This window comes from Pelodiscus sinensis, chromosome 12, assembly GCF_049634645.1.
Source record: "Pelodiscus sinensis isolate JC-2024 chromosome 12, ASM4963464v1, whole genome shotgun sequence".
Lineage (NCBI taxonomy): Eukaryota > Metazoa > Chordata > Testudines > Trionychidae > Pelodiscus > Pelodiscus sinensis.
This window is the reverse complement of record NC_134722.1, coordinates 3,343,948-3,625,396: the sequence shown is the minus strand read 5'-3', so window position 1 is coordinate 3,625,396 and position 281,449 is coordinate 3,343,948. Positions and strand designations below refer to the sequence as shown.

Below are 281,449 nucleotides of genomic sequence, written 5' to 3'. Positions count from 1 at the left end.
GCAACGTGCGTGGGATCCCTCCCGCGGCCGCGCACACGCTACGACCCCGCGCAGCCTGTCTCAGAGAGGCCCAGCGCACGTGGGGCGGACGCCGGGGGCGGGGGGCTGCGGGCGGGGCCGCCGCAAGAAAACTGGCGCCAATTCTCCGCGCGCTCCCAATTGCGCAGCTGCCCCGGCGAAGGGGCGGGGCTCCCGCGAAAGTTCGCTGCGTCCCGCGCCGGGCCGAACGCGGAGTAGCCAGCTGCTGTGTGAACGTTCTACGAGCCTGGCCGGGTGGAACGCGGAGTAGCCAGCTGCTGTGTGAACGTTCTACGAGCCTGGCCGGGTGGAACGCGGAGTAGCCAGCTGCTGTGTGAACGTTCTACGGGCCGGGCCGGGCCGAACGCGGAGTAGCCAGCTGCTGTGTGAACGTTCTACGGGCCGGGCCGGGCCGGGCCGGGCCGAACGCGGAGTAGCCAGCTGCTGTGTGAACGTTCTACGAGCCGGGCCGCGCTCGGACCGCACGTGTCCCCGGATCGGGCTCGCGTCCCTCTCCGCTCCGCTCCCCCGGCACCCCTGCGATGGCTCAGCTCAGGGTGACCGATTTCTTCTCCCACAGTAAAAACCCCGCCAGGGACGGGCCGCTGGGCGCTAAGCGGAGGAAAACCCAGCCCGCGGCGGGAGCGGTCGGGGAGACGCGCCGCGCCGGCCGCTGCAAAAGCCGGCCTAAGGCGGCCCCGCTCACCCCATCGAGGATCCCTGGAGGAAGCGACTACGAGCCCCGGGTGAGCCTCGCAGGAGCCAGCCCGGGAGCGAAGCTGATCGGATTCGGAGATAAGGCGGTGGGGAGCGCTACAGCCGGGCTGCCTCCCCTGAGCCTCCAACAGCAGCAGCTGCTGGCCTCTCCCCGCACCCCAGTGCGCCCCGATCCCGGCTCCCCACAGCCCCCGGCACGGACACTGACGGGCAGAAAGCGCTGTAGACAGGAACCGGATCCTGACCTGGAAGCGGAGCGAAATCCCGGCCCCTCAGCCACGCTCCGGCCCCAGGAAAACAGCAAGAGAGCGGCCAGGAAGAAGCTGGTACTGCCCTCGGATGGAGAGCCCCAGACTACAGCGCAGGAGGCGCCCGTCACGGTAAGCTCCGCTCTGGGGGCCTTCGGCCAGCGCACCCCAGGTTCGGGCTCCGCAGATCTGGGTTCCCTTTATAACGGGGCTTCAGTGGGTTCTGAGGCTTCTTGGGACCTTGCGTACCGCGTGCTGCGGGCTTGCCCGCGGCCGCTGCAGGGGCCCTAGCGCCTCCCTGTCCTGCCCGGCCGAGCCAGTGACAAAAATAGCTGCGAGATGAATTTGATGAGTTTCCTCTTTACAATCTGGCGCCTGGAATCCCAGCGCCCTGGGCTCTGCAGGGAAACGGTGACCCGCCATTGAGCTCTGCTACTTCACACCCATTGAGGCAAACAGGCACCTCCCCGCCCAGCAATGAGTTTGTAATAAACCCGGATTGCTGGGCTCCTCGGGGTCCTGCTGCCAGAAGGATCCTTCCTCTGCCCTCACGCTGGTGGGAGCGAGTGTAGGCAGGGCTGGTATTCTGTGCGCTGCAGAGGTTAGATCTGCTCTGACCAGGGCAGTGACCCTGCCGGTGGCAGGTGGTGGCCCCTCGATGCTAGGACTTTGGATGCGGCAAAGCCTCGTGGAGCTGAACTAGAGTGTGTTTGGAGGCGGGGGGAGTCAACGAACCCAGGCCGCCTGTTCCCTGGGGTTTTGCGCCTGCACCACACTGCTCAGCCCCCTTGGATTCACCGCCGGGTATTAGAAAATCCGACTTTGACTTGGTGGCTCCTAGCTAGAAGGTTTATCGTCCCCTAAGTCAGGGAGACTCCTTGGTGAGTGCCAGCCAGACAGCGAGGGCAAACCAATCTAATTCCTGTTGCAGGTCTCCAGCCTCTCTTCCCCGGCTGCCCTCCGACCTCCAACCCCATCCTCCCTTGACAAGAAGGTGAAGAACCTGGTGAACGTGACCCTCTCCCCAGGTCCGGCGAGCGGGCTGCCGTCTGGCCTGGCTGCTCTAGAGGGAAACATAAGCTTTAAGCAGGTATGGCAAGAGCAGCTGTTGCCCTGAGACTGGGAAGGGGCTCCACCGCCTTGTGCCCTTCTGCTGACTCGCCGAAGTGGCTTGATGGGTCATAGGAAACCCCCTCCCGCTTGGCTCTTGGAGCTGTGCTAACCTTCCAACCCCCTCCGAGCATCGCTTGTAAACAGTCGTCTCCTCCTGCCCCTGTTACTTCCCCGCTCCCTATCGCAGGTTTCGAGCAAGGAGCTGACACAGCGCCTGCAGAGACTCCATGCCCTGACTCGGAAAGCCAAACTGCCAGCTTGCCCCTCCGAGACCTGCACTGACCTCAAGAGTCGCCTGAAGCAAGTGCAGGAGCTAGGCTCCAAAATCCGCAACAGGAAGGCAGAGGAGGGGAAGGAATCGGGGCTGCAGCCGGCCAAAGAGACCTGTGAGCCAGCCGCGGAACTCAGGTAAGAAGCCACCTTTGAGGATGGCAGGAATAGCAATGTCCCTTTCAGGGTGTGTTTAAGCTGGTGCTGAAAGCAGCTCGGGGACCGTACACCTGGGTTTCCAGTAACTGCCATAGTCGGTGCTGATGGAAGTATTGCTGCTCTGGCTGTCCTGAAGGGCTAATCACCACCTGAAGGGCTAATCACCACCTATCAGGCAGAGGTAGAATGTAGAACAAGACACTTGGGTAGCAAAATGCTGCTGCACTCCAGTGGAGTCTCAAACATCCATGTTTCTGATGTTAATATCCCGTAGCTGGGGTTCAGCATAGGGGATCTTTAGACTCGGAGCCGGGACACGTCTGTGCCAGAAAGAAGCCTGCGCACAGTGCATGTGAGCCAATGCTACCGGGCCGGAAACTAGGCTATTTCTGAGAACGTCCGTTCCCGGGCGCCCTAACCTGGCATGGGAGAAGGCTCCCTGAGAGGTGTGTGGACAGCAAAAGAGGGAGGGCGTCTCTGTTTCCACGGTGTGGGCGGGGCAAGGCAGGGTCACTTGACAAATGCGCTACAGAGGTGCGCTAGTGACCATGGGATGAAACTCGCGTGGATCTTACTGCTACTGCAATGGGTGGGAAAAGATTCTGCCGCTTCAAATTCGAGCTGGACCTTTTCAGCTCATCTAGCCATTCCCCATCCTTGGAGAACGTAGAGGCAAAATATCGCTGGGGATGGGGATTGTACGAACATCCAGTCGTCACATCAGCACTGACTTGGAGATTTCTACCACACTGGCTGCTGCCAGGCTTCGCTACTGCCCTGCTTCCTGAGTAGCAAGCCAAGTGCCAGTCTGTGCACCCGCAAGCTCCCAAACACCTGCTCTTAACCTCATGTTGAAGCTACTTCTTGTGGGTCTAATTCCTGCTTATCCCTGGCAGCGAGAAGGCACCTGCCTATGAGCGATTCCACACCCTTGCTCAGGATGGTCCCCCCGGCCTCACTCTGCCCTATAAGTACAAGGTGCTGGCAGAGATGTTCCGCAGCATGGACACCGTGGTGGGGATGCTCTTCAACCGCTCGGAGACCGTAACCTTTGCCAAGGTCAAACAGGGTGTCCAGGACATTATGCGCAAGTAAGTGCCTCCTCTTAGGTGAGGAATCGCTGTAGCCGAGATCCGCGTTCGCTGTAACTGCACCAGGCGCTGTCGGTGTTTTCGTCCTTGTGCTGCGTACAAAGCAGATGCACACTGAGCAGCACTGAAGGAGGCTGGGGCTTGTGCTTTCTTATGCAAACCTCCCAAGCCCTCGGAGAGGGACCTGCTGAAAAGGGGGAGAGGGTGCCTCTCTTCTGGTTAACTGTGACATTCTGGATGGAATAGAATCGCGGTGCCCCTGTGGTGGGGGAGGCGTCTCGGATGCCAGCACAAGGAAAACTTGGCTGGAGCGTGGGGAGTGACACTCACTCCTTCCTGCATTACCTGTAGCATCTCTTACAAACCTGTTTCCCGTCACAGGAGAAAATCCTGACTCTCCGTGTTAGAGAGAGCAGAATTGAGGCACAGGCACTAAATGACTTGACCAAGGCCATAGAGGAAGCCAGTGTCAAGACTGGGAGTAGCCCTGGAGAGCCCTTGGCTCCCAGACTTGTGCTCAGAGCACCTCCCAGGCCAGGTTCTGCTCTTTAACCAGAAGCTCGTTGTCCCTCGCTGTTGATTCCCATGCGTATTGCAGGCAGGGAGTCTGCCACATGGGAGTCGGATCCCCGGGGGACCCCTGCTGCTCTGGTTTGCACGGGGCCCGAGTTGAAGCGCTTGTTGCCGCTGCACGTGTGTGTCGGCGTGGGTCCTTGTTTTGACTCTTCCTGCAATGCCTCAGGCAGTTTGAGGAGCGGAACGTGGGCCAGATCAAAGCCGTGTACCCCACGTCGTACAAGTTCCGCCAGGAGAAGAACATCCCAACCTTCAGCAGCTTCCTGAAGAAATCCAGCTACCAGCTCACCATAGAGCCAGTGCTGGGGGAAGGTACGTGCAGCAGCTTGCCCTCTGCTCGGAGCCCTTGCCGGCAGGCTGGGGACGGGCTCCCTCCTGGAGCCTGTTGGGAAAGGGTGTCTGAGGCTCTGGAAACCTTCCCCAAACGGGGTTGCGGGTCGGATCCGGCTGAGGCGGTCTGCCTGGCCGGCTCCGAGTGGGATGGCGATGTGGGGAACGGCTGTTCCCTGTTCCCGCAGTGGGTCCGGCGTGTGAAACTGTCAGCCTAGCAGTAGACCTGTGACCCTCTCAGGGGTTCCCCCAAAACTGGGCTTGGGACGCCGCCTGTCCTGGCGCTCCCAGTTCTGGCTCTGCTGTCTAGTTTGCTGGGATGCCGCAGGTGGGGGCAGCCGGCTGGCTCCCACGCAGTGGAGAAGGCGCTCTTATCTCGGAGCAGAATTGCTTCATGCCCCCCTCCGTACAGCTGCGGCCGTGCCGGGGTGTCAGATCTGCGCTAGGGATGTTAAATATCAGTTAATTGAATAGTTGATTAAGCTCACGAATTCCTATCTCGAACACTCAACTATTCTGTAGCCCTCGGGTGGGGCTGGCAGCCAGTGCGATCTAGCCCCACTCCCCACGCTGCTGTATCTGTATCCGAGGCAGCAGTGCAGGCTGCCAGGTGGGAACTGGCCTGTGAGGGAAGCTGGTTTAAAAACCAGCTCCCCTCATGGACTGGCTGCCATGGGGTGGCAGCAGCCCCGTCTAGTGGGGATCTGAGCTCCTGGACCAAGAACTGAGCTGGGCTGCCCGGCTCCTAAAATGCTTTAAATGCAGAGCCACAGCAGGGGTAGGTCCTGGACCCAGCGCGAGCCAGGACTGAGCTGGGCTGCTGGCCAGCCTGCTAAAAACTGTCCTGGCGGGCGGGGTGGGGGGAATGTGTGTGGTCTGTAGTGTGACCTGATAAGCTTTTGCTTATCAGTTAATTGATTAATCGACTACATGATTACATCCCTACACTGGGGTGCCGCGGCCGCTTTCCCTGGCACTGATGATGGCCCCTCTCTTGTCTCTAGAGGAGAAGGTGGACGGCCGCCCGCACTTGTCAGCATCACGCTTGCTGGAGCGCCGCAGGGTGTTCAACAGGAACCTGGTGAACATCGTCAAGCAGCATCACCAGGCGAGTGGCTTGGCTCTTTGGGGAGACTGGGTGCACAGTCGGCTCCTTCCAAACATCTCCAGTTCAGCGCTCCCCGGTGTGCGGTGGTGTGCCCTGCTCCGTCCTAGGGGCCTGGCTGGCTTTCACCCCAAGGGGCCTGGGAATGCCCCAGAGACGGGTGATCGCTAGAGGCAGAGATAAGAGTCCAGTTAACGGAGGAGCCTGGGGTCCCAAATCAAAGTACGTGGTGGGCCCGCCAAAGCGTTGTCTGTGGAGCGAGGCAGGGAGAGCAGAGGGTCTGGAACAATAACACTGAGGATCAAGATTTTCCTAATGGGGGAGACTTGTCCTGGGCTCTCCTGGCGTTGGTTTCTCGTAACCGTGGCGTAGCTCAGTGTCCGGTGAGCACAGCACGGCAGCGGCTCTAGCTCACGCTAACACAGTCCGACTCTGCTGGGTGTATGACTTGCAGCACCTGACTCACAACTCCCCTCGCTCCAGGCGTTCCTGGCATCCCTGCAGCCCCCGCTGGTGGTCCCAGACGGCAAGCTGACCAGGTGGCACCCCCGCTTCCGTGTGGATGAGGTGCCGGACGTCCCGCCGGCGGAGCTGCCCCAGCCCCCGCAGGTGGACAAGCTGACCACAGCCCAGGAGGTGCTGACCAAGGCCCGGAGCATGATGACCCCAAAGGTACGGGCTGGAGATGTCGGCTGGTGAGCTTGTGGTGCTCTCACCTGGTCCTGTGAGCCTGTCGCGGGAACGCTCAAGCACACGCTTCCCGGGCACAACATTCCGCGTGAAACTGCCCTGCTGCGGGTCAAAGGCCCGGAGCTCGAACTGGGTGTTGGGACCCTCCCACACTGCAAGCGTGGGCCCCCTGGGCCTGCCTGGCAGAGCCCCTGTGACCTCTGACTCTCCTCCGCCTGGACAGATGGAAAAGGCTCTTGCCAACCTGGCACTCAGAACAGCTGGAACCAGCCCAGGAGAGCACAAGGCCCCCACAGCCGCACCCACAGCCGATTCCTCCAGTGCCCTGAGAGGGGTGTCCCAGGCCCTGCTGGAGAGGGTGAGTCACTTGTGCCTGGGAAGGGAGTGGCCCTGGCAAGCGGGAGCCTGGCGGGCATCTGACCCCCCCCTCGTTAATTCTTCCCTTAGATCAGAGCAAAGGAGGCTCAGAAGCTGCAGGCGCTGATGACCCGAAACCCGCAGCAGGAGGAGCGGCTCCTCATGATCTCGCGGCTGCCCGAGATGGCCCGCCTCCTACGCAACGTCTTCGTGGCTGAGAAGAAGCAGGCGCTGACGGTGGAGGTGGCGTGTACGCGGATGACGGACAGCTACCGCACCTCCATGACATCTGGTACTGGGGGGACTGGGCGGGGAGGGGTTGCCTCTGGCAGGGGAGGTTCTAAGACAGGCCTGGGGAAAATATGGCCCGTGGGCTGCAGACGCAGTGGGGAGCCCCAGGAAGGCTCCTCTGCTTGTCCGCACACTGCTCTGAAAAGTGGTGGCGGGGCTGTTGATCTTTTAAGACTTGAGCCTGGGGGGAGTGAGGGGGAAGGTTTCAGGCACTGCTCCCGCCCCAGCACAATCCCATTGGCTGGCTTCTGGCCAGAAACTGGCCAATGGGAGCTTTCTGTTTGAATAACAGGCAGCATGGGAAGCACCACGCCCCCCCCTCCCCTCCTGCTTGTGGCTGGGCAGGCAGGCTGGCTGAGAAACTTTAAGCTCTGCAAGCATTTAGCTCTGCAGGTTGGTCAGTTGGGCTGCTGGCTGGTAAGTCTCCTGGCCAGAATCTGCCTCTGACACCCCAGCCCCTCTCTTCTTTAACCCTCTGCCCCCCCCCCCATTCAACCTACCCAAATCCTCTGCCCCCCCTCCTGCACCCATACCCCCTCCCAGATCTGGCACCCCAACTGCCTGCCCCAGATCACAAGCCCCTCCTACCCTAGAGCACAACCCAACCCCCTGCATCCCAGTCCCCTGCCCTAGGTCACAACCGCCGCCTCCACCCAAACTCCCTTCCAGACTCCCCTCTCTCCTTCACCCCAGTCCCTTCTCCCAAGCTCCGTTCAGCATCCAACCTCCATCCCAGACCCCGCACTTCCTCCATTCATATTGTGGAAGTGTGGGGCCCTGGACCACTGTCCACATTCTTGGCGTGGCCCCCGTCAAAAATGATTGCCCTTCCCTGTTCTAAGCCCTCTGAAGAGCCTCCAGTGAGTTTTGAGTCTCGCTACCCAATGTCTCCTGCCACCCACGAGCAAGAGGGTAGCTCAGCGGTTCTCACTTTCCTGCAGCGTCACCCCCTTCTGCCAACAGTTACTACAGACCCTGCGCCGCCAGCCTGGGTGAAGTGGTCAATGCAGAAGCTCAAGGGCTTCTGCCCATGCAGGGGGGTCTGTAACTTGACCCCTACCACCCGTGGTTGAAGCCCTCGGACTTCAGCTTGGGCACGGGGTGGTGCAACTCTGGCTTTGGCCCTGGGCTCCAGCGAGTCTCATGCCAGCCCGGGCGACCCTGTGAATCAGAGCTGTGACTCGCTTTGGAGCCCAACCAATGTTCCCGCTCATCGTTTCTAGCCGTGTGCAGAATGTTATATGCACTGAGGCACGTGCCAATGTGCACCACCAGGAGAGAGACCAAACCGAGCTCTGCGAATCAGCTGGGCGGCATTGGATGAGTGGCCGCCCCCGGGCACAGCTCACGGGGGACACTACTCCCAACCCAGGGTTCAAGGACTGCTGTAATAATGCTAAGCAGCACTGAACGGGCACCGTAATGCTCCCTCACCTTGCTGATGCCAGGGCTACCATGTTAACCACCACAGATTTGGTAGCTAAGCTATGGTGGTGAGGGGGGGGTCCCTATTGACAGAGCCTTTGCCTTCTAGCCTCACTTCTGGCTTGTGCTCAGTGCCAGTCTTGACACCCTGGAAGAGATCTGGTCCTGTCGGTGGAACAAGAGTGAACAACGCTCCTTTTCCCGCAGCCGTCTTCTAAGTTCTCCCTCCACCAAACCGCCAAGCAGTCCTGGGGCCCGCAGACTGATTTGGGAACAAGCTGCCGGGAGTAAAAGCCAGGCGGAAATGGTTTTTACCCACCATAGCTTAGGTCCAAATAAATCAGTTAATCGCTAAGGGTCTATCTACTCAGCAGCGCTATTTCGGGATAACGTGTTATCCCGAAACAGCGTTCTGCGTGCTGTAACAGCACGCGTGTTATTTCGAAGTACATTCCGAGTACTGGGATGCTTATTCCGGCTGCCTGTAAACCAGGGGTGGCCAACCCGCAGTTCATGAGCTGCATGCAGCTCTTCAGCCCAGAAAGTGCGGCTTTCAAAGCCCCCCTGCGGCTCATGAAGCCGCCCCGTGTGCCCCTGTAAACGGCCCCTGGCTCCCTGTGCTCACCAGGTACAGGGGAGCTGTCCAACGTGGTGACCGATGGGAGTCTGATATGGCCAAAAAGCCTAACCTGTAGTTTTTAAAGGGGCAGCGGTGGGGAGCGCGTTTTTTTTTTTTTTTTTTTTTCCCCTCAACAATTCTGGCAGGGCTCGTCGCATTTTTTCCACCGTTTTGGCTCTTTTCGTTTAATGGGTTGGCCACCCCTGCTGTAAACCTCGTTGCATGAGGATGAAGGGAGACGCTGGCATAGCACTTTACTTCAAAATTAGCGCTGTGTAGATGGCAGCAAACTTCAAAATAAGCTACGCAATTTACATAGCTCAAATTGCAGAGCTTATTTTGAGGAATGTACCCTCCACTCCTCGTTTTTGTAGATACAGACTAACAGGGTCACCCCTCGCAGACGTCTCCCTAAGACCTGTCTTGGAAATCCAGGGTCTAGCCTTCGCTAGCCTGCTCCCCTCAAATGCTCCCAGTGTAGGTGCTGACACCCCTACATCTGCTTGGCTGTGTGTTCCGTAGCCCCCAGCATGCAAGAGGAACTCTGGGGTAGCCCAAACTCCCAAAATAACAGCTGTAATCTGATGGAGAGAGGAGTGGGAACACCTCTATAGGGTTTCCCTACCTATATACCAGCAGTGCCAAGCACAGCCATATAAGGGCCGTCTAAGCTCAAAGCCTGGAACCAATTGCTGGGAGGAATTCCAGGACCCTGGTTTTGGGCCTTGGGAAGAAAGCAGAAGCCAGAACAGCTGCCCATGTGCTGACCGCTAGGGGAAGCTGTTTGACACTAACTTGCTGATCGCTTCTGGTTCTGTGCAGGTGAAATGGAGAAACATCTACGGCTCTTCTCGGAGCTGCTGCCTGACTGGGTCAGCATCCATCCGATCCGGAAGGACACCTACATCAAGCTGGACAAAAGCACAGACCTCAATATCATTATGGAGAGGCTGGCCCGGCTGACCAAAGAGGAGGAAAAGCTCTGATCCTGGAGGGGGGAGGGGGGAGGAGGAAGGAGGGATGGACGGGACTGGGTGTGAGATCTTGATTGGAATGTAGCACAGCTGGTGCAGAGAACTCTGCATGGTGCTGCTGGTGACTTCACTGGCTTGTACCTATGCTTGGGAAACCTAGGTAGACGAGCCACTTTGATCTTAAGTTGTCGCTTTGGCACAGACCTGGGCAACTCCCTTTCCTTTCAAACAGGAAGATCAGCGTTATGGTCACTTCTGCATGCCCTCCCCCAGCAGGAGGCTGCGTTTGGCTTTCCTGCCTCAATTGCTCCCCTTTTTTAAAGCTGACTGTTTAGTGACCCTAGTAACTTAGTACAACAAATAAAACTGCCCAGGGCCACAGTGGAAGGAGTGTTTGAGCCTCTCCCGTGGCATGGCTGAAGTTACATAAGCTACACCCCTGTTCCCCCAAATAACTATGTAAAGAGGAACCTTATTCAAGGGAATTAGTGAGACACCTTCCAGTCGCTGAGGGTGCTGTGGGGCCACATAAGCAAGCAGGAATAAGACACATGGGATTTCCTTTGGGGGCTGTTTTTAACGTGTTCTGCTCTGGGGGGGGCAGGGAAGTGCAGCTGGGCCATGTTTGACTCCATGTACATATTGTTGAAATGTGTTTATTAAACTTTTTTAAATTGTTGCCTGCTTGCGAGAGAATGCTTTTGCCTTACACAGTGGCAGCTTCAGGCGTCCTTAACTCCAGGGGTAGGCGCTGAAGCTTCAGCAGGAACGTGGGAATTACGAGGAGGGGGAAGAGCTGGGTCGTCAGCCAATTCGTGCAAATGAGTTCTTGGAAAAAATGAGCAGGGTTTGCAGAGAAATGAATGTAGCTTCTGTCCCGCCAGAGAGCGAGGGGCAGCACCTAACCAGGCCTTCAAGAGAAGGGATTGCTCACAGCTTTTGACAACTGCAGCATGAATGGAGCTGGCACAAGTGAAGCACACCCTAGACCTAGGCTTGCCGACTCGGCTGTCTGATTTCTTTTTCCACCATGAAGTAATCTCACTCCTTAATCTCAGGGCTTGTTTTTGAGATCATGCTGATTCTGGAAGGCTGGCAGCCCTGCCTGTTCCCCCTGTTGGTCCATCAACCACATTCACAATGTCCGGTGACATCAGACCAAGCTCCTGGTGATAGAACCCTCTTCTGGGTGGTCCCTGTTACAAGTCTGAGGGGGCCTTGAGAAGGGCAGATCCTAAACCTACGCACTTGGGGCTGCACTAGCAGGGTCTTTGTTGGCTGGGGGAGTACCTCACCGGTGCCTGGAAGGAATGAGTCTTCCTTGCCTTGGGTACCAGGAGAGGGAGTTACTGCTTGGTTCTAGCTGCAAAGTGGGAGCAGCTCTGTTCTCTCACCTGGAGTGGGTGCAGCTACAGCCTGACTGGCCTCTATACCTTAGTGGCAGCTTCCTGAATCTGATCACTATCACAAGCAGAAGCGAGCACTCGGTGCTGACACACATTGGCTGTGTCTAGACTGGCAAGTTTTTCCCCAAAAGCAGCTGCTTTTGCAGAAAAACTTGCCAGCTGTCTACACTGGCCACTTGAATTTCCGCAAGAACACTGACGATCTCCTGTAAGGAATCGGTGCTTCTTGCAGAAATACTATGCTGCTCCCGTTCAGGCAAAAGGACCAGTGTAGACAGCCCGGATTTGTTTTGTGCAAAAAAGCCCCGATCACAAAAATGGCCATCGGGGCTTTTTTGCGCAAAAGTGCATCTAGATTGGCATGGACACTTTTCTGCAAAAAGTGTTTTTGCGGAAAAGTGTGCCAATCTAGATGCTCTTTTCTGCAAATGCTTTTAACGGAAAACTTTTCCGTTAAAAGCATTTGCAGAAAATCATGCCAGTGTAGACGTAGCCATTGTGTAACCCAGTAGGCACCAAGCAGTAGAGTGGGATCCTCAATAGGGCTTGGGATGGAGGGAGTTTGCTGGCTGCTTTGGAGAGGGGTGCAGGGCCAGGGCAGGGGGGAATCTGCCTTAGCCCCACTGTATCACCTGTGGAAAGCAGTGTCCAGCTGGAGCCTGCATCCTGAACCCCTACCCCAGTCAAACCCCCTCTTGCACCCCAAGTCCCTGCCCTGAGCCCTGCCCCAGACCCAAACTCCCTTACAGCACCTGTACCCAGAACCCTCTGCTGCACCCCAACTCCCTGCCCCAGGCTCAGCAACTCCAAATCCCTTAACCCAAGATGAGAGCCTGCACCCCAACTCTCTACCCCTGCCTGATGAAAGGGAGGGAGGCTGGGAGGGGCAGGGTCTTGGAGAAAGGGCCCAAAGGAGGTGAGGCCAGGGTACTTGGGGTTGAGGTAGATCCTGGGTTGCACTTTAAAAAATGACCTCCTGCTTAAAAGGGCTGAGCCCACTGGTGTAACACCACAAAGCCCATTCTGCTGTGCAAGTAAGAGTAGGAAAGCGTGACGGGCGGTAGATAAGCCTGGCCTGACTTTAGCTCACAATCCTTTGTGGTGTCTGAGCAAGTCCCTTGTCCTGCCACCTGCGAGTTGAAAGGACATCCTGACAAACACAGGATCAACCCACAGTCTCAGGTTTCCAGCTCCCAGATGCAGGAAAAAGCTGGAAACTTGACCCCTAGAGGCTCAAAGGCAAATTAAGACCATCCTTTTTGACCCTTTGGGTAGTAGCAATGCTCCTATCAAGAGACATACTCCAACCTTCCCCTTGGTAAGACTGATGTCTAGTGCTCTCTGCTCAGAGCCCAACAGGAAAAGACACTCTCAGTCTCATTCCAAGGAGAGTTGTCTGCACAGAGGTAGATTCCGAAGGGGCGTTACCAATCACTGTAAAACCCTCCCGGAGAAGGCATTGTAGCTTTTCCTTTGATGTAGATGGCTGAGTTGCTGTATTGTGGCCTCAATTAGCTACAATAAGGCAAACACTCTGGCTGCATCTAGATTGGCATGATTTTCCGGAAATGCTTAACGGAAAAGTTTTCCGTTAAAAGCATTTTCGGAACACAGCGTCTAGATTGGCAGGACGCTTTTCCGCAAAAGCACTTTTTGCGGAAAAGTGTCCGTGGCCAATCTAGATGCGCTTTTCTGCAAAAAAGCCCCGATCGCCATTTTCACGATCAGGGCTTTTTTGAGGAAAACAAAACTGAGCTGTCTACCCTGGCCCTTTTGCACAAAAGCTTTGCGCAAAAGGGACTTTTGCCTGAATGGGAGCAGAATAGTATTTCCGCAAGAAGCACTGGTTTCTTACAGTAGGAAGTCAGTGCTTTTGCGGAAATTCAAGCGGCCAGTGTAGACAGTTGGCAAGTTTTTCCGGAAAAGCGGCTGATTTTCCGGAAAAACTGGCCAGTCTAGACACAGCCTATGGGGCCATCTACCGTTAGGATTTTACAATCAGGTTGGCTCATTCAAATGAGCAATCAGTATAAAAAAAAACGTGCACTGAGGCCAGTGGGAAGGTGCAGCCCACACCTTGCCTCGTGTCATACGTTCTGGCATTGCAAGGGGCCTGCTCTGTGTTTTGGCAGTCAGAGAACTTGGTACAAGTTTGAGTGCACTGCAGCTAAGTTCCAGGGGCCTAGTGAGTAGAACTTACTGCTAGGAGCAAATTAACCCCAGTGCTCCTATAGCCCTAGGGCATTAAACACCTGGGCACTAAAATCAGCCGCTTTTCCAGTAAAACTTGCCAGCTGTCTACACAGGCCACTTGAATTTCCGCAAAAGCACTGACTTCCTACTGTCTGAAATCAGTGCTTCTTGCCGAAATACTATTCTGCCCCCGTTCAGGCAAAAGTCCTTTTGTGCAAAGCTTTTGCTCAAAAGGACCAGTGTAGACAGCTCAGATTTGTTTTCCGCAAAAAAGCCCCAATGGCGATCGGGGCTTTTTTGCAGAAAAAGCGCGTCTAGATTGGCACGGACGCTTTTCTGCAAAAAGTGCTTTTGCGGAAAAGCATCCGTGCCAATCTAGACGCTCTTTTCCGAAAATGCTTTTAACGGAAAACTTTTCCGTTAAAAGCATTTCCGGAAAATCATGCCAGTCTAGACGTAGCCCTGCTGTTTAAGGGTAACTACATAAGAATGGCCGTACTGGGTCAGACCAAAGGTCCATCTAGCCCAGTAGCCTGTCTACTGACAGTGGCCAGCACCAAGTGCCCCAGAGGGGGTGGACCGAAAACAATGATCAAGCAATTTGTCTCATGCCATCCGTCTCCAGCCTCTGACAAACATAGAGGCCAGGGACACCATTTCTATCCACTGGCTAATAGCCTTTTATGGACCTAACCTCCATGAAATTATCTAGTTTCTCTAAACTCTGTTCTAGTTCTAGCCTTCACAGCCTCCTCTGGCAAGGAGTTCCACAGATTGACTATGCGCTGTGTGAAGAACTTTTATTAGTTTTAAACGTGCTACCCATTAATTTCATTTGGTGTCCTCTAGTTCTTCTATTATGGGAACTAATGAATAACTTTTCTTTATTCACCCTCTCCACACCACTGATTTTATAGACCTCTATCATATCCCCCCCTCAGTCTCCTCTTTTCTAAACTGAAAAGTCCCAGTCGCTTTAGCCTCTCTTCATAAGAACTACCTACTGCTTGAAAAATAAGTGATCCCGTGGCAACACATATATAGCATGAGCTTTCGTGGGTAAACCCACTGTGACGTAGTGGGGGTACTTGCTGGGCTGTGGTGACCCCTGCTGTCTGGAGCAAGACCCAGCAGGGAAAATCTCGCTAGGCAGAGATAAGGCCAAACTTGTCGAACCAGTGGCCAGACACCCCCCATGGAGAGGAACAAAGGAAGGTGAATGCTGCCCTGGACTGGGGGGCAGGGCTGCAAGGGAATTTAGTTGTTACTGTGGGAGAGCATGGAGGAGACAGCCTAGGGAGAGGAGCTGGAGTTTAGGGGCCCAGTCTCCCCCCAACTCAAGGGGGCCGGAGGCATCCTAGCCCAGTTCTGTGACCAGACTACATCTGTGCTATGCTGTATCCTGGAGAGGCAATAAACTTCCTCTATTCCACCGGCTGGTGCAGTCTGTTTGTGACATCTCGGGGTGCAGGAGACGGGGAACCCCCAACACGCCGTCACACCCACTTCCTCAGATGAGGCTTGGCTATGCAGCTGGTAAGCAAGCAGACCTGGAGGACTGTAAAAGACACTCGGTGTAATTAAGGGAGACCCACATCACTCACAAATCCAGCCCTACAGAGCTAAATGCTACAGCTCAGGCTGTGCACAAGTTGCCTGGTCACCTCACCAGCAGTTCTGTCCGGTGGAAGGGGAGCACACAGCACTGAACACCCTACAATGAGGGAAGTACCCAGGGCCCCGCTGCACTCTACCGCCTTTTGTGCCTACGTCCATGCACAATGCTCCTAAAAAAGGAACTTGGTCACTAACTGCTTCTCTCTACCTCGCAGGGTTAGCTATTCAGTAGGTCTGGGAACGTGAGATTAGCAAGTGGCAACATTTGAATAGGAAAAGCCGGCTTCTCTAGCTAGCATCTTCCAGCAAGAGCTCCAAGACATGGCTCGGGATGGAATTCAGTGAGGCCCGATCCGAGAAAAATGCCCGACAGCAGGGAGGCACAGTGCCTAGGGTCCACGATACTTTTAGGGGCCCACGGAAATGTTTTAATTTCTTTTAAAATCAGAAGGAAAAAAAAAGAACTTTTAGGGTCAAAGAAAATGTTTTAATTTTTTTCCTCACATCAGAAAAAAATGAAACTTTTAGGGCCCATGAAAATCTATTACATTTTGCCTAAAACAGAAAAAAAAATGTTGAAGTATTTAAAGTTATATCAAAAATAATTTTTAATATATTTTTTTTATGGAGGAAGGGGCCCACGAAAGTCATAATGTGGCCCTGCCCGACAGGCACAGCCCAGCACAGAAAACTGGGCAGGCCCAACTTCCAACCCTCGTGATTTCACTAGTGAAATCACACAGATGGCTGGTTCCGGGGGAACTGGTTTCTTGCAGAGAAATGCTCATCGAAATAAAGGCCAACTTCAGCCTGCCAGCAGAACAGTTTTGAAAATTAAAAGGTGGGTTTTTTTTACTGATCAGCTACAGATCCAATTCCAGGCAGCCATTACCAAGATTAGTTACAATCCAAAGCAACCGCTCTCCTCCATAAGGAAATGTTTGGCACCCGGGCTCAGACTCGTAAGCGTCTGTGACAGTCAGGCATTACAGCTAGATCACACCCTGCAGTTAGGAGACGTTTTGAAAATAATCTAATCAGCCTATCAAACGGCGTCCACCATAGGAGCCAGAATGCTGTTGAGAGACTCATGCACCTAGGGCACCAAGATAAACGGCTGTTGAGGGCTTTGGAAGCAGGGGCGCCGATCGCACGTCGATTGCACGTTTCGCCTAGGGCGCCAGTTGCTGGCAGCTTGCTTAGGGCTGCTCCTATGCGGACGCAGCCACAGTGAGCATGGCTCCACTCTCTCCTCCCTTTTCTGGCCGTCCCAATGCTGGTGAATATTTGGAACAAGGGAATAGATGGGATGGGAGGGGAGACAGCGGTATCAACCAGAGCCTGGAATAATCTTTCAGGATGCTGGAACTCCTTGCCAGAGGATGCTGTGAAGACCAGGACTTGAACAGGGTTCAAAAAAGAGCTACATAGATTCCTGGAGGTTAGATCCATCAATGGCTATTAGCCGGAATTGACAAACCGCGGCGAGATCTACTCGCCAGCCCCGCACCGCGCGTGCGTGCAGCGCCAGTGAACGGGGCGACCGGCTGAAATCTACTCACCATGGGTGAGTAGAAACAGCGATTTGTCGAGCCCTGGCTATTAGCCAGGATGGGCAGGAATGGTGTCCTAGCCTCTGTTACTCTGGAGGTGGGTGACAGGGGAGGGATTACCTGTTCTGTTCACTCCTCTGGGGCATCTGGTATAAGCCATTGTTGTCAGACAGGACACTGGGCCAGATGGACCTTTGGTCTGAGCCAGTCTGGCCGTTCTTATGGGTTACAAAGGCAGAGCTGAAGGAAGTTACTATCTGTAGAAGGGAGCCAGTAAAAAGAAGCATGTTTTGTCTGAAGTATGAGGAGCATGATAACCTGGGGGCTTGCGCCCATTCCTTATGCTGAAATTGCCAGTGCGCTCCGTTCTCAGTGCGCTCCGTTCTCAGTGCGCTCCGTTCTCAGCACTGACAGCCCAGCTGTAACCCGAGCATGTAGCTGCAGTAAAAGGGGGCATCGTACCAAAGTCCAACAGCACATTCGTGTTCACTGACAGAGGAACCGATTCCTCCCTCCCAACCGCAAGGAAATCTCAAACCCTTCCTCGTTTCTCATCAAATCCACCGCTGGAGCCGTCCACAGGAAAAGCTAAACAGGAGACTGGCTCAATGGCAGTTCCCCCTCACTATATCACCTTCAGCTCGGTCAGAGTAAGGCGGCATGGACAGAGGAGTCAGTCTATGAGCTGGAGCATGGGGGGCCTCGCTGCCCTTGCTGGGATGGGGGAACCGTTTCCTCTCCTTTTCAGAAGGCTGGGGAGGGGTGGGTGTAATGACTCATCGGCAGTTCCTGCCTCTCCCACGTGAGCAACCCATTCCACTGCCAGGAAAGGCCACCCACGCATGCAGTGCCCCAAAGAAAAGCCGGGAACGCGACAGCCCGTTTTCGGAAGCCACATACAACGTGTCGTTCTCTACTCGTTCACCACCATCAACGTCTCAGCCCGGCACTGCTGATCCTGGGACGAAGCCAAAAGCGAGCCCCGGTCCCACAAAATGCATCACCTCAGTTCTCCATCCAGATCACCCCGACCCCGAGCAGCACCACTCACACACCGAGCTCTCTAAAAGGCCATTTTAATGGGGGGAAACAACCAGAAGCAGGTCTGCTACCGCACCAGCCCCACATCTACATGGAAATCCAAGCATGTTTTACTCTCTCTCGAGGAAACAGTGGGACACACACACAGGACAGTATTCTCCACAGCTCCCCTTCCTCCCGCCCTGAAAACACACAGTTCTAGCACCTGTTGCCTTCAAGCAATTGTTTGAGGTGAGACACCGTCGCAGCTCTCCAGTGAGAAGGCAGCTGTGATCCGAACACAGCGGCATTCTCCGGTCTGAAGATCGTTAGTTATACTGCAGCAGAGAGTAGACGGGAACGGGCTTCAGTTTTTCTGCCCCTTGCAGAGATTTTAACTCTATGACCACCGAGCACTCTAGGACGTCAGCCTTCAGCTTCTGGATCAGCTCGCAGGCTGCACGCATGGTACCTGCACAACGGGGACACGAAGCAGAGAGATACAGTCACTCCAAGGGTTACAAGCAGTACGGCACACAGGTTCCAACCTGAAACCACCGCTAAGCACAGGGTTACAAGCAGCACAGTGACACGCAAACAGGTCCCTTTCCATTTGCAGAAAGCAAAGAGGCACCGCAGAGAAACGCCAACCAGACAATGGAGTCTGACATGACCGAGCTAGACTCCAGCAGACCTCGGGGCAGTGGTTTTACTGAACTTTCCAAACGGCTGCATCCCTCTCCCCGTAAAGTCCCAAGCCCACTTTGATCAACAGGTTCCATCCTCTTGAAAACAGCTTCAGCAGAAAGCACCCTGCGCGAGGCTAAGCACGGCCAGCTACACATGCAGCAGACGTAACTGCGTGGCTGCCCTTACCTCCGGTTGCAAGCAGGTCATCAACAAGGATCACCTTCTCCCCTGGTTTCAAGGCATCGCTCTGGATCTCAAGTTCAGCCTGCAGGATTGAGAAGGCAGCTTGATTCTAGTCTAGTGTAGAAAAGGGTAGGGTGGTGCCAGATGCAGACATCACATTCATCAAGGAAATCCTGACTTTCAGCACCCACGGGCCTTGAGCTCCAGGAAACCACATTGTATTCTCTCTCCCAGAACAGCCCCTCGGATGGGACTGGAATCCCTGTATGTAATACACTGGCCTAGGATGTATAGACTCATAGAATACTAGGACTGGAAGGGACCTCGAGAGGTCATCGAGTCCAGTCCTCTGCCCTCATGGCAGGACCTAATAATGTCTAGACCATCCCTGATAGACATTTATCTAACCTACTCTGAAATATCTCCAGAGATGGGGATGCCACAATCTCCCTGGGCAATTTATTCCAGTGTTTGACCACCCTGAGAGTTAGGAACTTTTTCCTAATGTCCAACCTAAACCTCCCTTGCTGCAGTTTAAGCCCATTGCTTCTTGTTCTATCCTCAGAGGCCAAGATGAACAAGTTTTCTCCCTCCTCCTTAGGACACCCTTTTAGATACCTGAAAACTGCTATCATGTCCCCTCTCAATCTTCTCTTTTCTAAACTAAACAAACCCAATTCTTTCAGCCTTCCTCCATAGCTCATGTTCTCTAGACCTTTAATCATTCTCGTTGCTCTTCTCTGGACCCTCTCCAATTTCTCCACATCCTTCTTGAAATGCGGTGCCCAGAACTGGACACAATACTCCAACTGAGGCCTAACCAGAGCAGAGTAGAGCGGATGAATGACTTCTCATATCTTGCTCACCACACACCTCTTAATGCATCCCAGAATCATGTTTGCTTTTTTGGCAACGGCATCACATTGCTGACTCATATTCAGCTTGTGGACCACTATGACCCCTAGATCCCTTTCTGCCGTACTCCTTCCTAGACAGTTGCTTCCTATTCTGTATGAGTGAAACTGATTGTTCCTTCCTAAGTGGAGCACTTTGCATTTGTCCTTCTTAAACTTCATCCTGTTTACCTGGCTTGGTTGAAGAAAGTCCTGGGTTTCAGCCCTAGGGCGTCTCTATATATGCAGCAGGCCACGAAAGCACCTTTTCTCTGTCCTCCCAGGGACATGATCCCCTTTCACATACGGATTAACCCATGCAACGTCTGTGACTACGACAGAACTTTTATTGTGCAAGGGAGGGCTTACCTCAATAGTGTTCACCTGCCAGGACTTCAGCAGCATCAGTTAGCTCGCTAACACTGTATTATCAAGCCTATGCTGCCTCTCTCCCAACCAGGCCCAGGCATGAACCAGAGATGTAAAAGATTAACTGGTTACTCGGTAAGCATTAGCCTGGCTGGCATGCTTATCCAGTAACTGGTGGGAGCAGCCGCCAGCTTGCAGTGGGCCCAGCAAGAGCAGTCCACCAGCCACGGTACAGCGGGCCCAGAGCAGCACTCCACAGTTAACCAAAATGATATCGGTTAACGGGTGACCTTTTTTAATGGTTTTCTACATCCCTATAGCATGAACCAGTTGTGCAGTAAGTGTTTCCTGCTTTTAAACGATTAAAAAAAAAAAAAAAGAGCATTTGACTGGAGCATTTACTGAAACAATCCAGAGTGGGAAAAAGTAATGGATTATTTTCATATAATCTCCCTTCTTTCCACTTCCCTGTGCCACTCGCCTTCTTCCAGAAGCACAGGGTTTGCTGTCATTCCTGCGCTCCTGAAAATCAGCAGTTTTTATGACTAATACCTGCACTCAGATTTAAGCCTCGCAGAATAGTTGTCTGGATTAAGTACCTTTTCTCCAAAGATCTCAACACAGTTTGCCAGGGTAACTCTGTTAAGCCTCACACCACCTCTACAATGCAGGGACTAATCTCTGGGCACAACCAGCATGGGATTTAGATCTCCTGACTTCCAATGTTGGGTTCTCATCACGAGCTCCAGACCAATGGTGGGGAAAATCTCTAGCACCAACTGCTAGATGGGCTTCACCTCACTACCATCCCCTGAGCCCCAAAGCAGCTCAGCGAGCTCAGCAAACAAGACCTTCCTTAGTCTCTGTGGCAGAATTCACAGCCACTCGTCACTCAAAAGAGTCCGCGAAACCCACTGCCATGGGGTTACTGTCAAATCACCAGCAATTCTCTTCTGGCTATTACCTGGCCATATTCAAGGTCATATGAGACAGACTTGGTTGGACCCGGCAGCTTCCCCTTTTTTCGTATTAACACAAAGCCAATCCCTAGTCTCTGTGCCAGAACAGGGCCAAAGAGGAAACCACGGGCATCCAGACCTACAGGAAGCAGAGCAACAAAAACACTGTTACCCAAGGGAAACCATTCAGCTTTCACACTCTGCAAATGTTCCACGTTTCAGTTACTTTCCTGTACTCGGGGGTTCTAGCAGCTCTCTGTACTGACTAGCACTCCCACCGTACGGTTGTATTCCTACCGACTGACTATGAAATGCCACCTGACGTTTTGACATATATCACACTGGTATCTATGTTAGCAGCTCCCTCGACTAGTCTGTAAACTGGTTCTTGTCTGTGCTGATAAGAAATTAAGTCTCAATATCAACTCAACTGCAGGACCAGAAACACGGTATCCCATCCTGTAAACCCATCCTGATTACAGCCGCTAAGAACTGAACAGAGTCCACTAAACTCAACAATGCTGGGCTACTGTCAAATCATCCCTCTCCCATTCCGTACTCATGTCCATGTCCTTAAACAATGTGTTAGTAGGAACACAACAGCTGTAGTTGGTCTGTAACCAGGCATCCTGAGACAAGCAGAAAATGGAAACGCGGTTTGTGTCTTTTCTATTAATATAGCCCTAGTCCTGGCTTAATGGCAAGTTACAGACAAGCAAGACAATGCAGTAATTCACTTACATTGGCTATTTCCCTGCTTACTGCTATTAAATCGTTTTAAATAAAGGCAGTTCTTCCCAAATGTTCATGGAGGGGGTGTTTTCAACACTCAAAACAGCATGTCAGAAAACTGCAGCACACAACTAATACAACCTCACTAGCTTCTAGTGTTATGTAGCTTGGTACATTACGATAAACAGTCATAATGCTGCAATCCCATGACGATATACAATCTCTTCTGCCTCATTAAAGGGGTTGTTTCTGATCTTTGCTTACCATGCAATCTCTGTATGGACGGACAATACTGTTCTGGCCTGTATTACATAGATGTTTCACTAAATGTTTATCATGCTACCCACCTGCAATGTAGTCGACCATAGAGTAGCGTGTCTTTAAATGATCTTCCCAAATATCAATCATAGCCCCGAAGGCGATAGGATCCTTTAGCAAAGGGGTGATATCCCTACAAATAAAAGAACAAAATGAGATTTCCCTAGAACCTGAAAGCTACATTACACAGCTCAGAGCCTGCAGCGTACCCTCCCCACGTTTACGAAGCTTGGATTGTACCAGTGGATCAGCAGCGTCAAGGGCCCGTGTATGTTGAACCTCTCTAGCCCAGCGACACCTGTAGTACAGCATGATTTTAGTTAGCTAGATGTCCACTTCACATGGGGGCGGCAAAGTTTCCCGCCATCCGATAAAGTTTGTTTCCAGCCACCAGTCCTAGCGCTCAGTGTTCTGTGCTGTTATTTAGCTCTAATTTACCCCTCAATGTCTCTGAAGAGCCCAGTAAGTGGGGGAAGTGTTGGTCATGCTGCTAGACAATAGTGATCTCCCGTGGTTCAGCAAATCCCCTGGTTCCACACTGGTTAGGTCCCAAGGGTGCCAGATTAGAGCGGTTCAACTTGTAACTGCCAAAGAGCTCTTGAAATGATGGCTGAACTCAATCATGAGTGAAAAAACATGGTCCTGCCCTCTCCTGCTCCCAGCCCCACCTCACGTCCCATCACCCCCCTCCACTCCCAGCCCCGTCCCCTACCCCATCACCACCCCCTGCCCCACTCCCAGCCCCACCCCCTGCCCCATCACCACCCCCCCTCCCAGTCCCACCCCCTACCCCATCACCACCACCCCCACTCCCAGCCCCACCCCCTACCCCATCACCACCCCCCCCGCTCCTGCCCCATCACCAACCCCAGTCCCACCCCCTACCCCATCACCACCCCCCCACTCCCAGCCCCACCCCCTACCCCATCACCACCCCCCCGCTCCTGCCCCATCACCAACCCCAGTCCCACCCCCTACCCCATCACCACCCCCCCACTCCCAGCCCCACCCCCTACCCCATCACCACCCCCCACTCCCAGCCCCACCCCCTACCCCATCACCACCCCCCCGCTCCTGCCCCATCACCAACCCCAGTCCCACCCCCTACCCCATCACCACCCCCCCACTCCCAGTCCCACCCCCTACCCCCCCCCCCCGCTCCCAGCCCCACCCCCTACCCCATCACCCCCCCCCCCCGCTCCCCGCCGCTCCCCGCCCTGCCGCTGACCGGAAGACGACCCCGGGGGACGGGAAGTCCGGGAAGGGGCGGACCAGCCCCGCCAGCAGCCGCTGCGACTCGCTCTCCCGCTCGCTCATCCTACCGACCAGCCGCCTCCGGGCCGGGCGCTCTGCGCATGCGTGCAACCCGCGCGGCTCACGTGCGGCAGGGAGGGGGAGGGAACCATTAGCACTGCAGGCGGGGGAGCGCGGGCTGAACCATTGTCAATGGGGGCGGGGGCGGGCCCCGCTGCCGCCTGCAAGGCAGGCACCGAGCAGCGCGGCGCGTGGGGGCTGCGCGCGCGCCCGGCCCCCTTGAGAGGCGTACGCGCAGCACTCACTGGCCCCGCCCAAAGCCAGCCCCTCCCGCCTCTGGCTCCGCCCACCATCCCCCCTCCCCCGCCCAAAGCCAGCCCTGATTGGTGACAGCCAACCCCTCCCGGCTCCGCCTACCATGCCCCCCCCCCACCCGTGTTCCCTGTAAGCTGAGCACTGGAGCAGCCCCCAGGGGTTCTGCCCCTCCCCCCGGACAGCTGAGCACCATCTCTGGACCAGTGGCCCCTGGCTGGTCCCAGCCCATCTCACCCCCCCCCCCCCCGGGGGAGCCCTGCCCCTGGCCCCAGCCCACCCTATTTCAGAGAATTACAGGAAAGGAAGGTGATAGAAATGTAGCCGTGTTAGTCTGGGGTAGTTGAAGCAAAATGCAGGACAATATAGCACTTTAAAGACTAACAAGATGGTTTATTAGATGATGAGCTTTCGTGGGCCAGACCCACTTCCTCAGATCAAATAGTGGAAGAAAGTAGTCACAACCATATATACCAAAGGATAGAATTTAAAAAAATGAACAAATATGAAAAGGACAAATCACCGCGAGAAATCCAGTCCTGATGCAGCACCATGGAGGTCATCCCTGACCCGTGTCTGTCCAGCCTGCTCTTCCCTCTCTCCACTGAGGGAGATTCCACAACCTCCCTAGAATTTTTTTGTTTACATTTTCAGGAATAAAACTGTGTCTTGTGTGTTCAAACTCATCACTTCTGTGTCGCAGGCTGTTTAACAAAGCGACGAAGACGTAACCCTTTGTAACCACCACCAAGCAGAAACTGGCTTCAACGCAAGTTTCCCTACAATGAGTTCAGCCGCTCATAAGCTGGGGGTAGGAGACAGTGACAGCTTGGGTTTGCATTCCGCACAGGAGACTAATTCTCAAAACAATGTAATGTAAAATCTGGAAAAGAGGAGGCAAACATTCAAAGCACAGTCAAAGAAAACACCATGAAGCAAGTTGTCACAGGAATTGGGTCAGCATCTCACATGATCGTGTCTCTATTTTTAAACAAACAAGTTTTATGCAGAACTGACAAAAAAAATCAGTATGTTGCAAGATCACAGCTGTGTTTGAAATGTCACCATTTGATACATATAAAGTATTCTTTAACATCAAGCTTTTCTTTTTTAGCTTCATAAGTTTTTTATGTCTTCTATACAGTAAATCCCCCTCCCAGATAGAGGCTAAAAGAAAATTCAGAATATCAGGAAATCCACTTGTAAAATATACAGAGAAATGGGGCGTTTCCTTTTCCCTTCCTGCAGCCCAAATTGACTTTTAAGCATAAGCATCTTGCTAAAAGATGTCTTACACTTTCAAGACTCAATGAATCAGATCATATAAAATGTGTTTCCAAAAGATTGGCGAGCACTATGGAATGAATATCAGATTTTCCAATCTCATGCAAACAAACATCTTTCAGGGATTATTTCCAACACTACAATCCAGATCTGCATAAATCAGTTTCTTTTCTGTTTCCATCCTGGGGACTACACCAAGCTTTCAGGCTCAAACAGTGCAGCACAGAGGCGATGGGAAAGCCAGGCCAACCTGCAGGCGATCAAAGTGATAATTGCTGGCCTATGCTGACCCATCCTCTTCCTCATAATTAGCTCTGTCTTTGTGATGGCACCACTGACCCCGAAGGCATTTACTGTTCACATTACCAGCAGAAACAAAGCACTTCTGCAATCTCGGTGTGCACAGGGCCCGACACTTCATGTTTTACTCTAAAAGGGACAGTTTCCTTTCCAGAGAGTTGGCAGTCGCTGTGGCATCTGGCCCCATGAGGATCTGACACACTTTATGTACCCTGGACAATTCTGCTCAAGTTAATCAGGCATCGGACACTGCTGGCCCTGGGTGGCATACAACACATCAGAGGACGTGCAGTTGGTGATCTATGCCACCAATGGTCAGCAATGCCCCTCCGCCAGGTGTGTTGGCCAAACTGGACCGTCTATGCGACAAAGGCTAAATCAGCATTTCTTAAACTGTTCTGTGGCACACTGGTGTGCCACAGAGGCAGTCGGAGGTGTGCTGTGGAGAACAGAGTTCAAAATGGCCACCCATAAAGGGGCAGGCAACTTTTTTTTCCCCCTCGTTAAGTTCCCCCCCCCAACCCTTTTTTTTCTCCCCTCAACAAAAAAATCCTTGGTGTTCCCCATAAAAAAAAAAAAAATTGTTTGGTATTCCTCAGTCTTAAAAAGTTTAAGAAACACTGGGCTAAATGGACCAAGTCAGACACCAGAAATGGTAACCCACAGCAACCTATAAGGGAACATTTTAACCTGTCTAGTGCCCTGGCCCAGCCTGGCTGTTTTGGCCCTAGAAAGGGAAAGCCGGCTGGAGCAGACCTGCTCTAGAAACCTGGCGGGGGGGTCACGCTGACTACAGTCAAGGCTGCAGCAATGCCAGTGGTCGTCAGCTAACTCAGGATCAGTGTTCGCTGTAAGCTGTGTGCTTGGGTGGCCATGCAGGAGAGATTCAAATATCACTCAGGTGATTAGCAGAGTGCACTCAGCCGGCAGCCTGTGTTTGTGTTCACAGTGCACATCTGAACATGCTTTGGTGTAAGCAACAAAATTTACTCTGCACTAGGAGGAAGAGCCGGGTGGGCTCTGCAGTTTCCCCCCATCGACTAATCGATGGAAATTCCATCGACTAACTACTCGATTAGCTGATCAAATGCAATTCAACATCCCTATTTCAAACTAGAGGTCGCAACCCAGTACTAGGTGGTGGAATGTCGGACCCTGGGGCTCGTGGCTGCAGGGGAAGCTGGAGGGGGGATGGGACTAGAGGCAGCTCCCTGCCTGTCCTGTACCGCAAACTGTGCTGTGCCCCAAATGCAGCCAGCAGCAGGCCCAGCTCCTAGGTGGGGTGGGGTGGGGGGAGGGGAGCGCACAGGGCTCCCTGCCCTGCCCCTGAGCACTAGCTCCGCACTCCCATTGGCTGGGAACCGGCTGCCGGCTGCTTCTGGGGCAGCATGGTCTGCGGGGCCAGGAGAGGCAGGAAGCTGCCTTGGTCCCCTTGCTGCACTGCTGACTGGGAGCTGCTCGAAGTCAGCCCCTCCTGCCCCAGCCCTGGCACCTCCAAAGCTGGAGCCTCCTTGTGTCCCCCCAAAGCTCCCCTCCTCAGCCCGACCCCAGAACCCACACTCTAGCCAAATTCCGGGTATGTCTGCACTTGCACCTCTTTCGCGAGAGGGATGCAAATGAAGACCTTCGAAATTGCAAATAATGCCGGGATTTAAATTCCCTGCGCTTCATTTGCATAATCGCGTTATGGCGCTATTTCGAAATAACAGACGCTGTTAAGACGTAGTTATTTCGAGAGAAAGCCCGTCTCTCGAAATAACTGGTAAAAACCTCATCCTATGCAATTCGAATGTCTTCATTTGCATCCCTCTCTCGAAAGAGGGTGCAAGTGTAGACACACCCTATGTTGGGTTGCAGCATCAACACTTTTCTTCAACCGGGTCAGAAGACAAGTTTGAAAGCCACTGCTCTAGGAGATATGCACTACACGCTGCTAGCTCGGCGGCGGTAGGTCCTATGGATGCCAGACGTGGAGAGAGATGGTCCTGCTTTAGCCAAGTGACAGACACACACCTGTTTTAATAACTGCCTGGCACTGAATGTAAGCCTGGGGAAGGCTGAAGGTCAGGAGCAAGACTGTCCTCTCTGAGGGACCTGCGGTTCTTAGAAAGCGCTCTGAGGAGAGAGGCCGGAGCAGCAGGTCAGCGTGGGTTATTGTCAGAGCCGGCCCCCTAGGAATAGGAATTTCCCAAAGTCACTAGCTTATCTGCCACCAGCAAATCCCCTCTACAGCACTGGCCCAAGCCGACCAGCCCTTCAACAGCTGAAGAAACAAACAGACCAAGCCTGTAACTTCCCATTGGGACGGAGCCTTCCAGTGCTCGGTGCGTTCTTCTAGGTGGCTCAGAAGCATTTGCATTGCGGCTTTTCCGACTGAACGACAGGCCAGCCAGCTCTTCCAGCAGCCGGGCTGCTTTCGCCGCAGACGGCCTTTAGTCAGATAATCTGCCTGCCCATCAGGGCTAACATACTGGCTAGGAAGGGGGAGCGTCTCATTGCCAAGGCAACAGCCCCGCAAACGTAGAACATCTCCATGCTCCCCCAATCAACACTGATTGATCTCTGGCCCCAGGCATAACTTTTCACCCTCCTCTCCCAGTTGGACTGCCTCGCCTTCCTTTGAAACCCTCCCCCACTCTCCGCAAAAGTCCTGCTAACGTGAGACAGCATGCCAAGCTGCCCGTGGCACTGTCATTTTCTTCCAGAGAGGGAAACGTCTCACACGCAGGCGCTGCAGGGACCTCCCACAAGCCCGGTGTTACGTCTCCATGCACAACCAGCAGGGAGGGGACTCTTAGGCCTCCGTAGAGGCTCAAATCCAACTCCGGATACTGCTCAGCCCTGCCCAACAGTGGCTAGAGACACTTCTGAAAAGCAATGTCAGAGACCTGAAGAATCCACTCGCCCAACCCTACAAGCTCTTCCCCCTCTGTTCCCCCATTCCAAAGGGGACCAGCGGACCCATGCCCCTGGCCAACGTACCAGCTTTTGGTAGCTAATGCTTCTTCCCCCCTTGCCATCAGCTGCAGGTTGGACCTCCCTGGTCTGGCACCCGTAGGACCTGACTGGTTCTAGAAGAGGGATTTTGCCATGTCAGAGGAGGTAATTTCTGGCTCCTACCCTCCTCTGCCCTTCTGGCTCCCCCATGTAACCCAGCTGGGCCATGCATCAGTTTTCCCATTTCCCCCCGCCCCCAGCCCAGCTGAGCCACGTGCCGGCTCCTGGTCCCCCTGCAGATCGCTTTTTTGATGCGCTTTTGTAGTGTGTACACTTTCTTTTGGAAGATCTTTTCTGAAAAAAGCTTCTTCCCAAAGAAGCCTGTGGTCTAGACGTAGCCATTGAGAGCTATAGCAATCATGGGTGAGTTGCTCATGTCCCAGAAAACAGGCCTCAATGTACCAGTTAATACCACATGACAATGGGTAGTAACTTTTCAAAGAATTCTGTAATAACCTCAAGTTACCACAGTAATTTATGTGCATGGTAATGAGAGTAAGAGAAGTGCGCACTGCTGAGCACAGACCAGGGTGCAGGGCTGAGCACAACTTGGGGTGCGTAAGCCCAGGTGGGTGGAGGGTTTGAACCCATGACTTTGTGCAGCACATTGTCATACCTATTCCAATTGACCACCTTCCCACTTTACAGTCACACCCCTGTGGGGCAGAGCTTGTAACCTCTTCACCTTACAGTCACACCCCTGTGGGGCGGAGCTTGTAACCTCTTCACCTTACAGTCACACCCCTGTGGGGCGGAGCTTGTAACCTCTTCACCTTACAGTCACACCCTTGTGGGGCGGAGCTTGTAACAGAGCAATAGCGACACCCGGTGGGCACTCACCTTCTTCTTCTTGGACTGAGCCGTCGATCGATGGATTTAGTTGCCTTTGATGAGCAATTAAACGAATCCTTGATCAGCAGAGCCGATTGCAGATGTCACAGAAAAAGCCGCCAACTGCAGGCGCTGTATGTTCTTTCTGGATCCTCCCGCTTTTCCTGCAATGCCTGGATACGCTGACTCTCAAAGCAATTAAGAGCCTGTACAATGGTTTTTCGCCAGGACAATCTGTCTTGATCTAGAGTTTCCAGGTCATTGGGAGATATGTCGCATGACTTCATGTTGGCCTTTAAGATGTCTTTATAGTGCTTATATTGACTACCGATAGAGCGTTTTCCACGAGCAAGCTGGCCATAGAAGACCATCTTTGGTATCCGTGTATCATCCATCCTCATAACATGACCAATCCACTGAAACTGTTTGTTCATAAGCATTGCTTCCATGCCCATGACACCACACAGCTTAAGAATCTCTGTATTAGGAATTTTGTCCCACCAGTTCACGTGGGTAATCTTCCTTAGACAACGCATATGAAACTGATCGAGCTTCAAAACATGGTGACGATATATTGTCCATGACTCCGAGCCAAAGAGCAGGACCTTCAGGACAACTGCCTGATAAACCACCATCTTGGCATGGAGTTTAATTCCATGGTCGTTTCATAGGCGTCTGGTCAGTTTTCCAAAGGCAGCGCTGGCTTTGGCTAGTCGAGCAGATACATCACGATCCACATTTATGCTAGAGGACAGTACCTTTCCCAGGCAGCAGAACTTGTCAACAGCCTTAAGGACGATACCAGCAGCTGTAATCACTGGAGTGCTGGGCTCTTTCCAGACAGGCGGAGGCAAAACTTCTGTCTTCTTGAGGCTCATTGAGAGTCCAAAACGGTGAGCAGAAGTAACAAAGCGATCAAAAAGCTCCAGTGCATCTTTCACTGAACGAGCAAGCAATGCACAGTCATCAGCAATCAGAAGGTCATGAATAGTTGTAGTAACCACTTCAGTGCGAGCCTGGAGTCTCCGGAGATTGAAAATACTGCCATCTGTTTGAAACTGAATAGATATGCCCAACGTGAAATCCTTAAAAGCAACTAACAGCATAATAGAAAAATAGAATCATAGTCCTGGAAGAGACCTCAGGAGGTCATCAAGTCCAGCCCCCTGCCCAAGGCAGGACCAATCCCAACTAAATCAACCCAGCCAGGGCTTTGTCAAGTCAAGATTTAAAAATCTCTCAGGATGGAGATTTCACCACCTTCCTAGGGAAAGAGTTTTTCCTAATATCCAACCTAGACCTGCCCCACTGCAACTTGAGCCCATTTCTCTTCATTCTGCCATCTGTCACTACTGAGAACAGCCTCTCTCCAGCCTCTTTGGAACCTCCCTTCAGGAAGTTGAAGGCTGCTATCAAATCCCCCCTCACTCTTCTCTCCTGCAGACTAAACAAACCCAAATCCCTCAGCCTCTCCTCGTAGGTCAAGCACTCCAGCCCCCTAATCATTTTGGTTGCCTTCCACTGGACCCTCTAATGCATCCACAACCTTTCTGTAGTGAAAGGTCCAGAAATGGACACAATATTCTAGATGTAGCCTCAGCAGAGCCAAATAAAGAGGAATAATCACTTCTCTGGATCTGCTGGCAATGCTCCTCCTAATGCACCCTAATATGCCATTAGCCTTCTTGGCTACAATGGCACACTGTTGACTCATCTCCAGCTTCTCATCCACTGTAACCCCAGGTCCTTTTCTGCAGAACTGCTACTTAGCCATTCAGTCCCCAGCCTGTACCAATGCTTGGGATTCTGCTGTCCCAAGTGCAGGACTCTACACTTGTCCTTGTTGAACCTCATCAGATTTCTTGTGGCCCAATCCTCTAATCTGTCCAGGTCACTCTGGACTCTATCTCTGCCCTCCAGCGTATCTACCTCTCCCCCTAGCTTAATGTCATCTGCAAACTTGCTGAGGGTGCAATCCATCCCCTCGTCCAGATCATTAATAAAAATGTTGAACAAAACCGGTCCTAGAACAGATCCTTGGGGCACGCCGCTAGAAACCGACCACCATCCTGACATCGAGCCGTTGATCACTACCCGCTGGGCCCGACAGTCTAACCAGCTTTCTATCCATCTTACAGTCCATTTATCCAATCCGTATTCCCTTAACTTGCTGGCAAGAATATTGTGGGAGACCGTATCAAAAGCTTTGCTAAAGTCAAGGTATATCACATCCACTGACTTTCCCATGTCCACAGAGCCAGTTACCTCATCATAGAAGCTAATCAGATTGGTCAGGCACGACTTGCTCTTCCTAAATCCATGTTGACTATTCCCGATCACTTTCCCCTCTTCCAAATGCTTCCAAATGGATTCCTTGAAGATCCCCTCCATGATTTTTCCCGGGACTGAGGTAAGACTGACAGGTCTGTAGTTCCCCTGGATTTTCCTTCTTCCCTTTTTAAAAGATGGGCACTATATTTGCCTTTTTCCAATCATCTGGGATCTCTCCCGATCTCTACGAGTTTTCAAAGATAATGGCCAAAGGCTCCTCAATGACACTTGCCAACTCCCTCAGTAACCTCGGATGCATTAAATCCGGGCCCATGGATTTGTGTATGTTTAGCTTTTCTAAATAGTTCCTAACCTGTTTTCCCCACCAAGGGCTGTCCACCTCCTTCCCATACTGCGTTGCCTAGTGCATTTGTCTGGGAGCTGACCTTGTCCATGAAGACGGAGGCACAGAAAGCATTGAGTACTTCACCTTTTCCCACATCATCTGTCACTAGGTTACCTCACTCACCCAGTAAGGGCCCCACACCCGCTCTGATCACCCTTTTATTGCTAACATGCCTGTAGAAACCTTTCTTGTTATCCTTCACCTCCCTTGCTAGCTACAATTCCAACTGCACTTTCACCTTCCTGATAACGCCCCTGCATTCTCAAGCAATATATTCATACTCCTCCCTAGTCATCTGTCCAAGTTTCCACTTCTTGTAAGCTTCCTTTTTGTGGTTAAGGTCACCAAGGACATCCCCGGTAAGCCAATCTGGTCACCTACCATATTTGCTTTTTAAAATACTGCCAGCTCTCCGGGACTCCTTTCCCCTTCACGTAAGCATCCCAGGGAATCCTGCCCATCAGTTCTCTGAGGGAGTCAAAGTCTGCTCTTCTGAAGTCCAGGGTGTGTATTTTGCTACTCTCCTTTCTTCCTTTGGTCAGGATCCTGAAATCGACCATCTCATGATCACTGCTGCCCAGTAGATGTTGAACGGGAGAGGATCAAGGACATATCCTTGCTTTGTACGGTTTGATATTTCAAAAGGTGCTGATGTCTCTCCATTGTCAAGGATGCGACCAAGCATGCCATCATGGAGAGACCGAATAATGTTGATACGTTTTTCAGGACAACCAATTCGTCCAAGTATTTTCCAGAGCCCATTTCTGTTGACCGTGTCGAACACCTTGGTCAAATCGATGAAAATCACATAGAGGTCCTGATGTCGCTCTCTACATTTCTCTTGTAGCTGTCTGGCTGTAAATATCATATCGGCAATGCCTCGACCGGCACGAAATCCACACTGGTTTCAGGAATAATGCCATTTTAAAACACATGTAGTGAGAGCCAATTGTAAAGGACGTGGGCAAAGATCTTACCAGCAATAGAGAGCAGAGAGATGCCCCGATGGTCATCACAACACGCACGGTCACCTTTCCTTTTATATATATGTACAATCACGGTATCTTTGAAGTCCTGGGGGACAAGCTCCTTCTCCCAAATGGTGCTAAATAAATGGGTGAGACGGTACATCAGCTGGCCACTAGCAGCTTTATAAATTTCTAATGGACTTGCATCACTGCCAGATGCCTTTCCAGATTTCATCTGTTTAACAGCTTTTTGTACCTCAGCAAGAGTGGGTGGTACGTCCAGCTGTAAATCATTAGCCCACTGAGGAATCTCAAGAACGCTGCTGTTCAAAGTTGAGGTCAGGTTCAATACTTTGCGGAAATGTTCAGCCCAGCGGTCAAGGATTTTAGCACTATCCGTGATCAAAGCGAGGCCATCAGCAGAGCGCACAGAGTGTACAACCAGCAATGTGTGGCCCACAGACTGCCTTCAGCCCATCATAGAATGCTTTAAAGTCATGTCTATCAGCTGCATCTTGGAGTTTAACTGCTTGATGTTTCTACCACTCCTCTTTCATTTGCCGTAATTTGACTTGTGCCTCCTGCTTAGCTTGAATAAATATCAATTTCCTGGAGGCATTCTCTTTATCGTTGATCCAAGCCAGGTGTGTCACATGCATCTTATCAAGAAAAGCTTGGGCATCTCTGTCCTGGTTATCAAACCAGTCCTTGTGCCTGTGTTTTTGGAAACCAAGGATCTCGACAGCAGTTCTGTAGGTTGTTTCTTTGATGTTTCTCCAATCATCCTCAATAGAGGATGACCATTCTAGACCTTATAGACTCATAGACTTTAAGGTCAGAAGGGACCATTATGATCATCTAGTCCGACCCCCTGCACAGTGCAGGCCACAGAATCTCACCCACCCCCTCCTAGAATAATCCTCTCACCTATATTTCAGATATTGAAGCCTTCAAATACTTTGAAGGCCCCAAGATGCAGAGAATCCTGCATCTTGATGCAGAGAATCCTGTGATCTGTACCCCATGCTACAGAGGAAGGCGAAAAACCTCCAGGGCCTCTGCCAATCTACCCTGGAGGAAAATTCCTTCCCGACCCATCTTCATTCCTGGTGACTAAGGAAGCATCAAGACTCCGTTGAAACAGTGCGTCTCTCTCGAATATTTCAAGTTTACCTACATCCAGCTTTTTTTGGCACACAGCAGAATGCTGACGTTTTGATGAACAAAGGTTCAAGGAGACAGCACTATGTACCATGTAGTGGTCAGACCAGGAGCCTGTACCACGCATTGCACGCGACAACTTGATATCAGAAAGCTCTCTTTGTTTGGTGATGAAGTAGTCAATCATATGCCAATGCTTGGACCAAGGGTGAATCCAGGTTGCTTTGTATTTGTTTGCCTGTTGGAAGAATGTGCTTGCAATAGCAAACACACGCTGCGCACAGGTTTGAAGAAGAGTGCCATTTGAGTTCTCACTTCCAATACCATGATGTCCAAGCACCTCTGGCCATGTGATATAGTCCTGACCAACTCTACCATTAAAATCACCGAGTATCTATAGCTTGGATTTAAAAGGCACTGAAGAAATCACTGAATTCAGGCTAGCATAGAAAGCCTCCTTTTCATCATCTCCAGCAGCCAAAGTGGGCTCATATGAACTAACAAGTATGAGGCACTGTCCCTGCCTCAGTCTAAGCTTTGCAGTCATAAGGCGAGGACTGATGTCATGTGGCTTGGAGTCAAGTGGGGGACTAGCGGTGTCCTGATGGCAAAGCCAACTCCTGCATGCCTTGGATGACCCTCAGGGTGGCCCACACAATAATATGAAGAACCTGCTCCAACCTCTGTGAACTGGCTGGTACTGGAAATACATGTTTCGCTTAAAATTGCAACGTCAATTTTATAACGTGCAAGATCTCTACCAATGATTGCTGTCCTGCGTTCCTGGCGATCATCACGATCAAGAATCGTGCGTAAGTTCCAGGATGCAAAGCGTAGTTTCTGTTTAGTCGTTGATTTTCCCTTGTGCCCGCAAAAATTGGATCTTGTCGGTCGTGGTTAGCTGACAGGGTGCAGGTGGAACAAACTGTGTTCAGGGATTATTTTATCTGCCCCTCTTCTTTCGAGGAAAGCAGCGCTGTCCCTAAATAGGGCTGCTTTGATACCTAGGCAGGATACAGGAGCTGCTGGTGTTCCAGTTCAGCAGACAGATGACCATCACACCTGGGTTGCCTATGTGCAGGTTTGTGACTCAATGCTTCCAACGGTATCCTCCACCTGCATCCGACACTTGCCCATCGCCGTAGGACTTTCATCAAGAGGTAAATCCTTGGCATCAAGAGATAAATCCACGCATATGTGAAGGTGTAAGTGAGGCAGGCTTGTGAGCGCCAACCCCACCCTCTCTTCTCACTCCGGCCATCGTGCACAGGCACAGAAACTGCGACATGTACACTGGAGGGAGAGAGCGCAGGTTTGAGATCAGAGTTACCTTCTCCTAGACGGATGCGCCTAAAAAGCCTTAGCGAGCTCAGTCTGCCCCAATTTGGAATCAGAGTTTCCCTTCTCCTAGGTACTGTTGGTCCGTGGCGCCTTATTCGGCGCAACCTCTCAGGATCACTCCATGGAGGGCTTCCTCAATCTGCTACCCTGAAGCGCCTCAACGCTGTAATACCCCAGCACTCACACTAATACACATTGCAATCCTGTACCGGAGCAACAGCGACACCAGGTGGATGCTCCCAGTAATGCACTTATCAATTCTGTAGTAGAGCCACATTGACACCCTGTGGGCACTTGCGGTAATACATGTAGCAATTCTCTTACGGTGCAACAGGGACACTCGGTAGGTACTCGCTGTAACACATGCCTGCTACCCATTAATTTCAGGATGCAGCGCTGGTGTCACATTACTGGATTTTAAGGGGATCAGACAGGTCACTGCTGAACCAAAGGGGAAGAGGGGATGCCCCACAATCTGTACAAAGGAGGCCATGCGAGATGTCAAACGAAAGCTTATGTTCTACTGATCTTAGGTATGTTATCACACAAGTACATGAATGTGGAGTTATGAATATGGACTCTGTGTTGAGGCTGGAAGATTGTCTGTCTGAGACAGAGCGCCAGGCCAGCAATGGTCAGGCAGTGACTATGCTAATTAGCAAGGCTCCAAGGACATGGCTCTCAGAGAGGCCATTACACACCTGAGAAATGTGTCTGGGACCTGCAAACTAGCCAATATCATGACAGCTGACATGGAACACAGGGATAGGTCACTGGGCCATGTGACCTGCTCCAGCTTGGAAGATACCAGGGATGGATATAAAATGCCATGAGGCAGTCTCCATCTTGCCTTCAATTCTGCTAATTGTTCCCACATGCAGCCTTGTGAGGAACAGTGAGCCGGGGGGAGAATCCTTGGCCCATCCGGACATAGGATGTGCACCAGAGACTTTTAAGCTAGCAGTTTGCAACATCTCTGCTGAGAGACTGCATTGAGAACTGGGTTATTCGATGCATGTAATGTATTCTCCTTAACAACCTCACTCTCATGCTTTTCTTTCTTTTATTAATAAACCTTTAGATTTTAGATTCTAAAGGACTGGCCCAGCGTGATCCTGTGGATAAGATCCAAAGTGTAAATTGACCGGGGATTTGTGGCTGGTTTCTTGGGACTGGAAAGACCCGTTCGGGGTAGGTGAGATCAGGTTCTATAACCCCTCATCTGTGTGCAGGCCCAGAACTGATTGGGGCACAGGGAGAGCTGGGGTGTCTGAGGGGTTTTGCTCGTGAGGCTTCGTGCTGGCCGGATTGGCAGTTGAAGTGCTCGGTGCGACTGGTTTGTGGCCTATTTGGGAAGGTCTCCAGTCTGGGGCTGTAAGTAGCCCTGGTTTTGAGCAATTTGCCTTGAGTGGACGCAAATTAACGTCTGAGGTCAAGAAGAAATGGACTTACACTGCAGCAAGGCAGGCTGAGGCTGGACATTAGGAAAAACTTCCTACCTGCCAAGGTGGTTAAACACTGGAATAAATTGCCTCGGGGGGTTGTGGAATCTCCATTGCTGGGGATTTTTAAGAGCAGGTTAGATGATGGCCTACCAAGGATGGTCTAAATAATAGTTACTCTGGGCGGGCCGGGCTGGGGCACTCTGTTTCTCGCCGCCATGGTGAAGCGAAGTCACTGGGCTGGGAGAGGGCACAGGAGCGGCACAAGTTACTGCTTGTTGTGCCATTGTGCTACAAATCGTTGATGCTGGACAGCTCGTCGTTTCCCTCTGTCTCTGTAGGTTTCAGTAGCTATGGCATTGTTCTTTAGCTTCACTCCAGCTGTCAGTGAGAGGATGTTTGATAACCTGGGACCACACAGCCATATACTCACCTTGCCTCACGTGCTCCTACAGCCTCTCGTCTAAACCTAATAGAATTGCTAACGGTGATTCTCACCTTACTGATCCGGATACGAGAGTTAATCAGGCGGCCCAAGCCATAGTACAAGTCACTGTAGTTTAAGATACCCATTAGTAATACCTACCCAAATGCATCAAATTAAACAGGCTGCACATCCCCTACAGGCGCTCTGTGAAGTTAAATTAGTTAATGCATGTAAAACAGTGCTGCTATGGGAGGCACAAACTGTTATTATACAGACCTGTCTGTAAGACATTGACGCCTAACTTCAATCTGATTACTACTTTACTCAGGAGCAGTTAGAGCTGCACAGAAGGCAGAAGTTTCATTTCATTAAAGATTTCAGGATTTGGAAATCTGGCTTCATTCACACCCCTCCTCTCACACAAAACACCCTTCATTATGGGATGATCAAAACATTTAATTTCATTTTTTTCTACATTTAGAATCCTCATGCAAAATACAGTTTTGAAAAAGTCATTTCAGAGCAAAAAACTGAAATGTTTCCTTGCAAATAGGCTGGAAACTGATTCAACATTGTCAGAATTGTTTCCTGTTTTTTTTTTCCTGAAAGGAAATTCCAGTGAAAGTCAGTGGATTGTGCAAAGGGTTTAGATTTTGATGAAACCAAGTATTCTGCTAGACTCTATCAATGTCTCCTTCCTCACCCTCCAACTAGCTATCTGATGCAGCCTTCAGTTTTGGTACTGGACAGTTAGGCAGGTTTCTGCAATAAAGTCAAATGCCCCAGAGTCTCGTGTGGTCATTCTAGCTAGCTCCATCCCTGACTGCTTAGACTCTTCATGATGGGTCTAATCACAGCCTCCCCCTGGCTTCCTTACTCTCCAGAACTGGCCTAGTCTTCCAAGATGGATTTTTGAGCATGATCCAGAATTGGTGGATTTGGCACAAATGCCTCATTGCTGGCAATCAAATCCCACAGCTCTTACAGTCCGTATCCCATTCAATGGAGGAATCTCTTTGCCAACCAACCTAGATATCGCCCAGAAGGGTATTAACTGATTCCAGGAAAATAAAAGGCACTGAAAGCCAACTACTGATCTCAGTGAGTCAGAATGCGACTGATTTCATGTTTCCTCTCTTCTAGAAGCTGACAGATTCCTGCCTGGAAATCTTCCTTTTCATGGAATTATTTTTAAAATTGATTGATAGGAGTTTAACCAGATCTTGAACAAGGAATGAATATAACCCACAGGAGAGAATATGCCATGAATCCAGCAAGCAATGCCCAAGGGGCAAAAATAATCAAGAGAAGAGCAATCAACCCAAATGAGAAGCAAATTTTTTTTGTCATTCTTTACATGCTTTTCAAAAAAGACCCCAGTTTAGTCAAGAGGAAACAAAAAGCATAACATCAGCTTACTCTGTATTACCTCTTCCGATAACGCATAGGAAATTTGTATCAAACATGACACTCCCCAAAACATTCAAGTAAAAGCCTACATTTCCAAATATGTGTCAAGAAAGAGAGATGAAGCTACTCATTCAGACACCATCAAAATCCAATGAAGTTCTTAGGCTGTTGAAGTTCTGAGCGCGATTGCTCTAAAAGCCACTGAAAAAGGAAAATTACTGTGGGTAGTTGTTGTAAAGTTCCCAGCGCACAGCAGTAAAAATCACTGGAGCTGCTGCCGATGCTTCGGAATGTTTTGCTCTACCATACTCCATTTTTTTCTCCCCTTTTTGAATCGGAACATTCATGAAAAAGAGCTGGAAAACAATAGCTGCATGTGTCCTTTCTTCATTAGTGCTTCTTCGTTGAGATTCAGTAGGGCTATGATGGAGATGTTGCTCTCGCTAGAAAAAAAAATGAATCCTTAGCCTTCCAAAAGTTACCCACCTTATCAGATTCACTTCAAAGGCAGGCATGGCTTTAGGAAGTAGTTACTAAAGCTAGCGACCGGGTGGGCATATCCCCTACCTCAGTAAAAGGCTTGCATGTGCAGGCTGATGAGAACTGTGAGCTCCCACTAATGTTCCCAGGAACTGAAAGTGCTCAGAAACGTGCAGGATCAGGTGCTAAAGTACCCCTGAAATCCAGCAGCCTCCTCCTCCTTGTATTAGTTCTGTGTCCTTTAATGAAAACCCGCTGGCCTGTGTCAGTCTCAATAGCCAGCGGAGGATCTGTCTCAAGGCCTGGCTCCACATTTTCATAGCAAATGAACAGCTGTCACTTCCTTCGGTTCTGGCAGATCACTTTGCTTTTTCACTCTGAATCCTGCTTTCCAAGGATTCACATTTGAAATGCAGAAGCTTGTTATCTTCCATCTCCATATGCAACCCAGCTTGCAGGGCATGAACCTTGGATGTGAGTGTTTCGGACTAATCTGCAGCTTTCCAATTCCTGCGTTCAGATCCCCAAATTGTTGGACCTCGGGGACTAATTCGCCACTGAGATAATCCATTTGTCGCTGCTGGTGTTCAAATCAAGCCTCCCATTTGGAGCCGTAGACTGAACGTCATAGGACTTTTACCGTGATTATTAGTTACATCAATTTCAGAAGCTTCTTTGCACTGAGGGGCTGATGATACCGTAGCTGCAGGGCGTGAGGAAGGGGCTGTCTCTGGAGTCTTCTGCATCGGCTAATTGGACATTAAAGTCCAGAAAGGAATCCCCTGGACTCTCAGCTTGGGCAGCTTTGAAGCTTGTGCCATTTAGGAGGCATATTTAAATATAAAAGAGGAGAACATCGCATACCCCTGACCAAGCTCGAGACCCAAGTCCTTTCTCGGTTCATGTTACATGCTGCCCCAAACAATACCTCTTGAAAGAGCAAGACACCCAGAAACCATCACTGCGTAGAAAAGACCAGCCAGTCAGCCAGACCCACCTGCTAGCCCAGCGGTGGGCAATAATTTTTGACAGGGGCCACTCCAAGAATTTTGTAAATGATCAAGAACTGCACTTCTATGATGTTAATGGAAGAGGTGTGGGATTTGGGATAGAGGTTGGGTGCAGAAGAGATGTCAGAGTAGGGGACTGGGATGCAGGAGGGGGTGTCAGGTCTTGGAGGGGGTATGGGTGCAGGAGAGGATTCTGACCTGGAGGAGGACTGTACGAGGCATGCAGGGGTGCAGCAGGCTGGGAGGCTGCCCGAGGATCCTGCTGGGTCGCAGGACAATGGTGGGCCAGATCCAAAGGTTTGGCGGGCCGGATCTGGCCTGCAGGCTGCATTTTACCCACCCCGGTGCTAGCCCGTCTTCTTTGAAAGAAAAAGCAGCAGCCAAAAGCCACAAACAAGAAAAGCATCTCCTGCCTCAGGGTGGGGTGTTCCCAAACCATAGAGGTCACTGAGTGCACTGACTCACTGAGCCTTCTGGGCAGCTGGAGCCTGGATCAAAAATGCATTGAAGGTCCTATATAAATAGTAAGGGCAGGATTTAGCAATAACGTTCTGGTTGCTTTGTGCTGCTACAGCGACATCAGCCAACTAGGAACTCCGCTTACAGCTGCTGTGTAATCCGAGCAGTGCAAAAGAGCAGAGCCCTGCAAACCCATGGATGTCTGCGAGTATCCGCATCTGCGGACGTGAATGCAGCTCTCCGCGGATGTGGGCGTAATGTCTGTATTCATGCAGGGCTCTACAGAAGTGCTCATCCGTGAATTTCTCCCAATGCAAGTTATTTATTTGTATGACAGTGTGGTGTAAAGGGCCCCATTACACTGGAAATCCTCCTCCTCCGCCCCCAACACACACACACACAGTCGGACACAGGCACTGCCCCAGCGAGCCTGTAACTGAAATGGGCAAGAGAAGAGTGGGGAGGAGAACCAAGGCACAGAAAGGGGAAAAGACTCACAGCTGACCACTGGCTGAACTGAGATTAGAACTCTCCCGATTCCCAGCCCTGCCCAAGGCTGTGCCGCAACTCCAAGTGCAGCATCGGCATGTGCTAGAATCCTGCCATTCACTCAAACTTGCCAGAACTGTACTAAGGAGAGGAGAAGAAGGTTTCTAGCTGTTTCTAATCCTATTGCTGGCACCTGGGTTGCTGTGCTCTGTTTGTCAGCTTCAGAAAACACACACCGCACATGCTGATCAAATATCCTTTTATTTTGTTCAATTACTCCATGCCCACAACTTTACAAACTGTACACCTTTGGAAGAGGCATTGCTTCAAATACTTCAGAACAATACAACTATGGAACTAATTCCCATTTGCTACAATTATTTTTGTTGAAAGCAGTAGCTCCTTCATATCAAACGTCTGTCTCATTAAAAAAAAAAACAAGTGCAGAGCAGAAAAAACCAATATTACCGTTGATTCTCTTACAACAGCCAGAATCCTGGAGCTGTGCGTGGAGAAATACGTGTATGTTTTTAGAAAAGGCACTGATTTCAATAAGACTGATGTGTGTATCCCTCCCCCCCCAACTGCACGTGCAACTTATTAATTGGCTCAATTAGGCATCTAAATCACAAATGCACAGCACATGGACATTTTGCACACACACTTTTACAAAACTGGCTCTAAATATTGTTCTTCTCCGCATTTATCACTTCAGTGTGATGGTTTCCAAATCACATCACTGAATCATAGACATGTTGTTATAAAGTCAATGTCTTCACTTAAGGCTGCTTTAAAATCCCTAATCCATTCAGTACTCTTGGTATCCGTGTAATCATGACCAGCTATCATGGGATCTCAAGCTCTTACCTTTCTCTTACTGTGCCCCCATGAAGGGGCCCTCACTGCCATCTTGCTTCACAATCTTGTGCATCAGTTTAATTTATTTTTGCACGTTCTCTAAACTGGTTTTTCTCCTGTCCTCCACCCCCTTTTTTGCAGGCAATACTACTACCAAAGTAACACTAGGAGGATTGGAGAACCAGAAAGGCGGGAGTAGAAATGTCTTTATTATACACTCCTCTGGAACGTTTCAGTAGGGGCAACCTGCCTGGAGTTGGCAATGTTAGTAAAGGAACAGTCCGACGTACAGAGGATACTGCTTATGGTGACTGACCACTCCACCTTTGCTTTGGATCCCAGAGATCAGGAGCGTGGTGCAGTGGAGTTGTTACAGAGCGATGAGAATCAGGGTTCCATGCAAGTGATCCAAGACGGAGGGCATCAAGAAGTTGATGGGTCTGTAGCAGCAGGACAGAGAGGGAAAAAGCAGCATCTCTGAGACACTAAGCTGGGAGAGAAAAAACGTGAGGAGGGCATATGGGTGGCAGGTAATGGAGGCAAGGGAATCCCAAAACTGCCTATGCTTCCCGGCTGCCCGGGAGGGCTGAGCCCATGGCACAGCAGCCTGGCTCCCTGGCCACCCAGGCAGGCGAGGACCACACCACAACAGCCCCGGTCCTCCAGGTGGCCAGGAAGGATCCAGCTTGTGGGCTGGGGTTGAGCAGGACTTGGCTGGGAGGAAGTTGTTGAAGGGGCAAGGTAGTCTCAGGAAAGGGGTGTGGCTCTGTGTAGAAGGGGCGGGGCTTGGGTTTGCCTTCTCCAGCTGGGCCTCCTCCTGCTGCCCATGGGAGGGCAAGGAACACATGGGATAAGATGCTCCCAGCCCTTTCGGGGATGAACATGGAATAAATGCTCAGAATGAGAGGGGACTTGGTGTGGTTGAGCTGGAGCTCAAAGGACAAGACCTGGCCTCTGTTCAGATGGCGCCTTTCATCCAAGGGTCTCAACATCTGCTGCTGTCCAGGCCTGTTGAGATCAGTGCAAGTACGGACCGCAGAGCTCTGAGCACTTCTGGGCGACAGACTCCAGCAGCAGCCCAGCTTAAGAAGGGAGAGAGCTCTGAAGGGGAGAGGGGGTTTGTGTTATAAAGATCCCTTGGGCTCAGACACTCACCGCAATCCGGGCCAATCCAGGGTCGCGTTCCAAATGGGCCACTGGGAAGCCATGAATAGAGGAGGGTAGGGTTCAGCGAGAGGTGCCCAGAGATACCTGATGGATACCAAGGAGCACTCTGACCCGCAAGGCAAAGGCAATGCAGAATAGCAGGAAAATCAACAGATGAGCAGATCTGAGAGACACCGAGAGACTCTGCTGCAGGGTGAGGCTCTGGGGTTGGTTATGGGGGCTCTGGGTTGTGGTGAGGCTCTGGGATTGGGCAACTTCCGTGCCACTTCCTGTCAACCCTTTATCCGCGGGGCTGTCCAGCCTCTGTGAGAGGGTTAGAGGAGGCGAATACAGAAGGGTTGAGTCATCGAGGCCTGGAGGCAGGGGAGGAGCTTGTGTGGGCAAAAGGTGGAGAGTCAGGGTCGCAAAGGTTGGGTAACGGGTAGCACAGGAGCTGTAGGCTCTGGCTGGGAGAGTTGTGCAGTCACGCTGAGTATCTTGATTTTCCTTCCTGAAGCAACTCATGTCTGTATCAAGACAAACGGGAACAGCACCGGATGCTCTGGAGTATCAGAGGAGGAGCCGTCAGCGGCCCAGACAGGCTGCACAGGACTACTGCTCGCGCATCCTCAGCAGCCCCCGAATGGCCGGTGAGCCACGTGGGCATGAACAAGAGAGAGCAGGGGGAAGAGCTGGCCACGTGCAGTTCTGCTGGGGCGCCACATTGCCCGAGAGCTGCACTTACAGGAACGCTGGCCCCAGGACGCTGAGTGCAGCACTTGGAAAGTTTGCACAGGGAGAAGAATCCCCCACAGAGCATAAACCGGGAACGGTGCCGAGGCTAACGATCCAGATGCAAATGGGCCTCTCTGAGCCTCCAGCTGGCTGTGCCCATGTGACTGAGAAGCGACTTCCTCTGGCAGGCTGGAAGTGCGGCCCAATCCTCAGCCAAAGCCAGATTTTCTGAAGTGACTAGATCCTGATTTAAGGCACTAAGGGCCGTCCCAGAGGAACTCCCTGGAACACTGGAGGGAAATTTAGCACTTACATGCCACTCTTCATCTTCAAACATTGCTAGCTAATGCTCCTAACAGCTCTGCCTGCATGAGAGCTCCAGCCCATCTCCCGCTTGGAACCTGCTCGTTAATGTTAGACCATGGACGGGAAACACGGAGCCCACTGGTATGTGTCAAGTGGTAGCACCGAAGTAATCCAAGCAAGGGTCAGGGAGCATTGTGCTTGGTTCAGTATGTACGTGTGTACACACACACACACACACACACACACACACACACACACACACACACACACACACACACACACACACACACACACACACACACACAAAGCCATGCCTTACAGAGCTTAACACAACACACACACGGAAAAAAGACCATGCCTTACATAGCTTAACACAACAAACAAGTTACTGAAAATCACTGCAGTGAGCCACGAACTTATTCCTGTGACTAGAAAGCAACACAAAGCACATCTGGCATATTCTATCTGCAGGGCATGACACTTCTGTGCAACCTTCTTCTTGAACCTGCCCCTTGAGGCCACTTTTGGCACTTAAATGGACAATGATCCAAGAGAAGAGCCTGCATGGGAAAGGAGCAAGATGACCGCACAGCCATGTTATTCCTGAAGGAATGTGAGTTGTGATTGGCTGAAGATCTTCTCCAGTCAAACCGTTTAAAAACGACATTCATTCCTGACAGTTTACCACTACAGCAAACATCTCTTTGACCTCTGAAGAGAGGCACCGAATTAAACAAAAGCTAATTGCTAGAGCCCTGAGAAGTAATGCGGTAACCACTGGTCCTTTCTGGAGAAAATGGGATGATCTCCCTTCCATGACGTGAACACAAGTGTCAATCTGCATGTGAACCAGAACCTCAGCTGCTTACGGCTTTCCAGCTGGCCCCGGGGGCTGGAATATTAGTGCGGCCAAAAGCACTTCTCTGGATCCGACTTGGGAGGTTCCAAACACTTTCCTAGCTTCTCACAGCCCGGAGGAGCCCAATTCTGTTAAAAAGGAAGAGAAACGGATATAAAAATAAACCTTGTGCAATTACACTGTCACAGTCCAGACAAGGAACCCAACCAGGAGCCCTGAGCCACAACAGATCCATTTCTTAGTCTTGTTGAAAAAGGAACCTTCACTCAGGTGGCCAGGCATCTGGATTTCGACTGGACCGCCCCATCCAAAAGGGGTCCTGGCAGCTCCGTCAGCACCGTTGGCTGGGCTGATAAAAGCACGGGTGGCCATGCAGTGGGGCTAAGGCTCCCCACCTGCCCTGAGTCCACATGACTCCCAGGAAGTGTCCAGTGGGTCCCTGCATCTCCCAGGCAAATAGGGGGCCAGGGAGACTCTGTGCAGCCTTTGCCTCAAGCAATGGGTCTAATGGGAATTGCAGGGGCGGTGCCTGGGGGGGGGGGGTGCACAGAGCCTCCTTGGCCCCTGCCTTGGAGCCGCAGAGCCCTGCTGTCTGTTTCCCAGGAGCTGCCTTAGGGAAGTGCTGCCCGGACCCTGCCCCCTCTCCCATGCTCCGACCCTGAGCTCCTTCCTGCAACCCAAACTCTGCTCCTACCCTAGAGCCCGCACATCAACCCTCCGCCCCAGCTCTGAGCCTCCTCCTGCATACAAATTCCCTCCTAGAGCACACACTCCTCCCGCACGCCAACCCCCCTGTCCCTCTGAGCCTCCTCCTGCACCCCCATCTTCTCATCCCTGGCCACACCCCCGAGCCCACACCCCCATCCAGTGCCCTCATGCCCACCACACCTCAGCCTCCTCAAATTCCTAATCCCTTCCCCCCACAGACCCCACCTCCAGCTGGAGCCTTCATCCCTGATGCACCCCAACCTCCTACCCCAGCCCAGTGAAAGTGAGGGAGAGGGGATGAGTGAGGGAGAGGGCCTCAGGGAAGGGGTGGGGGAGGTGGACAACAAAGGTGGTAAGTTTTGTGTCATTAAAAAGCTGGCAAACCTAACCTTCACAAGTGGCTACAGCTAGCATGGTCTGTCTACCTACATCCCTCCAGTAAGCCCTCAAATCCTTGCCAGCAGATGGTATGAACCTGCCTTCCCCATTAGCAACAGACATATGCACTAGCCTCTCCTACGAGATCTGCAGTCTGCTGGGGCTGTGAGGACCTCTCTTTCCAATAATGCAATGAGAAAGCAAATCTACATGTTTGGTGAAACCCGTCAAACTGCGCCCGAGCCGGGAAAAGGCTGTAATTATTAGTAGGGATGTAACATTTCGATTATTTGGGTAATCAAATAGTCGATGCAATTTGAATCGACTATTTGATTAGTCGATAAGGGCTGTTGCTACACTTCAAAGGCAAAAATGCCGCGGAGAGCACAGAGCCAGTGGGGACTGGGCTGCACCTGGCATTTCAACGTGGCACTGCCGCTTCGAAGCACCCCCTCCTTGCTGCGTCTTTCTGATAGAGGCAGCAAGTGGGGGGGGGAAGTGACTAGTTGACAAGCATGTCGACTATCCGATCAGCATTTGCTTATGACTAGTGGTTCGCGTCCCTAATTAGGAGCGTAAGGTATGTTGTGACGGTTCTTAAGGAACCGAGCAGAAGGCAGCTTCTGAAGACCGAGGGCGGGCGTGATACCCATATTTATGGTTTAATGAGTGTTTTGGTGGCCTGCCCCATGAACTGATGGATAAAGTGGCGTTTTGATGACAGCCACACCAAAGCAGGTGGGCCAAGGCTGTTCGCCTCCCTTGTTTTCTTGCTTCTGTCCTAGTGTGCAGGCGGCGGAGGACAAACGCGCTCAGGGAGGGAACCCAGCTTCCAAAGGGCTATTAGGGAATGGGGGGAGGGGAGTATTTAAATGATGAAAAACCAAATGAAATGGGGGATTGGTGTAAAATGAATGGCAAGGTTACAATTCCTGCTCTGTCACCCGAAATCTGCTCACAGTAGCTGTGTAAATGCAGATCTTTCCTTCCTGTCTCTCAGTGCCCAGACATTCATGAGAGATTCTTCCTGTCAGTTATTAAAGGTCACGTCTGCCCTGGCCTATTGTCTTTTGTATTTTTTAATCTTGTTTGGTATCCAAGTCCTTCAGGGGAAAGACTGACACTGGAGAAAAAACGGGAGCGGGTTCACATTCCGTGGAACTAACGACAGATGGCAGTGACGCACCAGCAATCTCTGTGGGCCGGGGAAGGCAGAGGAATTTCATAGGAACAGGACTCCTGAAATGAACGGCTCCAGACAATTTAGGACCAATTAATTGAGCTTTCTAAGTAAGTTGCTCCCTTTCAAAATACATAAGAACAAAGGAAACACACTGGAAATTTCACAGGCTAACCGCAGAGCCAACCAACCAAAGGGAACTTTCAGCCTTTTGAAAAACTGGGTTATATCTGCATTAGACTGAAGGTCTAAGTCCATTCAGCTCTGACAGACCCACTCTGCAAACACCACGCCCCGAGCCCCCTCCTTGGGCTGAGTCCCACAGCCTGCGTGCATAGGGGCCGTTTCTCCAAGCTGGCCCAGGGTGAGCTCAGCTCTGCAGGATCCCTGCACACTGAGAGCAGGGGTACTCAGGCCCAAGAGAGTGCGGCCAGAGGAGCTGCCACAGGAATGGCGCAGAGATGCTAAAGTCTCAGCACCGATTCCAGCCCTGAGATGGGGTGGTCTGCTTCACACCCTGGCAAAACAGGAAAGATTCCTCTGCCCAGTCCTGGAGGGGAGCTTCACCGCACAACCCAAGTAAATGCGCCCGGCACCAAAAACAGTGCCTGGGACCCACTATTAGGTACGTGCAGAAATCAGAGACCCTTTCAAGCCATTTATCAAAGCCAGCAATGTAATCTCGTTGCTGAGGGAGGCAGCCCAGCAGCACTGATTTTTCAACTGCTTCCCTTGCACAACAGCCAAGCAATGAAACCCCCAGAAATAGGAGATGGTAAAAACGTATTAAGCGACTCTACCCATCTTCCTCCTAATGAAGGTTTGTTCCCTTTGGTGTATTCTGGAGCCACTAGAATTTGCCCTGGGAAATTATTTCATGGTCAGGAAGATCTTTCCTGTTATTCAAACTACAACATTTTTCTTTTCCAGTTTCACCCCAGAATCCTACAAATATCTGGGATTTATGCAAAATAATTCTCCCTCTTCAGGTTTTACATGCTTCAAATATTGCCTTTGCCTTTTTCAGTGTCCCAAACCATCCAGATCAGAAGGAGCTCAGTGGAAATTGGGAATGTTTTAACTGAAATGCCAAAGCACAACTATCAACCATCCCTTTGCTGTGCTGAAGATCATGAAGACTTTGGCAAAGACAGTTGTGTGGATGGAGACCAAAGATACCCAATCCCATTCAGAACGAGAGCCCTGGTGCCAGTCCCACTGTGCACAATGCAGCCAGATTGCTGTAGGCAGGATTAGGGAAGAGGAGAAGGAACCGGAGGGGTGGATACTGTGCTATCTATAAGGAAGGAAGGCACCGAGTTTATCACAGTGTGCTGGCAGACTTTCCAGGCCTAATGCCACTGACTTTGTACTAACGCATTCCACAGATAACCAGCGGCCGTATCTTCAATGCAGTAGCCAGAGAGCCCTTCAAAAGGAGGGAATGACAGTCCTCCTCTAGCCCTCCTCCGCGCAAGGTGAGACTTTTAAGCTTTACGAAATACATTATAAGTCAAGAGTGCTTCAATTGATTTATGCTTTAATCCCTCACCATGACGGCCTTGTCACACACGTTTAGCTGCGGCTCCCCTGGTACCATCTTCTCCTTGTGCTGCTGGACCACGGGGACTATTTGCTCCATGACGTCCTGGTACTCAGAGCTGGAAAAGCTAGAGCCACGTGAAAAGCAAGAGGAGTTATTAGTTAGGCACTGCTGGCCGGGGGGTCTGGTCTGCTGCATTGAGGGGACCTGAGTGTGTACAGCGCATGCTACGTAGGCCACAGGCTCAACGCCACTGGGAAACTGATGTCTGGTGCGAATGTTCAGGGATGGGGCCTTGCGCACCACACAGGCAAGCACCTGGTAACACAGCTAAGTGGATCAGTAAGCTGGGTAGGGTTTCCAAAAGCACCAGAGGACTCTGGAGGTCAACTTCCATTGACTTTCCACTGCAGTTGAGGGCCTCGGTCAGGGGAGGTGAAAGCCACGCCAGACCCTGGGCAAGTAGGGGGGCAGTTCTGCGCTCCCAAAAGGGGCGGGGCCGAGGGCAGCGGAGCGCACCATGTGGCATCCCACTTCCCGAGCCAGCCCTAAGAGCCGCCCAGAGTGGGCCATGCCATGGCAGCTATTTAAAGGTCTCAGGACTCCTGACATGGCTGCTCCCACGGGCCCCTTTGAATCACTGGGCTCCTGGGCAGCCATCCCCTTTGCTCCCCTCCCCGTTGGCAGGCCTGGCCTTGGTGCTTTGGAACACCTCACCCCTCGCCCTAGAACACAGGGAATAACAGTTCTTTGCATCTTTGTTGTACCCCGGACTCAAGGATTTTTAGGCGTTTTGTTTATCAACACCAACTAACACAATCCCCCAGCGAGGCGGGCTAACACCGTTACCCCCACTCCGCAAACGGGGAACCCGAGAAAGAGAGAACTCCCGGGACAGAACCTCAAGTTCCCAACTCCCCAGCCCACATTTTAACCACAAGAGTGTTCAGCTGGCACCAACCTATCACAGTCATATACAGGGTACTAACCAAGCCAACCCCCCCCGCCCGCAAAGAACTGTGAACCCACCCTCCTTTCATCAGAATTATTACTTCAGTAGGCATTGTTTAAGTGGCTGACACTCTATTTCACTGTGGTAATACTTCAAGTACCTCTAAAATGGAGGATTAATACCCAATGATCTCATTTTGCCCATCATATTAAGAGTCACTTAGGAAAGAGAGAATGGCAAATTGCTTCTCGAGATAAAAGGGAAACAATGCAACGTGGTCCTGACCCCCAGGCTCTCTCTGCTAATAGCCTAGGCTGGCCACCGGCCCCACACTCCTGCTAATTTCCTTTTCTGAAAAACGTGCCAACCGTTTCCAGTAAACCCTATAAATATCACATCACCCGGCAGCCTTCCAGAGACAAGCCGATTGTGGGGATGGGTCTGAGCCATGCTGATAGAGAACAAAAGGGAATTGGGAATGACAAGCTAATCTGTCTCTCTCACACCCGGCGAGCAATATCCTGGATCAGAGAGCAAATTTAGAGACTGTCACCAGGTCTGGCTGCATGATCTTGTTGGACCACCAGGAAAGATTATTCTTGTGAAGTTCCTATTTCTCCCCCCCCTACTCTTTCCTCTCATACAAGCTCCTTTTCTCTCCAACTGCCACAGGTTCTACAGTTCTGTTATATCTGAGGTTATTCTGAAAACTGGGAGGTCAACCAAAAGTTTTGGCGGTCCCAAAGACCATTGCCGACCACCACTCTTGATAGGAGCACTCAAGGCAGTAGCCACATGGGTCAGGAAGTTGCGACAACATTGCGCCCGAATGGCACAATGGCCACATTGTATCTGGGGATTCTTTGGTCATGTCCAACGCACAAGGACTCCCAGAAAGACCTTTTGTTACACGTTACTCAGCTGAGGCTGTTAGGTCTTCCAAGCTAATCTATGTTGCCATGCAGAGAAGAGATCACAAAGAAACACCCATGCACTGGCAGGTGACATCACAAAGCATATGGATGTCGTAAGAGACGTACAACACCTTACACAATCCATTGGACCTCTCAGCCCATTAAAATTGGATCGTTCCTTAAAGGGGGAATGTCACTATGCTGCAAAGCTGAAAGGAGAGAAAGTTTAAATGCCACCGTGTTTGGCAAATCGGACCCCAAGACAGCTTGTATGCCACATGAAAATACATGATAATAGCAACAGTGCTTTGTCCTTCGATGGGCCCTTTCCTCCAAGGATCTCAAAGTGCTTTGAAAATCTTATTTAATTACACTTCACATTACGGTGCCGTTTATAAAAAGGTTAATAAATGATTCAAGAGGTTTTAATAAATGGCTAATTAATTGTTAGAGGATCCAACAACATATTGCTCCAGACCACCGCACCTTTTACTGACGCGGCTATAATGACCTAATACACCTATTACAGATGTCGGTAACCCACTTAACACCCATGCAGCATTTATTAGCCTTTCATAACAATTTATAAATGGAACTTACGAGCTTAAATCTTAAACTTTACATCTTCTTTTTGACCGAAGGGCTGAAGGCGTCACCCCCCAGAAGTGCTTTTGGTGCACAGGATTCAAAACGAGTTAGCCAGGCCACAGAGCTGTTTTCCGACAGGTAAGAAGGGGTTGCTGTGATTTTGCTCTGTGCGTGTCAATGCTGTGTCCGGCAAAACCCTCCTTTCTGTCACACTCACAGCCACTGGCTTTGCCCGCAGCTCCACTTCCCACCAGCCATCTGTTACACACGTGTGCATGGTGCAGAACCAACTGGGGAAGGCTAGTGGCATTTCTAGCACTGCCTTACTCCGAGTGGCACCGTTAGGCCATTGTTTTTGGGGTCCTCACTAGTTCAGTAACACAGGAAATCTTGGCCCAACGTCCGCTCCTCTTCCCCTGACTAGCAACTCCCCTTTCGCTTTATCTACGTAGCCTGGAGTATTCTAATCAGCCCTCACAATCAAACGTACAGATTCAGATCCTTTCCGTATTTTTCACAGTTTCTAGAAGCACGGCCTGTTTGAAGCAGCCTGGCTCAGACACGAGTACAGTCTACTTAAGGCCATGCCTAGGCTGTTTGAGAACATCTTCCCTAACCAACATTAGTGAAAACAAGTGAAATACTGCATAGACATGAGCTTAGTGCTCACCCTGAGCCTCCACTGGTGTTTTCAAACATGCTGATGGGGCGGTATTGAAAAACTCTAGCCCACAAGTCTGACTTTGGGAAGGGGAGATGGAGGGGCCTCTTGGTGCAGGCCAGGCTACTAGCCAATGTAAGGTGTTCTTAATCAGACCCTAAGCTGTGTTTGCTATGTTTTTAAAATGCACCCGAGGTTTCTCATCTAGTCATGTGCTAAGTGTTTGGGTGTTCGGGGGGAGTCCCCTGGCCAGGAAGCTGCCTTTGACTTTAAACTGCAGTCATGCCAAGAAATCACAATTCACGCCTTTGGGGCTCTTATGCGAGTGCCAGCCCGGCTGGCCTGTCCTTTGCCCAGGGAACTCACAACTCAATTCAGGCCCCTTGTTCGTATCTACACCATATGACTTCAGAGGATCCCACGTTCATGTGCAGTGCTTTTACAGAGCTGTACTTCGAGACGGTATGTGGTGGGTAGCCACTGCCCAGAGCCTCGTGGCAGAAGCATGTTTGAAGAAGGAGTTTGTAATAGGATTAGCACCAAAGTCGAGGGGGTAACTACTTCCTGGTAACCAAGCTGAAATTTAACTGTGAGCTGTTAACGTTGCTGGGAACCTCTCTTACTCCTACGAGCCGCCCCGTTGTCGGCAGCGGAAATGCAGGATCAGGCCCCAGCTGCAGAGTCTGCCATATATTCCATAAAAATTGTATTATCTATCCAGGTGTTTGAACGTTGCCGTCAGACCTCTCTGCCTCCAGGGCATGCTGCATTTGTATTCTAGCTCAACAATGCGGCTGAAGGGAAGAGCTGGGAATAGCAGGGAAAGAAGGAGAGAACGTGAGCCAGGGCTGAGCAGGTGTTGGTTAGAGGAGTGTGCTAAGAGATCCCCCTGTGTACATGAAATTATTCCATGTCCAGAATGAAAGAACAGAGTGGACCGAGTGCAGGGTCATTACACTAATTGACACTTTACCTCCAGGAAGTCTCTGGAGAGCCAATCAGGGCTGGATGCAAGCACTAGGTCTCAGACACAGGTGTGGCCTGTGCTTAGTTCATTTAGAGTAATTGTGCTTTGGCAATCTGTTCTCATCTGCTCCCTCTCCAAACAAATCCACCGGTAAACCCCTCTGCTGTCAGCACCCCTCCCCCACACCCTGCAATGAAATTACAACTTGGGGGAGGGGATGGAGAGGTCTTTCATGTACTACTTTGATTAACAGTATCATTTGAAGCTGAGACTCCTCACAGTCCTTCACCTTCAGGCTTGCTACTAATTTTACATTATATGAGAAACGAAGAGACAACTTCTGTGTTTTACTCACATAAACCCATAATACAAAATAAACCAGGTAAAACATTTCTAGCTAGTTTTGTTTTTCGGCTAGATCTTGGTTTTTAGATTATACCATTTCCAGGTGATTAATATATAAGCAGCCTCCAATACCTCTATGCTGGGAACCATGCGGTTACCTTGTTATTGAAAGAATATAACAAGCTTAATAGCAATCTGACACCAAGCTACTTAATACCAGAGCTCAGATTTACAGTATATTTTACCGGATATAGGTGAAGTTAGTGGAACAGCATAAAATCTGGTTAATAAAATGGCTTCTGTATTTTAGTCCTCTCCCTATTGCAGCGGTTCCCAACTTTTTCCAGATGGGACCCATTTTGACAATTCAGGAAGACTTGGTGACCCAAGGCAATTCAAGAATGGCGGGAGGAGGGGGGCAGAGCCAGCTGGGGAAACACTTGGCGACCCTTTTGAAATGTAATGGCCAGGGCTCGACAAACAGTGGCGAAATCCACTCGCCAGCCCTGCATTGTGCATGCGCCAGACCCGCACTGCACGTGTGCACCGCCGGTGAACGGGGCGACCAGCTGAAATCTACTCGCCATGGGTGAGTAGATAAACGGATTTGTCGAGCCCTGGTAATAGCGACCCATGTTTGGGTCCCAACCCATAGGTTGGGAAACCAGGCCCTATTGGAACTGGTTTAACAAAAATCCCGTTTTGTTTCTATTCCCACACCCAGGCCCTGATGCGCTAACCCTACCTCGGGTTTCCTAGAGCATCCACCACTGGCGTACCTAAGACTTAAGCTTCTCCTATTTCTCAGTCTTCCTTTTGTTACTGTTTTCCATTCTCAAGTTTATTTTCCATTTAAAATCTGCATTACAAGAGATGGTGACAACTGGTCTGGGCTCTGCTTTTCAGATGCGGCTTGCTGCACTGACTAGAAGCAGGCATGAGGCAAAGGGAAATGGACTAGAAAAAAAGCCAACAACACTGAGCCCAACATTTTCATGGTTTTTTTTCCTGGTTGTTTCGGGGGACATTTTAACACAATTGCTCTTAAATCCTTTTGGCTCTTGCTGTGCAAAATTATCACAGTTCTCTTGCTGACAACACAGAGAGCTAGGTGTGTGTGGCTGCCTCCTGCTTTTCTTTCCAAGGCACTTACAATCAACCACATTGTCCTTGATTTCTGTCTGAGGTTCTAGCAGGCGCTGTCTGGGAGCAAGGCCTTCTGTGTGCTGAGGTCCCTAGGGAGCTGCCTTCCCAAGTATGTCATTCAGGCTGTTCCTCTTGGTGGCTGGCTGTTCTCAGCAATCAGCAAAAGGATTCTTCATCTGGCCTGTTTAATCTCAGTCTATTTTAACCGCCCTTCTTTTTCTGGTGTTGGGCTTGCTCGGTTTGTTTACCACTGTTGTGGAGTAAATACAAAATGAGGGAATTGGAGTTGGCTTAAGTTTGGTTAAGGGAATGCGTGTGTTGCAAAGAAAGGCTCTGGTTAGCAAGGAAAAGGAAGGTCCTGAAAGAAAGAAGTTATAAAGCAAAATGAAATGAAGCAGGGAGGAGGTCTGGTTCAATAGGATAGCTAACAAGATAAGGGGAACTTTCGAAAAAGAGGGCCTCTGACCAATGGAGCAGACTTCTGACATCTTAAATAAGGCAAACCAAACATCTCTCTTAGAAGGAGCCCACACGGATATCGGTGTAGTCTTCAAAGGAAGACTGCGGAAATGCAGGTACAACAAAAAAACTACTGGTCAACAGGAAGGGTGGGAAGAGAGAAGGAGACCTTTGGGAGAAAGCAGGTTGTAAATCTTACCTGGATTAAGACTGGAGATAAGGGCAAAGTGTCTCAAACTGGTTGTTAGTAAAAGTATTAACTACACTGACTGTTGAAGGGGGTACGAAAGTTAAGAATGTGAAGGTTCTTTGTCAGACCCTACATGATCATGCAGGAGCTTAGCAGACAGCGCTCCCTAGGTCGGGACTGTTTTTAAGCATATAGATCACATGCTTATGAAATGCTTTGTTACTGTACTGGGTGGTGTAATGGATTATTCTTTAGGCTGCTGGACTTGTTTTTATAAACTACCATTTGGCCTCTGGATTGAAAAGCACAATTGCTGTTCAAATCTTTGTGATGGCGGTGGGAGGGCGTGGAGGGAAAAGCCACTGTATAAAGTGTCAGTAGTAGCTCCAGAGATGGACATCTCACCTACCCACAGCGTGGGTGACAGCAGACTGTATCCATTTAGACACGGCTACTATCCTTAAATCAGTGGCGTGCAGTAAGAAATGCTGTTGCAATTCCATCAGCTAAGAGGAAACCATAGGGAGGGCTGGGCAGTAGCAAATGTATGCATGTGTATCTGCGCCAGCTGATTCAGGGCGTGAGCCTAGAGTTAGTCCTTCCTTCCTCCTCATGGAAAATGCATGTTAAACAGGGCGCCCTGCAATCCTAGATAGAATGGGGGGGAGGAGCAAAGGGGCGGGGGAGAAATTGGTTTAGCCGTTTTATCCAAGGCCTGGAAAACAAGAGCTTACTAGGTTGCACAGTCCCAGGCTCACTGTATGACCGTAGGCAAGTCACAGCCTCAGGCAAAACAGCTGTGAAACTGGGCAGAGCTAGACCGGTGCTGAAAACCAGATGTTGCTTAGGAGCGGACATCCTAGCATGCCACACCGTATTGTCTAGCCCTTGCTGCTGCTCTTAGCTAAGTGCGCTGTTTCACGGAGAAGACAGGTGGTGCTGCTGCTTTTACAGTTGTACTGTGTCTTCTTATCCATTACTTGGTGGTGCTACGGTTTGGTTTTGCTCCCAGGACCTATCAGTGTGGGTGGCAGGTCACTACTGGGGGGGGGGTCTCCTGTGTCATCTGTCAGTGGGGTATTTCTTCCTCTGTCCTGTTTGGCTAATTTCACCTCCTGTTGACCGTATTCCCTTTCCTCAGACAGCTGTGCTCTGATGGTTTTACTTCAGAAGGTGCAGCCTGGGGTTAAACTGGATTTGGTCCCTCCTCAGGAATACTAATCTCCTGGCAGTGACCAAGACTTACCTGTCTCTGAGAACCCCATCCTGCCTGTAGTGTTACAGTCAGGGGGGCACTATTCTCCACGCTCTTCTACAAGGCTAGTTGGCTGGAGGTGTTGCACTTTCTAGCTGCAGAGCCTTATCATAAGTTACTTGTAACCTCAGTTATGTACCACATGGCAGAGCTTGTTTTAAAAAGGCAGAAGTAGTTTATTTCCTACCTATGATTAGTAGAAGTAGCAATATCAACATACCACTTAGAACAGGGATGGGCAGAATCAGGCCCCGGGGCCGGCTCCAGCCTGCCAAGCATTTGTCTCTGGCCCGCCCAGCTGATTAGCAGAGCGGAGTGTGTGCTTACAGCTGGCAGCCTGTGGTCAGCTGCCCCTCCCCACACCTTGCTCTATTCTGCAGCTGAGCTGCTCCCAGGATTCTCCTGCTAGCCATGCGGGAGGAGGGGGCAGTGGAAGGGATAGGGGAGGGCTGAAGTCAGGGTGGCCCCTACCCCTTACCCATCTCTGTAGAGCGGGGGTCGGGGAGGGAGCTGCTCCACTCTGAAGCATGGATGGTAAGTGACTGAGAGGAATGCCTGTCTTAAGAGGCAGTGCCCAGTTTCTAAGATTTCAGTGCTCCTGCTCGCACTCTCTGTTCTCTACCCAGCAGCAGCCAGCTCCACTTTCTGAGCCACACAAAGTCAGTTACACACACTCAACCTGTATCACAAAGTCTGTCTCACACACACAGCGTCGCTGTTTCACACTTACATTCCCTCCCTTTCTCTCTCTGTAGCCCGCCCAAGGCCTCCGTCCCTTCTGGAGGGCCCCGAGCTGGCTCATGACCATGTAACAAAATTCATTAAGTGACTCCCCTGCGAAAATTATTGCCCACCCCGACTTAGGAGGTGCACCGGGTCGAGGATCAGGACCTGCCCCCTGGTGTGCACAGCCAAGGTCAGCAATATAATTTGGGACTGGTTTGCTGACTCTTCAGCCTTTCACTGTCCACTGCTTAATAATGGGCCATTCAAACAGAAACGAGGGTGATTATGCACCTGTTTTTTCTGTATTTGTTTCAATGCTGATTTGAGAGTCTTGACTGGAGGCGGCTGTTTCTCATAGCCACTTATTTGTCTAGACATTATTTGGATTTTATTAGCTGACTTTGTCCTTTTCAGATAATTTTTACTACTTGAGCTTCCATTCCTGAGTTTGTTTCCTTGAATATTCCTTTTTGTGAAGCATCATTCGCCTCAAAACACGTGCAGGTGTTTTTATAAAGCCTTACTGGACCAGAAGTTGATTTAAGGGCTCACTGTGACACAGAAGTACCAATTTCTGGATTACAGTGGGCAACAGCCCACAGATATACTCAGACAAGCTGTCCTCCACTGTCATATTTCTCTTCAGACCCTCCACTGCAGGCAGCGGGATGACTTGTTTGTTGCTAGCAGTGTTGCTGGAGGAACTCCAGGCATGTGCCTGATTTGAGTGCTTCCTAGCAGTCTTTCACTGTCTAACTCTGCTTGGTTGACACCAGGCAGCAGGTTTCTGTTGTCTTGATTGAGGCTTCTATCCACGCTTCTCAGCGACCTTTTCACAGTTTTAATGTTTTCCTCAGTGCTCCTTCTCCTTGGGCTGCAGATAATTTGCTAGTGCTCTACCTCAGAGCAGCTGCCACTATTTTCCTCAGCTTAGAAGATGGGAATCCAGCATAGCTCTTCCGCCAATTATCCCCTGGGTGAAATTACACACCGCTTTTGCTGTTTTGCTCATTCTGATGTTTCTGCCCCTGACCTGTGAGGTCAGACTGGCTGCTCCTCTGTCAGATCCATTCTCCTATCAATTCTGCCAAGAGCTTCCCCCTCTCCTTTCTGGCTCTATAACTAGCATAGTTAATTCTCTGATGGCTTCTAGGATTTTTCATCAGTTTTAAATATTCTCTTGCAATCCCTGTTTTAAACACATTCCTGTTGGAGTCTGAAATCATTAGTAAATATCAACTAATCTAATGGATTCCAATTGTTTCCTTCATTCTAGTCAACTACATTGTTTTATACTCCTCCGGGCCCAGTTTTAGTGGGTTGCTACTTTGGATGAGCATCAATCACTCAAATCAGAGGGCAGTACTTAGTGTCACTAATGATAAGCAATGGCGTTAGTTTTCTGAGCTTGCTTGTTACAATATTACACCCCCAGAGAATTTTATACGGCTAATGTTTTCTGCACCTTCAGTGTCCGACTCAAAATACCTTCTTTATTGTCATTTGTACCAGGTTTATGGTATTGTAAGCTGTGCTAAGTTTAGTTTTCTCTGCTGTTTGTTTGTGTTCTTACTGAGTATTGTAAAGCACCTTACTAGAGGCATGTGTGAATAAAGCCAAAGTATTTTTTTCACCAACCCTAGTTCTGAAGGTGCTGGCAACAGATTATTTTAATCTCTCTGAAATGTTACTTGAATGCAGCCTATTCTTGGAAAGAACAGTTCCCTGCACGGTACTTGTGATATGTGCAATACTTGGAGAACAAAGAATTCCACAAAGGAAAAGATTTATTCAATCATGGAGTCCAGTCTGTGATATATTCTGTAACAGAGACCTTCTACCATCCCAGTTGCTTTAAATTCAACAGAAGGAGTAGTAATTGTGTTCGCATAAGAGAATTAATATTGCTTGGACTCAGAAATGCTTCTGTCCCACACTGTCGGGGCTAATGTATGACCTTATGTTTTAAAAAATACAACCGCCTCCAGAGCTCCAAAAAACGTAAGACATGAGCTAGCGTCTGTGTCTCAGTCATCTTAGACATGATCTTTAACGTCACAGAGGGCAATGACACAAAACTGGTTCAGTTCTTGCCACATAAGAGCTACGGAAACGCAGATCATCAAAGTTTTTAATGGTACCAGTGCAGAGTTAAATGACCCTTCTGGCAGCAGAACGCTGGGTTTCCCTCTGAGCAGCATTAATGTAGGAAATCCAAACAGGCGAGCCGCCAACGGGGTCATTAAACTAAATAAAAAACACATCACCAGCATCCCCACAAATGAAGATAATTTAAGTACCACTTAGGATAGGAGACCTGCTCTCCATGATGTTTCCAATGTGACCAGAGATGAGAGAAGAGTAACGTGATATGCTGCAGAAAGGAATGTTCATTTACTAAAAAGAGCCTTTCCATTATGGCCCACATATCAAAAACATCCCTGCATTCCACAATCATGTCATAATCTTGCCACATAACATTCAATCAAGGCAACAGCTTGCCTGTGCCCAGAAAGCAATGGAACCATATGAGAAATGACTGCAAAGGTATCACTGGAATTTAGTTCAATCCTCAAAACACGGATGTTGAAAGGAATGCTTCAACTCTCAGGCAGCAGGTGCCCTGCAGACAGGGACCGCATGGATAAGGCACTCCAAAACACAGACCAACATCGCCAAGATAAGATTTCGGATGATCTGATTTTTCGAATGGGGTGATTTCCACCTCCCACAAAAACGTAGCCATTAAACCAAAATGGATATCATCGCACCTGGAATCCCAATTCAGTAACCTAGTTTGACTGAGTTGAATTTAAAGTGCAGCAGCAACTGCAAAGTTGAGATGTCAATGTGTACTCGTCTACACGGTTCACTGATAAGCCTGGGCTCATCGGTTAACCCACACGGCTACAACCTCCCCACCACCCCCGCTACTGCCTCCGTATCAGAGGGTGGAGGGAGGTGGAAGCCAGGGTGCATAGGAAGCCAGCTCCCACGAAGCTGCCTCACCCCCCGCTGCCTCTCACAGAGGCAGCAGCACAGGGGAGGGTGGGCAGGAGCTGATGCTTGGGGGGGAACTGGCTTAAAAGCCAACTTCCTGCAAACAATGGCTCCTGCGGAGCTGCCTGCCCCCCACGCTGCCCCCCAGTCTGATAAAGAGGTAGCAGCGTGGCAGGGGAGGGGGAAACCAGTACACAAGGGAAGCCGCTTTCAAGCCATCTCCCCATTCCTGTATCAGAGGCAGCAGTGTCGGGGGGGAGCTGGGGCTCGTGGGAAGCTGGCTTAAAAGCCAGCTCCCTACTGCCCCCCTGCATGTAAATACATAATCACTGAAAATGTCAGTGGTTATACATTTACAAATATGAATATAGTTTAACATCCCTCTTGCACAGAAGATATGATATGATCTGGTTAGCTCATTAGCGCTGAAATGCAATAGAAAGAGACAGCCAGTGCAGTGGGATTCTGAAGAGTTTTATACTCTGTGTACTGTCCCTCTAGCGTGCGCATCTCTTATGTAGGAGAGAAGTGAAATATTTTTTCTCCCCTTCTCTCTCTAGTGAGAACACTTAGTGGACAATACAGGCCTGGTGCTGTGGAAAATAACGGAGTGAGTGCATCCACTCAATTATTTAACACGGCTGAGTAACTTCAGTCCTGTCAGTTCAGAAAACCTCTCTCAGTCGCAGTCACTACACAGAACTATTTCTGCACAGGTGGTTGTGGTGGTCCGTTTCCTCCTTATTTCATCAGCTAGCACAGCCCAGTCTGCCACCTGGTGGGGCTAAAAACCCCACACCCTTCATCCCACTCCATGGAGGAGAGTGGAACCCTGTCAGACTTTTCATAGGGCGAGTGTAATTCAACGTATGGGGCCAGATTCACTCTCAGGGTGGCTGGGTTGCTGGTGCCCGTTCACACCGTGGTGGAAATCTTTTGGGGCAGGAACTCTGCTGGAGGTACAGGGACAGTTGTGGGAGACGAGGCATCAGAGGCCAGAGGGGACAGCAAGTCCACCAACTCAATTACTCTCTGTGACGAAGCTCCCAGTGGGGGAAGCTGCAGCAGCTTGGAAGCTTCCCATTCACCACAGACAAATGTGGGGGGAAGGCCCTGGGGGCGAAACACTGCCGAAGGGGCTGAGATGGGAGGGGGCAGGCTCGGCCCTGGAGAACAAACGCAGCGAGCAGACTGGCGTGGGTGCGTATGCCCTCCCTAGCTCTTCTGCAGCCAGCCTAGAGTCAGTCCTGTCCGTGGGACAGACAAGTGACAGCTGTGCCACCCTTAAGTAAGGGGCACTGGATGTGGGGCAAGAGTCCCAAGTCAAGCAGGGACAGGCGCCAATCCAATGACTGGCCAAAACATTTGAAAACTGTATTTTATTCTAGCCTCTATTTGTTAGCTTAGCACTGTGGTCACCCCTCATGTTCTGTGGCATAACCCCCGATTTCCATACAGCTTTCAAGAAACAGCTAGCTAGTCTATTCATAAATGTATCAGACAGACACCTCTTAGGTATGGTCACATACCCAAGGGGATACCCATACGGGTGTAATCTTTGTACCATGTCTGTCTCCTCTCTCCACAGAGCTATATGACCTTTGTGGATTCTGCTTTACCAGCTAGCTTGGCTCAATCACCAGATCAGTTTTGTTCGGTGCATTTGCCTGTTCACATTCCCCTTAAGGTAAAACAATCATGAATTAACACAATACACCCTATTAATAATGAATTAGTAAGATGGACAGCAAGACATGAAAACAATGCAATGCCCACAATATGGCCATTTCATACAGCTTATTTGACTCTTATAGAACAGCCTGATAGTCAGCAGAGGATCCCTGTCTAAGTTTGAAAGCTTACCAACAAGAAGTTGATACAATAAAAAATATTCCTCTGCCCACCTTGTCCAGCAATCAAGAGTCAGGTCAGTGAAATAATGGGACCAACTGCCTCTATAACAGGAGACGAACCACACCTTGTGTTACAGTCACACCATGCTCTCTGAAGATCTCCCTGCCACCTCCCTTCCCAGCTGCTTCTGTACCAGAACATGCGTAACAATGAACATTTCCACACGTGTCTTTCTTTCTCACCTGATTGGATACTTCTCCCCAGGGTCCCTTCCCAAGTGGAAGAGCAGAGGCAATTTGGTGTGCTCCTCCAGAGTATGGGTTGTTACTCCAGAAATGTTCTGCCCAGGACAGAAATCAACACCCTGCATCAGAGAGAGAGAGAGAGAGAGAGAGAGAGAGGTGGGTCATTGGGAATGTGAGATGAGAGAATGGGTTTGAGCAGAACAACATATGAAAACATGAATTCCTCAGCTATCGAGACTTTTATGGAGACTGCTTTCCCCACTCTCCCGTTACTAACTGGAACAGTTGTTTGGTTTTGGTTTTGTTTAAAGTTCTAAACCAGAGTTGATTATGCAGCCTGGATTCTGTTCTTATTTATGCTGGTGTGAAGAAGGTAACTCTACAGGAGCTGATATTGTGTAAAACTGGAGTGAGAACTGAAGCAGGAGTCGCATTTCTGTGCTATTTAAAAGCAGAAACCATCTCTATAAAATATTCATTAAAATGAAATGGCAAATGAAAGACAAAGGGGAGGTCATTTAATCAGAACAACTTTGCACACGGAAAGCGCCTCCTCTCTTCCATTACTGCAGCACAGAGACGAGTAGATGAGTTCCCATTGGCTGGTGACAATGATAGAAAGGGGGGAAAAGCCCAATAAGATTAAAGGGCATAATCCCAAGAGACAACATGCTACTACAACTGCTGCTGGTTTCTATGGGAGATGCAAGAGCTCAGCATCTCTCTGAATCAGGCCAGAAGGCACTGAAGGAAGCTATACATTTTAATTAAAAAAAAAAAAAAAAGATGTTTGTCCTTCTGATGTCCAGCTTCTGGAAGCACTGGTGTTAGGGTTATTAGTGGCAGGTAGGCTGGAAGATCTGCATTAGGTCTGGAAAGAGGCCAATGGATGCAAAACGTGGGATTTCCCCAGTGGTAGCAGTCTGTATGATGGCTACAAGTATCTGAACATTCCAGTTGCTAACATCAATGGGTTAAATCCTCACTAGCCAACCTAGCGACATCCAGAGCTGTCTGTTTGGAAATCCAGAGCAGTTAGCTCTCTGCATCTGTGCATTTGTATGCTTTGCCAGGCTGTGTCTCCTCTCGACTCCAGCCAATTATTAGCCCGATGTCAACTCCCTAATAACCTAGAGCTTGGCCTACTGTCCTACTGGCTAACTGAACACTTTTAGCTCTGGGAATAGCAAAAAAATTTAAGTGCCAATTTCACTGAAGAGAAAATAAAGCAGGGGGCCCCACAGACTAGCAAGAGCTAGCACCTAATGGACTTGTTAAACCTCACAGGTTTGCAATTCCAGCTAACATGCTGTGCTATTAACAGTACTTCATAATGCCGAGACATGGACAGAGACCCAGAGAGAAGGTAAATGGTGATATTTAAATGGAGGGGGGGAGGGGGGGAGACCAGCTGTACCATTTGCTTATAAAACAAAAACTGAAAGGCTCTCCACAGATGTTAGGATTTGATTGGCAAACAATTTTCTAAAAATATCCTGTATGTTTTTAATGGACAGCTGGTCAGTGGAGCAGTTAATATTCTGCTTTTCAATAAAGCAAGAAGGTTAGAAGCCCATGAAATCCCATTTATCTGCACAGAGCTATAGATTCCTGAGTCAGTGGCTGGAAAAATAAGAGTTGCTTGATAGGTTGTAGCGGGCAACTAATAATGGACTTTAAATGGATACAAAAATGATTGACCTTTTAACCTTCTCATACCATAGAACACGGAGATAGAATGTGGTTTTAATAGTGGAAAATAGAATTTAACTAAAAAAAAAAATACTTGGAACACTTAATGGAAAGGTATCAAAGCCCAGATATAACATACAAATTATAATTTGGATGCAAATCAAACAAGCTATTTAATTAAGAGCCTGCTAATTGGTGCTCTGGTCCTCGATTGCAAATGTTTTAGTGTGAGGGAAGAATTTATTCTCTTGGGCATTTGCGTCTATGTTTCTCTTCCTATAAGAGAAGCAAATGGTGAAATGTAATTCTCATAACAGGGGCTCCAGAACCAGATTATATCCCCCAGATTCCTGAGAAATAAGAGGCTTCAACGAAGGGGTCTCAGAACCCAAAAAGAGCGCGGCCTGTCCCCTAGCTTCAAAAGCCAATTCCCTCTTCAAATCTCATTTACTAGAGGGAAAAAGAAAATCCCTCAAACATAACATTCGGTGACATTGATAAATAATACCCAGAAAATGTGGCTGAAACTACCATTTACACTCAAAGGCCTTTCAATTTTATCTCCACATGTAAAAAGTAAAATACAAATCATTCTCATGAGGTACTGAGTGACATCAAAATCCAGTTGTAGCCCAGAGAGGGACTCAAAACTTTCCGACATGAATATCTGCTACCCTGCTACTAAGTAAAATAATATTCCTGCGCCACCTCCGCTAAAGGCACCGCCCAGCGTAACAACCGCAAAACCAAAATGCAACATCAACAGCTAAACACGACCCTCCTCGAAGGCCTCAGAGCCAAGGGAAATGAGCCTGGAGTAACAAACACCCAGGGTCATCTGAAGAAGTGGGCCGTGCCCACGAAAGCTCATGATCCCGTCTACATGTTTTGTTAGTCTGTAAAGTGCTACCAGACCATTTGTTGTTTTTTTAAATTTATCCTGTACAGACTATCCAGCAAGACAAGGTTCCTGCGCTTGGTCCCATGCCATGACGAGCTTTCAAAACCAAAGATTGGCAATTTAAACCTTCAAGCCTCTACCTTCAAGCCTCAAGCCAATATGAAGAAAGCAGGCACATGCAGCACACACACTTCCACTTGATTCACGAGTCAAGCAAACCAGAGCCCTGTCTGCAACTGAAAGACCCAGATCCTGAATGCTAGCGTGGCCCATCATCCTCAAGAGTTTATGCACATCGATCTGACTGCAGGACTGAGGCTAGAAAACTACTCTAAAGAACTGGCTGAATCCGAATCTGCTTTATACCATGTATCAGTACAATACAGAGCCAGATGACTGAGGACACATCCCCGGCCATTGGACAGGTGAGGAGGTCTGATGGCATCAAAGATTTTGTCAGAACAATTAATTCATGCTGATGGGGAAAAGTGTTGGTTACAGACAATGCCTTAAACTCAATTTTCGGATTAAAATGGACTTTTTTGAGCCTCCTCTTGATGGAAGTCATAGTACCGAAAACTGACATTATCTGAGACACCAGCAGTGTCAACGCCCAGTTTCGGAGGCAGTAAACCAGCTTATATTCTGCAGGAAAATCACTTTATTATTGAAATATCATAACGGTAATTCTGCCGCCTCTTGCATTTTGTAAATTCAATGCTGTGTGCAGCTCCTGAGAAGGAAACTGCACAATATCCTAGCTGAATAAACAAAGTCAAGGACCCGCTGTCTGTGTTGCTTTCCTTTGCCAGAGCAAAGAATCTTTCATCAATGCTGCTTGAGATTTGGGAAGAACCTGCAGGAACAGACAATCCACACATTTGCACATCCAGAAGGTGCCCTTGGTGCTTTGGGAAAGATGCAGATTAGATTGTGTATGCTGTTGCGGTGGAGTGAGGAGAGGAGAGGCAGGAACAAAGTACAGACTATCCCTAGACCTTCCTTTATCAGGAGGCAAGGAATTGCTACTTGGCATTCCTAATGCACAGAAGATTCTTCTGCCGTCACTGTCCAAGCTGGAGTGAATGCTGACGGAAACAGACATGACTGTGAAGACGACGACGATTCCTTCTTTTTTTGTCTTACTGGTGAAGATATTTTAGGGAATGGGAAATCATGTCCCTCTTTCAGGATGATTTCCCAGCCTTCAGGAAATAAGATTATTTTCTACAAGGACAAGGCCTTAGAAGCTAAGAGTTTTGCAGATACAGTGGGCCCAATCCTCAGCTGGTGTAAATCAACAGAGCTTTGAGTTACCCCAGGTGAGTATCTGGCCAAGATACTCTGATAGTCTACAAGAAGTCCTGTGGTACTTTATAGACTGACGAAGTGGGTCTTTGCCCACAAAAGCTTATTCTCCAATAAATCTGTTAGTCTATCTGATATTCTAGATGGCCTTGTAAGCAGCATCTCTTAAACATGAACGTCACACAGGAGAAGACTGAAGAATCCCTTTTAGGGAGTGGGTTGATCCAATTCCTTCCCTCCCCACAACCAACAAAAACCATCATTGGATTTACTATATTGTTTCCTGAAACATGAGAGCCTTTTTCTAACAATGTGCTATTAACCGGTTATTGATTCCATGAACAATAGTTTACTCCGGACATTATGTGAGGTGAGATACAGGCAGTCCCCGGGTTACGTACAAGATAGGGACTGTAGGTTTGTTCTTAAGTTGAATCTGTATGTAAGTCGGAACTGGCGTCCAGATTCAGCCGCTGCTGAAACTGACCGCCAGTTCTGACTTACATACAGAATCAACTTAAGAACTCCAAGCGTCCCCAAGTCAGCTGCTGCTGAAACTGATCAGCAGCTGATTCCAGGAAGCCCGGGGCAGAGCAACTCTGCCTCGGGCTTCCTGTAGTCAGCGCTGGTCAGTTTCAGCAGCGGCTAAATCAGGAAGCCTGGGGCAGAGCAGCTGGAGTGTTGCTGGGTTGGTCCAGTAGCGCCCAGAGCGGCACTACTGGACCAACCCAGCAGCACCCCATCTGCTCTGCCCCAGGCGTCCTGATTCAGCTGCTGCTGAAACTGACCAGCAGCGGCTGAATCAGGACCAGAGCAGCTGGGGTGCTGCTGGGTTGGTCCAGTAGCGCCCAGAGCGGCGCTGCAGGACCAACCGGCAGCACCCCAGCTGCTCTGCCACAGGCGTCTGGAGAAAAGCCTAGTCTGCTGGGGAGGGGCGGGGGGGGGGCGTACTAGCTGCGCCCCCCCCACCCCAGCAGACTAGGAAGACGTGGGCGGCGGACCGAGACGCACCGCGGTCCCGCCGCCTGGGTCCTCCGCGGCTTTGTTCCCAGTCTCCCTGGTCCCACCGCCCGTGTACTCCGGGGCAGCCCCGTTCGTAACTGCAGATCCGACATAAGTTGGATCCGCGTAAGTCGGGGACTGCCTGTATACATTTACAATAACTGGGAGCTCACAAAGGAGAAAGGTAATTGCTTGCATTTAGACAAATTCTCCGATCTTTGCACACTTGTAAGAACACAAGGGATGTGTCTACAGCTAGTCACAGTTCTGAGCCTTGTTAGAAAGGACCAAGTAAAGGAGCAAAGAGCATCAGATTACTTGCAAAGAGCAACCAGAAACATCTCTGCCAAGGCACCAGATCTCCTCTTGTGCCACTGCACAGCCCTGTATGTTGTAAAAGAAGCTTTGCTGAATGACTTGGATTTCCTCTTATAACAAATAAAAATAACCCTTTCCCCCAGACAGGAAAAGTGGACTTTTAAGGGGGCAAGAGTGCCTGCCCCTCCCATCCGCCTGCTGTAACCTGATTTTTTCCCCCCTCAGCGAGAGCTACCTCCCGTTGATTATACCGCTTGTGACTCGATTTTCAGAGCAAATGGCCCACAGATGTTATGTCAATAAAGACATGAGACAAATACAACAGTTCGCCATTGTGGGCTCCTAGCCAAGTGATGGAATCAGCACTGTGTTAATGTAAGCCCTCTGGCGATTCATCTCCCTGGCACGATCCCAGATCCTTCTGAATTCACAAGCGACTGTGGATTACGATAGTGGCACAGCAAACACCGGACTGTGTCTCCTTATCATGGGTCCCTCATTCCAATGCTCAACACACACAACAACCAAGCAAATATTCGTATTAGGGAAAACCCAGCTTGTCTGAGGCCGGCATTCCCAGCATGGCAGCAGTTTGCTGTTCCTCCTCGTCCTTGCCACAGCCCTGGACAGCAGCAATTCTCCCTCATGGCATTTCTGAGCAAAAGCCTCCAGCACTGGAGCTCGGAGTGACCGAACACCTGAAAATGCTGGTGTTAGTTTCTCTTGGCAGCCGTTTCAGCCCTGTTGAACAAAAAATCGCTTCTAATGTGTTAACTGTCTGGAAGGGACCAGAGAAAAGGGGCAAATCGAAAAGCCTCCATCGGCTCTCAAGCAGAAGCGATCGATAGCTTGCTCATATGCTCAGAGGACCACAATCAAATGTCATTATTTGTGAGGTTCTACTTGACTTCACATCCCCCCTCACAGAAAAGGGTTTATCGATTCCTTCATGTTGATGAGAAGGGCAATCAGAACAGACCGCAGCACAAATAACCCCTTTGGCATTTTACAGTGAAACAATAGGGTGTGTTTGTGTACGTACACACACACACAAACACACACACACTCACTCCCTTTATGAAAAACCACTGACAACCACTAACAAGTTTCTAAGCTGACAGCAGAGAGGCTGAAGTTTATCAGTCACAATGCACTAAACCAAAGGGCTTTTAAAAAATATTTTTGCACAGATCCAGCCAAGGTCATGTCCCTGGTGCTACCAAACAGCTACGCTCTACTGGACAGACCCACTTCCTCAGATCAAATAGTGGAAGAAAATAGTCACAACCATATATACCAAAGGATACAATTTAAAAAAATGAACACACATGAAAAGGACAAATCACATTACCATCTTGTTAGTCTTTAAAGTGCTACATAGTCCTGTATTTTGTTTCAGCTACACTAGACTAACACGGCTACATCTCTATCACTGCTCTGCTGGAGTGAGCTGAGGACTAGGCAGAAGGAAGGAGCTTTAACCTCTTGGATGCTTAAGTTCTTGCTACCTCTAATGAAGCACAAAAATTGAGATTTTTGGAAGGAACCTAACTCTCAAAAAAAGGAGGGGCAAGCAGATTCCTTCAGAAATCCCCCAATTTTCCCCTTGGTTTCCCTCCCCCAGGCCCTGCATAAAGCTGATCTGCCCTCCCTGTAAGAGAGGGATAAGTATAGCTCCCAACTTGAAAGGCCTTCAGTGCTGCTCTTGATCAACTGGCCAGGGCACCATGGGGGCAATGCAGAGCACAGGGGCTTGTGTATGGCAGAGAGGGTCGAGTAAACTTGCCTGTCCTGGAGCTGCCTCTTTTCACGGACACCTTCTGGGCTAAATTCAGTGTGACAAGCGGTATGTGATAGACACACAAGTGATAGACATTCCGTGGTTGTGCAGAACACATACAATTTAAATGTCATAGGGATGCAGCAGGAAAAGCAACTGTAAGGTAAAGTGGTGGAGTGGAGTGGGAGAGGGGCATGCTCTGGATTACACTTAAATTGGTTTTCCTGGCTACATCTCCCTTTCTGCCCCCTTACCCTGTAAATTACAATTCTTCCGTACAAGCACACAATGCCAACTGGGTGCAACTCCTTTATTACAAAGCAAGGAGGGACTACTGGGATCATCTACTCTGACCCACTGCAGATCACAGGCCTTCCCTGAATTTGTTCTTGTTTGAACGACTGTGCATATTTTAGAAAAACATCCAAATCTTGATGATGGAAAGCCCACCACATCCTTTAGTAAATTATTCCAGTGATTAATTAAGCTCCCTGTTAATAACTTCTAGTCTAAATTGGTCTAGTTTCAATTTCCAGCCAAACTACATGACCGAGCGTCATAGAAGCCTCTGACCAATTTGCCCCTGATGTGTAGTGTACACACGGTGCTGTTCACCTGGCAAGACCAGGTTACAGTCTATGGAACAGCCTATGTTCTGACAGCCATAAGCACCAAAGCAAAGGATTCTCAGCAGGTCGAAAGCAGCATAGTTCACTGATTTCAATGGAGCCATTCCACTTACCAGAGCAGAAAATCTGGCCTGTGCCTTCCAAGTGAATCTGGTTACAGGTTTCTGCCGCACCACTGCAGCAAAGCAATGCATGCAGACCCTGCTTCCTCTGCTCCCAAAGCTTCTTTTTAAACTCCAGGGTGTGACGACGTGTTGGGGTTCCCCCGCCTCCTGCACCCCCGTAATGGCACGAACAGACTCCACCAGCCGGTAGAACAGAGGGAGTTTATTGCTTCTCCAGGATACAGCACAGATGTCATCTGGTTGCAGGGCAGGCCTAGGATGCCTCAGCCCCCCTTGAGATTGGGGGGGGGGGGTCTCGGCTCCTAAACCCCCAGCCTGTTGCCTAGGCTGCTTCCTCCATGATGCCAGACAGAGACTAACCTCTCTTCCAGCCCTGCCCCCCCAGCCAGGGCAGCATTCCCCCTTCCTTTGTTTCTCTCCCTGGGGGGTAGCCGGTCGGACAGGTTGAGAGACCCTCTTTGCATAATGACTCATCCCCTGTCCTGCTGGGCCATGGTACCGACAGCAGCCAGTGGGGGGTCACCCACAGCCCCAGCATAGCAACCAGCCAGGTACCCCCACTACGTCACACAGGGGTAAATAAAGTGCTTTTCCTGCACAATCATGCCTTTACTGACTCACCAATGAAGTCTGAGACTACAGAATTCTTAAACGTCTCCATGTCTCCTTTTCCCCCTCCCCCCCAGTCCAAAACCAAATCTAACTCTGGAATACAATCCATATTAAATCTCAAGTTATTTACAGATATAAATATATTCCCTCGGTAAATTCACTTATCTCTATCCTAGTCATCAGCTCCTGGATGTCAGACAACTCAGACTGCATAAATACAAACCATTTGTAAATCACAAAGGCTTTTTTACTGTGCAGCGATGGCAGCTAGGTAAATGTTCCTAATGTGAGCGACCCATGTAATTTACAAGCAAGAGTGGTGTGTGCCATCAAGTCCTTAGCCTCACTTACTTCTGCTGAGTGGGTTCATATTTCTTTCCCGTATGCTATTCAAGGGAGTAGCTGTTCATGAATACAAGTTATCTAAATAATCAAGTAGAAATAACAGGGAAGATAACACCAAATAGTTACGCAATGATTTATGGGAGGAAGCAGATTAGAAAATACTAGGTTTGGATGATAAAAACAAAACATAAAACAAACCATTTCTGCTTTGTGACTGATGACATGAATTTTAATCCCAAACTAGAATGCAGGTGATGGAACCAGTTACAGTGCATTAATGTCATAAGACTTTAATAAAGCACAGAGACTATAAACTGGTGGACTGCTGGCCTTGGATCTTTGCTGTGTAAATATCCCAAGTGCCATATGGGGAGCAGCATGCACAACCAAGTTATCTCCTGGGGTTAGCCTTCTGTAAGCTTCTCCTCTGTGCTACATTATACACCTACTTTATTACTTCGCTCCCTAACGCTGCAATCAAGCAAGCAGCTTTCCAGGTTAGAGGCTAAAATTCCTTAACTTGCACAAATTCTTCTTAACCTAGCCTGACTGTGAAAAGTATGGAGGTGCTCAGAAGAATCACATGGGACCAGAAAGATAACAATGTGATATTTTCCAGCCCTACATCAACTGGAATCTGGTTTGTTCAGTGGCATTTACAGGTATAAACATCTTAAAAAGCACACACACTATGCATTACAACTGGTGTAAGTTGTCTATATTTTGATCTGGTGGGATTCATTTTAAATGTGTAGACGTTGGTAATTTTGACACAAAAAAATTGGTCAGTAATGGCATGAATGCAGCCTCATAAATGCAGTTCCCCTGCCCCTGCAGCGATCCAACGTCACTGCCCTTTTGGCAGTGCAACGAGCCCTTTGCAGCCCTGCTACCAAGGGAATGAGTGGGGGGGACATGACTAATGTTCCCTTTAATTTTTCCCATCCATGTGCAGAATAAATTTTGTTATGTGCACCAAGGCATGTGTGGCGGTGCACCATCAGTAGAAACACAGGCTGCCGACCGTGGGCGCCCTGCTAATCATATGGGCAGCATTTGGATCTCTCCTGGGCAGCAGCCCAAGCACTCAGCTTAGAAGGAACACTGGTCACAACAGCTCAGCTGCACAGAGCTTCCTGCCTGGGGACACTGGATCCCTGCAGGAGCAAAGTGTGGGGGAGGCTGGCAGGGCAGCATCGGGGCTGGAAGTAGAGGGCTGCTGCACTGCCTGGCTTGAGGTAGATTCTATTATGCAGTGTGTTTACAGTTCAGTGCCATGGCTCTCAGCACCCCCACTGTACAGTTTGTTCCAACCCTCCTGCAGGGCAGGGCAGAGACTCTCGGCCAGGCCTGTGAGGGATGAACCCCCAGCTGTGGAAGAGGTCACCATACTGCTGAATGACTGCTCAGGGTCAAAGCCCTTCACAGAAGGGTGGCCTCCCTGCTGTCCTGCCCTCCCAAGATCGCAGCCTTCCCCACACCAGGCACATGAAGGGAGAGGGCATCACCCAGCCTGAGAGAAGCCGGAGAGTCCTCTGCAGCTCTGCTGTCATGGCCCCACTCGCTCACCAGCCAGGAGTGCGGGAGCTGTCCCTAGGCCTCCCATGCAGCCAGGAGGGATGTTAAAATAGTTCGTTGGTTCAGCACTAGTGTTTAACCTGTTAACTTAGGGCCTAACATGTGGTCCCGCCACAGCTGTGAGGTCCAGCGCTGCAGCTAGGGCTGCTTCAACACAGCATGGCCTGCCAGAGTTCACTGGCAAGACACAATTAACCAGTCAACCGGTAAGCCTCATGCTTACTAGTATCCTTACCAGCTAACTGGTTAACATCCATAACAGACATGGGCTCCTCCTCCTGTATAGAGAGTCCTGGCCAGATGGTCTCTGCTCCAAGCCAAGACCTCAGCCTCCCGCGAACCTTGCACCCATGTTCTGGGCCTCTCAGTGGCACACGGAGCCCTCTTTGGCTGCACCCCAATCCTAACCCGACCCTGCCCACCATTTAATATCCTGAAAGAGTAAAAACAGAAAGAAAAGAATTGAATTCGGACAAGACTATTCATATTTAGTAATTTTCCATTCTGCCAATTAAGAAGAGTCTTTCAAGAGCGAATGGAGGTTTGGCTGAAGCATAAAACAATGAAACAACTCTACCAAAATTACAAGATACTAAATTATCCATTAAATAAACCTCTTGAAAACAAACAGAGCTGTTTTGGCATATCTGGCCAACCACAGGTCTGTTTTAAATGGTTGCAATTCCAATAAAAATGATGGAACTATATCAGCTTTCACCAGATCTGACTTTGGCCCCATCATCCTTATGCATGAAAGGCTTCCAAGTTCAAAGGGGGTTGACTACGTCTCCACATTTGACTCAGATAATCACATAATGAGCCAGTCAGGAGACCCCACCATTAGAAAGGGTAAAAATGCACCTTTAGCCAAAAGCCCTACTGGCTTGGCAAGGCAAACTCGTGTGTTCTGTCAACAATCAGGATTTCTAATGTCACTCTAGAGCCGTGGTCCCCGCTATGGCGCCCGCTGGGCCATTTATGTGCGCCCGCAGAGCAATCTGGGCTGGCCCCGCCCCCGGGTGTGCAGCAGGTGCCAGCCCCGGGCACATGGGCGGCCCCTACCCCGGGGTCGCGGTGCGTGCCGGTGCCGGCCCTGGCCCCGGGCGCGCCGCACATGCCGGTGCCGGCCCTGGGCGCGCGACACCTGGGCGGCTCCTGGCCCCGGATGCACAGCGCATGCCGGTGCCACCCCCGGGTGCGCGGCGTCTGGGCAGCTCCTGCCCGGGGTCGCAGCACATGCCAGCGCTGGCCCCGGGTGTGCGGCGCATGCTTGGCCCCAGCCCCAGTCACGTGGCCTGTGAGCGGCCCCGCCCCCGTACGCCCAGCGCGTGAATGGCCCCGCCCTCAGGCAACCGGCAGCCACAAAACGTTGGGGACCACTGCTCTAGAGTGTATTAAAGTCCACTTGCAATAAAGCCAGCAAGCAAAACTGGCCCCTCCTACTCTACCAAGAGTATTGCAACCATAATGCCAATATTACTGATAACAAATATCAATGTTACTGATCACAAAGAAGTAACAGCAAGCAGGAACTGTGTAGCGGTCATGTCTGACTAGCTTGCAAATAAGAAAACAAACACCAGAACTGTAAAAATATTCTGTATTCTGGCTGATTTTAAACTCGTGAGGGTTATAATTAACGTCTAGAGGACATGAGAGGAACAGGAGCAAACTTCTGACCCAGCTTCCTCTGCATGTTGTTAATGGCTGGTCTGTCCACTAATGTGCTCCAATTTTACCCACATCAACCACATGTGATACAAGCTGCAGGAAAGCAAGTGAATTTTTAATCATGTCTCTGATGTACAGCATAATTACGGACTTTAATCAGCCAGCAGTTAAAGACTTCGAAAGAAGAAATATTCCTTAATTACACTACTGCCACTGCTCACAGTGGGAGAGTCTTTGAAATGAGTAACAGGTCTCCATTACCACAGCTACATACATAGGCAGACATGGGGAAACAGGGCTAGATCAGTGCTTTTTTTTCCTCTGAACAAGGTACGCAAGAGCGTGTGTGTGCTCATCTCGCAATGGAGAGCCGTTACTCAGATCTGACATTATCTTCTGTACACGTGGGAAGTGTACAGCTGTGCATATGCGCACCCTTTCCCAGTGTTCCCCCTCATAGAGCGAGAATCTTCCACACACTGACTCTCCTGAGACATAGCAGCTTTATTCACATACACTTGTATGCAACTATGTTGCGTCATCCCCTTCACCAAGGGTTAATGATATCAAGTGTGCGGTGCATTTTTGGGGCCCAGTTTTCCTTCCAGTCAATAAGTCTCTCTGGTGCCATATCAAACTGCAACTTGGACTCTTTGAGCCTTACAGTCTATGTACAACATTTACATTCATGGCTGTAAACGACTCCCTTGATGCTGCCCCCTCCCCTCGCCTTAAGTATACAAACTACATGCTTGTTTTCACATCCGCAAATGCCAGCAGCACTTAGTTCTGCACCTGTGAAGCCCTGAGGACCTACCACACATAACAAATAGTAATAATCTTACAAACAGTCCCCCGTACCACCAGCCTGCTGTTGAAATTGCCGAGAGCTGTGCCACAGCACGTTTACTTCACTTTTAAGGGCAGAATCAGCATGGCACAATTGTAATGCTGCCATTTGTGAAATGCCCCAGAGTTTAGTACCTAAGTTTGGAACAAGAAAAACACAAGATGAGAAAACCAGCAACAGCGTATAACTTATAACAAAGGGGTGATCAACCAGGAGAGGTCAAAAATGTGTTAAGTCTTAGAACGATTTAGGCTTGTGCACGCTTTTGTAAGAGATTAAACATGTGTGCTCTGTTTTCAGCGACTCTTTACCCAGTCAGCTGCTGACAGCTGTGCTTCCTTCCCTCTGCCTGCATTGTTTAGCAAAGCAGCCTTATATTCATTTATATCGGGGGCATTCAATTCAGACGCAGGATCCGCACCAACCACTTAATGTCACACTCCAAATGGAGTGACAGATAGGCTTGCTAAGAATTCAATCAAGAAAAGATGCTTAACATTGGAGTCTAGTAAGTGCTAAAAAACCCTCCAACAGCCCCAAACAACCCAAGCGGAGAAAGTTTTCTGTGATTGCCCTGGAACAACACTGCCATATCTATGGAGGCTTCCTTCCTCCATTCACTTTATTCTACACATCCAGCTGTAACTACACATCAACGTCTCCAGGAAAAGGCTGGTTTAAAATGGAGCGCAGTGACATGCCGGTGATTTCAAATGCCCCTTTAATGGGGTCCCCCCCGCCACCATGAGGAGAATGTCACTGGATGCCCCTGGGAGTGGGGAAAACAAGCGGAAGGGTTTAGTTTATTTTCGGTTACCTGGCTGAACTGCTCCCAGGAGTTGCTCCAGGTCCAATAGTGAGCCTTGTAAAGCCCCCGTCTCACGGCCATCATCTCGTTGCCACGGTAATAGAATATTGGCCTGCCGGGGAAGCAGAAGGGGGAGGGGAAGTGCAGCTGCATGAGCAATGCAATGTGCCCGCACTAGCGCTTCAGCAGGCACCCTGATAAGGGAGACAAACACTTTAATGGAGTCTGACTTCCGATTCAGCTATCAGTCAGGCACAGGCTGCCTGCTAATCGTCTCCGCTGCAAGGTTTTCAATTAACATTTTTTAAAGTGTTCATCAAGTTGAGAGCTCACATTGCGCAAGAATGAAACATTATACAACTGGGCTGCCAGGGATTGTTAATCCTTGAACTATCAGACCCTGTAATTTTCCATAGAGCGTGACGATTTAAACACCAAATGTCTCAGAAGAGTGGGGTGTGTGATGGGGATTCACAGAACATCTGATGCTTGGTCTCCTGTTTATGGCTGGGGACAGCTAGAGAGCACCAGACGACCAGCTGTTTCTGTCACACCGGCTGATTAGCCAGAGAAGAGGGAAATGGCATTGAAGATGCATTCTGCTTTCCAGTGTCCTTTCAGAATGCACCCAAATCACAGCCGCGAGCACTCCAATGTGCTTTATTTTCCATCCCCATCAACGGCTCAAAAAGCCTTCCCTTTAACCTGGCCTAACGTAATTCTGGAGGATACCTTTGTCAAATGACCGTGGTGCTCTTAATTTAGGGAGCACGCTGGGGATATATTTGGAAAATATATTCCATTCAGACCAGTTAATGGTCTGTGCCACACTTTCAAAAAAATCCTATGGGAAGCTCAGTACTGGTCCCCTTTTCCTTTTGGGTTCACTGGCAAAATGCTCCATTGCTCTTGGAATGGAAGATAAAACAAAACCACCCAATTGCTATAGAACTGAAGCATCTACAGAGGGCAGGCTGAGTTGGCAGCATTCCTCATGCAAGGACTTCCAACCTGGTCAGCTTTTTCCAATAGTTAAAGGTGGATGACACGATATCAAAAAGTTGGTCATCATCAGTTCTGAGTCTAGAGCTTTGGTTTGGACTCAGAATTCCTATTTCGGAAGAATTATCCAATCTTCCGGTTCCACCGCAAAAACCATAACTGTATGGTAGGAGAAGATGAAAAATCTCCCTGACTGAGGCATAGGAGTGATCTTAGATTCCTTATGTTTTGAGTATGAACTATAGTTTTTATCATGCACAAACAATCATAGAATACTAGGATACTAGGACTGGAAGGGACCTTGAGAGGTCATCTACTCCTTGTATTTATGAGGAGCTTGCGAACAAAGGGAAAAACACAGTCAGCACACAGGGCTCATTCCCTTTGGTCCATTTTGTACACACCAAGAACTCCTAAGGGATAATGGGACGGAGGTGAGAGGGATTGCAAGGACGCAAAACTAGGCCCTCTTCTTTCACACCAGTAAAAAGAAGAGGACTCATCCTGTTCTTCCCCACCCTTATTATTTGTTCCTCAAGGAACTTTCTCTAGTTGGGGTGTCTTTGTGTTAAGTTTTCTGGGTTTTTTTTAAACAATCTTTTCCATCCCCAAACATCTCTATTGTTCCTGCTTTCTTATCCAAAAAGAATGTTAAATCCTAGCCCACTGGAAAATATATTAATGGAGCTTTTGGCTTTGGAAGAGCTGGCCTGGTTCATCTTGTGCATTCAAGTGACAATTATTGTAGAGCAAGTGGCAGAATAATAAAATATTAGCGTCTGCGGTGAAAAAAACCACCTTTGGGTCAATAAAGAACCTCTTCAACCTTAAAGAAATGAAATTATACTAGTTGCAGACTGTGGTGGGTCAGACCCGCCCCCTCCGGAAGCCCCGGGGTCCCCGTTGTGTCCGGAGGACAGGGGCTGGGCGGCACAGGACGCCGCGGAAAGTCTCAGGTGGGGAGCGCCAGGGCCGGCAACAGGCGGCAGGACGGAGAGACAACACCGGTGCGGTCAGGGGCCGGCCATAGTGACGTCACCCGGGATGTCACCCTCATGCGACCCGGAAGTGGCGCGGGGGGATGACGTCAGAGGGGACGTCATCCGGGCGGGGGATTTAAATGGAGGAGCCGGGCCAGCGAAAGGGGGGATCTCCCTGGCAAACAGAGAAGGGGGTGAGCGGCAAGCCGGTCCGAGACTTTGGAGGCCTTGGGGTGAGGCATAACCCCGGGGTCCTCTGACTACCCAGTAGGAAGCACGGGGGAAGAAGCGGCCCAGGGCGGGGGAGTGGACCCGGAGAGCGGGGGAGTTTAGGGGTTTTTCGACCCCCTTCGCTAGGTCGGACCTAGGTCGAACCTTTGGGCCCTGGGTCGGGGTTCGGAGTGAGGTGGGCCCGAACCCCCTTTCCCCCCCCCAGTGGGCCGTCATACCAGTCGGCGTTCAGTCGGGTGGGGATAGTTCGCCCCGGCGCATCTATAGCGCAACCTAAATGTAATAAACTTATAGACACTAACCAGACTAAGTGGGTTTGTTGCAGGGAAACCGGGAGTGGGGTACTCGGGGACAAGGAGAACCCCGTACACAGACATTTCCCAGATCCCATAACACCCTCAATCCGACCCCAGGTGAAACACCTACATTGCTATGCAGGTGCTTTCTGCCCTAATGGGTCCAAACACAGCGTTACTGAATTAAGGTTCAAGGTCAGTACTGAAGAGAACACAGAAGACTCCTGCAAGTGTCCCTGGGCCTTCTTCCATGCTCTCCCCTATTTATGGGACACCCTCTCTGCTGTGTCAGGCTGCTTCCTTCTCCTCCTGGAAACACTCACCTGCCCTACATGGCCCCGGAAAGGAAGTCAAGGATGTCTATTGTCTAATCTTGCCTTGTTTTAACACAGCCCACTCCCTGCTGTCCATTAGCCCAGCTCTTCAAATCAAGCTCAGCCCTGACAAAGGAGCCATACAAGCAGACCCAGAGGAGCAAGAGGGCTTTCAGCAAAGTCCCTTTCCAGGGTCAAGGCCTGTATGCTTTTGTAGGCAGCGGCAGTGTTCTCTGAAGGATCCAAATAGTCTTGCTGCCACACAGCTCTAAATAATTAAACCTCCTCTCCCTAGCCAGGTTAGAGTTCCCAGGATTTATCCCCAACATGACCGCAGGCTGTTCCAGGATCTGTGCTAACCCTTTGACACTTGAACATGCCCATGGAATCCATTTCATGGCAATTTGCTGAGTTTCAAGTAGTCCCACCTGGCTAGCTCCAGCAGGTAATTAGCACAGAAAGTCAATCTCTACTGCTCACCCCGATTCAGCTATTCGGAACACAAAGGGCACCGGGCCAGTTGCAAAAGTAACCATAATTTAAAAAAAGGGATTTTTAAAATAAACAAATGAGTTCTACGCCCGTCCAAGAAGCATGAGGGAGGAGCTGTGAGCTCTGCACTCATAACTAACCTGTCAATTACCCTGCCCTGCCGGATGGCAGGTAAAAGGTCAATACCGTCAACCTGTCTGTCTGTGGGATGCTGCAGTCCCGCCAGGGAAAGGCTGGTGGTGAAGAGATCCATCACATTACCCAGCTGATGACTCACCTGAAATCGACAAGACAACAAAGAGCATTTGCACAGACTTCCCATACAAACTCAAGCAGACGAGGCTGCCTGCTTCCCAGCCGCAAAAGGGCTGCTTTCTCGGCCCCATTCCTTTTTTGCATCTCTTAACATTTCTCACTTGGAGCTTGATCCTTCTCCCATCAGAGTCACATGCAAAGTCCCTATTCGCATCTAGAGGGCTGAACCAGACCCTTCTTCCTTTCATGTTGTTTTTCCAAGGAGTTTTTTTAATCTTCCCCTTTATTTCACTCATTCATTCATAGTCAGGAGTGTCACTTTGGGATGCTTAGCCTCCCCTCCCCCTGGTTTGCACAGGCACAATAGTATTCATGTTGAGATTGAAAAAAGTAAGTATACAAAATTCCTTTGATTTATTCCACTCATTGGCCCCTTCCAGAGCCCTGCAGGCCAGGGGTGAGCTCCCAGGAAGTACAGAGCTGGGCGGATGAGGAGTGACCTTCAGGGACCAATAACATAATTTACAAACAGTTTTCAGCAATTCCTGAATAGAGAAACTGCACTATTTTAGAGTATTTTTATCAAGGAGGAAAACCTACCATTTTTTACTCTAGTGGAGTTTTTAGAGGTTTTTATTTTAACTGATAGCAATTTATAAGGTATTTATAATTCCTTCTGTCTTAATAATTATTCTAAAAACAAGCATCCCACACGATCTTTGTTTTTGCCTATTACCTTCTGACTGATTCGCGCTCTCTCTCTCGCACACACTCACTCTTTCTGTGCTATGCTCCTACATTAGGATACTACCATCTGCCTTGGGAAATTAACCACCGTGGCACAGAGTTGAGGCAGATATTTTAAGTCGAGTGAGAAAGCGTGAGCCCGCCGTGCTAAGATGAATCAGTACCAGATGTAATACAACAGATCCTTCCCAGGCATACTGCGAATTCTGAAATGAGGAGCCAGGAGACGCAATGCAATATGCGTATAGTGGAGAAAAGAACATTTTCTTTCTTCTCCATCCAGGGCAGATCCACATATTCTTCTAAATACCCAGGACACCAATATATCTGTCAAAACATTGACCATCAAAGCCTGACTTATCCACAAATCTTCCTGCTAATAAGTAATGGATCTCCATTTACCAAGCTGACATTAAGACATTTAAATACTAGAGCAAATTCTGATAAGAGGAACAGTACAACACATCAGCACAGTTGTTTTAGAGTCTTCAGCCCTATTAAGGGGAACACACCTTTCTCGGATTTTCTAAACCTCTTGTTCTAAGTGGCTAGGATGGCCAATAGGTTGAAAAAGAGAACATCTAAGAACTTAAGTGGGGAATTAAAAGATATTTCTGAAAATTACAGTATTTTTCTCTTTCCAGAAGCAACAGGCTACAGGCCGTGCTTGCACTAGTAGGGTGGATTAAGCATTTAACATTGCAATGTCACTCTGCTGGATTACAGTTACTTCCTCATTTCTTAACTACTCGAATTCATCACAAAGCACTTAACACTGCGGTAGGATACAGGGATGTAAAAAAGTAGTAAAATAGTCGACTACCCTCATTTCCCTCCCCCCTTTCTGCCTCTATATCAGAGGCAGCAAGGGGGAAAGCGGGGAGCAGGAGCCGGTACTCTCGCTAAATTTAAAAGGGAGAGGTACAGCATAGGACCTGGCGCAGGCTGGAACTGAAGCAGTCCCGGGTCGTGCCGGGTCCCAGACCTACTCTCACTGCGGCTCTGCAGTTTAAATGTAGCAGAAGCCAGGTTGCCAGCTCACCCAGCTCCTACTACATTTAAACCGCCGAGAAGCAGCAGCCCCTTATCGACTAATCGTGGACTTGATACACATTGCATCGATACTTAATTAGTAGGATACGGGAAATGCTTCCCCTGTCCCTACAGAGGAGAAATTGAATGAAAAGCACCAATCATAGGAAGGGATGGGAACGGATACCAGAAGAGCCACACAAATCCAAACCCAAACAAACCCACATACACCATACCAAATCCTACAAACCTCCCACTGCCTTCCACCCCAACTAGTAAATCAGACACCAACTGGACAGTAACTTGCTGCGCATACACAACGGTTGCACACACGCTCCCTGTTCCTTGAATGACGGATGTGCCTTTGTATTGCTGATTCAAACAGGAACACAAATTCTCTAGGGTGGCATCACATACTGAGGTGGGGTGGGGAAGGGTAAGGCCCCATGGGCTCCGTTCTGATGGGTGCTAGTATGTTGCTCCTTACACTCTGCTGTCTGCATGCTACTCCCTTGGGATACACCTACACTGAAAAAAAAATTCACAGCAGCAAGTCTCAGAGCCCAGAGCATTTGACCTAGGCTCTCATGCTATGGGGGCTGAAAACAGCAGTGCAGTCACTTCTGCTTTGGTTGGAACCCAACTCTAAGACCCATGCCCTTCAGTGGGCTAGCATGAGTCTGTTCACTAGGGCTGGGAGGCTAACCCCCTGCTGCAGGGTAGGATACCCGTTGGCTCCTGCCTTGCATGTGTTTTGCAAAAGGCTGTGCACACGGGAAGAGTGCACAGACGTTAAATAATAACAATGTTATCCTCCTTCAAAGAAGCTATCACCTCCATTCCTGACAAAGGTGGACAACTTCACACAAGAGCGTCTCGGATTCTCGCTCCGTTATTTACCTTTTGCACATCACATGCATTGTGAGGCTGGAGAAATGCCATGCAAAGGATTTGAGAGACTAATAAAGGGGCTATTTGGCCCATGATCTAGTTATTAACGTGCCTGCAGCAGGCATGAATGGGACAGCTAGCGTGTAAGACTTTTTGCAATTAGGCCTTTCACGGTTTATAAGGCAAATCCAAAAAAATAAAATCACTTTCCATGTCGCCACTCAATCCAGTCACCTGCATCTTTTGGCTAACAGACAGCAAGAGCCAACAGCCAAGCAGAGACATGTGCCTCTCATACGCTGCATTGTGACAATCCTACGGAGCTACCACTGACTTCTTGTACCGGCCTTTATTAAACATAACCAGATGTAGATGGCTCCCTTTAATCATCCAATTATATGTCTGGTCTCAGACAACATTCTTCCGTGAAGCAGAGAAAACTTCTTAAGGAAATTAAACGCCAGTGCCATAACCACTTGGATTTATCTGTGCTCTGCAGCACCGCAAAGAGGGAGAAAAAAAATAAAAAAGGTTAATATTTATCCCAACTTTGAAGTATTTTCAGAGATTTTTTTTAAATTACCATTTTCTCCTGTCAACAGCACTCTCATTCTAGTTGCCTCTTCCATTTTTTTCCTTAAGAAAAGAAAAATAAAAATCCAGAGAGAGTAACAGCCCAGAGAAAATAAATAATATATAAAAGGAGTGCGAGATCAGATATTCCTCGTATCAGTGAGGAGCAGCTGGCATTAGGGACGTAAGAAGGGCTTCCCCCCCCCCCCCCGCTTTTTTTTAAATCTCAGTGAACACATAACGTCTTTAAGAAAATGAAATCCTTTTGCTGTGGGCCACGTTGCAGGAAGAAATCGTCACCACTGCCGTTATCAGTGCTTTCAAGCTTTAACTCTGAATCAAAGGCGACAATTAATAAAGTCGCCCCCGCTAGGAAAGGAAAGGAGGGAAGCTAAATATTTGAAACTGGGTGAACAAATGTCAGGGTGTTTTTAAATAAAATCCTTTTACAGTTATCACAGCGAGCAGACCTGATATCCCTGTCTAATTCAATTTCAATTTGCGCCCCATGGGAGATAGTGAAGAAAAGGTTGCAGTGCTGTCTTTGGGTTGATATGTTCTTTTCTCCTTCAGGGAGCAGGAACTGGGGAGGGCCGGGGAGGGGGCACGCAGAAAGAGAGAAGGATTCAAATACCAGCAGAATATGAATTTCTTTCAGCTGGATCCTTCCAGAAGGCAAGCGTGATGCTGGGAATGTTTAAATGATGACTTGTTCTGAACTCACCTGGAAAATGGAGCAGGGGAGGAAGCTACGGAAAAGGGTGCTTGTGAGGGAATAAACATACCCACACACGGGGCCAAAGGGAACTGAATTTTCATGCCAACACCAGAAGCAGCCTCCTGTGTCATAGCACCCCATTTCCACCAGCCCTTGCCTATTACTCTACTCATATGCCACTGGAATTGTCCACTTGATTTCCTTTATAAATTCTACTCAACATTCCTTTTTATCTACTATATATTTGAGAGTTGATGTGTCTGTCTGTCCGTGAGTCTGTGTGTTCAAGAACTCCTCCTACACGGTGAGAGCTAGGACCACCAAATTTCCTCTTCTCCTAACTTGAAACAAGCTACGGGTTTGGTTGTGCTAAAGCAATGGGATGTACCTGGAATCCGACTGTTTCTCATCAAACAGAAAGGGAGGGCAGTGGAAGCAAGGAAAGTTATACTCCAGAATGACCATGGGGGGACACAAGCGCGCCAGCCCCAGGTAGCAGCTGCCAGCCGGGCACCGCAGCCCCCACCATCCTGGGGGAGCAATGCTGCCAGCCAGGCAACATGGCCCCCACGCTCCCCAGGAGCATCCCCACACACCATCCAACCCCCTGCCCTGACTCCTGCACCCCTCCCCTCCCGCCCTGACTCCTGCAACACCCCAACTCCCGCCCAGAGCCTCCCCACACCTTCCAACCCCCTGTCCTGACTCCTGCAAACCCATATCCACAGCCCCCCACAGCCCTCTGAAGAACCAAAGCAATGCTAGATAAATCTTCTAGCATGAAATAAAGAAATACGCCCACTGAAATAAAAAAAGCTACAAGTCAGTAAGACCATCAGCATAAGAACATAAAGACCATACTGGGTCAGTGCCCTGTCTTCCAATGTGGCCAATGCCAGGTGCTTCAGTGGGAAAGAAAAGAACAGGCAACCACTGCTCTTGCCCACTCCCGGCTTCTGGCAATCAGAGGGCAGGAACACTCAGAACATGCGGCTGCATTCCTGACCATATTGGCTAATGGTGGATCTATCCTCCATGACCTTACCTAATTCTTTCTTGAACTCTGATAGAGCTCTGGTCTTCACAACATCCCTGGCAAAGAGTTCCACAAGCCAAGTGTGCACTGTGTGAAGAAGCACTTCCTTTTGTTTGTTTTAAACACGCTGCCTATTAATTTCATTGAGTGATACCTCTTACGTTTATACAAAAAAGTAAATAGTATTTCTCTACTGACTTTCTCCACACCCCTCATGATTTTAGAGACCTCTATCATATCCCTCACAGTCATCTCTCTTCCAAGCTGAACAAATCTTTTTCTTTCCTCATACAAAAGCTGTTCTATACTCTTCATCACTTTTGTTGCCCTTCTCTGTCCCTTTTCCAATGCTAACATATTGTTTTTGAGATGGGGTATTACGCACAGTATTGAAGGTGTGGGCCTAACATGGATTTACACAGTGCCACTTTGATGTTTTCTGTTTTATTCTCTATCCCTTTCTTAATGGTTCCTATTGTTTGCTTTTTTGACTGATGCTGCACCCTGAGGGAACTATTCACAATGTCTCCAAGATCTTTTCTTAAGAACATAACAATGGCCATACCGGGTCAGACCAAAGGTCCATCTAGCTCAGGAGCCTGTCTTCCAACAGGGGCCAATGCCAGATCCCCAAAGGGAGTGAACAGAACAGGAAATCATCAAGTGACCCCTCTCCTTGTAATCCAGTTCCAGTCTCTGACAAACAGAGGCTAGGGACACCATTCCTGCCCATACTGGCTAATAAGTATTGATGGACCCATCCCTCCATGAATTTATTTAGTTCTTTTTTTGAACCCTGTTAGAGTCGTGGTCTTCACAACCTCCTCTGGCAAGGAGTTCTGCAGGTTGACTATGCACTGCGCAAAGAAAACCTTCCTTTTGCTTGTTCCAAACCCGCTACCTATTAATTTTATTTGGCAGCCCCTAGTTATTCTGTTATGGGAACAAGTGAATAACTTTTCCTTATTCACTTTCTCCATATTTGTCATGATTTTATAGACCTCTGTCCTATCCCCCCTTAGTCTCCTCTTTTCTAAACTGAAAAGTCCCAGGTTTTTTAATCTCCCTCCATCTGGCACCCTTCCAAATCCCTAATAATTTTTGTTGTCCTTTTTCTGAACTTTTTCCAATGCCAAGATCTCTTTTTTGAGATGAGGTGACCACATTTGTATGCAGTATTCAAGATATGGGCGTATCATGGATTTATATAGTGGCAATAAGATATTCTCTGTCTTATTCTCTATCCCTTTTTTAATGATTCCTAACATTGTGTTTGCTTTTTTGACTGCTGCTGCACATTGAGTGGATGTTTTCAGAGAACTCTCCACAATGACTCCAAGATCTCTCGAGTGGTTAGTCCCCATCATTTTGTATACAGGCAGTCCCCGACTTACGCGGATCCGACTTATGTCGGATCCACACTTACGAACGGGGCTTTTCTTGCCCCAGAGCTCACAGGCGGCAGGTCGCCACCCGTGTCCTCCGGGGCGAGAAAAGCTTCTCCCGGTCTCCCTGGTCTGCTGGGGGGGGTCCAGCAAAGCCGCTGGACCCCCCCAGCAGACCAGGGACACCCGAGCAAAGCCGCCGCCTGGGCGGCTTTGCTCGTTTGCCCGGGAGCAAAGCCGCCCAGGCAGCGGGACTCCCGCCGCCTGAGCGGCTTTGCTCCTGTCCCCCTGGTCTGCTGGGGAGGGTCCAGTGGCTTTGCTGGACGCCCCCAGCAGACCAGGGGGACAGGAGCAAAGCCGCCCAGGCGGCGGGGGTCCCGCTGCCTGGGCGGCTTTGCTCCCGGGCAAACGAGCAAAGCCTCCCAGGCGGCGGCTTTGCTCGGGTGTCCCTGGTCTTCTGGGGGGGTCCAGCGGCTTTGCTGGACCCCCCCCCCAGCAGACCAGGGAGACAGGAGCAAAGCCGCACAGGCGGCATCCCGGCGCCTGTGCAGCTTTGCTCGGGGGCAAAGGAGCAAAGCCACACGGGCGGCGGGGTCCCTCCGCCTGTGCGGCTTTGCTCGGGTCTCCCTGGTCTGCTGGCGGGGGGGGGGGGGGGAGGGAACGCAGCTAGTGCGCCCCCCCTCTCTCCAGCAGACCAGGCTTTTGTTGCGGGACGCCTCGGGTAGAGCAGCTGGGGTGCTGCCGGGTTGGTCCTGTGGGAACCTACCGGGTAGCGCCCCAGTTGTTCTGTCCCAGGCTCCAGATTCAGCAGCTGTTGAAACTGATCAGGCTGATTCCAGGAAGCTGGGGGCAGAGCAACTCTGCCTCTGGCTTCCTGTAGTCAGCCCCTGGTCAGTTTCAGTGGCAGCAGCTGAATCTGGAGCCAGTTCCGACTTGCATACAAATTCAACTTAAGAACAAACTTATAGTCCCTATCTTGTACGTAACCCGGGGACTGCCTGTATATAGTTGGGATGATTTTTTCCAAGGTGCATTACTCTGCATTTATCAACTTTAAAATTCATTTGTCTTTTTGTTGCCCAGTCACCTAGTTTTGTGAGATTGCTCTAAAGATCTTCACAGTCTGCTTTGGTCTTAACTACCTTGAGCAGTTTGGTATCACCCGCAAATTTTGCTACCTTCTTGAATGGTAACAGCTAATTTAGATCTCACCATTTTGTATATATAGTTGGGATTATATGTTCCAATGTGCATCACTCTGCATTTATCAAATTGCTGACCATCAGCAAAGAGACACGGTCATTCTTTGGCAGGGTCAACTCCAGTAGTTTGGCAGGGCTGAGCAGCTGACCGGCTCAGGCCACTGGTAACAAGACAAGGAAACTTTCAACAGCAGGCTACTGCTTTGAACATTGCCTTGGTCAACAGTAATCAAAAGTTGTCACCATCTGATAGCTACTTGGTCACATCTGTATGGGCACTAACACTGAACTAACCTCTCATTCTTCCTTCCAGGTCGGGCTGGGAAGGTAACAGCTTGCACCGCCACTGCCTAGCAGTCGTTCTGCTGGTGCAGAGAAGACCTCAGCTTCTTTCTTTATCGCTTTTGAGGATTAAGAGTAAAGAGACATTTCTTGCAGCCACTCAGACTAAGTGGAACGTGGGCTATTTTGTAGCTTCAACATACGAGATGCAAAAGAGTTAACCCCTCCCCCCCTAAAAAACCAGTCAGAGAAGCTCTCCACCCACTTGTCTAGAGTAGGCAATTGTTGCGAAATAACTATGCATTATAAAAACTATACAGGCTGCTCTAATACCAGAGGGCAAATGCCTAAAAACCTTAAGCAATGCTGTACCTCTCACCTGTGGACAGTGCTGCTGTGGGCATCACACTGCAGGTGCCTTGACTTCAAGAATCCTAGCACAGAAGACCTATTAACATCTGTGTTTATGTATTTATTTATAGATATCACTCAGGCTAATGTCACACCCACAGACCCTGGTTGGAGGCGAGTGAGCTTCTGGAGCTAAATGTATGAGCTACCAGCCAGTTGTAGAGAAGATTCATTTCTCTCTCTCTCTGAGTGGTCTCAGTGACACTAGACGGGACAGAACACCACACACACAACAGATGTGTGGGTTACACTAGCACATCCACAACACAGAAAAAAGCAGCACAGTACGGGCCATAGGTTTGAAAAGCAATCTGAGCCCAACGGGATTTGCAGGAACACGTCTCTCAGGATGAGATGTCTATATGCATAACCATTTGGTGACCAGTTTCCTGAAATGTGGCCAAATGTAGCAAGGAATGAATCATATGCCTACAGTCAAGTGCATATTTAAATGTTATTGAAGTCAATGGGGCAGAGCTGTCAATGGAGCCAGGACAATTTGCACCAGCTGAGGATTTACCTAATCAGAAGACTTAAGTATGTGCTTCAAGTTAATCTTATCCTTAAGAGCTTTTCTACACAGGGGTAGCTTGCCAAACCGGGGCCTGTATGTGTATACTCACGGCAATGTGGTCCCACATTTGTGTGAGCCAATGTGTTAACCATTCATAAATGGTTGATCATACAAATTTAGGTTAAACTTTCAGCCAGTTTCTAAAACAGGAAGCAACTCACCATAAAATACCACACAGACTCCGATCGGTGGCAAAGATTTCTCACTATTGCATGAAACATCTAGCTATTCTGCAGGTACAAGATTACTGTTATTATTGCTAAAACATTTCTTTGCACTTGCTCCTAATTATACCTTAGAGTTACTTTTTCAGACTAATATACCTGTTCCCATTTATGATGGTTATTTACTTTTGGCACTTGACTCAATCTGTACACAGAAAACAAAATAGTTTCAATTTCGTGTTCTCATGCACTGGTCCAAAGTTACTAATGCTTGACTTGCAGGGACTTCATGGGAACATTGAAATTCAAACAATAAACTGTTTTCATTTCAAACTTTAAAGAATCATAAAAACATTCCTGTTAGCTTTTGTAATGCTTTTAAAAATGACAAGCTCTAACGACCCTCATGCTCCAAATTTTAGCCCAAACCTGAAAGTGGCCCTCTAAATATGCTCTATAAATTATCCGATTTACTTACAACATTGAGAAGGAATGTAAATTAGAAAAATGTTTTATAAATATTTTGTGATCTTGGGCACAGTGTCAAGATGATGAATATCGCTTCTTTCTGAATAAAAGCTATCTACAAAGGAGTAGGGAATGCACATTATTTAACAGGAATCCTACCTCCTGAAGAGTTGTTTAGATCTTTCTTTAATGAGTACTGGGACAATCTCCTGCACATGTTGGTATTGCCACCTGAGGATTATTCTAGAATGAGCAACATTTTAATCTCTGCGCAGGCAGGAAACAGCAACATTCTGGTACACAGACCTCCCTGAGCGAAACAGCTATCAACTCACAAAACCCAGGAGCGTGGGGTTTAAATCACTCCATGCTACAGGACATGCAGAATGTGTTCAGGAACCACGTTCTGTAGCGGGACACAGAGGGACAGGAATGTCCCTGCATTCCATTTGATCACAATGACAGTCCAGTAAAAACGTTGGGGAGACAGAAGTATGACCCAGCAGAGGTGAAGGGGTTAGGCAGACCAGGAAAACAAAAAGTTATCTGCTGGCTGAAGTCAAACCCCTTAGTGCTTATAAAAATGTGACCATGCATATTCACAGTATAATGTTGCAATAACATAATTAACTGATCTTGTTGTATACACATCAATCAATTCTTTACTTAATCGGAGCCCAGGTTTGGACCTAGTGATTCCATTGAGAATGTGCTAAAAGCCCTGAACCAAAGACTGCTGAAGCCAATGGGACTCCTTCTATTGACTTCAAATGGCATTGGATTAAGCCTAAAATTAAGGCCAGATACTTACGTGTCCTGCAGGGATCTGTCCTGGCCACCAGGCAATAGCTGGCTCCCTCATCCCACCTTCAAAAGTGGTTTGTTTACCACACAGAAAAGGCCCATTGCTACCTCCTAGAGGAAAGAAAATTGATAAACACTAAGGTGTTTTTCCAAGAGATGCTTGTGAAGGTCTTTTCAGCAGGGGAGAAACTGACTGCTTAGTAGACTAAACAGAGTGTGCTATCAAATGAAAAAAAAGAGTTCTTTCTTTTTGGCTAGCTTCTTTCATTTATAGGACTCTTAAATGTTGCATGTTAGTGAAGCAGCTAAAAATGGATCACAACTTGAATGAGTCAACTACATGATAGAAGTGAAAAAAGCCAATATCATTCTGGCATAGAATCACAGAATTATAGAATATTAGAATGGGAAGGGGCCTTGAGAGATCATCAAGTCCAGCCCCCTGCGCTCACGGCAGGACCAAGCCCTGTCTATATCATCCCTAACTGGTGTCTGCCTAACGGGCTCTTAAATATCTCCAGGGATGGAGATTCTCCAACCTCCCCAGGTAATTTATTCCAGTGTTTAACCACTCATGTATTAAGAGTAGTGTCTAAGATATAGGCACTGTCTTGCTTTACTTGGCACTGGTGTTGCCTTAGTGGAGTACTGTGTCCAGTGCGGGGTGCCACATTTTTAGAAAGACCTGAACAAACGGGAGAGAGTCCAGAGGAGAGCAACAAAAATGATAAAAGGTTTAGAAAACCTGACCTAGGAGGAGAGGTTAAAAACCCCTGTGTATGTTTAACTTGGGAAAAGACAAAGGGGAGCCCTTGCTGGCTATTACAAAGAGGAGAAAGATCATCTGTTCTCAATGTCCACTGAAGGCATGACAAGAAATAACGAGCTTCACCTGCAGCAGGTTAGGTTAGATATTAGGAAAAACTGTCCATCTGTAAGAATAGTTACACACTGCAACAGGTTACCAAGGGAGGCTGTAGAAATCGCATCACTGGAGTTTTTTAAGAATAGGTTAGAAAAACACCTGACAGGGATGGTCTAGGCCAGGGGTTCCCAACCTGGGGTATGAGAAGCTTGTCTAGGGGGCACGGGGAATATTTGGGAAATAACTAGATTATCCTAATTGAAATATTCCAAAAGTAGTAGTGTTAGTGAAAAAAGTTGTGGATTCTAGAGTCTAGAATTTATTTCCTTTCATATTGAATAGGGAGTATGGGGAAGGTTTACTAAAAGCCAAGAGGCTACGGGGACCAAAAAAAGTTGGGAACCCCTGGTCTAGGCAAACTTGGTCCTGCCTCTGCCCAGGTGGGTGTGCTAGACAACCTCTTGAAGTTCCTTCCAGCCCTACATTTCTAGGATTCTATGGAACACAGCAGCCTGAAATGTGACTCTCTCATGTGCCTTTAAGATATGAGTTTCATTGGCTATAGACATGACGATGACAAAAGTGAAGGTACATTTTATTTCCCTGGAAAAACTCTGCTCAGAGACAGCAGCTGGTTTGCATGGCAGGCCCCCACTTTTTATGCAGCCTTACAGCTGAAGAAACTGAGGAGTCTGCCCACCCCACGCAGATTCAGGTGCTGCTGCTGAAACTGACCAGGGGCTGACTACAGGAAGCCTGAGGCAGAGTTGCTCTGCCCCCAGCTTCCTGGAATCAGCCACTGATCAGTTTCAACAGTGGCTGAATCTGGAGCCTGGGACAGAACAGCTGGGGCGCTGCCGGGTAGGTCCCCCCAGGGCCAACCCGGCAGCACCCCAGCTGCTCTACCCCAGGCGTCCACAACAAAAGCCTGGTCTGCCTGGGGGGCGGGGGGCGCAACTAGTGCACCCCCCCCCCCCCAGCAGACCAGGGAGACCTGGAGCAAAGCCGCATAGGCGGCGGGACCCCGCTGCCCGTGCGGCTTTGCTCCTTTGCTCAGCAGGGAGACAGGAGCAAAGCCGCAGAGGCGGGGGACCCCGCCGCCTGTGCGGCTTTGCTCGGGTCTCCCTACTGTGCTGGGGAGTCCCCCCCAGCACACCAGGGAGACCTGGAGCAGCTTTTCTCGCCCCGGAGGACGCGGTGGCGGGACCGCTGCGCTCTGGGCGGTCCCGCTGCCCACGAGCTCCGGGGCGAGAAAAGCCCCGTTCGTAAGTGCGGATCCAACATAAGTCGGATCCGCGTAAGTTGGGGACTCCCTGTATACCTATTAACACAGGGCACAGTATAGAATGCATAGGTGGCTTGTCCAAATAGGAGTGTGCCTGGTGAGCAACTAACACAAGCATGGACTGGGGGCAGAACGCTAGTTCTGAACACTCCTGAACTTTGAGGCTTCTCTTAGCTTATAAGGGATGAAACCAAACACTCAGATATCTTTATCTTCAAACTGTGAGATTGTTTGGATCTGGACCCAACCCAACACTTCACAGCTCAGGCCCAGCTCTGTTCATTAAAAACCTCTTACCTTGTTTAGGTGCTGAAATAAGAGCAGCCCCATTATCAGATGTGAAAAACACAAACGTGTTCTCACTGATGCCCAGGTTCTGAAGGGACTTCAGGATTTTCCCAATGCTGTCATCAATTTCTCGCACTGCATCCCCATACCTGAGACGGCAGAGATTCCAAAGACGCAAGACAGCAAAGGAGAAATGGTTTAAACAAGGCAGCATTACAGAATAGAAAGCACTCCACTAAAGCACACTAGAATATTGAATAAATATTTGTGCTCGAGAGGGAGATAATTCACCTACATGTCAGGCACCATACTAAAAGTTTGCCGGTGTAATTTTGTCACTTCTCTCTCTTATCTGCAGAAAGCAGCTTCTCCTGGATACTCTGACTCTCCAATTTGCTCAGATCCGAGCCACTTTTGGACAGAGACCAGAAATTAAGATAAATGAAGCCATGTGGCTTTCAGGTGTAAGCAGAGGCCACTTTTGCCATGAGCTGAGGCCAATAAAGTATTTTGTTTATAGATGCTACTTTATAGCTGTGATATAAAAAGCTAGGTCCATTACATCTCTACAGCTACCCTTCCCCCATGGTAAATTGCATTTTCCATGATGTGGAGACTGCTTGGTGTTCTGATTTACAGGCTTTTAAAACAGGCTCTAATCAAACTATATCAACAGACTAGCCAAAGCACCCATTCCACAGAACAGTGTTTCATTACTCACACAGGCGGCCAGGGAGGTTAGATTGCACCCACATTTGTGTGGCATAATCTTTACTTTGGCTTACAACAAATATATTAAAAGCTCAAACTAGACGGAGTCTTTTTTGGGAAAAAAAACTAAAGGAAATTCCATGCGAGTTAGCGTGTGTATTAGCATACACACACATTTAACAAATGATCTATGTTCTTTCACGCCAATAAATATCGCTATGGCTTTCTATCATCACAGTAGGCAGCATAAATCAAATAAAAGGTGACTTACAACCCTCTCTGGCTAGTGCCCAAGAAATGTTTGGAGGCATAAACAGGAGCATGAGTGGCATCAATAGCCCAGTAGAGAAAGAATGGCTGTTGGCGGGCTTGCTGCCTGCTAATAAAGTCGAGAGCTTCCTGTAAATGACAACAGAAATGAATGTAACAGACTCATCCACTGCCACCTAAAACTCTCAACCACAAGTAACAACAAAGGATGGGGGGTTATAAAGTTGTATCAAAATGCAGAATACCTGTAAGTAGATCTGAGTTAAGTTTGCTTCCCCTGTCTTCCGATCAATCTTGAAATCTTCATAATATCTTAAAATGAAGTAGAACCCAGGGGGGGCAAATAATCAATATTGGTGGAACACACAACAAAAGGCCTGTTCTTCCCCATTACTTATAGAGGCAGGTCATTTTTACTCCACAAAAGGGCAGACTTGCAACTGATGGAAGCAGCCATTTCTCTTCAGAAACTGAAAAGGGAGCTCAGGATGGTTTGTAAAACAGTGAAATTGTACTGTAAGGAGATCAAAGCTAGGGAAGATATGCCAGATTTGCGTGTCCATGAAATCCCATGATTGGTTTCGGATGGAAACAGACCTGGGCACAATAGCTGATTAAATAATTAAGGACAAATATTTGATACAATGTTGCAGTTTCAAAATCAGAATCAATCTTAAGATGTTTAAATAGAAACAGCCCCTTTAAAACATGAACACGACTGCTCCCCTTTATGCAGGACCATTCAGATGGCAGGTAAACATTTCTCAGTGAGACTCAACCCCCTAAATCAGGGGAGGGGAACCTTTTTTGGGTTGGAGGCAACTGACCCACAGAAAAATCAGTCAGGGGCTGCACACAACTGAGAAGCAAAAAACCAAAACAAACCCTCAAGCCCCTCAGTGACGTGGACACCTGACTGAGAAAGACTCTCCCCAAATTTCCCTCGCATACCAGAGCCTAGGGGGGCCCAGACTGGTAGATTGTGTGTGCTCCGGCCCCACAGTGGGGCAGCGGGGGGACTGGAGCACCATAGAATCATAGAATACTAGGACTGGAAGGGACCTCGAGAGGTCATCGAGTCCAGTCCCCAGCCTTCATGGCAGGACCCAGTACGGTCTAGACCATCCCTGATAAACTATTTTAGGGAATTTAGTGTTTGTGAAAGGTCACATATTTGCAGTTCTGGAGCCTGAAGTCCTTTAACCAGCGCTGGTTCCCCAATGCTGGGGAGGCCCCGAGCCTCGGGGGCTGGATCCAGTCAAACCGGGAGCCGCATCTGTCCCCCTGGGGCTGAGGTTCCCCACCCCTGCCCTAAGTGATCCTGACATGGGAAGTTTGGCGCTTTGAGTGTTAATTATACCACTGCAGGTTTTGGGACACTGTATAGAACGTTTTGAGGGCACTGTATTCCACAATGGACGAGGAAGATGAGGACTGCAAGGTCAGAGGGATGGCATGATGAAAACAGAGAAAAAGCGTTAGCACAAACAGGAAGGAGAAAGAAAAATGTCTTCAGTAAGGGAATGGAATCACCTTCCAAAAGAAGGACACAGCTGGATAAGCATCTCTGGGAGACAGTTTAGAGCAGCAATGGCCTATTTGTGGTCCAGGTGCACAATTTGGCAACCTGCAGTTTGTTCTTGGCTCTCTAGTCTGCCATAACCCCTGGCAGCCAACATTTGCCCCGGAAGCTAGCTGTAGTGCCTGTGAGAAATGCTGGGTGCAATACCCTCTGTTTGAATAGGTGAACATTCTCGCATGCACAGGAATTTTGGGCACTGCGGGGTTCCTTCCTTAAGTGCGCTGGCCTTCGAAGCCTTTCAGGCTGCATGGAACACCAGACTGGTCGATCATTAGAAAGCAAGATGGCAGATAAAAGCCCAGCACTGACGCAGCGAGGCTGTAAGTTCATCTTTTGAGGTTGCGATGAGGGTGCCAGGATCCCAGCAGGGAACAGTTTAGGACTTCAGACTAAAACTTAGGACAGATACAGTGCTTGTAATCTTCATTTAAAAACATTAACAACTGCATGAAAGTAGGGCAGTGTTAATGTTCCCACTTTACAGGTGGGAAAACTGAGACACAATATGAGAGGCAGGCTTTAGAACTCAGGCATTTCTTTCTTAGTCCTGTGCTTTAACCACAGGACTGGGCATCTCTCTCACTAAGCAGGTAAATCTGGGAAAGGATGCTGGAAGATGGAGGAGGCATTGCTCAGATACAAATGCTCTTGAATCCCTGTAGCTGTCAAGAACCCGCTTTCAAAAACCTCCCCCTCCAATGATAAGTGCCCCATCTTGACTTCCTCTCTCAGCAGAAAAAAATCCTCCTATTTCAAGTGACAAATGCTCTAAGCCTAACACCCACCTCCCGCAGATGCCAAAACCCTCTTGCACTCTCTCATATGAGAAATCCCCCTGCGTTGGGCTTAGCATCCTTGTAAACAGTCACTTGGGCTTTACACCGATCAGTGTCAGCCATCTCGGCCTAGAGACAGAAGTCCTGAGCAAACAGAATGGGGGTAGGGAGGCAGAGGAAACACATCCCCTTAAGTGGGTCCCTCCTCCACTTTCGCCACGCTAGGATTGCCAAGTCACTGCATTTGGCAGCTCTGTAGCATGTGCTGAAGACTGTGTTGTGCATTTCAGATGCTATCTGAGCCATTTCCTTCACTTATTTCCAATCATTCTTGGCATGGCGTAAGGTGTCTGGAGAGAGCTGCCCATCCAAGCAAGCCGTGGCAATACTGCTGTGTCTGATCCAGGAGTATTTGCCTGCCTTTCCTAACTGAAAACAGCTTGCTGATTGAACAACTGTCTTTCAGTTGACCACAGGACAGCTGAGTAAGACCGCAGGGAAAGCAAAGAAAACAAGCTGCTGATAACTTCTAAAGTATTTTTTTAAATGAGCCGTGGAGCAAACAACTGAATTACCTGCCAATCATTTCCCGGTCCCTATACACAGGGATGTTTGGGGTGGCTTTGTTATCATAAGGTCCAAAATGGCAGTTAGGGGATCCAAACCATTCATCAAATCCATGTTTCAAGGGGTGGAATTGGGGTCTGTGACCCAGATGCCTAGGAACAAAAGCCACAAACAGTTCAGGAGTTCACTGCAGACCAAAACTGTGTAGAAAGAAACATCTTTCAATGAGGCTGAAGGAAAACTTCCGCAATTAGTGGTAGTGCTCTAGAGAGCCAAATAAGTCACAGACGTAGTCATAGCATGCATTCAGAACACCGTACTGAAACCCTTGCCACTGTTCTAATAGCTCCATGAAGTTAACATTCAAATTCTCTTTTCTCTAAACATGTTGATCATCTGTGATACTGTTGCCTTGGGTAGAGCTGCCCAGAACACATAGTAAAAATGCAGAATAATTAATTTAGAGGTTGAGTTTCATCTATACCATGGTTCTTTTACACTAGTAAATAGTGCAAAGGGGCCACAAGGAGCATGTAATTTACAATTACATTTACATTCACTTTAAAGATCTTTATGTGGCCAGAGAGGTGCAAAGGGGCTTTGTTGTTTACTCGAACAAGGCCTTTAGAATCTACTATATATTTGAGACAGCCTGTCTGTCTGTTCAAGATCTCCTCCTAAAGGGTAAGAGCTGGGACTACCAAATTCAGTATGCAGCTTCCGCAAATGAAATGTTACTGGTCCACCAAAAGCCCCGGCCCCCAGAGCCGCCCAGTACCAGCCCTAATTCCTAGAACCCCCACCCCTCTTCTACCTCCCCAGCATCAGCCACTGACTCCAGAGTTCCCTGCACCCAACCCCTCCAGTGCCAGGCTCCTACCCTCAGAGCCCTCCAGTGCCAACCCCCCCATCCCAAATTCCTCAAGGCCAGCCCCACACTTAAAACCTACCACCACCAGACCCCCAGTGCCAGCCTCCTGTTTCCAGAGCCCCACTGCACCCGACCGCCCCAGAGCCAGCCCTGCCCTCATAGCCCCTCCACTACTAGCCCCGCCTCCAGAGTCCCCCAGTGCCAGCTCTCCACCCTAGATGCCTCAGTGCCAAACCCCCCACCTCTTAGAGCCCTCCACCCCTCAGAGCTCCCCAGTACAAGCCCCGCCCCCAGAGCCTGCCCCACCCTCCTAACCTAGCCCTGTGCTGACTCCCAGCTACCAGCTCAGTGCTGTTGCCTGGGTCGCTGCTCTAAGGCTGCAGTGCTAGGCTCTAGTGACGTGCTCTTCTGCGGCGGGGAAGAGAACCCAGCCCTGCTCAGTGCTAGTTGGCTGAGAGGAGGGCAGGACACGCCTCTCCCAACAGCCGAGCCAGGAGCGGTGCACCCCAGCCGCGGTCCCCAGAGCCACGGCGGCCCGGCAGCAAGTGGCCCACAGCCCGCTTGGACTGGCGGTTGGGAATTGCTGTGCTAGTGTACATCTATAAGCAAAACACACACATAGCAGCTTCTGTGAACAGCGCTGTCCTGGAGATGTAATTTAAACTTTCCTTCCTTAGTGTCTGGCTACTGCTCTTTTCCTTCCGAGACCGTGAATAACTCACTTCCTCCACCTGTGGAAGTATTTATCTAATGGCCATTCTCGCTGTCTCAACTGGCGACTTTTCTGAGTATGCATTGGTCACTTCAGTCTTTCCTTGCAAGTCTTTGTCTTTTAGCTCTGTTGTTCTCTTTGGCACTGCCTCTGAAATCTGGGGACAATGCGGGTACACAGTGGACTAAATGGGCTCCTTGTATAAACCTGATGAGGTCAACAGAATCACACCGGGTGTGTCTAGACTACAGGGTTTTGTCGACAAAAGTGGACTTTTGTCAACAAAACTATACCTGCGTCCACACTACCACTGAGTTCTGTCGACATAACGTCGACAGAACTCAGCAGTTTTGTCAACGCTGGTAAACCTCATTTTACGAGGCATAACGCCTTCTGTCGACAGAGTTTCTGTCGACAGAAGGTGTTATTGCATGTAAACTGTCCTTTGCGTCTACACTACCATGTCGACAAAGCAGCTTACTTTGTCAACAGAACTCAATGTAGTCTAGACGTTCTTTGTCGACAGAAGTTTTGTCAACAGTATCTGTCGACAGAAGCCTGTAGTCTAGACGTACCCACAGAGACTAATTTAGGCTCATGATTCCTGATCCGGTCACACTGGCTGTATAAATGAGAACTACAAGCTTCCTAGTTTCACATCTATGCGTGCATGCGCATTTCCCCGCCCCGGCCCCAACAAAAATACCAATGGCTGTCTTCACATGGAAAATCTGGTATGCAGAGAGATTAGAAGTGGAATCGCTTAAGAAAGCCAATGAATAAGGATACGAGAAAAATACTCTAACTAACTAATGGGATAGAGAAGATAGATTAGAAGCTCCTGTTCTCCCTCTCCCAATACACAAGACTGAGGGAAGTCAGTGAAACTCAAAGTCAGCAAATTGAAAACTGAGCAAGGGAAATACTTTTATCGCACAACACATAATAAGTTCATAAGAACGGCCAGACTGGGTCAGACCAAAGTTCCATCTGGCCCAGTGTCCTGTCTGCCGACAGTGGCCAATGCCAGGTGCCCCAGAGGGAGGGAACACAACAGGTAATCTTCACATGATCTCTCCCCTGTTGCTCATTCCCAGCCTCCAACAAACAGAGGCTGGGAACACCATCCCTACCCATCCTGCCTAACAGCTGTAGATGAACCTAACTTCAGTTAATTTATCTAATTCTTTTTTTAATCTTGTTATAGTCTTGGCCTTCACAACATCCTCTGGCAAAGAGTTCTACAGGCTGACTGTGCGGTGGGTGAAGGAAGATTTCCTTTGGTTTGTTTTAAAGTTGTTGCCTATTAATTTCATTTGGTGACCCCTCGTGCTTGTGTTAGGAGGAGTAAATAGCACGTCCTGATTTACTTTCTCCACACTAGGCATGATTTAATAAACTCCCATCATGTCTCCTCTTAGTCTTTTTTCCAAGCTGAAAAGTTCCAGTCTTATGAATCTCTCCTTAGACAGAAGCTGTTCCATATCCTTAATATTTTTTGTTGCACTTTGGTGTATTTTTTCCAATTCCAAGCTATCTTTTTTGAGATGGGGCAACCAGATCTGCACGCAGTACTCAAGACGTGGGAGTACCATAGATTTATATAGAGGCAATACGATATTTTGTCTTAGTCTCTACCCTTTCTTAACAATTCCAACATTCTGTTCACTTTTTTGATGGCTGTTGCACAGCGAGTGGATGCTTTCAGAGAACTATTCACAACAGGTATCACCAACCTTACGGAAGTGGCGTGCCAATATTTAACCCTCCTCTCCTGGGCCATGCTGCTCGCTGGAGGTGAGGGTCTCTCCGCTGCACGCCCCGGAGAGCACCTGGGTCAGTCAATGCAAACCTTTCTGTAGACCACCAGTTGCTAATGGAAAATCACTGAATTACATAATTACGCCCGAGCCATTTTGCTAGTGCTGCAGCTGGGGAAAACGGTTTACTTTAAATTATTGAACAGATTGAGTGTTTTAACTTTCTCATGTTTATTTAAAATGAAGTTTGATAAATTAAGTAAAATATTATGTCCAACACAAAAGGTTTCAACGTTTTCTTTATTTATGGCAGGTGTGGGGAAATTTTGGGTTGGGAGTCACTGACCCACAAAAAAAATCACTTGGGGACCACACAAATGAGAAGCAAAAGAACTCCTACAAAAAACCCCCAACTCTCACTGATGTGGCCCTCAACTGAGACACCTCACTCTTCTGGCGCTCCAGCCCCACGGGGTGAGGGGAAGGAACAGGGGGGACTGAAGATCAAGCCTTCTTTTTGGCCAGATTTACTTTTCTGGGGTTCCAGAGTTAGTGGATTTTGTGGACCCCCTTAGGCTCTAGGGTGGGAACAAAAATGAGGGGTTCGGCGTGTGGGACAGGGCGGCCAGCAAGCGGGATAGGGATGCAGGATGGTGCGAGGAGGGCAGGGCCTGGAAGGGAGTTTGGTGGCAGGAGAGGGTGGGAGTGGGGGTACGAGAGGGAAGTTGGGAGCAGGAGGAGGTTTGGGGAGTAATGCAGAAAAGGTGAGAGAGTGAGAATGCAGCCAAATAGCTAGTTAGGGAGGGAGGCAGGCAAAGAAGGTGGGGGGGAGGGAGTAGAGGAAAGTGCAGCTTCTGCAAAGTTAAATTGAATCCTCCCCCCAACGCATCTTCCCTCTGCTCCAGCCTCACTCCCCTCCGCCCCATGATCTCCCCCAGCCTGATCCCCTGCATTGCCCCATCCCCCTCAGTGCGACCCCCCGCCCCGTCCCTTCCTGCCCCGCAGCCTGATCCCCTGCATCGCCCTATGCCCTCTCCCATCCTGCCCCCACATCCTCCTTCACCCCCCCTTCTGCCCCCACATCCCTGTGTCCCCAAGTGCACTCACCGGCACTGCAGCAGTGCTGGGGCAAGGAAAGGCAGAGGGAGAGCAGTCTCTTCCCTGCCCGGACCAGCCCTTTGCCTACAGGCTGCGGCTCCAGGGCTGGGGCAGGGAGAACCTAGGGCTGCCCAGGGCTGGCTCCAGCCTGGCTTGGTGCAGAGGCTCGCTAGGGAAGGGCTCCCCAACCCTGCACAGTTCACAGGGTGCAGCCTGGCCCACGGTGTGCCACATGTGCTGGGTGACCAGTCCCAGCTCTGCAGAGAAGGCCCAGCCCTGCCCCCTCCCAAAGCAAGAAGCTTATAGCCAGGAAAGGGGGAGTTAATCCCTTAGCTCCTGGAAGCTGCATGCCCAGGCTGGGCAGGGGCAGCCCCAGGAGTGCGTGCGTGCCACTCCCGCCCCCAGCAGAAAGTCAGAGGTAGTGCTCCAGCCTGCAGCTCTGTGGCTGAGGCTGGAGCTGCAGCACAACCTCCCGGGTCTGCGAGGGGAAAGGAGCGGGACTAACCGTGGGAAATCGGCTTGTGTGCTGCTTGTGGCGTGCATGCCGGGGGTTGCCAACCCCTGATTCACAGTAATTTTGAGTGGCAAAAGCTAATTCAGACACCATCATTTTACATGAAAAGTTGGGATGATGTTTGCCAGTGTGCATTACTTTGCATTTATCAACACTGACCATGCTATGACTGTGGAACTCACTGCTGAAGGATGTCACTGAGGCCAAGAACTTGGCAAGAGTCAAAGAGGGACTGAAGACTGATAATAATATTCAGTGACAAGATGGGGAGAAAGTATCTTTCATTGGCTCAAACCCATACAGGGTATCAAACAACTATTACCCATTCTCAAAGGGGACCACACCCTGAAAGAAATCTTCCCTGAACTCTCAGTTCTGGTCTTCAAAACAAATCCATCCTTGCCAAGCTCAACGTGCCTTCCCACAGAACAGGGCACACCACCTCAAAGCACCACCAGACTCTTCCAGAACAACAGATGCAAAATCTACAGCTAGATCCTCCCCCCTGCTCCAAGGATCAACACAGACCACAGCACACCTTTCAAGAGCGGTGGTTCTGACATATGCCTATCCCAGTATGCGTTTTACCTCATCCTGAGCACTACATGTCCATACAGCAACTATGCAGGTGAAACCAGACACTTACTATGTTGCTGAATGAAAAATGATTCACACAGAAAAATGATAGAAGACAAAAACATTGTCTCACCTGCGGCGAACACTTTTTACAGAATGATCACTCCTTAGTTGACCTCTCAGTCCTCATCCTCAAACGAAACCTGCTTAGAACACCTTCAAAAGGTGAGCCTAGGAGTCTCTAAATTCATAACTTGGCTACATTGCAGAAATCATGGGCTTAATGAATTCACTGGATGTATGTCTCATTTACAACAATCTATAACCCACAACCCCTCTTCTCCTTCTGTTGTTCATTTCCTACTTCACCCTGAACAGCCTCTTGCAACATGTGTTAATGCCTTATCTACTCCACCTTGCATTTAACTCAGAGCATCTCTCCCAGAGTTGAAGGGTTCTGCATAAGCTCAAAAACTTGTCTCTCTCACCAACAGAAGTTGGTCCAACAAAAGACATTACCCATACCCACCTGTCTCTCTAATATCCTGACACCAGCATGGCTATAAACACTGCAAATAATATTCAGAATTGTAACAGCAAATAGGGTTACAGGAGATGTACAACTTCATGTTTAAAACGTAAAACAATCACTAACGAATAGGGGTTATGATGAGACTTTAACAGGGTCAGATTATCCCCCATCTGTCAGATGCACTTTACAGTACTTGTCTCTTAAGCAGCTGATTATGGCAGTTGACGGAACCTGATACTGCAATAGATGGATCGTGGGTCCTATTCAGCACAGCAATTCTTAGCTTCACAGTGAGACTGCATTGTGAGTTCATATTTACTTTGCTTTTTATTGTCACCAGAAGGGTTTCCAGGCTTGCTGCTTTCCAGATAACTGTCTGGAACCAAAATGTATTCGCGCTGCTTATTTCTTTTCCCTAGCTGTATGAATTTACATTTATTAGCACTGAATGCATCTCATTGCATTCAGCCCACTGATCCAATATTTCCTGGCCACTTTGTTGTTTGGATTTGGGCTAATAAATAATTCACTGGCTTAGGTTAGTTTACTTTCCTTCCAATTTCTGCGCTGCTGGAAAATTTAATCACAGTTGAATCTATCGCTTTTCAGATTGTTAATACTGTTAAATAATATGGATTCCATAAGTGACTGACTTAATGCTGGTCCCCACTTGAAGGTGGCATTATTAACAATTACTGTTTGTTAAACATGCTGTATCAAGTTACTACTGTATCTATGCAATTTTGAAGTTTATTATTTTGTGCATTTATTTATTACATAGTACTATTGTGAATTACCATCATGGAGACCTAGAAACCCAGTGGGACTCAATCATACAAGTTCTTCACTGAAATTAAAATGTTCTGTGCCCACTGGCTTCTCTTTAACTACTACAATAGAAATCCAGTCAAAGAAGCCTGTTGTATTTGTTTGGCAGCTCTCCAAATTTTCCTTCCTACCCTGCCCAGGAAACACAGTTGTACTTAGTGGCCAGGTGCCTCTCCTTACTGCCACGATTTACTAAAGATTAGGTTCACAAGGTCAAATGTTTCCTTTGAGAAGATCTGATCCTGCACCCATAAAAGTCAAGGGAGCTTTGTCAGTAACTTCAGTGAGAACAGGATCAAGCCCTTAGTCCTTTTAAAATTCTTAGGATTTTCACTCAGATTGTTGGTCAATATCTTTCACTGTCTGTTTATTTACCATTTGCTCTGCTAGATTAGGCTCTCTCTCTTCTCTGTAGCTCTAACACCAGCATGTTTGCCTTTAGGTACCTGGATCTTCATTTCTAGCTTGACATTCAGCTACTCAAAAAAAAAAAAGCGCACAGCCTCCAGAGTTTAGGAGTCAGGCTTATCTGTAGAAGATCAATGGTATATTAGGGATGTTACATTTAAATTAATTAACTAATTGAATAGTTGACAAGATTTCCATCAACTATTTGATTAGCCCCGCACTCCCTGTGGCGCCTGAGACTTTGAAATGTACAAGAGCCCCAGTGGGGGCTCTTGTACATTTCAAAAGCAGAATCTCAGCAGAACCGGTGTGAGTAGAGACTGTTTCAGTCCCCACTCGTGCCATTTTCCCACTGTGCCTCTATCTCCTCTGCCCCCCATAGAGACAGTGCTGGGGGAAATCGGCTTTTAAGTGGCTCCCCTCAGCACCGGCTCCTGTTCCCACTCCTTGCTACCTCTCTCTGATAGAGGCAGCAAGGGGGAGAGAGCAACTAGTGGCATCACTAGTTGACTATCCAATAAGCTTATGCTTCTCAGATAGTCAACTAGTTGCTTACATCCCTATGGTATACAGAAGGGGCCCAAGACAAAAAATTGTAGAGGGCCATGCACATGCTCCGACAGAACATCTCTGCACTTATTTTCAGTCAAAAATCACAATGTGGTACTGGATGAAAGCACAAAGGGTTGTGTTCATACACAATGATAGCACAGTCTACTGAAATTAATCACTGCAGGTGGGAAGATCCTGCCCAGAATTGAGAAGACAAGACATTTGAGCTCAAAAGAGTTTGTCCAGACTCTGGTTCTCTCAGCTTCTCCCCACAATTAAAACAGACACACACACAAAGAAAGAAATCCCAAGACATACTTACCATTTGCCAACGATCTTACTGACATATCCCGCCTTCTTTAGCAATTCCGGAAGCAGCAGCTCAGAATCTGGGATTCCCCCTACTATGTCCTGTGGCGTGTAGGCTGTGCAAAACAAGAACACAGGTTTTAACTCATCACTAAGGTTAGCAAGCAGATCATGAAAGCTTATGGACACTCACCTAGAAGCGTATTTGGCCAGACCATAAATTAAGCTAGCTCAAGGGCCCAACAACACTATAAATTAGGAGTCAAATTCTCCATCCCACCAGATGCTGGGAACAAGCTAACTCAGCAAACTCAGTCCCCAGGGAAGGAAACCCTTTCAGGGGGATAGCTCAGTGTTTTGAGCATTGGCCTTCTAAACGCAGGGTTGTGAGCTCAATCCTTGAGGGGGTCATTGAGGGATCTGGGGAAAATTTGTCAGGGATGGTACTTGGTCTGGGTAGGGGACTGGACTCAATGACCTCTCAACGTCCCTTTCAGCTCAATGAGATAGGTAAAGCTCCATATTAATTAATTAATCACACAGTTCCATCTCCTATGCAGCCTTTGCTGGCTGGAGGAGAGTCAAATGGCTTGAAGTTATTTACATTTAGTGCATTTTGATAAGTCAAAGGATTTATTAAAGGGAAAAATGGACTTGCTCAAAGTGCACTGGCTGATCCAAAATACACAAATACTTTGTAGTTCTCTCACACCTGACACCACAGAGACACACAAGTTCTCCCACAGATGGACAGTGTGAAGCAACAGGTGTGTGCGGAGACTGTGCGGTGTCATAAAAACATAGATCAACCCCAAGGCATTTGGAGCAGGTACATGGCTACTGAGAGGAGAGCTCAATGTTATGTAACTGTCCTGACTCATGCCAAGGCCTCACCGAACCTTTACAAATGCGCAGGTGGAAAGCAGGCTAACCCTGCTTAGCATTAGGGATGTTAAAATGTGTGTGTGTGGGGGGGGGGGGGGAAGGAGGCGGAGGGGGTTGTAAACATGTTACCACTGAAATTTTCAACAGTTACATGTTTACATGCGAGGGGAGAGGGGCAACTCCACGGGAGCCAGTATGGGCGCGGAGCCAACTTTTAAATCTGCTCCCTGTGCGTACCTGGCAGAGCCACCTGCCCCCTGCCACGTTGCTGCCTCTGTATCAGGCATGGGGGGGGGGGGGGGGGCGGAAGGGAGCATGTGGGAGCCAGTGCTTTCAGGGAGCCAGCTTTTTAGAATTGGGGTGTGAGCCAGAACTTTCTAAAGCCTAAGGGCCGATGAAGCCCTGCTAGGGGCCTTGCATGTAACCATCTCATCGCGTACACTAGCACATCCCTAGTTAGCATTACCAAAATTAAAATTAGATGGCAAGTTGTGTTTTATAAAATGCTTGTAGGATGCTGCGTGTGTTGCTCTCGCTCTACTATCCCCCATGTTATAATGTAACAGTACACCCCTACAAGGAAATAACCCATCAAACGAGAAGGAGGACAAATGAATAATTTTAACAAGAAAACAATAATGCTTGAGCATTTGAAGGCAAGCAGTCATCGTGTGTGATGATCAAAGTCTCTACACACATTCCTCTCTCTCTCTGCTCCAAAAAAAAAAAAAAAGAGAGCATGCTTGGATAGTCATCCTGGCAACTTGGCTTTCTGTAAGAACCACCTATAAATATGGACACAGAATTCTTCATCTTTGGACTGTTCGATTCTAACAGGGCAGAATAATCACATGATAAGACACATACCCCCAGAGTTACACTGGGTAGCCCTAAACAAGTTTGGGGAAACTTGCAGATCATAGACTCATGGAATAATAGGACTGGAAGGGACCTCGAGAGGTCATCGAGTCCAGCCCCCCGCCCTCAAGGCAGGACCAAGCTCCATCTACACCATCCCTGACAGATGGCTATCTAACCTGTTCTTAAATATCTCCAGAGAGGGAGATTCCACCACCTCCCTCGGCAATTTATTCCAATATTTGACCACCCTGACAGTTAGGAATTTTTTCCTAATGTCCAATCTAAACCTCCCTTGCTGCACTTTAAGCCCATTACTCCTTGTCCTGTCCTCAGAAACCAAGAGGAACAAATTTTCTCCTTCCTCCTTGTGACACCCTTTTAGATATTTGAAAACTGCTATCATGTCCCCCCTTACTCTTCTTTTTTCCAAACTAAACAAGCCCAGTTCATGAAGCCTGGCTTCATAGGTCATGTTCTCTAGACCTTTAATCATTCTTGTCGCTCTTCTCTGTACCCTTTCCAATTTCTCCACATCTTTCTTGAAATGTGGCGCCCAGAACTGGACACAGTACTCCAGCTGAGGCCTAACTAGTGCAGAGTAGAGCGGCAGAATGACTTCTACATGATTACTACATCTTCTCCACTTTTTACCCATTTTAATTTCTCAATAACTCTCATTCCTTTTTCCTAGCTATAAAACCTACTATAGAATTGGCTACCAGGTCTATCTTTGGTGTAAGATCTGGGATACAAATCAATCTGGGTGAATGCCAGATCTCTTGGGATTGGCTAGAACCTGCTTAGAAGCCTTGCTAGGGGAGGAGTTGGGATAGGCTTATAGAGGGAGGCGAAAGGTTGCAGGGAGCAGCTCGGCAGTCACTCCCTAGAGAAGAAGGCAGATGGTGAGAAACAAGCAGGGAGACTGGCTTAGGGTACAGACACTGGCAAGAAAGAACCCAAGGGGCGGGGGCAGGGGAGATGATAGGAAAGAAAGGCTGGAAAGAGCCAAGGAATTGTCAACCACGTCGGCGCTTGAGCTGATTGTGGTTGCTGGGCATGGGGTCTCTGGGCTGGAACCTGGAGTAGTGGGAAGGCCTGGACTCCCCTATTGGCCACTGGAAAAAAAGGCACTGAGTGGCCAGTGGATCAGAAGAGTGCCTAAGTCACGGAGAGAGACCAGCCCATGTCCAGAGAGACGGCAGACCACTGAAGGAGGGGATGCTAGACCAGTCAAGAACTAATCCCAGATGAGCTACAAGGAGGCACCCCAGCAGGGAGCAGTGAACCCCGTGACAGACTGGATTTTAATCTAGGACTTGAACTTGTTCTTAACCTAGGATGTTAATGCCACGTCCCATGTTACTTTTCTTCTTTCGCTGAAGGTTAATTAGCCCACTGATTGAAACAACAGCTGAGCCAGCAGAAGCAAACTGATTAATATCTTAACTTAGATCAGGAGTAGCTAACCCAAGGCTCGCAAGCACACGTGGCTCCCCCACCCCGGGTGTGGCTTGCGAGGGCCCCCTCGTGGCTCAAAACCCATCCCGCACCCCCAAAAACGGCCCTCACCTCCCAGCTCCCTGTGCTGACCTGGGCAGGGGAACCGTCCAGCGCAGCCATGAAAGCAGCAGAAATAAAGATGGCGGCAGGAGCCTCCTGTGGCCAAAAAGCCTCAAAACGTGTTTAAGGCAGTTTCTTAAAAGGGCAAAAAGGTCAGGAGCTCCCCCCCAACATTTTTGCCCTGACTCTTCGCACTGGATCCACTGCTATCTTGGCTCATTGCCCAGAATGGGTTGGCCACCCCGACTTAGATGTTTTTACTTAATGTGGATATTTAGCAATCTTCCATTTTTAGCATCATACATAGGGAGCAATAGGCCTCTAAACCTGGTCTTATTATCTGGAGTGGAGCTACATGCCAATCCCTTGGTATCCCTCTGGAAATGTACCTCCTGGACAACCCACGAAGGGACAGCAGAGAGCCAAATGCCAATATTCAGCCAATGCAAAGCCAAAGAAGAAAGGCAGAAAGGGCATTTCTAGGAAAAGCAGCGCTGATGTTCGCACCATTTCTGGCATGTGCATTGGTGGTGTAGAACCCATTCCGGATGGGGAGACGTCCCGTCAACAGTGCTGCCCGGGCTGCAGATAAAACAAGCAAAACAAAGAAAGCATGAGTAGGGTGTCTGGTTCTCTTTACATCATTCTCTGCTTTACATGGTCATGTTTTGGCTGCATGATGACTAGAGCTCAGTGGAATTTCTGCCAGAGATTACTGCTCAGCTGATAATACACCAGAACCTCCCTAACCCAGGTCGGGGACACCACGATTGGGACCCTGGCAGTGGGAGGAGGAAATGGCTCTGCGTGCTGGCTCCCTCCCCCTAGCTGAGGGAACGGCAATGCAGTGAAGCACTGGTCGGATCGCACAGAGCCACATGTACCCCCGGGAACAGGGCGCCAGGTAAACACTCATGACCGACCCCACAGCACCCTCCATAGGCTGAGAAATTTCATAATCCAGCAGACCCTGTTTCCCAGGGTTGCCACATTAAAGAGGTTCAAGTGTAGTAAATAAAGTGATGTACTCGTTTGGCCAGATTCTGAGGTCAGCCACACTAGTGTAAATCCAAAGCGATACCACTGATGTGAATGGAGTTTTCCAGTTCCACTGAGATTGGAATGTGGCCCGTGTGTACTGTAAACTGTATTTCTGGGGTGAGTATAGGGGAGGAGAAACCTCAATCTAGCTCACAAATAAATTCACCAAACTTATTGACTCCTACAATGAACAAAAGCAAAGTGTCCAGCTCTAACATGAGAGAGATCAAGGCTCTTATTCAGGTAAGTACTGAGCCAGATTTTTAACTTTAAGCATTCACTTAAGACCCACTGAAGTCAATGAATGGGGATGGACTTAAACATAAGGTTACATGCTTTCGTGAGTGAAGGCCCCCGAAAGTCCTCTGTTCACCTTTATATTTTAGCTGTCAGCTGGCAATCAGACTTCAAGAACCAGGGACAAAAATGTAAAATCGACATGAGACTCAAATGGCTTTGTCCCTTTCCCCCTCTCTAGAGCCTGGTCTACGCTAGAGGTGTGTCTAGACTACAGGCTTTTGTCGACAGAAGTTTTGTCGACAGATACTGTCGACAAAACTTCTGTCGACAAAGAGCGTCTAGACTACATCCAGTTCTGTCAACAAAGCAAGCCGCTTTGTCGACATGACAGCATAGACACAAAGGACAGCGTAGATGCAATAACACCTTCTGTCGACAGAACTCTGTTGACAAAAGGCATTATTCCTCATAGAATGAGGTTTACAGCCGTCGACAAAACTGCTGAGTTCTGTCGATGTTATGTCGACAGAACTCAGCAGCAGTGTAGACGCAGGTATAGTTTTGTCGACAAAAGTCCACTTTTGTCGACAAAACCCTGTAGTCTAGACACACCTTAGGAGTTAGGCACTTAAGATCCATTTTCTAAACAGAGTCCACACTTCAAGACCATTCCATTGATATTAAGGGCTGTTGAAGTCCATTTCGGTGCTCCTGCTTTTCAAAAAGAGTAATGCAATTTTCGACCAGGCATGGTCAAATTCACGGTAGTGTAGACCCAGCGTAGAGAAAGTTGAGGTTCTTGGCCTCCGGAAGGCATCCCACAGTACCCCACTCGGACCAATCTGGCCAGAACTTGCATCTCTACTGCTCTCCAGGTGAGCAGGAAAAGCCCTGAGAAAGTTTGAATTGCATTTCCCGTGTGGCCAGCGTTGTGAACGCACTTAGGAGCAGGCAGCACACCTGAGCAGAACACATGGCCATGACTCCCATTTCAAGTTCCATGACTTCCAGCTCCCAGGGGCACAAAAAAGCCTTAACCCAGTAGGAGTATTCGGGAGATCTTGGACCTCACTGAGGCGTGGGGAGAGGAATTCATTCTCTCAGATCTCCCAACAGCAAAAGAAATGTTGATATTTACGTGAAGATAGCAAAGTGCATGGTAGCCAAAGGATACTCCAGGAACACCCAGCAGTTCAGAGTCAAAATAAAGGCACGGAGGCAGTCCTAGCACAAAACAAATGAGGCAAACAGGTGGTCTGGTGCATCACCGCAAACATGCCACTTCTACAGCCATCTGCATGCGATTTTAGGTGGGAGAACCTGACCAGCTTCCTAAGCTAGACCATGGAGTCCGCCCAAAGACATTCTGGGCAGCAGTGTGCGATGACAGTGTGGGGGGGGGAGGGAGAGGAGGACGGTGAGGAAAATGGCCAGCCAGCAATCACTGAGAGCCAAGCACTGTTTACCACTTTGGAGCCAATCCCCTCCTCCCAGGACATCTCACAGTCAGCATCAGCTCCCTATCACTCTGCGTGATTTGGAGAAGACTGATAGCTTCCCTTCCTCCTTCATCTAGGTTGCCCTGTGAGATATTAGCTGATGCCTCTGCTGCTAGCATGGCTTCAGACTCTGGCATGCCCTCCCTCCCTCACGCCTGCAGGCTCCTGTGAGATGGGAAAGTAGCACTCTTCCAGGAAGCCACATGTGGCAGACAAAGAGGAGGGAAGCAATGTAAGCTGCTGCTCTGCCCCACTGGCATACCAGATCCTGTTCCCCTCCACCATCCTGCCCACAGGCTCCTGTGGGATAGGAAAGTAGCACTCTTCCATGTAGTGCAGACAGGAGGAGAAAAGCCATGTGAGCCACTGCCCTGCCCCACTGGCATGACTGCACCCCATGCCCTCCCCTCGCAGGCCCCTTATCATCCCTGCCTCCGAACTGCATGAGTTCAGATGTTCCCCTGAGAACTCTGTGTACCTTCTGTACAGTGGCTGCTTTAAAGCAAAACTTTGGCCTTGCACAGAACACATCTCCCTGGTCTTTACAGAGACCTTCGCTATATGTTAACGCAGTGTTTCCCAAATGGTGTTCCGTGGAACCCCGGGATTCTGCAAAGTGAAAATAAGGATTCCGCAAGAAAATTCCATTACAACAACATTTTATGGATTTAAAAAATTGTTTGTACACATGAAATGTGATTTTTGTTTTTAAATATGTGCAATTAAACTAAATGTTGATCTCATGACCTTTTTAGCATTTGTTATTATTCTATCCTTACTTATTTATGGTCTACTTTTCAAGCTCCATATATAAGACTGTTATTAGGGGCTCCGCAAAATTCTTTTGAGTTTAAAAGGGTTCCATGGCCAAATAAAATTGGGAAACACTGTGTTAACAGATAAGGGTTAGGTTTAACAAAATGCATCTACTATAATATGTGCCCTTGTAACTTTTTATTACATCAGGAGCAGCAGGCAGCTTGCGGCATATTCCCCTGGCTCCAGCAGCTCTCCGGCTGGCACAAATCCGCAGGTGAAAACAGACAAGAGAAGATATGTTTAAGGAGCAAATGGAGTGGAGGAATATGTTCCTGGAGGAGATGTGGATGGAGAGGCAGGAGAGGAAAGAGTGATGAGAACTGTAAACGAAGCAACCTGAGAATATCTTTTTGTCCTTGATGGTTGTGATGGAGCACCTGGAAGAGAGCCTTCCTCCCTGCCCCACACAACAACTTTCCCTCCTCACTCAGTTCTATAGCCTCCAACCCCAGGATATGAGGGGAGGCAGGAGGAGATCAAGATCATACTCAACCTCTAGGGCCTCGGGAAGCAAAAAGCTGTCCTTTTCACAGTTCTGAGCTCCCCTCCCCTTTCGGGTCCCACCATAGACTTCTTTTCTGTCCTTGCTGTCTTCCCTGAATAAAAACACAGGATCTCTGAACAACAGTTGATAGCTTGTATTGAAGGAGTGGGTTGGGAGATTGTAGGTAAACACATCAAATGCAGGGGCATCTCATTGAGAGCAACGTGCATGACTCTCAAAACTGGCCACTCAGAAAGCTTTCTTTCAAAGCCCCTCTGATTGGTGCTGCCCCACGCTGTGCTCTCCTTATCACCCTGCTGTCTGGCTGCTCAAAATCTCTCGTGCCCTGCCTCTGCCCCCACCCTGCCAGATAACTTTCCTCCTCGCTCTCACAAAGATTATGGAGCACAATAGAGGCTGTCACCACAAAGGGAATGTTGGGCTTGCTGTAGGGATGTAAGTGACTAGTCGAGTCACTACTCAACTAGTCACTACTCCCCCCCCTCCCACCGAGGCAGCAGGAGCCAGTACTGGGGGGAGCCAGCTTAAAAGGCAGTTCCCCCCAAGCACCATCTCGGGGGGGGGGGGGGGACGACAGAGGCACAGCGGGGAACCAGGCACAAACCAGGACTCAACTTATGCCCCGTCCCAGACGCTGTGCCTCTGCCTCAAATGCAGTAAGAGCCGGGCAGCTCTTACTACATTTAAAAGGCAGAGCCGCAGAAAGGTTAACTCCCAGCCCTGGAGTTAACCCCACTGCAGCTCTGCAGTTTCCTCTCTTAGCAATTAATCGAGTAGTCAACGGAAATCCCATTGACTACTCGATTAGCTGATTAAACGCAATTTAACATCCTTAGTTTGCACAGGTCCAACCTAGTCAGTAGACTCCTAAACCTTTCCTTTAACCACCCAAAAGCACGTTCAACCACCATTCTGCATTTGCTCAGCCTGCAGTTGAACTGCTCCTTACTGTGGTCCAGGCTGCCCACGTATGGTTTCCTGTTCCTTGCTCCCATGGCTCAGGCTGGGTCACCAAAGATCACTATTGGCATTTTCACCTCTGATTTTGATTTTCCAGTCCTGGAAAAAAATTATACCATGCATCTTTCTGAAGAGGCAGGAGTTCCTAAAGATGCACCTTTCCCGACCATCCCATGTCGATGTCGGTGAAACAGCCCTTGTGATCCCCAGCACCATCGAGAAGTATCCCTTGTGGATTAAGTACTCCTTGACACAGTGGTCGAGAGCCAAGATGGGGATGTGTGTTCTGTCTATCGCCCCACTGCAGTTAGGGAAACCCACTGCAGCCAAGCACTCCACTACGGTTATCCCCGTTTCCCAGTCACTACCCTCCGTAGCAGAATGGTACTGAACGCCTTGGTTATAACAATAGCCTCCACTATAGACTTCCCCACACCAAACGGATTCCCAACTGCCTGATAGCTGCCTGGCATTACAAGCTTCCACGCGGCAATTGCCACGAGTTTCTCCACTGTCAAAGCGGGTCTTATTCAAGTGTTCTTGCTCTTCAGGGTGGAGAAAAGCCATTTGCAAAGTTCCAGGAAAGTGGCCTTGTGCATCTGGAAGTTCTGCAGCCACTGCTGATCGTCCCATAAATGCAGCACTATGCGGTCCCACCAGTCTGCGATTGTCTCACGGCACCAGAACTGACGTTCTATAGCGCCCAGAGGATTACTTGCTGGCTGCATTTCCTCTTCGCTGAATGCAAGGGCTTGCCTGTACAGTGTGCCTGTGGGACCCCGAGACGGAGGAGATTCCTCCTCCTCATCTTCTTCCTGGAGTGCCATGCTTGCGGGCTCAAAATACAGCGCTATTAGGCGCACCAAGGTAAACATCAGCATCACTGTGGTTTGATGCACAATGGGATCCATGAAGGGGGTCCTGTTTGCGCTGCTTTGGAATCTGCGTGGGCAAACAGGGCCAAAAAGGGCACGAAAAAACTGTTTCCCGTTGATCTCACGCAAGGGGGAAGGAAGCAGATGAGTGCATTATGGGACACTGACAACATGAACCCATAATCACCCGCTGCACAGTTTTGGTCCCAGAGTGCACTGGGAGCATAATCCAGAATGTGAAGCAGTGCAGCACCTAGAGGATAGCTACCCACAGTGCATCACTCTCAAAATCAATGGCAGTCTCTCTAGCAGGGAGGTGCTATTTCAAACTAAGCTGAATGCTTGTACAAAGAGAGGACATAGACCTTTGTACAAAATCGGGTGACCAGGCATGGGCCTTAATAGATTTGACTTCATCTTGTAGTGTAGACGGGGCTGCAGTTGCTCAGTCCAAAGGCAATGGAAGTTCTGCCATCAGAGCAAAATCAAGCCCATTGTGTGCTTCCTTCCTGTTGGATTTGTCCAACAAAGAGTTAGGTATCTTTTTGTCTGCCTGCCCCAAAGAGGGAAGAGATGAAAAACTCAGCTGCTGATGCCTGAAGGCTAAAAGGCTAAAACAGAATAAAAAATCCTTTACATGGAATGTTTTGATAACTAAAATGCTCTTTGGTAAGAACAGAAGACTAGTTTTTTCTCAAGAAATAAACAACAAGGAAGCAAAGTGCAAGATCAAAGCTACAAATCCCAACACTGCCTTAAGGGTAATCACTAGTTTGGTTGCTGGTTTAGATAAGATGCTGGCACACATCCTGATCTTCTCAGAAGGTGGCAATTTGACATGGTAATTTCAAGCTGAAGTTTACTTACATGGAGAGCACAGAGGGTTAGCAGTGTAGAAATCTGGGAAAAGCATCCCTTCTGAAGCCATCTGGTCTAAGTTAGGGGTTTCCTTAGAGGGTGCTCCAAACACTCCCAAATCACCCCAGCCCATCTGCAGAAAGTAGATATAAAAAAAGACATAAAAGTAGTTTTAGCTTTCTTTAAACTACTGTATTACCTTTTGCATCACTGTAGCATTTTTATTTTAATAAGCTCTTCTATAGTGCCCATCACCGTAATATCAGAGCACTTCCCATACAAGGTATGAATTTATCCTGACAACCCTGCTATGGAGGTTGGACATTAGGAAAAACTTCCTGCCTGTCAGGGTGGTTAAGCACGGGGATAAATTGCCTAGAGAGGATGTAGACTCTCCATCATTGGAGATATTTAAGAGCAGGTTAGACACCTGTCAGGGATGACCTAGATCAGGCGGTGGGGAACCTACAGCATGGGGGTCGAATCCGGTTCCTGACATGCTTGGTTCCAGCCCCCACGGTTTGGGGTTCCCCCCCACCCAGCACTGGACAACCAGCACTGGGGCGCCAGCCCTGCGGCCCTGTCATGCTCCCCATGGGGTGGGAGGGCCAGCGTCAGCTCCTGCTGCAAGGAGTGGGAGCCCCAAGCTTTGCAGGCCAGAGTCAGGGAAGCCAGGGCCGTACTGGACCTATGGGCTCTGCCTGGCGGGGAGAGAAAGTGGATCCACATGTTGCCACTTCCCTTCCACGTCTCCACGGCGGAGGAAATGGTCGTGCAGCAAAGCGCTGACTGGAGGCTTTCCCCCCACCACTCTGATTAGCTGTAATTGCAGCCAATAGGAGCAGCAGGAGGCAGAGCCTGGGAGCAGTGTGGGACACGGAGCCACGTGCATCCCTGGGGAGCTGAGACTTGTAATCGCTCTTCCCATCACCCAGATCCCATGCACCCAGTCTGCTCTTGCATCCTCTTTCCTCCCAGACCCCGCACCCCTCTTCTATTCCTGCAACCCCCCTCCGACCCTGAGCCCACTCCTACACTCACTCCTGTACAGACCGTGCACCTTACCTCTCACCCGGTCCTCCTACCCCCAGCCTGCTCCTGCACCCTACCACCTTCCCAGATCTATCAACCCCCAATCCACTCTTGCACCCTCCCACCTACCCAGACCCCACACCCCAAGTCTGCTTCCCAGCAGTCCCTTCCCTGTGACACTAGCCTGGGTCCTCATAGGCGGTGGTGTGTGAGGAGAATGTGGGGAGTGTCTTTCTGCTTCTCAGTCAAGAGTATGTCACTGTGGTTTGTTTGCTTTTTTGCTTCTCACTTTTGTGTGGCCCCTGATTGAAAAGGTTCCCCACACCTGGCCAGATAATGCTTGGTCTTGCCATGAAGGCAGGGGACTGGATTTGATGACTTCTCGAGGTTCCTTCCAGTTCTGGAATTTTATGATTAAAAGATATGCCCAAGATCAGAAAGAAAAAACAGAAAAAACCTCAGATCTCTTCATTTCCAGCACGGTGTCTTGATTATACAACCATCCATTGCAGGTCTGCACTTCCACATACTGGATATATGGCATATGAAATGCAAGCTGATGGTCTAAGTCAAAAAGCATGGTTGCCTAATACCTGAAGACACTGAGGAGTGTATTTTAAAAGTGACTCAGACAAGAAGTGCGTCACTGTCACACCATCTGTTTTGGTCAGTTTGTAGGATGATGGCCTTTACCACAGGGTAGCCACACATTTTTGTCTCAAGCTCCTGTTCAGGGGCCTATTTTGTTCAAAAAAGGAGCACTAGAAAACAACTCATTTGGCTAATTTCAGTACTAAAAAATAAGTCACTCAACCTATAAACTCCTACAAGAGACCCATTTCAGGAGCAATTAGCCACTATGGCTGCCTACAGATTACACTCTGCCTTTAAGTTGCCAGAGTTTTCTTTACTCCAGTCAGATGCCAGGTGGGCAAAGGAAATGCAGAAGACATCATACAGCTAGATCTTGAAAAAGCTTTCAGTGCAGTCCCATCTTAAAGTCTAACACAGACAGAAGGATAGAAAAGAATACTGCAGAATAAATACAAAACTGGCTGATAGGTCACAAGCAGAGAGCAATTAAATGGTAAAACATGAAACTAAGAAGAAGAATTAGAAGGCGTTAGTGTTAAGTTCTGTATTGTTCAATATCTTTACAAGTGATAAGGAAGGAGAAAAGAACAACACATTGATCAAATTCACTGACACAACGGAGGAGGCATAGATACTACAGAAAGATCAGAGAAACAAGCAAAAGTCCAAGAGAAGGGATTATTTTTATTACCACAGCACCCAGAAATTCCAACCAGGGCCTGTGCCCCATTATGCTTGGTGCTGTTCAAAGATACATGGACAGATTATTCCTGTTCCAAAGGGCATTAAATATAGGGAAAAGTCAAATTCACTCAGTAGAAAATAATACTGAAAACAAAATGGGAAACTTATGCGGGCAACAGTAACTGTAAGCTGTACCGTTAGGTGGCCACTCAGAAGAGTTTCAAATGCCAGGCAGCTGATCAACAACTAGTTTTTTTGTTTCTACTAGTGTACACATTTGCTCAGGCCTTGCTGCACATACAAATTATTCCCCACATGGATGGAAAAGATTAGTGGGAACACTGGCGCACAGCTACATCAAGTCATCACAAGGTGGCCAGGTAAGTGATAGGTGGTGTGCCAACTCCCAGCTAGGTTCTATTCACACCCTCAATTCACTTTCTGGGACGCTGAACACTACATGCAACACATTCCTGCCAATAATGCATCCAAAGAAATAAATGCAGATCTGTGAAGAGAAGCAAACTTGAGGGGACACTGCCAACATAGAAATCCCATGGAGTAAACATATACATTGATTTAACTATGCTACTGACCCCACCAGATTAGGGATGTAAGCGAACAGTTGACTACCTGATAAGCAAGTGCTTATTGGGTAGTTGACTAGTGACTCAACTAGTCGCTTCCTCCCTGGTCCTTGCTGCCTCTATCAGAGAGAGGCAGCAAGGGGGAGAACATGAGCCGGTGCTGGGGGAAGCTGGCTTAAAAGCTGGTCCTCTCCCCCGCCCCCAGCACTGACTCCATAGGGGGCAGCAGGGAAACAGTGCAAACGGGGACTGAAAGAGTCCTGCTTGTGCCAGTCCTACTGCTGCTCCTCTCCCTTTGGAATGTAGAAGAGCTGCCTGATAGCAGGGACTGCTTAGCTCCTGCTGGCGCAGTTCCCGCTGCCTCTCTCCTTTTGAAATGTACAGTAGCCACCCACGGCTCTTGTATATTTCAGAGAGAGAGAGGAAACCAGGTAGCTCTTGTACATTTCAAAGGGAGAGGTGCAGTGGGATAGCAAGTGCCCCCCTTATCAAAATTCCATCCATTACTCGATTAGCTGATTAATTGAAATTTAACATCCCTACACCAGATGGCTAAAGGTAAAGAATTTTAAAACTTTATCTGTGATTGTTTTTCTTTGCATTTTTCTCAGTATGGGAACTGAAAATTAATGAAGTCAGCTTCCTTCTTAGGCTGTGTCTACAATGGCGCAATCTTGTGCAAAAGCGGCCGCTCTTATACAAGAACTTGCTGCCTGTCTACACTGGCCGCGTGTTCTTGCGCAAGTAAACTGACGTTCTAATGTATGAAATCAGGGCTTCTTGCGCCAGAACTCTGACGCTCCCGCTCAGGAATAAGCCCTTTTGCGCAACTGTTCTTGCGCAAGAGGCCAGTGTAGACAGGAAACATGAAGTTCTTGCACAAGAAAGCCCTATGGTTAAAATGGCCATCAAAGCTTTCTTGTGCAAGAGAGCATCTCCACTGCCATGGATGCTCTTGCGCAAAAGCACATACCAGTGTAGACGCTCTCTTCTGGAAGAGCTTTTGCAGAAGAACTCTTCCACAAAAGAGTCTTTGCGTGAGAACGCGCCAGTGTAGACGTAGCCTCTGTGTTTGTTTCATTCTGAAGTTCTCACTTGGGGGAATGTTTAAGTTTTAACCAGTTTCTGAAAGTGTGTTGAACCTGGTTTGTCCTTGTCAACACTTGCAATTGGACTCTGTCCCTGCACTGATTCAACCACACTTATTTTAACACCAATGGATCTTTTTGTAGCCTAGACAGGGCTTTGGGGACAACTCTTTCTAAGCGGAAGCCATTTATTTCAGGAGGGAAAGGGTGGAGTAAGTAGTAATACCCTACAAAATTCAAGGTAGAGATTTGGAACATTTTCCAACAGTGTGATCAGTTACTCAGCGGAATAATTTGCTACAGGCAGTTGCCGAATCACAATCACTAGGGATGTCTATGACTAGAACACTAGAAAAAAAATACGCAAGTGCTTAGCTCTTGACTCCACAAAGACTTACACACATACTTAACTTGATGCATCTGAGTAATCCCATTTGTCTTCAATAAGACTATTCTGGTGTAAATTGGTTTTGTTTTTGTTTGCAAGACATACACTTAGTGGGTGTGTTTGCAGGGCAATAGAAACCCATGGCTGGCCCATACCAGCTGACTCAGACTCACAGGATTACAGAGCTTATTAAAGTATGTTTAACTGTCATGTAGATGTCTGGGCTCAGACTGAAACTGGGGATCTAGGACCATGAGAGATGGGAAGGTCCCACATCGCTGGAGTCTGAATCTCTACATCACAATTAAACAGCCCTGTAACCCAAATCCCACAAGCCCAAGACAGCTGGCATGGACCAGCCATGGGTATTTAATTGCAGTGTAGACGACGGTTCCCTGTAAGGTGCGCACCAAGAATTTCATTCCTGCCCACCCCCTCAGCAGAGCCATGCAGCGGCAGCCCCAGCTGCTCCCGGGGGCGAGGCTGCATGGCAGGTGACTGCTCACCCCAGGAGCAGTTGAGCAGCCACCATGCAGCCTGAATGGCGGCTGCCAGAGCTGGAGCCTGGGCTGCGTTACTAAAAATAGCACTGTGGCCTGGCTCCAGGCCTGGCACACGGGGCTGCCTCCCGCTGTGTGGCTCAGCCCCAGGAGCAGCGACTCTGTGGCGGCTGCAGGGGCCAGGACCATGGTACTAAAAATAGCACTGCGGCCCTGGCTCCAGTCCCAGCACACTGGACAGCCACCCGCCATGTTTCCAGACCCAGCAGATGCAGGTGTCAGGATGGCAGAAAGGGTAGGGGGATAACTAAAAGTAAGGTGGGGTTGAGGAGAGGAAGGGGCTTCTGCTCTGGCCCCCTCCTCTCCCCTCAGCCCGAGAAGAAAGGGGAAGGCACCAAGGGGCAGGATGGAGGAGAGACAAATGCCAGGGGGCCAAGAGGGGACAATGAGGGGAAAGAGTAGGAGGAGCAGGAGTAGGGGGAATAGAAAGGTGTCAGTGGAGGTGGAAAAGGGGAGGGGACAGGGTGATGCTAGGAGAGGAGAGGGCAAGGGGGCAAGAGGAAGGAAGAGGAGAGGGGTTGAAAGGAGGAAAGCACGGGTTAGAGCAAGTCATGTGTGAGGGCGCAGAGGGGCGTGAGGAGAATTGGGGAAGAGGGTGGTGAGGGGGTGGGCACCAGGGAGGAAGAGGGAAAGGAGGATGGGTGTTGGGAGGGCAGGGGCAGTGAGGGAAGGAGGAGGCACCAGGAGGTCACAGGAGGTAAAGGGACAGTGCAAGTGCCAGGGGGATTGTGAGGGTGAAACAGAAGGGCAGACATGAGGAGTGGAGTGGAAAGGAGGAAAGGGCACCAGAGGGCAGAGGAGAGAGGCAGGGCAGGTGGGTAGAGGGAAGTGTTAGGGGAGGGGATGGGGAGGGAGGTTGGGGAGGGGGGGTGGGCACAGTGGGGAGGGGAAGGGCAGGTGCAGGGGTCAGAGAGGATAAGGAGGTGGGGCAAGTCCCAGGAGAGCTATGGGGAGTGAGACAGGCAGGAGTCAGGACTGCAGAGAAGGATGAGGGTTGGAGAGAGCAGCAAGCACCAGGGGAGCAGGTGAGGCGAGGGGAGGATGGGAGACATAGCAGCAGTGGGAAAAAGGGAGAGGTGTATAACTTGGGTGCCACATTGGCACACATCCGAAGAAGCGCACATGACCTCAATATTGGCATACAAGACAAAACTCACTCCACTCATGGATGGAAAATCTTAGAGGGAACACTGGTGTAGAGCAGGGATGTTTATTTGTGTAAACATGTAAATACAGAATTTTTCAGCATTTACATGTGGGCGGAGGTGGGAGCTGGTGCTCTTGGAGATCTAGCTTTCAAGCCCTCTTCCTGCCAGCGCTAGCTCCTGTTTCCCCCCATGCTGCTACCTCTGTAACAGAAGCAGCAGTGTGGGGTGCAGGCTTTTAACTCCCCCAGGCATCCCACTACCCCCAGTGAAACCCCCCAGCCTCCACCACCCCCGGTGCCTGCTCCACAGAGAGGTCCCCCAGCTCTACCACAGCAGATGCCAGCCCCCCAAGGTCACTCACGTCGTCCAAGAGGTCCCCACAAGCACTGGCTCCTGCTTGTCTCCCCCTTTCTCCGCATTGCTGCCTCTGTGGTAGGCAGAAGCAGGCTGTGGAGGGAGGAGGGCGGCTCTGTGTTTACCAGCTCTTGCCGGCACCCCCTCTCCAGGACTGCTGCCTCTGATACAGAGGCAGCAGCGTGGGGAGCGGTTGTATGTAACGATGAAGGTTAACCGTGTCATCGGATACATGTTCACATCCCTAGTTAGACATACCCAGAGTAGACTGATGCAGCAACACTCTAATGCAAACACAGATGTTACAGTTTCACTCACAGCCCAGGTACTCCTTTGCACCTTTTCACAGATCTGGAAAGGGCTTGAAAGAGTATCAGAGCATTCAAAATTTCAGAGTACCAGTGAAGATTTTTAATCTGAGAAAGAAACAAATAGTATTGAGCAATTTCATTCGAATAGTTAACCCAAATTCCAAGAACATTCTCAAAACACTGCTACTAAACAAATACCATTGTACACAATGTTTAATATTTATCACCCTGACACTGTTCTAAGGGTGAATAATGATCTGATTATGCATGCTTCAGGGGGTAGCCAAGTTAGTCTGTACATGTTATTCCATGTGAATGGAACCCTGTGCTTACGTGAAGACCTGTTGACTTCAGTGATGTTGGTTCAATGATGTAGCCACAGGGAGTAGCTTACAAGCTTGGAAAACCAATCTTTAAACACCACCAAATCTTGGCCTTTGCACATAGGGAGGCTCAAGTCCAGACACAAGCTAGAACTCCTAATGTTTTACATCTTTAAAGTTCTTGTTTATTTGCAAAGCAGCGATGGAATATCTGGAGTGAAGGTAGTCCCTGCCCTGAGGTGCTTACAGTCTGAATGCAACCAGGGAAAGCGATGAAGTCTGAACACAGGAGCACTGCCCTTGCAAAACTTCATCCCATTACTCTACCAAGACTCTACAAGCAGCCAGGTGATGGGCCCCCGGCCTCCACCAGCCCCAGTGACCCCCCCACCTGCCTCCACCAATCCCAGTGACACCCCCCCGCCTGCCTCCACCAGCTCCGGTGACCCCCCCGCCTGCCTCCACCAATCCCAGTGACACCCCCCCGCCTGCCTCCACCAGCCCCGGTGACCCCCCCGCCTGCCTCCACCAATCCCAGTGACACCCCCCCGCCTGCCTCCACCAGCCCCAGTGACACCCCCCCCACCGGCCTCCACCAGCCCCGGTGACCCCCCCGCCTGCCTCCACCAATCCCAGTGACACCCCCCCCCCGGCCTCCACCAGCCCCGGTGACCCCCCCGCCTGCCTCCACCAATCCCAGTGACACCCCCCCACCGGCCTCCACCAGCCCCAGTGACACCCCCCCCACCGGCCTCCACCAGCCCTGGTGACCCCCCCGCCTGCCTCCACCAATCCCAGTGACACCCCGCCCCCGGCCTCCACCAGCCCCAGTGACCCCCCCGCCTGCCTCCACCAATCCCAGTGACACCCCCCCACCGGCCTCCACCAGCTCCGGTGACCCCCCCCCCGCCTGCCCCCACCAGCCCCGGTGACCCCCCCGCCTGCCCCCACCAGCCCCGGTGACCCCCCCGCCTGCCCCCACCGGCCCCGGTGACCCCCCCCGCCTGCCTCCACCGGCCCCAGTGACACCCCCCCCCGCCTGCCTCCACCGGCCCCAGTGACACCCCCCCCCGCCTGCCTCCACCGGCCCCAGTGACCCCCCCCGCCTGCCCCCACCGGCCCCAGTGACCCCCCCCGCCTGCCCCCACCGGCCCCAGTGACCCCCCCCGCCTGCCCCCACCGGCCCCAGTGACCCCCCCCCGCCTGCCTCCACCGGCCCCAGTGACCCCCCCCCCGCCTGCCTCCACCGGCCCCAGTGACACCCCCCCCCGCCTGCCTCCACCGGCCCCAGTGACCCCCCCCGCCTGCCCCCACCGGCCCCAGTGACCCCCCCCCGCCTGCCCCCACCGGCCCCAGTGACCCCCCCCGCCTGCCCCCACCGGCCCCAGTGACCCCCCCCGCCTGCCCCCACCGGCCCCAGTGACCCCCCCCGCCACTCACGTCGTCCATGAGCAGCAGCAGGATGTTGGGGGCCCCGCTGCGCTCGGCGCCGCGCGCGCTCAGGGCCCAGCACAGGCAGAGGGGCAGCAGCAGGCGTCTCTCCATGGCAACCAGCGCCCCCGCCCCTCCGCCTCCTGCTCGCGCGCGGAGCGGGACCGGGTCACGTGAGCCCCGCGCACCGGAGAGTCACATGACCCGAGTCCCGCGTGGCGGGGCAGATCACGTGATAGGGGAGGGTGCCGGTGTCCAAGATGGCGGTGTGCATCGCCGTGATCGCCAAGGAGGTGGGGGCGGGGCGCGCTGCGGGGGAGGGAGCAGTAAGAAAGGGGGTCCTTGGGGCTGGTCGTGGGGGTTGGGCTGGGGGAGGGGGCAGGAGCGGTGGGGGTGGGGGTTGGGCTGGGGTGGGATGGGGGAGGGGGCAGGAGCGGTAGGGGTGGGGGCTGGGCTGGGGGCAGGAGCGGTGGGGGTTGGGGGAGGGGGCAGGAGCGGTGGGGGTGGGGGCTGGGCTGGGGGAGGGGGCAGGAGCGGTAGGGGTGGGGGCTGGGCTGGGGGAGGGGGCAGGAGCGGTGGGGGTGGGGGGGGGCTGGGTGAAGGGAGCTGAGGGGCTTGTTTTGCAAACAGCATAAGGGGTTGGTAGAACAGGGGTTGGGAAGCCCCAGGTTTTGATTGCTCTGGGAGAGCCCTTTAGGGACTTTCTTCCAGAAGGACAAATGCTGATGATCAAATGAGCTGTGGACAATCTCGGGGGGGGGGGGGGGGGGGACACTCATTACCTTTGTGTTAAGAGGAAATGTAAACCTAGCTATAGTCCTTCTCTGCAGACTGTGTTAAGATCTGCTGTTTAAATACAAGTTGTGATGTACAAGTGTAGTCCAGTGGATTTCTACAATACCTTTAAATAGAATTTGTGGGTTTAAAATAGCTAGTTTTTAAATAACAATAGTGGCTTACATACTCAGAGCACTACAGGTACATTCCAGTATCTATTAGGGCACAGAATAGAGAGCCTGAGTTAACACAATTTGTCGTCATCCTTTCTAGAACTATCCTCTGTACATCCGAAGCATCCCAACAGAAAATGAACTGAAGTTCCATTACACAGTGCACACATCACTTGATGTTGTGGATGAAAAGATCTCTGCCATGGGGAAGGCTCTTGTGGATCAGAGAGAGCTCTACCTCGGTCTTCTGTACCCAACTGAAGACTACAAAGTGTATCTTTAATGTCTGCCAGGTGTGCACAAAAGGACATTTTTCCTACAATCTGTCTTTCAGGCAAAACTCCCAGTTATTTCAGTAAGCAATGAATGTAGGATTAGGTTTTAAATGGATCTCTCTTCCCAGTTCTAAAATTTACTCGTGTTCTCATTTCATACTGCAGCTCCAAATTCTATGTTGTGAGAGAACCACCAAGTGCAGCTTGATTTTTAATAGTCAGGGGTGCTGTGGATTTGCATACATACATCTCAGAGATTTTGGTACTTTCATTTGACCAAAACAACCTGAGAATGTGTGTACTTAAGGGTTGTTGTCAATTTAAGTTTTGTGAAAAACAGTATTTTGGAAACTTAAGACTAACTAGTAGAAATGTTTCCTCCATTAGGGGAAAAGCCCAATGAAAAACATTGCTTTTTAAACTGTTTGAAACACAAGCAGAACCTCAAAGTGGAACATATACATGGAAAAGTCATCCCTTTTGCTGGCAGTTATACAAGGAATGTATAGTGGACCCTCAGAGTTGTGAGCACCTTGGGAGGTAACAGTTGTTCTCTCTGAAGTTTACAATCCTCACTTTGTCAAATCTTTTTTAACTTTAGATTTTATTAGTAGTTTACACTTAACACAGTATGGTAGTGCATTTGCTTTTTTTCCTCTCCAGTCTCTGCTGCTCGTGATTGCATACTTCTGGTTCCAAATGAGGTGTTTTGTTGACTGATCAGTTTATAACCCTGGTGTTGGTAATTCTGAGGATCTACTGTAATTAGCCAATGGCTGTTGCAAAAGGTGAAAATCATACAGGTTAGAACCTTGGCTGGCTGGTGTGAATCAGTAAGTTCCAATGACTTCAGTGGAATATGCTGATACACAGCAGCTGAGCATCAATCTAGTCTCGCATTTTAATTTTTTAAAGAAATCTTAAATATTGAGTTTATACCAATAGTGATCATTAAGCGGGGATTGGCATTGAATAGTCAGCATCCATACAGGTGAGCAATGTACATATGAGTTTATATATTCTTAGCTTGGCCCTAGTCCTGCAAGCTGCACTGCACAGGTCACCACTACTTTTTTGAAGATACATTGAAGTCAGTGTGGCAACATGCATTAGTCTGTTCACACAGAGCAATTAGTTCGGGGTGGGCAATAATTTTTGCAGGGAGGCTACTTAATGAATTTTGATACATGGTCATGGCCCAGCTCCATTCACTCCTTCTCCCCCCCCCCCCCCAAAGGGGCAGGGCCTAGGCAGAAGTGGGAGGACTGGGGACTAACTTTCCCCCAGAGTTGCTTAAAAGAAGCACCCGGGATCTTTTTCAGGGGCATAAGGCAGCATGCCACATGTACTGAACATACATAGATCAATCAATATTTATCATATGCATATGATACATTACACTCATGCATACACACACACACCCGACCGTCTTGTTGTTACCAAAAGTTGCTCCCCCTAACTGCACTGACCAGGTGAGTTAGATGGGGGAGGGGTGGAGCTGGGCTTCTGCAGATCCGGATCGATGCTCCCATGTTGACAAGAGGAAAACCCGGGGTCCCTCTGCAAGATGCCTCCTATTTATCCCTCTCATGCAGCCAATTAGTCATCACCTTGCCTTTCTTAATGCTGCTTCAAAGAGTTCTTCCAAGGGCAGGCACTTGCTGCTTGACTCCCAAGGCATCTGTATGTCCAATTGTCTTAAAGAGCTCACTTAACAGGTATTGTCTTGGATCTGGCTCCCAGACCTTCTCCACCCTTTTAACTGTTGCTGGAGGTGCTCACCTTTCATTCTCCATTCACACCTCATTCATTTCAACAGGACAATCAAGGAAAGGGGAGAGCTCAAAAGACATTTTTTTTTCTTACAAGGAAAGTTTCTCAATGCAAAGTTATAGGAGAAATGTTAGAGATTCTATAAGAACACTTAAAGATATATCTAAAAGGACAAGATCTTAATACAAAGTTATATGAGTGATAATATTACAGGGATTTCTCCACAGTTGTCAGGCTGGAGGCTTTTGACAGTACTTAAGCTTATTTGAGTTGTTTTTCCAGGCACTTGGTGTCAAAAACCTCACGTTCCTTAACCAGCTGCCCAGATATGGCTATGTGACAAACTCCAAGGTGAAGTTTGTTATGGTGGTAGATTCTTCAAACACAGCACTACGAGACAACGAGATCCGCAGCGTAAGTTCAGGAAATCAGACTGCAACTTCCCAGATCAGTATTTTTTTGCTCCTACTTATTCATAAAATGCTGAGACATGCCCTCCCTCCAAAAAAAAACCCTCACCCCCAACAGTAATTTTCTAGGTCTTAATTAAAAGCAAGCCGTGATCCTTTTTCAGATGTTCCGCAAGCTGCATAATTCATACACAGATGTAATGTGCAACCCCTTTTATAACCCTGGGGACTGCATTAATTCCAGGTGAGTGAGTTGCTTCCACTAATCCTTTTGATTTTGTTGCCTTTTCAGGACATGCAGAGTTCTTAGGATTTAGCTCTTAAGAAAGTAACTTCTGTGGGGATCAGTTTAAAGCTGGGAGCTGTAAACTCCTCTCTAAAAACACACAGCTGTATTCTCTCTGGACTATGGCCAAACAACGGAAAATGTAACAACTGCACTGTTCGCATTAGAGGATACATTTAACTGTCTCCCACAGACCTCACACTTACTGCCAGTGCCATGAACTGATACAGCGACGAGGAGTCCTGTGGCACCTTATAGACTAACTGAAGATTCAGTTAGTCTATAAGGTGCCACAAGACTCCTCGTCGCTCTTGCAGATTCAGACTAACACGGCTACCCCTCTGGAACTGATACAGAAACCTGAGATTACTTTAAAAAAATGTTACCTATAGAGCTCACTTACATTTTTCTTTTTGAGTACTTCATCAACAGCCTTGTCCACTGGACCCCTCTACATAGGCTGTAGCTTTCCAAAATTCAGCCTCTGGAGAGAAGTAAGGATTAGGAAACTGTTTCTAAATGCATAGTTCTCAAAATAGTTGACAGTGTAGGACCTATCACTTCATATTCAGTATCTTTTTGTGGAACCTATGAGTGTGCCCCCACTCCATGAGAAAAAAGAGTCTATATTTCTGCCACTGAAATGGCTGATCTTCAGACAGGCTGCGTCTAGACTGGCATGATTTTCCGCAAATGCTTTTAATGGAAAAGTTTTCCGTTAAAAGCATTTGCAGAAAAGAGCGTCTAGATTGGCATGGACGCTTTTCCGCAAAAGCACTTTTTGCGGAAAAGCGTCCGTGCCAGTCTACACACGGTTTTGTGCAAGAAAGCTCCAATTGCCATTTTCGCCATCGGGGCTTTTTTGCGCAAAACAATGCCGCGTTGTCTACACTGGCCCTCTTGCGCAAAAGCATTTGCGCAAGAGGGCTTTTGCCTGAACGGGAGCAGCATAGCATTTCCGCAAGAAGCACTGATTTCAGACCGTAGGAAGTCAGTGTTCTTGTGGAAATTCAAGCGGCCAGTGTAGACAGCTGGCAAGTTTTTCCGCAAAAGGAAAAACTTGCCAGTCTAGACGCAGCCACAGAGAAAAAGAACCAGGACTACTTTAGCTTTATTAGAAGGAAAGTAATTGTGAAATTCAGCACCTCAGTGGAAAGGAATGAACTATTTATATTCAAGCCTGTGGGAAGTTAACTTCTATTTAAGTGTTTTTTGATGGACTGTCTTGCCTACTAACTGAAGAGCTTCTTTGTACAAGGATCCCATTGGGTGGACTGTCTGTCTTTAATATTTTGTGCTCTATCTTCTGTAGGGCCTTCGACAGTATGGTGACTTCCATGATGATGCAGGTGTGCTGAAGCTCCAGTCATTTGCGTATTCTCTAGTGTACAGAAGTGTGTGTATATGAAGCTGTGTGTATATACTGTCTTGGAACTCGGTCGGTGTAAAATAAACCTATTGCTGTGGGATCTACAGTGACTTGTAGTCTTGGGGCAAGCTACACCTGGGACAGTGGTAAGACTTGCCCAGCAGAATATAGGCTGTGCCATTAGCAAGTAGTCAAAAGCAGAGAAGGGTGTCTGCCCGCTAAATAAAGACAACAGTAGGGAGCTATTGATCGCTGTCTGATCTTAGCAAGCAGCTCTGAGCCTTACTAACTTGCCCAAAATGCACACTGAGTTGAGCAGATGCCATTGTGTGTTTGGCCTGCAAATTTGAGTCTCTTCTGCCAAAATCTGTCCCTAACTTATGCTTGAAATAGCAGCGCTGGCTATGGTTATGATCAGAGAACAGCAGCCAGCTCGACTTTTAAGCAAAGTTGACATCTTGTGCAGGCGGCAAACAGCAACCGTAGGTTGACCCCGCTCTGGTGAGAGCTGAAATGAACCTGTTTACTGTGCTGAGCGGGCAGGGACTACCCCTTCTTCCTGTAGCATTGGGCAGAAGTGGTGCTGTGTAAGGTTATTAACTCTAGGCTTAAGCGATGCTATTCAGGCAGAACCTGGACTAGGCTTTTCTGCTCAGTACTGCTCCCTGTACTACAGCCAGAACATGCTGTTCTTTCCTGATCGTGTTTTACAGTAAGTGAAGGCTGGCTCCCTAGCTATGTTTCCTCACTGTGATAGCTTGCAGAGCAGTTGAAAAGAGGTACATACTGAAGCCCATAATTATCCACACAAAAGAACTGTAGCACTTGGAAAGAGGCAACAACAGCTCCAGGGCTATGTCTACACTCTCAGCTTCTTGCACGAGTAATATGCAAATGAGGCTAAGCATGGAATATTGCCTTATTTGCATACCTAATGAGCCACCATTTTTGCAGAAGAGGCTCTTGCGCAAGAAGGAGCATCTACACGGCCCCTTCTTGCTCAAGAAAACCCCTCTAGTGCAATGCCGTTCTTCCTGAAAAGTAATAGGTGTAACGGCATTGCGCAAGAGGGGTTTTCTTGCGTAAGAAGGGGCAGTGTAGATGCGCCTTCTTGCGCAAGAGCCTCCTCTGAAAAAAATGGTGGCTCATTAGGTATGCAAATGAGGCTGGGCGATATTCCACACTTAGCCTCATTTGCTTATTACTCGTGCAAGAAGCCGCGAGTGTAGACATAGCCCAGGTGTGCAATGCCTAGCACCACCCAGCCCACTGCTGGCTACTCCCACCTCAAACATCATAGTACCTGCACCCTTCATAAGAATGGCTGGACTGGATCAGACCAAAGGTCCATCTGGCCCTGTGACCTGTCTCCCAATGCCAGGTGCCCCAGAGGGAGTAAACAGAACAGGAAATCAAGTAATCCCCCCCATCACCCATTCCCAGCCTCTGACAAAACCGAGGCTAGCGACACCGTGGCTATGTCTACACTCACAGGTTCTTGTGTGAGTAATATGCAAATGAGGCTAAGCATGGAATATTGTGGTGCCTCATTTGCATAGCTAATGAGCCACCATTTTTGCAGAAGAGGCTCTTGCACCAGAAGGAGCTGTCTACACTGTCCCTTCTTGCGCAAGAAAACCTGTCTTGCGCAATGCCATTATTTCTGAAAATAGCGTAATGGCATTGCACAAGAGGGTTTTTGTTGCGCAAGAAGGGGCAGTGTAGATAGTTCCTTCTGGCGCAAGAGCTTCTTCTGCAAAAATGGTGGCTCATTAGCTATGCAAATGAGGCTCTGTGATATTCCACACTTAGCCTCATTTACATATTACTTGCACAAGAAGCTGTGAGTGTAGACATAGCCTATGCCTGTCCATCCTGGCGAGTCACCATTGATGGGCCTATCCTCCATGAATGTATCTAGTTCTTTTTTGAACCCTGTTAAAATCCTGGCCTTTACAACATCCTCTAGCAAGGAGTTCCACAGGTTGACTATTTGCAGCATGAGGAAATACTTCCTTTAGTCTGTTTTAAACCTGCTACCTATTCATTTCATTTGGTGCCTTCTAGTTCTTACATTATGGGAATAAGTAAATAATGTTTCCTTATTCACTTTCTCCATATCTGTCATGATTTTATAGACCTCTATCATATGCCCCCCTTAGTGTCCTCTTTTCTAGGCTGAAAAAGCCCAGTCTTTTTCATCTCTCTGTGTATGACACCCATTCCAACCCCCTCATTTTTGTTGCCCTTTTCCAAACCTTTTCCAACACCACGATAATGCACCTGGTGTCATTTTACACAAGGAAGGGTGCCAAGGTCCAACAACATGGCTGGAGCAGAGCCAGTAACTGGAACCCACTCATTCATGGAGGAGGGCTGTAGGCCAATCACACAGCATTAAGTAGTGGTAGCATGCAGGCGTCTATTCAGGTGTTTGCAAACACATCTGAACCTTGACCAGTGCTTGTGAACACTCCACCTGTGGTTCTGCAGCAGCACTGGAGGAGGAGTTTTTCCAGGCACATTAAACTGACGTGATTAGTGTTCCAAAGGGGGGTAATAACATTCCACTACTTTTTCCTGGTTCATCTTTTCACTGCCATCTCCAGCATCCCTTCCTACTATCCTGGGGTATTAGCAATAGCCTAGTCAGGTACAGTACCTGGGGTTCTTCGCTCACCCATGTACATTTCAACAGCCTCAAAAACATGCAGGCTGCTTTTGTCAATCTAGACACAACTAATTCCACTTTATATTAAAGCCCAAGGTGGCGCGGTTGCAGTCATGTGGTAGCAGAAAAATAGCCACGTTGAAGGCTGAGACAATAGGTTGCATTGTACTTCCAGTTCCAGCTTGTCCTGGTGTCAGGCTAAACCCATTGTATTGATCACACATGTGTACGTATGCACCGTACAATAAGATCATGTGAGTGTCTGGCAGGAGGGAGCCTGGCAGGACAATCCTGGTTTGGCCAAAAGCAAAACAGGATGTAGTGAGTTCTCTGAGCATCCACATCTGCTCTCCATTAGTCTCCTGTGTTGTTCCCTCAGACTAGGGGAAGGTTGAGTAGAACTGAGAGCTGCCAATGGCAATAGGCATTTGAACAAATTGAGTTAATTTTTAAATGGAAATCCAATTAGTAGCAGATTATGCACCAAAACAGAGAGGCCCGTACCAGCCTCAATTAAGTGTATCAACCACAGGATGCATTATTTTGCAAGCTGTTAAGACATAGAAGAGGCTTAGCAGTACTAAGGATGTTAAAGGTAGAGGAATCAACTAATGGAATAGTTGATGTAATTTGCATTGAATGTTCGATTAGTCGATAAGGGTGTCTCCTCCAGCAGGGCTCTTGCTACATTTCAAAGGCGGGAGCATCCAGCGGGGTCTCAAGCAGTCCCCTGCTGGCCCCGTGCTCCCTGCTTCTGAAATGTGCAAGACGCCCTGTGAGGGCTCTTGTCCATTTCAAAAGCAAAGCACCAGGAGCATGGGGTCAGTGGGGGACTGCTAGAGTCCCCAGCTCACCCCAACCTCCCTGTAGCGCTTCTGCTTTTGAAATGTAGCAAGTCCCACTCTTGCTACATTTCAAAGGTGCCACCACTGGCTTTTAAGCTGGCTCCAGGCAGCAAGGTGGGGGCGGGGGAAGTGACTAGTCCAGGCACTAGTCGACTATCCGATAAGCATTTGCTTATTGGACAGTTGACTAGTCGCTTACAGGCACACTAGATGAGAAACCAATCCTGAGGCTGCATGAGTATCGTGATTTCAGGAGATCTAGTACAAGTGCCCATCTTGCACTGGTGTAAAAACTACTAGAATACAACATAAATAGGCTGCCATTGTTGTAAAGCAGTGGTGCCCGTGGGTACCATGGCACCCGCCAGGGCATTTATGTGCGCCCGCCGAGTGACCAGGGCCGGCCCAAGCTATTCTTGCACCCCGGCTCGTGCGTGGGCCCCCCCCAGACGCCCAGCAGCCCCAAAAGGTTGGGGAACGCTGTTGTACAGACTCTTCTAAAGGCATCTAGCTCAGTGTAAAAGACAGGTCTGCTGCTTTTTCTGCACTTTCACAGTGGAAGAAACTTTCTTTTTCAGCAGGATCATTTATTTTTTAAAAAAAGAATATGACAATCAAGAGAACCTTCTCCCAAACAGAACTTGATCAGAGCAATCTGTTCAGCTCAATCATTACATGTCATCTAATAACTTGCGTCCAGCACTTCACTCTCCCAGCCTCCAGCCCACCTCCCACTCAAACAAGTCACACCTGTACTTGACTATTTTCATAAACTTTTACACATAAAAAGGTGAGTTAAATATTCCCACTTGCAAAGCCCAGCCTTCAGGCTTTCCTTTTCAACAACGGTCTTTAAAAGGTCACGGCCAGGTATGTTCGAGCCCAATGTTAGGTTTTGCAAGACGTTCTAGGACTTGCAAGATCTACCAACAGAAATGACTTTAAAAAAAAAAAATGCGAAAAGTTTGGATTTCCCCTTTCCAATTGGCAACCCAAAGTTTGGGCTAGTTCAGGGGAACCAAAAAATGAAGCAACAGCCTCTCGATGTTCATGCTAGAAAAAGTGCAAAGAGTAAATGTGTGAAGAGTTCGATTTTTGAAATTCAATGAGCCAATGTGTTACCAGGGAGGGAAATCAGTTTTGAAAATAGGCTTAGCCTGACTGTGCCTTCGTCTATCCAAAAACCATCGCTGGGGAAAAGGGAATCCTGACTAAAGGTCCCAAAAGTTCGTGCTGGAATTCTACTAAAATGTATAACTTTATGCAGTAACATTGTTCATTGGGTTTTTTAAACCATTTTTTTTTTAAACCAGAAACATCTTCCTTTAAAAGCACAAGCAAGTTTAGCGCTCCTGAAAGTCAGGAGGCAAACCACAGCAGCCTAGGCTGCACAACACAAGGTGCCGTGCAAGAATCCGAACACAAAACCTCCTCCCCGCACCTCCACCCTGCCTGACAGCAGTCCCTGCTAGTTCAGCCCCAGACTTCAAGCACAGACCTCCAAACTGTGCTCACTGGGAGAGGGATAAAGAGAACCTAAGCTTAGACCTGCAAAACCCACACTTGTCTCTAGAGACGAGATTCGCACGCTGCCCATCAGGAGTGAAGCCGAGAGCCCCTGGACTAGAATTGCAGCTACAGAACAAGATCGTGGGGGGCGGGGGGAAGGTTTGCCAGTAGAGAGGCCTTCTATAAGCCAGACTGAAAGAAAATAGAGTCGTGTTTAAAGAGAAACCCGGCAAAGGCGGCTTTTGCTTCCACGGGACTGCAGGGCTGAATCCTGCTCTTACCACGCAGAAGAGGAGCACATTGAGAAAGCCAGCGCATGTTGTTATGCTCACGCCTTTCCCCTGGAGCAGGGCCACACTGAGGGGGACAGAATCCTAATGGGATCTTTTCCTTCGACAGATTTCCCTGGAGACATCGCTATCAGACCCGCAGGAGGCTACTTAGAGCTAGGGTACAAAAACAAAGGCCTGATCTAAATCTAAGTTGTGCCCCAGAATCTTACCCCGCCCTTCCAAAAGGTGGAAGGGATCCTACTTTCCTTGGAAGGTCTCGAGAGCCTACCTGTGCTAAAGAGCTGTTGGCATCTGTGCGCCACGGGTGAGGTGAGTCCCAGAGAGCCGAGCGGAGGCACCGGTAGGTTGGTGGCAGGAGGGATGGCCTGGCTGAAGTATAGAGGACTCCTTTGGAAGCCACTTCTGCGGCTCACTTCTAACAGGGATCGTTTTCCTGTGCTCCCTCTATCTGCCTCGCCCCAACAGAGCCGATCTAAATACTCCAGAAGCACCCACCCACCCACATCCCTGCTAGATGGGTGTCTACTGCCAGGGGCCCAAAGGCCAAACCTGACCTATGGAGTCCTAAAATGCAGCCTCCCCCCTCCCCCGGTTCTATAGGATGAGGACAATGTTGAACCTCTGGTGAACTCTGTTCCTATTGCTGCCAAGAGCGCGCCGTGTATGCTGGGCGATCAGCGGTTGCTTCTACCTGGGAGGACACTGGGTTCAGCAAGAAGGGTTTGACATTGTCACCGCACTCAGGCCATGGCTCTGGCATGGAGTCCTGTGGGCACCTGCTGTGAGGAACAGCCTGGATCCGTTCTCCCTCAGATTAAATCACCCCCTTCATTGTTCCCCATCCCACCACACCGCTACAAAACGATAAAAGCGTCCACACCTCTCACAGCTGGGGGAGGTTCTCTTTCCACCCCTCGCCCATCCCCCCCCCATTTTTAAATCCAGTCCTGTTGGGAGTCTCCAGCGTAATCCCGTCCTTCGGCCTAGTAGGGCGAGAACCATGGCAACAGCCTGCCCCGACCCCTAGACGAGAACAAAAGCCGTGTCAGGAAGCGCAGGCCGGCTCAGGCCACGGCCTTAGGTCAGCGCTTCGGCATCAAAACTTGGCTTGCTCTTCAGTGTGGGGCAGACCTGCCACTCGAGCGCGCCCGAGGCCTCAGACGAGCAAGCACAGGTCCTCAGGATGGCCCCCAGCGCGCACGGCCGCCTTGCTCCCCAGCGGCTCCCACTCGCAGCGGAAGAGCCTAGGAGCCTGGCTTGTTCGATGGCTGGTGTCTCCTCAGCGGGGGACAGGTTGTAGCTCAGCATCCATTTGCCAAGCAGGGCAAAGAGGCTCCGAACGGAGCCCCCGTCCACTCCTTGGCTGGGCTGGCAGGATGCCGGAGGGAGGGCAAGGTACTGATAAACTTCAAACCCTCGGGCGCAGGCCTGCCTGCAGATGCAAGCGCCTTATCGAGCACGCTGGGGCTTCCAAGCGCTGGGGAAGCATTTCATCAGTGCTGCTCTGCCAGTAGATGGGAAACTGAGGCACAGAAGGGGAGCTGACCTGCCAGGCTAGTGGCAGGGCTGGGAGCGGCCAGTTCCTAGGGCTGTACTCTACCAGACTTTGCTTCCCCTGGGCACGGCCATTCCCTCTACGCTCAGGGAACGAATCCCCCTCGCCACAGGGAGCCGATAAAGACATGCAGCAGTATCTAGCACGGCAGCACTTCAATGCTGAGGCAGGAAGCCTGTGCCCGGGCTGGAGACGGTCTCAGAGCTCATCTCTGAGCGCCCTGGAGCCAGGCATGCGTGGGCCGTCGAGGTGGACGGACCTTCGCAGGTACCGCGTGCCCTGGGCCGCCGTCTGCCACCAGCGTCAGTGCTCATTTCTGGGCCTTTCAATTACAGGAGAGCTGCTGCCCGCAGGCCCCGCTGGGGTGCCGACGTTGGCCTCGGCATGCGGCTCCCTGTCTCCCGCTTGCCATGCGGGCACAGGGGTGACGTTAATGGCATGGGACAGCCCGTGTGACCAGCACAGGAATATGCTTCTAGAGCAGGCGTCTCGGAGAAGCATCCTCCGCAAGCCCTTTGCAGAGGATCCTGCCAGGTCCTCTCCCTCATGCCAGTCTCTGACCCCACACTGCTCTGGATTTCCTGCAGAGGGGGGAGGAAAAAGTATCCAGGCTCATGCTGGTTCGCCCCCTCGCCTCTAGCGAGTCCTGCCTGTGTTCTTGCACTCTGGCCCTCGCACACCCCTAAGTGTGGCTGTGTACCCGGGCTGATCACTGCAGCCATGTCCGAGAGGAACCACTCCCCCACGAACCAAGGAAAAGGATTGCCACAGAACTCACCCAGGCCGGAGCCAAATGCATGGCGCTGGGGGCGGATTCAATGGCTTTGGCTCTGCTATACTCTGCCCCCCGCCCCAAGGTTTCCTACCAAGGGGAGCTCTTGCCAGCTGGGCCTCATTTTCATTCCTCTGTCACCTTGATCTGAGCAGAGCAGGACCAGGTGTGGATCCCGGAGATGGATGCACAGAGGTGGAAGGAAGCGGGTACACATACGTGCGCAGCTCTGGCAAGAGCCGGCTGAGCTGCGGCAAAAGCCAGCAGGGAGCTATTGAAAGAGCTGGCAGGGACCCGGGTTACAATAGGGACAGTACCTGTAAGAAATTTAAGTTCCTTTCACCCCTGGAAGCACTGCAGCAAAATATGCTGCATCTCCACCCCTGGCCTTGCTCCGCCTCTACCTTGCCAGGTCACCGCCCCTCCTGTGCCTCAGTTTCCCATCTCCTGGCAGAGCGGCACTGATGAAAGGCTTGCCCAGTGCTCTGAAGTCACAACATGCTCGATAATGGTTTGTGCATCTGCCCACAGGCCTGCGCCCTAGGTCTATTGAAAGCGCTGGCAGGGATCCAGGTTGCACTGGGATGTCACCACTGCTGGTGCGCCAGTAATGTGCGCGCTGTCTGTAACGCGGCAGGACACCACGTGGAGAGCTCGCAGGAGCGTCTGGTGCAGAGAGGGCGTGTGCCGCTCTGGGGAAGGTGGCTACCCCTCCGCTTTCTCCCTCGGAAAACGGGGATCACGACGCCCCCGCCCCTGCCCCCTGGCAGACGGAGGGGATGGACAGGGCTGGCCGAGCGCTTGAGGATACTCCCAGCCTTGTCAGAACTCCTGGAGCGCTGAGCACCCAGCCACTGGTCTGACAGGGCTAGCCTAGCGACCGGGGAAAATGCCCCACTGCAAAGCTAGCGCAGCGCCGGGGCTGGGGACATCCCGCACCAAACCCCTGCCAGGCTCCTCCATCCCCCAGTCCCGCTCCCATCCGCAGGGAGCGCCCCGGCTCACCGGTACACTCTCCCTCTGGGCCTGGCTCGCAGTGTGCTGTAGACGTTTGCCCTTTGAGACAGGCCCCCCCGGCCTTGGAAACGGCCCCTGGAGCCCCCGCGGTCGGTCGTGCTGATCCCTGGCATGTTGGTCCTCTTGGGCAGCACCTGAGACACGTCAAAGATCAAGGCGGGGCTAGGACGGCCGCCCCGACGCTTCCCTCGGGCAGCGTGCGCGCGGGGGAGGGGCTCCTCTAGTCAGACGGGCAGCGTATCCCGGGGGCTCGGAGCCACCAGCAGCAGCTTCTCTGCCCGGGGAGGCAGGGAGCAGGCCTTGAAGGCGAGCACGAGGTCTGCGTTCCCCTATCGATTCTGGCACCCAACGGCCCGCCCTGAGGGGAGCCGGCCAACCTCCTGCCCAGGAGCCTCCCGCCAGCGCCTGAGCAAGGCATTTCGCCAGGCAGGGGCAGCGTCTCCATGGAGGGAGGCAAGCGGGCAAACCAATGAACCCCTCGACGACGGAGCCAGGCTGGACGCCCCGAATCAGGCCTGCGCCATGGAAGACTCAGGACCGAGAGGCCTCTCCTTCAGCACCAGCCACCCGCCCCGAGTGTCCACGGCTTGGCGGGAAGGCGAATCCCTCCCTTGGCGTAGGGCACCCGGCTCTCCTCCCCTGCCTCCTCGGGCCCGCCGCCCTCACCTTGATGACGCGGCCTCTGAACATGCTCTCGTCCAGCTCCACCGCAGCCTTCACGGAGCTCCTGGCTTCAAACTCGATGTACGCGTACCTGGCGAGGGGGAGAAGAGCGTTCCCTTTGCACCGCTGCCTGGGGAGGACGCACCGTGGCGGCCCCCTTAGGTGGCCAGGGAACATCCCAGTCTGCTGCTCAACCTGGGGAGTCCATCCTGACAGGCTCCCCTCCAGGCTCTCTGACCAGGCACCTCTCGAGCCTGCGCTGGGAGAGGGGAGGGGAGCAGACCACATGAGCCCCGGCTGCATTATGGCTGGAGTTATTCAGGGCTGGAACCAACGGCTGGGATGTCTTCCAACCGGATAAGCCACGCTCCAGACCACTGCTTCGGTGGCACGTAGCCGCGTGCGCCCCCCGGAAACGGAGCTTAGCGCCGCTCTCGCCGGACGGGCTGCGGGCAGAGTCCAGCATTTCGAGCCAGGAGTCCCGCTCTCGAGGAGGACTGGGCCCTGTTGCAGGGTTTTAGCGCACGCTTAGAGCGAGGAAGAGCCCCTGGAGCTGGAGCGGAGCTTCCCGGCCGTTCTGGGGACTTTGAATCAAGGAAAATTCTCCTGCTTCAGGGACTGGGGAAAAGACACCACAGCTCGGAGCCCCTTGATGGCAGGAGATCGGACTGCCAGGCCTGCACGGAGCCCCACTGATGTCAAAATGCAGGCAGTGAATTCCCCCCACAGCAGCAGGACTAGTGCCTCCTCTTGCAAACCACCCAGGGCAGACTCCAGCTCTCTCAGTGCCTCCCAGCCTCCCACGCAGGGTCTGCCTGTTCAGAACAAACTTGCCTGCTCTCTAGAGCAGGGAGACAGCCAGCCCAGTGGCTCAGTGCAAGGCGAAAAGCAGCAGCCAAGTTTGTTAACAGAAATAAAACTCTAGACCTGGGTTATTGCTCACATGGAGGCGGCCAACCTTTATTCTGCAGACCAGGGCAGTGCTGGCGTACGGATGAAAAACCAGCTGGAGAAGTGGTCAGAAGAGCTCATCTCTCCTGGGATATGGACTGAGACAATACTGAGCACATTAAGCCATTACCTGGCCAGGAAGATGATGGATCTTATGCAATATCACATTAAGGACTTTCTTCCTTATTGGAGCCACCTGGTGGAAACACACATGGAGCCCAGCACTCTTGTACAGAATACACACACACACACACACACACACACACACACACACAGTGGCCGTGCTTACACTAAATCCCAACAGACGCGCGCACACACACACACACACACACACACAGTGGCCGTGCTTACACTAAATCCCAACAGACGCGCGCACACACACACACACACACACACACAGTGGCCGTGCTTACACTAAATCCCAACAGACGCGCGCGCACACACACACACACACACACACACACACACAGTGGCCGTGCTTACACTAAATCCCAACAGACGCACACACACACACACACACACACACACACACACAGTGGCCGTGCTTACACTAAATCCCAACAGACGCACGCACACACACACACACACACACACACACACACACACACACACACTGGCCGTGCTTACACTAAATCCCAACAGACGCGCGCGCACACACACACACACACACACACACACACACACACACACACAGTGGCCGTGCTTACGCTAAATCCGAACAGACGTACGTGACAGAACGGACACGGGCCGCGTTTACCGCAAGGTAGGTATTTGTTCCAACAGTCACTTAAAAACCCCCAGCAGCCCCGGGTGAGCCGGAGTGGGGGGGACAGGACACGGTATTTCGTGCAGCGCTGCTGCCAAGACAACCAAGGAAGCCCAGTGAAAAGCCCTATTCCAAGAGCCGGACTGACACCATTCATGAAATCAGCGAAGCATCCGAAAGTCCAGACACGTTCTCCGCAGCGCCTTTCCTCCCGGCTTGTGCCAGATGGAACGGGCACGCCGGCGGAGGCAGACATGAGATGGACGCATTTCCAGACAGGCTTTCAGACGTCAGCAAGAGGACAGAGCTAAACCTCCTTCGAGTGAGCCTCCAAAGACCTGCCAGGTCTGCAGAAGAACTCTCTGCACCCAGGGGGGAAGGAAGGGGAGGGGCAGTGGTGGAGGAAGAGGACGATGAAACAAGCCTTAAAACCCACGGATTCCACAGCTGTTTGCCCTGCAGATGCTGGAAGTCAGAGAGGTTTCTGCAGAGCTGATGAACCCAGCGAACGCCAGGAGAAGGAACAGGAACGGCAGCTCCCTTAGTTAATGGGGCTCAGGGAAGGGAATTTCTCGAGCAAGCACATTTCTCAGAACACATTCCCCATCCCACCCAAGCACCCAAGGGTCCCTAGAGTGCAGCACTGACCCTTTTGGATGTCCGGAGAATTTATCACAGAGGATGGTCACTCGGTTGATCTGCCCACAGCTATTGAAATGAGACTCCAGCTCTTCTGCTGTTCCACCGTAGTCCACCTGCAAAGACACCCCCCAGCCCATTCAGATGCCACCAAGGGCTCGTGTCCCCGTTTCCTAGCAGCCAGTCCCAGAATGGCATGGATTTTTAATTATTCAGGGCTGCCACCAGCTACGAAAGAGAATCACAGATCACTAGAACTGGAAGGGACCACGAGACACATCAGGGCCAGTCCCCTGCCCTCCTGGCAGGACCAAGCACCATCTAGACCATCCCTGACAGGCATCTGTCCAACCTGCTCTTAAATCTCTCCAGTGATGGAGATTCCACAACCTCCCTGGGCAATTTATTCCAGTGTTGAACCACCTGACAGGCAGGAAGTTTTTCCTAATGTCCAACCTAAACCTCCCTTGCTGCAGTTTAAGCCCATTGCTTCTTGTGCTGTCCTTTTAGGTACTTGAAAACTGCTCTCATGTCCCTCCTCAGCCTCGCACGGACCCCTCTGTCAGACAGAGGGATGGGTCTATATAGTGTAGAAATGTGTGTCTGTGCACCCATCCATCTGAGTCTGTCTGTTCAACAACTCCTACACAGTAAGAGTTAGAACCACCACATGGTAGCCAGACGCCTCTTATCCTAATTTCAAAGCAAGGGCAGAGTTTGGTTGTGCCAGGACACTAGGATGTGCCTGAAATTGGATCATTTCCCATAAAATGGAAAGGGAGGGGTCTGGTAGGAGGAGGGTTATACTGTGGAATGACCACAGGGGGGCAGTAGGTGCCCCAGTGGGAAGTCACTGGCCAGCAGCCAACACCCCGGCCTGCCGCTTCTGGACACTGCCTCCAGCCCAGCCCCCTCCAGCCCAGCCCAGCCTCAGACAGTGCCCATGCGAGGCATCCATGCCCCTCCCCCATCCAGGAAGCGTCCCCCATCCCCGGGCTGGCCTCAAGGCAATGCTAGCAGCTGGGATGTACACCCCAACTCTTCATGCTGGAAACCTGAGTCTAAGCCATGACCATCCAGCCAGGGAACAGACAAAATCAAATGGGGCCTAGCTAGTTTTGTGAGTAACCAGTTCTTGCCACAAACTGCTCTTAAGTGAACCCTCAGACCCACGGGTTAAGGGGGTGCTAAGCGCAACCAATAACATGCCGTGCCTTGCTCCTAGGGGGAGGGCTGGGACAGACGTATCTTGGGACACCCCCCCCTTAGGAGCAGCATCTCTGCTGAGCTTTCTGCCTGGGGCACATGGCCAAAGAGGGGGTCTCGTTTCCAACCTCTCCCACGTACATTGCCCACGTAGATGGATCTCTGATCAGCCTCGATTTTCTCCTCCGCCGTCCTAGGAAAGGGAACACCTGCAGAGAAGAGGATATTGTGAAGGTGCAGAAAGGAGGAACCGGGGAGCACGGGGTGTCTGACCAACTGAGGTTGGTGCACGTGGGAGGGCTACCCTGGCAACCCTAGGGACTGAATTACTGACACCTCAGCTCTCACTGGGCTTGCGGAGCCAGACTGGGAAGGGGGAAGAGACAAAGGCGTCTCTACCTGCAGGATGTGCATCACCCCCTGCCGCTTCCGCCCCAAACCTGCCAACGCGCCTCAGGCCCAACCCCAGCTCTGCTCCAGGGCTGCTCCTGCCACGCAAAGGGCATTCCGGCCAAACGAGGCTGAGGCCGCCAAACTCATTTCACTTGTGACGTCTGTATCGGAGCCAGTCTCCAGAGGAGAGAGGGAGGCCCACGCCCATGAGGGAACCAGACTCGCAGACCTCCGTGTTTGTTCTCATCCTCGTCTGGGGTCTGGCTCCTTTTGGCAAGGGGGGGGGTTGCCCCAACACCCCAAGCTGGCTCCTTGCAGCATGTTGTCCTCAAGAGGCACTCAGGTCCCCCGCAGAGGGTAGAAAGGGGGAGGGGGGTTGATAAGGACCTGCCACACAGGCTCAGGCCTGTAACCCATATAGCTTGCCTCTTGCAGTGCTGGAGCTATGGAGAACAGGGTTAGAGACACCACAATGAAACACCCACCCTGGGGGGAAGTTCCACCCCAGCAAAGCTGGTTCATGGCCCTAGAGCTGATGGGGTGTAGCAGAATGGCCAGACGATGGCCAAGACATCAGCTCCAGCACCCAGCCTTCCTGTACAAAGAGCTCTGCACTCACCTCCTAACCCTCAACCCCTAGGGTATCCATCCAGCAGCTCCATGGCTGGCTAAGGTTAAGTGACTTGACCAAGGGTAGAATCAGTAGCACAAGTGGGGGCAGAACCCATAGACCTGACTCTGGAGCCCATGCTCAGTGTCCTCAGCCACATGTAGGGGTCTCCATCCATTCTCCCGCAGCAGAGATGCCCCTCATTTTCCCATTGCTACCTGCCGATTGCATGTTCGGAGGCAGACGAGGCTGGGAGCCTTGGACGTGGTCGCTGGCCACACCTCTGGCTAAGGGGAGGTAGCATCGGCTGTATCCTTGAGGCCTCAAACACGGCAGCATGTGGCCTGGCGGCAAGAAATCCTTCTGGGGGCAGTTCATCCCAGTGCTTAGCCTCGCCTCTCAGGAGCCAGAGGGGCCCCGGGGAGCTGCAGCACCCTACCTGCCTGCGACCTCAGCATGAGGTTCTTGGCCTCGTCCTGCAGCTCCTTTAGCCGCTCGTCCTCCTCCTCCATCTCCCGGACCTTGGCCTTGATGGCTTCCAGCTCCTGCGCAGCAAAGCCAGGAAGCGGAGCGCATGAGAATCCAGTGCAGAGAGGGGCAGGGCTGCAAGAGGAGAGCTGGGGGCAAGTCCCTTTTCCTCCCCCCCAGGGTCTGTCTGGCCAGCTCTTCAGAGCCGGGCCTGTCCTGTCCCAGCGTTCCCTGGAAATGGAGCGCCTGGGCGGCCGCCCAGTCCTTTAACAGCTGGCAGCAAGTGTTTCTATGGGTGGTGCACATCTGCACCTGGCTCGGTGCACAGAACAAAATGTATCCCGCACACGGATGGCAAAAATGAGAGGGAAGGTGGTTTACGTCCCCGCCCCTTCCCCCCATAACTGGCTCACAGCCCTCCAGGAGGCGTGCGGCGTGACTGGGCATGGAGCCGGGAGGTCTCTACCCAGTCTCCCATTTGTTGCCTGCAAGAGAGCGCTGTGGCTGGGGGTTTGATAACAAACCTGGTGCGTGGCTGGCCTGACATGGCACCCAGAGGCAGGAGATGCTGGGCGGCCGCCCGTTAGCCCGGATCTAAAGAGTTTGGGTCTGTCTTCACTGGAGCGATAGCCTGGGCTCTCAGCCAGGTGCTGCCCCCCTCCCCTCCACGCACCACTCTCAGCTGAGCGGGGTGGCACGTTCCTCGCTGGCCGGGCTGGGCCATAGGCCAGGTTTCCGCTAGATCCGGTAGGTTGCTTCCTTAGCGGTGAGGCTACAGGCAGGTGCCCCCCCCCATGCCTTCCCGCCATGCTCCCCCTTGCGCCCAGAAAACGACACGGTCTCCCAGGTCACGGGGAGCAACGCAGCCCCAAGCACAGGGGATGTGCCCCCCAGATGTCACCGCGCCCCCCCTAGAAGAGCCCAGCCTCAGCAAGGCCACAGTCTTAGGGCAGAGGGCTGTTCATGCCCGGCTGGGCTAAGCCAAGCGCCGATCACCCCAGCAGCTCGCGGCGAGGCCAGACAGGCCCCAAACAGGTGAGGGCGTAACTCGGGTTAAAACGGCAGCTCCGAGTCCAGCCTGGCTGAGTGGCACGCGTTCGGCCCCCAGCTGCCCCCCAGACTCCTGCTGCAGCGGCTCAGCCATCTGGCCAGCCGCGTCGTTCTCTCCCCTGCCGTTGGCGCGCCCGCGTTCAACATTCTGTTTTGCAGCAGCTGCCGGGCCGGACGTCCCCAGATGGGGCGTATCCAGGTCACAAGGCAGGCCTGCCACAGAGCCAGGCCAGAACCTCCCTTGCCCAGTGTCCAGCCACCAGCCCATGCGACTCGCACGGCTCCCAGATACCCCCCCGCTGCAATACGGGCAGGGGTCTCCATCGGCCTCGTAGCAAGTCCCCAGACAGGCTCCGTGCTCTAGACACGCACCCGGACTCACCGGGTCTAGCTCGCCCAGCTCCTCCGCACTGTCACCCTCCAGCGGACTCAGGTCGGAGTCTTCATCCATCGCCTTCTGCCGCGCCACCGTCTCTGCTGGGTCCCAGGAGGCGTCCACCCTCACCAGGGACGGTGGTGGGCCCTGCCACCAGGCCTCAGAGGGGTCCAGAAAGAGGGGGCTTGAAGGGAGCAGCGACAGACACAAAGTGGCTCCAGGCGCCATTCGAACAGCTAAGGACGCTGGATTCTGCTGAGAGGCTAAAGCCACTTTCTATGTTTTCTCCCATGCGCCCCCCCCCCCCCCCCCGATATTCACAAAGCCACCTCACGAGCCTCCTTTGAGCCCTTCCTTTGCCCAAATAACGGCCCACACTTGGCCTGGCAGGCTGCTGGCATGGGGGGGACCAGCGCTGGCTCTTTGCGCACCCCCATCTGCCTGCCTGGCTCCAGCTAGGTCTCTGCTAGTGAGGTTGCCAGCGCTTTCTGTCCCACGTTCGTACAGCCCCGGGCGCGCTGGGCTCTGACGGGGGGTGGGGAATACAGCGCGTGCCTCCCACCACTGGCCTTGTCACTCCCAGGGGCCTTTTGCCCCGGCGGGGTTTTGCCTAACGCCTCAGTTCCCGGAGTCATGAGGATCGCAGGCAACTTTTTTTTTAAGTCTCCAGCCCCCGGCTGCTGAGAAAAGCAGGACAGTGGAGTCAGAAGGCCAATAAAGAGAACCCAACTTTGGCTGGATTTTCACGTCTCACGAGGGCCTGAGAAGCCCAGGTCCTGAGCCAGGGGCACTTGGAACTAGTGATGCTGCAGCAACCCGCCTGCACTACAGCTTGGGATGGGCCAGGAGCCAGCAGAAACTATCCCAGTACCCCAAAGAAAGGCAGGGCAGGCCTGGCTTTTGGGGAGGCTTTAGACTCACCACTTGGGGCAAACTGTCCCCACCCCTCCGTGCCAGGGCCCCGGGAAGTCACACGTCTGGCTCCAGCATGGCCAGCAGCAGCCTCGTGTTAGGAGCAGGCACGCGAGTGACCACACAAATGCCCAATTGACCTCATCAATGCCCAGCCCTGGAGAGGGGGGTTGGAAAGCAGCCAGCAGATGGGGGGGGAGACCCCCACTCCGCCCATTACCTTGCTCGGAAGCCGAACATTTCAGAGCCTCTCCTCACTAACGCACCAGGAGGGAGCTGCACCTGGGGCAGCCCCCACCAGCTCTCCATTTGATACATCAGCAGCCAATCACAGGCCGGGCTGACCCACCCGGGGGTGGGAGTCACAGCCCAGCTGGTGCGGGCACCACAGCTCCTTGAGGGGGGATGCCTGGGTAGCTCATGGCTTCCTGGGCTGGGGAGATGGCTGGGTAGGCCGGCTCCTGGTGTTAGAAAGCAGGGGGTTGGCGGTTCTAGGCCCCCTGGTGACTGGCTGGCTGATTGCTATGGTGGCCTTGTTAGTGGAGACCCTCTAGGTGGCTTGCAGGTTTTGCACCTGGCCAGGAGTTTATAGAAAGGGAGGCTCAGGGGAAGAGGCAGCTGAATACAATTCTCTCTCCCCTGTGACTCCAGGCCTGCTCCTGCCATGCGGTGCCTCGCCCCCTCTGCTGCAAGGGGCCCTGCCAGTGGAAGTTGCAGAGCTCTGTGGATGTCTGGGCCCCCAGGGGCTGCTGGGCTCCCCGGGTCACGGCGGCGGGAGTAAGGAACCTCGCGGCGCCTGTGCCTGAACACGGGGCTGGCAAGGCTGCTGGCCCCCCGCCGCTTCCATGCCTGGCTTGTGCCTTTAGCAGCTCCCCTCTCTGGCTGGGGATGCAGAGTGCGGCTAAACGGCGGCTGCACCACCCCACGGGGCTAGAGCCACCTGCAGCCAAAGGAGTTGGGACTCTGGGCCCAGCAGAGGCCGGCCCCCCTGGTGCCAGGTCTCCCTCTGCCCCACTCCAGCCAGTCAGCCCAGCTCCCTGGTTGGGGAGGGGATTGGCCAGACAGCTGAGGGGGAGGGTGAACTGGTTCACTGCATGCCTAAGAACGCTAACACCCCCCCCCCCCAGGGACCGGCCCATCCTGGGGTGAATCCCTCTCCCCAACATGGGCCCACCCCCTGCCCCCACCTGTGCTCCTGCTCCCATTGGCTGTTGCCCAGCCCCAGCTGGGAACGCCTGTTCTCTTTCCTCCCCCTCCCGGAGCAGCCGTCCCAGGTGGCCTCCTGCGCCTGGGTTCCAGATGTGTTTGGCTGCAGAAGCTGCCGGCAGCCGGCAGCACTGGACTGTCCGGCTCTCTGGGACCCTCCCTCCCGCAGTGTGAAAACGGGGCTCTCACGGCAGACAGTCCCGCACATGCACAGCCGGCGCCTGCACGCGTGGCAGTGAGAGGGGCCACATTGAAACGGGGCTGTTGTTCACTCGGGATGGCGCAAATCCAGACCCCTTGGGATGCTGAGGGGGGTGCACACGTCCCGGCCGGGCCCAGCAGGGGCCCCTTCCCTAGCCCTGGTTTGGGCTCCGCCAAAGTCTTGCCAGACGGCCGCTGTTGGAACCACTGGGAAACTCCGGCGAGGTCAGAGCTGGTGCCAAACTCCAACGCCCAGCCCTGTAGCCGGAGCAGTATTTCCAGATGAGCCCCCCAGCCCATCAGCCCCTCCCTAGCTCATGCCCCACCCAGGTGCAGCGCGTGGGGCTTTGCACCACTCTGGTTCCGTCTGCACAGAGCAGAGCTGAACGGGGGGGGGGGGGGGGGATGCACAGAGTGAGACTTTGACACCCTGCTCTGCCCGTGCGGCTGGATTGTTTCCCCGTCCCCTGGGCTGTGGGAGCCACAACCCTCCCTGCTGAGAGCGGTAGAAGTGGCCTCGCCGCTGGGAATCCCGCTTTGCTACAGCAACGGGCGATTTTGGGAACCCATCTCGAAACACGTTAAGGGGGCTCGGAAACCAGGCCTCTTACAAAGGCCCCCCACGTTGGGCACCAGAATCACCGGTTACTTGCAACGTGTGTCTCATTCCCCAAATCCCACCTGCTCCCTTGGCCCCCCGGGGATTGTAACGCCGCCAGGTGGAACGCAACCTGGTTCTTCAGGAGCCTAGTGCTGAGTCTCTCCCACTTGAGCTCACATAAGAAAGGCCAGACTGGGTCAGACCGATGGTTCATCTGGTCCAGTGTCCTGATGCCCACAGTGGCCAATGCCAGGTGCCCCAGAGGGAGAGAACGGAACAGGGACTCACCAAGTGATCCCTCCCGTTGCCCAGCCTCTGGCAAAAAACCCAGGAGGTGTGTGGGTTACAGAACACAAGCCCCGACGGCGGCTCCCTCTGGGTGATATTAAATTGCCTTTATTACACGGATACAGAGTTCAGAACAGACATAACCTGAATCATAATGTTTACATCTTTCACAGGTCGAACATACAGTACATTTAGAGAAAGCAGGGAACCGCGAGGGGAGGGGCAGCATGCCAAAAAAAACTCCAAAAAACCCTCCTAGCACATCGTCACGTCTCTGGGACGGCCCCGAAAGCCCCACGCAGCAGGGAACAGGTCGGGAAGGGGAGCTGACGTGATTTTGGTTTCCTGTCCCTGCCGCAAGCTCTTTTCCCCAGCACGCCCCCCAGTCTGTACAAGCAAGGCCCTTCCCCGCCCCCCTTTCATTCAAGTATTGCACAATTTTGCCTCCCAGCCCCCGGACACTGGGGCTCGGCTGGGTCTGGCGGAGCAGGTGGGTGGGTTCTGACTTGGCCTGTCAGCGGCTTTTGAGACTTTCCACAGAGTCGCGTCAGAGATGGGGGGGTCTCATCCATCCGTCCTGGGGCTTAGCAAAGTTACACTCAGCCCAGGCAAAGACCTGCAGGTGGTTGGCTGGCTGGGTCACTTCCCTGGACTAGGTACAAGGAAATGTGCGGGGGGGGGGGGGGGGCAGAGTGATTCTGGGAGCACCTGGGGCGCTTTTTTTTTTTTTTTGGTAAGGAATCAGAGCAGCCTCCTGGATTGCTGCTGCAGAGCCACCGTTCGGAGTCGCAGCCGCCAGAGCTGGCCGGGATCCCAGAATCTGCCGCTCTGAAGAGGCTTAGCAGAAAGCCGGAGGACCTGGGTTTACTCTGTATTTGTTTTCCCTGGGCTGTGTTTACGTCTGTTATTTTGACACCCCAGCCGGGGGGGTGGGGTGGGGGGGTGTCTGCTGCTGCTGTGTTCTCCAAGCGAGTGACAAGCCAAGAGGCGGGCTCGTTACAAGAAACCAAAACACCCCTCTGCCTCCCTCTTGGTCTGCTTCCCAGAGTAAAACCACTGGGCAGACGGGAAGAAGGGTCCCTCCTACTGCCCAAGGGAGGGATCGTGGACCAAACACCTCCCCCCCACATTCATTTCTGTAAATGAATTAAACTGAGCCCAGCCACAGTCCTCCCCCCCCCCAGCACAAAGGCCACAAAACTGGGTAGGTCAATGAAGACAAAAGACACTAGTAAGAAAGAGGGAGAGAAGACTGGCGCACATCGGGTGCGTGCGTGCGCACACACACGTGCAAAGGGCGTCTGGTGAGTTCACACGGCTGGCAGCCGGGACGTGCTGTTTTGCGTGCACCCATGTCACTTCCACCTGTGTTTCCGGCAGTCGCCGACCGACGCCCCTGTGCTAGAGCTGCCGCGGAGGCGGAGCGGGCTGGGGTGCAGTGAGCCATTGGACCTGGCCAATTGGCATTCCACAACCCCTGGTGCCCATCGCAGGCGCACCCCGAGAAGCCATCCTGCACCCCCAGGAGAGGCACACTGGGCTCTGTTCACCCAGCCATGCCAGTCACCTTGTGCGCCCCATGCGCCCTGGCCTGCAGAGACGGGTGATCACACAGCCTGACTTCCTCTAGGAAAACGGAGCGTGGGCAGGCCCTTGCTGCCGGGACTTCAGCCAGAGTGGAAGAGCTGAGCCATGGAAAGGATGGAGGGGCCCAGCCTGCGTCCCGCTACGTATACTGGCTGGCGGGGGGGAGCCCCAAGAGAGAGAGGAGTCGCGGAGGCTGGACCAGCGAGCGTAACTGGCAGCAGAGCCACGCTATCCAGGAAGGGAGACCCTGGACGAGGAGGGAGACCCGGCAGCGAGACGTGGCAGCCGTGGAACAAACCCCACCGCTTGGTTTATTCAAGCCAGGGCTACACACCGCCCCGGTAAACACACCGGGCGGACCAGTCTCGCCCAGACCCCGGTAGGATCTTAACAGGTCCTAAGGGAGTCCTTCCACGTCTAGCATCTAGGGTCACCCACAAACCGTGGCCAGCGTGCGGCCCAGGGGAGGAGGTCCCTGGGTTGCGGGTCTCTCCAGCGAGAGCAGGGCAGGCAGGGCTGGCTTTGGTTCCACGGTGAGCCATGCTTACGGCCAAACAGGATTCCCACTCTCCCAGCACCCGCCTGGCCATCCCGTGGCCAGTTATCGCCCCTTGGGCGCAGGCCCTGAATGCTCTCATCCCACGCGCCGCACGGGGTGGGGGCTGCAGCCCCCACGCCCCCCACGGCTGGGGAGGAGCCCGGCGGTCTCAGGCGCGAGCTGCTAAGAGGAGGACGCGGGGCCGGACACACGCTGCTTGCCAACGACAGGGCCACACGCCCAGGGACGTCAATGGGACGGGAGGACACAAGATGGCCGCCCTGTGGGCTGTCCTGCACCCAGAGGCCTTTGTGCTGAGCTGCCGGCTCTGACCCAACCCCACTTTAGCCACAATCCCCCCTGGGCTTGGCTCCTCCTGTGTTTCTCCTCTCAGCTCTATGGCTGCTGGAAGGAAAGCAGCAGGCAGCCTCCCACCCTCCCTCCCGCTTGCCTGCCTGCCTGCTGCTGCCCAGGCATGGCTGCCACATGGGGAGGGTCCCCCAGGTTAATATCCCTGGCACAGGCTGCAGGGAGGGAGTGGGGGGAGGGGGGACGACATTGGCCCTTCCTTTCCTGGTTGTCTTCACAAAAAGATGCCCAAAGAGCCACTGTGCCGGGAAGAGAAATGTCCCAGTTGCCCCTACTCTTGTCCCCTTAGCAATGTGCACAGGGGAGTCGGCTTTCCCTGTACTTTTGGCCTCGGTTAAGCCCCTTTTCATCCACAAGCCGGGCCCAGCCCAGGGCTAGCCCTGCTTTCATGAGGCAGGTGGATCTGCCATGGAGAGGGCCAAATTTAGCTCTTAGCGACACCCCTGCACACCCTGGGGAGACCACAGGCTTGCACCGACCGCAGACTGTGGCCCACTGCGCTGTGTGTACACACATTCCCTCCCCCTGCTTCTCCAGTCTAGCCATATTGCTTTGCACCAGTGATTTAAAACCTGCTGACATGGCCAGGGCTGAGGTTGCTGTTAACTCTCTCAGCTGCCCTATGGTCCGTTGGGAATAACATTCCCAGGCAGGGGAGAGAGACAGGGAGTAGCAGGACACAGGGGGCTGCAAAACCCACACATCAGAAAACGCTGAGGAGACTTAGCAAGACTGTCTCACACCAAAAGTGTCTGGAACCGCATGCATCCCCTAGCCCTTCCCCGCAAGAGCCAGCGAATGGTTTTCTCTGTTGCTGCTGCCTCATTTTCTTTGTCGCACACTCTTGCCCACATAAGAGCTACCCTCGGGGAAGCTGTCCTGCTCCTGTTGTATTTTTGGCCACTGAAATACTAGATTGTAAAGTTTTTGGGGGAGGGCTTCCCCCAGAGGGTATGTCTACACTCGCACCCTCTTCCGAGAGAGGGATGCAAATGAAGACATTCGAAATTGCAAATGAAGCGGGGATTTAAATATCCCGTGCTTCATTTGCATATTCGCATTATGGCGCTATTTCGAAATAGCAGATGTTGTTAAGACGCGGTAATTTCAAGAGAATACCCTTCTCTGGAAAAAACTGATAAACCTCGTTGTATGAGGAATAAGGGTTATTTCGAGAGAAGGGTTTTCTCGCGAAATAACCACGTCTTACAAAAGCGGCGAGGAGTCCTGTGGCACCTTATAGACTAGTTAGGTGCCTAGTCTCTAAGGTGCCACAGGACTCCTCACCGCTTTTGCAGATTCAGACTAACACACCTACCCCTCTGATACTTGACACCATGTCTTACAGCGGCTGTTATTTCGAAATAGCGCCATAACGTGAATATGCAAATGAAGCGCGGGATATTTAAATCCCGGCTTCATTTGCAATTCCGAATGTCTTCATTTGCATCCCTCTCTCGAAAGAGGGTGCAAGTGTAGACATAGTCAGAGGCTCCATTCCCGGCTGCCTCTCCCCTCAGAGCTTTTGGTTCGAATGCAAGCGTAGTTAGCTCCTTTCAAACGGGGCTCTCTTCTGTCTATGCGCTGTTTGTCTAGGGGCTGTAAGCAATCGGAGGTAGAGTGACAGAGCCCAGACGCGGAGCAGCTGTGAGACAGAGAGGCGGCCAAAATTCAAGCACAAGAGGAAGTTTAGAAAAATAACAACCACTAAGGATGGCAGGGCGGCCCCTGCGGTTCATTACCTCTGAAAACTCTTATATATTACCTCTTCTCGTGGAATATAAGAAAAATAGACAATATACATCAATCGCTTGATAAATAAATGCCACAACCGGCCTTGGGGCGAAGGAGGCATGTCAGAAAAACAGGGTCAGAACCGAGAAAGGAGGCTGCGGAAGGAAACGGACGGAAGCTGTGAACACTCGGGTTTGGTCCCATTAAAAGGTCTCTGACTGGCTTCACTGCGAGCCACCATCAAACGGTTGGTAAACCACCCCTTGGCCGGCTCCAGCCCAGCTAGTTTGGGGAGCACAAAGCTCCGGCAGAGGCCCCAGGCTCAGTGTTTCTTAAACTTTTTAAGACCGAGGAATACCAAACATTATTTTTTTTTTATGAGGAACACTAATGATTTTTTGTTGTTGTTGAGCAAAAAAAAGGTTAAGAAAAAGGGTCGGGGGGGGGGGGGGAAGTAACAGAAAAAAAGGGTCGGGGGACAGTAATTGAGCAAAAAAAAAAAAGTCACCTGCCTCTTTAAGGGCGGCCATTTTTAATTCTGTTGTTCTCCTCGGCACACCTCCGACTGCCTCGCAGCACACCAGTGTGCTACGGAACACAGTTTAAGAAACACTGGTGTAGCTTCACCTTGGGCTTCCAGACTCGGGACAGGTCTTTCCTAGGGGAACCCTCCACAATGCCTTGCTGCTGGGACCGGCCTGCGTCACACGGCAAATCAGTTCTAGGAAAGGAAGTTCTATGCTCAGTGATATTTACCGACCGCTTTGCCTCTTCCTGTGTCTCTGCTCCCATCCCTCACCGCGGATGTGACTTTCTCCGCTGAGCAGCCGTTAGGACTTCGGAGGAATTGTCACTCGGGGGTGGGAGGAAGGGGGGTAGAGGAAGGGGCTCATGTGGGGTGGAATTTTCCAGGCGAAAGCTCTTCCCAGCCAGGAATCCAGACCTGCTTTAGAAAGACCCGCCTGCCATGGCTGCCTGGGGTCGGGGAAGGTTGGGAAGTCTCCCACTGTTCCCCAGGGAAGGAAAAGCTGCGTGGCTGGCCCAGCAGAGAGTTAAAGCAAAAAGGCTGAACTGCCCTTCCAGCCTGGTCACGGCAGGGCGTGTCCATATTGTCACAGAAGGGCAGGTTGCCCGGTAAGCCCAGTGCGGGAGAGGAGGGCTACTGAACGAGACTGCGCCTGACTCCTGCAGGTTGAATGCTGCCGGGTTTGCTGAGCTCCGACCGGGCAGGTGTTCCAAGCCTGCCCTGGATGGAAGAACTGTGACTTCACCCAGAAGCCAGCAGCACCACTCCAGCTGGCTTCAATAGGATGGTGTCCACCCCGGTTCTTAAGATCAGATACCCCCGCTGCAGCAGAGAGCTGAGACGGGAAGGGGACAGCCAGGCACAAAGACTCCAGCCGCATGCTGACAAGTTCAACTTCCCTCCACCCCCACTTCCTGCCTGCATCCGTCTGGCTTCGAAATGCACAAGCCAGGCCGGTACTCGGAGGACCACGCGGCACCTTCAACTGCCGTCCCGCAGAGGCCGGGAAAGTCCACCTGAGATTTTCCCAGACAACCCCTCACGGAGCCAAGACGACACAACCAAACGGCATCATTGCCATATCAGCTGAGGAGATCACACACCACCCCCGGCTTGCTGCATGGGAACACGCCGCACATGGGAGGAGACACACAACCTGGTCTTTGCGACGTCAGAACAGCTAGGAGAGAGGGATGCTAAAGGAAGCGGGAAGAGTCACATTGGAAGCGGTGCAGCTAAGAGATCCACAGCTCACAACTAGCAAAAAAAACCAGGCAGGACGCAACAATGACGCCTAGCCCTGCCTTTATCCATTGTACCGAACAAACGACTCCTTGTTGTTCCACAACCGGACTCGATGGTCAATCTAAACAATCACACAGCGCTTCTGAAAGTGGGGGGCACCAGGGAGAAGTTCGGAAATGGATCGGGAGGGGGCAGAGCGAACAAGCCTCACGCAGCCACCTTTGAGTTCTGAGTCCGTCGCCCTCAGCCAAGCCCCCCCCCCCCCTTGTAGTGACTGGGAACGTTTTATTTGAAATCCCTACTTTTTTCAAAACACACATGATGGACTTTGCAACTCTGGGAAACTAATGCTCCTAGTAAGCATGTGGATTTTGCTTTTTTTTTTAAACCTATTTCCTAAACTTTACATACTTCGGTGGTTTATCTTAATTTTTTTTTATTTGGCAAACATCTCTTCTTTTATTATTATCATTATTATTATTATTTTTGGACCTCTTCAAATACTATATACATTCACATTAACATACAATACCTGCCCTGACCAAGGCTGGGCAGTGTCTAGCCTTCTCGCGTTCTGCAGCCGTGTCACTTGCTATATTGCACTCCCGTCCTCTGTGCTGCAAGAAATGCACAATAATCTACATTGTCTTTTATTTCTTCTCTAAGAACCAGTGTTGGTTTGTTTCCTTTCTTTCCTCCTAGAAACGGTTGCAAAACCATACGAGGGGGTGCAGGGTGGGACAAGGAAAACAAAAACGAAATAAAATAACCCAATGGCAATTCATCACAGGACTGGAGAAAACATCTGGAGAGCAAGTAGACGCAAACGCAAGGGGAATCTATCTACAGGCCATCGGAAGAGTCTTCAGAAGGGAAAAAAACAAAAGGTGTCTTTTTTTTTTTCCTGTGAAAGGTTGAAGTGGTGAGGACGGCAGTCACAAGATACTGGAGCTGGAGCGGTGGGGTTCTGGAGAGCAGAGAGAGGTAGTGGAGGAGTACAAAAAGCAGAAGGTCCTGGTGCAATTGCTTTCTGCTCGCGGGGAGAATCCACAACAGATTGTCACGGTTCTGTTTGAAATGATGCTCTCTCTGGAACAGGACTGGGATCTGACGGTCGTTGTTCATGAGCACGCTTTCCCAAGCAAATGAAACATGTTTATAATCCACAGAGGGAGGGAGCACAGAATGTCGGCTCCCCGTCACACACTCACACACACGCACCCACGCACGCACAAAAGTTGTGTATCTTTTTTTTTTCGTTTTGTTTTCTCTTTATTTTAATAAAATTCTTTAACTCCACAGATGCGCGTCCTTCCTCCTTCCAGGTACGTGTCGCTGCTGAGAGGCCAGCGCAAGACCCCACCCTACCCCACCCCACCAAAGAATGCAAGGAGTCCAAGCGCGCCGGCTCGCCTTTGGCCAGTCGTTGTGGTTTGGTTGAAAGGGATAAGTGCTGCTCCTTGCGTCATGAAAAACAAACCAAAACCATCAACTGAAAAAGTAAAACAAAAAACAAAAAAAACCTCCCAACAACAGAAACCAAAACAACTTTGGCAGTGGAAAAAAGGTTTGGATATTTCTGTTTGTTTGTTTTTGGATTTCCTTTGGAGCAGAGGTGAGTCTGGTATGTTCTTGGCTAGCTAGCAAGGTAGTTTACAGGTAAGCTTCCTTTACTTGGTTTTGTTTGTTTTTTGGATTTTTTTTTTACTTAAAGCCAAAGAGTTTGATGTTTTTAGTTTTTATTTTTTTTTTTTACAAAAAAAAAAAAAAAAAGAAGAGAAGTTTCTTGCCTTGTAAAATCAAAATCCTTCATCGTGCCTTCCCCCAGCTGCACCGAGAGGGATATTTCACGCACACACGCGTATCTTCGGCGGGAGAGAGACGGGTGGGTTTTCCTTTCCCCGAGTGAAGATGCGTAGAGTTTGCGGACAAATTCCTTGTCCGAAAAGAAGAAAACAAACAAACCAACAGCAACGATAACTCCCCAAATCATAAAGAAAGGAAGAGAGAACAGAGAAGATTGGTATTTGCCTTAACTCCACTTAAAGCCCGGTTTGAGGAGCCGTGAGGATTACATGTGAGAGATCGAGAGGTCATTTGGAGGTCACAGAAGTCAGGTAGCTGAGGAAGTTGCATTGAATGCAGTTAGTTTTTCTTTTGGAGAGAAGCGGTAGCAGCAGCAACGGTCTGTAGGTTTCTCGGATTCGTTCCCCTCTGTTGGCCGGCCGGTTAGCGGGACGCCGTTTCCAGAGGAGCGGGGGTGGCCGGCGTGCCGGAGCGCGACGCAGCCGTCGAGCCGGTTTCGCTGGGGCTGGCCGCCATGGCCACGCTGCTGAGGGAGGTGCTGGCGGCCACGTCCGGCTGAGCCGAGCCCACCCCTAAGCCCACCCCGGAGGAAGGGGCCGCGCCGGCAGAGGCCTGGAGGCCCTGCAGAGGTTGCCCGCAGACGTGGTGGTGCTTCTCCCAATCCTTGTGCTGGCAGAAGGAGCCGCAGTAGCGGGCCGTGTTGCACCCGCTGCAGGTCTCGCTGGCCTTGCGCCCGCAGTTCCAGCAGCTCTGTACGAGAGGGCGAGAGCAGAGACATCAGCGCCGGTGCCGTGAAGCCTGGAAGAGAGACCCAGCCCTGCTAGACACCCCCTGGGGCATGGAACCGCCCAACGGATCCTGAGCACCGCGGAACACGCCAGCCTTCGGGGTTAGGTCCCCTGCTGGACCTTTCTTAGACGCCTGGCCACTCTCGGGCAGTCCCTGGTCTGGTCGCATGGGCGGCCGGTGTGCAAGGTAGGGGAAGGCATTGACTTCCCAAACGGCCAGCCTGGCCCCGCCCGGAGTCCACCCCCAGAACACCTGCCCCATGCTCTGGGGCCAGGGAGGGCGGGCTGCTCGCGACCTGCAGGCCCCGTGATGGGGGCGTGGCCTGGACAGAAGGGGCGGGGTTGGGGGCAGGGTTGGGGGCTTGCCTCTCCCCGCCCTATCTTTACCAGCCGCTCATGTCTGGTGATGCTAGTCTGATTTCACTCCACTGGGTCCTTCTAAACCCTCAGCGTGGGAGCCGGGGCGAATCGCAAGCCGACCTGGCTTACAAATCAGAATCCTGCACTCTATCTGTGTCAGCTCAGTTGCTAGAAGGGGGCCGCCCCCACACAGCGAGCTTCTGGCCCCGGCCCGCCCGTGGTGTCAGCACGCCAGGGGTTACACGCTCCCGCCCTCGCGAGCACAGCGCAGGGGCGGGTGAGCTCGCCTCTACCTCACTCGAGTCCTCCTGCTGATTGATCACCGTCAGCGCGTCCTCGGACGCCTGGCGCTTGGCCTCCGCCAGGGCCCTCTCCATCTTGGCCCGCTCGGTCGTGATCAGCTCGTGGGCTTTGCGCTCCGCGTCCGACACGGCTTTCTGGAGCTCAGACATGGCCTGGCGCTTCACCTCGTTCACAGCTTCTTCTGAACGGAAGAAGGAGCATGTAGTGCCACTGCCCGCGTCCGCCGGGGCCAGCCAGCCAGCAGGAGACCAGTGGGCACGGGGGTAGGGGGGGCGAGCTGCTAGCGAGTGTTTGGCTATGAAGGGCGGGAGGCCTGATTTCCCATAGCACGCCTGTGCGCCCGTGCACACGCTGCCACAGCTGGCCGTACAGACCCGCCCTCGTGGGTGCGGGTTACTGCCTCACATAGGGACACTTACGCCACATACAGCGAGAGAGAAGGACCAGGGAGCTCTGCAGCCTAAGCTGAGCACCAGCTGGTTTTACAGCCCAAGCGGTAGCGGCGCCTACACTAAGCTCCAGAGGTCCCAGGTTCTAATCTGCCCCGTGGTGGTTACACACACGTGCACGAAGCTGTGCACCCGCACACGCTCCGATTACATGCATCACCGCTTGTGCGGCGACGTGCCTAGCTTTGCGGCTGAAGAACTGGGGGTCTCGCCAGACTAGCTCAGCTCAGTCTCCAGTGGTGGAAAGCTGGATGGTACAAGAGTCTGCCTGCCCCCCAAAGTGCACAGCTGTGGCAGAGGCAGCCCAGAGGGGGCCATTTCTTTCTGATCCCTGGCAGGGCGGGGTTGGGTCCTGCCCCTTGGAGCCACGGAGGGTCTTGTTACCCACGGTACCATAGGTCAGCCACAGCGGGAGGGGGGCTGGGATGTCTGAGAGGACACGGGGAGCGTGCCACGCTCGCATTCTCTGCCTCCCTGGCTCCTGCCGGCCAGCCCCACGCAGCGCTCTACGTAGCGGTGCCCCAGAGAGAGGGGGCTAGGAGCTGACCTCCCGCTGGCGCCGGAGGGGTTGGGCCTGGCTGGGAACAGCTCACCCCACGGGACACACCCACAGCCTGCTGGAGCCGGTGGAAAGTCTCCCATCCCCTTCCATGGGCGTTGGCTCAGGCCCAGTGTCACGCTGCCCCCTGGCCACAAGGAAGGGGGTGGGGGGGTGTTGTTTCCATGCAACCCTTGCCAGTCCCCAGGAGTCCTAATGAGCAAGGCCCCCGACACGCAGCCTGCCAGATTCAGCGCTGGGGAGCTCCACCGAGGTCCAGGCCAGGAACGCAGGGCTGTGCTTGGCCCAGCGACCGCAGAGGAGGACACACAGGACAGCTCAGGTGCGGCCAGGCGCCGTTTGGGCCCCGGGACTCATTCAGACCTCCAGCCAGGCAGTGCCACATCAGAACGGCCAGCCTGGGTCAGACCAAAGGTCCATCCAGCCCAGCGTCCTGTCTGCCCACAGTGGCCAATGCCCGGTGCCCCCGAGGGAGTGAACAGAACAGGGAACCATCCCTGCCGATCTGGCTAGGAGTCATTGATGGGCCTACCCTCCAGGAATCTATCTAGCTCTTTTTTTGAACACTGTTAAAGTCCTGGCTTTCACAACATCCTCTGGCAAGGAGTTCCACAGGTTAACTGTGCACTGTGTGAAGAAAAACTTCCTTTTGTTTGTTTTAAACCTGCTGCCTATTCATTTCATGTGGTGACCCCTAGTTCGTATGTGACGGGAACAAGTAAATAACTTGTCTTATTTGCTTTCTCCAGACCTGCCATGATTTTATAGACCTCTGACACATCCCCCCTTCGTCTCCTCTTTTCTAATCTGAAAAGTCCCTGTCTTTCTCATCCCCCTTCCTATGGCCGCTGCTCCAAAGCCCTCACAGGCGGTAGGATCCCACAGGGGCGCACTCACCGGCTTTTCTCCAGATTTCCTCGGGCATGTAGCCAGAGAGGGGCCGGGGCACAAACTCCCGGTGCGTGTCTGAAAACAAGAGAGGGAGAAGTGACGCGCCACCAACCTCAGCAAAGCCACACCAAGGCGCCTTCAGAGCCCAGACGGACAGCGGCAGACAGCCCCACAGGGGAAACCAGCCTTGGAGAGACGCCCCGAGTTGCCGGAGCCGCGCCCTGGGCCGGTTCTCCTCTGCCTTGCGCTGGCGCCGGCATTCCTGGCAAAGGGCGCGTGCAGGGCAGCTCATTCAACGTGGCAGTGGTGACCATGACAACACAAGCGCGGAGGGCTGGGGGGCAGGATCAGGCCCAGGGTGCCGTTAGCTCTGCACTTGGGTTTGCTGGGAGGGTTTTAGCGGGCAGAGCAGAGGTTAACGGCAGAGCCTAGAGCAGGGGTGGGCAATTATTGTTGATGGGGGAGTTGGTACGTGGTCGGGGGCCACACTCTTCCATGATGTTAACGGAGGGGGTGGGAGGTTGGGGGCAGGGGTGCCTGGGGTGCAGGAGGGGGGGTGAGATCCAGGAGGGGGACTGGGTGCGGGGGGGATTCTGACCTGGAGGAGGGGTGCAAAGGAAGGAATGCAGGGCCTGGGGGGGCGGGGTGAGCTGGGGCAGGCATGCAGGAAACGGGCCAATGGGAGCTGAGAGATTGTGCTGGGGGTGGGGGCAGTCCACGGAGCCTCCTCCTCCGGAGCTCGCAGGGTTCAGAGAGCTGCTCTGAGCAGCGTGGGGGGGGGGGGGGGGGCAGGCAGGGAGCCTGGCTGAGGCTCCCCATGGCTGGATCCAGCGGTTTGGCGGGTCGGATCCAGCCCCTGGTTGGATTTTGCCTGCCCCTGCTGCAGAGCCATTGATCATCCCAGCCAGAGCCCGGCACGGGGCAGTACCGGCGGGGAGGGCTGGCCCCCCCCCCCCCGTGGCGTCTCCGGCTGGGGGCTGTCAGGACAGTTTCCGCTTCGGCAGCTCGGCTCCGTGGGTGGCTGCTGCCGGGTTCTGCTCACGTTGGCAGGTCACCCCAAAGGAGGAGAGGGCCGAAGGGCAGAGGGACGCGGGGCTGCGGCGACGCAGGGGAGGACGGGTGATAACGGCTGCACCCCGGGGAGGAAAGAGGCAGCCCAGGGACCGATTGGGGGGCACCCAGCAACTGAGCTGAGGATCGGCGGGAGGTGCCGGGGTGCGCTTGTGGGGCCGGGGGTGGCTCTTCTAAAGCTCTCTGCAGGCTCTGCAAACACCCCCCAGGAGGCCGCCTGGGAAAGGTGTCCCACCCCCCCCCAGTTACCCGCCCCGTGCCGGGAAAGCCGCCCGGCGGGACAGTCAGTACCTAGCGGGGGGGCCTCGGAGTTGGAGGAGCTGTTGTGGGGGCGCGGGGTGGGGCTGGTGCCTTTCTTCATGTCTTCGGCGTCGCTGTAGCGGCGGATCCAGTGGTTGAGCTCCTCACGGTCGGCCTCCTGGCAGCGGCGCAGCACGGTGAGGGAGCGCCGCGTCTTCTCCACCATGTCCATGATGCAGTTCAGCAGCTGCCGGGGAGCAGGCGGGGGGAGCCCTGGTGAGGCCCTGGTGCGGGGCTCACGCTGGGGGCTCGCTGCACCCGTGCCACCCCCCAGAGGCATGTGCTGCACGAGGGGCTTGCCCGGGAATGGCTCACCCTAGGGGCGTGATACACTCGTGCAAGCCCCATTTGCACGAGGGGGTGTGTGTGTGTCTCCGGCGGTTTGTGTCTGATCCGATATGCCCGGGGGGAGGGTGCCTACACGGGTACCCATCCACGGAGTGACACACAGCACACAGGCCTGGAGAAGGTGCCTCTTGGCAACGGCAGGGTCCTATCCCACCCCTCCTGGGAGCTGCCCCTAGGCCAGTGCAGCCGGACAGAGCTCAGGGTGGGGCCCAAGGAGCCAGAGGGCACAAAGCCTGGCTGGCATTGGCAGACAGGCCCCCCTACAGGGGCTGGGTTCCCTTCCTGATCACCGAGGGGTCCCCCCGCGGAGGGCTCAGAGCGCGCATGCGATTCACACCTCCCCGGTCCTCCCGCGCGGCGCAGCCGAACGCCCCCGAACCTGGCAGGGCTGCCCAGGAGGCCAAGCGCAGCAAGAGGGGCTGGTACGTACGTTGTTGAGGTGCTTCCACTCCTCGGCCCACTCCCTGTCCGTGAGCCGGTGGTCGATGACCTCCTCCTGCCGGGAGCCGTGCACGGCTGGAAGAGAGCCCGCAGTCACCCACTGGCTGCCGGTCGGCTCTTTGCCCCCGGGGTTAGCGGTGAGGCCCCTTGTGCCGGGCGCTGTGCGGAGCCGAGCGGCGGCCCCACGGGCTGCCTGCCTGCAGCCGGACAGTGCTGGCGGGCAGGTAGGCTGGCGCGGCGCCCGGCTGAGGCAGTGTGCCGCGAGGGGCCGTGCAGGGCTCGGATCGCACTGCTCGGCCAGCGTCACGCCCCACGGGCCCGCTCCGGAACCCAGAGCACGGGGCGAACTGCACCGTCCCTCACGCGCTAGGCCTTAGCACCCTGCGACTGAGGGCTGGCGCGCCTTCCAGTCACTCACGGACCGGCCTCGGCCAGGCCCGTCCCTGTAGGAGACCCTACAATAACATGTCCCCAACCCGCTCTGGCTGGCGTCGTGGGGACGGGAGGGGGGCACTGGAGATCCCCAGGGACTCAGCCCGGCTGAGCAGCACTGCGGCCTGTCCAGGCCCCGACACCCGGCAACGGCAGACGGATTTTCCCAGCCAGTCAGGAACCGAAATGCCTCTCCTGTGGGAAGCTGCTGAGGGACTAGCTCTACCCGGCGCCGCCCCACAGGGGCAGGGAACCGTTGTTGGGCCAGTGACTCACAGGAAAATCAGTTGGGGGCTGTACACAAGCGAGAGCCGACCCCCCCAAACAACCCTTCACTGACGTGGCCCTGACGGAGGAGCAGAAAGACCCTCCCCCATTCCCCTCGCACACCAGAGCCGGGGGGCCCAGGCTGGTAGGTTTTGTGTGCTCCAGCCCCACAGCGGGATGGTGGCAGGGTTGGGCGGGGCTGGAGCACCAATGCTGAGGGGAGCCCTGAACCTCGGGGGCTGGATCCAGGCTAGCTGGGGGCTGCATCCGACCCCCAGGCCTTAGTTCCCCACCTCTACCATGCAGCATGGCCACTCCAAGGCGGGCCCCACAGACAGGCCTGCGGCAGCTCAGCCACTCCTGGAATGCGCCTGCTCCCCCCCCCAGCTTGTTACTGCTATGATCCGAGGAGCCTACCCGGGACAGTCACCCCCTGCTCTGCTCCCGCGAACCCCCAGGAGGCAGTGCCCCAGAGCCGCCTGTTTCACCCTGCGCAGCTGGGGCAAAGCTGTCGCCTGGTGTAACCCATGGTCTGCCTTGAGCTCTCCCCTGCCCCCAAGGGCCAGCCTCCTCGCCCCCCCCCCCGCTCATCTTGCACATCCCTTCGTTGTGCTCTCAAGCCACCCAGAGCCACGGAGGCTCCTGCCCAATGTCCCTTCTCATGGCTTCCATCCAGGCGCAGAATAAATTTTGTTCTGTGCACCAAGGCATGGGCGGATGCGCACCACCAATCGAAACACAGGCTGCCAGCTGTAGGCGTTCTGCCCATCAGCTGGGCGGCACCTGAATCTCTCCTGGGCAGCTGCCCATGTGCTCAGGGAACCGTGCTCCTGCCCCTCCCACTAGCCCCCCAGGACTCCCCAAGCACCTCCCTTCGGCATGCAGTGCGTGGTGTCCCTATCTGCTCGGGATGGGAGACCTCTCAGGCAGGTCCATCCCCCGAACGTTCCCCGCGGGGGGGCCCCGGCCCACGCCGCCGCCACTCACCCGCTTGCCGGTGGCGCTCGCGGAGCTCCCGGGGGTCGGGGTGCCGGTAGGTGTCCCGGTAGTGGTGGGCGATGACCATGTCCTCCAGGCGGTAGTGCTGCGGCGGAGGCGGCGGGGGGTGGGGCAGGCCGTTGCTGGGGCTGTAGCGCTGCGCCGGGCTCATGGTGCACGGCCGCTTGCTGAGGTGTTCGGGGTGCAGGGGGTCTCGGTCCAAGCCGTTCTCTTTGGTCCTGCTCCGCGGCGGGGAACAGGAACGACCGGGTTACAAGGCTGGGGAAAGGAGTCCTGCCCCGCCCTGCCCTTGCACAGCGCTTTGAGCCACTAAGCCCCTCTCCGACACTGACTCCCTGGGGGGGCCTTGTGCAAGTCACTTCTTTTCCGTACCTCAGTTTCCCCCTCTGTCAAACGGGGAGAGGAACCCGAGGCGGGGGAGAGGAAGGGACTGCTCACCGTACAACCTACCTATCTGGTGTCCTCCTCTTGCCAGTCTCGGTGACCTCCAGGAGCAGCTCCGAGGAGTCGATGGGGGAAGAGGCGTTGGCGTTCAGCAGCAGCTGTTCGTGCTGGGCCAGGTACTGGGCAGGCGTCTGCTTGGCCATGCGGGCACAGTGGAGCAGCTCGCGCTGCAGCAAGGGCAGGTTGGCCTGCAAAGGGGGCAGAGGCTGCGTCAAGCCCCCGCCAGCCCGAGGGCACAGCCCCATCCTCCCCCCGGCTAACCTGCCTCCCCCTTTTTCCCGGGCACGCGGTCCTCTGGGGCCTGGGCTGGGAACCAACCTCCTGGGAGCAACTTCAGAGCAGCAAAGGCCAAGAGAAACGGCAGAGGAGGCCGGCCTGAGCGGCAGGGAGGAAGTGTGAAAGGCTGGAGCGTCCTCCACCACGCCTGCCTCTGCCAGAGCCGGCCCCGGGCCTGGCTACCACCTGCCCCGTCCGAACACACGGCCACGAATTCACCACCCAGGGCTCCGGTCTCCATGCAGCAGAGCCTCACAAGCCCCCCAGCACGGCTGGGGCACACAGAGGTCCGGCACCCTCTCCCCCCAATCCTGCACAGTGCTGGGGTGCCCCCGTCCCCCATCCCAGCAGGCCACCCTGAGCCGTGGCTGTCGGAACTCCGCACAAGGGCTCTCCGGCGTGCCGGGCCAGGCCAGTGAGGGGCAAATGGGAATCGCTGTGTTTGGGAAAACCTCCCCTGGCAACAGCAACAGCCGTTTGTGAACACCCGGCCTGCCCGCCAGCTGTATGGATTCCACCGGGCACTCAGCAAAGAGGGTCTCCCACGGCCCCTCCTTGGCTGAGTCGGGGGGGGGGGGGGGGAGCACCCGAGGAGCACCTGACTCCGCAAGCTGATGGCGCTGTTACCGAGTAAGGTGCTGCGAATTCGAGTGACGCGTGCCAGGATCGGGCCCGTACACTGCCTGGCAAGGTATGTCCTGCCCTGGGGAAGGATCCTAATCCCCTTGGAGCCCGCTCTGATCCCAAAGGCATGGGCAGGGCCCTGTTGGATTTCAGTGGGTGTTGGAGCTGGATGATGGAGGGAAGACACACCCAGATCTGGGGGCTCCTCCTGCGCCCCAGAAAAGATGCTTTCAGCAAGCTGCCCCGGCCCCACGGTTGCTCCTGGTGCCCCGTTTCCTTTTCATTCGCCAGTGCCCGGAGCGGCTCGGGGCGGCGTTGGCGGGCAGCCCGCGAGAGCCCCGCCTGTGGGGTAGCTCGGCCACCCGGAGGCGCCCCCCCTCCAGCGTGCGTGTTTGCGGGGTAGGAAGTTTGCAAAGCAACTTCCCCACCCACCGCGTTTCCCACGGAGCGCCGACCCCGAGAAGAGCATCCGACGCAGAGCTGATTAAGCAGCAGAAACACATTTTTTTATCCGCGCGCTTTCGCTGCCAGCCCCGGTTTTCTATTTAGGCAGCTGATCCCCAGCCAAATCGCCATCTGTTGAACACGTTAGCGCGCGAGCCGAGGAAACGCGCTGCTGTAGATGCGAGGGCAGCACCCCCTCCCTCTCCCGCCCCCCACTTTAATAAATAATTTAAAAAAACCCCGGAGTCTTGGAAACAGGCTGGAGCTGGCTGGTTGCAGTTAGCGGAACGAGAAGCAGCTGGCGACCTAGGTGGAAGCAGCTGGGAGCAGGGTGCCAGGGTCAGACAGCAAAGGGAGCCTTGTCAAACGGCCGCTCTGGCCACAGAGCTGCTGAGCGCCACTCGGGGACGGCAGAAAGCAGCCGGCTTTGCAGCCCACCCCAGAACCAGAGGTCTGGGCACAGAGGGCCACCCGGAACCCAAGGTCCTCCAGGGCAGCGTCATATCGGCCTCTGCCCAAGGAGCTGGAGTCAAGCCTGCCTGGCACAGAGCCCTGGCCCGCTCGGATGGGTGTATAGCTTAGGGGAGAGGGCAGTAACTCCTGGGGGGGAGGCATGAGAAGCACCCTGCCCCACGGTGCTTGGTCTCCTCTAGCTTGGCGCGGCAAAGGAAGGAGCATCAGAAACCTTGCCCAGTGCCCAAGACTGATTCCCCAGCAGGCAGGGGGGTTGTCCCCTGAGCCCGCTCCCCCCATGGCACTCACTGACTGCAGCTGTCGGGGGGGCTGCTGTTCCGGGCTTAGGCACAGAATAAAAAAGGGGGCGTAGGGAGAGTCGGGGAAAAACACAACACAGATTCCCAAAGCCGACTCCTTGCCCCGCAGTAATGAATCCTTCACCGTCCACAGCACTTTCCGTAGACCAGAAAACTCAATTGCACAGTAACCTGAGGAGGGATGGCATGCCATTACTCCCTTTTCGCCAGTGGGGAAACTGAGGCACAGGGGTTAAGTGACTGGCCCAAGGCCGCAGAAGTCAGTGTCAGAGCCCAGAAATCAAAGCCTGATTTTTCAGAGGTGCCGAGCGCCCACCTTTCCCATTGGCATCAGTGTGACTTGTGAGAGCCCAGTCCTTCTGCCGGTTAGGCCCCTTTTTTGGCCTCTCTGTGCCTCGGTTTCCCCATCCACACAGCAGGGAGAATAGCACCGATCTCCTGGGGACTCCGTGCAGTTTGGATGACTAGAGCCCACTCCCGCAGCCACAGAACAAAAAGCCACAGGATCGGGCCCTTCCGGCTGACGATTTTCACACCAGCCCAAGCGACTGGCCACGGAGCTTTTGCTCGTGTCCGTGGGACCTGGCTGTCTAAACCCCGGGGATGGCTGGGAAAGCTCAATGGCTTTGAGATCCTCAGCCAGAAGGGGCTCTGGTTTTCTGCTGACTGCCCCCCATAGAGGGGCGGGGGCCGGCCAGCCCTCCCTGCCTGACGCGGCTGCGTGTGGGGCTGGCGCCGAACGCCCCCAGAGCGCTCAGAAGTGTTCAAACCTTTGCCGTTCCCTGGGAGCGGAAGACAAAGGCTCCCCAAGCGCTGGAGGCTGCGCTGGCCAGATTCCTGCGGCTAGTTCAGAGCCATCGGGATAGAACCCTAGGGGCCGGGGTGGGGCAGATAATAAAGATACAACGGTGGGGGGGCGGCTTTCCTCCTCTGCCTTGACTCCTCTGATAAACAAGGGCAGCTGAACCCAGCCTGGGAACATCTGCTGTGAATATTTGGCTGGACAGACATGCCAGCGCGCTGAGAATCCCGCCAGCACCAGGCGACAGAGCAGGCGGAGGACGGAATTAAAAGGCAAATAAAAAAGAGAGAGGTTTTTAATGCATTGCAAATGGGTCCCAGCTGGGCCTCCGGGGGCTCTGGGCTAAGCCCCTGCGCCTTAGGAGCCTGCACGGGCCGGGAGCGCCGGACCCCAAGAGACCTCTGGTTCCCCCCACGCCCTGGGGCGATTTCCCAAAGCAGCAGACCGGGCGGAGGAGCTGTGAGCAGAGAGGCCACCAGCCGGTTTAAAGCGCCGGGGGCGCCCCTCGCCGTGCCAGTCCTGGGAGCGGCTTTCGGGTTGTGTGGGGCGAGGCAGGGCTAGGTGAGGGGGGCCCACGACACGAGGGCGCTAACACACTACGGGGTCCCTAGCGTTAATGACAGGGGCCTAGAGTTACATCACACTGGGCCCTGGCAAGCTGAGAGTGGGGTGGGGCATGGGGCCAGGCCCCTATCCTGGTCCCTGTGGGCCCCTGGCTGACTCAGCTCTGTCTCTTTCTCTTTCTCCCAGGCATCCTGAGGCCCAGCGAGGCCTGTTTCTCCACAGGGCTCCTGTGACGCAGCGGGGGCTGTCTGCTCTGTGACCCGGGGTCCCCTGACTGTCACAAGGAGGAAGGCGAAAATTTGTTCCTCTTGGTTTCTGAGGACAGGACAAGGAGTAATGGGCTTAAAGTGCAGCAGGGGAGGTTTAGATTGGACATTAGGAAAAAATTCCTAACTGTCAGGGTGGTCAAATATTGGAATAAATTGCCAAGGGAGGTGGTGGAATCTCCCTCTCTGGAGATATTTAAGAACAGGTTAGACAGACATCTGTCAGGGATGGTGTAGACGGAGCTTGGTCCTGCCTTGAGGGCGGGGGGCTGGACTCGATGACCTCTCGAGGTCCCTTCCAGTCCTATTATTCTATGATTCTATGATTCTATGACTCACCCACCCAGACATCTAGGTCCAGCCTGGGCCGATAACAAAGCTCTTCCCCCAGGGGAGAGACAAAGGGAGGGAGGTGGAGATGAACACCAGGTTTCGGGGGAAGGGGCAGTTGCTGGCTGGGAAAGATGAAGGGAACAGCCTGAGCTGAGGGCTGAGGGACTAGGGGTGATGGACCCTTAACCCAAGGGGTCTGAGGCATCCTGGCTTTGACTCCTGTCTATCCACCGACTTTGATCTTTATCTACTCAGATTTAGCACCCTTTCTCCTGATACTTTATATATAGAGGTAGGGGGGTGGGTGACAGAGCATCTTTCTCCCCCCCCCCCCTTCCCTTCTCCTATTTATTTCGAGATTTCTTATCCCCTAGTCATAACTCCGGTCATCGGAAGAAGCGGGCTGTGCCCACGAAGCTCATGATCCCATCGACATGTTTTGTTAGTCGATAAAGTGCTACCAGACTATTTGCTTGCTGTTTTTTTCTGTACCAGACTAACTCAGCTACCCCCTGAAGCTCCTGACTCCCGTAGCCACGTCACGTCTGTGCTGGGCTGTATCCAGGAGAAGCAATAAACCCTTTGGCTACGTCTAGATTGGCATGATTTTCCGGAAAGGCTTGTAACGGAAACGTTTTCCGTTAAAAGCATTTTCGGAAAAGAGCGTCTAGATTGGCAGGACGCTTTTCCGCAGAAACACTTTTTGCGGAAAAGTGTCTGTGGCCAATCTAGACGCGCTTTTGCGCAAAAAAGCCCCGATGGCCATTTTCGCGATCGGGGCTTTTTTGCGCAAAACAAATCTGAGCTGTCTACACTGGCCTTTTTGTGCAAAAGTTTTGCCCGAACGGGAGCAGCATAGTATTACCGCAAGAAGCACTGATTTCAGACAGTAGGAAGTCAGTGCTTTTGTGGAAATTCAAGAGGCCAGTGTAGACAGCTGGCAAGTTTTTCCGGAAAAGCGGCTGATTTTCCGGAAAAACTGGCCAGTCTAGACACAGCCTTTCTGTTCTACAGGCTGATGGAGTCTGTTCTCGCTGGTATGGGGGTTCAGGATCAAGGGGAACCCCAATGTGCCGTCACAGCTCCCCACGAGGAGGGAGCGACAGGGCTGGAGGACACCCCCCCCCCATGGCACCACCAGTGCCCGAGCGGTGCCCATGCAGAGCTAGCGGGAGAGCCAGGCTGGGGCAGCACTGAGCAGGCAGGGCAAGTTCACAGGGGAGAGGGGGGTTGATCCTCGTTTGCGTTCGCCTCGCGAGCTGGCAGTGCCAGGCACCTGCCCAGGGTGGGGCTAAGCCGGCTGGCAAGACCACAATGCTGTGCCCACAGGATCAAAGATGCCACACAGACCCCGAGCCCTGCCCCCGTCGCCTCGGCCAACCGGAGTGTACAACGCACTGGGTCCACTGCCCAGACTAGGGATGTAACCCCCAATCATTGGCTAACTGTGGACACAGATTGTTAAACTGGTTAACCAATTAATGGGGTGGGGGGAGGGTTGGGGGATTGCTTCAGCCCTCACTGGTTAACCATAAGAGCGAGACTGACCGGTTAACTGGTTAAACAGTCACACCCCCAGCCCGGACAGCGCTGCCACCACGAGCCGTGGGTGCAAGCGGAGAGCGTGGGGAGTCTGGCTTCCCGGATTTGAAACGAATATTACAACATGCAGGCAACCAGCCCAGCACGACCCCCCCAAGCTCCCTGGGGCTCCTCCCCAGAGATCCCTACCGCCCAGCTGTACGGGATCTGGCCCCACCGGGACAGAGGCCAGGCGTCCGAGAAGCGAGACCTTTGCCCGAAGCCACCGCCGTCTCCTGAGAGGCCAGGGCGGCTGGATTTCAAAGCTTGCGCTTGTGGCTGTCTCAGAGCCAGTCCCTGGCCGCCGGGCCGGGCCGGGCTGTGTTCCTGCAGCACACACCTGTAACAGCCTTTGCCACTGCAGGATGGCAGGGGGAGGAGACCTGTTGCCAACACCGCCTCTAAGCAGCGTCCTTACCCGCCCCAAACCCGGTGCTTGGAACTCCACCACCCCGCAGCATCGCAGCCTGGCTCCCACCCGACCCCCGCTGCTGCCCAGGCCCTTGTCTGCCTGCAGCCCAAAGACAGGGGGTTCCAGAGACCCCTTCGTCCCCAAAGGGTGCCCGAGCCAGGACCACTGCCCCCCGGGAGATATGGGGGGGGCTCCGGGCCCATCGTGGGCCTACCTTCAAGAAGGGAATGACGAAGGGGCGCAGCGGGAAGTTGGTGGCCTCCTGGAGCTTGGAGTGGAACTCCTCGATGGTCAGCGTGGAGTTCTGCCGGGCAGAGACGGGTAGGTTCAGAGAGAGGAGCAGAGAGTGACAGCGCCTTCCCCAGCTCTTCACATGGCCAGTCACCCCCCCCTCGCACACACCCACGTCCCCCTCCCGCCTCCTGGGGAGGAACAGTCCTTTCCGCACACGGCTACTGGCACCGTTCCTGGCTGATCCTGGGATGGGATGCGGGGCCATTCATTGGGACGATTCCCTTTTCACCTCTTTTTTCTTTCCCCTCCTTCCGACTGCGCCCCTTTTCCCTTCTAACCAGATGGCCGTCCTCGCGACCAGCCCTGGAGACGTTCCAAAACACCTGGCCTCGTAGCGGAACAAGTGAAAGCGGGGAATGTTTTTCCCGCGGCTGACTTCCATTTGCGCAAATTGGGTGCGTTGGGGTTTTTTTGTGGGGTAGGGAGGATTTCTAACACATCAGTTCCCACAAGTGTCAAGGCCTTTAGTGTGGAACAGACGTATCCCTGGGAGACTGATAGCAAGCACGCCCTGTACCGGCGATTGGGTTTCTCAGGCAGAAAACCCTCATTTCAGTACCCTTGCCCATAGCAGTCCCATGGGTTAACTGATTAAGCATCCACATCCCTGACCTGAGGCCAAAATGGGCAATTTGTACCTGGGGACGGGTGCAGGAGAAACCCCCCGTTTTTGTGCACACGCTGTGTTTGCTTCCGGGAAAACGGCAGAGTTTTCCCTCAGGGCAAATTCAGACACACAAGGGAGAATCTCTCTGGAGTTTGCCCCCCCGTGCCGGGAGGAAAAAGCCCCATTCTCCCACCAGCCCCTCGCCTGGTTCCTCCTCTGTGAGGGGACCCGCCGGAGGGACGCGCCCCGCGGAACGTACCACGAGGCCCAGCACCAGCGTGCGCACCCGCTCCCCGATCTCCGGGGAGATGTCGTTCCCAAACTGCTGCAGGGTGGTCAAGAAACGCTTGAGTTTGCTGAGCTGCCGGGCGCCGCAGGCTGGGGGGAGCTGGTGGGTGGACAGGGAGGCGGTGGAGGAGGTGGCAGGCCCGTTGCTGAACCCGTTGGGGGTGGAAGGTGCTCCATTGATCGCGGTTGGGGAGTGGCTGCTTCCGTTCATTACTGCAAGGAGAGAGAGACAGAGAGTGTCACCGAGGAAGGCCCTGGCTACCCAGACCAGCCCCTGGCCTCCTGGAAGAACCGTGTAATGGCTTCTAGCAAGTAGTGCTGCCCCCCACTGGAGAGACTCAGAACTGCTCTGCTATGTGTCATACGCTCTATACAGCCAGAAATAAATGAGAATTTTCCTTTAGCTCAGCAGGGTTTTTGGAGCAGGGGGCTCCGAGTTCTACCCCATGATGTCCTCAGTGTACAGATTGTTGGCATCAGCTAAGTCCCAGCTCCTGGCAGAAAAGATCTGTGCATTGGTATCTCATCTGCATGCCGTGGGGGAAGATGTCAGCTTGCCTGGGACAATGGACAGCCACCCCCCTAGGGAAAGAAGGGGGCTGTGAAGCAGCTAGGAACTCCTCAGGTTTGATAGATCAACAACCCACCCTGCTTTCTGAGGCCTGGCCCAGCCACTGTCCCTGTCCCCCAGTTCTTTAACACCAACACCATGAGCCATCTGGGCCTGTCTGCACCCAGGGATCTGTGGAGCAATGCAGCTCACCTGCCCCAGCCCCATGGAAGCCAGTGGGGCAGCCAACAAGGGTGCCAGCACAGACTGTCTCCCCTGGGACAAGGAGCCCTTAGCAATGCACAATGGAAACACTGGCTAGGACTCAAACCCACAACCCCAGGCTTCAGAGGCTGATGCTGGATCCATTAGGCCACTGGGACCCCCCTACCTTCAGCTAACGGTAGCTCCGGCTCTGGGGAAATTGGTGAGGGCTCCAGCCGAGGCAGTTTGGCTGGCAGGGGTGTTTGCAGGGGGCGATGTCTCCTGCCTGTGCCAAGGGCTGCTCGTGCCTGGCCACACCCCCGGAGCCCTCTCTCCAGCTGGTGAGCACCCCGGGGTGCACAACGGGAAGCCCAGCCCTGACTAGCCGCTGGAAAGGCAGCTGGCTGCAATCCCCGAAAGCCAGACAGGGCTCTTCCCGCCGCAGCCCGGCTTCCTAACCTTCCGCAGCGGCACTGCAGCCGGGCCGGCTCGGTTGGACCCTGCAGCCGTCATGCATTTCCTGGATGAGCTGGCAGCGGCACCCGCCAGGGATCAAGCCCTCAGAAAAGGCACCCTCGTGCCAAACTCGGCCAAGGAGCCGGGCACAGTTACAGCCTCCTGCTGCATAGACATTCGAGAGGGAAGCGCGCAGCTCGCTCCCATCTGGTCCACCCTGCCTCGGCCAGGGCCAGATCGCACCGAGTCCTAGGATCTGCTGCCCGTCTTGAATTGCTGGACCAGCAGGCTCAGGGGGTAAATACACAGTGGGGGGAACCCTCTTCCTGCCTCGCCCAGTCTGGGTGTGTCTAGACTACAGGGTTTTTTCGAAAAAACGTCCCCTGCGTCTAGACTGCTGCCGCGTTCTGTCGACAGTAAATCGAAAGAACGCGGCAGTTTTTTCGACCGCGGAAAACCTCGTTTTACGAGGAAGAACGCCTTTTTTTGAAAGCGCTCTTCCGCAAAAAGGCGCTATGGAACGCAAACGGTGCTTTTTCGAAAGAGAGCATCCAGAGCTTCCTTTCTCAAAAGTACTGGTTGTAGTCTAGACGCTCTTTTTCGAAAGAGGCTTGCAGTCTAGACGTAGCCTCAGTAACATGAGTAATCCAGGGAGGGAAAAAGGGGGCTACATGTGCTTTGTGCCAGTTTCCACCCGTCCATCCCCACAAGTCCCCAGAGCAGCCAGGGCCGGCTCGAGCCATTCCTGCACCCTGGGCAGCGGCGCGCGACGCATATGCGGCCCCGCCCCCCGGCGCGCTGTGTACCTTACAGCTCCAATCGGGCGCATGGCGCCCCTTACAGCTGCCATCAGGCACCCCCCATAGGTTGGAGCCCGGGCAGCTGCCCGGCTAGCCCCCCCCTCAATCCAGCCCTGAGAGCAGCAACTAGAAGCGCCACCCGAAAGTCAGAGTCGCTGGGAGCGGCAGAGGGGTTCCTGCCTGCAAGCTACACAGCACGGTGCACCCCGCCAGCCGGCTGGGAGCGCATGCAAATCACCGCCATGACGTCAGGGCCCCCAAGCGCCCCCCCATTCGCCCGGAGGAAACGCAGCCGCCGAATAACCCCGGGGCTCCCCTGAACGCCCCCTTCCTGCATTCGCCACTGACCTGCCCCGCTGTGCTGGAAACCAGCAGCCCTCGAATGGGGTTTCCTCAGGCTCCCTCTCGCTCGACTCTGGGGCAAGAGCAGCCGCTTGCTAAAGAGATGCCGAAAATAACCCCCGGCCACAAGCGCTTTTATTCCAGTGACAGGTGCGTTACTAAGTTAAACTCCGCACATGGCCCTGACGGAAGGTTTGTGGACCCGCCTGCACCCGGGTCGCCAACGGGGGCGCGAGCGGCTGGCACCAAGTCCCGCTCGCATGGAGAAGGTACAAAATGAACGGCAGCGGCCGGGGGGCGCGCTCGCTGCTGGGGAATTCGCCGCGCCCCGCTCCCGCTGGGCTGTGGCTGACAGAGAGGCCGGCACCCAGGACTCCCGGATCGGCTGCAGAGTGTGGTGCCCAGCACGGGTCCCCCAGCTTCCCATCCTCCCCTGCACTGGGACGGTGACGTGTCCCCCAGCCTCTACGGGTGCAGCTGAGCACCTGCAGGGCTCCTGACCTGTGGCCGCCCCGCAGCTCCCCAAGCCCCAAGGCCGAGAGCACATCACCCTATAGCTCCCTTCCGTGCCCTGTGCCCCTGCGTGTGGGGAGGGACCAACAGCCAGGCCCCAGCCCTGCCCTAGCCTACCTCCTAGTGCCCCTGCCTGCCTCCACCCTCCCCGGGCAGCACACCCCATCCAACTCCTGCCGCCACGTAGCGGAACGGCCCCCCTGCCCCCAGCAAGGGGCAGGCCGTCCCTGGCACGCAGTGCGGCAGTGAGGACCAGGGGGATGCTCTTTGGGGGCTCTGGGTCTCTCATTCGAGTGCATGTTTCATTTTACTTACAAAGACAGACCATCGACCATTTCAAGCAACCATGAAAACGGCCGCGGGGCAGAAACGTCGGAAGCCCAGCTTCTTGATCTGCAAGCAAAATAAAACACACGCTAGCATGAAAGACCAGAGGGGGGGCAGCTTCCCCAGGGCGGGGAGGGGCGCGGCTAGGACCACGCGCCGCCTGGTGAAAATCCAGAGGTGAAACGGCTTTCTCCTTGGAAAGGGCGGTGGGGCCCTGCCTTGGAAAGGCCTGGCCGTGCTTCCTACCAGGTGCTTCCCTCTCCAAGCACAGGGTGGGGATTCGTAAAGGAAGCCTTGCCACTCCCAGGCGAGGCCGGCATCGCAACCCTGCCTCAGGGAAACTGAGGCACAGAGCGGCAACGCAACAGCGAGTCAGGGGCTGGGAGCAGAATGCCGCACTCGCCGTTAGGCAACGTTTCCGGCATGGGCCACAGCAGGCAATTGGGGGGGTAAATACTGATCTCTGAGTCCAATGTGGGCCTGCCTAGGCTGCCCCTGCGAGTCCTACCCTCTTACCAACCTCCTCAGCTTCTCCCTGCTCATGTCTCTCTCCAGCCAGGCTGCACGAGCGGTAACCATGTAGTCTGCCGGTTAAGCCCTGATTTACAGGGTAAGTCTCCGGCCAGCACTGAATCCTTTTGCTAATATTCATGCGTCAAAGAGGCCGTGTAAAACCCTTCTCCCTCCGGTCACCTTTGCACAGGCTCAGCACAGAGACAGTGTCGTCTCGACCAGCAGCGTGGCTAGGAACCCCCGCCCCCCATGTGTGTCTGAGCTGGGGGGGCTCCTTCCCCCCCCGATGGAGAGCCCGAGTGAAGAGGCGCCACATCTGTTGCAGCGCTCGGATTAAAAGCAAAACCCATCAGCTCTCGGACGACCAGGAGTCGCTTTCTAATTATGGAACATCTGGCTGCAAACCCAGCCCGTCTATCCGCGGGGAAAGCCGCCCGGGGTTCAGAACCAAAACCCAAAGCAACCCGCAGATTGGGCCTGGAGTCCCTTGATTCCCTGAGGCAGCCGCGTTGCAATTCAAAGGCGCAGCAGTTGTCAGAGGCTTTGGGGGGTGGGTTGTTTTTGTGCTCTTAGAATTTATCAGCAAGAAGCTGTTGCATTTGGCCAGGCTGTCTGCTGGGGTGGGGGACACGCACACATACACATACGCACACGCACACACACGCACATACACACACACACACACATGCACACACACATACGCGCGCACACACACACACACACACGCACACACACATACGCGCACACACACAAATACACACACACACGCACACACACACACACACACAAATACACACACACACACGCACATACACACACACACATGCACACACATACGCGCACACACACAAATACACACACACACGCACATACACACACACAAATACACACACACACGCACATACACACACACACACAAATACACACATACACACACACACATGCACACACACATACACGCACACACACAAATACACACACACACGCACATACACACACACACGCACATACACGCACACACACAAATACACACACACACACACACACACATGCACACACACAAATACACACACACACACACACACACACACACACACACGCACCCCCCCCAATATACTCATGTGCCATTGGGCCTGCCGTTTGTTGGACGGCTGCTTGCAGGGAGAAGAGCGCGGGGCAGCTCCAATGCTGATCTCTCAACCCCAACACGAGTAGGGCCAGGAGAAGATGTTGCCCCACCCCTTTTGTCCCCACTGATTGGCACAAAGAGGCCCCCAACGTGCAGGAAGGTGCCTGCAATCCCCTCTCCCGCCACTGGGGGTGCCACGGCGGGACGGTGCAAGCCCCCAGGGAGGTGGGGATGGCAGGGAAGTGGCTGGGGAATCCCAGGAGCCAGCTGCTGGAGGGGGTTTCCCCGGGACTGAACTCTCCTCTCCCCGAATCCCAGGGCATGAGCTTGCCGTCCCCTTGCGAGGATGCCGCGTGCTCTCCTGGGCGGACGGGGGTGAATTCAGGAGTTTTGCACTGCAAGGGATCGAGGCCTGGCCCACCCTCTCCCGTCCCCGCTGCACGAGGGGGCGCGTGAAAATGCCTCTCCAGGCCACACCCATCGGTTTGCAAAGGGCTCCTCGGTGTCCCCAGGCACACCGCCTCTCCTCTGTCTTGTCTCTGCAGCGGCGCCTGGGCTGCGACAGGTGATCCCAACTCCATGGAGACCCTGGGGCCGAGCGGCCAGGACTAGTCAGGTGAGATGAGGATCCTGTGTAACCTGTGAATGGAAGGGGGCGGGCAGGCGGCCGGGCGGGGGGCAGGATCTCAGGTGTGTTGCAGAGACCAGGGACCGCCCAGCTTGGCGGGTTTGCCCAGGAGGAGGAGATGCCGGAGGCTCGGCCGGGAACGGTTCCCTAGCCCCCGTGTGGCTGTCTGCGCACTCTGACACCTGCGCTCTGGCGGAGATGGGGCAGAAAGTGGGCCTGTGTAGAACCAGATTTTGTGCCTTTTTTAACACCCACAGACTCCGGCATAGGAGAGACCTGGCGCACTCGACCTGCTGTGTGGCTAGAATAACCCCGTGCTGATCCATAGCCTCCCCAGGTCTCACAGCACGTCCTCAAGAGGCTCAGCTGCATTATCCCCACTTTACAGATGACCAAACTGAGTCATAGTGGGAGAAAGTGACTTGCCCAAGGCTGCCCGTGACACCAGTGGCAGAGCGGAGAACAGCCCCTCGGTCTGCTGACGTGCAGCCCAGTGCTCTAGGCACTGTCTCCCATGACGCACTATGGGGCCGTGCTAGTAGATCTCCGGGAACCCCACAGTCTGTGGAGTTACACTGTGACACATCAGGGTCCCCACGCCCAGTTTCCCTGCCTGGCAGACCCAGGTGCTACATTGATCGGAGTCCTAGCTAGCTAGGAGATGGGCCCAGGGATGAGTAGATGAATAGAGAGATGATAGGCCATCAGGGAGCAGGCCTGCCTGTGGGGGGGGGGGCAGGGCAGTTTCCCTGGGGCCTGGTGATTCAAAGGGGCCCCCGGCTCCGGGCCATTGCTGTAGTAGGAGCCCTTTGAATCACCACTGGAGCACCACTCCACACAGCTCTGCAGGCTGGGGGGGGGGGGGGGGAGCTAGGGCCATGCCCCACCCCTTGCATCTGAGGCTCCACCCCTTCCAGAGGCAGAGCTCCTCTCCCCCCACTTTGCCCCAGGGCCTGCAGTGGGGTCTGAGCACAGGGTAAAATCCATCCCAGGCCCCTCTCCCCAGGCTGTGCCCAGCACTCCTACCCGCAGGATCACACTGGCGAGGAGGAGGGAGCAGGAAGCCAAGGGGAGCTGCTCGTGTTCAACATTTGCCACGAGTCACGTTTTCAACAGGCGGAGCCCAAGCTGGACTCTGACGTCCACCAGGGACAGATCCCGACAGCAGTTCCCACCTTCCTCAGGGGATGCCCCCCACCACACGCCCCATGGCACCAGCCTGCGGCCATGCACTGTGGGGGCAGGTTTTCATCCCGTCACTTGCCTGCCCTGCTGGCCGGACCTCCCGCCTTCCACCCCCTCTCCTGGGAGGGGAGCGCCCCAAGCCTGAAGCGAGGGCGGGCTGACCACGTCACAGGGAACACCGGCCTGCCAGGGAGTGCCCCTGCGGCCCGCTCCTGGCACCCCTAGCGCCGGGCCATGAGGCAGCACCATTCGTTTGAAAAGGAGGTTTCCGAGTCTTAGGAGGAAGGAGGTGGCGGAGAGCCAAGCCATCTGCCTCGTGCCTGCTGGTAGCAGAGGAACGAAACGGGCCATCATGCTGCAGGAATGAAACTGGCGGGAGTCCCCCGACCCCATCCGAGAACGACAAGCAGGGAACACGTCAGCGCCCATAGCCTGCAACTGGCAGCCAGAGATCAGGCCAGCCCAGAGCCCACCCCACTGACCTGCTGCTCATTACAGCCGAGTCCAGCCCAGGGCTACAGGGACTTGGCATCAGATAGGCGTTCCCTTTCCTTTGTTGCTTTCCAGCCTGGGGGTTGCTCCCCCTCCCCTGAGCTTCCTAGCGCTGTTTGACATATACAAAATAGGCAGCAGGTTTAAAACAAACCAAAGGAAGTATTTCTGCACAATCAACCTGTGGAACTCCTTGCCACAGGATGCTGTAAAGACCAAGACTTCAATAGGGTTCAAAAGAGAGCTAGATAAATGCATGGAGGATAGGTCCAGCGATGGATATTAGCCAAGGAATGGTGTTTCTGGCCTCTGTTTGTCAGAGGCTGGGACTGGATGACAGGGAGGGATCACTGGATGGTTCCCTGTTTGGTTCACTCTCTCTGGGGCACCTGGTGCTGGCCACTGTCAGAAGACAGGATCCTGGGCTAGAGGGACCTTTGGTCCGACCCAGTGCATGATTGTTCTTATGTTCTTATTTTGCATTCACAGGGTTTTTTTGCTGTTGACAAAAGTTTGGCCTTTTTCCCGAAGCAAAATGTTGGGGGGAAATGTTCAGTTTTCTTCAGCAGAGCAAGTGAGAACAACGGAGCATTTGTGGCTTTTTGGGTGAGAAACTGAAACATTTTTATTGCTTGAAAAATGACAACCAAGCCCCCTCCTCGGATGTTTTGTTTCTTCCTCAGACTCTCCTGGAAAACATCCGTCCTCTCCCCACGGGTTCTAGTTGTTTCCGTATTGGAGGGCGGATTGTCTTGTCGTGACAGTGGGAGGTGAAGGGCAGGCGCTGGCAGCCAGGACTCCTGAGTTCTCTGCATTTGACCTTGGCCAAGTCACCCCCTTCTTTGTGCCTCAGTTTCCCCCCGTGAGGCTAGCCACGCGTCCTTTCCCACCCCCAGGAGCACTTTGAGCAGGAAGCTGATGGAAGGGCAGGTGCTTTGCATCCATGGAAGGAGCAGAAGTGCCCATCCCCGCACGAGGGCAGTGACTCTCCACAGCACTGAGCCGGGCACCCGGAAGCGCCTCGCAACTATTGTGGGTCGCGTCCAATCCCGTGCGTACGGCTGGGAGGGTGCCCCGTGGGCCACAGCTGGGTGCTGAACGGCCTGCGGGCTGCAGGTTGAGAACTGTTGGCCCACGGGGGGGTAGCAAGAGCAGAGGCGGAGGAGAGGAGCCAGGCCTGCCCTGGGGCAGGTGCTCATCAAACACGCCAGCTGCCCTGCCCTCCTGCGGTTCCCAAGGCGCACGGCAGCCCTGTTTGGTGGCACACTGGAGTAAGCCAGGGCTGTGTGGCTGGTGTGTGCAGGAGGAGGCCGGGGCAGGGCTGGGGGGATTGTGTTCCTTGCCCTTCCCCTCCCTACGGCCACCTGCCCAGCAGCAGCTGGAGCCAGGCCCTTGGCTACCCGGTGCCACAGAGCCTCCTCAGGGAGTACCCTTTCCAGCAGCTGCCCCGCGTCCCAGCCCCTTGCCTGAGCCCGTCCCGGCCGCCCCCGGGACTCACTGGTGTTAGGCGTGAAGGAGGGGGGCCGCGTGGCGCCCTGCGTGACGGCTGGCGGCGGCGGAGGCATGTGAGGTGGCGTCGACCTGGACTGAGTCTTCACGTCGGCCGGGGAGTCAGGCATCGCGGTCGCCTTCTCTGCGCCACCTGCAAGGGGCAAAGAGGGCGAGAGGCGGGTGAGTGCCGTGGGCCGGGGCGGCTGGGGCCTGGCGCGGACCCGGCGCCGGCTGCAGGCAGGGGGCGTCTCGCCGCAGACCGCGTTGCGGGGCGGACGATCCAAACGCACTCCGGGCGCCTCTCTCCTAGCCCTCCCCCCCTCCCCCCGTTTACACCAGGGCAGTCACTCCTGATTCACACCGGCGCAAGGAGAGCCCGGCCTCACACAGCACAGGCCTGGCTCTGCCACGCGAACGCCACCCTCGGAGCAAAAGGCCCCCCCCCGTGCCCAGTTCAGGGTCTTCTCCGTCCTGGGCCGAGGCCCCGCCTCCCCGGGGGAACCGACCCGTTTGTCGGCGGAACCGCCACGTTTCCAAAAGCCCCCCGGGGAACAGGCGCTCGGGTTCCGGCGCACTTGCCCCAGGGCACGACGAGCACCGTTCGGGGCCAGATCCCTGGGCTGAGGAGGACGCCGGGGAGTCTCCCCCCCCCCCGAGCTGGTGTTTCGGGGCTGGGAGGGGAGCACGTTTGCTCCTAGCTCAGCCTAGGTCGTCCCACCCCTCCTTCCGGAGCAGGGCGAGGCTCAGACCGAGGGGGCACTGCAGCAGGGACCCAGGGGGGCGCAGGGCGGAAGGAGACGTCTGCAGGTGTCAGGCGGCACCACGGTGCACCAGGCGCTTCCTATAGAGCAGGGGTGGGGGACCTCATGCCCGGGGCTGGATGCAGCCCCCTGACTTGCCTGAATCCTGCCCCCGAGGCTCAGGGCTCCCGCTATATTGGGGAGCCTGTGCTGGCACTCCAGCCCCCTCCCCACCCCACTGCGGGGTGGAACACACAAAATCTATGAGTCCGGGCCCCCCCCAGGCTCTGGTGTGCGAGGGACGTGTGGGGGAGGGTCTTTCTCCTCAGTCGGGCGCCTCGTCAGGGAGGGGATTTTGTGTGCGGCCCCCGGCTGATTTTTCTGTGGGTCAGTGGCCTCGGACCCCAAAATAGTTGCCCACCCCTGCTATGGAATCACCAAAGGCCATGTCCTAGTTCTACCCTGGTTCTTGGGGGTTCAGCTTTCTTGTAGCTGAGAGATGGGGGATCTCGGCACCTCCCCCCGCACCGGGCTCAAGCACCCCCTCCCTTGAAGAAGAAGGAATTTGCTGAGTCAGGTGATGCTCTAACCATTGGGCAGTCCTGCCCTGGGGCTCCCGCCACCTCGGCTGTTGACGCTGTTGTGCTGGGCATAAATAAGGAGAGCCTCCTTGGAGCAGGGAGACAGGCTCCAAGCCTGGGCGATTGCTCTAACCAGCAGGCAACACAGTCATGCTCAGGCTTGCAGGGACGAGAGAGCGTGGCTGCCTAGTGGTTAGCGCAGTTAGTCAGGGTGGGAGCCAGCCCGCTTAGGGTGAGTTTTGTGCACCCCCACCCCGGGATCTGGGCCCAGTCTCAGCCCGAGGGAAGGCGCCCCATTCACCCGGCCAGTCTGGGAACGGGCTTTGGGAATGGAATCCAGAGCTCCTGGGTCCTGCCACTGTGTGCCCATCGCAGGGCCGGCCCCCCCGCCCGGCCACCCGAGGGCTGCCAGCTCTCCTCCCTCCCATACTCACAGCACCGTAGGCTACGCATAATCATCCAGCCGCACGAGGCCGTATTCTAGACCCACCTACCCCCCCGGGACGTCCTGCCAGGCAGGTGTCTTCCCGCCTACGTACGAACGCACAAGTCCACATGCTGAATCTGTACAGACCCCCCCTTCTTAGCACACCCCCTCTGCTCTGCCCAGCCCTCCCCCCCGCACGCCGAGCCCTAGATACGTCACACCTGCACGCGGCCTGCTGGCTCCTCCCCGAGACCCCAGCCTTGTCGCACAGTCAGAGCTCTCTCCTCGCTGGTTACCTGCCAGCTGGGAAGGAACTGGCATTCTCCCCGGGCTGCCAGCTGGGAGGCAGCGCTGTGGCCCATGACTGATGGGCGGCGTGCCGGAAATGGCACCGTCAGCCCACGATTATTCACAGCGAAATGGGCTTTTGGTGCCGTCGGGAGCCGCACCCAGACACAGCAACCGGGGAGGATCCAACCGTCCCGCCTCGTTCGCACCCAAAAAGCCAGGCCCCGAAACTTCAGCTTGAAAAACCACAATAAACATGAGCTTCCCTTTTTTTGCCTCCTAGTTTCTGGCCTGTATCGGTCACTTGGGATACGGTTTCCGGCTTTTCTCCAAAACCGAGAGAGGGGAAATTTACCTTTTTTTTTTTCTTTAAACTGAGAGCCGAAACTGTGACATCATTGCAGGACGAGAGGAGTTGGGGCTTTCAGAAAACACCGTATCTCCCGAGAGTCCCAACAACACTGCAAGAACCAGCCATACTGCCTTCACCGTGAATAACCCTTCTCCGGATCACTGGAAATAAACCGTGTCCCTTCCACTTCTCACCTGTCCTAGGGTACATCTACACTAGCCCCCTAGATCAATCTAGGGAGGCTAATGAGGGCGACCGGAATTGCAAATCAAGCCTGGGATTTAAATATCCCGTGCTTGATTTGCATGTTCCCGGCCGGTCGCCATTTTAAAAATTGACTAGCCCGAAGTAACTACCCGCGTCTACAGGCGGCAGTGAAACGGGATTCTGATTTAAAGCCCTAACTCGAATTAGCTGGTATTCCTTCAGGGAGATAACTTGTAGCTAGAGGGTGATTACCGAATTTTCTCGCTGCAATCTCCTTATGGTGGGTCCCCCCCCCCCCCACCGCTGCCACCAACAGCCTGGAAAGAGTTAATGAGGCTCCGTAACCTGACAGGCAACCCCTGAAGGAGAACAAGGGGAGAGGCAGCCCCGTAGGAAGAGGGCTTAGAGAGGAAAGAAGGAGAAATCTAGAGGGAGGGGAGAGGCCCTGGGGATGGGGCTGTCACCTATTTGGATGTTCCTGCGAACAGGCGGCTCATTGTGGCACCCGCTGCCGTGGGTTTGCCCTGGCTCTGGTGCTGAGGGAGGGGCCCAGTGAAAGCTGACGCTCTGCTGGTTCTGTCTGTGCCGCTCGTGCGTGTGATTTGTGCGCAGCGCTGGGGATACGGGCGCTGGGCTGGTATGTAAATGGTCTCTGGGAGCCAGCGGCCTCGCCCACCGGTTGTGCGGGGGGGTCAGTCAGTGGCTGCCCGGACAAAGGGTTGCAATAAACCTCTGAGGGACGTGGCTGGGAACCTGCAGGCAGCCACGGCCGCTTGCACGAAAACCGTGGGCAGGCCCCTGGATCGTGTGCTCAGCTCCGGTTTGGGAGGGACCTTCGCCCAGGAGAACAGGGGATTTCCCGCCCTTGGGCAGGGGGACGAAAGGATCCCGAGGGCGCCTCCATCTCGGTCTTCGCTCCTGCTGTCGGCTTCAGGAGCACCCTTGCTAGGGACAGCCGGCCGGGAAGGATTTGCTGACCCGGCCGAGCACAGGACGGGCTCCAGGGACTTTTAAGCCGGCAGCTCGTCCCGTCTCTGCTACGAGCCTGCGCCAGGTGACGGGTGGATGGAACGTGCTTCCCTTACCGATCCCACTCTCAACCTTGTCTTTCACTAATAACCCGTCACTGTGTAGGTTAGTGGTCCCCGACCTTTTGGGGCTGCCGGGCTGGGTGGGGCCATGCATGTACCATGCACCTGGGAGTGGCACTGCACATGCACCAGGCACCCGGAACGGGGGGGTGCAAGAATAGTTCGGGCCGGCCCTGGCCACTAGACAGGTGCACACAAATGCCCCGGCAGGCGCCATGGCTCCCACGGGCACCGCGCTGGGGACCACTGGTGTAGATGCTAAAGGACTGGCCCAGCCGGCTCTTCTGGGTAAGATCTGAGGTGTAAACTGAGGCAGGGCTGGCTTAGGCCGATTTGCCTGATTCCCCTGAATCAGGCCCCGCGGAGGGGGCGTCGGCCCGTGGGTTTGGCTGGAGGCAGGACTCGGTCCTGCAGCTCGGGATTTAAAGGGGCTGTGACTTGTTTCTTTGTGTGCTGGGTCTTTTTTTTTTTTTTTTCTCAACCAAAATTTGGTTCGAATTGGGCCCTGCACTTCCTAAAGCCGGCCCTGAACTGACCCGGGCCTGGGGCTGGTCCTTCGGGACCGGGAGGACCTGTTCTGAGTCGGTGAGACTTTATCACCTCTCAGCGGTGCCCCAGGACCAACCCGACAGATCGCAGGGGGTGCCAGGCGGGTGATGGACAAGGGAGCCTCCCGGAGACAGAGCAGGAAGCAGAGCAGGGAAACCGCAGTGAGGTCTGGGATGGAGCTGACCTTGGCCGTGAGCCGGACCCCTGGATGGGCTGGGTTCCCCAACCAGTCCCCCAGGAAAGGGGCGTTGTCTGGGCAGTGGAAGAGCAGTCTGCCTGGGGCAGATTGTCCAGTGAGACCCGGCAGGGGGAAAACACACAACAGCCTGGATGGGGGGCCAAGCCCCCTACGCCAGGAAGAGGGACCACCCCGACCCACTAGGAGAAACGCGGCAAGTCCTGGGCTGAGCTCCCCCGAGGCAGCCCCACGGAGGTGAACCCCATGACGATCGCCTGTGCAGGGCAGGGGGCTACGGCCATGTGGTGCCCTCCGTGACGGCTCCGCTCTGTGCCCCACGGCTCGCGCGGCCTTCCTCGGCATCTCCACGGGGCTGCGGTTTGCCTGGGACTCCCGGCACAGTTCGGGGGAGGCTTTGCAGTGGCCCGGGACATGGCTGGGACTGGGGAAGGGGCGGGAGGAAGCAAGTCAACAGGGCAGCCTCTGCGCTAGCTGCGTGAGAGCACCTGCTCCTGCGATCAGCTGCCGCCTCGTTCATTTCTCTCTCTCCTCCACTGGAGAGGGTGCCCTGGAGTTTGATGGCCTGGCACAAGTGCAGGGGCAGCTGCCCGAGCCTGTCAAAGAGCCGTGTGTCCGGGGGGCTCTGTGGGAGCCCGGGTGGGAGCCAAAGAAGGAAAGCATCCCCCTCGCTGGAGGCCGAGAAGCGTCTCCTCGAGGTGTCACTGCCTTTATAGGACCAGGAGAACTCGGGGGCTTATTGGCACCCGGGCACCGGCGATCAACTCGACTCTAGCGTGCATTCTTCATCCATTGCAACTGTTGTCAGACTAATTGATCCCGGCGCGAGGGCATTGTCGAGGCTAAATAAAGCCGGGGTCGTAGCCAGAGCGGGATGTTATCGGGGTTTGCACAGGGAAGGTTTGAGCTATGACCTTCCCGGGTTCTGGGGGAAACTGAGGCCCATGCTCCTGATATGCCGCTGCAGCAGAGGTGGGAAACACGGCGGCTCTTTGGTTGCGTGGACTGGAGCAGCCCAGGCGCGGCTGGGACACGCTTTGTATTACGTCCCCCCCCTTTAGAGCGAGCTCACAGATCATTAATAGATGTTTTGATACTCTGCCCTGCACTGTGCATGACAGGTTTGCGGGGTGCTTATAAGCATCTGTATGGCTGCTCCGCGGGGCGCCCATCACGCATGCTACTCGCGGCCTCGACACGCGTGTGACTGATCTCCCGCACAGATGGGCTGTTTATAAATGGCACCAGCCGGGGACACGTGTCTCTGGAATGACCGCCAGGGCTTGCGTGCACAGCCAGCATGCTGCCGCCGGCGCCATGGCAATGGGAAACCGCCCTGCTCTGCCAGGCCCCCACAGCAGCACGCATGTCTACACCAGTGTGGCTGAGCTGGGTGCATCTGCACCCGGCCCAGCCAGTGGCTGCATTGTCCTTCCACCTGCCAGGCAGCCAAGAGGAGTGTCTCACTAGCACACACAGAGTTCTAGTCCCAGCTCCGACAATGATTCCCTCTGTGGCCTTGGGCAAGTCACTTAGCCTCTCTGGGTGTGACTTTGCCTCAGCCTTTGTAGCCTGGGAGCACTCCTCTGCCCACAGGGAGGAAGCCATAGGCCATCCAGCAGCACCAGTGCAGGAAGCAGGCTCTTCCCCCTTTCCAGGGTAGCTGTAGCAGCCTGGAGCTCATCAGCCCCCCTACCTGTCAAACTGGGGGTATGTCTAAACTACATGGCTCCGTTGACAGAGCCGTGTAGATTTGTTTGTTCGGCAAAGGGAAATGAAGCCACGATTTAAATAATCGCGGCTTCATTTAAATTTAAATGGCTACCGCGCTGAGCCGACAAACAGCTGATCGGCTGTTTGTCGGCTCAGCGCGCTAGTCTGGATGCTCCCCTGCCGACATGAAAGCCCTTTATCGACCTCTCCGGTAAACCTCATCCCAAGAGGCATAACGGGGAGGTCGATAAAGGGCTTTCAGATCGGCGCGGGAGCGTCCAGACTAGCCATTTAAATTTAAATGAAGCCGCGATCATTTAAATCGCAGCTTCATTTCCCTTTGCCGATCAGCCTCATCTACATGGCTCCATCGATGGAGCCATGTAGTTTAGACACACCCTGGGAAATGCAGAGTTTTGCCTTAAGTCCCAGGAAATAACATTGTGTTATTTAGGGCCAGCGACACAATATCGGGGCTCAGGCAGGCAGGGCAACCACCCATGCAGAATGGCCAATGCGTTTCGCAGGGGCCGGTGGTTGCAGCCATCACACAACGCGAGTTAGGCACTCGCACACCCAAGCGCTTCGGAACCCCCGGCTCTCACACTGGAGTCGCGGTGCCGTGACACACTCGGAACGATGCAAACGCCGTCATAAGTGCAGCACCCTCAGAGAGCCGGACGCGCATGCACAGATGCCTTCTCATTGGCCAGTGTCATGCACCAAAAGATCCTGGGCTAAGCCCTTTGGTTTGGGGACTCTGACAAGAGCCGTGTGCCCTCTAAGCAGTGCGCTTGGGCGGCCACTCAGGAGAGATTCCAATGCCGCCCAGCTGATTAGCAGAGCACCCACAGCCGGCCGCCTGTGTTTCTATTGGTGGTGCACATCTGCACATGCCTCGGTGCATAGAACAACATTTATTCCACACTGGAGTGGAAACAATTCAAGGGAACATTGGACAAGAGTGAAGCAATTTAGGGAAATGGAGCCATAGACACCAGTTTCTTTCTTAGGGCGATTTGTCTCCAGTTCTACTGTCCGTGCTCTTTCCCCGTGCCCCAAAGTCCTTTGAAAGTTCACGGTCATGGCTCTTTCCCTTTCTCTTCCAGCACCCGAGCGATAATCCTGTTATTAACTACTTATTAGTGGCGGTCAGATGAAATCCCCACCGGTGGGATAGCAAGGGACCAGTCAGCTCCAAGAGCACATGAAAGGCAGAGCCGGCTCCTCACCCCGAATCCGCCCCCCTCCCGCTAGCCGGCCAGTTCACTGAAGTCACTCCGAAAATGCAAACAGCCGCGCACTATTCCAGGAGGGGTCATTAGTTTCCCAGACAGTGAATGCCTTGTCTGCTATAGGCCCCTCGCCTCTCCCTTCCCCCACTTCAAGCCTCCCCCAGCCCCAACACTTGCCCCCTCCCGGCTCAGGCGGGGGGAGTTTCATGGCGGGGGAAAGCTCTCCCCAGACAAAGGGGCTACATGTTGAGGAGAGAGTTTTGGAAAGGAGCCAGGGCTGCAGCCTCCGTCTCCAGCTGTCCTTCCCCTCACCGTGCACAGCTCGCAGCAGAGCCCCGGCCAAACCCCACTGGCTTCACTGATTCCAAATCGGGGAGGCTGCTTCGGTGGGGGCCCAGGAGAGGAAGGTGGGACCCTGCCATGCTCACAAGCTTTGTGTGCTGGCCCTCTTTGCAGCTGGGTCCCTCCCAAGCCTTCCCTGAGGCAGCCTCCTCGCCCCCAGCGAAGTAGCACTTTCCCCATGTCACTGGAAGAGCTGAGGCACAGGGAAATCGAATGATGTGACAGGGTCACACGGGGCGTCTGTGGCAGAGCCAGGAATTATCCCAAGTCCCAGTCTAGAGCCTGAAGCCCAAGACCAACCTTTCTCAGAAGTGTAGTATTAATGTTTAGTAGGTGTATTGCGCTTCACTCTGGGTGCCCCCATCATGACACAGGAGCCCTGGTACGAGGCGCTGTATTTTAGTAGGTGTATTATGGTACTACCTAAGTCCCAGCCATGACCAAGGAGCCCTGATGCCAGGAGCTGTGTGTTATTAGGTGAATTATGGTACTGCCTGAGCCCTGGTGCCAGGCGCTGTGTGTGATTAGGTGTATTACGGCACTGCCTGAGCCCTGGTGCCAGGCGCTGTGTGTTATTAGGTGTATTACGGTACCGCCTGAGCCCTGGTGCCAGGCGCTGCGTGTTATTAGGTGTATTACGGCACTGCCTGAGCCCTGGTGCCAGGCGCTGCGTGTTATTAGGTGTATTACGGTACCGCCTGAGCCCTGGTGCCAGGCGCTGTGTGTTATTAGGTGTATTACGGTAACGCCTGAGCCCTGGTGCCAGGCGCTGTGTGTGATTAGGTGTATTATGGTACCGCCTGAGCCCTGGTGCCAGGCGCTGTGTGTTATTAGGTGCATTACCGTACCGCCTGAGCCCTGGTGCCAGGCGCTGTGTGTTATTAGGTGCATTACGGTACCGCCTGAGCCCTGGTGCCAGGCGCTGTGTGTTATTAGGTGCGTTACGGTACCGCCTGAGCCCTGGTGCCAGGCGCTGTGTGTTATTAGGTGCATTACGGTATCGCCTGAGCCCTGGTGCCAGGCGCTGTGTGTTATTAGGTGCATTACGGTACCACCTGAGCCCTGGTGCCAGGCGCTGTGCAAACATCAGACACAAACACGGTCCCTGCCTGACGAACAGACTGGTTTTCCCCGCTAGAGGCCCTGACTCTCTCCCTTGTCCCCGTGCACCATGGCCCTTCAGTGTCACCCAGAGAAGCCGGGGAGCAGGGGCAGGCAGGGAGGTGGCCGAAGAAGGGGGCAGAGTCAGCGGAGGCTGGGGGAGCTGCCCGTGTTCCTCACCCATGTGCTTGGAAAGCTGAATTCGGGTTCAACATCAAGCTTTCCCAGAGGGCCGTGCATGCCAGCCCCCAGACGGGCTCCTAGGCGGGGCCCGGGCCAATGGGGTAGACCCCAGGCCTCCGACGCCTCCCATAGCGTGTATTTGCTCTCACCACACAACTGCTCTGCTCTGGCTCCCGGCACCAGCTGTGACGCGGACAGCGCTCATCCAGCCCTCGCCAGCCGCCAGGCGCCAGGCGCCAGGCGGGAAAGCATCAAACCCACGTTCATTCCGCGGGATGGGAACAGGAGACCGTTTCTGTCTATTTCAATAAGACCCACGGTGTCCCCAAAATCAAACGTGTTTGGAGCTAAATGGGTTCTGGGTTTGGTTCTTGTTTCTTTCCCCTTCTCGCCCTGTGGCCACTGAGAAGAGCAAGCCTCCCCCCTCCCCTGAAAACCAAATATTTGCTGTTTGTGGTTTTGCTGAAAACTCAGGGAAAGACCATTTCTGACCGCTATTTCCATTTCTGACAAAAGGCCATTTTAAAACGCTAAGAAAAATCTTAACCGGTCTCACCCCAGGGTAACCACGCCGCCAGCCCTGCTTCCTGGCACTCCCGAATACTTCCCTGTCTCAGGTGCATCACTAGGTCTGGCGCTATTTCAAAGCAGAACATCTGAACCCGAAGGGGGGCGTGTAATGCAGGGTTGGAGCAGGCTCATTAAATCAGAGCACACACCGCCGGCAAGCAAGAAACCATCCATCAACTTCGGAGACTCTTCCCTTGGGCTGGGATGGCAAAGCCGTGGCTTGCAAACCAATGCAAATGTACACGTCTCCGCATCGCCTTCGGGGACTTGCTCCTAGGGCCAGCGCCTCGCCAGGATTAAGGGGAGCACTGCTCTGAGCAAACTGCGTGGGAGCGGGAAGCGGCTGATAAAAAAAGAAGCAACTACCTCGCTCAGCAGTTGCATGGGGGGGGAGGGTTGAGTGAAATCGACCAGAGCCCAGGTAGGCATAGCTACGCCAGGGAAAAACAGACCTCTGCAAACAAGGGATGTTACAGTGGAGCAAAAGGTGCTGGGTATTACCAGGCCTGGCGTACTTTGCAGGAGCTGGGAGATAACTTTCCAGAGAGTTTCACCTCTACCTTGCAAAGTCAATCCCCTTTCACAGTCATTGAGTCCAGTCCCCTGCCTTCACAGCAGGACCAAGTACCATCTGTAACAATTTTTGCCCCAAATGGCCTCCTCAAGGATTGAACTCACAACCCTGGGTTTAGCAGGCCAATGCTCAAACCATTGAGCTATCCCTTGCCACTGCCAAACCAATTACCCCTTGTGGAGCAGCTGACTTCCAGCTGCTGCCTGATCTAATGCCCCCAGAGAGATGGGAAACGGGGGGTTGATACAGACCTGGCATTCGGGGCCAGGAAACGAAAGAGAGTAGCGGTTTTCTCCGCTGGCTTTGGGGTCACTCACCCAAGAAGCAAGGACTTTTTCACATGTCGAGTCACAGAGGCCTGGCCCCTTCTCCCTGCCTGGGATCCGGCTGTCTCCCACGCTAGCACTCATAGGCCGTGTCCAGACTCAGGGTTTTTTTCGGGAAAAGTAGCCTTTTCCCGAAAAAACTTCCCCTGCGTCCAGACTCGAGCCGCGTTCTTTCGAAATTATTTCGAAAGAACGCGGCTTTTCTTTCGATGGCGGTAAACCTCGTTTCACGAGGAAGAACGCCTTCTTTCGAAAGTTCCTCTTTCGAAAGAAGGCGTTCTACAATGTAAAGAGGCCGTCTTCGAAAGAGAGCATCCAGACTCGCTGGGTGCTCTCTTTCGAAAAAGCGGATTTCTCTTTCGAAAGATCCGCCTGCAGTCTAGACGCGATCTTTCGAAAGAGCCTCTTTCGAAAGAAGCCTGCAGTCTAGACATAGCCATAGAAAGGCCACAGTATTGTTGTACCTTGGGGGTGCAGAAAGATGAATTCTCCGTGCGCCAGGAGCCCCACCAACTTGCCTTGGGCGGATGGTAACTACTCTGCGCTTTACCGCATGGTGTGGCCCACGGAAACCGGGTCTGAGCCTACAACGTTCCCTCTCGCTCAGCCTTCCCCAAGCCGCACCTCCCCGACCACGGCTCAGGGCGACGACTCCCTCGGCCAGTGTTTCTCAGTCTTTTTTATAAAGCATCACTTTTTCCAAGCAAACAAACAAAAATTATACGTACCCCCAGTACCTACAGTTTTCAGACACACAAAATTTTTTTCTACCATTGCAACACATTTGTTTAAGCAACTTAAATTGTAGCCGGGCGGGAGATTAAATTTTGGGGTTTAAAAAGTACAAAAATAATCAAGCGCTGTAACACTTGACACAAAAATTCAGTTTTCTCCAAATGTCAGTTGTGCCGACGTAACCCCCAGACTCCTCTCGAGTACCCCTAAATGTCGTACCACTGGTTGAGAAACTGCCCTAGGCCACCATGGCTGAATGGGCCACAGCCTAGAGGAGCCAAGGTGCCGTGGAGCACGACGGGCTCACCTGATCGCCAGGGAAGGCGCCAACTTCTCTGGCAAATCAGGTGAGATTGAAAAGCAGCCTTTGGTCCCAAGGAGGGCTCATCCGGGCCCCCCCGGCCCAGGGACGCTGGCCCAATGGGGCAGGTGGTGGACGTTCGAGCAGCAGAGGATCTGGAGGTCCCAAGCAGAGATGTTGGGGGGGAAAGACACAGGCAGGGCTGAAAAGGGGCAGCCCCACGGCACTGCCTTACATCTCCCATGGAGACAGAGTCGGCTGTTCACAGCTTCGGCACGCCAGCGACCACCCTCTCCTACGGCCACGGCTTCGTGCTAGATCCCTCAGCCATTGGAGCCAGGGAACGCCTCATGCTCTGCCCCACTCCTCGTGGGTCAGGGTTTTGGCCTGAAAACTGCCAGAGTTCTCCTAGGGGAAAGCGGAATGGGCCCGATCCTCAGCTGGTGCGTGTCGGAGGAGTTCCATTAACGTCAGCCCGGTGACTCCGGCCATCTTCACTCCCAGGCCCGGGAAAAGGGATTCCACTCCACAGTTTGGACTTTCATCGTATTTTGCTTTGCTCCGCCCCCCGCCCATGGCTCCAAAATAGCTGACTTCACTCACTCTGCCACTGGCCTGGTTTGTTCCTGCTCAGATGAGCGGGTGTGTTTGTGAGGCAGGCAGGGCGAGATGTCCAAAGCACTTTGCTGGCATTCAGTGGATGATGGGCTAGGCTAGGGGGCTGCTGGTACTCTGCTGCACAGGTAAGTCAGAACTCTGTGACCAGATGGGGAAACTGAGGCACAGAGCAGCGCTGTCGGACAGGTAAGTTAGAGCAGCAATAGCGCCTTTGTGGATGATGGGCTAGGCCAGGGGGCTGCTGATACTCTGCCAGCCAGGTTAAGTCAGAGCTCCATGACCAGATGGGGAAACTGAGGCACAGAGAAGCGCTGCCGGACAGGTAAGTCAGAGCAGCAATAGTGCCATGACCAAATGGGGAAACTGAGGCACAGAGCTGCGCTGCTGGACAGGTAAGTCAGAGCAGCAATAGCGCCATGACGAGGTGGGGAAACTGAGGCACGGCGCAGTGCTGGGCCCAGGCACACTGTGCAGGGGGGAGGCAGCAATTGGAGACAGAGTTAGCGCTCGGGAGCTCCTGAGTCCTACTCAGCTGCTTAAACTACTCCCTCAACATGGGCTTCGGCTGCAATCCAACCCCGCCTTGCTGATCTACCCGCAGGGCAGCAGGCGGATGATTCCTTCGGCTGCGGACAATCAATGAGCTATTTATGGTGGGCTGGGGAACCAGAGGGAGGCGGGGTTTGTGTGGTCTGCAGCTGACAAGGTGACCGATCGTTGGGTTGCAGCTGACATTTGCCCCGTGCTCCGACGCTGCGGTGATGGGCATCTCACGGGTGATGCAGGGCTGGAAAAGGCGCTCGACTAGGACGGGGCTCCTCGCGCCCACCAGCATAGGCAGGGGCTCGCAACCTGGCCCCAAGTGAGCATCCCAGCGGCTCAGTGCCTCTGACAGCAGCAGCAAGCAGCCATCTCTCAGCTGTGTCTCTTCTCCCAACAGGGCGCCGGGCTCCCCGTGGCTCCCCTGCAGCTGCCCAGGATCTGCCCCACTGGCTGACAGCGCTGGAACACACATTGGTCAGGACACGGAGCAGGGCTGGGAGGTAAGCAGGGGTCATTTTCACACAGTGCCTTTTCTGAGCCCTGCCACGCTAGGGAGAGTTGGAGCGGAGAGTGGTCTAAAGGAGGGGTGCTGCCAAAAAGGAATCAATCAGTGTTAGTAAAGTTCCGGGTCAGGAGCAGTGTCTGCCTGTACGCTGTGCTTTTGGGTGCCACCTACAAGAGATTCCCATGCCGCTCAGTTGATTAGCAGAGCACCCACTGCTGGGTTTTGTTTCGCTAGGGGTGGTGCACATCTGCACATGCCTGGGCGCATGTCACAAAATTTATTCCGCACGTGGATTAAAAAAAATGACAGGGAACATTGGTGAGGAGGGCCCCGATTCTGTGCTTCCAGCCCTGGAACATGGGGTTCTGGTAGTAACCACACCAGGGAGCTGCCACCCACCGCCTCGCCACGCTGCTTCTGGGAGCGGCTTGACGTGAAGGCGTGCCCCTCCCGCCCAAGGGCTGCATTCCTGCACTTGCCGGGCCCTGGGAACCAGGCTTGGCAGGGAAAACTGAGCTCCATGCGTTTCCTGCTTTCTTTATAAATAACAGGCTGAGTGACAGCACCGAGCCACACAGCAGCTGAGAGCCTCCGGCGGCAGATGGGAACCAACAGACGTCCCGGCCTGTCCAGGGAGCTGTCATCTGCAGAGACCGGGGAGTTTTAAAGGGGCCGTGGTGTTTATAACGCAGGCGGGCAGGGTATCTGTGCGGGGCTGGGTGTGTAGCGGGGACTGCAGACAGCTAGCACGCTTGCACATGGGTACAGACACGGGCCAGGCTGTGAGTCTCTTGCTCACACTCGAACAGCTCGCTCCTCCACCAGTGCGGCTGAAATCACAGGCGTAAAGGGAGAGTGGGAAACCGGGTGTCGGCCTCTGTCCCTCTGTCCCTATGCCAGTGTGCGCGCGCAGGTGTGCGTACTCTGAGTGTCAGTCCATCGGCACCTGAGCACCCCCCCATCTCCCTGCCTGCCACCCCAGACACAGTGTCCTGCTCTGCTTGGCTTCTGCTCCAGCCAACACACCTGCCAGGCCTTTTGAGCCCTTGCCATTTGCTGGGAGTCGCGGTCGTGGGAGACCGTCAGCTGTGACCATCCTTGTGCTGGCCCGCAGCGCAGGCAGGGACAGACACATGCCCCAATGGACACGAGGAGCCAAATTCCACCTTGAACAGGCAGAACCAGCTGGACCACGGATGTACCAGGACCAGAGTCCTGGTGACCGGCTGTGACCGGGACCCCTGCAAGCTGGCAGGGGGTCGGGAGCCTGCCATGCCACAGCTGGGCTGCCCACCGAGGTGGGAAGCCCAGGGGGGCTGGCAGGGCAGCGGGGGGCTGGTGGCAGGCTCCAGTTGGCAGCTGGGCCAGGCCTGGGGGGCTGGTAGCAGGGGGGCCAGAAATGACCTCCACTCGCCTGGCAAAATCCCTCATCCAGGCCTGGTCTGGTCCCAAGGGTGCCAGACCAGGGAGGTCCAACCTGTACCACCCTGTACCTGCAGTCACTCAGACGGCATGGCGGGTATGTACCTATGTCACTGTGTGCACACGTATGGTGCACGGACCGTGGCAGGGGTGCAGTGCAGGCACGAGTTAGACCCGTGCCTGTGTAATGGAACGCATGGCGGTACGTCCGGCACGCTCTCGTCCCCCTCTCGTGGCACAAACGCTCCCCAGCTGAGACGGTTCCTTCTGGCCTTGCAATCTGCGAGTTCCTCGGGAAGCCCCTGACCTGGCATGGGAACACGCGTTTGTCTGCAGAGCCATTGCGGTGAAGCGCCGAAGAATCCCCGATCTGCTTTTAAAAGATGCTGCCACAGCTGATAGAGCCCAGAACGGTTTCTATGCATTACAGCCAAGCCCCCATGTTCAATTCTTGGGAGCTGTGGCAGCGGCCTGTTCCAGACTGGCCACCCTCCATCCGTGGGAATCCGTGAAAGGCCACAAGTCACCTGGTTACGAGTCCAACGGGCACCGAAACGACTCCCCCACAGCCGTTCGGCACCACTCCTGTAGGCCATCCTCCGCCCCGCCCTAGTAACGGCGGGGAAGCCAGGGGCTACGGGTTGGTACGAAGAACTGCCCACGGCTGCACAGCGACTTGCCAGGATGGGGTGCGGGTGCATTACGCCACGGCCTGATGCCACGACAACCGTCTGTCAAAATGGCAAATCTGTTACCCCTGCTCCTACCCCCTGGCCGCAGACTCGTTTGATTTTGAGCTGCCCCACGCATGCTTGGCGACACACTTGGCTGAGTGCGGCACGGCGGCGCCCGGAGCTCACCCACACACTGCAGAGGGACCGGTGAGCCCTTCCCGACCCGCCTCTTCCCGGGAAGAGCTCACCCCCCCGGGACGAGCCCAGCCCATCTTCACCCACCGCAGCTAGCGGCTGTGCTGCATGTCCCCTCGCCCTAGGAGCCCTGGTCGAGTTAGCAGGGGCGGCTGTGGTGCCTCGCACGGGCATTTCCACTCCATTCAGGTGGAATGAAACCGAGTAAAGTTCAACCTGGGGAGAGCTCAGAGACAAGTCCAACGTGTGGCTACACGGATCAGAGTGCTCCCCGCTGCCTTTCAGCTGTGCAGCTCCCCGACTCTTCTCTTGCCAGCCAGGGGGCCCCCGAGTCTGACGCCACCTCAGTTAATGAAACACCTCTTCACCAGCATCCTGGTGAGCCACACGTGAGCCGGGAGAGGGTGCCAGGCCGTATTCTCATCTGTAAGCGCCAGGGCTTCCCAAGGCACTGGCCACTTCACCCTTCTCCCAGAGGTCTCCTCAAGACCTCCCGATACACTGAGGACGCAGAACAGAGCAGTCGCAGGCTGCGTGGGGGATAATGCAACGCCCCGGCTAAAGTTCCACAGGCTGAGTGCACCCGCCTCTTGAAATACCTGCGAGCTTCCTTCCTGTAGGTGGCCAAGCTAGTGGTGTCTAGCCCTGCCTTTGGTTGAGGGTCTTGCATATTCTTATCCACATTCTCATGGTCCTCTGTTGAGCCCATATTTCCAGTACATGTGCCCAAATCCTGACATTTAAAGGTGGGGGGGGGGGGGCACCACTATGTGAGGTAGATACAAACAAGTTTTTCCCACAATTTATCACCAAGAGGAAACTTTCCATCAAGCTAAACCAGTGGTCCCCAACGCGGTGCCCGCAGGCGCCATGGCACCCGCCGGGGGATTTCTGTGCGCCTGCTGAAACATCTGGGCTGGCCCCGCCCCCGGCGCGTGGCACATGAGCAGGGCCGGCCTGGGGCGCGTGGGCAGGTCCAGCCCCGGCCCCAGGGCACATGTGCGGTGCTGGCCCGGGGTGCGTGGCTCGTGGGTGGTCCTGGGCGCACGGCCCATGCGCGGTGCCGACCCCAGGCGCATGGCTCGTTGGTGGCCCCGCCCCTGTGTGCCCGGCACGTGAGTGGCTCTGCCCCCGGGCGCCCGGCAGCCACGCAACATTGGGGACCACTGAGCTAAACAAACTCGACTGCAAACAATGGTGGTACTTTTTTCTGAAAGCAATAAACATTTCCTTGTTGTGTTTGCAACCCACAGAGTGCATGAGAACTATAAAATGAAACTGACCAGAAAGCAGAATGGCCGTGAAACTGACTAGGCTTGGGTATCTTTAGCATCTCCACTGAGAAATATAAAAAATAAGCCAACAGCCCATCCAGGGAAGGGGGCCGTAGGCTTTTAGACCCACTGTGGCTGTAGTAACCAAAAGTGTTAGCTGTAATATCAGTGAGGAAGGCTGGGATGGAGCGTATAGGTGTCTGGCCACTTCACTCTTCATGTCAGTCCCCTGACAATCCCACTTTACATTTGTTTTTGAAAAGTTACCAGTGTCATTTTTAAGGTGGTTTAAGGACCGCATCCACGCAGGCGCACTCTGACCCATTTTAGTATCTCAGCTGGGCCCTTTCTGCAGCAAATTTTCCCCATTTTTGGCACAGCATCTGCTGGCTACCACGTCTGGCTGAGTTTCTGCCCTGGAAGCATGGCCTTTGTGAGCTAAAATGCAGTGTGTGTGTGTGAAGCTGTGTGCACAATGTGTGTGTGTGTGTGTGCATGAATCTGCATGTTAGTTAATGAAGCTGTGCACACAGTGTGTGTGTTAATGAAGCCATGTGCAGTGTGTGTGTTAATGAAGCCATGTGCGCACAGTGTGTGTGTGTTAATGAAGTAACACACACACACTGTGTGCACAGTGTGTGTTAATGAAGTTGTGTGAGGTATGTGTGTAGCCATGTGCACACAGTGTGTGTGTATTAGTTAATAAAGCCATGTGTGCACAGTGTGTGTGTTAATGAAGCTGTGTGCACAGTGTTAGTGTGTGTGTTAATGAAGCCATGTGCTCACAGTGTGTGTGTTAATGAAGCTGTGTGCACAGTGCATGTGTGTGTGTTAATGAAGCTGTGTGCAGTCTGTGTGTGTGTAGCCGTGTGTACAATGTGTATTAGTTAATAAAGCCATGTGCACAGTGTGTGTGTGTGTGTGTGTGTGTGTGTGTAGCCATGTGCACACAATTTAACCCCCCATACAATCTGACAGCTATGTCTGCAGCCTGGTGGAGTCGGGGCTCTCAAGCCCCCTCCCCACAAGAGTTCTACATGTGGCAAGGATTCCCTGACATGACTCAAACTCTGCTGGAATTTTTTTTCTTGTGGGTAATTTGTCCCAGCCACTGGGGGCTGAGTCTGTTTTCCTGCATCTGGTTTCCATTAGGGGCCGTGCAGCCCAGATGAATAAGTAATAATATAAAAATAAAAGGATTAGCATTTTCTCCTTGGCTGGTCCACCCCGCCCCTCCCTCCCCTCACCTCCGGATGGGAATCAGATGTCGAATCCAGAGATCGCCCCCTACACCCCAGGGTGACCTAACGCCCTCGATTTGTTACACCAGGGCGTTTAACCCTCCGCCAGCGGGGCTCGGCCTGGTTCCTGCTGGGCTTGGCAGCCACATCCCAGCCCTCCCAGTTTTACAACAATAATTGGGGCAGCACCACAGAAGCTACTGTCTAATAAAACTCAGATTCCCTTTTGATTCACGCACACCCGGGCAATCGGCCTGGCGCCACTTAGCCCTGCGGGGGGGCTCAGCGCCCGGCCCCCTCTTTGCAGGGCTGGAGTGGTCCGGCGGGGCGACTGGGCCCTGGTTTGTGTTGCAGACTCCCGGATCCCCCCCCCCCTCGCCCCCGCGACTGCTAAGTTTGCCCTGCCCATTTGCAAAGCTTTTGGGGGAACCTGCGGACAGGGCTTGCGGGGCCTGATTCTCCACTGCCCGGCCCCTGCTGGGTCATTAACCAGCACACAGCGGGGGCGGCATGTCCCACATCACAAGGGCAGCGTTGGCAGGCTCATGCTGCCGGGCAGTGGTGGATCAGGCCTTCCTATATCCAGCTGTGGTGCACAGCTGGGCTGACCTCTGCTATCCTTCCTTGGGCCCCAGCTCGGCAGCGTGAACTGTAAGGATATGGCCTTTTTCTGTAGTCCTCGCAGAAGCGCTAGACGCGATGGTCTCCAGCCTTTTGGGGCTGCAGGGTGCCCGGGGCCAGCGCTGCACAGGCGCTGCACACCCAGGGCTTGGGCCAGCGCTGATCACTCGGCGGGCACACATAAGTGCTCCAGCGGGCGCCATGGCACCCACGGGCACCGCGTTGGGGACCACTGGGCTAGAGCCTAGGCCAGGGGTGGTAAACCGAAGGCTCAGGGACTGGATGCACCCCCTGGAGTGCCTGGCTCCAGCCCCTGAGGCTCAGATCTCCCCCCGCCAAGCATTGGGGAGCCTGGGCTGGCGTTCTGGCCTCTTTGCCATCTTCCTGTGGGGCTGGAGCACACAAAATCTCCCCACCCGGGCCCCCCGAGGCTCTGGTGTGGGAGGGAAATGTGGGGCGGGTCTTGCTCCTTCTCAGTCGGGCTGAGGGGTCAGGGTGGGTTTTTGCTTCTCACTTGTGTGCAGACCCGGACCCAAAACCGGATCCCGCCCCAGGGCTAGGCCTTCGTCGGCAGGCAGGCTGAAAGGGCAGCAGCCCCTCGCTGTCTGCAGGGAGTCCCACCCTCCCATTCTGCTGCATGACAATAGTGCCAGGCCAGGCTGTTCCGAAGGAGACTCTGTCCTCAGGCCACTAGCACCCGATAAAGGAACAGAGCTAGAGATGGGCCAAGAGAAATGCTGGTCAATAGCTGGGGGGTGGCCTCCTCCTTGGGTGACCATGGGCCTCTTCTTCCTATTGTTTGCTTGGGGGGGTCTCTGTCTGCTCCTGAATGGTCCCTGGCTGCTGTAATTAATTGTGCGAGGTGTCAATCAACTCAGGGGGCGGGCTCTGGTTGGTTAGGTACTTCGCCCCCAGGATGCTACCGGTGGTGAGTAACACTGAAGTCAAACAGTGGGGTCCGGCAGGGCTACTCAACTTTGGAATCCCCGGGGCCACCGTGATACTCACAGCACATGCCCAGGGTGGTTGCATCTACACGCAAATATATATGCAAATATATGCAAATAGCTTCTTTCCCATAATGCCCCCGCACCTCCTCCCTGGGGGCTAGAAACTCCGATACCCTGTACCCGCCTGTTCCAGCCAGCCCGCCTGCTGGCATCTGTCAGTGATCACCCTGCCTGGGAGACGCCTCGCCGTTGTGGAGCCTGTTCCCAGTGGAGGCCACGTTCAAAGGATCCCACCCACGGGCTGCATGGTGAGCCCCACTGTGATGTAGTGGGGGGGCTGTCTGCTCTGTGACCCGGGGTCTCCCTGCGCTGTGATGTGCGATTTCCACTGACTCACCCACATGTGGATTGGCCCAGACACCTAGGCCCAGCCTGGGCAGTTAGCAAAGCTCTTCCCAGTAGGGCTGCCAGATGGTTTCAACAAAAATACCGGACACACTTGCCATGACATCACAATCAACGGTCCAGCTTATCTAGAACATACTGGACACACTTGCCATGACATCACAATTGATGTTCCAGCTTATCTAGAACATACCGGACACACTTGCCATGACATCACAATCGACGTTCCAGCGTATCTAGAACATACCGGACACACTTGCCATGACATCACAATCAACGGTCCAGCTTATCTAGAACATACTGGACACACTTGCCATGACATCACAATTGATGTTCCAGCTTATCTAGAACATACCAGACACACTTGCCATGACATCACAATCGACGTTCCAGCGTATCTAGAACATACCGGACACACTTGCCAGGACATCACAATCGACGTTCCAGCTTATCTAGAACATACCGGACACACTTGCCAGGACATCACAATCGACGTTCCAGCTTATCTAGAACATACCGGACACACTTGCCAGGACATCACAATCGACGTTCCAGCTTATCTAGAACATACCGGACACACTTGCGAGGACATCACAATCGACGTTCCAGCTTATCTAGAACATACCGGACACACTTGCGAGGACATCACAATCGATGTTCCAGCTTATCTAGAACATACCGGACACACTTGCCATGACATCACAATCGACGTTCCATCTTATCTAGAACATACCGGACACACTTGCCATGACATCACAATCGACGTTCCAGCTTATCTAGAACATACCGGACACACTTGCGAGGACATCACAATCGACGTTCCAGCTTATCTAGAACATACCGGACACACTTGCGAGGACATCACAATCGACGTTCCAGCTTATCTAGAACATACCGGACACACTTGCGAGGACATCACAATCGATGTTCCAGCTTATCTAGAACATACCGGACACACTTGCCATGACATCACAATCGACGTTCCATCTTATCTAGAACATACCGGACACACTTGCCATGACATCACAATCGACGTTCCATCTTATCTAGAACATACCGGACACACTTGCCATGACATCACAATCGACGTTCCAGCTTATCTAGAACATACCGGACACACTTGCCATGACATCACAATCAACATCCCAGCTTATTAGAAAATACTGGACAGCTCTATTTTCTCAATTTGTTTCCTGAACAGAAAGCTCCAATACTGGACTGTCCGGTTTTGAACCAGACACCTGGCCACCCAACTTCCCAGGGGAGAGACAAAGGGAGGGAGGTGGAGACGAACACCAGGTGTTGGGGGAGGGGTCAGTTGCTGGCTGGGAAACATGAAGGGAACAACCTAAGCTGAGGACTGAGGGTCTGGGGGGCACCAATGGACCCCCTAACCCAAGGGGTCTGAGGCATCCTGGCTTTGACTCGTAGCCATGTCACGTCTGTGCCGGGCTGTATCCCAGAGAAGCAATAACCCCTCTCTGTTCTACTGGCTGGCGGAGTCTGTTCTTGCGGCTACAGGGCTGCAGGATCAAGGGGAACCCCAACGCGCAGCCACACCCACGTAAACCCAAACCGTACCACGGGCTGCAAACAAATGGGCCACGGGCGGTGTGTTGAGTAGCCCTGGGGAAAGGTCTAGCACAGCACGACTCAAGTGTCACTCTATACACCGGGGTCCAAGAAGGAGCCCAGCAGGAAGGGCCAAAAGGAACTGCAAGAGGAAGGAAGGAAGACCTGGAAGCAGAACTCACCTCAAGACCCAACCTAAGATCAGAGCTGCCAAGAGTTCTCTGCACGACCGTGTTGTGCAGCAACCAGGATCCAGAGTAAGGATGTGAAGGACTAGTCTGTCAGCTTGTCTATTCCCACCCCCTTGCTGCCGCTATCAGATAGAGGCAGCAAACGGGGTTCGGAGGGGAGGAGTACTTCAAAGTGGCAATGCCACACAGCTGAGCCGGGGATCAGCTGTGTGGTGCTGCTGCTTTGAAACTCCAAGGCGGCATTTCAAAGGGGCAGCGCCAGGGAGCCCGGGGTCAGCTGGGGAGTCCAGGAGAGCTGGACGCTTGTATATTTCAACGCAAGCACCCGTGTGCAGCCCAGAGTCAGCAGGACTTCTTGCTGGCCCCGTACGCAGAGATCCGCATTCCTCCTTTGAAATGTACAAGAGCCCCAGCGGCAGGAATGCGGAAGTGCCTATCGACTAGTCGATGAATCGCAATTTACCATCCTTCATCCGGATGAGACTGACCTTGCCCGGTCGCCAATGGGCGCGCATGGCCCTGCCAGCTTAGCACGCCTGTTCTGCCACTGCTAATAGACAGGGGGAAGGATATTCCCAGGAGAGGCTCTTCCAAGCTCTCGCCACGCCGCAGGGAGTGACGTCCTGAGCCCGAGGAGCTGGGGAAAGGTGGGCGCCCCTAGAGTGTGGAAGTGACGGAGAATTTTGTGCGGGCCACAGAAACTTCCCATGGCCAAGGGGGGACCATTCAGGCCTGGGGGGCTTCTTCACAGACCTGGACCATCTGCTCCTGCCGGGCAGGTGGGGGCAAGGAGGGCAAGGGCTGGTGGGGCGATGGAGCTGTGTGTGCCGGCTGCAGGGCCCTGGCAGGAATGGGGACTCGCTCCCCCGGCCCTCCTGGCTTGATCCAGTAGGAGCTGTTTGTGGCACGAGCCTGTCCTCCGTGTCCCTGGGGGTGCCCATTCGCCGTGCCCGGCACACGCTAGGCCTTGTGGTCACCCTCTTGCCACTCGCCAGCAGAGCCAGAGGCCCCTTCCCACTCGTCTCCGGCAGGCCAGGGTGCCCTGGATGCAGGATGGCGCAGCGATGAATCGGCGCCTGCCTTTGCTGTCTCTTGGCTGGGTGATTCTCACTCCCCTTGGCGCACAGCCCCAGCATGGGGACGGGCGAGCAGAGCACTCCCCTCGCCGAGGCTCAGCCCGTACAAACAGTCGCCCGGGCCATGCACCCCAGGCCACTTCCTGCCGTGTAGCTCAGTGATTCCCAAAGAGCAGCCGCTCCCGGTCCTCATCGTGTGCAAGAACACCATGGAGAAGTAGGCCGGGAGTCCAGAGAGCTGAGCTCCTCCCCCGCCTTGGCCATACCCTTCCTGCACGGCGCGTCTCTTCCCTTCCCTGCTGAACCTCAGTTTTTCCATCTGTGAAATGGGCATAAGGGAGCCCTCTATAAGCCCTGAGTCTCATGGTACGACTCGTCCCTCAGAACCTCACCGTGGGCTGAGTCCAGGCTGCCCCACCCTGGGTTCCCTCCGGAGTCTTGGGATCTGACCGGGACATGTTTCTGCTCCGAGCATCCCAGCAGTAGAGAGTAGGACCAGGCAGAATATCAGTAATCCAAAGGCCCAGAGCAGTACAGGACTGATCAAAGCAGCTTTGGTTTCCTGGCTGTCTCCCTTTGCTGGGCTCCGGGGCAGGAGCAGGGAAGACGAGGGAGAGGGGCAGGGAGACGCACACAGAAAGCCCCGTCTCCCTGCGAGCCTCCCCTCCGGCCAGATGGCCCAGCCCGAGCATGGAACGGGTTAAGAGGGAATGAAAATAACGGCATCTTTCATGCTCTCCAAATGGCTCCAAATGAAAGCCAGATGCTGGAGGCGACGTCTCCCGAAGCCGGGCTGCCTCCTCGCAAAAGGAAAGCCGCATTCCTGCTCCTCAGCTGCTGGGGCCACCGAGGCCAAGAACAACTCCCCGATAAGATCGCGAGGGACAGAGCCTCTCCATCTGGACTGTGTTAGAGAGGCGCTCGGCGCCAGCGGCCAAGTGGGGACGAACTGCAGAGCTCTCCCACATGGGAAAGGCGGATCGAGGGGGAGATGGTTCACACACACACACACACACACAGACACACACACACACACACACACACACACACACATAGACACACACACACACACACTGGGGAGCCGGAGATCTGCTCTTTGGCTGCACCCCCTGTGCCAATTTCTCACCCATGTGGGGGGTGGAAATTGATGCTAATTAGTTTCATTTTTTTTTTAAATCAGGAAACTTACGCCCCTCGCTCCCCACAGCCTCCAAGCCCAGACGGGCAGCAGCTTGGGCAGGCGGCTTGGCAGCCCACGCTGCCTCTTCTCCTCCTCGTGGTCACGGCTGTGGCCGCACCAAGCGACCTGCTCCACTGCAAACTGTTCTGAGAAACCTCCTGACAGCCAGCGGCTCGGGCCAAGTGCCTGAGGTTGGGCAGGTCTGAATCAGCCCCTTTTCCCAGAAATGTGCTGGCCAGCGCCAGCTGCTCTGGGCCCCACCTCATGGCAGAAGCCAGAGCCCCGGCCATGGGAAACCACGTGTCGGATTCCACTCTCTCCCTTCAGCCGCAGGGACTCCTGATCTACACCTGCTGACGCGAGGGTAGAACCAGGCCCCACACAACCACAGATTTGCCCAGCTGGGGAAGGATGCCACGAATGCAGAACCCGGTGGGCAACGTGGCAAGCCAGCAACTGTGAGCCACGCTGGAAGATCTATTGCGTTCCACCTACCAAGGGCCAGAGTGGGGGGGATGCGACTGGAGGCTGCAGGTTTTACTATTAGTGTAAATCAGGGGTCTCCAACCCGGTGCCCGCGGGCGCCATGGTGCCCACCGGGGCATTTATGTGCACCCGCCTACTGACCAGGGCCGACCTGAGCCATTCTTGCACCCCAGGTGTGTGGCACATGCATGGCCCCGCCCCTGGGTGCCCGGCAGCCCCAAAAGTTTGGGGACCACTGGTGTAAATTATACGCTGGGCAGCCTAACGAAAGTGCAAGAAAAAGAGTCTCCGAGGCGTACCTGTGTTAGTCTGCAACTTTAAAAACAACATGTGGTCCTGTGGACTTTAGGGGACGTCTACACAGCAGTGTTATTCTGGAATAATGTCGTGCGCGTCTACACAGCAAACCGTTATTTCGAAATAATGTCGAGCTGGAGGACTTCGGACTCCGACTCCCCATTTCCTCATTTTCCCAGGAGTAGGGAAATTGAAAGAAGAGTGTTCTTCCCTCGACGTCCTGCTGTGTAGACGCGCCAAAAGCCGAATGAAGCTATTTCGACTTCAGCCACACAATTGCCGGAGCTGAGGTTGCGTAGCTGAATTCGACTTTTGCCCTGCTGTGTGGACGTGCCCTTCGAGGCTAACCAATACATATATATAGGGTCATGAGCTGTCGTGGGCAAAACCCACTTCATCAGATGAGCCGGAGCGGAACGAACAGAAACCAAGACATTGATAAATCTCCCCTGCCTTTAACAACTGCCTTTTTACATCCAAAGCTAAGAATGGGACACTTCCAGTCCACTCACTCAGCCTCATTAGCACCGGTCCCACAACGGCAGGTCAATGCTTTTTGCTGTTATATCTCCCTTGGTTTCTGTTCTTTCCACTCCAGCTCATCTGATGAAGTGGGTTTTACCCACAAAAGCTCCAGAAAAAGAGGAAGCACTGCCAGGGAAGGATCCATTCTCCCTTCTTCGGCTCTGCCGTAGGGTAGTTTCCCCACCCAGCCCCCCTTAGACACCAGTAGCTCAAGGGAGGTGTAAGTTAGTGGAACGGGGTCTCAGCCAGGGTCTGGCTCTAACGTAACACCTCACCTTGGAACTGGATCCTGACAGTCAGGTCTAAGGGATGCTTGTTAGTGCACTAGGAAAACCAGCAAACCAAACTGCACCCCTGGCCTACTAAACCGGCCCTGCTCTACACCTCCTGGCCTAGGGATCCGGGAGAGCTTTACAAACAGGGAGGCTATGTCTACACTGGCATCCCTTCCGGAAAAGGGATGCTAATGTAGCACTTTGGAATAGGCAAATCCGCGGGGGATTTAAATATCCCCCGCGGCATTTGCATTAACATGGCTGCCGCTTTTTTCCGGCTTGGGGAAAAGCCGGAGAAAAGCGCCAGTCTAGACGTTACTTGAAAGTAGGAATAAGAAATCCTCCGGAAAAGGCTTTATTTTCCGGAGAATAACGTCTAGACTGGCGCTTTTCTCCGGCTTTTCCCCAAGCCGGAAAAAAGCGGCAACCATGTTAATGCAAATGCCGCGGGGGATATTTAAATCCCCCGCGGATTTGCCTATTCCAAAGTGCTACATTAGCATCCCTTTTCCGGAAGGGATGCCAGTGTAGACGCAGCCGGGGTCTCACAGGCCCCTCGGCAGTGCATATTATGCCCATTTCACAGGTGATAAAACTGACTCAGAAAAGGGGAATGACTTTCCCAAGGCCTCACAGAGCGGCGGGACCTGAGCACAGGCGTCCTGGCTCCCAGACATCTGTCCTGAGCACACGTCAGAGCTGAAATGCCGACAGCGGGGCCTGGCTCCTCCGCACCCCTGAGATGCCTTTCAAATAGCCACCGGGTGGGAGCCGGCGCCTGGCCAGGCGAGCCTCAGTGGACGCTCCACCTGCGCCAACCACACTGGCAGGGGGATTGGTCTTGCCTCCTGTGACGGCACGTTGGGGGTTCCCCGTCTCCTGCACCCCGAAATGGCACAAACAGACTGCACCAGCCAGTGGAATTGAGGGTGGTTTATTGCTCCTCCAGCACAGCGCAGCACAGATGTAATCTGGTTACAGGAACTGGGCTAGGATGCCTCAGGCCCCCTTGAGATGGGGGAGACTGGGCCCCTAAACTCCAGCCCCTTCCCCTAGGCTCTCCTCCATCCCTCCGACAGCCAGCAACCAACTCCCCAACTTCCAGCCCTGCCCCCCAGCCAAGGCAGCATTCCACCTTCCTTTGTTCCTCTCCATGGGGGGTGTCTGGCCACTGGTTTGCATAGTGACTCATCCTGTTTTGCTGGGTCGTGGTACCCACGGTAGCCAGTGGGGGTTCCCCCAGAGCCAGCAGCATAGAAACCAGCCAGGTACCCCCACTACGTCACAGTTCTCCCCCCTCCGAGAGCGAACTGAGCAGGGTCACTCCGCTCGTGACCTAGGGAAGTTCGGGTCCTCTGCGTGGGAACCCGCCCTGGGGACATGGGTGCTCCCCTTGACTCGGGCCGGCCGTGGCGAGGCCCCACATGAATTGGCTTCCCTCTGTCCACTCGCCGCCCCGCTCCAGGGCGACTGGCGCAGGCCTGTCCTCGGGGGTCACACCCACCCTTCCGCTGGCCTTGATCTCTGGCCAGGGTCTCTCGGGCTGGGGCCATGAGCCCAGTGAGCCTTCTCTGGACAGCCAGGGCGGCTTCCACCCCCGATGCTCCATCCAGGGAGGTCTTCCCCTCCCATAACTCTCTCAGCAAGCCCAGAGGGTCTATCTGGGGTAGAGACCCCCAAGCCGCTTTCCTCCTGTCTTGGGCCTTCCCGCCCCTCTGGCAGGAGTCACAGGACCGGCAGTACCGCTGCACGGCTGTAAAGATTCCCGGCCAATAGAAGTGCTGGAGCAGCTTCAGCCGGGTGCTCCAGATCCCCCGGTGGCCCCCAACGGGGACATCGTGGGCCAAATACAGCAGCTTGAGGCGATACTTTCGGGGGACGACCAGCTGCCGCTGGACCCCCCATGCCCTCGCCTTCCTGGGGGGGAGCCACTCACGGAACAGGAGCCCACGCTCCCGCAGGAATCTCACCTGGCCACCTCTCCCCCGGGGCTGAGCTGCATGGAGGCCAGCCTGGTCCCTCAGCCTCTGCAAGGAGGGGTCTGCCTGCACCTCAGCCTGGAATTCAGCTGCTGAGGCAGGGATCGGGACCTGTCCCCCACCTCTGCCTAGGTCCGGAGTCCCAGCCTGGCTGGACCCCGTGTCCACTGGGATGGGACCCTGAGGACGCTGCCAGGAGTCCTTCCCTGGACCCACGTTGTCAGCCCCCCGCTGGCTCTGGCTCCGGGTAGTGACTAGAGCCCGCTGGGATTCATGGGGCCACTCCTCTAGGTCATTCCCCATCAGCACCTCGGTGGGCAAGTGCGGGTGCACCCCCACTTCCTTGAGGCCTTCCTTCGCCCCCCATTTCAGATGCACCCTGGCTACAGGCACCTTAAACGGGGACCCGTCTATGCCCTTCAGGGTCAGCTGCACGTGGGGTAGTATCCGCTCCTGGGCCACTATGTCGGATCGGGCCAGAGTCACCTCCGCCCCCGTGTCCCAGAAGCCCGTCACCTTCCTACCATCCACCTCCAGGGGTATGAGGCACTCGCTCCGCAGGGGCCGTCCTGCCCCCACCCGGTACACGGAGAAATCCGCCTCCTGAGAATCAGACCTCCCAGGGGAGGTGCACTGAGCATCCTTCCCCTCTCTCTGAGCTGAGGTTTGCCTGCCAGCCCCTGCCTCTGGGGCAGCCTGCCCTTCCTCCCGCCCCAGCCAGTTAACCCTGGAAAGTCCCCGGTCCTGGGACCTGGTGCACTGAGCCCTCTTGTGGCCTTTTTGCCCACAGCGATGGCAAGTTAGGCTTTGGGCTGTCTCTGTCCAGGCCCTGGCTGGTTCTCTGGGGCGCAGACGACCTGTTCCTTGGTCTCGCCCCGTAGTTGACTCCCTCCGTCGCTCAGCCGAGATCCGGTCTCTGCGCGGTTCCCTTTCTCTCCGGGACTCCCGTTCACACCCAGACCGGCTCTCCGTGAACTCATCCGCCAGTCTCCCGGCCTCCTGGGGGTTCTCTGGTCTCCGGTCCTTGAGCCACAGCCTCAGTTTGGGTGGGCACGCTTCATAGAACTGCTCCATCATGACCAGCTTGAGCAGCTCCTCTGCGGTCTGGGCTCCGACTCCAGACACCCACTTGCGGCAGTATTGCGCCAGGCGGGAGGCCAGGTCCACATAGGTCTCCCGTGGCCCTTTCTGTACCCCCCGGAACTTCTTCCTGTACATCTCGGGGGTCAGCCCGAACTTGTGCAGCAGGGCCTCCTTGACTCAGTTGTAATCCCCTGGCTGTAGGTCCTCCAGCTGACTGAGCACTCCGGCCGCCTCCTGGCTCAGTGCGGGGATGAGCTCCTGCAGCCAGTCAGCTGGGGGGACCCGTTGCAGTCCACAGGCCCTCTCAAAGGAGCTGAGGAACCCGTCTATGTCACCCATGTCCTTCAGTTGGGCCACCACGAGCCTCTCCAAGTGGCTGGCAGCCCTGGGACCTTGGGGCTCATCCGCACTTGGCGCAGCCGGTGCCCCGCCGGTTCTCCGCTCTGCCATGGCCAGCTCATGCTGTCGCTGCCTCTCTCGATCTTGGCACTCCTTCTCTCGGTCCTCTACTTCCAATTCCCTGATCCGCAGCTGGATCTCCAGCCGCCGCAGCTCCGCTGGGCTGGCCCCTGCCCTAGATGGGCTACGGCTTGCAGGCCTCCCGGGAGACGCTGTCTCATCTCTCCTGTGGGTTCCAGCGCTCCTCCCCCTCTCTGAGCCTGACACACTCTCAGGGGGGGTCTGGCTGCTTCCCCTGGGGACAAGATCCTGGCCCTGTGGCTGGTCGTTCTCTTCTAGCTGAGCAATCAGCTGGGCCTTGGTTGCTTTCTGCACAGGCAAGCCCCTCTCTCTGCACAGCCCCACCAGCTCTGCCTTCAAGAGTCGGGCGTAGGCCATCTGCCCGCTGGTCCCCTCGGTGCAGACTCACCAGTCTAGTGCTGCAGCGCCCCACGATTCCCAGGAACCGCTTCGCTCTGTCTCCAGCACGCCTGGCTCCAGGGCTCTTGCTTCTACTGTGCCTTGTCGCTCGCCGCTGGAAGCTCCATCCACGGGGTGCAGTGCATCCCACTTCTGACACCAGTGTGACGGCACGTTGGGGGTTCCCCGTCTCCTGCACCCCGAAATGGCACAAACAGACTGCACCAGCCAGTGGAATTGAGGGTGGTTTATTGCTCCTCCAGCACAGCGCAGCACAGATGTAATCTGGTTACAGGAACTGGGCTAGGATGCCTCAGGCCCCCTTGAGATGGGGGAGACTGGGCCCCTAAACTCCAGCCCCTTCCCCTAGGCTCTCCTCCATCCCTCCGACAGCCAGCAACCAACTCCCCAACTTCCAGCCCTGCCCCCCAGCCAAGGCAGCATTCCACCTTCCTTTGTTCCTCTCCATGGGGGGTGTCTGGCCACTGGTTTGCATAGTGACTCATCCTGTTTTGCTGGGTCGTGGTACCCACGGCAGCCAGTGGGGGTTCCCCCAGAGCCAGCAGCATAGAAACCAGCCAGGTACCCCCACTACGTCACACCTCCGTGGGCAGCATCGTACCCATGGTTTAAGCCTGGCTCCAACCCCAGGCCAAAACACGCTTCAATCACGGGCTGCTTCCCTGCACACAGGCAGGCCTCAGTCACCTGCTAACACGTGGCCACAATCCGGGGTATTTTAGCACAATCCTCGCTTTAAAAATGTGCCAGTCATGGATGGGGGCAAAGGTAGGGTTGGGGGAGGCAAGGGACTCCGCCCCTTCTGCCCAGGCCCCGCCCTCCAGCACCAGGTGGGCAATGGAGCGAGGGGTTCATCCTACCGTAGGCTGAAGCCACCTGTGGGCGGGGAATAGGATCACTAGGGCCCGGTGCTGGAGGGGGGTAAAAGGGGAAGAAGTGCAGCTCGGACGAGTCTCCGGGGGTCGCTGTGCCACCGTGCACCCCTTGCAAGCACAGCCCAGACAAGACACATTTCCTGGCGCAGGGGATCCGAGCCAGGCTAGCATCCCGCCAGGACCCCGGGAAAGGAAACCAAACCAAACCCCCTCCTTGCCACAGAGATTTCGGAGCCCACGAGCCCGGAGGAGAGTGCACAATTCAGTGCCTGCGGGGATGGAAAATCGCTGCATTACGGCGAGCTCTCGGCTCCTCCCACCCCACGGCGCTGCCGATTGGCACGCAGGGCCTGGGTTTCCTGGGATCCGCTCGGGGCTCCGCACACCTGAGACCGGCAGAATCTGCATGCAGCTGGGCTCTCAGCCATCTGGTCTCCCCCGGCAGCATGCCAAGCCATCTCCCCGGGGCGAGTCACTGCGCTACTAGCACACGTCTTACCTGCTCTGGGCCAGGGCTCCAGGGAACAGCCGGGGAGGAGCCCTTCTTGCCCCAGCTCTCAGCGCAGCCCCAGGCCCTGATTTCAGAACCACCTGGAAAGGGACCGGCAGGGCAAGAACCCGGCCCCCTTCCTCGCGGGGACAAGGAGAACACAACGGGCTCCCCACGCCAAGTTGGCAGGTTCTCACGGAAGGACCAGCTCCCTCGCTAGGAGTCTCAGGGCATCGACGTCCCTCCCACGGCAAACAAACTCAGAACCCCCTGTTCCCCCAGCCTGGTGGGCAGGAACGAGCCTGCCTTTTCCCTGCTGCTTGGGAGATGCTGATGGGGAGAAAGGGAGAAACAGACACTTCAATACCATAGCGCCTTGGCTCAGACCGACTGTGGCAACTTGGCCTTCGGGGCAGAAACTGATCTACGGAGGGAGGGTCTAGAACCCTTTCCCTGTGGGTTTTCCCAGGCACTGCTGTAATCACCACGACAGACAGACAAGCAGGCAGGCAGGCACACAGACAGGCAGGCAGACAGGCACACAGACAGGCAGAGAGACAGGCAGGAAGACAGACAGACAGGCAGGCACGCAGACAGGCAGGCAGGAAGACAGACAGGCCGAGAGACAGGCAGGGAGACAGACAGACAGGCACGCAGACAGGCAGACAGACAGGCAGGAAGACAGACAGACAGGCACGCAGACAGGCAGTCAGGCAGGCAGACACGCACGTAGACAGACAGGCAGGGAGACAGGCAGACAGTCACACAGACCAACAGGCACGCAGACAGGCAGACAGACAGACAGGCACGCAGACAGGCAGACAGACAGACAGGCACACGGACAGGCAGGAAGACAGACAGACAGGCACGCAGACAGGCAGACAGACAGACAGGCACACGGACAGGCAGACAGACAGGCAGGAAGACAGACAGACAGGCACGCAGACAGGCACACAGGCAGGCAGACAGGCACGTAGACAGGCAGACAGACAGGCAGGCAGGCACACGGACAGGCAGACAGACAGGCAGGAAGACAGACAGACAGGCACGCAGACAGGCAGGAAGACAGACAGACAGGCACGCAGACAGGCACACAGGCAGGCAGACAGGCACGTAGACAGGCAGGCAAGCAGGCAGACTGTTCCCTGACTACCTGGCTCTGTCCTCGCTGCCGGGTTAGCAGGCATTCCGACGTGCCCGCGAGGAGCGGTGGGATCGCGGCGCGGCCGGGCACGAAGGGGCGTGATGCTCAGACTTACTCCTGCAGTTCTTGGCGCTGCCCTAGGCCGGGTGACCTGCGGGAGAGCCCCTCTGTGCTGTCTGGCAGGGAGGGCCCCGTAGAAAGGGGCCACAGAAGCAGCAGCCCTCAAGTAGCACCCACACTCCCGCGGGGCTGTCAGCAGCGGGCGCCCTGGGCTCTGGGGGCCCCGCTCAGGCCAGCCGATGGGGTGGGGCGGGGAGGAAGCCACCCGGCATTTGAGATATAGTGGTGGGTGGGACTCACCTCTGGGGCAACGGGCATTAGCCTGGCAGGGCATTCCCGCCCCCCGCAGCCAGCCCCGGTGCACAGCTGCTAGGTCAGCCGGGCGCAGGATTTCCAGACGGTGGCAGGGGGCAGCACTAGGCCGGGGCCAGGACTCCTGCCGGCACAGCTGCCCCCACGGAGCAGACCCTGTCCTACCGCACCGGCTCTAAGTGCGGGCGGGAGGGCGCCGTGCTATGACCCGCCAGGCGTCCGTGTAGGTGGGGTCCAAAGCCCAGGGACGAAGGGCCAGCTCTGCCCGTCCTCTGGCAAAGCTCTGTGCAGCCCCCCTGGCGGCTGGCGAGCTCAGGGGGATTTCTGCCTGCTCGGGACGGCAGGGCGGGGGGCTGCTACGCCGGGCTCCCCCGACGGTTTCTGCTCCAGATCACAGAACACGTCCTTGCAGGGTTTCCTCCGAGCAGCAGTGGGGTGGTGCGAGGGGGATTCGGGATTACGGCCGCCTCCCCCGCCCTCAGGGTCAGAGCAGAGCTCAAGGAGACGGACGCCGCCTGGGTCAGAAGAAAGTGGACGGCTAACGATGCAAAGGCTCGTTAAGGAAGCATGCAGCAGACCCCGGCACCCGGAGCCTCATAGAATCAGAGAGTCCCAGGGCGGGCAGAGACCTCAGGAGGCATCGGGTCCAGCCCCCTGCCCAAAGCAGGACCAACCCCAACTCCATCAGTCCAGCCAGGGCTTTGTCAAGCTGGGACTTAAACACCTCTAGGGATGGAGACTCCACCCCCTCCCTAGGGAACCCAGCCCAGCGCTTCCTCCCCTTCGTCTCCTCTTCGTGCCCTCCCCCAGCGCCCAGACAGCGGCTTTGCTCAGGACCAGCGCGTGGTTTCAGCACCGCCCCCCTGTGAGCAGACGGCTCGGGGTGGTTCTGCCACGGCAACCCGGCGCAGCTGGTTTCGGGGAGCCCGGCGGGAGGGGCCGGGGCACGGACACCGGTCCTGTCCCTCTGTGCTCAGCCGGTGTCAGCACCACGGAAGCCTTTTCCAAGCATATGATCCCGAGTCAACCCCCCCGCCCCCATGCCTCCCATCAGTCACGCCTGCCCCGCGCCATCGGGTGCCTGGGAACGGGGCCGTGCTGTTGCCGAGCGAGGCGAGACGGGAGCCAGAGGCGCTGGTAGGATGCCGGAGGAGTGATGACAGACAGGCTCTGGAAAAGCTCAAGCTTCCCACCCTCCCCCTCTGAAGCTCGGTGTCACTCCATTCCCAGAGCCAAGGGCAGGGCCGGAAAATCCCCGTCGCCGCTCCAGCCAAGGCACCGGAGGGCTGTGCGTACAAGACGGCCGTTCGGGCTGCCATGGGGAACGTCTCAACGTCTCAGCTGCCGAGACGTCGGCCTGGGCGCGACCGGGCTCGGCTGCCGAAGGAGGCTCCTGCTGGAACCTGGGAGCCACTTCCCGTTTGCCCCAGAGGGGAGAGGGACATGACAGGGGCTCTCCGCCCTTCGAGCTCAGAGCTTCCAGTGTCTGGCTCAGCTCAAGAGGCAAAACATGGGCCCCTTGCGGGGCTCTGGGGCTATCGTAGGCCCCCCGCTGGGAGGGGCCAGCTGCCCTCGGGGGTGCACCAGGTGCTCCGAATCTCACCAGCTGTGACGTGGTGGGGGTGCTGTCTGCTCTGTGCTGTGTGATTCCCACCGACTCACCCACATGTGGACTGACCCAGACACCTAGGCCCAGCCTGGGCAGAGAACAAGGCTCTTCCCAGGGGAGCGACAAAGGAAGGGAGGCGGAGACGGACACCTGGCTGGGGGGCAGGGCCTGGGAGCTGGGCAGTTTTTGGCTGGAAAACCATGAAGAGAGGAGACTAAGCAGAGTGCTGGGAGTTTGGGGGGACTGTGCACCTGCCCCGAGGGGTCTAGGGCTGCCAGCCCCTGACTCCTAATGTCCACATCACGTGGATGATGGGGGTGATGGGGTGCAGGATCGGGGAGTCCCCGACATGCCACCACACCAGCCCAGACAGGTGGTGCCCAAGCGCAAGGGGAACGTGTTGCTCTACCTGCAGCGGGTCCTGGATGCCTGGCGCGGCCCCCCGAGAAAACGGCACCTAAGTCAGCTTTGAAACCTACCTGGTGCCAAGGGCGACATTTGGCTTCCTTTGGTGCTGCCTGACGGGGCCCAGCTGCAGCGAGCCTAGCCAGGCTCAGCCTGCCTTTCGCCCCGGTCCCACTGTCCCAGCTGGGTCAGTCCTGAGGGTCTAGGGCCTCGCCAGCCCATCGGCACAGGGCAGAACTGTTCTGCTCTCTGGGCTGCTCTCATGCGGGCAGGGCTGCTGTCCCTTTCCGACGGCTCTCGCGATTCCTCCACTCGGGGGCTTTCAGCCCTCCCTGGTCCTGCCCCAGCCTGCCATACGGGCGCCGCAGTGCCAGCCACGGCTGCCAGCAGCCCCCCAGGAGGCCTGCGGGCTGCAGCCTGGATCAGTTCCAGCGGGGGAACCCGGTTCGTCAGTTTCAGGGGTTCCAGCCTCCGAGGGCGCATGCGGCAGGGCACCACATGACCGCTGGCCAGTGCCGGGTGACCCGTGCCCAGGTATATGCGTGCGGCTCTTGCGCTAGAGACACGCCCACCCGTGCAGATCCTGCGCTTCCCGAGGGCGTGCACAGCCAGCCACGAAATACACAAGCCAGCCGGGACGGCCGGGGCTGCTGGCCACAGGGAATCCCATGCTAGGATCTCCCTGTGTGTGCAGGCAGGAGTCCAGCCGGGGGAGTCTCCCCTGGGGAACGCTGGCTCTCTGGGACTTTTCCAGGCCCAGCACCACCTTGTCCAGCAGCAGCAACGATAGACGCCCCCTGGACCCTGCTCACATCAGACTAGCCTCTCGGGTCGCCTCCCCGCAGGCACCCAGGAGCGCTCCGGAGGTGGGTGGGGTGGGGACCTGGCATTTTCTTACGTTCTTTTTTTTAAAGCAGGGGCCAATGCCTCAGCTTGATCTTTACCAGAAGGGCCCTTCTGCAAAGGCCCCCGAGCCTGGAGCAAAGTCTAGAAGCACCCTGTCCACGGCAGACACCGCAGGGGCGCACGCAAAGCGCTGACGGGGCCCGATCCACCTCCCCCTGGAGCCAGCCCCTGTGTGTCAGCCGACGGTTAACGCCCTAAAGGCTCCTGCCAGCCTGCCTCAGAGGAGGAGGGCCCCGCCCGCTGGGCCCGCTCTGGAGTCACGTCCTCACGAGCTGACAGAACCACGTGACACGGGAGTTTGCCTCTTGCTTTGCCAGATTCCCGAAACATAAGAACTAGGGGTCACCACATGAAATGAAGAGGCAGAGGTTTTAAATAACCCACGCAGCGCACAGTCAACCTGTGGAACTCCTCGCCAGAGGATGCGGTGAAGACCAGGACTTTAACAGGGTTCAAAAAAGAGCGACATAGATTCATGGAGGTTAGGTCCATCAATACTTATTAGCCAGGATGGGCAGGGATGGTGTCCCAGCCTCTGTCAGAGGATGGATGTGGGAGACAGGGGAGGGATCACGTGATAATTCCTTGTTCTGGTCCCTCCCTCTGGGGCACCTGGCGTTGGCAAACAGGACACTGGGCCAGATGGGGCTTTGGTCTGACCCCAATGGCCATTCTGATGTTTTATGATTTATTTAATATTAACGAGGGCGCCTTGATTAAGCCAGTTTTGCACGGACGGCACAGTTTTACTTTCCACTGTTCCCCTTTGCTGTCTCATTGGCTCCCGACAAAGAACCCTCACTAGCTCTGTGTGTGAGAGATGGGCCCGACATGGGGGCTGATAGTGCAGGCAAGAGAAGGCAATGTCTTCCCCACACTGGCTGTATACCCTGGTCGCCAGGAAGTCTGGGGCCGCGACGCCGCAGCCTGGCTCCCCAGCCACCAGGGAGGGCTGGGGTCGGCAGCCTTGGCTCTCGAGGTGGCCAGGAAGGGTCCAACTGGGGTGGGTGGGGCTTAGCTCCATGGGCGGGGCCTTGGGTAGAAGGGGCGGGGCTGGGGCTTGCCTTTCCCAGCTGGGCCTTCACCCGCCGCCCCTCCAAGGAGGATCCAGTTTGAACTGAACGGCTGGACCCACTTCACACTGACACACCCCTATGGGTCAAGACCCCACCATCTGCTGGAGAGACAGTGTGGTCCAGTGGCCAGAGCACCAGCTTAGCAGCCAGGGGGAGACCTGGGTGTATTCCCTATCTGCCAGTAACCGGCTGTCTGACCTTTCCTGTCTCCCCTTTGTGTGTCTTGTCCCTTGAAGGTGATCTCTTGGGGGGGGGGGGGTCTTAGTACACCTCTGTGCAGGGACCCTGATCTCAGCACGGTGCCTCTAAGCGGACTGTAACACAAAGAAATGACAACCACACCCTAATTCTCTGCTACCGACGCAGCTGCCTCCCAGGCAGCTTCTGCTAACGTCCTGGCTGCTGCCTGGCAGGGCGAAGCCAGTTTGGTGAGAAATAGAAATTATTTTAATTCTCCTTTTACAAAAAAAAAAAATAAAAAATCTGTTTTACAAGCCTGCATTCGCTATTGTTTATGTAAACAGGTAAATTGTTTCGTATCTCAATTAAAAACATCTGCCACATAAATGAATACCAATTAACTCCTCCTGTTTTTAATTACTCTGTTAATTACACACAGGCAGCCGAAAGGATGGCATGGGAATCGGGAAAGCGTGCATGCACACGCCCACCCCTCGCTCCCCCCCCCCCACCTGGCGCTTGGCACGGATCCGAAATATGCCCAGATAATGATGGATTAAGGTGGGTGCTGAAAACAATGGCTGCTCGCCAGCGCCGGGGATTTCGGCTCACTTCACAGCCTCCCGGCCTCCCCGCCTCTTGGATCTTGGCAGCAGGGGGTTCACCTTGGAGAGCCACTCCCCGGCTCCTCGCTGGTGTCCCCCAGTCTGGCTGGCCCTGCCCGGCACAGGGGGGTGCAGGGCAGCCCGGAAACGGAATGTCCAGCCCAGCTGGACGTTGGATTGCACTGCGGGCGCTGAGCTATGAGCTATGCAGCAGGACCCCTGCTGGGTCTCTGCTCCAGGGGGAGGACACAGGGACTCGGTAGGCCAGGGGCCTTACCCCCCATTAGGGGGAGCACAGTGAAGGGCAGGGGATTCCTCCCAGCCCCTGCTCTTCCCTACAGTGCGGCTCCCCCTCCCCCACAGTGCACCCACACAGCAGGAACTGTCTGTGGCTTCTAAGCCATAGCGCTGCATGGGGGGGCTAATGCAAGAGGATTTCCCTGCCCCCCCTAAAAGCATCTCCCCCCACCCTGCGATCTGAGGTAGAGGGAGTGGCTGGGGAGCCATGTTCACTACCCAAGGTGTCTCCCAAGCTAACCCACAGCAGGCAGGCTACTGCTGAGAAAGTCTGGAGGAGAGGGGATCTCTAGTTCCCACTGCCGTGTCCCCTGTCAGCTGAGCACTTGGGTGGCTGCAGGAGAGAGCCCAGTGCTGCCCAGCTGATTAGCAGATGTTCCTATGGGTGGTGCACACCTGCACATGCTTCAGTGCACGGAACACATTTTATTCCGCACCTGGATGGAAAATGTTTGGGGGAACATGGTCTGAGAGTGACCCACTTCTCGGGAGCAATCAGCACGTAGGCCGGTCTAGTGGAGGGAATGGCAAGGGAAGAGTGAGCGCAAGACCCACGTTTGGGAAGGGACGCCGAGGCTGGCACAACCCAGAAGTCTCTGCGCCGCTGCTGCCCTGGAACCGTTTGCTAAGGCGCGTGGACAGTTCCTCAGCCTGGAAACGGACCCTGGGCGGGAGAGAGTCGGACGCTCCAGCCCACTGCCCGAGCGGCCCAGTGCTGGGGCTTCGCAATTAGCTCGTGGCTGGGTTTTCGTGGCTCCGGGACACCGGAAATGGATCCAGGGCAACCACCCCAGCTACCCAGAGCTGAATGATTCTGGGCAGCTGGGGCCAGGCAGCATGTGCTCTCCTTGCATTACACCACGGAGAACAGCGGCTCTGCGGCTCCCCTCGAAATGCGCCTCCCACCGTGGCCGCGCTAGAGCCTGGGCCACGGGGCCTGAGTAGGGATGTGAAATCTCATTTAATTGATGCACCAGTGTAATTGGTTAACCCAGGAAAGAGGGGATGGGCAAGGGGGCTGCTCTACCCCGGCCTGTCACAGACAGGGGCTGCTCCGGACGATCCGAGCAGCCCCTGTCCATGGTGGGCCCCCCACGGGGCTGGAGCAGCCCCCTGCCTCCGCAGCTGGCGTCCTGCCCCAGCCCCACCAGTTCACCAGAACGGGTAAACCTCACCCATTAGCGGCGATGCTTCCCGGTTACCTGGTTAACCTTTCGCATCCCTAGTGCACAGCTGGTGAGTTATATGGGCCCATGGTGCCCGGGCACTGTGAATATCCCTAGTCCGGTGGCCCTGCTCCATCAAAGTTTGGGGCCGCGTCTCTCCCCTGCCCCACACCTGCCAGAAAATCCCTTCCGGAGCCTTAGCTGGGGGGAAGAGCGGAGGAAAGGGGCAAGCTCTGGACCATTTGGGGCATCTGGGATACAGCGCGGGGGGCAGTAAGAGCGTCCCACCAGGAACCACTGGGCCGTGCCCAGCAGCAGAGCGCCGCTGGGTTAGAGGGGGGCAGAGGGTTTCCTCCAACAGCCACAGTGCCGGCCCACGGAAGGGGAGTGACTCTCTCCCCACTAATGTCTTCTGGGTCTCTAGCCCCCTGGACGCAGAGGGGCTCAGGGGGCGGGGAGAAGGGGGCTGCGCTTTGTCGGCCCCTCTCATCATCTCCCTGTGGCCCAGAGGCGTTCCTGCCCCAAACGGGGGTGCACTCGGGATGCATTTGGCCCCAGAAATGTGTTGTTATTAACTGCACCCAGGCAGGAATTCCTCCCAGGTGGTCCTGCTGCCACCCCTCCTGGGCTTCTGGCTGCAGGGCGTTTCTTGCCCCGTTCCAGCCTCGCCCGTCTGCACTAGATGCCTGCACCGTGGGCTCCTAGGGCTCTGGGATCCCTTCTGCTGCCCGCGGATCTGGACTGGACTCTCCTAATCCGCCCTCACGGGGGAAGTTTCCAAGCGGCCAGCTGGGGCTGGGAGCAGCCGCAGTCTAGGCTGGGGACAAGCTGGACCCCAATTGCAAAGCCCCCCCGACATCAATAGGAACGTGTTGTGTTAATATCCCGGCGGGTCGTGGGACGAGACGTAGGAATCGTCTCGAACTAGTCCCAGCCGGAGCAGAGCAGGGAGCCGTACGGGAGAGGAGCGGGACACAGCGACGCTACGAGAGTCAGGGGATGCAAAAATGGATTTTTCTGAACGTGCAGGAGGGAGGCCACAGACAGGGGCTGCTTCCGTGGAGGATCGGGTCTGTTCCTCGCGCGTGTGCGCCCATTTTCTGATCCGCTGGGCTCTGAGACGTGTCCTCAGCTGTTGGGGTTTATGATTTGCCTCCCTGTAGCAGCTACAACAGGGGTGGGCAAGACACGGCCTGTGGGCTGGAGTCGGCCTGACGAGCCATCGGATCCGACCCACGGTCCACCCTGCCACTCCCCCGCCCCCAGGCCAGTCTAGTCCTGGGCCCGGGGGAGTGCCCAAAGCCATTTGCTGTTCAAAGTGGCTGGTGGCTCCCTTCCCCCACCAGGGGCATGCGGTGCCTAGAGGGAACCACCCCTTCTGCCTCAGGCCCCGCCCCTTCTGCCTCAGGCCCCGCCCCTTCCAGGGGTGGAGCCAACCCAACCATGTACCAAAATTGGTGACGTTGCCCACCCCCGAGCTAGACGATGGAGTCGTGGGCCAGGCCCCGGGGTGCTAGGAGCTGTACAAACACAGAACCAAAGCCCGTCTCTGCCCCCAAACAGAGCATCCTTCAAGGAGCAAGGAGGGCTTTGCAGGAAGAGGAGTGTGAGCTTTGTGGATGTGCCTGGGGAGGTTCTCTCAAGCAGCAAACGGAACCAGCCGGTGCTGGAGGCTGGTGGGATGGGCTGGCAGGAGGGGTGGGAGCTGACATTTCGATGCCACCGGCGGGATGACAAGGAGGGAGGGGCTGGCGGGGAAGAGCCTTTTGCGGGAAGACAAGCAGCTTCTGTTGGCTCTGGATGAGGGATGGGGGCAGGGGGCCCACTGATCATTCTGTCCTGGTCTGCAGGCCGGCCACTCCCTAGGGAGGCCAGGTGTCTGGTTTTCAACCGGACAGTCCAGTATTGGAGCTTTCTGTCCGGGAAACAAACTGAGAAAAGAGCAGTGAGAAAATAGAACTGGCCGGTATTTTCGAAAGACGACGTCATGTCGATTGGGATGGAATGGCAGGTGTGGCCGGTATTTTTATTGAAACCATCTGGCCACCCTCCCACTACCCCTAGGACAGGCCTGGTTCTGCCCTGTGGAAAGCAATTGCAACCCCCCCCCCCCCCGCCCGGCCGTCGGGGGAGGCCTGGTCTTGAAAAGATCCAGGATCAGATTCTCACTGACAATCAGGCCTGTTGGCCCCACTCCATGGTGGAAAAGGAGCAAAATTCCACTTAAGCCCGGGAGGGAGGGGGCTTCTTACTGTCAAATGAATGCCAAGGGCCCGTAGCGGGGAGGGAATTCAGGCCTGAGGGGGGTCATTAAAGGCCCCTCTGGCTTCTTTGCCCCTTTGCTCCGTGGAGACGCGATTCATCTCACTGTCATACTGGGCCTTACGGCAGGATCCCTGTTCTCCATTGAAAGGTGGGTCTGCCCTGCAGGATTACCCGGTGAACGTGGCCTGGAGTTACTGGCCCCCGGTGGATTCCAGGACGGAGCCGCTCACCTAGGTGACAAAAGTCGGTCCCTGCTCCGAGAGAAGGAAACTGAGTCAGCTTGGCCCCGCCTCTGCCATTGGGATCAGCTGGAGCTAGCTGCCGCCATGCATTTGGAGCCTTTCTCCTCGTGCAACACCCACAGGACAGCCACCAGATGCTCCCATAAGAACATAAGAGCGGCCAGACTGGGTCAGACCAAAGGTCCATCCAGCCTAGTATCCTGTCTGCGCACAGTGGCCAACACCAGGTGTCCCAGAGGGAGTGAAGGAACAGGGAATGATCAAGCGATCTCTCTCCTGCCATCCATCTCCATCCCCTGGCAAACAGAGACTAGGGACACCATTCCTTACCCATACTGGCTAATAGCCATTTATGGGCTTAACCGCCATGAATGTATCCAGTTCTCTTTTAAACCCTGTTATAGTCCTAGCCTTCACAACCTCCTCAGGCGAGGAGTTCCACAGATGGACTGCGCGCCGTGTGAAGAAGAACTTCCTTTTCTTTGTTTTAAACCTGCTGCCCATTAGTTTCATTTGGTGGCCCCTAGTTCTTATATTATAGGAACAAGTCAATAACTTTTCCTTATTCACTTTCTCCCCACCACTCATGATTTTATAGACCTCTAGCATATTCCCCCTCAGTCTCCTCTTTTCCAAGCTGAAAAGTCCCAGTCGCTTTAATCTCTCCTCATATGGGACCCGTTCCAAACCCCTCATCATTTTAGTTGCCCTTCTTTGAAACTTTTCTAATGCCAGTATATCTTTTTTGAGGTGAGGAGACCACATCTGTACACAGTATTCCAGATGTGGGCGTAGCATGGATTTATATAAGGGCAATAAGATATTCTCCGTCTTATTCTCGATCCCTTTTTTAATGATTCCTAACATCCTGTTTGCTTTTTTGAGTGCTGCTGCCCACTGCGTGGACGTCTTCAGAGGACTATCCATGGTGACTCCAAGATCTTTCCTGATTAGTTGTAGCTGAATTAGCCCCTCTCATATTGTACGTATAGTTGGGGTTATTTTTTCCAGTGTGCATTACTTTACATCCATGGCCGCGTTGCCTCGGCGAGACGGTGGGTTACACCTTCACTCTGGTCCTCCCCACCGCACAGGGCGGGCTGACCACAACAAACCTACCTCAGCGGGGCGGCTCAAGAGTCACCGATTTCGGCGGATTCACCATTATTCCAGCTGATGTGCAAGGGGGAAAGGACCCACGGATCCCAGAGTGTCTCTGGGCTGGGGGGCGCCCGAGAGCCCCGCTGCTGTGTCCTTATGACAGCCACTTTTGAGAACAGAACAGCATGTTGGGACTGATCCTGGGAATCAGTGGGCGCTTGGCCTTTGGCTTCCGGGGGGGGCAGGATCAGGCCCAGATCTCTGGGGCTGTAAAGCGAATGCAAATGTTGGTGTAAAGTGGCCTTCGGATGAAAGAAAAAAATCAGGCCGCATGTGCCGGAATCCCCCGTCCGTGTTCCTAGTCAATCCCAGAGCCCTTGTGCAGGACAGACCTAGCACCTGGAGTCAGGAATTCCCTAGAAATCAGAGCCGCCACTTCCCACTGCCCTGCCCCTTGGGCAGTGCTTTGCACCCGTGCAAAGAGCATCTCATGCGAGGGTGAAACCCTACGCACGTGGCACTGGTGAAATGAAGGAGCAGCGCAGTGACAGGCCGAGAACCCCGACCACTGTGGAAGGGACTGTTCCGATGGCTGCTCTCAGCACTGGAAATGGAGGGCAGGGGATGCAGCGACCCGGCGGCGGCGCTGGACTTTGGCTTGTTTACCAAGAAGCAGCCGCAGAACACTGAGGGCTCGGTCCTTTCTGAGAACCGGCTGCGGGGTCCCATGGGAGTTTTGTCTTCGCTGCAGGTCTCTTGCTGCTGATTGCAAACCCGCCTGCTGCAAACTCACCGCGGGTTTGTTAGCGCCTCAGATGGAGCCACGCGTCTCCCGTGGCGTGGCTGATACATGCTGAAATGTGACAGCAAGCCAAGGTGGGGATTGCTGGTCACCCTTCCCCCAACAGCCATGGTTTTGTCCCAGCAGGACCGCGGGCCTGTTACAATGGAATGTAATCCCAACCGCAAACACACCGGCCTCTCACACAATCGCAGCCTGTGCACTGACAGCACTGCTGTTTCCTGTCCGACAGGCCCACCCTTTATTCTCCGGCCAGTTTGCTAACAATCCATTAACCTCCATCAAACACTGCAACCCCTGACATTCAGGTCTCCCCTTTCATCCCGACGGGTCTCCCGGCGCTTCCCAAACAGCGCTGACACTGGAACGCACTTTGCACGCCGCCGGGTGGAGTGCAGCAGCTGGGTAAGAGGGCCCTGTTGCGGTCTACAAGGGGGCTTAGGACAGGAAGTGGAGAAGATACCACTATCCACATGCTACTGCCAGGGGCATTTAGGAAGGCAGACTATAATTCTCAGAGCCAATCCACTTTTAGCCTCGTGTAGTCGTGCGCCCTCGTGCAATCGGATGAGGCAACCTCTTACGTGCTCTTTGCACCAGTGTAAATTACTGCACAAGGGTGACGGAGACCCCTTGGAACATGAGTAGGACACATAACACGACAGATCGAAAGAAACACCCCAACCCGGAAGTCACGACTGACATTTGATGGCCTGTCCCCATTCCCTTAGCACTGTCTCTAGAGTGGCCCGGTCTCAGAGAGAAGAGAGCCATTTACCCACGCGCTGTGACTCCACTTCCTTTGGCTGCATTTTCCTAGGCTGTTTTTCCCATTCCAGAACTGACTAGGCCCAGCTACCGCACGCTTGCGAGGGCTTCTGGGATCACGGCCAAAACCCGTGTGCTCCAGTCTCTGCTTCCCCCTTAGGAATGCGTCGCCACTAGCTTCCCAGGGATGGAAGCGCTGCTTTTCCTAGCCTCTGCTACAAGCTCACACGCAGCCCTGGCCCAAAGGGAGATTTGCCTCGCTCCTCACCCAGGCCTCCATGAAGGTGCCTTCCCAATGAGACCCCAAACTGCTCCGTGCTGCCGGCAGACACCCGCCAGCCAGACCAGAGATGACTCCGAACGGCTCGTTGGCCCCCGGAAGGAGGGCTCACTTGGGGATTTGCAGCCACTTGTTCATGGCGGAGGCAATGCCCCACTTTGGAACGTTTTCCCACTTTGTTCCTGGCTGCCTATAACAGCCGCTTTTTTAGCGTGCTGCGGGGCTTCCCTGATCCGAGAGCTCCTGGATATTCGGACAAACGATTTCCCTAGGCGGGTGGGGAAGCGCTGGGCTGGGTTCCCTAAGGTGGGGGTGGAATCTCCATCCCTAGAGGTTTTTAAGCCCCGGCTTGACAAAACCCTGGCTGGGCTGATCGCATTGGGGTTGGTCCTGCTTTGAGACGTGGTTACACTCTATGCTTCCTGAGATCTCTGCCCACCCTGATCTTCTGTAATTCTATGAAGGTACAAAAGGAAGATTCCACCACCTCCCTAGGCAATACATTCCGGCGCGTCTCTTCCCAGGGACTGGCGAATCACATCAAGGTTCAAACATGGGCCAAAGGCCCAAAACACAAGTGAAAAGGAGTGAGACTTAAAACAACGTGCAATTCATGCCGGGCCCGTTACATGTTTCTGTAGACTCCGCTTTCCAAGCATGCATCATCGAGGCCCAATGTGTAAACTATCAAAACACAAGAGCCCCAGAGGAGTCGGTGTGGCTACAGGTCTGGGATGACACCTGTACATACCCGCACCGACGGGCACGGTCACTTTCCTGGGCTTCCCAGCAGAGCCTTACCCAGAGCTAGAAGGAGGGGAAAGAGAGCTAAACGTGCCACTAGCACAGGTAGAGAGTAAAACCGTACCTGCTGAATGAGACATAGGCCGAGTCTGGTTGGAAACAGTGCACAGAAAACCCCTTCTCTGAACAGCAAAATTCTTGTTTTTCTTCCCACTGCCTCTCTGGCTCACTGTAAAGTCCCATACATCAAAACAAAAGCAAAACTCTGACTTCTAATTTAAAGCGAAGGAAAATATATTTCAAACCAAAGAGGACTTCTCTTATTTGTGTCTCAAAACTCACCGCCTCCCCAGCTGGCCCCACCCAAGGCTTTTCCCAGCACAGAAAACCAGTGTGTATAAATCATAAAAACGATGAACAACATTTATTTTAAAACCCCGAGTTTCCATTCCCACATGTCAAGTTTCAGGAAACATCTCCCCAACCGGTACCACTTGGAGGTCGGCAGCCCCGACTTTCACACACTTTCTAGCCAAGATCACGGTTTCAGTTTGTTGCTGTGGGAGTTCGTGCAGCCTAGTGGTTAGCGCAAAGGGTGGGGCGCCAAGACTTTTGGCTTCTATCCCTCGCTTCTGCCTGTGATTTTGGAAAAATCACTGAACTTCTTTGTCTCCCAGTTATCTCCACTGTAAACAGCAATATTGACTTCTACCTCACAGGGGCGTTTTGAGGATTCATATTTGCAAAGTGCTTGGAGATCCTCGGATAAAAGAACAAAGGATGATTATTTCCTTTTAATTAAAGGCAGCATTGTTCTTGGACAGGCACCGAGAGAATAAAACAGAGGCAGCATGCATAGATGTTCTTTCTAAACAGAAGGCAGACGAGACCACTGCACAGTGTAACGGGCCCTGGCAGCTCACATCTGACCCAACATGAAAATGTTGTAAACACAAGCTTTTCGTGCAACCTAAGAAAGGTGTTATCAATTAAACGAAGAAAAAAACAACAACAAAAAGAGTGGTTTCTAATCGACGAGCATTCTCCTGTAGCATTGGAAAGGGAAATATTACCACAAGAATCTATCAGATGAAACTGACTCCAAACAGAAACGAAATTGACCTCATTGATTTACATTGCGCAAGCTGAGGGAACACATGAAAATGAACAAAAAGAGCAAAGGACAATTTGGCCAGACCCTTCTCAGAATGTAAAGGCATAAATAAACGAGCTGGTTTGCAACCACTGGTTTTCAAGCTGGCAGAGATCTCTTGAACACACACCTCAGTTGCTATTCAGCACCACAATCCATTGGTGAAATAAAAAGCCATCAACTTGGTTGGAAGCTTAGATTGGGAAAAACGCAACAGACAGTGCTGTGTGATTTGGCCCAATGCACCAAGTCCTCTGTCATAAACTCGTGGCCCTGAACTTTTAAGGAAACGGGACCGTTGCTTGTCATGTTAAAAAGCGATTTGGATTCCTGGCTAGTGGGGGAAATATTCCAAATTGCTGTTTTTCCTCAGGCCACAACGGCTGCATCCGGACGGAATGTGCCACAAAGACACACCGGACAGGCTGCTAAAGCGGGAAGACATGATACTCCAGAAGGCAGATCTTTGATGCAATTCTGCAAGACGGGGAAACCACGGGGCAGAATTCTACGCTGGTCAATGACTATTCGGCTCAGAAACGTGGCAAGGCCAATTCAGATAGCTGGATTCCTCCTGAGCAGCCCTTGTTTGAAAACCTCCCTCAGACTGTTCTGCGGCATAGATACATATATCTCAATTAGCCCTAGGTTTCTTCCTTATGACTCAGAGAGTCTCCTGAGAAGAATTATGCGTCTCCCCACTCCTAAGCCGAAATCAATCCATCAGCCACTCTGAAAGTCTGATGTGGAGCTGATGGTTTCTTACGCCTCTCAGGAGGCGCTGGCTCACAGCTCTTGCAGCCATTCGTGCAGGGAGGAAAATGACTCCTTCCAGCCGTGCAGAAAGGCAAAAATGGGAGAGATTTGCTGCAGGTGGGAACAAAATGAAGCCGCTTCCCGGGGGGGAAGGAGCAGCCGTGCCATCAGGCACCAGCACTGGCCCCACCTGGCTGTCGCCCCCTCAGGGCATGTGGGAAGCATCCCCCTCGGGCACGGTACTTTGCCAAGGAGAGAACACGGACCCCGGTGCGCCCCACGCCAAGCCCTGCAGTCCTTCCTCAGGCAAAAGGACTAGGGACAGCAGCTGGAGACTTGCCTGAGTGAGGACGGCAGGGTCAGGCCCTAAACAAGCCACCTCTGGTCCCCCAGAGACCACTGATTGTAGGGAAGGGGTTTGCCTCCCAGAAAGTGCCCCTGGTGAGAACCAGGCCCCTGCACAGTTTCCTGAACCAGGCACCCCACACTGGGAGGGGGGCACCAGGCCCCCAGGCCTGGAGGTACCTTCCCCGCCACAGCCAAGTCCAGAAGAGCTCCGAAAGGGAACTCCTTCTGACGCCTCCCCCCTGCCCTGTGTGTCCAGGGACACTGGAAGTAACCTTGGCCATTCCGAGGAGCTCCGGGACAGGAGCCTGTGTTTGTACAGCGCCGAGCCCCCGCGGCATGGCCCTGCCTCGGCACTGCCCTCAAATAAATATTTCCTGCTGCTGGAGTCATACAGGATCCCTTGTCCGTCCCCCCAAAGTTCCCAGCTTGGCCCCTTCTGCTGGGCCCCTGCTCTCCCCACCTTTCCTCCGGCACAGCGCGTCTCCCGCCGCCCCAGCCGACGCCGGGCTCCCCTCTCGGGCTCCTGGAAAGGCGGCCGAGTCCGGGCCGGCCGGAGGGGGACTCGAGGCAGCTGCGGCCGCAGAGCAGCGCGCACTAAGCGCCCCAGTCCCCGGCCCGCGCCTTCCCACGCCTGCCTCCCCCAACGGCCTGGGGGCCCAAGACTCTGCCCGGGGGGAGTCTTGCCTGCACACGCAGCCCCCTGGGGATCCCTCCCTGCCTTTGCCTGTATGTTTACCCCCCCCCCCCCTCAGTTCAGCCGGCAGGGGACGAGACTGGACCCTGGACTGCCTGCAAGGAAAGTTTCCGAGCCTGCGTCCCCCGCCCCCGCCCCCGGAGCCGGGCAAGCCAGCCCACGCGAGTCACGCCGTCCCCAGGGGGCCTCCACGCGCGCACGATCCCCCGTGGGGCGGAGCGGGACTTACTGGCCGAGGTCGGGAAGGAGCCGTGAGGTAATTTCCCACGCCGGGAGCCACAGGCGGCGGGGTGCTGGCAACACCGGAGGGAGTTAATCCAAGCGGGCGGTGGGGCGCAGGGGTCCGACAGGGGACTGCGCCCGTGTTCCCATGCCCCGGGCCCCGGCCGGAGCCTTCCCGCGGGGTCTGGGCGCTCCGCGGCTGAGCTGTGCTGAGCCCCGGCCGTGAGCTCTGCTCCCCCGCGTAGCGCGGCTCGGAGTCTCTGCGCGCTCTTTGCGCGCTGCCCCGGCGCAGTCTGGCCGCCGCTGGCCCCGGGGCGCTTCGCCAGCCAGGAGAGGGGGAAGGATGCGCCGGGCGCTGCGCTGCGCGGGTTCTTTGGTATGTGGCGGTGGCGGGGCTGGCCGGCGTCCCCCGGGGCGCTTCACCTCCTGCCCGCTGGCTGCCCAGGCAGAGCCCCCGCTCTCGCTTTGTTCCTCATCTTCTCTCGGGCCCCGTCACGCCCGTCGGGGCTCCTCGCTCCGCCGGGGGGCCATGGAGCGAGAGACCGCAGGGCCGGGGAGCCGGGGCGGGCAGGGCGCACGGGGGGGCTCTCGGGTAGCCCGCTGGCTCCTCTCCGCAGCCCGGGGAGCCGGGCAGGGACTCTGCTAGCGCCCCCGCCTGCTCCGCTCGCTTCTGCCCAGGGCCATCTGGGGCGGGATCCGCCGGGTCACCTCCCTCGGACAACTTCTCCGCGCCGCCGGGCGCTTCTTCACGCGCGCCCCTTGCTTTCCCTGGAGGCGCGGGGCGCTCCGCTATACACCGGCTCCTCAGTGCCCGGCCAGCCCCCAGCGGGCTGCCGGCTCCCGGGTCCTGAGCCGCAGAGCGGCTCCCAGCCCTGGGCGCATCTCGCCTGCGTCCGCCGCTCCCCGGCACAAACCCTCCTTCGGGCTCGCTCGGGGCCAACTCCGGCAGCCCAGCGCCCAGCCCAGCCCTCCCGGGGTGTCCAGCCGCCAGCGGCTCCCTGCGCTCCGACCCCTGCCTCGCCTCCCGTCCGAGTGAGCGCCCGAGCCGCTGCCTCTCCGTGTGATGCAGCGTCTGCCTGGGGATGAGCCGGCTGGGCTGGCTGCACCGCGCAGCCTCTCCCTGCAGGGGGCGCCCCGCTCCTGCTGCAAGCCCGGCCGCCTTCGCCCAGCCGGATTGCTGCATTTCTTCTGGGTGGGGGCTGGCTGCCCCTCCCGGGGCGGGGGCTGCACCGGGACCGTGCAAATGGCATTCCCCAGGCGCTGGAGGACGCAGATCGGAGCCAAGACCCCACTGCTCCTGCAGGCTGGCAAGGCCCTAGGGCGGGGGAGGTGTGTGCCTGCTTCCCACCTCCCTGCTTAGTTCCCCCTCCTGGCTCTTCTTAGGAGGGGTCCCTTCTTCTGTGGGTCCCTTGGCCTCCTCTCTGGGCTCCCTTCGGCTGTGGGCTTTTTCTAACTTCCTCCCCGAAAGAGGCCAATCAGGCCTCCCAGAGGACAGGGGTGAAGGCTTTAACAAACAAAAAACTCGAATGGCTCAGTGCAAAAATCTCTCAGCAAACTTTGTAAACACCCCCTGGCCACTTGAGTAGCCTGTCCTTGGAGGTAAGGAGGAAAATCAGCCCAAAGGTTCCCTCCCCACGGACCCATTCTACTGCAGTGTTGTTGCTGTTAGGGCCAGGGCCGGTAGAAAAAGGAAAAGCTTCTCACTGGTTTGCATTAGAAATAAGCCAGGTCCCCCGTGTAACTGTGGGGCTTCTCAGGCGGCTGGCTTACGGGTGGCGCATTCCACGCACACATCGGCTCTTTGTATTTTGTTTTTTAATATAATCATTCCTCAGGACGTGTCCTTTCTGAACCCCTCTGGCCCAGGATCCACGCAGGATCCCCGGCTGCAGCGTACCTATCTAGGCAGCCATGAAGAACTGATGGTGAGCAGTGTGACTTTTCCCCAAGAAAACAATAGGACTTTCAGTAAGGCATCATAGTCTGATCCAATTCACCCTAGAACACAGGTGCTGCCTTTCCATGGTCACCCACTTAGACCCAGTTTTACTCCCAAATGATCATAGAATCATAGAATCATAGGACACCAGGGCTGGAAGGGACCTCGAAAGGTCATCGAATCCAATTCCCTGCCCTCGTCGTATTGCAGAAAGGCGTGTGGGGGTCATAGTGGAGCACAAGCGTAAGATAAGGTAACAGTGTAACACTGTCGCAAAAAAACATAAAAAGCCAACAGCATTCTGGGATGCATTAACAGGAGCGTTGTGAGCAAGACAGGAGAAGTCATTCTTCCGCTCTACTCTGCGCTGATTAGGCCTCAGCGGGAGAATTGTGTCCAGTTCTGGGCACCACATTTCAGGACAGATGTGCCACCCTGAGGAGAGTCCAGAGAAAAACCCCAAGAATGAATCAAGGTCTAAAGAACATGCCCTGTGATGGAAGTTTGAAAAACCGATTTGTTTAGTTTGGAAAAGAGAAGACGGAGAGGGGACGCGATGGCAGTTTTCAAATACATAACAGGGTGTGACAAGGAGGAGGGAGAAGAATTGTTCTCCTTGGCTGCCGAGGATAAGACAAGAACTTCCCCCTTGTCGGGCAAGCACTGGACTAAATTGCCAAGGGAGAGTGCAGAAGCTGCACCAGTGAAGGTTTTTAAGGGCAGATTAGATGATGGTCTAACAGGGATGGTCTAGGGCGGGGCTGGGGAACCGGTTTTGGCTTGGGGGCTGTGGACCCACAGAAAAATCAGTGGGGGGCCGCACATAAGTGAGAAGCACAAAGCAAAACAAAACAAACTCCCCCCCCCCCCCCGCAACCCAAACCCTCACAAACGTGGCCCCTGCCTGGGAAGCAGAAAGATGCTGCCCGTATTCCCCCACACACCAGAGCCTAGGGGGGCCCCTGCTAGTGGATTTTGTGCACTCCCTGCGGCTGGGGGGGAACCTTGAGCCTCAGGGGCTGGATCCAGGCAAGTCGGGGGCCACATCTGCCCCCTAGGCCTTAGGCTGCCCACCCTGGTCTAGGTAATGGATCCTGCTGTGAGAGATGGCCTCCCATGGGTCTATAAGAAGCAATGGGCCGAACTTGCAGCAAAGGGTCCCACCACCGTAATTCCTGCTCCCAGCCTCTCGGGGGGGTGGTGTCCTTTCCACTAGCTACACCAGCCACGGAGCAGCAGCAGCACCCCTCCCCGGCCACTGCTGCAGCCAGTCATGTGGCCCTACCTAGCTCCTGGAGACTTCCGATGGGGGTGGATTCCCGGATCTCCAACCCCTCCGGGCCTCATCCTGATGTTGCATGAAGCCTCCCCATTGGCACAGCGCTGGGAGCCTGGCTTCAGCACGCCACGCCCTGTCCCCCAGCAAGTGAGTGGTGCAGGCCACCTCCCCCCGTCTCCCAGCCAGCAGCCCCCCGGCCGCCGTAGGGGCGGGATGTGGGGAGCAGGCTTTGCCCCGAGGAAACACATTTTTCGAAAAGCAAAGACCAACGAGAGTGTCGGAAAAACACACCCACGCACACCTGCCACTGCACTCACACCCCGAGCCCGGGGCTGGCACAGCCTCCTTTGCATATACAGACACCGGCTGGGGCATGCAAATACGGCGGTGCAGGGGGGCATGTGAACACGGATTCCCCGTAGACAATTCAGGCTCCACCACCCTCCTGAACACGTGTCCATACACATTGGAGTCTAGTACTAGAAGACAGCATTTTCTCTCCCGACGGCTGGGTGAGATGGAAACTAGTTTAGGTAACCTGCTCCCATAGTTGCTTGTGGCTGGAGATCACTGGTCCCCATTGCGCAGGGGTGGGCAATAACACGGTGGCGGGTCACCAGGGTTAGCCCCTGAAGGGCCATCACCATTATATTTACCTGCAGGGCCACAGGTACTGGCGATCACAGCTCCCATTGGCCACAGATCACCGTTCCGGGCCAATGGGAGCGTCAGGAAGTGGCACAGACTGGGGCACCACTTCCCGCAGCTCCTATTGGCCAAAGATCACTGTTCCAGGCCAATGGGAGCATCAGGAAGTGGCACAGACTGGGGCACCACTTCCCGCAGCTCCCATTGGCCAGAGATCACCGTTCCAGGCCAATGGGAGTGTCAGGAAGTGGCACAGACTGGGACACCACTTCCCGCAGCTCCTATTGGCCAGAGATCACCGTTCCGGGCCAATGGGAGTGTCAGGAAGTGGCACAGAGTGGGGCACCACTTCCCGCAGCTCCTATTGGCCAGAGATCACCGTTCCAGGCCAATGGGAGCATCAGGAAGTGGCATGGACTGGGACACCACTTCCCACAGCTCCCATTGGCCGGGAACGGCAGGCCACTGGGAGCTGTGATCACCAGCACCTGTGGCCGTGCAGATACATATAGCAGCGGGGACCCGCCAGAAGCTAACTCTGGTGGGCTGGATCTGGCCCATGGGCAGGTCTATGTGCACCCCTGCCACTGCGGAATCAGCAAAGGCCTCATGCTGAAAAGTCTCATGGAATGAGCCTCGTGGATTTTGTGGGGCCTTCGCGCAGGAGTAAGTGCGAACAGGCTCTGCCAGCAGGGTGCCTGATCCCTTTTCACCCGCTGCAATAAAGAGACCTGGCAGGAGTGAAGGTCGCCGCTGCCTCGGCTGCGGAGACGGGACATTCACCCGCACGCCGGCATGGGAAACGCAGAGGCCGAGCATTTGTCTGAAGACCTAGCAAAGCCCACGGGAGGCGACAGAGAACTTGTTCATGGCCATGCCACTCATGAGCGATCCCGCCTTTGCTCTCCAGTGGAGATACCATTTCCCACCCAGACTCAGCCACCATCATGAATTTATTCCTGCTATCATGGGGACGCGCTGGCTTGGCCACAGGAATGATGCTTTTAACGTATATACAGGTCGAACCTCTCTAGTTCGGCAACATCCGTGGTCCGGCAATTTTTCAGTGAGCCAGATGCCTGAGTGTGGCCAAGTTTCCTGCAGTCCCATAAAGTTTGTTTCTAGCCGCCATTCCTAGCTCCCAGTGTTTTGTGTTGTTATTGGGCTCGGATTTATCCACAATGTCTTCTAAAAGCCCAGTAAACAGTGGAAGGGTTGGTCATGCTGCTAGACAATATTGACCTCCCATGGTTTGGCTAATTCTCTGGTTCGGCACCGGGCAGGTCCCGAGGGTGCTGGGCTAGGGAGGTTCCACCTATAGTAGAAACACTGCTAGTCGAAGTTAATCATACACTTCAGTCAAAATGCCCATCGATCCAATCATCCCCAGCTGCCCCTTTTACCCAGTCTAGTACATTTCAGATGGCGTTGGCGTGAGCCAGCCTTAGCTCCGGGCAGGTGAGCAGAAGCAGCAGCTTTGTTAAACATTTCCGTGTGTTGACTAAGCCAGGATCCTTTCGCAAATCAGGGCGATACAAACAGCAGATAAACCAGTTTCCAATTAAATGAAGGCGACGAACACGTTTAATTACATAGGCTGTTTAGACAAGTCTTTAGCATGGCACTCAAGAGCAGCAGAGCATCCCATGGCATGACCTTGAGATGGTACAAGACCGGCCCATTACACGCAGGTGCCTAAGTGCCTGCCCAAGGTCCTAAGGGACATGGTGCTAGGAGGAGTGAAAGAGCTTGTCCTCTTTGGTTTGTGTTTAGGTAACGGGCACTGTCAAATCAGCTACAGGGGGAACCTGTCTAGTCTGGCACCCTCGGGACCTGACTGGTGCCGAACCAAAGAATTTGCCAAACCAAGGGAGGTCAGTATTGTCTTGCAGCGTTACCCACGCTTACATGGCTTCCTGGGCTCTGAGAAGACATTGAGGGGTAAATTTGAGCTAAATCACAGCACAGAACACAGAGCCAGGCCTGGAGGCTGTCAACAAACTTTATGGGACCGCGGGAAACTTGGCCACACCCAGGCACAATGGGCTCGCTAAAGTCATGCCAGACCACGGATGTTGCCGGACCAGAGTGCTGGACTAGAGAGGTTCATTTTGTCATTGGGGCATCCGAGGATCACAGAAAACAGAAAAGGAAGAGACTGACTTGGCTGATCCTGCAACCCCAGGCTGGTCATTGCTCACCCCCCATGTGTCCAAACGTGCCCCCAGATGCACAAACACAGCCTCTCTCAACTGCAGTGGGTGTCAGACGGATGCATGAGAGCAGGGGGATGAGGCAAAGCCGGCCCTGAATTGTGCAGCGGGGGAGCCCAACCGCATTGTAACCCAGGGCAGAAACTGAGCTGCGTTCTCTATTCGAAGCGAATGTGGCTCTGCAAAAGGGGCCGTTCCGCTTCCGGGCTCCCAGGGTTCAGCAGAAGGTTGAGGTGGGAAAGGCATGCAGAATCCGGCCCAGAGTATGGATTTATACAAGCTCCTTCCCTGACCATGGGCGGCTGGCGAAGGCCCAGTTGGGGAAGGTAAGCCGCAATCCCACCCAAAGCCCCACGCCTGGATCTAAGCCCTTCCCCAGCCCGATTCTTCCTGGCCACTAGGAGGGCTGCACCACTGCCCCAGCTTTTCCCGGTGGACGGATCATGTAGGTCAGTGGTCCCCAACGCGGTGCCCGTGGGCGCCATGGCGCCCGCTGGGCCATTTATGTGCACCTGCGGAGCAATCCGGGCTGGCCCTGCCCCCGGGCGTGCAGCAGGTGCCAGCCCCGGGCACATGGGTGGCTCCTGCTCCGGGGTTGCAGCATATGCCGGTGCCAGCCTCGGGCGCGTGGCACCTGGGCGGCCCCTGCCCGGGGTTGCAGCATATGCCGGTGCCAGCCTCGGGCACGTGGCACCTGTTCGGTCCCTGCCCGGGGTCGCGGCACATGCCGGCGCCAGTCCCGGGCACGTGGCGCATGCTTGGCTCCGCCCCCAGTCACGTGGCCTGTGAGCGGCCCCGCCCCCGGACGCGCGGCAGCCCCAAAACGTTGGGGACCACTGATGTAGGCAGTTTTGGAAAGGCAATGCTTTCCCTTGCCTGCACACCAAGGCGGCTTTGGGGACAGCAGGGGCTGGCTCCCAGCCTGGGAACATGCAGGGAACTTTTAGGAAGAGGAGTTTCTTGGTGAAGGAGTGGAATGGGGGCTCTGACTTAGCCTGCAGCGGCACTGGGACCAGCTGCTGTAAGCCTTTGCCTATGGGATGAATCCCAGTCAAATCAACCAGGCTGCTGGCAAGCGTAAGGGCTTCTTCTTCTTCTTCAAGCCTTGTACTCCAAGTGGAGCACAGGTCATCTACAAGTCTCCTTCCCTTCACTCTGTCTTGAGACAAAACTTCTAGCTGACTCCAGGAGCACCCCAGTTGTTGTCCTTCAATCTCAGTAGATCTCCTCCACATTGTCCAAGGTCTTCCTCTTTTGGACCCCACGGTCCATTCCTGGTCATGGTGAGGTGGCTTGTGTGTCTCAATGACCTGGAGAGCTATGCCAGTGGGAGCTATCGCTCCTGGAAGGGTCACCCAAACTGGACAGGTCAAAGGGTAGAGACCAAACCAATTTGGATCACCTCTTCCCGAGGTAAAAGGGATTGGCTTAGGGTTACATAAGAACATAAGAACAGCCGTACTAGGTCAGACCAAAGGTCCATCTAGCCCAGTAGCCTGTCTGCCGACAGTGGCCAGCACCAGGTGCCCCAGAGAGGGTGGACCGAAGACAATGATCAAGCGATTTGTCTCCTGCCATCCCTCTCCAGCCTCTGACAAACAGAGACCAGGGACACCATTTCTGTCCCCTGGCTATTAGGTTTTATGGACCTAACCTCCATGAAATTATCTAGCTTCTCTTTAAACTCTGTTATAGTCCTAGCCTTCACAGCCTCCTCTGGCAAGGAGTTCCACAGGTTGACTACACGCTGTGTGAAGAAGAACTTTCTTTTATTAGTTTTAAACCTGCTCCCCATTAATTTCATTGGGTGTCCTCTAGTTCTTCTATTATTCTTCTAGTTAACCCTATCCATAAAAAAACAAATGTTATAGAAACAGACGTAAGGGCTACTCATGTAAGAATCTGCTGGATTGGCCCCCTCGTCTGAGGCTTCATGCGGGCGTGAGCGGGAGCACAAGAGATCAGAAAATGGCTGGGGGAATGGACTGACACCCAAACACGCATGCATCCTGCGGCGGAGACAGCCCCTTATTGACAGAGCCAGCAAGCTCCCGCGAGCTACGCCGAGTGCAAGGAGGAGGCTTGGGGAGATGTTACTTCTGCAAATCTAGCAGCCTGCACAGCCTGGCTTTGTTTCTGCTGGCGGCTTTGCTCCGGCACCAATCTGGGTGGCAACCGGGACAGGCCGTATTTTGTTGTTGGTGGTTGTTGTTGTTTACTACTCAGCAATAAAATCTAACCCATGTCGGTTGGCAAGAACATGACATGCTCCCCCCAGGGTGTGAGTTTGGGTAGCAGGACCTGTTACCTTTCTAGTCAGGGCCCAGGGCCTGTAGTTTCAGCCTGTGGAAGTTGTAATTGACGACTGTGAAAATAAACATTGGCGTGAGCGGCTTGTATTCTGCGGGCTTCGTGCGAATGTTAATAATTCGCCACCCGCGTGCTTGCACACCGGCCTGGTGGATTGCACAGACCTTCGGCTGATACACCGCGGGCGGGGTGTGTTTCCCCTGGGGTTGTTCGCATGGGTCACACCCTCTGCAGATACCTGAGCGTGTTTCCCCCAGGGGTTCTGTCCCTCAAGACAGAGAGAAGATGGTGAGAGAAGAGCCACTTAGCGCTAAGCCAGGGATAACGAGGAAATCAGTCGGAAGGCTGCTGGGAGATTAAGGTAATATTTTGTGTAAAGATGAGGGAGTGTAAACCCGGGCAGTTCGGAAAGCTCCCTGGCTCTGACCATCCTGTTTGTTTGCCAAAAAAATTAAAGGTGATTTTCCCCAGCAAGGTCAAAGCCAGCCTGCAAGTCCCTTGGTCATTCTCCATGCAGCTCCATGGGGGGATTGTCCTGTCTGGGGAGACAACTAATCCCCCCCACTCATGCAGAGAGAAACTCACATGAGGAGCCTAGAGCTGCCCTGCAGTTTTCAGAGGAGACATTTGCCCATGTGAGTAAGAGGGTAATCGGCTTTATAGCATGCTGCACAGGTGACCAGGGTTCCCTGTAAGGCGAGCGCTTGGGCGGCCACCCTGGAGAGATTCAAATGCCACCCAGCTGATTAGCAGAGCACTCACAGCCAGCAGCCTGTGTTTCTATGGGTGGTGCACATCTGCACATGCCGCTGTGCGCAAAACACAATTTATTCCGCGCATGGTTGGAAAAAGTTAGTGGGAGCATTGCCAGATATTCTTCTTGCAGGAGAGCTGGTTCCATCAGCAAGGTTGTTTTCAAGGGTTCAGAGGCAGAGAACATCTGAGTCCGCAGGCTGGGGCGGGGGGCAGCCTGTGGTTTGAAGGTGTGGTTCTGCAGAACTCCTGTCCGAAGCTTTGAACAGGACACAACGAAGGGGGGCAGAGAGCAGGCCCGAGAGTTGGACATCTGGGCGCTATTTGCATCCCTAGCGCAGATTTCAGGAGCGACCCTGGGCTAGTCACTGCCGCATTGTGTGCCTCAGTTTCTCCCTGGGAGTGATTTACCGCCGCCGCAGGGGTATTGCAAGGCTAAGCTTTTCATCCTCGGAGGGGACCTCCTGTAGAAAGGCAAACTGTTCCGGACCCAGGGGGAGATTTGCCAACTGGCAACCTACCGCCACGTACGGACCCGTTCACAGCTTCAGCAAACCTTGTTCAGAGGCAATTCAGTCTAAGCTTTTCCTGCTCACCCGCTTGCCCCTGGTGCGTGGTCATCCCAGCACTGTTCTGTGCAGCTCTGGGCCCTCCGTGGTGCCATTCGTGTCCGTGCCCATGGCAAGGGGGCTGCAGAAAGCGGCGGAGAGCGGCGGGCAGGGGGCAGGAGGCAGGAAGGATACATGGAGAGAGAACTGGCTCTGGGGATTTTCCCCATGCAGTGTCAGAGTCCGGTTTGTGACAGAAGAGAGGCCTGGGCCAGGTGGGACTGTCGGGACAGGGCTCCGCTCCCTCTGAGCAGAAGAGAGGGGAGCCAGTGTGCGGCGGAGCAGGAGGGCTCCGGTTTCCTGCCAGCGTCCTTGGTAAAAAGGAAGGCGGGAGGGCACGCCTGGGACAGAGGGGAGGGGGGAGCCGCAGGGCTGCCACGGAGTTCAGTGGTTTTTCTCCAGGAGGCGCCTGGGGAGGAAGGGGAGGGAATGCTGGGGATGACCTCGCGGGGCGATCTGAGGGGCAAACGTAGCCCGAGGCAGGGGAGAAAGAGAGAACCTTATGGGAGGGAGAACAGAACGGCCCCGAAGACATGCCCCAAGCAAGCCCAGCTCCTGTGATGACTAAGGCCCTTTCCTAGAAAACAGGATAGTTTCCTCTGCTAACCCCCCCCCCCCAAACCAGCACACGCCGGGCTGCCAGGGGCATGGAGGTTTGCTATCAGGCCCCTCTGCCCTGGAGACGGCTCTGGGGGTGGGGATAGCTTGTACTGCACCAGCCCCTGCTGGGAAGAGACAGGCTCTGGCTACCCGGCAATGCTATTTCGGGATCCCGGAGTCGCCCGGAGCAAGCCTGGGATTGCAGGCTGGCTATGCCGACATCCCTGTAAACCTCCTTCCATGAGGAGCAAGCGGCACTTGGGAACAGCGGGGCATTTCGAAAGGTGGGGCGGTGCAGAGCACACCACAGGCCGAAATACGCCCCTTCGAAATCAGCTCGAAATAAGCGACGCCATCTGCCTCGCTCAAGTCGCGGCTCTTATCGCCCAGCGTCGCCGGAGCTGGAGAGCCCATCCTCAGGTCTAGGAAATCTCTGGGTCATGCCCTCGTAAATGTCACCTCCCCTAACATCCTGCGCCCCCCCATCCTTGCCGCGGCGGCGTTGCAAGCAGCTAACTCTGGAGCCCTGTAAGAGCACGTCTTTGCACCTCCGAGCCTGGGGCAACCGACGGGGAGGCCGACGTCACGCAACGGGGCTCGACCCAGCCGTAGCGGCGTCTCCATTCGGATTTCCGGCCCCAGCAGCAAGGTCGCACCCCACACTGCTCTTTTGAGCCCGGAGCCCACACGGAGTCGGTCGACCCTCTGAGACTTGTCGTTGCAAGGGGTTGGGTTTCTTTGCCACTTAGACGCACGCTCGGGCTCCAGCGGGAGTCTTCCCATGGTGGCTACGGGTGGGGAGCGTGCGTCCCACCGCCGCAGGGACTGCTGGGCAAGGCGGGCCACCTCAGGGTGTGGGGCAGCGGCTGCCGTGGGGCAACTCGCCACGTGGGGTTTGGACTCCCCCAGCCTTCTCACCTCCCCTGCTTCATGGAAAAGCGGGATGGATAGGCCGCAGCTTCCCTCCTTTGCATTTGCATCTTCCCTCTTTATCTTTCTCTCTGTCTCTGTATTGCTGCAATTACAGACACTTTAAAACACAATGATCTGGCTGTTAATGTGATGGATGACAGAAGCTTTCTGTCTGGTTTAAATCATCCCCTAGAGTGAGCAAACTTCCCCGGATTAACCCCTTCCTGGCCCAGAACTGGGTCCCTCCCCAGGCCCAGGCGCTACAGCGGGAAGAGCCAAGTTACATGCCGGCGTGCCTAGATTCGGGGCCGCACGGGCCCCCGAGAAAGCCCATTCTTTTGCTTCTCCTGCTTTTGCCGGGGGAACAAAGCCACTGCCCTTTCCCCATCGCAGCGTGAAACAGAGGGAAGGTTTCTTTCACTTTTAAAGACATTTATCCAGCTCTCTGCTTCCGGCGAGAGCCAATCCGCTCCCTCCACAATAGCGCAGCAGCGCGCCTGCTGCGCCAGGCGAATGTAACCAGCTCGGTAGTTAACCAAGCAGCGCAGCCTGCCAGCTGCAGCCGGGGGAATTCTAGCCCTGCAGCTCCGTGTGCTGGAGGCACATGCAAACACATGTGTGTGTGCCCAGGCCTGTTGGCACCGCCTGCCTTCGGAGACAGGCACGCTGCTGTGACCCACGACGAGGCAAACGTTGGTGAAATGAGTTTGACGGGTCTCAGGCTAAGTCCCAGCGGAGTCATCCCCATCGCAACCCCCCCAAACCATGTCTACACAGGGCGATTATTTCAAATGTCCTAAAGTTTGACTTCTGGGCACCCGATTCTACACATTCGAAGTTCTGTGTCCTCAATGCGGGGAAGAATTGAAGGCAATCCAAGGCAGTGTGTCCACATTCATGGAGCCTGCCTTGGACTCAGAGCCCTGGGAAACATTCTGGGAATTTGCGAGACGTCTCATAGGGGCACGTCTACATTAGGGAGTTATTACGAAATCACTCCCCTTATTTCGAAATAACAAGGCAAGCGCCCACCCTCCCACGCCCGTTATTTCGAAACAATACCACCTGCTTGTGAGGAAGGATACCACTTATTTCAAAATTGTTGTTTTGGGAATTATTATTTCGAAATCACTTATTTCGAAATATGTCCCTAGTGTAGACATACCCCCCCGGGCATGTCTACACAGCAGAGCAAAACTCAAATTAAGCAACGTAACTTCAGCGATGTCACTTGCGTCGCTGAAGTCGAAATAGCTGCATTCGGCTTTCAGCGCTGTCTACACCGCAGGAAGCAGAAGGAAGAACTCTCTTCCTCTGAATTCCCTTCCTCCTTGTAAAATAAGGGTTAGAGGAGTTGGAATAAGAAGTCCTCCGGCTCGCTGTTATTTCAGAATAACGGCTTGCTGTGTAGACGCGCTCTTTGTTAGTTTGGAATAAGGTTCGTTATGCAGAAATAACGCTGCAGTGTAGACATACCCCCAGAGACCAATCAGTTCAAATTAGCGGCACCGGAGTGGCCGCACTAATGTGATTTCAGATTCACAAGTTTGGGAAGAGTTACTCCTCGTGAAAAGCAGGACTACAGAGTCTGAATTCTCCAGCCTCTTGTTCCAGAATAACGGGCTTCATAGTGTGGCCACATCACTGCCGAATTCCATCTTGAAGGGCTAATTTCGGAGGAAGGTCCTAGTGTAGACCCGGCCCGAATGGGCTCTACCGGGCAGTGGCTCAGAGCACGAACTCCCCTCCCGGCTGTAGGAGAAGCCCCTTTGCAGCAGGAGAGAGGGGTCAGGAATGGTAGCTAGTTGACTCATCCCATGGCTAGAGAGGCCTTGGCCCTCCCACCCTCCCGTCTGCTGCCTGTGCCCAGCCTTGGGTTGGCATGAGCCCCCATGGCCAGGCTTCCAAATTCCAGAAGCCTGCTGCCAGCCCTGGAAAGAGTTGGCAGCAGCCAAGGGAGGGGCTGCCTTCTTTGCAGCTTTGTTTCACTACAGTGGGAAAGGTGATTAGGGCCGGCTGGCAGCCAGGGGTTAGCAGATAAGCCAGGGTTCGCGTTGGATCCGCTCCAGCGCAGGGCCGAGCAATCCCGCTCGGGCCAAATCTGAACCCTGCTGGCGGGCTGAGCCAGAGCGGGCAGGGGGAGTCCCCGTGCGGGCGGGCTGGCAAGGCCCCCGGCCAGGCAGAGAGGTGCGCTTCCTCCGGGCTGCGCAGCCGGTTCTCTGCCCCCGGATTCCCACAAGCATGCGGAGAGGCGGAGAGCGGGGCTGGGTTCTGGGAAAGTGACAATGGGCAGACAGGGTGGAAAGTGCTCTAATGAGTTTCTGTCAGTCACCCAGACGCGTGATTGATGGCTCAGCGCGCAACAAGGGAGCGCTGGGGATTAAGTGCACATGTTATGTCAATTTCCGAGGCGCGGGCTCTCTTTGTTTAAAGAGACAGGTTCCCCTGCTCCTGCCCCTTCCCGCCACGGCCACGGGCAGGGCCATTAACTTCATCCCCTTGGCCCCCGCTGGGAGAGGGGGCTGGGTTATTGGTTTAAACCCAAGCTGCTGTTCCGGCTTTTTGATTAACCTCCAGCGGGTGCAGCTGCAGGTGGAGGCTGTCTGGGTGCTCCCGTGGGCTCTACCACAGTGGCGGCCTGGTCCTTCATGTTGGCGGGGCATATGGTGCCTCTCAGCAGGGCTACCCGGGTGACCCCGAGGGTTAGTGCAGGAGCTAGCTGCACGCAGCTGCCGGGCTCGAAGCAGCTGCAGAGCACGTCCTCTGCCTAGCTCTGCGTGCCAGGGGAAGCCGGGTTAGCTTATCACAGACTCACAGAGCACTAGCACTGGAAGGGACCTCGAGAGGGCATCAGGTCCAGTCCCCTGCTCTCACGGCAGGACCAAGCACCATCTAGCCCATCCCTGACCGGTGTCTGTCCAACCTGCTCTTAAATATCTCCAGTGATGGAGATTCCACAACCTCCCTAGGCAACTTATTCCAGCGTTTAACCACCCTGACAGGCAGGAAGATTTTCCTAATGTCCAACCTAAACCTCCCTTGCTGCAGTTTAAGCCCATTGCTGCTTGTCCTGTCCTCAGAGGCCAAGATGAACAATTTTTCTCCCTCCTCGTGACACCCTTTTAGATATCTGAAAACAGCTCTCATGTCCCCCCTCAATCTTCTCTTTTCCAAACTAAACAAGCCGAATTTTTTTAGTCTTCCTTCATAGGTCATGTTCTCCAGACCTTTCATCATTCTTGTTGCTCTTCTCTGGACCCTCTCCAATTTCTCCACATCTTTCTTGAAATGTGGTGCCCAGAACTGAACACAATCCTCCAATTGAGGCCTAACCAGCGCAGAGCAGAGCAGAAGAATGACTTCTCCTGTCTTGCTCGCCACAGTCCTGTGAGTGCTGCCCAGAATCACGTTTGCTTTTCTGGCAACAGCATCACACTGCTGACTCCTATTCAGCTTGTGGTCCACTCTGACCCCTAGATCCCTTTCTGCAGGGCTCCTTCCTAGACAGCTGCTTCCCATGCTGGGTGTGAGACAGCTGTGCCTGGCGGCAGACCTGAGCTCCTGGCAGCGCATCGGCTGGAGATGCTGCTGGTTTGCACTATGGACCCAGGACTAGCCCCTAGGTCCTTAGTGCCACAAGCAGACAGGCCACACTCGTGCGAAGGGAGTGCTCCTTCAGCTAGCAGCAGTAGCGCGTCCTTATGCGCTGGTGCCTGATTGTCAGAGGGACAGACAGAAGCAGCATCTTCCCCTCCCCCGGATCCCTGCTCCATGGAGTCTCCTCCCACGCAGACAGGGCTCTGTGGGTAATGGGGCAGTGACTCCCCTGACCATGGAGCTAGCCTCTTCTCAGGCCTGCAAGTGCTTTCTTGGGGAGAACCCACCCCCCAGGAAGTGGGGCAGCGGCCTGTGGGAGCCACAGGCAGCCTGTCTGCCCTGGGGGGTGGTGCTCAGGGAAGGGTGGGTGTAAACACGGGGAGATACAAGAGCTAGCTGGGAAGAATGTATTCAAGGGACACTCTGAACCCCCCCCGAAACAGACCCCAGCACATGTAGCTCAGGCATGACAGCAGGCACATGTATGTCCCCCACGCATGGCATCTGACACATGTATGTCCCTCACACACATGCACCCCTCAGGCATGACAGATGGCAGGCATGCTGCAAATGGGGCACCCCTCCCCCCGCCGCGTGTGGGTGACCCTGCCGGCCTGCTGTGTGCAGGGGGCATAGGCGCGAAGCCTGGTACGGTTAGTTCTGCCGGGCCTGGGGCAGCTGCTCCGAGCCGTCCTATGGATGGTGCCACGTTGCCAGCCCTCGACTTTCACTAAAACTCCCCGGAATAACCCTTCACCTTGTCCTTCGTCCTACTGCAATCAGCCAACACACCCGGGCCTGGCTCTGCCCCATCACTTCCAGCCGAGAGCAAAAATGCCCCTCGTTGGTCCCTAAGGCCTGATCCGGCACTTGGCTTTCGTAGCGACCACCCCGTCTCTGTGACTCCATTTCCATGGCCATGTAGATCGTGAGTGTGGTTTTCTGGTCCTCCTCCCTACCGGCCACGCCTCCCCGCCTCGTGTCGTCTGCAAACGGCATCAGCACCCCCCCTTGGGCCAAGGTCAGAAATATTTTGTTCGTCTCTCAAGTGCTACCAGGCCTTTTTTTGTTTTTAAAGTTCATCCTGTACAGACGAACTCGGCTACCGCCAGAAATAAAAATGTAAGTAAGGCCGATCCCACGACGGATCCCTGCACAACTCCGCCAGTCACCTCCCGTAGCCCGCCTGGTCCCCTTCCCGGGTATCCCAGGGCAGCCTCCCCTTTACCCCCTTCCTTATCCGCCTGGCGGTGCCCAGGTCAACCCCCCCTTGAGCGGATAGCTCCTCCGGCAGACCTGTATCAAATGCCCTCCCGGCCTCCAGGAAGTTTAGATCTACTGTGGGTCTTTTGTCTAAAGACTCAAGGAAAGAGATCAGCGGCTCTGCTACCCCCTCTGGAATGCAACAATGGAAACAATAGCAGAAAAATCGACCGTTATCATGTAGGCTGCTTCCTTTCTGCAGCTCACCAAGCTTCCATTTAACTATAGGAAACATCCCCCCCCCCGCCCTTTCTTCTCCTATTCACCCGTGAATCGCTCTGCTTACAAACACAGCCCTGACTCCCAGCCCCAGGGGCACAGGCTGGGAGACACAGGTCCCTGGCTCGGCTGCAGAACTGCCTGGGAGTTGTCGTTGGGGGGGGCACCTCCTACGCCCCCCCACATCGCCAATGGACAGGACGGTGAGCAGAGTGAGACGCAGAAGGCTGGTTTTTGGCTGATTACTGGGTAGAGCAAGTCCTCAGACCTCCTCCTCCGCCGGCTCCTCCTAGCAGCTCAGCCTGCTGCAAGGTTGCAGCCTCCCCAGGGGGATTCGCAGGCCCGGGGTGGCATGGGGGGGGGGGATGAATGCAAATCACCGGTCCAGATTAGAGTGACCTGGGACCTCTCCTGTCAGGGTTATCTGAGCCCCGTCTGCTGAGGGGCCCCGGGGACCCTAGAGCTGTGGGTGCTCTGAAACAACCTGGGGCAAGCTCCATTCCTGTGGTTGTTTGTACTGGACTGACACCCTGCAGCAGATCTTCCCTCCGCTCAAGGGGCAGGGCCAAAGCAGAGCTGAGCCTGACATTCCCGCCCGAGGGCTACCTTCCCCTTTTGAAAATGTCACCTCGTCCTGGCCTTTCCGTTCACAAAATGTAACACGCTGCCAAGCGTTCCCCGGAAGCTGAGCGCTTGGGCGGCCACCCACAAGAAATTCACATGCCACCCAGCTGAGGAGCAGAGCGCCCACCGCTGGCAGCCTGTGTTTCCGCTGGTGGTGCACATCGGCCCAGGCCTTAGTGCATATAACAAAATGTATTCCGCACATGGATGGAAAAACTTTAGGGAACCCTGCACACAGCCCGTCCCTCTGTGGTTCTCAAGAGAGTCTTTAGGACTCTCCTCTGTTGCACATTCTGGTGCAGAGGGTAGAAGCTTCTCCATTGCTCCTCAGTTTATTTCACATTAAGCAGAGCGTTTCTGCCGCCATTTTCATTCCATTTTCCAGCCAACTATACAGTATCCAAGAGAGTCACGTGCGATTCAGTTCTTGTAAGAGCTGCTATGTCCTAAGATATTGCGTGTTTCAGGTGTTCAGGGTAGCACACACTTTCTGCTTAATGTGAAATAAACTTCTCTCTCTAACAGGACACCTCATGTGTCCGTGGGTTGCTAAGGTCACCTGTCCACTTGGGCATCGCTGGTTTCAGGTTCCGTGTCGATGCCTGCGTCTTTCATCGGCTGGCATCAATGCCACATCCCTCCGATCTACCATTTCCAAGTTTGCAGGAACACCATCAACATTTCCCGGACATGGCTGCTGGCATGTTTCTGCCTCTGAACTCAGGGTCTCTGCGCTGTACACAGCTTCTGGTCCCACCACAGCATGCGGCTTATCTCCACTCCTACGATCAAACTGGAGAAATGGGCTGAGGCAAACAGGATGAAGTTTAATAAGGACAAATGCAAAGTCCTCCACTTAGGAAGGAACAATACGTTTCACACATACAGAATGGGAAGTGACCGTCTAGGAAGGAGTATGGCAGAAAGGGATCTAGGGATGACAGTGGACCACAAGCTAAATATGAGTCAGCAGTGTGACGTTGTTGCAAAAAAAGCGAACATGATTCTGGGAGGCATTAACAGGAGTGTTGTGAGCAAGATATGAGAAGCCATTATTCCGCTCTACTCTGCGCTGGTTAGGACTCAGTTGGAGTACTGTGTCCAGTTCTGAGCACCACATTTCAAGAAAGATGTGGAGAAATTGGAGAGGGTACAGAGAAGAGCAAGGAAACTGATGAAAGGTCTAGAGAACATGAGCTATGAAGGAAGACTGAAAGAATTGGGCTTGTTTAGTTTGGAAAAGAGAAGACCGAGGGAACATGAGAGCAGTTTTCAAGTATCTAAAAGGGTGTCACAAGGAGGAGGGAGAAAAATTGTTCTTCTTGGCCTCTGAGGACAGGACAAGAAGCAATGAGCTTAAACTGCAGCAAGGGAGGTTGAGATTGGATTTTAGGGAAAACTTCCTAACTGTCAGGATGGTTAAACACTGGAATAAATTGCCTGGGGAGGTTGTGGAATCTCCATCACTGGAGAAATTTAAGAGCAGGTTGGATAGACACCTGTCAGGGATGTCCTAGACGGTGCTTGGTCCTGCCGTAAGGGCAGGGGACTGGACTCGATGACTTCTCGAGGTCCCTTCCAGTTCTATGAGTCTATGATCGGAATCACCAGAGTCCACATCCTGCCCTCCTTTGGATCTCTTCTTGTGCTGCTTTATCTTGTTCTCAGCAGTGTCCCCTGGAAGCTGGGCCCTTGCGCAGCTGCTCAAGAGAGAGTCCAGTGCCACCCAACTATTAGCAGAGCACTACGCTAGGTTTTTGTTTCTAGTGGTGGTGCACATGCCTTGGTGCACATACAAAATTTATTCCACCCACAGATGCAAAAGACTAAAGGAAACAGTGGCTTCTGCTGTGGCGGTTTACAGGGCGGGGTGTCTGTCACAGGGAAGTAAAAGGCTGCAGTGAAGAACTCGAAAACTTCCTTTTCCATCTTCTGCTTTTACTGCACAGATCGGACTGGCCCTTTTCCTTTCAGGTCCCAGTAAGATCTTAATCTGACAGCTTCCCTCACCCCACCAAGGTTCCTGGTGCTCTGTCTCCTGGCAAGAGGGCACCGCCCTGCGCTTTCTGAGCCCAGCGATTGTTCCCATGAGCAGCAGATGTGTGAGAACGTTCTGAGACCAGTTCAAAGCCTTCCTTCCTCTTCTCTTTCCCTGTATGGTGGGGTGACTGCCCCACACTGGCCAGAAAGGGTTAAAGCAGGCTGGAGGGAGCCTGCAGAGAGTCCTGGCCAATGAGAGAGGGGCTTTTAAGGAGCCAACCAGAGGGTGGCTTGTTGAGGCAGCCTGGTATATAAGGAGCTACTCAGCAGGTGAGAACAGTGAGGTCCTGAGCAGGGAGGGTGCAGGGCCTGTTCTGTGGGCAGGATGGCAGAGCGGTGCTGGGCAGGCTCCGGGGAGCCAGAGACAAAGGTGCCAGGCTGTGGCCTTGTGACAGGGGCCAGGAGGGTGCAAAGGGCCACAGGGGAAGTGGCCTGGGAAACAAGAGGCAGAGAAGGGGAGGAGAAGAGGGCAGGACAAGGCTGCTGTCAGAGCATCACTGGAATGGGACCCAGAGTAGTGGATGGACCTGGGTCCTCCTCTTCCCACTCGCATCTCACCTTGCCACCAAGGCGTGGCCCATACAGACTGTGGCTTGCCCCAGAGACAGAGGGGCTGGACTTGGAGGCCACAGCTGGCCACGGAGGCAGCAGAGACCGCGGACTGCTGCTACAGCTCCCACAAGGGGGTGTGAGAGACCAGTGTCATGGACCTGAAGAGGATGCCGGGAGCGACGTGAGTCTAGAGCAAGAGCATGGACTACAGGCAGTGACACACCAGCCCAAAGGGGGCGCCCTGTTGAGTAGGCCCTAATTCCCCAGCACAACCAGCAGGAGGCGACACCATTTCTCGGCTTGGTCCCCTGGTGTGGATTCCACGTTCGTACGTAAAGCCCGTGCCAGACAAGGCGAGTCTTCCCGCTGGTGAACAGAACGGTGAGAACTCCGGAGCCTCATGTATGGTACAATTGCAGGCCGAGATTTCCTTATTCGGAGAGCCCTTCCAGTTTGGCTTCCGCTCTGTTGACAAGGTTCTCAGCCTGGCCAACAGTTTGGGGTGGCCTTTCTAACTATCCACTGCCTTGTGATATGCGGTTGTGTGGGGGTGGGGGGGGACCAGCAGACCAAATTCATCCGGCTCATGGGCCACTGAGATATGTTGCGCATCTGCCATGAAGAAGATGGGGTTGCGTGAGACTAATAATGCTGTACCCGTCTCACTACATTATTATCCAACTGTGGGTATTGATCTTGAAGGATCCTTGCAGGGCAAACACATTTTCCAAGATCTTGCCTGCCACGGTGTGAGGAAGGTTTGAACGAGCTTAGCAAAGTGATCAGCTGTCATGAAGACGCATCCATAGTTTCCTTTGCTTCTCTCCAGACGTCAGAAGCCTATTGATACGAGCTCAAATGGTTCTGTTATAACTCCGTTAATTAGCAGAGCTCCAGCTGGTGGGCGAGTTTTTTGCTTGACTCTTGCCCAAACTCTGGTGACATAATGTTTGCTGTCCTCCTTCAGCTGTGATAAGCAAAACTGATCTCTTGGGAGACTGATTCCTTGGTCTGCTTCTATATGCTTCCATCTTGCCACGTACTTCTTGATGACAGGTGGTTTAATAACGTGACTTTCCAGTAAAAAGTATTCCATCTGCATCCAAAAGCAATCGGACATCGGATCTCTCCACGTTCTCACATGTTCCCTTGGTTGGCTGGTTTGAGTCCCCAGGCTTAGAGGAAAGAATTGTACCCATAACTGGATCTTTCTTCTGTGTTGGCAAGATGCCTTCTTATCAAATAGGCCTTCGGGTGGTTAATAGCCTTGGAGAAGGCTTTTACGGCCAGAGGTAGTAATAGCTGCTCACCAAGGGTACATCTACCCTGTGCAGCTATTTCGGGATACTGGTAGTATCCCGAAATAGCTACCCCACATCGTAACAAGCCGCCCATTATTTCAAAATATTTTTCAAAACAGATGTACTATTTCGGCATCCTTGGAACCCTCCTTTCATGAGGGTTAAGGGAAGTCTCGAAATAGGGCATTATTTCGAAATATAACACAGGTTAATAACACAACTAATAGTTTGCATGTCTCATCTAAGCATCCGTCGTACGATTTTTTTCTGTATCGAGGGGCACGCTGGATAAAGCATCTCCCTCCACATTAGATTTCGCTGGGCTGCATCTCTCCTTAAAGTGAGGATGCTGCATCTCTCCTTAAAGTGAGGCTGCGTCTACCCTGCAGGGCTTACCTCGAAATAAGCTGTACAGCTTGAGTTACATCAGTTGCGTGCCTTATTTCGAAATGGAGCCCTCTTCCCTTGACTTCCCTTACTCTTCATCCAATGAGGGTCACAGGAGCCAGAGTACAAAGTTCTCCAGCGTGGCAGTCCTTTGACATTATTTCAGAATAACTGCCGGCTGTGTAGACGCAGCCTAAGTTATTTTGAAATACTGTTGCTGTGTAGACGTACCCTAAGAACGCGCTAGTTCTGCAATGCACCAGCCTGCTGTGGCATTCATTTTGGCAGTGGTGAAAATCGAGGTTAGCAGGTTGTTATCGCTGTAAAGCATGATGAATTACATGTAGTAGAGGTTGCCAGTGAGAAACGCCAGCCTTTCTGAATGAAGGAGATAATTCTTCTCTCCAGCAGTTAATGTTCTTGACCCTGAAGGAATTAGGTGCAGTTTTACACTCTCAGATTACCCCTGATGTTAATATAAGACCTAATACCGCATTGGAAACCTCTCCAGGAAGGATAAAGGGTAAGGCAAAATTGAGAGAGGTTATTAGTGGTGTCTCTACCAAGCATTTAATCAGCTGGTCTAAAGCGTTTTGGTGTTCCTAGGGTATCTCTTCAGATCGCTTGCCTTGCTTTTTGGCTTCAGCTTTTTTGGGTCCAGTTTTGTCAGCATTGTGCGTCAGATTCCAAGGGAACCGTCAACAAGCCAGAACGGAGTTTTGCTATTGGAGAAGTCTTGAATATACATTTGATAGCTGGCGATGAAGGCTAGCAGCTTGCCAACTTCCCCCTACGGAGTCTGGTAGTTTCTCTGCAAGACCACGAACTGCTGAGGTGTCAGCTGGAGTCACCGTACCGCCTCTCCCAAATAGCATACCTCCCTCTTAAAGAGCTCCTATCTCGGCCTTGTCTACACTGGCATGTTTTGTTGCCAAAAAATGTACAATACCATGCGATTTTTGTCCTGAGAAACACCCAGTTTTGGCAACAAAAAGTCCCCCCTCCCCCCTGAGACACGTTTGCCTTTTCCCCTCCCATTATTATTGGCAAAGAGCCAGTGTGCTAATTGCTGTTTGTTTTTGCTTCCGCCCATATCCCACAATGCCTGCCCTGATGGTCGTGCTCAGTGTGTTGTGATCTCTGCTGCCCTGCAGGCATGCACCTCTCTCCGCTTTCAAAGCTCCGGGAAGCTGAGTGAGCTGCTTCGTTCGGGGAGCAAACAAAGAGCAAATCACTGGAGTGCTCCTGTTCTGCCCTGCTAGGAACCCAGCGGCAGGGGGAGGGCTGGAGAGACTGCTGTGCTGCTTTGACACTCCTCAGCCTGGCGAGCTCACAGAGCAGCTCTGCCTTCCCACCGCACTGCACTGTGGGATGCTTACCCACAATGCTTTGCTCTGTCTGTCACCAAGGGGCGCTAGCAACATGGCCATGAAGCCTCAACAATGGGAGGCGGGACTTTTGCACGTCGCCAGCACTTTTGTCACCAAACCTTCCCCGTGTAGACATGGCCCGAGAAACTAAATTGCCAAGTTTCCGTAACGGCTGCAGAGCTCTCCTGTGCACAAGGGCGCTGTCCAGGTAAGGGACACCCACACATTCAACAAGGCACTCTGCCACATGCCGCAGGGGGCGGGATGTTCAAACTCCAGCCTGCTTAAGACCGCCCTCTTATCGCAGAGCATCGAACCTCACCTATCTGGCCCCTTACGCTCTGCAGTTGCCACGCCCACTTGCCGGGGAGAAAGAGGGCAGTTGCCCCCAGGGCCCAGAGATGCAAAGGCAGAAGCAGCCGCTGGAGCCCCTAGCTCCTTAGCATCGAGTCCATACAGTGTTGGGGGGAATTTAGCAAGTCTGGGAAGCTGCAGCATGAGCTGACTTTCTCTTGAGGATGGTGAAGTCCTTGGACGTATCTCTAAACAAAACCAAGATGGGGGTGCTGGGGTCTGGGTGGTGCTAAGGGCTGACTGTCCTCGGCCACACCCCTTTCATCCTAGCCCATGCCCCTTCAATCTTAGACCACGCCCCTCTGGGGCATGGAACCGCCCCCACTCCACACCTTGCCCGGGGCCTGCAGTGACTGTCAGCCTCGCTAGCAATAACAGTCCACCCTCGGCAGTGTGTGAAACGGCTCTAAAGGGACAGATCTGGCTAGCTGGGCTCCTCACTGCAGTAAATGCTTAGCTCTTTGTTTCCTCCTCAGTCGTGTACAAATGCCACCCCAAAGGGCTCCCCCAGAGGCTGCGTCGGTCACAGGAGGGCTGGGGGAGGGTCCGTGATCCCGCCTGGCTGTACAGCCTACGAGTCAGAGCAACAGCAAGCATTGCCAAGCTGCAGATGGCTTGCAAAGCTGCCATCTCCCCCCTCGCTTGAGTGGAGGGCGCCCGTGGTGCTGGGCAGCCGACGGAGAGGCTCCGGGCTCATGCCTAACCCGTGCTGGCGCGTTTCATGATTTTGCCAGCGCCTGGATCTGTGAGTCTCGACTTCCATGAAAAAGACACCGTTTCTTAGCCCGCAGGGCTGCGGCGAGACGCTGAAGAGCACGAAGGGAACACGGCGCAGAAAGCAGCAGGCACGGGAAAAGGACCCAAAGTGCCATGCTGGTTGAATGTCTCATGCTTTGGGGCCTGGCCTCATGATTTTTTTTTTTAAGGCTCCGGATCAGAGTCCCCTCTTATTTTTTTTTAATCCATGTGTGGAATAAATTTTATGTGCACTGAGACGTGCGGATGCGCACCACCAGTAGAAATACATGCTGCCAGCTGCGGACACTCTGGCTTCCCTGTGATGGGTCAAAGAGCAGCTCCCTTTTTAGGAGCAGCCAATACACTGTATTTCTGACCTGCTCCCTTGCCCCCGCTCCCCAGGTAGGGGAAGTTTCTCAGTGTAATCAGGAGATGCCATATTTCCCATCTGAAACTTTGTGCATGAGGCTGTGTCTGTCTTAATCTCGGCGTCTAAATCCAGCTCGCAGCTAATCCCAGGAGCTGAGTCGCAGACCGCGTGTGCCGCTCCTCTTTTAATTTCGTTTGAAACAGACGCGCCCCCGCCCCCTGCTCATTTCCCAGCTCTGTAATTCAGTGCGGAATGCACGGAGGAGATAAGCGACTTGTTGGGAGCCAACGGGCTGGAGAAGACAGCTCACCCGCATTCGCGAGTTATCGCTCGCTGCAGCTGCATCCGTCTAGGTGACATCTGCTAAACAGGAAGTGCCTCTTGCCAGTTTCTTTTTTCTTAAGCAAAAAAAGGGCTGGTGGTTTTTGTTGAGTTTTTGTTTGTTTGTTTTGTTTTCCCCCTTTTTTCTTATTTGTTCGGGGCTGGTCTTTGTGGATCTGTATTCGTTTCTTTGGAGTCACAAAGCCACCGTGGGAGCGAGGTTTCGTGTTGGTAACTGTTGAAAGCCCAGGTTCTCAGCACTAGCTTTTTGGAGGCAGCACGTTGGCCTGCGTGGTGTGGGAAGGGAGTTTGTGGCCTCCACAAAACTTTGAATAAGACTTAAACTCAAGTAATTTTGCCACAGCAAACTGTGGCTGTGTCCCTGACCATCTTGGCTAACAGCCTCTGAGAGACCTGTCTTCCCTGAACTTATCTAGCTCTTTTTCAAACCCAGTTATACTTTTGGCCTTACAACATCCCCTGGCAGGGAGTTCCACAGGTTGCCTGTGTGTTGTGTGACGCAAAACTTCCTCCACCATTTTGGCAGTAGGCAGGCTTGCCAAACAAACCTTTATCGGAGCTGCAGCCTGCGTGTGTGCCCCCTAACCGAGCCGGACTGGAGGAGGTCCCACGCAGCCCTCAGCGATTCGGGGGTCTTCTCTCTTTCCTCAGCACCAGGGCAACATACCCAGCTCCGTCCTTCCAGCCGCTGCCCGGCTCTGCTCCCTCAGGGCTTTCAGGGCCCAGAGTCCTTGCTGTGCAGCCTTACTGGCATTTCCAGAAAGCTCTTCACTGTATCCCGCAGCCTCTGGCATGAAGTCATTTCCAATCTCCCAGAGACGGCTGGTGTGTGACCTTCCAGGAGGGCTGGGCCTACCCCCACCTCTCCTCCTGCTAGTGAGGCGAGACTGGAAGAACGTGAAGCCGACGTCTGCTCCTTTGTAGCCAGGGTCCCGAGCGAATTAGCAATACCCTGCTCTCCGGCCAGGCCTGTCTGGGCCTCGTTCACACACCCTGGCACGTTTTACCCAGACTCCCTCAGCAGCGCTTGGCTGTCTCTCCTCCTTCTGCCAGGGCAGAACCGTCTCCTTCCGTGTGATGCCCTTCAGCAAAACCACATTCAGAGGTCCGACCACCTCACAGATTTACGTGGTATAAGAACACAAGAAGGGCCATGCTAGGTCAGACTGGAGGTCTGTCTAGCCCAGGACTCTGTCTCCCGCCAGCAGCTGGGGCCGGAAGCATCAGAGGGAATGAAGGGAACAGGGCAGTTATCAAGGAATTCATCCCCTGGTGCTTAGTCCTGGCTTCCGGCAGTCAAGAGGTTTAGGGACACTCAGAGCAGGGGATGTTCCCTCTAATCTTTTCCATCCATGTGCAGAATAAATGTTATGTGCACCAAGGCATGTGTGAATATGCACCACCAGTAGAATTAAAACCTACCTGTGGGCACTCTGCTAATCAGCTGGGCGGCACCTGAATTTTCCCTGAGCTGCAGCACAAGCGTCCAGCTTACAGGGAATGCTGTCTGTGTCTCTTACCATCTTGGCTAATAGCCTCTGAGAGACCTGTCTTCCCTGAACTTATCTAGCTCTTTTTTGAACCCGGTTATACTTTTGGCCTTACAACATCCCCTGGCAGGGAGTTCCACAGGTTGTCTGTGCGTTGTGTGACACAAAACTTCCTTTTTGTTTTTGTTTGAAACCTGCTGCCTATTAATTCCGTTGGGTGACCCCTGGTTCTGGGTTATGTGCAGGGGTAAATAACATTTCCTTAGTCCCTTTCTCCACACTGGTCACGATTTGATAGAACTAGTCAATAAGTAGCAGCAGGAGGTGGGCTTTCCGGGAGGTGTTGGAAATGTGATGCAATGCAGCTGAGCCCTGCACACCAATTCCTTGTCGCCCGTGGCCGATTTGGAGTTAGTAGGGTCCTTTGCTAAGCTTCCTTTTTGCCCCCTGCCACTCTGAGACCCAGCCAAGATAAAGAAATTCTCTCTTATCTCCCCCTTCCCTCCGTTTTTCATTCCCTTTTTTTAAAATTTCCCTCTCCTCCTACGTGATAAGCAATGGGAAGTAAATGAATATCAAGTGAGATACCTTTGAATGTTTTTGTTGTCTAACTCCCCCCCCCCCCCCCCGATCTCTTGAAAATTGCCCCAGCTTTGATCTTTCCAAAGATCAGGGTAACAACCCTTCCCCTGTCCCCCTGAATGGAGTTCTTGGGCACCGTGTGAGAACTGCGGGCCTCGAGGAAATCTCATGTCTGCCTCGCACAGACGTGCAGAAAGGAGAAGTATAGATGATGTGCAGCAATAGTTTTTTGACTTTCCTTTGCATGACACGCAGGAGGGGCCACCCAACTCAGCCGGCCAGATAAGCAATTTGATCAACCTCAGATGCTCTGATCTCTTGTTGGGGCTGAATCCTGTTCCCCTTGAAATCAAAAGGCATTCTGCTCCTGAGTTCAGTGGGAACGGACTTTGGCATTTGGAGAGGGAAGAACAAAACTGGGCCAGAGCCCCCCCCCACCCCTACGTCCCCGGCCAGGCTGGAGCAGCCCCCTATCTTCGTGGGGCAAGGGGGAGGGGGCTGCTTCAGGGTGCTGGTTAACCATACTCAGTGAGCATTACCTAGTAAGGCTTATCAGTTAACTGGTTAACTAGTTAACCATTCACACCCCTATTGGCAGCGTGTGACCGTGGGTTCCTGCACTGCCTCTCCACTCCAGGAGCTGGCTGTGTCATTGGGCTGTGGCGGGATTAACTCTCCCCTTCTGCTCGGCCAAATCACACCCCCGTAGCAGCAGGCTGCTTGCCAGCCCTCCCACTTGGACGGGGTGGCGCTGGCTGCATCAGCCTCTTTAATGAGGGGACTTGAAGGAGCTGGCGTTGCACTGCCAACACCTCCAGCCCCGGCGAGAAATCAATGCGAATGAAGAGAAGTCAATCCGGCATAGCCTGCTGCCGCTCAGTCACACGCCCAGCCTCTCAGACGGCTTTATCAGCCGGGGCGCAGAGCTGGCTTGCTGGGCAGGGAGCGCGCGCCCGTCCCGTTTACGCCAGTCCCCAGGGCAGCGGGCACAGGGGCGGCCCATCGCTCCGGGGCCCGGGTGGGAAATGAAACTAACAAAACCACTGACATGGGTCTTCCAGGTCACTCTAATTCAGGGGCGGGGAACTTAAGGCTCCGGCCCCCGACTTCCCTGGATTTGGGGTGGATGGGGAGAGACTCGAGGCGCGTGGCTAGATGCAGGAGACGGTGCCCTTGCGTTGGTTCCCGTGGGAGGGGCGCCAGGGATCACCGTGGAGACGGGGCCCAGCTGGCACCCACTGTGGAATGGAAATGCTGGCGGGGCCAGGGCCAGCCGTCCACAGGGCTCTGTGCTGCCCGAACATCGCAGCCAGTCCCCTCCTGCCTCGGCTCCCCTGGTGCAGGGCCCGTCCTGGAGGCTGCACAGACAGAGCGCTAACGTGGCTTGGCCGCATTCAGGCCGGGAGTCTGTGGCAGAGCCAGGAACAGACCCGCATCCCCTGGGAGCAAGCCCCGGGCCGGGCCTTCCCCACAAGCCGCCCTCCCATCCTGGGCCACTCGGCACAACCTGCCGGCCCCGGGCCCGGTTCTCACGGGGACAAGGCTCCGCTGAACGTTGGCCTGCAACCCAGCTCAGCCCCCAGCCTGGAGGAGGGAGCCAGGAGGGGACAGATGTGAGTACAAGGCCTTTGGGTGAGGGGGCGCATGTACTGGAGGGAGGGGGTGGAGTCGAGTATGGCGGGTGAGCAACGGGGTGGATAAAAGCCGATGGAGGAGAGGATCTGTGGCTGGGGTGGGCACACAGACAGGCGGCAGGAGCAGGGTGAGGAGCAGAAGGGTGTTTAACTACTAGACCTCACTTCCCTCCAGAACCCAGAATGGACCCAGCACTGCTGGGACTCCTCACTCAGCCAGTGGGTGTGAATCCCAGCGTCCCAAAGGGCGGGTCTCAATCCCGCCGGTGCGCCAGGCGCGTAGCCGCCTGCTGCTGCTGCCCATTGCACGGCTAGCTCAAGGGGGCGGCTTTCCAGGTCCCGGCCCTGCGGCTGGCCTGTCGTGGGGGCTCAGGACGGCTCCACGGGACGGAATTGCTCGCGGTTCAGCTCGCTTGGCCACACACATAGGAAATTGCCCCAAACCCTCTGTGAGCGACGGGAAGGTTGCCAAGTCACACGCCGGGCAGACAGGAAACGCCAGAGTCGAGGTGGGCTGCGCAAGGCCTCTTGTGAAGCCGACTTTAATCGCCCGGTGGCCGGCTGCCCTTTCACCAGGACCCTGCCTCGTTCTGTGCACAGTAGTGAAAACTACCCTTCACAAGCGACCCCATCACCTCCCTCGGTCCAAGCCTTCCACCTTCCCTTGCTGGCCCCCTTGCCTCCCATGTTGGGGGTAAAGGCAGCCGGGTCTCTGCTCAGGGTTTTTGGCCACTGTTACCCATGGAGGCTAAGACGGTGCAGCGCCCCAGGGTTAGCACTGGCATAGGCTGCTGTCGATGTAGATGTGCCGAGTTAGCCGACAGGCTGGTCCAACGTGCGGCAGAAGCCGTAGCCACACTAGAGTCCAACCCAGGTCGGCAGTGTGCAGCGTGCGCACCGCACGTGGCACGCACCATGATTTTGTGTGGCACATGGGGAGGCCACAAGCGGGACAGGTGGGGAGGTGAAGAAAGCAAACTTACCCCCGCCACGCGGGCCCTACACATGGAGCAGCGTTCCCCCCTCCCCCCCGTGGAAAAGTCCTGCCCGCTGCTGGGCATCCCCCTCAGTTGCTCCCATGGGGCAGGCTGCAGATTAGGCTGTAGGGAGCCCGGCCGGGCAGGTCGGGCTCTCGTGGTGCACAAGCGGCCGGCACCTTCCCCCTTCCCTGGCAGCAGGTTAGGCTGCGCTGTGCCCGGCGGCGGTGGCGGCGGCGGCACCGGGGCTGAGTACCCTGCACACACAGGTGGGGGCCCTTCGGGGCTTTGCACCCCCAGGGACTCGGCCGGGGGGCACGCAGATCCGTCCACAGAAGGGAATAAGGTCACGCCACTTCTGAAAGGTCTCTGATCCCTGGCCCGTCCCCTACTGTCCCCAATGGAGCCGTGTCACCTTAGCTGGGAAATTGTGGCCAAAACTGGTCTGGACCCAGCCCGGTAGGTTCCTGGATGCAGGGAGTTTGTCCTTAGTCTCCCTGGCAGGCCCCTGTGCGTACCGAGGGGTTTGAGGCTGTCTAGTCAGTATCCCAGTGATTACTGGGAACCGAGGCACGGTGGGAAGTAAGGGGTGTTGCTCACTGGGATCCCCTGGCACGCTTTCCACGTTCCCAGGCTGCAAGCAGGGCCCTCTCTCCCTGCCCCGCCCTGCTCCAGTGCACCTCGGAGATAACAGCCCTCAGCCCCGAAGCCAGCGCGCAGGCTGGGCCACAGACCAGCCGGTGTTATCACTCCCTTCCTCGTGGCGAGGAAATCAGGAAGTTTGCAGAGCTACCCTGCCACTAAAATAAACACTGCTCCTGCCAGCAGCTGGGCGGTATGTCCTGCCACCCCCGGCAGCGGCCAGAGCTCCCCGGGCATGGCCCTGCCGGTTAATAGCGCGTGCAAAGGGGCGGCTGCCCAGCGGCGCGTGTCCTGAGCCGAGCTCCAAAGCTGGCCGCAGGGAGACCCTGCATTTGCGAAATCGCCGCAGACGGGGAGGGAAATGCTCCAGGCCACAGGGCAGGGGGGCGCGAGAGAACTCTAAGAATCGCGGAGAACCACACTCTCCATCTTCAGCAACACGCAGATCCAGCCCCGGATAAACTAGCTGAAGCCTTTCCATGCCTCTCCTTGCGGGGGGCCCTCCCACGCCCCCGGCTGCAGGGCAGAGCTGGTAGCCCCATAGGACAGACGCGGAAGTGACCCCGAGGGGGTTGCCCAAAGTCACGCACGGAGCTGAGAATCCAAGCCGAATCTCCCGAGCCCAACCTGCACCTAACCGCTAGGCCAGCCTTCCTCTTTACAAGCTGACGGGAACGCGCCTCCCGACAATCAGACCCTTCCTTGACCCCTGCCAGGCAGGAGAGCAGCTGTTGTGCGATGAACCCATAAAAAGGGAGCTACCCACATGTCTGCCAGCTGGCACCCCGGCCACTCCGATACCCTGGAGATGGGCAGGCGCTAAGACCCTGGGTAGACCCTGCTGAGAAGTTCCAGTGGCTTCCTCTCGTCGTTTGCCGACCGTCAGTGTCCCAAGGCTGGGACCGGGTCTGGGAGGTGATTGGAAAGTGCCCCACAGGTGCAGGAAACCCTGCGGTGTAAATTAAAATAATCTTCCCCGAGGAGACTCCCCCCATCACCCTGTGTTCACCGCCGGGGACGAGAGCATCCTGATGCTCCCCTCTCCCACCTTTACTCTAGTATGGTGCTGTCCCCATTCCTGCTCTGCCCTCTTACCCGCCCACGGTCTTCCTTGGGCTCGCAGGCAGAGCTCCCCCTGAAGCCAAGGAGCAAAGAAACCACAGAGCCCTGAGGCAGGAAACGATCCATGACGGACGTGGCACTGCTCCTGGCAAATCAGAGCCAGCGGTCCTCGCTGAGTCCCAGCAGGCAGCGGGGTAACTCCTGGCCCTGTTACTCCAGCAGGCAAAGGGTTAACTCCTGGCCCTCTTACTCCAGCAGGCAGCGGGGTAACTCCTGGCCCTGTTACTCCAGCAAGCAAAGGGGTAACTAAGTCCTGGCCCTGTTACTCCAGCAGGCAGAGGGGTAACTCCTGGCCCTGTTACTCCAGCAGGCAGAGGGGTAACTCCTGGCCCTGTTACTCCAGCAGGCAGAGGGGTAACTCCTGGCCCTGGTAGTCCCAGCAGGCAGCGGGGTAACTCCTGGCCCTCTTACTCCAGCAGGCAAAGGGTTAACTCCTGGCCCTCTTACTCCAGCAGGCAGAGGGGTAACTAAGTCCTGGCCCTGTTACTCCAGCAGGCAGAGGGGTAACTCCTGGCCCTGTTACTCCAGCAGGCAGCGGGGTAACTCCTGGCCCTCTTACTCCAGCAGGGAGTGGGGTAACTCCTGGCCCTGTTACTCCAGCAGGCAGAGGGGTAACTCCTGCCCATTCCCATGGCTGCACTGGGTGGAGCAGGCAGCAGGAACAGGGCCGGGAACAGGCTTAGAGGAAAGGCTGGGGACGCCGTCACACACCCAGTCCCCTGGGCCAGGTGCCCTGACAGCCCTGGGGAGCTGCAGGATGTGTGGGTCACCGGCGGGTGGCTCGGTGGCACCTGGGGGTGGGCGTCCCATGGGCTCACAGCTGCTGTTCCTTTGCTCCCCAATTCCCTCTTCCCGCAGGACACGCTCAGGGGGCGGGCGGCCTGGGGGAAGGGGGCAGGTGACCGGGTGTATTGGCAAAGTTTTGCTCTCTGCATGGGGATCTGCCGGCCCTGGTCCTGGGGATTTCCCTGGGCAAGCCAGGCCGCCTGCCGGGCGCCTCGCCCAGCTGGAAGTTGCTGCATAGTGGCCAGATGCAGGGAGGTCCCCTCTTCCTCCCTCTCTTCCTGCGTCCCCTGCCACCCAGGCTGACTCCACTCCCCCTGCCAGGTGCGTGGTTCGTCTGCCGCGTGATTTCTTGGGCCACTCCCTTGCTCCCGTGGTAGGGACCCGGGAAGGGGAGCGTCAGGCCAGGCTGCCCGCTTGCCTTCTGGGCCCCTGGCCTGGCGCTTAGCCCAGCTCAGAGCAGGCCTGAGTAACGTCCCCTTTTGTTGCCCCTCGCAGGGCTGCCCAGGACGGGCCTCCGGCCCCGATGGGAAAAGCCACCTGCTGCTGGCCACTGGGGTTGGATCCCCGCTGGGGTTGGCAGGTTTTGCCAGAATCCAAAGCAGACGCCCAGGACCCTGGGGCCACCACAGACGCTCGCCAGTCCCAAAGTCAGTTACTAAGCGCAACAGAACCGTGCAAGCCCTGCGCTCAGGAGAGGCGGGGAGAGCACAGGCCTGGGAGCCAGGACTCTGCTGCGGGCACCTCCTGCCTCTGACACCGACTGCCCTCCGTGGCCCTGGCTAAGTCACTTTGCCGGCCCCTCTCCCTGCGGGCTGAGAAGCTGAGCTAGGAAATATTTCAGAGCCCATGAAGGAGAGGAAAGACTGTCCACAATGACCCGTTCCTGCTGCCCTCCCTGGTGCTGCTCCTGCGCATGGGAGGACAGGCCAGAAAGGTGCCGTCCTGCCTCAGGAGCAGGCGTTCTCGAGAAAGGGCCGAGAGATTTCCAGGACAATCCACCCCCACCCCATTCAAATGCCAAGTGGGCAGGGGGCACAGCTTCTGAAAGGGGTCCGGGGCTTAGCCTAGCTCCCCCGCGGAACGAGTCACACCCCTGCCGCTGTTGCCAAAAAGGCGATGGTCATTCTGGGGCGTCTGAGCGGGCATAGGACACGGGGGGGGGAGGTCATGGTCCCGCCTGGTGAGCCTGCACCCCGGTGGGGGGGCCGCACAGCAGGGAAGATGGGGACTAACTGGAGGAAGTCCAGAGGCGCGCAACGAGAATGAGAGAACCTACCCTAGGAGGAAAAGTGATCCCTGCCTGCAAGCCTGGCCTGTTCTGTTGGTCCCAGCCCGAGATCGTTGTTCTCTGTGTCCGTGGCAGGCCGGGGAAGTGACCTGGGGTTAGCTAGGAGGATGGCCTGGGTGTATGTGGCCCTGCCTCGAGGCAGGGCGCTGGACTACATGATGTCTCGCCTCCTCCCAGCCCAGCTGCTCCATCATCCTCACCCCCTGGAGTTGCGTGGGATGGGCCCAGCCGTCCCTGCATTTCCTGTTGCCTCCTTTGCTTAGGGGGCGGCAGGGCCTTTCCCCTGCCTCGAAATCTCCCACTGGCCGGGCGTGGTGGGAGCATTTCCCACCATGGCCCATCCACGTGGCTCCGAGTCCCTTTGCCCTGCTGGCCTGCGCCCTCTACCCCGCTAACGCTGCCTCTTGCTTGCGGCACAACTTACCAGGGACCCCTCGGATCCCTGACGACCATGCTGCGGGGCTGCCCCAAGTCCTTCCTGGTCTCTCCCGCCTGCCCTAACTCCGTAGCACAACTCTGCCTGGGAAGGAGGGCGTCGGGGAGAAGCGAGTTAGGGATCCACGTCTCCGGCCACGGAGCAGGCACTCCAGTGGCCACCATGATACTGATGCGCCTTCGGGACCGGCGCTGGCGGGGCCGGGTCTTGATCTGATTACGCCAGAGTCCCTTGACTGGAGCAAGCGAGAGAGACTCTGGGGTACGTGAGCCCAGAATTGCTGCCGGGGAAGGAGTGGGGGAAAGAAAATGCGCTCCGGCGTGGCACGGCAGTGACCCGACCAGGAAAGAAAGCCGGGAGTAAATTCAGGATTTAAAACCCGTAAATAAAACAGGAACGAGCCTGATTAGTCAGGATGGAAATGTTAATTGCAGAGCAGCCTCTGCCAGCACCGGATGCACCTTCCTCCAGCTCGGTAGCAAAATCCCTCGGCTGGCCTGTGTCGCTCACAGAGTGGAGGCAAACAACCTGGCCAAAGATCTCTCTGCTCCAAACCCGGCTGCCGCCTGTGACTCCGCTGGACAGGTGGCCACCCGGCTGCTGGAGGACCCAGGTGGGTGTTCCCCTGGGCTCGGCTCTGCCTTGTCAGGCTGGTGCCCCTGGCCTGGCCTAGCCACTGAGCCACGCTGCCGGTAAGCGCCCGCCTTTGGAAAACAAGCGCATCTCCCACCTGCTGCAGGACCCTGGCACCGAATCCGGCACAGTGTTTGCCAGCCAGCGAGCGCAAGGGCTTGTCTGCACCCAGGGCTTCCCCGGCGATGAACAGCTGTCTGCCTAGTTCAGGCTGCTCCGCCACCCTGAAATCCTGTTTGCTCTACAGGATGAGTCAACATCTCCGCCCTCCGCGCGGGCGTAAACACAACGGCCGGCCTGGCAGCTGCGAGTGCCCCCACCTGCTCTGCCCAGGGTTGGCTTGTTCCACCGCCCGCCCTTTTACCTTTGCCGGGTCTCCTGGAGCTCCTTCCCCAGGCCCCATGGCAAGCGGACGCTGACCCTCGGGCTTCCAGCGCGGAAGAGCCTCCGGCGGGCTGCTAGCAGGGCCTTGTGGCTGCGGGCTGCCGAGATGCCCTCCGCCGTGCCAGGCCCTCTGACCCGGACCCGGGCTTGGCTGCAGCCGGTCTCTCTCAGATGCTCGCAGCCACCTGGCAGGGGAGACTGGTTCCGAATCCGCGCAGGAGGAGAGCTCCGGACTGCAGAGCAGAAAAGGCCGGCGAGGGCGGCTGGTTGTCTGTCCCTCGCCCCACGGGGCCCCCCTTACTGCTGCTGGGAGCGGGTCCTGCCAGGGGTCTGGGTGCTCATGTGACAGCCAAGGGGACTGGGAAAGGCTCACAGCTGCCGGCTGGTGATAACGCAGCGGGGGAGGGGACCGGGCAGCTGCGCCCCTGTTCTTCCCCCAACAGGAACCATCTGTGACCAAGCCCAGCTCTGTCTTCCCTGTCACCCATTCCGGTCTGACTTTCCAACTACTTCCCCTTCGTGCCGGCTTCACTTCCCCACGCCGCCCGCGGGGCCCGCGCAGGCTGGCGTGTCATGGGGGCAAGTTCTCGTTTTCCTGCGGGGAGGGAAGGGGGCTGGGAGCAAAGCCGGGAGCAGGAGCTCTTGGTGCTGGTGTAACCCGCACGCCTAGTGTGGGTCACTGTCCCACGGAGTGGCCCTTAGACCACGTACAGCCAGAGCTAAGAACAAGGGAGCCCTGCAGCCGCAGCTGAGCGCCAGCTGGCTTTATAGCTCAAGCTGGACAAGCTCCTGCATTAAATGCCGGCGAACCCTGGTTCCAATCCAGCTGGTGGTGGTTACACAGGGCCTGTGGCTTCTCTGCCCAAAAAGCTGGGGGAGGCCTGAGAATGGGCAAGATAGTACTTGGCGTGGTGCGTGCCGTGGGCACGAGGGCACAGCTGTGCTACCCCACCTCGGCTGTGCACCCGTGCCCAGTTATGCAACTCCACTGCATGCGGGGCACTGTTGAGCGGGGCGGGGAGGGGAGGAATGGTCCCCCTATAAAGCTTGGCGATCTGCAGCCCAGAGGTTCTGACTTCTCCCAGCTGTAGGTGTTTCTTGGCTTCTGTTTGCTTGCCCTGGTGCTGGCGCCACGCTGGGGGAAGGAAAGGCAAGGGCTTGCTAGAGAGAGAGCCCGAAGGCTGTATGTGCCTCTGCAGGTGGGAGGGAGGAAACGGGTCCTAAAAATATCGCCGTGACTGCTGGCTCCCCGACGATGGCTCAGCAGATGGCGTGGTGCCGCCTGCCACCTGCGGAGCATTGTTCCCGCAGATGGCGTGCATGGTGTTTCCACTTTCACACGGCGGCCCTGGGGCTCCGGGCTGGGCCCTGCCTTTTGCTTTCATTGCCGTGGCCAAAGTGGCAGCGAGCGAGAGGCTGGGAGGGGCAGCGGCAGGGAAGGAAGAGCCGCGCCCCCCTCCGTCTTCCCCCCCCCCGTCCTCCCAGCCTGGCCTGAGTGTGGACTCTGGAGAAACTGTGAGGACTTCCCGGTGCTAGATTGGGGGGGAGGGGGGCATGCACAGGCCTGGGGCTTAGGGGGGCTGGCTCCGATCCCATCCCGGGCTGGCAATCCTGGTGTTTTCCCTAACAGTGCAGCCAGGGACTGTGTTTGGGGAGGTGCCCTCCTCCCTCTCAATGCTTTGGGCCAGTTTCCCCGGGGGGTGGGGCGTTCTCCGGCCTGTGGCTCTTTCCCCCTCCATCCGTCCAGCGGCCGCTGGGGCGGAAGCGCCGGGCGAGCAGGCGGGACGGTGCCGTTCGGACGTTCAGTCTTGGGCCGCTGGTGGCCAGTTTTGGAGTCCTGGCCCCTGCGCTGACCGAGGCGGCCGCAACGGGCCCCGGAGACCTTCCCCAGCCCCCCAAAGACGCACCCAAGAGCTGCTCCAGGAATGGCGCGGGCTGGGGGTGGCCTGCAGGGCAGATCTCCTCCAGGACAGACCATGGGCCTTCAGCAGAGGAGAGCGGCTGGCTGACTTCACCTCACCTGGGCAAGCATTAGGGCCCCGCTCCTCAGGCTAGAGGGACGTTTATCTCCTAACGCGGCTAGCCCCAGGCCAACGGGCCCCGGTCTGAGGTGAGCCCTGGCAGGCCTCAGCCAACGCCCGACTGTCCCACCCCGCCCGCCCTCCCCGCCTCAGCCAACGCCCGACTGTCCCACCCCGCCCGCCCTCCCCGCCTCAGCGAACGCCCGACTGTCCCACCCCGCCCGCCCTCCCCGCCTCAGCCAGCGCCCGACTGTCCCACCCCGCCCGCCCTCCCCGCCTCAGCCAACGCCCGACTGTCCCACCCCGCCCGCCCTCCCCGCCTCAGCGAACGCCCGACTGTCCCACCCCGCCCGCCCTCCCCGCCTCAGCGAACGCCCGACTGTCCCACCCCGCCCGCCCTCCCCGCCTCAGCCAACGCCCGACCGTCCCACCCTGCCCGCCCTCCCCGCCTCAGCCAACGCCCGACCGTCCCGCCCCGCCCGCCCTCCCCGCCTCAGCCAACGCCCGACCGTCCCACCCCGCCCGCCCTCCCCGCCTCAGCCAACGCCCGACCGTCCCGCCCCGCCCGCCCTCCTCGCCTCAGCCAGCGCCCGACCGTCCCGCCCCGCCCGCCCTCCCCGCCTCAGCGAACGCCCGACTGTCCCGCCCCGCCCGCCCTCCCCACCTCAGCGAACGCCCGACTGTCCCGCCCCGCCCGCCCTCCCCGCCTCAGCCAACGCCCGACTGTCCCGCCCCGCCCGCCCTCCCCGCCTCAGCGAACGCCCGACTGTCCCGCCCCGCCCGCCCTCCCCGCCTCAGCCAACGCCCGACCGTCCCGCCCCGCCCGCCCTCCCCGCCTCAGCCAATGCCCGACCGTCCCGCCCCCGCCCGCCCTCCCCGCCCCAGCCAGCGCCCGACCGTCCCGCCTCCCCCGCCCTCCCCGCCTCAGCCAGCGCCCGACCGTCCCGCCCCGCCCGCCCTCCCCGCCTCAGCCAACGCCCGACCGTCCCGCCCCGCCCGCCCTCCCCGCCTCAGCCAACGCCCGACCGTCCCGCCCCCGCCCGCCCTCCCCGCCCCAGCCAGCGCCCGACCGTCCCGCCCCGCCCGCCCTCCCCGCCTCAGCCAACGCCCGACCGTCCCGCCCCCGCCCGCCCTCCCCGCCCCAGCCAGCGCCCGACCGTCCCGCCCCGCCCGCCCTCCCCGCCTCAGCCAACGCCCGACCGTCCCACCCCGCCCGCCCTCCCCGCCTCAGCCAACGCCCGACCGTCCCACCCCGCCCGCCCTCCCCGTCTCAGCCAACGCCCGACCGTCCCGCCCCGCCCGCCCTCCCCGCCTCAGCCAGTGCCCGACCGTCCCGCCTCGCCCGCCCTCCCCGCCTCAGCCAGCGCCCGACCGTCCCACCCCGCCCGCCCTCCCCGTCTCAGCCAACGCCCGACCGTCCCGCCCCGCCCGCCCTCCCCGCCTCAGCCAGCGCCCGACCGTCCCGCTCCGCCCGCCCTCCCCGTCTCAGCCAGCGCCCGACTGTCGCGCCCCGCCCCGCCCTCCCCGTCTCAGCCAGCGCCCGACCGTCCCGCCCCGCCCACCCTCCCCGCCTCAGCCAGCGCCCGACCGTCCCACCCCGCCCGCCCTCCCCGCCTCAGCCAGCGCCCGACCGTCCCGCTCCGCCCGCCCTCCCCGTCTCAGCCAGCGCCCGACTGTCGCGCCCCGCCCCGCCCTCCCCGTCTCAGCCAGCGCCCGACCGTCCCGCCCCGCCCACCCTCCCCGCCTCAGCCAGCGCCCGACCGTCCCGCCCCGCCCGCCCTCCCCGCCTCAGCCAACGCCCGACCGTCCCACCCCGCCCGCCCTCCCCGTCTCAGCCAGCGCCCGACTGTCGCGCCCCGCCCCGCCCTCCCCGTCTCAGCCAGCGCCCGACCGTCCCGCCCCGCCCACCCTCCCCGCCTCAGCCAGCGCCCGACCGTCCCGCCCCGCCCGCCCTCCCCGTCTCAGCCCGCGCCCGACCGTCCCGCCCCGCCCACCCTCCCCGCCTCAGCCAGCGCCCGACCGTCCCGCCCCGCCCGCCCTCCCCGCCTCAGCCAACGCCCGACCGTCCCGCCCCGCCCGCCCTCCCCGTCTCAGCCAGCGCCCGACCATCCCGCCCCGCCCGCCCTCCCCGTCTCAGCCAGTGCCCGACTGTCCCGCCCCGCCCGCCCTCCCCGCCTCAGCCAGCGCCCGACCGTCCCGCCCCGCCCGCCCTCTCCGCCTCAGCCAACGCCCGACCGTCCCGCCCCGCCTGCCCTCCCCGCCTCAGCCAGCGCCCGACCGTCCCGCCCCGCCCGCCCTCCCCGTCTCAGCCAGCGCCCGACCGTCCCGCCCCGCCCGCCCTCCCCGCCTCAGCCAGCGCCCGACCGTCCCGCCCCACCCTCCTCGCCTCAGCCAGCGCCCGACCGTCCCGCCCCGCCCGCCCTCCCCGCCTCAGCCAGCGCCCAACCGTCCCGCCCCGCCCCGCCCGCCCTCCCCGCCTCAGCCAGCGCCCGACCGTCCCGCCCTGCCCACCCTCCTCGCCTCAGCCAGCGCCCGACCGTCCCGTCCCGCCCGCCCTCCCCGCCTCAGCCAGCGCCCAACCGTCCCGCCCCGCCCCGCCCGCCCTCCCCGTCTCAGCCAGCGCCCGACCGTCCCGCCCCGCCCGCCCTCCCCGCCTCAGCCAGCGCCCGACCGTCCCGCCCCGCCCGCCCTCCCCGTCTCAGCCAGCGCCCGACCATCCCGCCCTGCCCCGCCCACCCTCCTCGCCTCAGCCAGCGCCCGACCGTCCCGTCCCGCCCGCCCTCCCCGCCTCAGCCAGCGCCCGACCGTCCCGCCCCGCCCGCCCTCCCCGCCTAGCCGGTCCAGATCTGGCACCCTGGGGCTGCCTGCACAGCTATGCGGGTTCTTGCAGCCTCTCATCAGGCTGAGCCCTGGATGACGGTGCCTGAGTGGGGTGGTTTTAAGCGCAAGCTTCGTGGGGAGGCTGGTCATGGAGCCAGCTGTGCTGTCTCACCTCTTCCCCCTTTTATTTTTATCTTGGCCAGCAGCACAAGGCAGCGTGTGTGCAGCGCGCTGGGCTTTTTGGGGTGGGGGGAGGGGATTTCCCGCCCTGGGCTAGGGTTGGGGACCGGGGCGGCGCCCCAGAGAGAACTGGGTTCGGGGACTCCTCTGCCATCTGGGGTTGCAATCAAGCAGATTATTTTGCAACCTGATTTTAGGCGGCGTGCTGGGGGCTCGAGTGCAGGCCAGGCTGTTGGAGGGGGGGAAGTTTGCTGGCCCCTAGCAAGCTCCTTTGCAGCAGCTGAGGCTCCTGCCTTCCCCCGCTTGAGCCCATCCCTGTGCTATGTTGGATTTTCTCAGGCCAAGCTGCTGTACACCAGGCCCGGCCCAGGTGCTCTTTAATATGCATCACTGATGTGACTTCACTTTCCCTCCCCTGTCGGGGTCCCTCGGAGTGGCCATCCGAGCCGGGAGTCCCCGTCCCCAGCCTCCCCCGCCTTAGTTTCTGTCTGAGTCAGAGGCACATTTGCTGCTGAGCAGGAAACCCCGTCAGGTTAAAGGAGAAGCCGAGTCGACTCTCACATCCCCTGGCCACTCAAACCAAGAGAGTGAAAGGAAACAAGAACCCCCCGGCCCCATGAACCAGCTGGCCAGGAGTTGCTTTGTTTCTCAGGCGGGGATTGGTTTTGTCTTTTGCATTTGACGGTTGGCTTATCTGTGGCACTGGCTGTCAGTGCGGCCTTGCCTTTATCAGCATCTTTCCTCCCTCCCGGGGCGGGCCGGCGGGTCCGCGGCAGGCAGCCGGACGCAGAACAGACGTTGGCTCACGCACCCTCCTTCCCAGGCTGGTTTCGGAGTGGGCCCTTTCGAAGGGGAAAGGAGAAATGCGACGGGTGGTCATTTTACAGCCGGGAAAGAAAACCGGCCTGGCGTGAAACCAACCAGAGGCAACGAAAGGGCAGCACGTAGCCATGAAATGACGGTGAAAACGAGCGAAATAAGACGCGAGCCACAGCGTGACGTCAAAGCAATCAGTCTCTCGTGCTCCTCCGTGGTGCGGGAAGGAGCCTTTCAAAGGGGTCACATCAGGCCGCCTGGTTCCAGCCCCAAACCGGAGAGGAATTTAGGCGGGGGCAATGAAAGGGTCATGCTGGGTAGGGGGGTTGCGTTCCTAATGCTGCTCTTGCACAAAGGGCTGGGAATCCGGAACCCAGCATGGGCGGGGAGGTCCCGGCTGCTCAGAGACCAGCAAACGCATCCCCCAGGTGCACAGCGCCGAGAAGGGCACCTCTACTGATCGCTTCCTGCCACAGGGCCGGTTTTCCGCCGGAATCTGCCCCGAACGAACCCACTGACTAACTCCAGCTCGGCTTGGCTAACCGTTCAGAAGGGACCTCAACGCGCAGGCTGCCTTTAGTGCTGGAAGTTGGCCCGGGACGGCTGCCTGGTGTATTGCAGGCCTGCTCCTTCTCCCAGGTGCCTTGGAGCGATGGCAGTCCAGGTAGCACGGCCAGGAGACGCTGGGCATGGGGAGAGCCCCGTGTACAGTTGCCAGACGGTTTAATTAAAAATACCGAACCCCCTACCCCCTCCAAAAAAAACCTACTGGGGAAAAAATTCTGGTGAGAAAAAAAAAAGCAGGGGACCAAAGTTGTTAAGCAAAAAAAAAAAAAAGCATTGCGCCTTTAAATGGCCCAGAGCTCCTCACTCCACCGCCCTCAGGGAAAATTGTCCCCACCTGGCTCCCGTCCAAGGGAAACAGGTATTTTCTGGGGTTTTTTACTGGACAGGGGACGCAAATACCGGACAGTCTGGGTGAATACCGGACACCTGGCAACCCTAGCCCCACGCTGCACCTCACACGCCCGCACCCATCTGCTGTGGGCGCAAAACCGGGTCCCAGGCAGCAGCAGCTTGTGCCTAGCCCCTGGCAAGCAGAAGCAAAGGGAAGCCGGAGTGCCAAGCTCTGTGCCGGGCCCCAGGGAGCTCTCCCGCCTGGCCGTCTGCCTGGGGGAGCAAGGACGTTCGCGGCAATCCTTGGGCTGTGTTGCGTCCCTTCCCTGAGCGGCAGCGCCACCGGCAGGGAAGCAGGAGCGGAGTGGCGTCCGTTATCTCCCGAGGCAGCTGTTCCCAGATAACGACACCGCAGAGCTTGTGCCGGACAGCAGGCGCTGAGAGGGGAGGCGCGGCAGGGCCGGGGGAGGCAGCCGTGACTTTCCAGCACAGGGTGGGGCGGGAGGAAGGCTCGCAGCTTGCACAGGGGCAGAGATGGGGGGAGGAAGCTGGCCCGGCAGGACCCGGAGTGAGGCAGATGCTCTCTGGCAGGGCACCTACTTTCCTCTGCCCCACGGGGCCTGCGGCAGAGGCCAGACCCCAGGCGTGCGGCAGGGCCACTCACTTCTGAGCAGGGACCACCAAGGAGCAACCGCAGGGTTGGGGGAAGGTCTCCGACCTAGGAGGAGTCTCCTCTGCTCCCTCGCCCCAGCCAGAACAGGACCGGAAGGATACCGGCTCCCCCGCGGCTGTTATTCGCTAAAGCCACGGAGGTGGGGCGCGGGGGACTCAAACCCTTTTCGTTTCCCCAAACTCTGTCGGCGGAGATGCGGGCCCCCATGGACATCTTGGGCATAATCTGGGCTGGGAACCGCTGCTGCGTGGGCTTTTCGATGGCCCTGGGGGCATAGTTACGGTGACTTGACCAGAATCGCTCCCGGAACAGCCAAAGCCAAGGACTTAGAACAGGAGTGGGGAACGTACGGTACGTCTACACTGCGGCGCCGTTTTGGGGTACTTCCAGTATCCCGAATGAGCTATTCTGCGACTCGGCAGCGTGCCCGTTATTGCGAAGGACCGTGCGTGCTGTCCCTGCAGCCCTCATTCCACGAGGAGTAAGGGGCGTTTCGGAATAGCGCTTTACTTCGAAATCTGGTGCGGGGGCGACAGCGCCAAATGACGCAAGAAGCTATTTTGAAATACACTCGAAATACGTGACGCTGTTTGTGTAGCTCAAATTGTGTCGCTCGTTTCGAGCTGAGGGTGCAGTGGAGACGCACCCCCTCGCCTAGGGGCCAGATCCGGACCCCGGCTTGCCTGGATCTCGCCCCTGAGACTTGGGGGCCTTCCAGCATTGGGGAGTTAATGCTTCAGTCCTGGGGTCTCTCCCATGGGACTGGAGTGCCTGCTGCCTCTCTCCCCCACGCTGAACTCCTCATTTTCGGCTCCACCCCAGAGCTATGGGGCTCACAAAATCTACTAGCCCGGGCCCCCGAGGCTCTGGTGTGTGCAGGGAATATAGGGGGGTGTCTCTCTGCTTTTCAATCAGGGGCCACACCAATGAGGCACTTTTTGGTTTTTGGGGGGGTTCTCACTTTTGTGCGGCCCCGGACTCATTTTTCCGTGGGTCAGCCGCCTCTGACCCAGAAAAGGCCCCCCCCACCCCCGGCTTAGAACCAGTTCTCCAGTGCACCTGCCTAAGGTCTGTCTCCCGAGCTGTTTGGCCAAGAGCAGCAGCTTTTTTGGGGGCATCGCGGCTTCCACGGAAATCTGACCGACTAGTCTTTAAAAAAAAGATTCCAGCGCCAGGGAGAGGAGAACGGAAAGGTGTGTGTGCGGGGAGGAGGGGAGCAAAGGAAGAAGGCGGGAGGGAAAGAGGCGGAGAAAGGAAGAAGAAGCCGCAGAGTTCAAATGAGGCAGGAAGACGGAGTCTACACATAAATCAATCCCTCCGAGGGCCCTGGAGTGGGAGATAAGAGTGAAGGCAGCAACACTGCCATGTGCGAGAGGGGAGAGGCAGGAGCGTGGAAGGGCGGAAGGGCCTAACGCAGCGGACAGAGGGCGCGTCGGGGGAGTGCAGGCGTCTGCGCTCGGCGCGCTCCCCTATCGCGTCTCTCCATCACCTCACCCGCACCTCGAGTAGCTTTTCACAGAGATTGGAGTGATCAGGCAGCGCCGGCCTCCCAGCCGGCAGGAGGGCTTGTGCATAAGCACCTGCTTATCTCTGTCCAACGGCTGTGCGCGGCGGCAGATTGTGCGGGAGCCGAGGCGCCGGCGGCTGGCTGCGATTTCCATATCAGCGCCCTGCAGCCGCCCGCGCCGAAGCAACACAACAGCCACGTGGCCAAAAGGTTAATTATCAATTTTCACCGCGCGCGCCCGAGCCCACGGCGGCGTCCGTCAAGCTGCGGCGCCGCCGCGCCCCCTCCCCGCGCCGGGCCGGGCTGCCGGGGGAGGATGCCCCTGGAATGAAGAAACAGCCTGCAGAGTTTCCCTGACTCCGTGCCCGGTGCCGCCTGCTGCGGGGTCACCCGCCCCCGGGGCCTGCGGGGGCGTCCGTGGCAGGGGGCGGCTGCGTTAGCTCAGCGTTGCCTCCGCACGGGAGGAGCGACAGTCTTGGGCCACGTCCCCTGAGTGGCTGCCACCATGTGCGGGTTGCCCTTTGCCGGGTCAGGCCCTGGGCCCTGGCCTAGCCAGCTGGAGAAAGGATGAACCATACACTCACAGAGCACTAGAACGGGGAGCGACCTCGGGAGGCCATCAGGTCCCTGCCCTTGCAGCAGGACCCAGCACCCTAGACCAGTGGTCACCACGCAGCGGATCGGGATCGACCGGTAGATCTTGGAGTCTCTGGCAGGGGATCCTGACTGGTTTGGCCACGTGGCTGGCAAGTGCCGGCACTTCAGCTGCTCCTCCTTCCACTGCTGCGCATCTCTGGCCCTTTGCCTTGGAGCTGTTCCCCCAAGACCCTCCTGCTTGCTGTGCAGGGCAGGGAAGGGAGAGGAGGATGCTGATGTCAAGGTGCCCCCTTCTCCCACCCTGTATCCTGTCTCCACAGAGCAGAGAGGGGGCATAGCAGGACTAGGGATACAGCAAGGTTGCTGGCTTCTTTTGGGAGGGGTGCAGGGCCAGGACAGGGGTGAGCCTGCCTTAGCCCACTGCACCACCCAGGAGCCACCTGAGGTAAGCAGGGCCAGCTGGAGCCCACATCCTGACCCCTACCCAAGGCATGAACCCCCTCCTGTACTTCAAGCCCCTGCCGCAGCCCTGAGCCTCCATGCATCCAAATATCCTCCCAGGGCCTGCACCTAGAACCCCCTCCTGCACCCCAACTGCCTGCCTCAAGCTCAGCTCAGAGCCCCTCACGCTCTAAAGCTCTAAACCCAAGACCAGAACCTGCATCCCAACCCTCTGCCCCAGCCTGGTGAAAATGAGTGAAGGTGGGGGAGGGAGGGAGGATGGAGTGAGCAGGGGCGGGGCCTCAGAGAGAGGCGGGGCAAGAAGCACAAAGGAGGCGGGGCAAGGATATATGGGCCTATGGTAGATCTTGGATTGCACTTAAATTCAAAAAGTGATTTTGTGCTTAACGAGGTTGGAGACCCCTGGTCTAGACCATCCCTGACAGGTGTCGTCTTTCCCTGGGGCTGGGAAAAGGCTCCGTAGCAGCGCCCAGAAGGCATCTCAGGTGGTCCCTGTCCCTTGGCACGGCAGGGGAGTGCCTGGTAGGGTCTGTGCAGCCCACCCATGCAGAGAGAGGGCCGCCCCATCAGCCGGGAGAGCGCCCTCCTGTCTGTCCCGCTACCCAAGTGAGCGCAGGCGGGTGACTCCCCTGGAGTCGGGCCTTCTATTTTGGCATGCCCACCTGCTCCGGCGAGTCCACTGCAGGGCCGGAGCGTGACTCGGCGAGCCCCGTGGCCGGTGAGTGTGGATCTCCCAGCCGGGGAGTGTGGATCACCCGGCTGTTCAGCGTGCATGTCCCAGCTGGCTGCTCCCCCCCGGGCCTGGTCTAACGTAGGGAAAGGAGGGTCTGGAAAAGGCACTTGCTTCCCTCGAAAGCCGGACTGCAGCTGGGCTGGCCTTCTGGGTCTGTTCCCCTAACCCGAATTGGCTAGAAGAACTAACCTGCCCTGGGTGGGACAGGGGCTCGTAGCCGAATAAACCCAGCTTTGTCCTTCCTGTGGTTGGGCCAGCGACGGCCAGGCCAGGCCAGGCTGCGAACGGTCACAAGAGGCACGTGGCCGTGAAACAGAGACCAGGGGTGCGAGCGGGGGCCGCAGGGGAGCGCCTGTTTAGTGTGCACCAGCACTGGACGTGCGAATGCACGAGAGTCTCTGCCCCAGACAGAGCAGCAGGGGAATGGGCGGGCAGGGCCGTGCACAGTTGGGCGTGACCCGTGCAGCTGGCAAACGGTGACGTGCCCTGGTGACAGGAGTCAGCTGACAGCAGCTGACAGCAGCGGCCACAGCCCTGGAGGGAATCAGCAGCCTGAAGCCAAGGTCTCTCCTAGGGCCCTGTTGTCACACGGCCGAGCACCCGGTCCGGGAGCTGCCAGCGGGCGTGGGAACGGGCAGCCAGGGGGACGTGATGAGTGAGGTGCCTGTCTGGCCCAGGCTGTGCGGCTGGTGGGGGAGGCTTTGCCCAATGCCTGCTCTTTGCATTTGAATAGCAGGCTCCCCTTCTCTAGAGACCGGGCCCGGGAGTTAAACAGGATGGGGATTTTGCGGGGCCCAGGGCAGCACAATGTCGCGGGGCCCCCCCTTTGACATGGCGCATGCGCGGGGCTTCTTGAAGCGCGGGGCCCGGGGCGGCCTCCCCGCTCGCCCTGCCCTATATCCGCCCCTGCTCCAGAGCTGGGCAGGCTCCGGCCATGTGCCACCCACCCTTCCCATGATGGGGGCATGGCCTGGTCAGCAGGGGCAACACTGGGGGTGGGGCTGGGGGCTTCCCCCCAAGCCCTACGTTCACCAGCCACCCATGCTTCGCTCCCCATTGTGGCAGCCTGAGAGCAGGGGGCTGCAGATACCCGGGGAGCTGGGTATGTGGTTTTAGGGGCCCAGTACAGGGTGTCAGAGACTGAGCCCAGCCAGTTCAACACCTGAAGCCCCTCTGCCCTCAGCCGGAAGGGAAGGCCAATCAGAACGCCCGTGGCCAGTTCAGGCTGATGAGCGCACCATAAAAACCCGCCCTCAGGGACTGACTGGAGCAGTGTAGCCCAGCCCGGGAGGCTGGCCCTCAGCAGTCTGCAAGGAAGCCTGACCCAAGCCATTGGGAGGGGGTAGTCAGGAAGGGTTGGGGAAGTGGCTCAGGGAGGGGCCACTGTTCATCAGGGCAAGGGCCCAGCCTCGTGACTTATGTGGGTCTACCTCCCCCTGGGCTGGAACCCGGTCCAAGCCCCCATCCCCCTCCTGGCTGGTGAGCTGCCAGCAAGAAGCAGGGGAGACCTGTGGTCTAAGGGATGCCCTGACCTCCCATATCTTGGACTTGCCTATGACGAACAGGGCTCGGGGAGGGGGGTACCCTGGCCTTTGTGGCAGTGAGAGGGACACCGCACGCCTCGGAGGCACACACAGAAAACCTGCCTGGCAGTGCAGGACCCAGGGGCTTAGCCCCAACCGGCCACACCGTCCCTTGGGGAAATTCCAAGCCAGGCGGGGACCTACTCTGGCAATCTGGCCCTGGCGTGGGCACCGAGAGTGGCAGCATGGAGGGCCGGCCCTGCCCCATCGGCTCTCCCCAGAGGTTCCCCGGCCCTGCGGTCCCGGGAGGGTTAGATTTGCCCCTTGCTCTGTGACTGCACTCCTGCACGTACGCTCAGCCGGGCCCTGCCTCCAAATGCCGGACCTCGGATGGAGCGTTTCCTCCTGCGGCCCGGCTCGCAAATCAAGTCAGCTGACGGCCGTGTGGGGCTGAGGAGGGAACTCTGCCGGTGGCCTGCAGCCTGTCTAGCCTCGCCATGCGGCCTGCTTCGGCCTCCCCCCGCTCGTGCTTGTGCATTCAGTGCACATGCTCTGCTTATCGGAAGCCCGGCTTGACTTAAGCTCTGTTTGGCCCCGGGGCACAGATAGAAAGGACGGGGAAGGGGAGAGGGGCCGTGTTCTTGGGAGACCTTGGACCTTCGGAAAAAGCCAGAGGAGGGAAGGCAGGCAGATTGCATGTAGGTTACTGCGTGGCGGTTCGCTTATCTGAGAACCCTGCAGCCTGGCAGGTCCTTAATCCTCCGGCTTGCAACCCAGGACAGCGTGCGCTCTCCTAATTCGCCAGCCAGCCGGGTCTGCCATGCAGAACTGTAAACCATCCTTCCCCACGGCTACTGTCAGGCCAGCCTCCCCTTCCCCCGCCCCTGTGATGGGGTACAGCGTGCAGGGGCGGGAGCAGGGGGAGTTTTTCTTTCTCCTGCCCTGTGGTTTGTCTGCACAGAAAATCCTTCCCCGGTGCGGCCTTGCCAGCGTTACGGCTCGTTTAGGCCGGGGTTGCCCATACCAAATGTGGGCCTGTCCCATCGACAGAGGGCGAGGGATGGGGTAGGGCCAGGAGCTCGTGGGCCAATGTTATTTTGGCTGAGCCCCAGCGGAAACTTGCTGGCTGTGCGTGGTGCATGAGGCCGAAGAACAGAGCTCCAAGGGGTTTTGGCTCCCGAGGAGGGGAGCTGGCTGTTCCAAAATCCCTTTCCTCCTGGGTGGTCTTCTGAGGCCAGCCTAACCTATCCCCGCCCCTCGGGAAAGGCAGAGGGGGGCTTGGTTCCCTTGATGCCTCTGCCAGGCGTGGCATTGGTTGGGTGCTGGTAGCACTATCGCTGGTCTGAGACCCGCCACGCTCGTTGCACATGGGCCAGCAGGTGGGGTGTCACATTATTGGATTGTGAGGGGAGCAGCCGGGTCACTGCTGCACCCATGGGGGCGTGTTCGCCCCAAAAGTGGTCCAAAGGGGCCATTGAAGGGTCAAACAAAAGCTACTTTCTTCTGAGTCTGTATCTGCTCTTCATAGATCTGCATAATGTCTGGGTGTGGAGTTAGGAATCTGTAACCTGTATGGAGACTGGAAGTCTCTCTGAATGTGGTTGAGCATTGGGCAGAGCCCGGCCTATGGACATGCTAATTAGCGAGGCCCTGTGGGACAATGGCACTCGACGGGCCAAGGACACACCTCGGGAATGGTGACCGACACCTAAGGGCTGCCAGCAGGGAACACAGGGATAGGCCGCTGGCCAGGTGACCTGCTGCAGCCAAGAAGAGAGCAGGAAGGAGGGATAAAGAGGCCATGTGGTGGACTCCATCTTGGTACTCAGCTCAGCCCTTCATCCCAGAGGCAGCATTGCAGGGATCGAAGAGCCAGGAAGACCTGTGAACCCATCCTGATCTAGGATGCACAACAAGGACTTCTAAGCCAGCAGCTGTAACATCTCTGCTAGAGCCTGCATTGAGGACTGGGAGATTCGATGCATGTAATGTATAATACTTTAGCAACCTCACTCTCAGGCTTTTCTTTCTTGTGGTAATAAACCGTTAGATGTTAGAAGCTAAAGGATTGGCCCAGCGTGATTTGTGGGTAAGATCCAGAGGGTAAATTGACCAGGGATCTGTGGCTGGTTTCTTGGAACCGGACAGAACTTGTTCGGGGTAGGTAGGATTGGGTGCTAGGACCCCCCACCTGTGTATGAGGCCCGGGGCCATCTGGGGCACGGATATTGCTGGGGTGTCAGAGGGGTTTTGCTCGGGAGGCTTCAGGCAGGCTGCTGGAGCGCTCAGTGGGACTGGTGTGTGGCCTGTTTGGAGAGGTCACCAGTCTGGGGGCTGTAAGGAGCCCTGGATTTGAGCAATTTGCCCTGAGCGGACGCCCTCAGCTGTGCCCATACTGGCCGGTCCGTGTCATTCTGAGACCCGCCACTCTCGTTGCACATGGGCCAGCAGATGGGGACAGGGCTGAGCTGGAGTCAGTAGCAAAGGGGCCGTCTGTCTCTTCCCCCCTCTCCAGGGAGCCAGCCCGGCCCACGTGAATCCATATTTATCCAGGGACGGACTCCTATAAATAGCCCCGATCCGAGGGCCGCGCGAGAAGCATCCGCTCAGATGGAGAGTAGGCAGCGTGCCGACAACTGCTAGGAATGGCGCGGTTGCTTGTGAGCGTCAGCCTGCTCTCCGCTAGGTCGAGCGGCCCCTTCGCTGCCCCTCGGTACCCAGCCGTGCCGCAGAGCTGGCCGCGAGGCGCCGGACCAGGCGCGGGGCTGCAGGGCGGAGGCGGCCCGCCGTTGGGCCGGGGCGATCTTGTAGCCGTGCGAGCTGCCGTCTCCAGAGCCGCGCTGGAGGAGGGAGGCAGATGGTCCCACAGGCAAGCTGTTTCCACGCCAGTCAGATGACTGGGGACGGAGGAACCGAGCCGAGCTTTTTCCTCTGCAGATGGAGGCCGATTGTTCCTGGGTTCAGGATGTTTCTAATCTGCTGGGGGGCGGGGGGGGGGGGATAGACGGGCAGCTCCTGTCGCAGTGTAACAAAGAGAGCGAGTCCTTTGCGCTCCATGCACTTGTCCAGTCCCTGACACCGGACAGGGCAGCCAATTCCAGGAGACGCCAGGCCAATCCTGGAGGCTTGGCAGCCCTACGGGGCACAGAGGGGCGCCCCTGCAGGGACCCACCCCCACATCCCACCCCCCGCAGTTGTGCCGGGGTGGTGGGGCACGCTGGCTCTGCTGGGGTGGTGCGCTCAGCTCTCCAGGGGTGCGCTCAGAAATCCCGCCGTGCCCGGAGCAGGACGGGTGAGCCGAAAGGCCAACTCCCAGGCTGCGGGGGACGCAGAGCCTGTGCCCAGTGGGTCACTGTCACGGCTCACAGGCCGCGCCCACGCTGGGCCCCTCGGCTCTCGGCGGAGCCCCCCTCTCCAGTGCGGCAGCCCCTTCTCAGGGTGCCCCCCCCAGCGGCAGGGAGACAGCCCCTTCTCGGGGAGCCCCCCGCCTCCGGCAGCAGGGAGACAGCCCCTTCTCGGGGAGCCCTCCCCCTCCAGCATCAGGGAGACAGCCCCTTCTGGGGGCCCCCCCTCCAGCATCAGGGAGACAGCCCCTTCTCGGGGAGCCCTCCCCCTCCAGCATCAGGGAGACAGCCCCTTCTCGGGGAGCCCCCTCCAGCAGCAGGGAGACAGCCCCTTCTCGGGGAGCCCCCCCCTTCCGGCAGCAGGGAGACAGCCCCTTCTGGGGGCCCCCCCTCCAGCAGCAGGGAGACAGCCCCTTCTCAGGGAGCCCTCCCCCCCCAGCGGCAGGGAGACAGCCCCTTCTCGGGGAGCCCCCCCCTCCAGCGGCAGGGAGACAGCCCCTTCTCAGGGAGCCCCCCCCCTCCAGCGGCAGGGAGACAGCCCCTTCTCGGGGAGCCCTCCCCCCCCAGTGGCAGGGAGACAGCCCCTTCTCGGGGAGCCCTCCCCCTCCAGCGGCAGGGAGACAGCCCCTTCTCGGGGAGCCCTCCCCCCCCAGTGGCAGGGAGACAGCCCCTTCTCGGGGAGCCCTCCCCCCCCCCAGTGGCAGGGAGACAGCCCCTTCTCGGGGAGCCCCCCCCTCCAGCGGCAGGGAGACAGCCCCTTCTCGGGGAGCCCTCCCCCTCCAGCAGCAGGGAGACAGCCCCTTCTCGGGGAGCCCCCCCCTCCAGCGGCAGGGAGACAGCCCCTTCTCGGGAAGCCCCCCCCCCCAGCAGCAGGGAGACAGCCCCTTCTCGGGGAGCCCCCCCCCTCCAGCGGCAGGGAGACAGCCCCTTCTCGGGGAGCCCCCCCCCTCCAGCGGCAGAGAGACAGCCCCTTCTCAGGGAGCCCCCCCCCCAGCAGCAGGGAGACAGCCCCTTCTCGGGGAGCCCTCCCCCTCCAGCGGCAGGGAGACAGCCCCTTCTCGGGGAGCCCCCCCCCTCCAGCGGCAGAGAGACAGCCCCTTCTCAGGGAGCCCCCCCCCCAGCAGCAGGGAGACAGCCCCTTCTCGGGGAGCCCTCCCCCTCCAGCGGCAGGGAGACAGCCCCTTCTCGGGGAGCCCCCCCCCTCCAGCGGCAGAGAGACAGCCCCTTCTCGGGGAGCCCCCCCCCTCCAGCGGCAGAGAGACAGCCCCTTCTCGGGGAGCCCTCCCCCTCCAGCAGCAGGGAGACAGCCCCTTCTCGGGGAGCCCTCCCCCTCCAGCAGCAGGGAGACAGCCCCTTCTCGGGGAGCCCCCCCCCCAGCGGCAGGGAGACAGCCCCTTCTCGGGGAGCCCCCCCCCCCAGCGGCAGGGAGACAGCCCCTTCTCGGGGAGCCCCCCCCCCCAGCGGCAGGGAGACAGCCCCCTCTCGGGGAGCCCCCCCTCCAGCAGCAGGGAGACAGCCCCTTCTCGGGGAGTCCACTCCAGTGTGGCAACCCTCTCTTGGGGGCCCCCCCTCGGGGGGGTCTGCCTCTCTGCCTCCGGGCCGGCGCCTCTCAGGGCCTTCAGCCACCTGCCTCCGTCGTGAGCCCCTTCAGGGGTCCCGTCCCTCTGGACCCCCAGGGCCTGCACCCCCAGAGGGAATAGCGCCCCCCTGTTCTCGAGACCAGAGCGACTATCAGCCAGCACCAAACAGGAGCGTTTATTGAACTTTGAACACAGCAAAGGCTCCCTCGGGCCAGTCGGCCTGGGCCCCCAGCCCTCACGCCAGCCTCCCCTGCAGCCGGCTGAGCTCTGCCCTCAGTCCCCCAGCAGAGCCTCCCATCCCCCCGCCACAGCCCCTCCCCCGGCCATTGTCTTCTCCCCACGTAAGAGGGTCGCCTGGCCCCTCTTCTCCTCCGTCCGAGTTCTCCCCTCGCTGGGCTCAGCTGGGCCGGTGGCCAGGTCCCTCTCTGCAGCCCGTTGTCCGTCTGGCCAGACCCGGCTGTGTCCTCTGAGCAGGGTCGGGGTCACCACGGCTCCGACTCTGGGCTGTTCTCTGACACAGCAAACTCCCCCTCCCCTTTGTCACATTCAATCAGTAACTTCTGGGCACCGAGCGCCCCCCTGTGTGCAACACCCCCCCAAACTCCCCCCTTCCTCACAGTTACTGCCATGGTTGGGGATCCAGCCCAGACCAGCAAGGGCTTTTCACCACCTGCTTTACAGCCCTGGGGGCCTCCAGTGTCCAGTGGTGGAGCTCCCTGTCCGCCTGCCAGCCAGCACGCCGGCATGCACTGAGCATCTCTGTGCTAAGCAGCCCATGGCCAGCAACCGGTGACCCCTCCCCCCGAGGCCTGAATTTGCCCCAAACCGCCTGCCCTGCCCGGCCCAGCCCTCCCCGGAGCACGCAGAGGAAGAGGAAGGTGCCTTTGCACCTCTGCAGAGAGCAATCGCTTCCCTTCAAACCACGCTCTGGGCCGGCTTCCAGGAAAAGAAAACGAGTTTCTGAACCAAGGCCATAGGGAAAGGGAAAAGAAACCAAGGCAGAGATGGTTACAAGAAATGCAAGTGAAACCCCTGCCTCAAAGTCAGCAACGCAGCCAGGGCCCAGTCTTGGTCCACCCCTCTGCCCAGCATGGCCGGCTGATTCCATCAGGCCCTTCCCTGCAAGTCCAAGGCGCCGGCTTCCCTTGTGGGCTCCGGAGACCGACGAAGATGGCAGCTCTCTGCTTCGTCTGTGCCCAGAGAGCAGTCTTCATCCCCCGGGGACTCGGTCTCCTCTTTCTTTCTGGGGGGCAGGAGCCGGGAGATGCTCCGTCCTGGTCAGGCTCGCGACGGCGCTTGGCGGTTTGCTTGAGAGCCTTGTTTCTGCCAGGTGGCGTCTCTTCACTGCCTTCACCGTGGCTAGGCCGCTGTGTGCCACCTTGTACTGAGACACGTCACAACTGGGGTGCGCCTGGTTTTCAAACGGCACCTCGCGAGGCCTGCTTTGTGCAAATGTCACAGGCGTGCAAACATTGTGAAAATGTCGGGATGTGCGGACTGGGGTGTAGGATCCAAGCCACCCCGGGACAGTAGAGGGGACCTCCCCCACCCTGACCTGGGTTCATGCCATTCCAATGTCTGGTACAAACCCAGGCCCAAGCGAGATCTGATTGGTAACAGCATTTCAAGTGTGTTCTACTTCCAGGCCCACAGCTCCGGGGTGCGCAGGTGAGCTGGGTTTTTCTCGAGGCCTCACTTGTGTCGTCTCTCCCTATCCCAAAGATGCTCGCAGACGTGGGGTCCAGACTTATTTTGTGTGCACCACGTTCAGGTGTTCACCTCCGACGCCAGAGGGCTCCGCCCCAGACTCAGTTCCGCTTTGCTCGCACCATTCCTTTAGCGGCACAGCGGGGCGTCCGAGCGATGTGCACACGTCACTTTAGGGTTACGTGGCACATTGGCTGGCAAACTGCACCCCGATTCTAACCTGGCAATTGGGGCTTCCCATGCATGATTGATCCAAACCCAGCTCAGAGCTAGCCGAGATCCACGCTGTGCATGAAAGATGCTCATGCACGATCCATTCTCCCGTCCCTCAGGGTAGGTCCCCGAGACAGCCCCTGTGTGCACAAAGACCCTGTCTTCCCTCTGAGCTGTTTGCTCCCCACTTCCTGTGCTTGAGGCTGCTCCAAAGCTGCTTCACGCCACCTCCCACCTGCACTCTGCAATCACTTCGCATCGGCTCCTGCATCTAACTGAATCCAAAAATATTAAACCGGGCCCCATCTGGTGTCCAACTGATGAACGCAGATGTGCTCCGGATTTCAGAGGCTGCCTGGCACCGATTCAAAACTGTCAGAAATCGCACCTGCTGCAGCACAGTTCCCCTTTTTGATTTAACCCTTCCCTTCCCCGCCTGCAAAAAAGAAAAAAAAAGAAAACCTCCCACTCACCCCAGACGTCTTCAGAGCGTGTGTGCACAGCAAACAGGTCCAGCCGTTCCCCTCAGGCGCCCCCCAGCCCACCGCATGGATCTGTGCATGCAAACACGGGCGGCGGATTCAACACGCACGAGGAGACTCAGAAAGGAGGCTGGGAAATCCAACCCGTAAGGTAGCAGGTGGTGCTGCGGAAGCATTGCATGGTGCTGGCAATACCCAGGCCCAAAGGGGATGAGCTGCAGGGGGGGAGCGGAAATCAGACCAGACTTTCAGCCTTATCCGTGGAGGTGCGGGGTTTTCTCAGGCTGGCTCCGTGCGATGAGATGGAGGCGCCCACAGTCTGTTGGCGGCGTGTGCTCCGGTGAATGTGCTCTGGGTTTCACATAGTCTCTCCGTGTGCTCTAAAAAGCAGGTTACACCAGCCAAGGGGCAGCCGGAGCCTGGCACGTTAACCGAGAGGATTCTGCTCCTGTTTCCGTGGGGCGTTTTTTTTCCTTCCGGGTGAATTGAGCGCTTCTCTAGAGCAGCCATCACTGGGTCATGCTCCCAACATCCTGGGGTGGTACAGTGCACAGGTGGGGACCACAGGGCCAGAGGGGCTAAGCAACCTGCCCAAGGAACGGAATGTAGCCTCCGAAGAGCCAGACCAACCCCTGACCGTCCCTCCCGTCGGGAGCTAGTGGAGCAATACCGCCTGGACTCCGCCGCAGCGCACATGGGGATTGTGGCAAGCGGTCTGCAAACGCACCTGCGTTCTGCCCCCTGCCCCGTGCACAGAACAGCCAGCACACCTACCCCAGTGGCGGCACTAAAAATAAAAGCAAAAGGTGAGGCAAAGTTCAACACCCAGACCCTGAAATCCTGGAGACTCAGCCTTCAGGTTTCTAAAGCGACGTTAACAAAACCACATTGCGTGTTGTCGATGTGCTGTGCGCGGTCACAGCAAGGGAGGTTTAGGTTGGACATGAGGAAAAACTTCCTACCTGTCAGGGTGGTTAAACACTGGAATAAATTGCCCAGGGAGGCTGTGGATTCTCCATCACTGGAGATATGTAAGAGCAGACTAGACAGACCTCCATCAGGAATGTTTTAGAGAATATTTAGTCCTGCCACAAATGCAGGAGACTGGACTAGAATCATAGAACCATAGAACACTAGAACTAGAAGAGACCACGAGAGGTCGAGTCCAGGCCCCTGCCCTCATGGTAGGACCAAGTACCGCCTAGATCACCCCCAACAGGTGTCTGAACAACCTGCTCTTACATATCTCAGTGATGGAGAATCTACAACCTCCCTGGGCAATTTATTCCAGGCTGTGTCTAGACTGGCAAGTTTTTCCGCAAAATCATCTGCTTTTGTGGAAAAACTTGCCAGCTGTCTACACTGGCCGCTTGGATTTCCGCAAGAACATTGACGCTCTCATGTAAGATTGCCAGTGTTCTCACGGAAATACTGTGCTGCTCCCGTTCGGGCAAAAGCCCTCTTGCGCAAATCATTTGCGCAGGAGGGCCAGTGTAAACAGCACAGTACTGTTTTGCGCAAAAAAGCCCCGATGGCTAAAATGGCGATCGGGGCTTTTTTGCGCAAAAGCGCGTCTAGATTGGCCACGGACGCTTTTCCACAAAAAGTGCTTTTGCGGAAAAGCGTCCTGCCAATCTAGATGCTCTTTTCCGCAAATGCTTTTAACAGAAAACTTTTCCGTTAAAAGCATTTCCGGAAAACCATGCCAGTGTAGACACAGCCCCAGTGTTTAACTGT

The 281,449-nt window shown here is 54.7% G+C and overlaps 6 protein-coding genes and 1 long non-coding RNA gene across 19 annotated transcripts; 3 read left to right on the top strand and 4 right to left on the bottom strand.

Moving 5' to 3' along the window:
• The first annotated feature begins 560 nt into the window (after positions 1-560).
• On the top strand, positions 561-10,662 carry CDT1 (chromatin licensing and DNA replication factor 1). 2 transcript variants are annotated; one of them, XM_006118868.4, is made up of 10 exons: positions 561-1,115; positions 1,915-2,073; positions 2,284-2,504; positions 3,422-3,616; positions 4,359-4,504; positions 5,527-5,630; positions 6,111-6,299; positions 6,541-6,675; positions 6,765-6,966; positions 9,832-10,662. In XM_006118868.4, exons 1-10 carry the CDS (start codon positions 561-563, stop codon positions 9,993-9,995), a joined length of 2,070 nt encoding a protein of 689 aa, XP_006118930.2. In that variant the 3' UTR covers positions 9,996-10,662. The 2 variants fall into 2 exon arrangements, with proteins under 2 accessions (XP_006118930.2, XP_075795994.1); XM_075939879.1 differs by lacking the exon at positions 9,832-10,662 and adding an exon at positions 8,500-9,102.
• A 7,150-nt stretch (positions 10,663-17,812) lies between these two features.
• On the bottom strand, positions 17,813-23,455 carry APRT (adenine phosphoribosyltransferase). The gene is made up of 5 exons (XM_075939873.1): positions 23,145-23,455; positions 21,946-22,049; positions 20,872-21,005; positions 18,649-18,727; positions 17,813-18,244 (listed from the first exon to the last, which is right to left on the bottom strand). The coding sequence occupies exons 1-5, from the start codon at positions 23,231-23,233 to the stop codon at positions 18,102-18,104; spliced, it is 549 nt and encodes a 182-aa protein (XP_075795988.1). The 5' UTR covers positions 23,234-23,455; the 3' UTR covers positions 17,813-18,101.
• Positions 23,456-44,027: 20,572 nt separating this feature from the next.
• On the bottom strand, positions 44,028-122,568 carry GALNS (galactosamine (N-acetyl)-6-sulfatase). 4 transcript variants are annotated; one of them, XM_075939868.1, is made up of 15 exons: positions 120,550-120,650; positions 120,299-120,384; positions 113,866-113,989; positions 107,567-107,641; positions 103,767-103,869; positions 95,602-95,745; positions 92,914-92,980; positions 92,670-92,797; positions 91,697-91,836; positions 89,257-89,360; positions 78,848-78,984; positions 75,402-75,504; positions 61,771-61,892; positions 48,481-48,598; positions 44,028-44,790 (listed from the first exon to the last, which is right to left on the bottom strand). In XM_075939868.1, the coding sequence occupies exons 3-15, from the start codon at positions 113,987-113,989 to the stop codon at positions 44,704-44,706; spliced, it is 1,452 nt and encodes a 483-aa protein (XP_075795983.1). In that variant the 5' UTR covers positions 120,299-120,384; positions 120,550-120,650; the 3' UTR covers positions 44,028-44,703. The 4 variants fall into 4 exon arrangements, with proteins under 4 accessions (XP_075795983.1, XP_075795982.1, XP_075795985.1 ...); XM_075939867.1 differs by lacking the exons at positions 120,299-120,384; positions 120,550-120,650 and adding an exon at positions 122,366-122,568; XM_075939870.1 differs by lacking the exon at positions 120,550-120,650 and having other exon boundaries at positions 120,299-120,392.
• Positions 122,516-127,525, top strand: TRAPPC2L (trafficking protein particle complex subunit 2L). The gene is made up of 5 exons (XM_075939872.1): positions 122,516-122,649; positions 123,407-123,579; positions 125,681-125,768; positions 125,929-126,008; positions 127,363-127,525. The coding sequence occupies exons 1-5, from the start codon at positions 122,617-122,619 to the stop codon at positions 127,406-127,408; spliced, it is 420 nt and encodes a 139-aa protein (XP_075795987.1). The 5' UTR covers positions 122,516-122,616; the 3' UTR covers positions 127,409-127,525.
• A 5,734-nt stretch (positions 127,526-133,259) lies between these two features.
• Positions 133,260-144,423, bottom strand: PABPN1L (PABPN1 like, cytoplasmic). Of its 2 annotated transcripts, none has more exons than XM_075939866.1 (8): positions 144,336-144,423; positions 143,210-143,387; positions 141,749-141,854; positions 140,448-140,515; positions 139,110-139,216; positions 136,748-136,835; positions 136,070-136,215; positions 133,260-133,760 (listed from the first exon to the last, which is right to left on the bottom strand). In XM_075939866.1, the coding sequence occupies exons 1-8, from the start codon at positions 144,353-144,355 to the stop codon at positions 133,721-133,723; spliced, it is 753 nt and encodes a 250-aa protein (XP_075795981.1). In that variant the 5' UTR covers positions 144,356-144,423; the 3' UTR covers positions 133,260-133,720. The 2 variants fall into 2 exon arrangements, with proteins under 2 accessions (XP_075795981.1, XP_025038300.1); XM_025182515.2 differs by lacking the exon at positions 144,336-144,423 and adding an exon at positions 144,125-144,250.
• A 2,080-nt stretch (positions 144,424-146,503) lies between these two features.
• On the bottom strand, positions 146,504-260,649 carry CBFA2T3 (CBFA2/RUNX1 partner transcriptional co-repressor 3). Of its 8 annotated transcripts, none has more exons than XM_075939859.1 (12): positions 260,138-260,649; positions 177,770-177,913; positions 172,313-172,390; positions 169,104-169,345; positions 168,158-168,247; positions 161,875-162,056; positions 161,413-161,642; positions 159,716-159,801; positions 158,929-159,124; positions 157,573-157,641; positions 155,658-155,848; positions 146,504-154,966 (listed from the first exon to the last, which is right to left on the bottom strand). In XM_075939859.1, exons 2-12 carry the CDS (start codon positions 177,888-177,890, stop codon positions 154,640-154,642), a joined length of 1,812 nt encoding a protein of 603 aa, XP_075795974.1. In that variant the 5' UTR covers positions 177,891-177,913; positions 260,138-260,649; the 3' UTR covers positions 146,504-154,639. The 8 variants fall into 8 exon arrangements, with proteins under 8 accessions (XP_075795974.1, XP_075795978.1, XP_075795975.1 ...); XM_075939863.1 differs by lacking the exon at positions 260,138-260,649 and adding an exon at positions 225,772-226,176; XM_075939860.1 differs by lacking the exon at positions 260,138-260,649 and adding an exon at positions 197,543-198,030.
• LOC142831035 (uncharacterized) lies at positions 189,896-195,159 on the top strand. Its single transcript, XR_012906624.1, has 3 exons — positions 189,896-190,016; positions 190,832-190,934; positions 191,491-195,159. It is a non-coding gene; the product is annotated as an uncharacterized LOC142831035 (long non-coding RNA).
• Positions 260,650-281,449: the final 20,800 nt, after the last annotated feature.

Bases quoted from the DNA above. Each gene is read 5' to 3' on its own strand.
- CDT1 (XM_006118868.4), top strand. From the start codon at position 561: ATGGCTCAGCTCAGGGTGACCGATTTCTTCTCCCACAGTAAAAACCCC. The intron at 5,631-6,110 runs GCGAGTGGCTTG...CCCTCGCTCCAG, and splicing joins TCGTCAAGCAGCATCACCAG to GCGTTCCTGGCATCCCTGCA. The intron at 6,300-6,540 runs GTACGGGCTGGA...CCGCCTGGACAG, and splicing joins GGAGCATGATGACCCCAAAG to ATGGAAAAGGCTCTTGCCAA.
- APRT (XM_075939873.1), bottom strand. From the start codon at position 23,233: ATGAGCGAGCGGGAGAGCGAGTCGCAGCGGCTGCTGGCGGGGCTGGTC. The intron at 18,728-20,871 runs GTAATAGCCAGA...TCAATCCTGCAG, and splicing joins ATGACCTTGAATATGGCCAG to GCTGAACTTGAGATCCAGAG. The intron at 18,245-18,648 runs GTAAGGGCAGCC...CCCGTTGTGCAG, and splicing joins TGACCTGCTTGCAACCGGAG to GTACCATGCGTGCAGCCTGC.
- GALNS (XM_075939867.1), bottom strand. From the start codon at position 122,470: ATGGAGAGACGCCTGCTGCTGCCCCTCTGCCTGTGCTGGGCCCTGAGC. The intron at 107,642-113,865 runs GTAAGTAAACTT...TTTTATCTGCAG, and splicing joins TAACCCTCTGTGCTCTCCAT to CCCGGGCAGCACTGTTGACG. The intron at 92,798-92,913 runs GTATTCTGCATT...TGTCATTTACAG, and splicing joins TAACTCAGATCTACTTACAG to GAAGCTCTCGACTTTATTAG.
- TRAPPC2L (XM_075939872.1), top strand. From the start codon at position 122,617: ATGGCGGTGTGCATCGCCGTGATCGCCAAGGAG. The intron at 123,580-125,680 runs GTATCTTTAATG...CCAGCTGCCCAG, and splicing joins CCAACTGAAGACTACAAAGT to ATATGGCTATGTGACAAACT. The intron at 125,769-125,928 runs GTAAGTTCAGGA...ATCCTTTTTCAG, and splicing joins GAGACAACGAGATCCGCAGC to ATGTTCCGCAAGCTGCATAA.
- PABPN1L (XM_075939866.1), bottom strand. From the start codon at position 144,355: ATGTTCGGCTTCCGAGCAAG. The intron at 140,516-141,748 runs GTAGGGTGCTGC...TCTTCTCTGCAG, and splicing joins CATGCTGAGGTCGCAGGCAG to GTGTTCCCTTTCCTAGGACG. The intron at 136,836-139,109 runs GTCAGTGCTGCA...CCCCCTCGCCAG, and splicing joins TTCTCCGGACATCCAAAAGG to GTACGCGTACATCGAGTTTG.
- CBFA2T3 (XM_075939857.1), bottom strand. From the start codon at position 179,831: ATGCCAGTTCCTTCCCAGCTGGCAG. The intron at 169,346-172,312 runs GTAAGTAAAATG...CTCTCCTTGCAG, and splicing joins ATGGTCGATGGTCTGTCTTT to TAATGAACGGAAGCAGCCAC. The intron at 154,967-155,657 runs GTAGAGGCGAGC...CCTCTCGTACAG, and splicing joins AGCAGGAGGACTCGAGTGAG to AGCTGCTGGAACTGCGGGCG.